This window comes from Girardinichthys multiradiatus, chromosome Y (genome assembly GCF_021462225.1).
Source record: "Girardinichthys multiradiatus isolate DD_20200921_A chromosome Y, DD_fGirMul_XY1, whole genome shotgun sequence".
Lineage (NCBI taxonomy): Eukaryota > Metazoa > Chordata > Actinopteri > Cyprinodontiformes > Goodeidae > Girardinichthys > Girardinichthys multiradiatus.
This window is the reverse complement of record NC_061818.1, coordinates 34,916,432-35,187,880: the sequence shown is the minus strand read 5'-3', so window position 1 is coordinate 35,187,880 and position 271,449 is coordinate 34,916,432. Positions and strand designations below refer to the sequence as shown.

The following is a 271,449-nucleotide window of genomic DNA, read 5'->3' as shown; positions in this document are numbered from 1 at the left end:
TGCTAAGGTGAACCTTTACTGTCTCTGATTTTTTCAGCCTCTGACTGGTTTTCCTGCAGGATTGAACCATATTTTTTATTTAGCTCCATTCATCTTCCCGTCTACTCTTACCAGCTTATTTTTCTGTGCTGAAGAAAAACATCCCCACAGCATGATGCTGCCACCACTATACTTTCATGGTGAGGACAGTGTGTTCAGGGTGATTAGCAGCGTTAGCTTTCTTTAACATGTTTTGCATGTAGTCCAAAAAGTTTGGTTTTGAGCTCATAACACCGGAGTACTTTCTTTCAAATGTTTCTGAGTAAATGCCTTATCTTACTTTTGGAAAACTGCAAACAATACATCTTATGGTTTTCTTCTTGTCAATCTTTTATAAAAGTTGTAAACCCCATAGCTAAAAGTTGTTGTGTCAACAGGTTCTACCACCTAAGCTGTGGATTAATTTGGCCTCTTGGCTGCCCTTCTGTTCAGTGGTAAAATGGACTGAACCTTTCCCGTAACACTGACCACTCAAAGCACTTTACATTAGAGCCACATTCACCCAGACACTCACTAACGCGCACACATTCATACCGATACCCAGATCGGTAGGCACTTTGAAATTATTTGAGATTCCACAGGGACAGAAGGAAGCTGGAATTGAACCCACAACCCTCAAATTGCAAAATGACCACCCTTCTCACTGAGCCACAGTCACCTCAATGCAGTCCTGGTCCAGGCTACCGTTTTAGGTGACAGTCCTCATGGCTGGTGTTCTGAAAGTTGTAGATGTTTTACTGCGTGGAAATACCTGATGCAGCTGATTTGACTTGAAAGAAAAAAACATCTCAAACAGCGGCTCAAGAGTGAAACTGAAGTAAGCCACCGCTGCTGCTGATTCTGCAATCTGTGCTTACAAAAAAGTAGGAAGGAAAAAGAACAAGGAAATCCAACAAAAACCTGACACAGGACCTGACAGAGAGGTCCTTTTTTCATTTGATATTTTACTGCATGCCAGGTTTTCAATTAATAGCTCTTTCAGATGTACTTTGTTGATGCTAAAATACAATCGTCTGTCTGTCTAACTGTGCAATCTGTGTTGTTATTTTTAAAATATATTTACAATTTTATTTTTGACTTTTTGGAAATTCTGAATTAAACTCTGTGTCCATGCATTAAAATGCTACATTAAATCTTTACATAAATATATTTGAACAGCCAAACAAACATCTATCTAACAGAGAAACTAAGAACTCCAGAGTTTATGGATGTTTGTGTTTTATTTAGGAAATCTTTGGAAGCTTAGATTTTCACAAATAAAGAACTTTATTTTGAAAGATCTCAGCCAGCAGTTTTATTAACCTGTATTGTGGTTAACTTTCCACTGGTCTGACACTGACAGAGTGCAGATCATGATTAGTCAACTCTCCTTCACTCCACATCACAATGGCTCAAAATAGAAACATCCTCTTTCTCAGTGGGTGCAATCACACCTCTGAAATTTTGTTCTGAGCCACAGTCATGTTAAGCCTATGGTTAAACGGTTGTGCCCAAAACTCATGCCTTTATTCTTTTTCTAATTTTTGAAGATCATCTTGAAGCACTGAAGAATTTTATTGTTGTTTGTTAAATTTAATTTTCATGAGAGATTGGTTGGAAATACAGGAATCACAGGGCAATCGGGAGCTGGATAAGGGCAACTAAAGCAGAAATCAATCGGTCAAAACAAACTAGAATCTGAAACAAAAACAAAGGGTGGTTGTAAAACGTTACGACCAGGCTGAAACTAAGAGAAACTATTTTTTTGCTCTATATACAGGTATATGAACAGCTCCAGATGCAAGTAATTTCACACAAACTGGGTTACACAGGTGTTTAATTCAGGCTTGTCTAGATAAAAAAGAATTGTGATCCAGCTTTGACATCAAGATTTTTAATCTAGAGCTCAGTCTTGTATATATACACCTCAATGCTCTGCCTTAGCTTAAACAGAAGACACATACCTGGCAACAGGAGAGAATTCAGAGACAAAACAGACATTTGGACTTAGCTAAAGGTTGACCAGGGAAGTGGCTTCTTGACAAATACTGTGTACATTATTAGATTTGTTTGGGAGAAGCTGCCTTGGAGGAGTTTCAATGATCAGCCAAACTGAATAATGTTCACAGCTGAGAGGTATTTTGTGGACAATCTTTCTAAATTGTCTTTGACTGAGAATAATGTTCTTCCTTTGAATGTGTAATCTTTCAATACAGTATATAGAAGTACAATCTGTATATAAGAATATCCTTATTACTGCAGTCTTTTCACTACGTTCCTGTCATGAAACAGTAATAAAAACCTGTGAAGAGGAACAGCCTCTTCCTCTTCCAGAATCAGAGATGCCACCAGAATCATCAGAGTTGGCAGATCTTTGAGCTGTTTATCTACAGTTTTGGTGAGATGTTTACATCCTCTCATTATTGGCTTGATATTAATTTTGGGGTCTTTAAAGATGAATTTGAATAACAATCTTTGTAGGGTTGAAAGACATACACATGTATTACCTACAGCTATAATTATTTTAAAAATTAAAAAAACTTGGGTTAAAGCGTTTTGACTGACCTTCCCAAATCCATCCATCCATTTTCTATATGTGCTTCTTCTGTGCAGGGTCATGGGGGAGCTGGTGCATATCTCCAGCAGGCTACAGGTGAGAGATGGGGCACATCCTGGACAGGTCACCAATCCATTGCAGGGCAACACAAAAGACAAACAACCGATGCACATAACCATTCATATCTAAGTGCAATTGAGAGAGACCAATTAACCCAACAGTTATGTTTTTGGACTGTGGGAGGAAGCCGGAGTCCCCAGAAAGAACCCACACATGCACGGGGAGAACATGCAAACTCCCTGCAGAAAGGCCCCAGGTCAGGAGTCAAACCCAGAGCCTTCTCACTGCAAGGCAACAGTGCTACAAACTGTGCCACCATGCAGCCAACCTACCAACTCCCTGACTTGATGATTTCAAGGAAATCTACCAATTCCAAAATGATGAGTGCTCAATTATCCAGCCAGAATTACAATAGGGGGTCGTTGATGACCACATCAACATGTTGATGTATGTTAATATTTGCATCTGTATTTATAATTTTGACCCTTTGTTAATTAGACAACATATGCTGTTGTATGTTGTATGTTATATTATTAATTGAACCTGCAAAAAAAAAAAAAAAAGCTTCAAATGCATCATTAAAGGTCTAAAATTCATTAAATTCAGCCCCATGATGAATGGATGTAAACTTTTCATCGCAAATGTAAAAAGCCATCTTTCCACTTTGTACAAAGTAAAACGCTGTTGCATGCTTGTGTTCAGTGACAGTGGATTTAGACCTGAATGGGCTGTTTGGAGATCAGAGGAAATTTGGCTTCACTGTCTGCTGGAGAGGTTTAAGACAGTTGATCTGTGTTTTGTCTCTCCAGCCCTGATGAGATGATGGTTAAAATTAGCCAGAGTGCACATGCCTTTCCATGAACCTTGGTGTGAGCGGTGAGTGACACAGGAACAAGGGCAACGAACACGACTGAAACACCATCTGACCTGAGTGCCGTAAGGCGGTACCTGTACCTCATCAGAAACAAAAAAATAAACCTTTTTATGTGCATTAAATAACTTATTATTTGTTTTTTGTGGGTTTATATGCCAAAAAGTCTTAAAAAAGTTGAGTTCATTTTCAACTGTTTCTGCATTTGGGCTCCAAAGTATCTGAAAAATTATACTTCCTAAATTAATTAGAATTTTCAATGAGATTATTACAGATCACCAAATATATATTGATCTGAAATAAAATAAAAAAATAAAAAACAACTCTGTGGAATTACGTAACGAGTGCAAGATTTATTAAGGTCTTATATCACATTCTTTGTAAGGATTAAAGGTGATTTACCTGCAGAAAAGTGATTATTGTTCTTTTGCTGAGACCAGAATTCTCTGGAGAAACACTGTTTTCTGAATATGAAGGAAACTAATACCGCGTCTGTATGTTAATGTTAGGTGATTTTCAACAAATGAAGTTGCCTGCTTAAACGCTGCACACATACATGACAGATGTGTCCACTTCACACCTGCTGCGGAGAGATAACAAGGACACAAAATATGCATCACATTACCCCTGACCCTTCCCGTTGTTGTGGTAGAGGACTGTTCGGGAAAGGGCCAGGCATCCAGGCTTGGGCTCTCGAAGCTTTATCTGCTTGGAATTCTTTTAGCTCAAGGTCGCCTTCAGCCCAGAGCTGAGAGCCCCTCCAGTTCCCCTGTACCCCTGATAAGAGCCGCGCTAAATAGAAACATGCTGTACTTTACATATACTCACAAGCTAGAAAGTCATACTTCAGTGCATACGTCATACTCATAAGAATAGTTAAAATAATTAAATAATTAAAACAAAGTCCTGTTGTTTGCTTAAAGATCACATTTTTAAAACTGTTATCAATTTGAGACGTAGTTTGGACCTAATGTTTAACAGAGGTAAAATTAGTTTGCTGGTAAGGAGTACTTATGCTTTAATGACAACAAACTAAGACAAAAAAACCAGAGCAATGCACATTTTAATTTCTCTTGCAGTCAAGGACATAGAATGTAACCTATTAGATATGGTTTATGTCTTGTTTTTGTCTTTGTTCATACGTTTTCCTTGTGATAACAATCTAAAACAAAAACCAAACACTCTAAACACAATTTAATATCACCATATAAGCCCTCACAGAAAAAACAGACACAATTCTGGTTCTTGAGAGAAACACTTGCCAATGAGTTGCGTCTGTCTGTCCAAGAACATTGTTAGAGACACTGAAACTACGACTAAAAGGTATTTCAATCCTGTAGAGACTCACAATAAGAAACACAAATGCGATTAGAGAAGTTACACGATGGATGTTTCTTTGTTTGGTGCTCAGACCCCAGAGGAAGACATGAATGCTGAGAATGCATGAACTTGATGAACGTCTTAGGATTAGAATTAGAATTGTCTTCCCCCGGATCTGGTACTGGTGATGGAGAGGAGGCCCGATGGTAATGGAACTGAGAATCCGATGGAGGCGATGGGGTGGAGGAGGGTCTAAGCTCGGCTGACAGCTGGGAGATCCATGAATGGGAGATTTTAAATGCGGAGCTTTGAAGGATCATTGGCCGAGGATTACTGCAGACTTGAAGCTGATTGGTTGGCAAGGAGACGCACGGAGAAGCCATTGGATGAAGCTGGAGGAGTGGGTGAGTCTCCCAGATTGAAATTGTATCATTACTCCATTTTAATCAATTTACAGCCACCAGCTTACATTAGTGATATGGTTTTCTGTCCAGGGGGGCATGTCCTCAGCGGGCGCTACTTGTTTCCAATAAGGTATATAATAATATGTATTTTTCAGAATAGTGTTCATCACAGGAGTGAGTGTGTGCTTGGTTATATTTAGGGACGGTAGAGTAGTAGGGACTCACCCATATCATCAAACATTGAAAATTTCCAACTGTCTACAGCTCTGCTCTTAAATTATTCCTCTTTTTTTGTGTTTAGCAATTTTGCTAAAAATGCAGAAGATTGCACATTTTGACAAACAATTATGTAGTAATAATTCCCAAAAAATAGAGAACCGTTCTAATAGATCTCTTTAGAGCAATTGCAAGAAAATCTGCAAGCTTCAAAGAAAAAGAAAAAAAAAACTAAGTGGGCAGTAAAGCTTTTATGTTGCACATCCCCTTTATGAATTTTGTTCTTGGTATTATTTGTCATCATATCTTTAAAGCTGATCTATAATGAGTTTTTTTTCTCCTGTAAAAGTTTAGATGAGATGAATACTGAAGATGAATAAACAATATTAGCCGTGGCTTAATTTCCCTTGACTCCAAAATGTCTTCAGCATTTTGCAGTGTTTTTTTTAAATTTACCACTAAATGACAACATTAACATTACCACCTGGGTCCACTTAAACAACCTACTTTACGGTAAAATTTCTAAGTGCTCGGTATATGGAAAAAGAAGGAATTCAGCTTGTAAAATCTTCTCTGCATTACAAATTTTTGCATACTTTTATGTCAAAAGTTCATTATTTTCAGTCCTTTTTAATCATTCTTTAAATTATAAGCAGAAAACCTCTTGGGTGTTTCTACAAGAGGCAGGATTTACATGGAAAAATGCAAACAGCACAGACTGTAAGGAGGAAGATAGACGGACGGATGGAAACAATTTTTAGACACCGGGTCAGGAAGTAAAATTACAATTGAAGGAATTACAAATATTTCTCCATAGTCTATTTGCTTTTTCCATAAATTTCCAGTCCTGAGTAGAAACTCCATACATTCACATTATTATCATACCTTTACCACCTAAACTAGCCAGAAAGATCTGTGAAAACAGGAAGTTAAATTTTTTTTGCCTATCAAATTAAGTCACTTCATTTCAGATGTTTGTGTTCATCTGCAAAAAGCTGCAGATGCACACAGGCGTCTGTTATAAGTAAACCCGTCTGCTCAGCACTGAAGCCTGAAGGGCAGATGCAATCAGTTTCAAGTGCCGTCTTTCCGCTGCTGTCTGCCGCCCCGATACGAAAAATCTAAAAACACAGAAGCTAGCTGTCAGAATAAATTATTTAAATACAAAAATAGGTGCAACATTTCAAGAAAAGAAAATCTTTTATTGTTAAAATTGGGCAGAACTAAATTTATTGTCACATCTGCAAACATATCCTAAAAAAATAATAGAAACAACAATTGAAAAACAAAACCAAGGACAGACAATTCATCAAAGTGTGTTAGAAAGAAAAGGCAACAATGCTGGAAGTTAGGGAGGCTACAAAGTTGGAGGCATGAATCAAAAGGTGTCCTTGGTGACAAGCATGGACAGACCTGGCTCTTCATTCTCGTTAGTGGCAGCGCCTGTCAGCATGTTTCAGTCAGAGTTTTCTAACAAAAACCAGGGACTGGATGACTGTTTGAGCTCTGATGTGCCTCTATCTTTCTAACTCCAACATCATCTCCTTCAAAACTAAAACTAAAAACAAATTAGAGCCAGAGCTCTGCTGCTCTGCTCTGGCTCTGCATCAGCAGCCACTATCTGGCTAACACTACAAAAACTGGCTATCGATTTGTGAGCAGAAACACCTGTATAGTCGCCCAAGGGCAAAGGTTGCATTAGCTTCCACACATTTTACTCCTGTCCGTCTTTATCTTGTCTGCAAAATGGGAGGCCTGTCCTGGCACTTTGGGGTGACAAAAATTGTAGTCTTTATCAGGAAGCATTCATGAATGCTTGATGCAGAGAAGAGGAGGTTTATTTTTAACTCCTCTGACTGATTAAAAGAGACTGTCCCTTTTGACTGGTGATATTTAGGATTATTCACACTGAAACACTGTTAGGAGTCACTCTGCTTCAGTGCCAAACAGCAGACAATGCAAACTGCTTAAGGAAAAAGTGCAGAAACTTCATTACCATTCCAGGATGCATAACTTTGCACAAATCTTTACAAAAAAAAAAAAAAGGAATTAATCTGCTCCTGTCTTATTTTGTTAGACGTTAAAAAAAAACACTGTTCAGATGAGCAGGACTTTAAGTAAGAGAAGTGGATGAAGTATCTGAAGGAAATAAAAAATAGCACCCGACAAACTGTAGAAGCAAACTTCTGGGATTCAGCTATAATTCTGTCAAAAGCTGCTATCTCCCATTCCTTACCTAAATCTAATTTCTGAGTTTACAAACCAATAATTCCCTCCTGCCCGCCACATTTCACATACACGTAACCACACGTCAGCCTCCACAATGCTACATATTACATGAACACAATCACTACATTTCAGGCCCTCTTCTATGATAGATAACTGGAATCAATGCAACAAATCTGGTCAGCTACAATAAACTTGTACAACTATTAGAATTAGTTACAGGTTGGGATGACTGCCTCAACCTTAAAATTGACATTTTAGTCTTAAAGTATATTATTTGGTAATGTGTTATGAGGCAGGTTAATTGATTAGAAAACAGTTCGTAATGGAAAGATGAGGGGGAAAGTCCGATAGGAATAGAGGCAGCTTTGAGGTTTGAAATGAAAATAAAGGAAAAATTCATTCAGAAGCCTCAGAACATGTTTGAGGACATAATGGGAAGACTGGACTTAATAATTCAGGGAAGGTCTTTGTGCTCAGTGGTTGATTCCTTAATGATCTGAAAAAAAAAAAAAAAACATGGTTAAAAACAGCAAAAAGTAGCACTTCTCTAACAAGATACATATGAATGGAAAACTGAAAAGGGGTCAACATTTCCACCCAGAGGAAAAACATGAGAAGTGCAATGTGTTCAAGCTCCTACCTCCCCATCTCTGGTCTCTACAGTTCGAACCAGGATGCTCCTCTTAACATGGGCCTCTGGGGTTTTAGTATCCAAATTAGTTTCTAACCAATAAACAGAAGTAAAAGGCCTTTAGCTCCACTGGAGGATGCAAGAAAATCTCTCTGTATTCTGGAAAAATATTGCCCTCCCTTTGTACTAAAGTACAACTTTACAATAAATACAGAATATTTACAATAATTAGATTTCACATCCTTAACTTGTTTTTTAAATAGAATATTGTCAAAATAAGGTGAGATCTTTCCATGTAATTAATGCAACATTCATTAACTGCTCACAGTTAAATCCATAAAAATTACAATAAATATCCTTTTGTGTAATCCATGCAATAATTATTAAAATACACAGTTGAAGCAGAAGAGGGTGAAACAAGCATATTCTCATATTCTAGAACTGAGAGACTGGAGAGGCCTGTGTGTCGTCACATATTAATTGCCTTGTCTTTTGCAGATGTATAACCAAGAAATGTAACCAAAGGAATAATGTATGGTGATTTTCCATTTTCCACAAGTATTAAATGAAACTAGTAATCTTTGATTATCAAGTTAAACAAGTATTAAATGAAACAAGTAATCTTTGATTTTCAAGTTAAAACATATGATTGAGAACTGATAATTATTAAGGTTTGAAAATTCTCAATCAGCAATATATGAAAGAGATAATGTTGTGTGGTGTATGCATAAAAAGGATGAAGTTTAAGTAATGGTTTTAAACTGTAAATGAAGTAAACGCTGTAACTAAAAGTTTGAGCAGCACCGATGTAAGAATTAAAGCCTCTGTTTAAGAGGAAGTGTAACGTTGAGTGAGACAGGAATAGAGCAGATGTTCAGGAATTGGGGAAGTGAGAGCTGCAGCTTACAGCACAAGGCTGATGACTGAGGCGGGGGCGCAGGTCAAGAAGAGGCCAGCAGACATCTCAAGACTGAGGTGATGATGGCATGTCTGATATGGACACGACTCGGGAAATTCCAGAAAATCACCTTATGTTATGGGTGACCAATGGGACATCCATGGCAACAACCACTGGCCAATGAGCACAAAGAGTTTGGTGGAAATGCTCTATAAAATGGGCAAGAATAGAGGAACTAGTTGGTTGTTACAGTAACACTCAGCTTGGACTCCTACTTTACTTGCACTGCCATACTTGCACAATGATCACCTGCACTGTTGTACCGCTCTGGCATCTTATACTGCTCTACATTTACTCTCACTCACTTAAAACTGTGCACATATATTTATATTATATTGTAGATATGTTTATACTGTTTAATTTGTATTGTATTGCACCGACTACGCCAAAACAAATTCCTTGTATGTCCAAAAACGTACTTGGCAATAAAGCTTTTCTGATTCTGATTCTGATTGTTTCCTCGCAGAAGACCAGCGAACAAGATCGGAGAGACGCTACAGATGAATCAGAGGACCAGAGACACAGCCCAGCTGATCGACTGCATTAAAAAGAGGATCAACCCATGTGTCCTGAAGGACTGTGCCTCAAAATTAAGAATCTGATTTCATCTAAAGCCTTTTTATCCAGACCACAGAAGTGAACTTGATCGGTGAACAGCTGATTGCTCTAAGTTTCAGGCTTCTGGAAGTCCTGAATCAACCTCATTTATGTCTCCGGGTTTCCTTCAACTCTTCAGCCTCTGGAAACTACTGTCTTCGGAGACATAACAACAAAGATCCTGTTTAACCATCAAAGCCTGGAGCATCAGTGCCTGCCACTTAAAGGAAGAAAACTGAAGATTAAGTCGTATTCCCTTCAAGAAACCACTCATTGATACCAGAAGACACATCTCCATCAGGTGCATGGATGAGCCTCCGTCTTCAAAGCCTCTCCAACCTCATTAGTTTCCGCATCAGGGAAAGACAGGTTGAATTGATTGATTTATTTCTATTATTGAAATTATTACATGTTGCCGAATTGAAGCTGTTACTGACCCCTGCATAAGCGTTGCTAATTAAAGAAAGCATATGAAAATTCTAGTTAAATCGTGGACATTCAATTAATTGAGTTACCTTATTTTTGGGTTTTCATTTGTGGTAAAAAAGTCTTGTTGCCTGGTTCTAAGATATTTTAGGAGGTTTTTATAGGATGCCTTAGCCAAGTTTGTTAAAACAGCGCCCTTGGGGCTCATGCTGAGCCACTAAAATTAACCTAGCCCATATACCAAGAGCCAGTTGTAAAATTAAGGAATGAGCAGCCGTGAACAAAAGTGACTGTTGAAAGTGTGGATGACTGCGAGAGGCTACTCAGTCGTCCAGACTTCCAGTTGAAGAAGGGCGAGACTTTTGTATGAAAGCTGTCAGAGGCTAGGCGAGTCAATTCCTGACACCAGCTTAAACAGAACTTTCAGTAAACCTGCTTAGTAAGACCTTTCAGGTTTAGGGAAGTCCGGACCCGTTGGATGGAGAGCTGATTGAGCAATCCCTTTAGACATAGGGAAGTAGGAGGGAGGGGTTAGCTCATCGGACAACGAAAATATATGTGAATATTAGATTATTTAATTAGAATATGAGAAATATAAACTGTCCATTTGTAAATACTATTGTTAAGTAATGATGTCTTTTCATGTTTTAATTAATATGCACACAGTTTATTATAGTAAAAAAGATGATCGATTTGCAAAAAAATTTAAAATAAACAAACCAGCCAACATTGACTTAATTTTATTTTATCTTATTTCATTATTTAAATTACCTGAAGTGGCAAGACAAACTATCCTAGGTAAGCTATTTAACTGGATGGCCTTTGACACAAAGTTTATGTGCCCAGGCAAACCCCTGCTTCAGAAATCCTTCGGAAATTAGATTACAAGAAACTCTGACTCATTAAAACATAAATAATGAGCGAGTTTCAATAAGAACAGCTGAACTTGTACTTTTTACTCTCGCAGTTTAAGAAAATTACACTCTCTCAGCAAACACACAAAGAACAAAAACATTTTATTATAAAAAAACATTATTGCTCTATTCTGACCTCTAAACTGCAGGTTGGCAAAGCTCTGAACTGGAATGGTGATCCTGATGGAAAAGAGAAAGAAAAAGGTAAATCTTTTGTTTCATACTGTATTTGTTGCTAAGGTCAAACAGAACCAGTTTGCAAAGTTCTAGCTCACCTGCTCTCCTCTCCCTCCAGCAGTTTCCTGTAGGTGGCTATCTCAATATCTAGAGCCAGTTTGACATTGAGAAGATCCTGGTACTCCTGCAGATGCCTAGCCATCTCTTCTTTCAAGGCCTGAATCTCCTCCTCCAGACGGCTCACCGTATCCTGGTACCCAGCGGTCTCCATGGCACAGCGGTCCTCCATTTCCCGAAACTGGCGTTCCAGAGACTCATTCTTAAGGAAGAGAAATATCAGGTTTCAGATTAAACAGATTCGAGAAACCTGGTGCTTGCATTTCAATCCAGTAAATGCATGACTTTTTGAGAACGCAAACAATTTATTTATGATAGTTTCTCCTTATTTAAACTCCCACATTTTAACAGATGAAGGAAGGACACAAAGGTCATTATTCTGTAAATTGAAATGAACATGATGGATACTTTTCATGCAGTTTTGTCTGAGGTCTGGAGGACTTACTGTGCCACGAAGAGCATCCAGGTCACAGGTCAAAGCTTGGACCTGACGGCGATATTCGTTGGCGTCTTGCTTGGCTTGGCGCAGTGCTTCTGCATTTCGATTGGCTGCATCTGTCAGGTCAGCAAACTAGAAAGAAAATCAAACAGTCCAATACTGCTGTATGTTTTCTGTAAATCTTCTGACATTACACAAATTTTTCCAATGAAGCATTCTGTATTTGCACAGAAAATATTTATTGAGAAACAGCAGGTACGTTTTCTAACCTTGGATCGGTACCACTCCTCTGTTTCATGCATGTTGGAAGTCGCCATATTCTCATACTGAACTCTGATGTCTCTCAGAGCAGCAGTTAAGTCTGGTTTAGACACATCCAGATCAACATGAACCTGCTGGGCCACAATCTGATCCTGTAACTCACGCAGCTCCTGAAAGAAAAAACGTTACAAATGTAAACCAAAACGAAAAAAACGAAACAGTTCTTATCTTTCATTTCATCTAGTTTTTAATGTTGATTCTCACCTCCTCATGAATTTTCCTCAGGAATTTGATCTCGTCCTGCAGGGCTTCAATCTTTCTCTCCAGCTGGACTCGATTGAGAGCTGCCTCATCCACATCCTTTGCAAAGATTGAGAAAGAAGGAGGGAAAAAGATTTGGCTGTCAAAAAATTTGAACAACCTAAAATTTGAGGCTAGTAATTTAAGCAAAACAAGTTTACCTGTCTGAATGTATTCAAACTGTTCTCTGCTTCCTGTCGTAGAGCCATCTCATCTTGCAGTCTGTTGAAAAAAGACAGAAACGCTTTCTGAAATTCATAACAGGGTTGTACAGACCAGAATAAAGAGGTGAATGCACCAACTGCATCTTAATTGAGACAATAAAGTACATTTTAAAAATGTGTATTTGAAATTTTCAATCTGACTGAGTTATGTTTCTTTTAATAAATTATTGTTTTATTAATATTTGACTATTTTGATTTGATTTTCCTATTCTGTTTTGCATGCACAACATTTCGATCAGCACCTTTTTTAATGCGGCTATGGTTAGGGTTTAAACAGATTTGCACATTTAATTTGTGACACAGCTACATAGAAGAAGGAAAAACAAATTCAAAGAAACACAACAGGCCTCCTGTTCACTGTTAAACTTAAATCTTTTTCATTTACTGTAACATTTTAAAAGAACATCAAAAATCCGTAACAAATTTTGAGTTAGGTTACTGGAAATTAAAGCAATTGCTATTTTTGTCGGGTCCTTTATGAAGTTGTTGCCCATCTTGCCATGTCTGCAGATGATTTAAAAAACACGTGTAACATGGGTCTAAATTTGAGGAAATTGAGATTTTTTTTAACCTGTACTTCAACCTGTACAGGTAAGCCCAACATTATTTATACCCCTGGCAAACTTAGGTTTAAAGCAATCTTTTAGTCTTACTAACATGTTTGTTCTGACTGGGAGTACTATTGTTGTTTTGGAATGACCCCAGCCAGAGTCCTGACTTGAAATTGATAAAGAATCTGTGGAGGGAGCCCTCCAGCCTCAAAGACTTGGAGCTCATTACCCAAGATCCATGATCAAAGTATCAATGGAAACATGGAAAAAGTTGGCCTGTAATTTAAAGAAGGGTTTTATTTCTGTAAGGCAAATCATTTTTTTAATTGAAAGTACATTGTGTGTCAGCCTCTGTAGGTCTTCTTCCTCTTCTGCCCCCCTAGTAGGTGCAGTTCCTTGAGGCTCTATTCTAGGACCCCTTTAATTTTCTCTCTACCCTCTTCCCCTCGGCTCTATTCTGAGAAAGCATAGTATACTTTTTCACTGTTATGCAGATGACACCAGGGGCATTTTAGGGCCTCAAAACATTGGGGGCTTTAACCCAAATCCAAAATATTTAGATTTAAATAAGACAATTTATAGGTAATTTAAAATTAAAATAATATAGGACATATTGTACCAGTACTCTGTCTCGGCTGGTTTTAGACTGAATGTAAATTATTGTGAATCAAACAAAAAAGGTTTGCAATAATTTCACTTTTAATTTTTGTTAGAAGCTGAATGAAGGACAAGGAGAAACAGAGTTTAGGCCTGATGAAAAACCATTTTGCTGAAGCAAATAATGACACATTTTGAGGTATTTAGAAAAGAACGTAATCTGAATTTTTGGTGACAAAAGTTTTTCTTAAACTCAGAGATGTTTACTGTGGGCCAGATAAATGTGCTTCTTTTGTCAACTACATAAATAACCTTTTTAAACGTTACATTCTCATCAAAGTGTTCCACTCCTCAGGCTCCATTGTCTTTATTCTTTTATTTCAAAAAAGGAGAGTGGAATAAGGTTGATTTTCCTAAATCTTAGTCAAATGGTAAAATCCTAAAACACATTTATTTTATTATGCCAAGAGCTTTCTAAACATTTTATTAAAATTGTTATTTTATGAACCTGTTCTCTTTTATCGCCATCTTTTCAGCCCTTCATTCCTCTTCTGAAAAAATGTGTCCTGCCAAAAATAAAAGAAACATTTTGAAACTGAATTGAATTGAATTTTTCAACACAGTCTTTTGTTCTGCACTGAACATGTGAGACATTAGTGCAGTTCTTACTATTAAACACTTCGAGAGGAAAAGGTGTTAAGTTGTGGTGTTTAAAATATAGCATAGAGCCTCATCCTGGACCTTATCAGTACTAATATTACAGTTATTAATAACTGTATACATATGGTATGTATGTCTCACCCTCAGTAAAACTGTATCCTTGGTTAATTTGTTTAGTTTATATAATATTACTGATTATTTGCTATGATGTATTTCTTAATTATCCTGCATCTTTAAAGCCAGAGCTGCATGTTTAGAATCAGCACAGAAGATATGAAAGAGAAGAGGGAGGCTTACTTTTGCTCTTTCTACGTCTTTCTGGAACCAGGAGATATTTTCCTGGTTTATTGAGCAACACCTGGTTCTGTCTACATGTAGAACTAGACTATCAGACCGGCTGCTGCAATGAGATCAATGTGTTGATCTGAAGGACCTTTTAATGTGTTCATCTACGTTAGAATTAAATGCTCTGAAGTAAAGGACCAGATATTTTCACATTATAATGCAAATCCGTCTAGAAGCTCACAGAGAAGGTTGCTACTGTTTTCTATCACAGACAGATCATTTAACTTCACCTGTAGCTCAGGTGAAAGTCCCTCATCATGACTCTGATGATGCTCATTAGCGTGAACCTCCACCTCATGTCTTGCTGGTTGAATCAGTGATTAGCTGTAACTTACAATCAGCCCATTCCGAGTCAGCATTCAGGTTTTACCGCTATCTTCGTCTGTTCCTGAACACACCTACCAGACTCCCTCTCTTTGGTTGGCTCCGCGGTTGCTCTGAAATGAGCCCAGTTTGAGCCGCTCAGTGTAACCTTTCAGGTAATGAAGGAGGTAGGTCGACCTGGAGTAAACGGCTGTTCTGGACTTCTCCAGAATGGAGTCCGTCTCTGGCTGTGCGCGTAGTTGCTCATTTTCGGTACGAGTGCGCAAATAAATATTTTATGTCTTCTCCTTTTAACTCATAATCTGATTGTTTTTAAATCAAAATGTGAAGTCCAATACCATTTTGTGGCTGCATCTTTTTAATACTTGTAAATTTCTTCTATCAAGAAGTCCAGGGCTATTCAGAAAACATCCGGGGCTCCAGGTCTAAGTACGCGCCTGGATGACATACAAATGTACAGGGGTTGGACAATGAAACTGAAACACCTGGTTTTATGGTAAATGGACTGAATTTATATAGCCCTTCCAGTCATACAGACCGCTCAAAGCGCTTTACACTAGAGCCACATTCACTCACACATTAATACACCGATACGCAGATCGGTAGGCAACTTGAGATTAAGTGCCTTGCCCAGGGGCACATTGACATACAGCAGGAGGAAGCTGGAATCAAACCCACAACCTTCCAATTGCAAGACGACTACTCTTCCTACTGAGCCACAGTCGCCACAGCCAATACAGCGTCAATTCGTCTTGGGAATGACATATACAAGTCCTGCACAGTGGTCAGAGGGATTTTAAGCCATTCTTCTTGCGGGATAGTGGCCAGGTCACTACGTGATACTGGTGGAGGAAAATGTTTCCTGACTCGCTCCTCCAAAACACCCAAAGTGGCTCAATAATATTTAGATCTGGTGACTGTGCAGGCCATGGGAGATGTTCAACTTCACTTTCATGTTCATCAAACCAATCTTTCACCAGTCTTGCTGTGTGTATTGGTGCATTGTCATCCTGATACACGGCACCACCTTCAGGATACAATGTTTGAACAGCAAAGGTGGACTCATCAGAGAACAATATATGTTTCACATTGTCCACAGCCCAAGATTTGTGCTCCTTGCACCATTGAAACCGACGTTTGGCATTGGCACGAGTGACCAAAGGTTTGGTTATAGCAGCCCAACCGTATATATTGACCCTGTGGAGCTCCCGACGGACAGTTCTGGTGGAAACAGGAGAGTTGAGGTGCACATTTAATTCTGCCGTGATTTGGGCAGCCGTGGTTTAATGTTTTTTGGATACAATCCGGGTTAGCACTCGAACATCCCTTTCAGACAGCTTCCTCTTGCGTCCACAGTTAATCCTGTTGGATGTGGTTCGTCCTTCTTGGTGGTATGCTGACATTACCCTGGATACCGTGGCTCTTGATACATCACAAAGACTTGCTGTCTTGGTCACAGATGCGCCAGCAAGATGTGCACCAACAATTTATCCTCATTTGAACTCTGGTATGTCACCCATAATGTTGTGTGTATTTCAATATTTTGAGCAAAACTGTGCTCTTACCCTGCTAATTGAACCTTCACACTCTGCTCTTACTGGTGCAATGTGCAATCAATGAAGACTGGCTACCAGGCTGGTCCAATTTAGCCATGAAACCTCCCACACTAAAATGACAGGTGTTTCAGTTTCATTGTCCAACCCCTGTGCCTGCCTCTCAGCAGAAAGGACACCCCATCAGTTCAACACTTACTTGACTACCTAGATGAAGTCTGGGCTTAGATGTCCTGAAACGTTTTAAGCTTTAATGAAAAGAAAACTGAGGTAATAGTTTTCGGTAACCCTCCCGCCTCTGCCTTTTAGACGTTGGCTCCCTTGCCCGCTTTGAACGGAAGTTTGAGCACATTACCTCTTTCTTAAAATCCTTGCACTAATTGCCAATCCATTTTAGAATTGGTTTTATTGTTTTAAAATCTTTAAATAGTTGTGCTCCTCCATACCTTTCTGAGCTGCTACACGCTTAGATACCTTCCTGTTCTTTCAGATCTGCTAATCAGCTGATTCTGAATGTACCCAAAACCAGGTTTAAGCTCAGAGGAAATACTTTCACTTAAAACTCATCTTTTTACTATGGCTTTCTCCATCTTTTAATTTGTTGATTTTATGTTTTTTTGCTTCTTTTTTATTGCTTGTCTTTATTTGTTGTTTTTATTCTTATATTTATGAGCGTAACTCCTACTTGTACTGTTCAGCACTTTGTTCCCTTTGAGGACTTTTTAAAGGGCTTTATACATAAAATTGGATTGCAACTGATTGGAACTGTTTACTGAAAATAGTGTAAATAATTCTAAACATACCAATTCTTTATAAAATGTACATAAAAACTGATTTTATTTACCAAAAATTGACATTTACATGTTTTTAAAAAGCATTTGCCAAATGCTTGTCTCACTTCCAATCGGAAAAAAACTTGTTGGTTGAGTGAAGAAAAATCTGTCTAAATCTGTCAAGGTAATGAATAATATTGGGCTTAAACATATCTGCATTGCTTTTGAATAATGCATGTGAATTAGGAACAATTGTGTGGAATTCACTGTGTTCTGCTGTGCTGTGACCAGGTCAGATACTTTCCATGACGTCTTAATGTCATTACATTTGGTTTTTCTCATATTAAAGGATCAGCTGACCCTATGGGTACATTTCATAACTCAAATAAATATTAAACACATTAATCAGAAAGTTAGTCAGGTGCCATCATTTCATAAATTCACCATGCTCAGGTCAGTAAAGCACTTATGGTGTGCTTCAATCTGTGGCAGCATGACTTAGCTGGTGATCAAGTTGTGAATGCTACAGTGTTAAATCTATAAGGTGAATAATGCATGTATTTCATCTGTCAGTGAAATTAGATTTTTCATGCCTGTGAATGAAGTATATTTGAAGCACTTTGATTAGACTTTCATCTTGCTCTTTTTCCTGCTACAGAGGAGCAACAGGTCTCAGCTAAATGGACAGCTTATGCATCATTGCACGTTTACTCTAATCTAACAGCCAAAAGCCTTTCCCACGGGGTGGACTACACACACACACACACACACACACACACACACACACACACACACACACACACACACACACACACAGAATGCATATTAAGATAGACCTGAACAGCGACAGACCACCCCACGATCCATCTGTCGCACACAGACATGGAACAAAATACACTGAGACTTTGCATCACATCTGTACAGCTTCATACGGTGTTGCACAAAAATCAGCGGGAACATGAAAAGAGACCTTTGACCCTGATCACTGATGACTTTGCAATCTTTCACAGGACGAGCAGCTGCACAGTCAGAGAGCAGGGAGAACTCTGAAGTGGACCGTCCTACCATCAGACTTTCAGTGCTTCTCGAGGCAAAATTAAATTGTTGATTCCAGCCACGCATGTTAGGAGAAATGAAATACGCCTGGCGAGGTGATGTTTCTGAATACATTACTGATAAAAAGAGAGGAGAAGAGAACAGCAGCCTGGCTGTTGGATCCCTTTGTGAGGAGCCACCATTGTGCAACCCCTCATTCCTCCACAGTCTCTCAAAAGCGGTGACGGGTTCAGTCAGGATCAAGTTTATATATAGGGAATAAAGCTCCAGCAGGCCATAGCAGTTTGCATTCCAACAAATTGCTAATAAAACCAATAAATACACATATGCGAAGAGTTAATCTTTATTTGTGCCGTAATTAATTAAAATTACCCTTTGTGATTTTATTTTCCAAAAGAAAACGCGATAAAATGTGTCAGGACCAGCCCAGAATGAACAAAATTAAGCAAAATTAATGAGACCACATCTATAAAATCCATTGTTTTTTTCCACTTGTAAATTTGTAAAAATTTGCAGTGCCTTTCAAAAGTATTAAATCTGTCACATTTTTGGAAGTTACAACCACAAACCTCATCGTATTTTACTGGGATTTTATGAGAAGGACCAGAATAAAATGAAAGCAAATGGAACATTTTACAAAAATGTTTTGAAAAATATGACAAGTATTTGTAATAAGCCCCTTTACATTCTTAGCTGAAATGAGTTCCAGTGCAAACAATGAGGATATGATTTTTTTGCAAGGCACTCTGTCTTTGTATAATCTGAACTTTGAAACTAACAATATTGGAAAACAATGTCAGTTCCTTTTTATTAATTGAAGATTTCCAGAAGTTTCAGCTATGTTACCATTTCTGTAACAGTATGTAAAACATTAAACTAAGTGACACAACCCAAAGGGTAGGCACAAAGTGTGACCACACACTGAAATGATCCTCCTCCCTCTGGAGTCCCACCCTCCCTTGTTTTACCTCTCCTTCAGTGTGGCCAGATCTGCAGTGAGGTTGTCCCTCTCGACCTCCAGCCGAGCCTTGCCATTGGTGAGGCCATCCACCTGTCTCCGAAGCTCCCTGAGCTCATCCTGGTAGATGTCTCCCAGTCTGCTGGGCTCCTTCACCTTGAGCTGGTTTAGCTCAACCACCAGCATCTTGTTCTGCTGCTCCAGCAAGCGCACCTTCTCTATGTAGCTGGCAAAGCGGTCGTTCAGGCCCATCATCTCCATCTTCTCATTTGTGCGCGTTTCTTTATAATGTGCCTTCATCAAGGAGTCGGCTGAGAAGTCCAACCGGTCCCCGGGACTTCCCAGCAGCAGGGCCGTGCTGGCAGAGCCCAGGGAGATCCTGGATATGGGGCTGGAGTGGGTGATGGTTCGGGGGGTGCCATGCCAGGAGAGGCGGTTGGAAGACAGGTTTCCAATTCTGGGGCCTGAGCTGCCCTGAGGCCCAAAACGTTTCCTGTACGAGGACTGGACTCTCTGGCTCTCCATGCTGGGGGAATAAGATCGCTCAGTGCACAAACAGGGGTTTTATAGAGGGAGCAACCCCCCACCCCCCAAGTCCAAAGCAGAGAGGCCACGGGGTGGGGCAGCAAGGAGGGAGGGTGGCAGGCATTGAATGGAACAAAAAGGGGATAGTGAGGGACTAGTCTACATGACACTCAAAAGGCTGTGGCCAGGGATTGTCCGTGCTCGTCCACTCAACTACAAATGTCTCCTGGATGCTTTTTTCTTCATCATCTCCCCCTTTTCCTCCCGCCTTCCAGTCTGCCTCTGACTCACTCTTTCACTCCTACGTTCACCCCCTTTTTGTCCTACTCTCTTTCTTTCTGCTCCAAGCGAATGAAAAGGAATTTGTGTGACAGGCTCTAGCCGCAAATCTAACCTGACCACACATGCACTCCTAAAAACATAGAGACAAAAAGGACTTTGATTAAAAATGGGGGATGTTGGAAAGATGTCATAACTATTGAAGCAGAAAACAAAAACATTGTTTTATAAGCAGGAGAAAGATAATAAATAAGGGGAAAGGTGTAGAATGCATTGTAAATCTAGAGGAAGACTATATAAACAGAAAATACAGTAGTTTTACTGTGAACACCATGAACTCCACAGTGACATACCATACTTTACTTCAACAGTAAAAAACTGTTGTTAATACAGTAATTTTGCTGTTAACACAAAAAAGAGCAAAATGTGTTCATAGTGTGCTTGGCAAGCTGGTTAGAGTTGATGGGACGACAGATGAAGTTACATACAGGTCAAGAAAGCCCTGTGGAGGTCACAAAGGACTTGAGATCCTAAAACATACAGTCAGAACTACAATCGAGTGGTTTTTATCAAAACTTATGAATGAGTTAGAATGGCCTAGTCCAAGTCAAGGCATAAATCCAAATTTAGAATCTGTTGCAAGACTTGAAAACTGGAGTTCACACGTCCTTTCCATTTAGCTTAAGCTGATTTACAAGGAACATTGCACAAAGCTGGTAGTGGAAAACCACAAAAAGACTTTCTGTAGTTGCATCGAAAGATTGTTCGCAAAGTTTTGACTAAAGGGGCATGAATGCAATCACTTTTCAGATTTTCTGTTGTAGAAAAGATTGAGTGAATCTATCACAAAAAATCCACATCAAATACATTGAAGTTTGAAGTTCAGAAGCATAAATATTTTATGTAAGGCACTGTAAGAATATCAATACTGGTCACTATCTATACATTTGCTTCAGACAGAGAAGGTAAGTAGCAGGTTTGAAAGTGTCTGGTCTTTGTGCGTTAAGTTCAGGTTATTAGAGATCCTGCTGGTTCCAGAGACTGATGCATGGTCGAGTACGAGGGGGAGCAGGGTAAGGAAGAAAGGTTCGAGGAGTGCAAACACAATCTGAACTTCAGATTGACTAACTGAGACTGCGTTACAAAACCCTTTTCACCCACTACCTTGACAACCACGAGGCTCAGCTCTTCTCCAAACCTTTTTTTCGGGCTTATTTTTACCAGAGCACATTTTAGAAATAAGATTGTGACCAAATGCCTTTTTTGCATGTCCCACAGTGCAAAAACAGAAGATTATAGGCCAACAAGAAAAATAAATATGTTGCTAAAAACACTAAGTACATTTAGTTATTGACTGGTTAAATTCAGGATAAACACACAGGGAAAAACACGTTTTATAATATTGGATTAATCTTTTCTCACTTTTCTCTCATTCCAATTAGTCATTCATTTCTATTTTTTTTTCTAAATAAATTCACCTAGTCAACCAGTAAAATTGGGTCTAAATATCAAAAATAAGTTTCCAAAGATTTAAGAGCAGAAATCAAACAGCTGACCAAACCAGCTGATCATCTAGATTATACTTAAATGACAGCTCAGCATGCATATGGGACATTCCCTGAAAAAATAATAATAAATCCTGCAGCATGCATGGTTATATTTGCTGGAACAGTAGCACAGATGACTGCTGTTTTGCTGCAAGCAGTAAAAACACAACATAAAGGATTTCTTTTGGTCATAAAGTCACTCCTATTGTTTCTGGGAGCCAGTGAATAAAGTCTCCTTTGATTTTATTATCTGGCTTAGAGTGTTGATGCTGTACAAGAAGAAAAACAACACAGTGTCTTGAATCCCAATTGGTTTCTGTTAATGGAGGTTAAACAAGATGGCACAGTAAGTCTGGCAGAGATTTGTTGACTTAAAAGGCTCCATCTTGAAGGATTAATAGCATGGTTGCATCATCACGCTGACACTAATTGTTTCGGCCCTGTGGATTTTTCTGACAATCACCGCTGTTGCCTTAGATCTGGTCACTGAGGTAATTTTTCCTGATTATTAAGCATCCAAATAGGGAGAGCTTGAATGTGCTCATACTGTCTGTTGCTTCTCCTGCCTCCCTGAAGATGGAGGGGCCAAGTCAAACTGCAGAGTGGTGTATTAGCTTTGGGGAGAATGTCTAATCTCCAGGACAAACTGCCAAAATGGAGGTACAAGGCAGAACATAATACTGATGGAGTAAAGCTAATCCCAGGCCTGGAAGACACTACAACCAATTAAGTTAGCATGTTCTGGCATTTTATGCCTTAAAAGAACCAATGTGACCCTCTGTGTCATTCTTCAACTTCAGGGTTGTCTGAATGTACATGACCACATACCAAACCGAATCCTTGCCAACAAGCTGTAAACAACCCTGGCTCAGCTCCACCCTCCTCAACATACCAAGGCCAGACATACACTACCAGTCAAAAGTTTTAAAAACACATTCTCACTTAATGGGTCTCTTTATTCTCACTACTACTTACATTGTAGATTCTCAAAAAGGCAACAAAGCTATGAATGAACACACATGGAGTTACAGGGGTTGGACAATGAAACTGAAACACCTGGTTTTAGACCACAATAATTTATTAGTATGGTGTAGGGCCTCCTTTTACGGCCAATACAGCGTCAATACGTCTTGGGAATGACATATACAAGTCCTGCACAGTGGTCAGAGGGATTTTAAGCCATTCTTCTTGCAGGATAGTGGTCAGGTCACTACGTGATACTGGTGGAGGAAAACGTTTCCTGACTCACTCCTCCAAAACACCCCAAAGTGGCTCAATAATATTTAGATCTGGTGACTGTGCAGGCCATGGGAGATGTTCAACTTCACTTTCATGTTCATCAAACCAATCTTTCACCAGTCTTGCTGTGTGTATTGGTGCATTGTCATCCTGATACACGGCACCGCCTTCAGGATACAATGTTTGAACCATTGGATACACATGGTCCTCAAGAATGGTTCTGTAGTCCTTGGCAGTGACGCGCCCGTCTAGCACAAGTATTGGGCCAAGGGAATACCATGATATGGCAGCCCAAACCATCACTGATCCACCCCCATGCTTCACTCTGGGCATGCAACAGTCTGGGTGATACGCTTCTTTGGGGCTTCTCCACACCGTAACTCTCCCGGATGTGAGGAAAACAGTAAAGGTGGACTCATCAGAGAACAATACATGTTTCACATTGTCCACAGACCAAGATTTGCGCTCCTTGCACCATTGAAACCGACGTTTGGCATTGGCATGAGCGACCAAAGGTTTGGCTATAGCAGTCCGGCCGTGTATATTGACCCTGTGGAGCTCCTGACGGACAGTTCTAGTAGAAACAGGAGAGTTGAGGTGCACATTTAATTCTGCCGTGATTTGGGCAGCCGTGGTTTTATGTTTTTTGGATACAATCTGGGTTAGCACCCGAACATCCCCTTCAGACAGCTTCCTCTTGCGTCCACAGTTAATCCTGTTGGATGTGGTTCGTCCTTCTTGGTGGTATGCTGACATTACCCTGGATACCGTGGCTCTTGATACATCACAAAGACTTGCTGTCTTGGTCACAGATGTGCCAGCAAGACGTGCACCAACAATTTATCCTCTTTTGAACTCTGGTATGTCACCCATAATGTTGTGTGCATTTCAATATTTTGAGCAAAACTGTGCTTTTACCCTGCTAATTGAACCTTCACACTCTGCTCTTACTGGTGCAATGTGCAATCAATGAAGACTGGCTACCAGGCTGGTCCAATTTAGCTATGAAACCTCCCACACTAAAATGACAGGTGTTTCAGTTTCATTGTCCAACCCCTGTATATAGTAGACAAAAAGTGCAAAATAACTCTAAACATTTTTATATTTTAGATTCTTCCAAATAGTCTCCCTTGCTCTGATTACTGCTTTGCTCTCTTGGCGTTCTTTCCCTGAGCTTCATGAGGTGGTAACTTGAAATGGTATTTCAAAGGGTCTTGAAAGAACTTCCCAGAGGTTCATTGAGAGAGAGTCAAAGGTTAATATTTCAGTCATCACAGCAAAGGGCGGCTACTTTAAGGAATATAAAAACAAAGTTATTTTACAATTTTACGTTTGCTACATTACTGCATATGTGTTCATTCACAGTTTGATTCCTTCAGGGGGAATCTACATACAATGTAAATAGTCATAAACATAAAGAAAACCTTTAAATGAGAAAGTGTGTCTAAATCTTTTGAATTAATGAATTAAATATAGATAAAACCTCTAAACAGGGTTCATTCCAATTAGTCCCCACTGCTTCGGCATAGTTCTGTAAAAACAGGATCACAAAACATCAACATTTAGTGGAAATGATCTCTTTTTTCGGACATATGCATAACAAGCTAAATCAATGTTATAATTGCATGAAAATAGTTCAATCAGACAAATGTTTAAATGTACTTCTTTATTGAAGTGAATAAATTTGGATTTGGCGTCTCGACCCCGACCTCATCACTCTAATCTCTGCTGCTCAAATGTCATGGAGTGATGAATGTCTCCGACCCCTGAACATATCTTTCAGCATAATCTTGAAGTGGATGCTGGGGTGGTGGAGGGGCTGAAAAGCAGCAAGCATGCTGCAGCAGCAGTGAAGCATCACATGCAGAATGATACAGGAAGCGCAAATCTCTCAATGCAATTGATAAAATTTTCTCGACGAGAAGACAGGGGTCGGGAGAACCCACTTGCCCAGATGGGACGTTTTTCTCTGGATACACGATGGACTCCTGGCAGAAGTGGAGGATTGTGTGTCTGTCGATAATGTCAGTCGAGGATGTGGAAGATGTGTATATAATTGGATGTTTGATATCAGGATTTCTGCTTTTTGGAGTCAGCGGTTACCTGGCATATCGAGAAATTCGGAGAATTATAAGCAGCTGTTCTGGCAATTGTGAAGCTGCCTGGCATGTATGATGGGATCCTCAGGGCGATCAACACTCAGACTGAGATGTTACGTGAGCTGAATCGCAGACTGGATGTGATCCTTACACAGGATCACAGGCAGGTTGTGGTTCCTGGACTCAGGGGGGAAATGGGATAAATCTTGGAGAAAGTTGTTCGCTCGGATCCGGCAGAAAGACCAGAAATTTGGCTGTTTGGATTCGTCTTTGAGAAGCACCAGCGAGACTCTCAAGGCTGATGGAAAATTAAGAGTCAGCCTAACCCAAATAATTATTGTTTTTCTGAATCTGGCTCCCCTGCACGGCCTTGATGGCTGGCTATCTTCAACTTCTCCTGGAAGTTATGTAAACATGACGCTCTGCTCCCTCTGCCCCCCTCCCTTCCCTGAGGACATCTGTGGACCTGCTCAGAACTTTGTGGCCGGTTGATGAATCTTCCATTGTACCATCAAGGACAATGGCCTCTGTGACAGTGCTTCATGGACTTACTTGCACACACTCACTTGCACACACACACACACATGCTCAAGATAAACATATGCACCCCTCACACCACCTTCACCGCTCCCGGCATGATGTTGTTTTGTCAACTTGTTGCTTCTTTTTGCTGAGGTTTTTTTTGCAATCTCAAACTGTGTCCTGCTAAGGTTAAAGTGTGAAAATATGATTTTTTTTCCCTCTACTTACCTAATGTGGCCTCTTTTCTCATCTAATAAGGGCAGCGCCTGTGAGTGGACAGCAAAGCCTCGGTGACCCGTCTCCCTTGTCTTGTGTCATGATGTATGTTTGGATGGGTTCTACTGGAATTCTAATTTCCCCTCGGGGATCAATAAAGTATCTTTGAATTGAATTGAATTGAAATAGATGGCCCAAATTGGTGAGGTTTGATATGTTCTGTGGGGAATATGTAGAAGCAGCAGCACAGATGGAGCTCACTGTCTGAACAAGCTTTCAGGAGTCTCCTCATTATTTATTTTTCATTTTTGTTGTCATTTTCTGTTTGGTTCTTTCCAGAATAATTAAAATATTAGTATTTTAGGGAATGATTTCAACGACAAACTGAAATCATTGGTTCAATAGTAAGCTGTAATTCTCAAATTTGTGTCAGAATCAGCATGTGTGGGTAAACAGGACAACTAGAGCGTTTAACGATTTGTGGATTTTTTAACCTCTTTTTCTAATATTGTAAATTGTTATATGTAAGTTTTTGTTATTAGCTTAGTCTTAATTTGGTGTCAATTGTTAGATATTTCTATTTTGTAAACCTCATCTGTTCTTTGCTAGCGCTGCCCTCCCATGCTTTCAGTGTTAATTTCTGTTCCAAACGTGAATTCATGCAGTCATCCACTCACTCACTATATCAAGTTCCCCATACAGAGCACTACGTATTGGACAATAGTGGATAAACATGTATTTTTGCAATTTAAACACTCAACAAAATTGATATTTCCTAAAAATGACTACTGGCACCTTACACCAGAATGCAGGCGTCTGAGGTGATGGGTAGCTTGATTTTGTTTCACTGTTTGATATTAAAAATAAAATCTTTCTTCAGAACACTGAAGCTTGAAGGGGTTACTTTCTCCATTGTACAATTTGGAAATCCTGACTATTTAAATGCTTTAACAAGTGTTAAATTGTAATCTAATAAAAGGCAAGTTAATTTGTCTTTAATGATTAATAAATAGACATAAACTAATAATGACATTATAGTAATGTGAAGCTCAGATTACTCATTCCCACATTCGTCCCTACAGTTTTGGTTTTAGATGTGTTCCTGCTTCAAAAGACCTAATATCAGTGGGTCAATACCTACTCAACAGCTACTATCCTGCAACTCTTAGATGCTTCCCTACACCAACACACTTGAATCAAATGAATGTCTCGTTACAAGGCCTCTGCAGAGCTGAATGTCGTGCTGAATCAGGTCGGTTGGAGAAGGGAAACATCTAAAGGATTGAACTTGGGGACCCCTGCTGTAGAGCATCATGGTTAACTCTAACCTGAATGCTTGAATCAGGTGTTTTGGAGCAGGGACACATTCCATGAAGGACAGTGTCCCGAGGACCAGGGTTGGGAAACATTATCTAATACTACAAATCTGTCTTTTAATTTTATTGGTCAACTTAAACTGTTTTTTTTCCTTATCCATCGGAAGCTTTGGATCTATACAAATCTGTAAATTTTGTTGTGTAAAAATTCTGTTGTCTGAAGTTTAGGGATCTGTTTTCCTGGACCGTTGTGAACATGAGCATGTATATATCAGGATATTTCATTCATCAGTGGTTCTGACTGTTCTGATGTTGGAGATGTGTTTCTACTGACTTCATAGTCTTCTATATTTCAGCCTGTTTATAAAGGTTGACATCTTCAGTCCTGCTGAAGCTAGAGGCGTGACATTGAGAGGCTGTGTGCTTAACTGGAACTAACGGGCCAGCTGTATGACTCAGCACCAGCGGGTCCAAACAGAGCACAGCCACAAAGAGGACTGTAGAGAGCCACTTTAGGCCTGAAGCTCCAGTCTGCCTGTCAGCAGGAATGCTGGAGGGGCCCAAATGTACTGCTCAGAAAGACCAGCACGCCAACATTACATTACGAGCACAGAATTCAGTCACTAACACAAGCTGGAAAGATGTTTTTCAAGTTATATACTGTTGGTTTTACATTTATTTTACATTTTAAAACCAAATGCCACAGAATATGACAAAAACCAAAAAGGCCAGTGATTTTATTGAGCCCACTTGTTTATTTTAGGGATGGTAATTAACCAAATGTTTGGGAGGTATTATCTTTTCTATATCACTTTAAAACAATGGTTGTCTTACAGGAAATATGAAGGATTCCCAAAGTTAGCACAGCTCAGATAAGAATACCCTGCTCACAAATCTCACTATTCAAATGTTAGGATTCATACACTGATCTAAAATATAAATGCACTTTTGTTGTTGGTTCCATTTTTCATGAGCTGAACGTTTTCTATGACTTGTACTTGACTGTACTCAAAAGGCCCATTTATTTCAAAGTTTGTTCACAATTCTGTCTAAATCTGTTAGTGAGCATTTGTTTAATCCATCTACCTCACCGGTGTGGCATGATTATTGCACAGGTGTGCCTTAGGCTGACCACTATAATAGGTCACTCTAAAATATGCGATTTTATCACCAGGTCAATGCCACAGACGTTGCAAGTTTTGAGGTGCATGCAATTGGCATACTGAAGGCAGGAATGTTCACCAGAGCTGTTGCCTGTGAATTAAATGTTAATTTCTCTACCATAAGCCATCTCCAAAGGTGTTTCAGGGAATTTGGTAGTACATCCAGCTAGCATCACATCCGCAGACCAAATGTAACCACATCAGCCAAGGACCTCCACATCCAGCATCTTCAAGATCCTCCAAGATCATCTGAGACCAGCCACCTGGGCAGCTGCTGCAACCATCAGATTACATAACCAAAGAATTCTGCACAAACTGTCAGAAACCGTCTCAGGGAAGCTCATTTGCATGCGAGTCGTCCTCATCGAGGTCAAGAACTGACAGCAGTTCATCACAATCAACTTGAGTGAACAGATGCTTACATTCCATGGCGTCTGACTCTTTGGAGAGGTGTTTTCCTTATGGATAAAACCTGGTTTTCACTGTACAGGGCGGATTGCGGACTGCATGTATGACGTGTGGGTGAATGGTTTGCCGATGTTATGGTATGGGAAGGTGTGTGTAATAGACAATGAACACAGGTACGTTTTATTCCATGGCAGTCTGAAAACATAAGAGATACCGTGATGAGATCTCGAGGGCCATTCGTTCACCCTCATCACCTCGTGCTGCAACATGATGATGCTGCAGCAGATGACATGTGTTGTGAATTGGCGCAATATAAATAAACTGAATTGAACTGAAAATTGAATTGAATTGCCCACATTGCCAGGATCTGTACACAATGCCCTGGAAGCTGAAAACATCCCAGTTGTGACTGTTATACTCCCCCAGACATGTCAACCTTTGGGAATGTGTGGGATGCTCTGGATCGCTGTATACAGCAGCATCTTCCAGTTTCTGCCAGTATCGCACAAGAAAGTTCGCCCTACCACTGAAGAAGAGTGACCAACATTCCACATTCAACAATGCACTTCATGAGGGAAATGGCGGTCACACCATAACTATTAAACAAGAATTATTCGGTATATGTTCACAACTTGTACTTTTTTATCTTCAATTTAGACTTAAAACCAATTAAAATCTTTTAATGTTGGTATCAAGAGCCCACCTTTCATTTCACTGGTGCAGTGAAATGAAAGGTGGGCTCTTGATACCACAGAAAGGCAAATATAAAGTTGATGTGTGAGAAGTAAGGCGACTATTTGGTCCTCCATGTTGATTTGGGTGCTCTGTGCAGGGGTAAAGCTTGTTCATTCCTTAGGTAATTACATCTCTAAAATGAACATTTATGTTTTAAATAAATGTTTGGCTTTTTCAGTTATTCTAATAATAATAGTTGGACTAACATGATTTCTTTTTAGGTACGAGAGAATCAAAATCCAACTGTACCCTCAATAGCTTTTTACCATACAAATTACCATTTAATTTATCGAATATGACTATTTACGACCCTTTTTGATAGCCACAGTAAAACAAAATCTGCATCATTTCCATAATTCATTTGCACTTCTTGCCAGTTTTATCTCATCTTTTCACACATGGTACAATGCTTCTGAAAATCAATGTGCTTGAACACATTTTCTTCTTCAGCTCCACAGTACAGTTAATTTGATCATATTTTGCACATAAACTGAAATACACTGAAGACAGCCCAGGTAGAACCAGTTACATCAGTTTTGTTTTACAGTGTTTTTGGCTATAATTGCAGTGGGTGCTGCAAAAGTTGCTAACATGTAGATAGTACTTTGCTCATTACCTCATCCGTTTTGGTCACTTTATTGATATTCAAGCCGACAACTTGTTCTCCAGACTTTCTGAAGGTCTTTTTCTTTGCACTGTAGCGTCTTCTCCCCTATTTCTAATCAATTTAGGCATAAAAGGATTCTAATCACAAGGGATAAACCAGTCTTGCATTCACAAAGGAGAACAACGTAGCACATGCAATGCACATTACACTGTAACACACAACGACATTCTGTACCAGAGCTGCATATGCCTTTGAGGTGATATGCATAAGTCAACTGACTGTGTTTATACTTTAAACATTTTTGGGGGTTTTAATGAACTGCTGTAATCTATTCCTAAGTATTGGTGACTTTTTATTGACAAATGTAATCAAATGAATGCTGACAAAGACCATCCCCCTTACACCAGTTAAGAGAAAGGGTCTCTTTGTTTTCTACACACACAGGCAGACACGGCCATAAAAATCTCTTCTTCCTGTGACTGCCTCCTGTTTTTTCTCATTTAAAGAGTGAAAGAATAAAAAGAGAGGAGAAGATTAAATGAGAGGAAGAAAAGACAGCTTCCCAGTGCCAACAGTGAGCTCAGTTCCTTGGTCTCCTGTTTACTTTCATTCAGCCTGGACAAGCAAATGCTGTCTAAATGTTGTCTATCATTTAAAAATACTAACAACAAAAAAAAACCAATACTTTTAAAATATATTTATTTTTGAGAAAAGTCATGACATACATTCAAAAAACAAAAGGTTTTCTAGCAGTAAATTGGCTTTGATACATTCGACTTTGCACCGCAAGTCTTGTCATGAAACATCACATACTCTACATTCGGATATGTATAAAGATTTCTAACAACTAGCTTGTATGCCTTTGCCTATCCCAGGGTTCCTTTACTTAAATAAAAGACTCATATTTAATATTATTTAGCAGCCTTTACGGTGAAGCAGCCCCATATTAAAAGCCCTTTGCCCAGAACATAATTTAATGCTGGATGTGTCGTCTGAACCCCGGGGAGAACAAAGTCGTCACGTGGGTTGGAGAGTGAAATCTGACATCCAGCGCCGGCTCTGCTCCAGCTTGTCTTTGGCTCACTCACACGCCTACAATTTTCATGTTTAAAAAACACTGAAAACCCACTTTTCAAATAAAGCCTGATAAGGTTTGATTTACATGTGATAAAGGAGTGGTAGAGATGCACTGAGAAATCTTTTGGAGACTGATCTGTGGATTTTGTGGTGACTCAGAAACTCAGAACGTAAATGCACCAAGTCAAGGTAACAACAACACATTTCCATGTGCAACTTGTAACTAAGGGAAGAATGTCAATGCTAGCAATTTTTAGCATCAGTGGAGTGTTTAACATGAAGTCAGAGGGAGAACAGAGATGCATAAAGTTCTGCAACATGTCGAGCAATGTCTGCAGTTACCAAGATAGCAAAACTCGAGGTGATAACAGGAAGGATGAACATAATTCAGCAACGTTTCTGTGATTTATCCTCTTTTTATCTTTTGAAAATCTTAAGAGTAAAAGGTAAGGCACTACATTCGCTAGTAAAAACACAAAGCGAGTTGGTTTATGGCATCGGTGCTAATCACTAACATGAGATGCTTAAAGCAGCTTAAAATGCAAACTTTGTAACCATAGTTTTATTTTAAAATGATTGTTTTCTAACACAGCATGCTGATGCCTGTTTCTAATATAAATAATATATGTCAATAATGTAATCTAATATGAATGATTAACCACTGCTTACAGCAAGAGAGCTAGAAAACCACCCTGAAAGCTATTCTTACACATTCCTAGAGTTCTTGTGAAAACAGAATCGGCAGGTCAAAGGTTTACAAAAGCCAAATCATCCTCACAGTTCTAATTGGAGCATCATTTATTACTAGCTTTAGTGTAAGGTTTCCATAAACTGCCACGCAATAATGTTCTTCTAATGAACAACGTAGGCTGCGTGTTTTATATTTTGCACTGGAGTAAGAGCCTGGCAGCCAGAGTTCACCCCCCACCCCACGTTTAAGTTGTAACATGAAATTCTGAAATGTCTGCAAAACCAGCTGCTTTCTATGATTTTAAAGGCATCAAATTATCAACAGATTTGATACAGTCAAAATATAAAAATAGATATGTGTATTTTCTTATAACATCAGACTTGGATGCCATGGGGCTATAAATAAAAGTAAAATAATTTTCACATTGAAAGTAAAAACAAAACAACAAAAAAACACTAATTTGAACAGAGCCCAACAAAATCCAGTTATTAAAAAAGTGCATCTGATTGAAAGTGATCTAAAGTAAGGATTATCAGTCGATGATGTTTGGGCCAGGCACACAATGAAGACAAAAACAAATAAAAATGTGTTTTTCCATTTAAGGCTTTTCAGTTTGTACAAAACTAGAAGTATCTTTTTTTTTTTTTTTTAAATCAAACATTTTTTTTACATGTCAACATTTTGGCACTTTGTCAGATGGTATAATGGAGAGCTAAGAGATGAAATTGGCTGTAGTGAAATGTGCTATAATTTAGACCTCCACAGAAATATTGGGACTGACATAACCTGAGGGCATTATGTTACTGTAAAACTAAAAATTATTTCATTTTAACCTACTTCTGAAATATTAAAGGTTTGATACAGTGATAATGTTCTAAAAAGTGCTGAAACAGTATTTTAACTGGGAGTTATTAATAATAATTATGTTACTACTTCCCTGTAACACCTATAAAACATTCAGTATTGACAATCAGGCCAACTCAAACAGTGGCTCTTAAAAGTGTAAACACTCATTAAAATGCCAGGTTTTTGTGATCTAAAATAATCAGACCGTGAAAACCCATTTCGCACCCATAATGTGACTTTTAGGATTCAACATTCATTTGGACTGTATACTGAAACTTAATCAGGAAGTGCTTCAGCAGGTAGGCCTTTAAGGGTGTGCACACTTGTGCAACCAGGTTATTATATCTTTTTAACCTTTCTAACACATTTTTATGTATGTTGGTTTTTTTTTTTTCACTTGAATTATACAAGTTATACATCACATTAAAGGTGGAAACAGCTACATTATAAAAACCTGTGTATTTTGCCATTGGTGCATTTCAAATTAAGTGCTTTTGTTAAGGTGATAAAAATTAAAAGTATTAATTTGATTCCGTCGTTTTCTAGAATTACTCTTAGGGCAAAAAGGAAAGAATACTATATAAATAAATACTTGATTGTTTTTAAAGACATTTATTTTATCCGAATACTTTAGCTCTGACGTTTCAGGAAAACAATTATGGTTTTGTTGCCACTATTAGAAAGATACAGCTGTGAGGAAAGGCACAGAGTCTTGATTATTTTAAGCGATGCTACCCACAGTTAGAAGGTTTAGGGGTTATGTCTGCAGAAACATAATAATTCATAGAATTAATTTCTGGTCCCACTAGCTTTGGTGCATTACACCTTATTCAGGACACTAACAAAGAAGAGCTTACTGGATTTAATACCTTAATATGTCTTGATCTGGAGAGGCTGACAACAAGAAAGGCTGAAGTAGCTTAAAGTATCATCTAAAGTTTGAGAGGTTTTTGGCAGAAAACCTCTTTGTCACACTTGATGTTTAAGCCTGCTGCAGAACAGTGCACAGCCTTCGGTTTGTATGTTGGACAATTTAAGGATTCCATGCATTTTTTTTTTTATAACTGCAACAAAATAAATGTAAACAAAAATGGTCAATACTGGTGCATGAACCGTGACTTGATAATGCTGAAGTGAGTTTTGTGTTAAGATAAGCAGCCTCAGAAGTAAATCTGTCTTTCCCCCTTGTGGAAACTATTAGAACAGCACACACTGAAAGGAAATAATTTCAGTTTTAAGCATTTCTGTGAGGGAAGACTGGGTCTCCTTTGAAGCATATAATGGTGAGTTTTAACTTTACACTGCTGTTACTCACAGGTCTATACTTTGTTCAGAGTGGCGCCAGTGCTACACTGCAGGGGCAGTTCAAGATCGGAGCACGTCTCAGCACTGTATTTGGGAGAAAGGATGCCTGAGCAGCTCCTCGGCACTTGGTCTGTGTTTGGCCTCCACAAAGATGCAGCGGATAAAGTCCCGAGCCTGGTCAGAGGCACGCGGGGGGAGCAGCGGATTTGTTGGTTGGGTGGCGATCTTAAATATCGCCGCCATGGCCTCAAATTCTGCCCACGGGGGCTTTTCTCTGAGCATCTCAACCACAGTACAACCAAGGCTCCTGAAAAAGACGTGCAAGATTGTTAATGCTGCAGTTTGACAAGCTGAAACAAAGATCACATATTTCATCTGAATACCACAATAGTTAATGGATCATGCAAAGTACCTCTTAACTGTTAGGAGAGAAAATCCCTCTGGGGAGCATAACTCTCCCTCCAGCAAAGGCTGAAAACAAGCTGAGCATATAACAGATCTGTAATGACCTGTTTGACTGGCAACAGCTAATCATATCATCAGACTGCATAATGGTAGACTATTTCTGTAAAAAGTTACTATTTCTAGGAACTTAAATGACAGAGATATATTCCATACAAGTTTCAACCTGCTTTTCCTCTGTTTTCTCAGCAGGTCAGGAGAAATTAGATCTGTCTTTTCACACTTTACCATTTTTACTGGAAGGAATCTAGACTGGAAGTTAATGTTTCAGTCAGTTTTTGTACTTCTACTGCAAAAACAAAGCTACAATCCATGTGTTTTTTTGCATGTGCATGTTCTCGCTGGGATCTTATATGACAGAACAAACCAAGAAGTACACAACTGAATGAAAAGGACATGATTTTCAAAAATATTTTTCAAATAAAGTTTTGAAAACTGTGAAACGCATTTGTGTTCAGTCGTGTTTACTATGATACCGCCCAGAAAAACAGCTCCCTTCAGAAGTCACCTAATTAGTGAATAGAGTAACCCTATGTGTGAAGGCATGAATGAACACACCATCATGAAAACCAAGGAAGACAACTAATAGGTCAGGAATATAGTGATGGAGAAGATTAAAGCAGATTTAAGTTATAAATCAATATCCTAACAACACACAGTTCAACCCATCAACCTTGCACTCTTTCAGTTTCTGCTCTACTGTTTCAGGTACTTTACTGGGTCTTGGTGCGGGATTTTACAACAGGATGAGATCACTCTGCAGCACTCGCTTTACCTGCCAGAGAGAAACTCACCAGACATCAGCCTTCCTGCCGTAGCCCTCTCCACTGATCACCTCTGGACTCATCCAGTAGGGGGTGCCGGTCACAGAGCGGATGCCGGTTCCAGACATGCAGATGGTTTGCAGCCTTTTACTGGCACCAAAATCTCCAAGCTTCACGTTTCCTGCTGAATCCCGCAAGATATTGGCACCTAAAAGCAACAGTTTTCAAAATTAGCTGCGCTCACAAACATCTAATTAACATCTGAATGATGTAATCTTCGGATCTCTGAATTTAAACACAACTACCTTTGATGTCTCTATGCACGATCATGTTACTGTGCAGATAGGACATTCCCTCCAGAATCTGTCTTGTATATTTCCGGGTAACATTTTCTGTCAGGGCCCCATAAGCTTTCAGCTGGTCTTTGACTGAACCCTAAGGAGAAGAAAGCATTGCTATGAAACAAAAAGTCAATTTATTAACTGAACTTGAACAAGCATGAGAGAGCATCATGATGGTCCACAAGAATAAACGTTAACTGTGGAGCAGACGAAAGGTATACAGTGCTTTGCAAACGTATCTATACTAATTCATTTTGCTTTTGTCATATTTTAGCCACATTTTTTGCATTTTAATGGGATAGTTTAGGAAAAACTGACGCAAAGCAGTAGATAACAGTGAAGCAAAGGGAAAAGTCTACATGGTTTTTAAAGCTTTTTGCAAAAACAAATGGAACGTGTTTAGCACTTTTGCATTTAGCCCCCCCCCCCTTTTATACTGAGGTTTAAACTGAGATAAGAGTTTCCCTGAAAACTTTCTTCAACCACTGCTACAACAGGTTTTGCCGACTGCTTTGCTATAATGTTACTTTAAGGAGTTAGATCAAGTGTGGGAGTAATTATGAGCAGTTAGCAACTGACAGCTGTCAGGGCAATCAAAGTTTGGAGAATCAAGAAATGTTTGCATGAAGGAGTCAAACAAACAGCCAGCTAAAATTAAGCTAAATGTGAGTAGTACTCTAAGCTAACAGCTACTTAGAGCCAAGTCAAATCAAGTTTGAATTTTTAAACTGAAATTTTCTCAGCAGTGTCAAACAGTACATTAAGAGCTGTTACTTCAGCCTTTTTGCATAAACTTTAACATACAAAAATGACGAGGTCAATAAAAGCTACTTATTTGCTCAACTTCTCTGCGTCGTTTTGAGTTATCTTCAGATGATGGTTATTACCCCTGAATGTCCAGCTCTAAGTTGCTATTTTCTTAACTTCTTCATGGGGTTCACCACCGACTCCCTAACTTAAAATTGTTTTGGCTGCTTGTAAAATTTGCTTGTACCGACTCCACAAAACCCCACTTAAAAACAACAGCAACAAGCCATTATAGAGCACAAAGTTTAAAAATATACAGGTCCTTCTCAAAAAATTAGCATATTGTGATAAAGTTCATTATTTTCTATAATGTCATGATGAAAATTTAACATTCATATATTTTAGATTCATTGCACACTAACTGAAATATTTCAGGTCTTTTATTGTATTAATACGGATGATTTTGGCATACAGCTCATGAAAACCCAAAATTCCTATCTCACAAAATTAGCATATCATTAAAAGGGTCTCTAAACGAGCTATGAACCTAATCATCTGAATCAACGAGTTAACTCTAAACACCTGCAAAAGATTCCTGAGGCCTTTAAAACTCCCAGCCTGGTTCATCACTCAAAACCCCAATCATGGGTAAGACTGCCGACCTGACTGCTGTCCAGAAGGCCACTATTGACACCCTCAAGCAAGAGGGTAAGACACAGAAAGACATTTCTGAACGAATAGGCTGTTCCCAGAGTGCTGTATCAAGGCACCTCAGTGGGAAGTCTGTGGGAAGGAAAAGTTGTGGCAGAAAACGCTGCACAACGAGAAGAGGTGACCAGGCCCTGAGGAAGATTGTGGAGAAGGGCCGATTCCAGACCTTGGGGGACCTGCGGAAGCAGTGGACTGAGTCTGGAGTAGAAACATCCAGAGCCACCGTGCACAGGCGTGTGCAGGAAATGGGCTACAGGTGCCGCATTCCCCAGACCTGGGCTACAGAGAAGCAGCACTGGACTGTTGCTCAGTGGTCCAAAGTACTTTTTTCGGATGAAAGCAAATTCTGCATGTCATTCGGAAATCAATGTGCCAGAGTCTGGAGGAAGACTGGGGAGAAGGAAATGCCAAAATGCCAGAAGTCCAGTGTCAAGTACCCACAGTCAGTGATGGTCTGGGGTGCCGTGTCAGCTGCTGGTGTTGGTCCACTGTGTTTTATCAAGGGCAGGGTCAATGCAGCTAGCTATCAGGAGATTTTGGAGCACTTCATGCTTCCATCAGCTGAAAAGCTTTATGGAGATGAAGATTTCATTTTTCAGCACGACCTGGCACCTGCTCACAGTGCCAAAACCACTGGTAAATGGTTTACTGACCATGGTATCACTGTGCTCAATTGGCCTGCCAACTCTCCTGACCTGAACCCCATAGAGAATCTGTGGGATATTGTGAAGAGAACGTTGAGAGACTCAAGACCCAACACTCTGGATGAGCTAAAGGCCGCTATCGAAGCATCCTGGGCCTCCATAAGACCTCAGCAGTGCCACAGGCTGATTGCCTCCATGCCACGCCGCATTGAAGCAGTCATTTCTGCCAAAGGATTCCCGACCAAGTATTGAATGCATAACTGTACATGATTATTTGAAGGTTGACGTTGTTTGTATTAAAAACACTTTTCTTTTATTGGTCGGATGAAATATGCTAATTTTGTGAGATAGGAATTTTGGGTTTTCATGAGCTGTATGCCACAATCATCCATATTAAGACAATAAAATACCTGAAATATTTCAGTTAGTGTGCAATGAATCTAAAATATATGAATGTTACATTTTCATCATGACATTATGGAAAATAATGAACTTTATCACAATATGCTAATTTTTTGAGAAGGACCTGTATCTGAGTGAAATCTAATTTTAAGCCGCAAAATGAATGATGCTTCATACCCAACTTAAACCTGTGATTGATTGGCCACCAAAACTCACCCCTGGCATGTACTCCATGAAGATGGTGAGAGTTTTCTCATTGTGGTCTCTCAAACAGCCGTAGTACTGGACGATGCGCTCGTGATGTAGATTTTTTAGAAGCTGGATTTCACACTCCAAAGCACTAACCTCCTGTAATAAAAACATATACGGAACAAGTACGGAAATTACACACTGTACATAAGAAAAATGCTTTGAAATTGAGAATAAAGCCAATTTTTGAATAGTAGTAATTAGCTGAAATGGTAGATGGAAACGAATGTAACCATAAACATTTGAATAGCAAAGTTATTTTTGATCACAACCAAAAACGACAGCAGAGAGTCCCTGAAGGTCGATAGAGTTTTCCTAAAGCAGTTCCTGTGTTTACGTCTGAAAATGAGGCCGCAGCAGAGACAGGACAGAAAGGGAAGTCAAAGAGACACAAAGTAATCCCCAACTCCCAACACAGAGGCCAGTTTGGAGTAGCAACTGATTTGGATCTGCAACAAGCCGGGGGGGTGGGAGTGGGGGTGTGAAAGGGGGACTGGAGGTCAAGGCAGTACTGACCCTGCAACCACCACTACAATACTCAGCACCTCGAGGATCCAGGAAGTGACAGTGCATGTTTTCTCTTTGGCAAACAGGAAAAGACATTAAAACAAGGAAGAGGGGGGTATGAGGGAGGAAAAGATAATCTCTACGATGCATTCCACTTATTCAGTTACAGCAGATCCATCTGGCGTACTGTTATGTTATTTTCATCAGCAGATAAAATAGCATTCCAGTGAAAGCAAACAAGAAAGCTTTCAGTGGAAGAATGCATATACTAAATTTAAAATTTCCATCCCAGGATGTCACGGTAGCAACCATTTCACCTTGCTGGTCTCAGGACTTCCAGGATCAAACCGGACTTGCTTGGCAGCCAGCTCTCTGCCCGTATCCACATCGTAACAGAGGTAAACCTGGCCAAACGCACCCTGGCCCAAAAGCTTCCCCCGACGCCACGTCACCGGGGCACTGGGTGCTGAGAGAAAATAAAAACATGTACAAATCAGATTTATCAACTTTTAAATCCAAGTTAGTAAACGATTTTCCTTTCAACATGTTGTGAACATATTTCCCTCTTTCCAATCCAGTTTTATTTATAAAACATATATTAAAAAAAAAAACAACGAAGTTAAAAATATTCTTCTTTTAAGCACAACCAAGTTAATTTGTGCAAAGAAACCCAAGAAATATTTAAAATCTCAACATTTTACAATTTTGTCTGCATGGACTAAATCTTACAGTGTAGAAACAATTAAGGCCGTCCAAAAAGATGGATGACAGGTTAATTGGTTTAGGGTCTTCTCTGCACGTTTTTCTGTCCTGCCATGGACTGGCATCTGAACCGGGGTGTACCCCACCTCTTGTAGAAAACTGACGGGTCAATCTAGTGCCCCCTGTCATGACACCAGACTCCTCCAAGGGGATTTGCTCACCACACTTTCAATGACTTTATGTTATCAAGATGTTATGCATTCCCACTCATTAACACAGGATTTAAAGCACAGTTCACTATTTTTTTTACCCACCTCATCTTCTGTAGCAGCAAAATATCTACAAACAGTTTGATTTATTTTAACCTTGGCAATAACGCCTGTCGTATCGTTAATCTGTCTCCATATTTACTGATATTCTTGGCTATAGAATTTGCTTCTCACTTGTAATGAACTAGTTGCACAATATGTGCATCTGAAAAATGATCCAAAGCAAACCAGCAAGTCCACCTCTGAATGGGTTAAAAAAACAAAACAAAAAACAACACAAACGTTCTGAAGTGATCTAGTCAAAGTCCAACATGACCTTAAACAGGCTGATCATGCTCGAAACCCTTTAATGTAGCTGAATTAAAACAATTCTTGCAAAAAAAAAAGAGCTAGTCAAAATTCGCCCACAGAGATTAGAAGACTTACTGCCAGTTATGAAAAACGCCTGATAGCAGTCTTTATGTTTATGTCACATACTATTAGTCTAGATGAAGATTAATTTTGGTGTAATCTGAAGTTTACATGACACGACTGTAATTTTGAAGAAACGTCTAGGGGATAGAATGAGAGAAGGTGACAGAATAGTAACTGCCAGTTAGGTCTAATTTGTGTGGCTTTGTCTCCACAGATATACGGCTTCCTTCCTTCTAGATCGTCTCTTTGGTTTGAAGGCAGATCCAGACTACGAGTTTCTTTAGCCTTTATAATAAAATCTAGTAGGCCATTTCAAATGAGCAGGATAGGATTACTGAGTGTCTTTGGAGACCAAAAGGTCAAAGGTTAAAGGTTGATTCAAGCTACAGACTATTGGTCTATGACTATCTCTTAACAAAGCCACAGTTCACACTTGCACTGCATTATACGACGAAAAAATTATAAGAAAGGTTTCAACAAAAAACAAAAGATTTCCTTAAAACCTTATTAAATTGGATTTATTGGATTTATTATATCAGCATCAAATCAGGGAATATTTTAAGAGCTCGGTCAGTACTCACACTTGTGGGCGACAGAACGATCATGTGGACGCAGCCTGCCTTGTGTGTCGACCTGCTGCCAGCTGCCTAGACTCTCCTCGCTGCCGTTGAGCGATCGTCTTGAGGGCACCAACGTAAACAGGTTTCCCTGGGGTCGCCGAATACGTGGAAAAGTTCGCCGACCTGGAGGATTCAGCAGAAAACAGTCGATAATATTACCATAACATGACAAAGGGAAAAAGAACAAAGAAACTTACTATACATAGTCGCTGATAAATGCATCAAAGACGTCTTACCTTCACTGTGGTCTTTGTAATGCAGGGAAACGTGATACCTGCGAGGATAGGTGCCTCCCTTCCCTGCTACCCTGTCATACACATGATTCTCTCGGTCTGAAAGCAGACAAACATTCACAGCTCAGCACATGTAAGGTGTAGGTAAACAGCTTGTAGATGCTGCACCGTGGTTGAAAAAGCCTCAGTGTGTTTCTTGTAATAAAAAAACTGATAATCAGGTAAAGTCAACAACATCTGGTGCTTTCAAAAATAAAATGGTGTCATCTGTGTCGAATTTAGCATTGGCCCTTGCTGTTGTAGCACGTCATTTTTACACGCTTAGAGTAAAATCTCCAGGTTCGGCTCTCACCTGAGAACTCTTGTCGATTATCTGGGTAACTTTTGGCTCTGTGCATGCGAGACTTCCTCACTGATGGGCTGCAGGAGATAACAGAAACATCATGAGAGTCCATGTAAAGTAAACCAGTAATTCTTTAGGCTATAACAATATTAATCAGCCAGTAATTATGGAATTTAACTAGAAAAAGGCATTGTTGTAAAGCTCTTTGAGTGCTCGGTATGATTGGAAAGGCACTGTACAAGTTGAGCCCATTTACCATTTAATAGAGTTTGCTCATTACCTTTCTGAGTTGCTGTCCAGAGACTGACAGCTTCCGGAAAGAGAATTTTCTGCGCTGCTCCAGGGATCCAGCACCTGTTCAGACCCGTATGGACAGATATGAACATTGATTTCTCACTTTAAGGTAGCTTTTAAAAAAAAAATCTACAATCAAAATCTAAAACATCTTACACGGAAGTGAGTTTTTACATTTCTACCAACCGTGTCTGGTGGTGTTTGACTTTGCAACTGTGCAAAACTGTTGAACTAAATTTGAAAGTATAAACAAATACAATTATGACTTTATTTCTACATTCTGAAAGTCAAGTCAAGTTTATTTATAAAGCGTTTTTCAGCAACAAGGCACTCAAGGCGCTGAAAGGAGGCGCTTTAAACTGCACACTGATATGCTGTAAGCAGTTGTATAAGTGACAGTAATGTGATTCAGAATTAACTTTATTTTTCTCAGATTGCCAAGTTGCTTTAATGAGAAAAACCATTTAAGTCTCTAAAGAGAAGATATAAATTTAGAGGAGACCGTGTGGATCCTGTCTTAGCGAGCATTTCTTTCGTTGACTCACACATTGATCACTGGTTTCTGGGATGAACTCCCCCTCACTGTTGATGCTGGTGTAAGAACCCTGCCGGGCAATCCTCTGCTGGCATTCAGGCACGTATCCAGGAGGCGGTGAACTTCGACCTGTGTTCTGAGAACCTTGGATAAGACGCGAAAATGAAAGAAAATGTAATATTTAGGAAAATATTAAACAAAGTAAAATTTTAAACAATGTCAGAAGTCGTCACAGAGCAGATTACTGGAAATGCAGTCCTTTTTCTGTTTGAATCCTATTGTGTACAAATCCTTTCCTTATACATTTATTACCACCCCTAAGCCTTAAAGTAAATACATCTTTTATTGAAAAGGTATCTCAAAATGAAAATTTAAGAGCATCTAACTCTTAATTTGAATGCATTTATTAAGTAAAAAAAAAAGATACATTTAACAAATCACTTTGTACAACCCCCTTTTTACAATAGGACAGTACCTAGTCTTTGTCTATGGTATTTTACAAGGTAGGAGCAAACAGAGAAAGGTATCTTTGACCATTCTTTTATGCTCAATTTTTCTGGATAATCTAGAATCCCGAGTCCTCTCCTATGCTCTCTTCAGTTTACCCCACAAGCTTTCTGTAATTTAGGCCTAGGGATTGAGATTGAGCAGTTATTTTTACTTCTGTTGAACTGTTTCTATGTTCGTTTAGCGATATATGTTCTGTATATCCAGTTGAAAAATTCAATGACAACCCATTTCAACACGGTTCCAGGGCTTCTGAAAGAAAAACAGGCCCACAGCATCATACATCCACCATACGTAATGGGATACATTTTCCCATACCGATTCTTTGTTTTATGCCAGCGACACCTGGCGGTATTTGTTGGTAAAAAGCTCAATCTTAGGCTACGTTCCAACTGCAGGTCTTGATGCTCAATTCCAATTATTTGCTTAAATTCAATATTTTTTTGTGTGTGGTTGTTCAAACTACTAATTAAATGCAACTGCCATCAGACTTCAGTCTGAGCGGTTCACAACCCCAAAATGTAACCTTAGACTCATATGACTGACGAACACGTTCCAGTTAGAGTAGCAGCATTGGCTGAAGATTCTGCATTAATTTGCATCACTGCTTACTCATTAGAAGTTCATGAAAACACTGATCAGGATAAATTAAAAAACGGTTTCAGCTCATGTATTTTAAAAGGGATTGCCCCCCAGCAATTTTGCTAAAAATAATCATGTTACCACTGAATCAATTTAAGTGTCCTATCAATAAATCATGCACATACTATATTTTGCATACAAGCAACCAGACCTTCTTTCAAGAGGTCTTGACCGGCACTTTTCCAGGCTTCATGAATGTCTTTCAAAGATAAGACAATATACAACAGCTCTCTGGTGATCAGAAGGTTTGTGAAAACGAGTGAAAAGGCAGCCGAAGTTCAAAGAATAACTTTTATTCAGCCTGGAGAACTTCTGATGAGTGATAATATAAAAGATTAGATTAGGTTAGAGGTTAGGTTAGGTTAGGTTAGAGGTAAGGTAAGGTAAGTTTATTTATATAGCGTTTTTCAGTAACAAGACACTCAAAGTGTCTCGTTACTCGTCTGGCTTCTTGGAGGAAAATTACAAACAAAAGTGGTTTAAAATGCTTGCATTGTAAGGTATCCATGCAAACAGGTGTTTTGTTTTACTTTAACACACTAAAACTTAAGCTCTCTCTTCTGAAGTTCAAAGCCCAAAAGCAAGCATGCCACAGATTAGCCTTTACACAGAAGACTTTAAACTTTCATAGCTTGCTGCTATAAAGTCAGGCTTTAAAGCCCGTCTGCGCCTCAGGATAAAAGAAACCACCAAAACTAGACCAGTTGCCAACACAGTAATAGCCTTCTGTAATCTTATTGGCTGCAATCCAGAGAGCAGCATCAAGTGATTGTGAAAAGGAAAGGGAAGTGGATGAAATGCAAGAAAGGAAAGCAGAAAAAAAAGTAGAAGTCAGTTTAGTATAAATAAAAGCAACCAGCTACCACATATATTTAGTTAGTTATTAGGTCCTCTGGGATGAATAATAAAACCTAATTTTATCTTTTGTAAAAGAGTGTGATCATATACCTGTCGATAGGTGGCGCCCTCTGGGTTCAGAGGATTGGTAAACCGTGCTAACGTCTCCAGTGGAGTGGGAGGCCTTGATCCTCACCTGCTTACATGGTACAGGATGAGAGTTGGAGGAGGCCTGCAGTTGTAAGGAGAGAATAAATGATTTCAGAATCAGAATCAGCTTTATCGCCAAGTTCGTACATACAACAAACAAGGAATTTGACTCCGGTAAACTTTGCTGTGTGGGTTTCTTTTTTGTTTTTTTGTGTTATAAGATATATTCTCCATATATCCTTATGTCCATAAATACATATATACAAAGGTGGAATTGCAACTTCAGTATGAGGTTGTTCTATACTCTATTAAATGTTCAACAGAGAAACATCATGGGGGAAGAAACTGTCTCTGTGGCGGCTGGTTTTAGTGAACAGTGCTCTGTAGCGCCACCTGAAGGTAAACCTCTAAACAGTTTATGTGCAGGGTGTGTGGGGTCTGCAGAGATTTTGGCAACTCTTTTCTTGACCCTAGACCTGTATAAGTCCTGGATGGAGGGAAGGTCAGCTCTGATTATTCTCTCTGCTGTCCTGATTATTCGTTGCAGTCTGGACCTGTCCTGTTTTGTGGATGAGCCAAACCACACTGAGATGGATGAAGACAAGACAGATTGAATGATGGCAGTGGAGAAGATGACCAGCAGCTCCTGTGGAAGGTTGAACTTCTTGAGTTGCCTCAGGAACTACAGTCTCTGCTGGGCCTTCTTTCGAACAGTGTCAATGTGTGAAGACCATCTCAGGTCCTCACACATAGGGGTGTTCAACATTTGAACACACCCTCGGGTGTGTTCAAATGTTGTTGGTCAAATGTCTTGACCATGTTCTGAAAACATGGTGGAACAACTGGTAAGGCTCATGTATTTTAAAAGCACATTGTTGTAACACGAAGAAATCAGGAACTTCTATTTTTTACAATATGTCATTTAGACATGGAAGTTGTGCAACTGCATGTTGTGTATTTATGTGCGTAGTTTGTGACCTCACATTGCTGTGCTCTGGAGAAAGAAGCATTATCCTGATGCTCTTCATGCAGGAGCTTCTGTCAAGCAGGTCTATTGCCTTGTCCAGGTCATCTTGGCCTCGTAGAGGAATGGACATCTGATTGGAAAGGAGCACAAACACATAAACCAAAGCTCATAAAACAGCGGGGCAGATTTTAAAATGTGTAATTAACTGAGCAGAAATAAAAATGAATGTATTCATGTTAAAATAGTCACAGCTGAGTATATCTGAGCTCATTTCAGACCACTGGAATCAACTCATAGTTCTTAAAATAAAAGAACCAGTTCAATTTTTAAATCCAACCACTAAATAAACCTAGATATGGCTCTTTTTGTTACCAAATACCAAAACGTTTGTGCTTTGAGGACGTTCATCTGTGGATGTACTATTTTTACCATTATTGTGCAAATGGAAATTGTCATATTGCCATTTAATCTAACATTGTCATTATTATCATGTTTCTTTTCAACCCCATCATTAATATGCCATTCATGTTCACGGTGACTGTACCTGTATGTAAACTTCTGACTGCAACAAGCACTAGAGTAGATGATGAAATAAGGTTATGATACTGAAATATGTGAACTAGCAGCTGATAGAATCTTAAAAAATTCAAAATTGGCCACTAAATTCCTGTTTTAAAAATCACCTAAACTGTATGTTGCACTATCAGTGCACCTTAAAAGAAAAGTCTCGTTAAAATAACTCAAAGCCCAAATGAATATGTTATTACTGCTTATGATGAGTGAGTGAGAAGCTCTACCTGGACCTGGAAATATTAAATGCAAGTTGCTTCATTTTTCTTTTCTTTGTGAAACTTAGATCAATTTCTCCAGCTTACGAAAAATCACTGACAGATACAGGACAACTGCAGAGAGATAATCATAGGTGGTGAGCAAAACACGTTCAAAGGTTTTACCTCGTTGTTCAAATAATGGAGCTCCAGCTGCTGGCCAAAGACACTCTTTACTTTTTCCTGAATTCCCTCAAACTGCACAGGCCTTCCAAACACCAAGATCCTGCACAGAAAAAGTAAGAAATCACACAGACAGAAGGATTTATACCAGCTGGTAGGGAAGCAGCGCCTGATTTACATCCACGTGTGCCAAGAAAATACACACAAGCTGCCGTTTTTTAGTGTGCGCAGATTCTTCTAAGTACACCTTGCATATTTGTGGCTTGAGCTGGCAGCCACATGCTAACCACAGTCCTTTCCCTTTCCACTCTCCAGCTCACATACCTTTCAGATTAAAGTGCTGGATTGCTCCTTCTCATCAACTGGAACATGTGACATGAACAGCGTGTCAGCGAGAATGTGTTTATGTGCAGCGTATGTTCATGACCCCCCCCCCCCCCCCCCCATGCTTCACTTATATATAGAGTCCTTACACAGAGTTACAAATAAGAAGCAAAGTAAACTTACCTCTTCTCTCCTGAGTACTCAAACTTTATCCTGACATCGTCCTAAAAGAAAAGAAAAGGAATAAAAAGGTCAAGGAGATATTTTCTTTCCTTCAGCCTTTACCGGAACTCATTCATTCCAATTACTAATGTTATTTGGATGACAGAGAGATTTATCTTTTTGTTCAAACCACAAATGTTGCCTTTACATTTTAGGGATACAATAATTAGCCTTTCTGAAGCAGGTTACATGAGGTTTTTGCTTAGTCTAAATAAAAAGCAAGAGCCAATATCCTTTTAGCCTAACTTAGACTGGAAGAAGAAGACAGATCTAAAGGAAGCAAACTACGCCTAAGAGCATTTACGAAGCTGAAACAGTACATTACTTCCAAATTATACAAAAAAATCCACAAAGAAGTGCATAGTTGCAGGTGTGGCGGTGGCGTAAAGCGCACGACCCATGTATGGAGGCTACAGACCTCGACGCAACCGTCATTGGTTCAAGTCCCAGCCCGTTGACCTTTGCTGTATGTCTTCCCTTATCTCTCCACCCGATTTCCTGTCGGTCAACTTACAAAATAGAGGCCACTATTGCCACAAAATTAAACTGTTAAATAAAAAATGCAAACTTGCACATAATTGTGAAAGTTATATGGAAGCATCAAAATTCCAGACATGGATATTTGTTTAGTGAGGACACTAAATGAGGCTTTAGAAACACATACTGTATTCAATCCAAACATACAGACTGTACTAGCTTTCAAATCTAACTTCAAACAGATTCTACTTTGGTTAAAAACTGTTTGAAAATAAATAAATAAGACTTAAATTTGACATTTTTCAGTTTTGGTAAAGGTGATTTAGCCATGTGTGACCTTTATTGGTCAGGCCACATACTTCTTCCAAAGGGTTTTAAGCTAGTTTCCCTCACATCTGTATAAATAAGTATGTATATTATATACTTATTAGTGTATTTAACTTTCCAGACTTATCATGAACAACACCAATGAAACAAACCATTCAACTTCTGCTCATATACAAGGACGTCACTTAGTAACAGTGTCAAGAAAGTTTTTGTCTGATTTCTTCTGCTTTCGCTTTTTTGGTAACTTAAATGTTCCATATTATCAAACTAATTTTACTATCAGACAAAGATAACCACAATAAATACAAACCTCAGTTTTTCAATTTCAAATTTCACATTCGTAGGTCCAATCTGGTCCTATGTGAAAAAGTAAACTGATATCTGGCTCTGCCACCCTTGAAGCAACAACCATTTGCAACAACTGAAGATGAATCTTTTCACTGTGGAGGAATTTTGTTTTTCAATAAAGCAGTATTAGAAGGTTTTAATGTAATAACGGCCTGTTTAAGGTAATGCCACAGCATCATTAACAAGCGAGACAAGTATTTTTTCACATAGGGATTGGTTGGATTGGGTTTCTTGTCCCTGAATAAATCAAATCATCATTTGATCATTTGTATTTACTTAAGTCATATTTGTCTGATATTACTTAGGTAAATTAGAGTTTTTGAATCCTAATCATCTCAATATCCTGAAAATGTTATTAATTATTATCTGAATGGAGACATACCTGTCTGTTTGCCTGTGCTGATGTCTTTGGTTTGTCGCTGTCGTGGGTAAACACTGGCTGCCGTCGTGTCATCTGGAGGGCAACCAGGTCCTTCATTATAGAGTGGAGAGCCTGCCTCTCATCTGGAGACAGCCCAGACAACACACAATTAGATATTAGAGCACATTAAAACATAGATTGTGTGCATGTATAATGCTAGTAAAGATAGATGTGCTTTAGCAATTTACTTAGCCTTAAAATGGGAAGGACAACTTGTCAGCTTCCTTTACCCATAATCCCATTTAAACTATCTTTGACAGGGTTTTAGAGACAAGGAAGAAGTGTGCTGTTTTTGATATTCATTTTCTCATGTTTGATCTCAGAGTAAGCCCTGCCTTGGCTGTGCTAACTCAAGAAAAGAAAATATTCCCCTTGTGTAGCTTGGATAGACATCATACAGCCTCAGGGCAGCTGAGGGAACCGGACCCAAAAACCAATCCTTCACCTGACAGTGTCTGGAGCTGCAGATTGCACAAGCTTCGACATGGGAGATACTTCTTGCTGCATCTGCGTGTCTGTTTTTATCTCAAGCTTCGCTAAAACTATGCACTAAACGTCTGTTTAACATCAGGATTTAGAAGACTCACTCATTGTGGCAGTGTTGTGCGTGCGTGGTCCGCAGACCAGCGTTCAGGCTGATGTCTCTGATGTGCCAGACCACCCACAGCCTGCAAAGTTAAATGTTGAAATTAGTTAGGTTAATATCTTCAGATGATGCAAAACGGATGTTGGTCATTGAGTCAGGCAGGATATAAAAACATGTAAAAGGTAATCAGCAAGTAATGCAGAAGTTAAAAGTGTGCAAATCCCTCACTTCTTAAACCATCACTGTAACTATGAAAATCAGAGGTATAAGGAGGCCGTTAGCATGACCCATAAAAGATTTACACCGACAAAAGGTGTTAGGATAATTGCTAAACACAGAAACAACTAAAAATGAATTCTGATGTGATTTCTTTCTGCTTGGAACACAAACGCCTTTCTGATCCTGCAGTCCCGTCAGCGGTGAAGCCTAAGACTGCAGAAACCCAATCAAAACATTTCAACTGAATGAAAGTTAGAGTGAATGAAAATGCGTCCAGTGCATGCTGGAATATGCCCATGAGAAAGAACGGCAATTGGAAACGGCTGACATTCAAGCTGCACTGGCAGCGAGCACTCTGGCTCTGCTCAGATGAGAAGAATCCCTTTATGAGCAGTTTTCTGCAATTTAAAAAAAAATCTAAACCAGGTTTAAGCAGCTCTGGTTGCACAAGCAGCACAACCTTCCCTAAGCCATGTCATAAATCTACTGTTGAAGTTAACCGGGCAATATAATCAGCCCTGTTGAAGGCATCAACAGCATCATATACTGAAGTGCTTCTTTTAGAGGAGGCTTGCTTAGAGAACCATCTGCAGTCCTTCACCCTCCTTAACTAGCAGGGTTTGACATAGTGATCTGGTGTATATTAGGTTTTAAAATGTCCGAAATCTAACCTAAACTATGCAAAAATAAACAGATTCAAAACTGTCAAAAACAACGATGAATGCAAAATGTATAAACCTAACGTACTCCCTTACTGCTTCTATAGGGTTTAATATTGAAAATAGCATTCAGGTGCATTTAGTAGACTGATCGTCAGCAGGTGTGATAAAACCAGAATGAATGCTCTGGAGCATACAGTTATATGCTTACATAACAGCAGAATGGAAAGACAAAAGCAGTAACCCTTGAAGAAGCAAATATTCCTCCCCTTTAATCTGGGAACAGTAAGAAGGCTATTTCTAAACAATCATAAGTCCATCATTCTACAAAGAGAAAGATTATTCCCCCAAGTGGAAAACATTCATGATAGCTGCAGATCTTTCAAGGAGGGTAAATCTCTGGAAATTCACCCCCAGGTCAGACGGTCCGAAGCTCAGAGAAACTCCAAAAACCCTGGTGCTCCGTCTCAGACAGTCCAGGCCTCAGTTATCATGCTAAATATTAAAGTTCATGACAGGACAGTTAGAAAAAAAATGAACAAGTACATGGCTTGTCTGGAATTGGTTGCCAGGAGAAAGCCTCTTCTCTCTAACAAAAAATGTGGCAACGCAACTTAGGCTTACAAAGTTGCATCTAAATGAGCCCAAATACTTTTGGAACAAGGTCCGTTGGATTCATCAGCCAAAAGTAGAGATGCTCGGCTGTACTTCGCTGTGTCATGTTTGGATAAAGGCAAACACAGCAAATCATCACAAACACCTTATACAAACTGTCAAGCACAGCCGTGGAGGGACGACTACTTGGGCTTCTTTTGCAGCTACTAGGTCTGGGCACCATGAAATCATTGAATGGATCATGAGCTCCTCCGTAAACCCATGCATTCTCAAGTCAAACGTGAGGCCATCTGTCCGCCAGCTGAAGCTTGGGTCATCCGAAAGAGTAACAGAGGTAGCCAACAAATAAAATGAAAATAACCTCTACCCACTTATTCCAAAAATGTATCCGAGACACAGATGCTATAACTTCTTTAGAGGTACAGTAAAATGCAGAAAAAAAGCTGAAAAAAAAAGTAGTTTAACCACTGTGAGCAAAAAATGGTGAAAACGCAACAAACTGTAGACAAAGTGAGCCGCCTTGGCACCTGAGGCACCTTACCGACTCTGTGGATTTCTGGGTAATAATCACCCACAGGAATGCCGGGCATGTCCGACTGCGGCTGGCAGAGCGCAACCGCGTTGCTTTAAAGTTTCCGCTGCTCTCATATTGCCCTGCTAAAGGAATGGCCGCCAAAAACTTTCAACTCGTCCAGCTTGGTATTTTATACACTATAAAAAACCATGAGCTTCATGAAGTGTGAGATTCTCACTGTTTAATCTCTGTCGAGTAACTTGAGGTAACATAGAGCCATTGTCTCTTTCTTGGCCACAAACATCAGTGAGAGTGCTTCATCTTTAAAGAAAACTCTTTTGTTTTAGTCAAACAAAGCCCATCCTCTTTGTCAAAAGCTACCCTCTTCTCACCCCAGTTTGAACCGATTTTAATTGCCCCCCTATATGGAATGCTGGGAATTCAATTGAGGACAAGCCTCCTTGAGTCAGCTGTGCCTACTTTATTTTCGTCGTATCCCATTTCCAGGACTAGGTGGATTTAGATGGATTTTCCTCTTCCCTCACTCCTCTGTCTGCCTTTCAGAGGTGTTTAGTCTGAACCTGTTTTTTTTCCCAGCCCCGGTTCCCCCTGTTTCGGGCCAGAGATCCATCTGGACTCATGGTTTCACAGCAAAAACCCCTGGCCCGAGGTTATCGTGTTTCAGGTGCACATGTGCTTTGGTTTAAAAGACAGAACACATTTAAATATTCCCAAGACAACCAAGACCTAGTGTTGGTTCTGGCAACATCAGGTTCTAAAGCTGGCTTCCATTGTTCAACGGCTAAATGAACATTAAAACAATGTTGATCTATCAGAGGTACAGTCAGTAACTATCATTAATTTTTAGCATGTTAACCTCTTTTGATCAAATTAACACGTCAAAAGTCCTTAGTCCATCATGTACTTTTGGAAGCTCCTTCCAATGATGATTTAGGGAGCAGAAAGTCCATTGTACGCTTGTCTGTGACAGTAAGTGAGCAAAACACATCAATCATCATTAATCATCAGTCATTTGTTGCCCTTGAAGCTGCTGTAAGCAAATAGTTTTTCTTTATGATTTTGTTCTTTGTGAATTATTTTAAACAGCACACCTGAAGAGGCTGTGATGCCTTCAAAGGGTAATTATTGTAATTCTGAGAGTGAACTTGAGGTGTATTTATGCAGTATAGTCATCAAATGAATTCATGTGGTATTTACAACCACTAATGTTGATGTATGTTATTTCAAATTAAAGTGCCAAATTAGTGCATAATTTTGTGGAGTAATGTTCAGCTCCTTTTTCTCTAAAATCCATAAATAAAATGCAATACAAACTTCAGATGTCATCTAATTAGTAAACAGAACTCAACTGTGTTTTTATTCTCACTATAAATAAAGCTGCTCTGCGAAGCTCTCACAGGTTTGTTCGAGAACATTAGTGAGCAAGCAGCCTCATGAAGTCCAAACAACACACCAGGCAAGTCAGGGATAAAGTTGTTGAGATATTTAATGCAGGGTTATGTCATAAAATAATATTAAAAGCTATGAATATCTCATGAGTCACTGTTCAATCCATTATTCTACAAAGACATAGGGATTATGTTAACAGGACAACTATTAATTATGGACTGCACAAATCCAGCCTTTATGGAAGAGTACCAAAGAGAAAGTCATTGTTGAAAGAAAACCAAAAGAAGCCCTGTTTGCATTTCGCCTCAAGCCATGTGCAACAGCAAATGCCAATGTGGTAGAAGATGCTTTGGTCAGATTAGCCAGAAATATTACTTCTTGGCCAATAAAATCGCTATATGTAGAAAAAAAGCTAACACTGCACATCACCCTGAACACACCATTCCCACTGTGGAACATGGTGGTGGCAGCCTTATGATGTAGGGGGTATTTCCTTCAGCGGCGACATTGAAGCTGGTCCTAGTTTAAGGGAAGATGCATGAAGCTAAATAAGGGGGGAGACTCCAGAAACTTTAGACTGGAGCAGAGGTTCCCCTTTCAGCAGATCCAATGATTTGGATTAGAGCATATTCATGTGTTAGAATGGCCCAGTCAAAATCTGGACTTAAATCCAGTCAACAGGTAATTGCATGGATTAGAAATTGTACACAGAAGCTATCCATTCGCTCAGATCAAGCCTGAGCTATTTTGCAAGGAAAAATGAGCAAAAATGTCCCTAAATGCACAAAGCTGGTACAGACATACCCCCAAAGGACTTGCATCTTTAATTGCAGCAAAATGTGGTTCTACGAGGCATTGATTCAGGGGGGCTGAATATAAATGCACACCCCATATTTCAGAGTTTTATTAGTAAATAAATATAGAAATGATTGATCAATTTGCTTGCACTTCATGAGATGTTTCCTGTTGGTCTGTTTGTGGCTGTAATGTGACAAAAGGTGAGGAGCTTCAAGGGGTATGACTGCTTTCATGAGGCACTATATTTTCCTATTCACGTGGTTAAGAATATGCAACTTTTAAGACTATTTCACTGTTTGGAATTAAAAATAAATAAAATTATTGCAAGATCACAAACGTAAATGTGCAAATATATGTTCCCACAGAACATGAACGCACCACAGTTTACATCTGTCAACTAGGTCACATGAACGCCTCACAACCCTCACCTGTCAGGTAAAACGAACCCCTCCCGCTTGGAGCTGACCCGGTCACCGGCGTTTCGGGGCGGTGGTGGAGTAATATTTCCTGGAGGTGTCGACGTCCATCGACGGCCTCGGTCAGACCAAAACACCCGGGAGAAGGTGCGAGAGTTAAGGCACCATGGAGGGGCTGGACGCCCCCCAAGTACAGGGTGGGGGGTATGTCTTCTTCCACGGAAGGTTAACAACACAAACACACTAACAGAGTCTTTCGAGGTACTTTTTAAAGGAACCTGGAACTCAACACACAAAATCTTTCTATATGGAAAACCCTACATCTAACTGCTCCAGCTGAGGCCGCTGCAGCCTCGGATCTTTGGAAAACTTAAATTTCCAAAACATGATCGGCGCAGTCACTGAATCCCTATTCTCCCAGGCTTTCCTGACAAAAGCTCAAGTCCCATAAACGTGTGGAAAAACTACCAGATGAAGTGTAACAGTTGACGTGTTGCCTTTATTAAATCCATTTGTGAGCTCTCCAAAAAAAAAAAAAAAAAAAGGGGGAGGAAAACCGTACAGTTTCCGTGATTATGATAGCCTGCCTTCCTGCGAAATCTGTAGATTTTCCTCGTCCTTGTTGCCAAGACTTGTTCAATATTTTTGAATTATTTCTCTGTCGAATCGCAACATAAATACTCCAGGGCCTATCTGACCTATAGGAAACGTAAAAGACGAATTAAATTCAGCATGCGACGTCATTGTAGTTTTCACTCAAACGAGACACTTTAAGAACAGTAGAAGTACCAACCGTTGATCCTTTAGTACTACGAGAGGTTCAGTGTCTGTAAGACGACCTAATGTATGTTAGCTGGATATAAACTTTCAAGTAGGAATGTTTAACGAGTCATACTTAAATCAGGAATATAATAATACAATTTTTCCTGGGTTTAGGGAGATAAAGAGTTAGCTTGCCCGCAGCTTTCCACATCAAAAAACAAACCGAGAAACGTTCTTCAACCGAATACGACAAACTTCCTGACAGCACAAAATATCTCCACCGGAACCAGCTCCTGCTCCTTCAACAAGTCACGAAACCCGTTTTGCCGAGGTGGTTTCCATTGCTAACCGAATGCTTGACAACCCCGTGCGTCCACACATGTAAAATAAACCGGAGTTATTCCCAGAGGAATTCCTGATTGACGAACTATCCAAATTAGCGCCGTCAAGATGCGGGGACGCGCTGTTACTCGGTAGATGGCTTTTCGCGGGAACGCGCATATTATTGGTGGGGTGGAGCAAAACTCTGTGATGCATTCAAAAGTCAGGGGAAAAGGAGACCCATTGAAAGTTTCTATTATTTTTTTATGTACTGTGTAAATGTGTGAACTTTTATACGATTTATAAATATTTCAGATAGTTATCTTTACCTATTTTATACCATTGCACAATCCAATAATATTTATTTTAATCATCAAAAAATCACAATAAGTGTTCCCATCAATAAATGAATCAACAATGAAATGCTCCTACAGAGGAAAGGTTAATTACAAGATTAAGACTTGGACATACAGAACTTAATTCTACATTGTTCAAGATAAAGAAACATAATACAGGAAAATGTGATCATTGTGGAGAGGAGGAAACAATAGAACATGTAATATTGAAAGTGTCAGAAATATGAACAAGAAAGAACAATTTTAAGGGGAGAATTTGTAGGTACAAAGAACATTTTATTTTGATAGATACTTTGCAAAGAAGTTTAGGTAGCAAACATATTCAAATTATAATTAGATTCGTCAAGAAAACTAAATTAATAAATAGAATTTGATTGTTGTAATAGTAAATAAGATTTAAAACCATGAAGAACCACACTCCATACCAGTCGGTGGCGGTAATGCACATCATAACGTTATTTGCCAACTGCCAAAAATAATACAAGAAGAAGAAGAATGTTCCTACTGGAGGCTGTGGAGTGTCCTGCACCTAGTCCAGATCTGCATCTCATAGTTAATCTATGGGATTAACTGGTTTGAGAGGGTCGTAACCCTGCAACCCCAGAACGTTGATGACCTGCAGGAAGCCCTTCAAGAAGACTGGAATGCCATGCTTTAGCAGACTCAACCTGTCAACTGCATGGGATGATGCTGTTGATGCTTGAGGCCACATGACAGGTTACTGAGACATTTATTCGTTGTCATATCCACAATTATTAACTTTTTTTTTTTTTTTTTGTTGGAGACCATTGTACATGTCTACTGAAATGCCCAACTTTAGCTATGTATTATCACTGTAGACTGAACTTTTTACATTTTCTATGGATTTCCCCCTCAATCGAATATTGTACAGACATACACTATATTGCCAGAAGTATTTGTCTACTTTTACATGTACATGAACTTTGATGACATCCTAGTCTTAATCTATAGGGTCCAATTTGTTGATGGACCAACCATTGCCAGCAACATCAACTTTAGCTATTGTGTAAACATCTTCCTCAAGGTTTAGGAGTATCTTTATAGTTAAATTTGAAAGAAAAAAAAAAACAGAATTGCAGCTTCTGCTCTAATTCATCCCAAATTTGTTGAAGAAGGTTGAGGTCAGGAGTCTGTGCAGGCCAGTCAAGTTTCTCCACAGCAAACTTTATACACCTGCAGCCATGGAAGTGACTGGAACACCGGGATTCATTTGTTTGATGGTGTGACCCAATACGTTTGGCAATATATTGTATGAAAACCACTGTCACCTATATCTTTAGTTAAATATAAGGAAAAGGGTGAAAAAATAGCAAAAGGTGATGATCAGCTGAAGAATGAGGAGGTCAAGTGTGCTTCACTTTTCCACTTTTCTATGTTTTTCAAGGATACTGAGAAATGTCATGTTTTTGGATAATAGGACTAGAGTGAGAACACACTTTGGAAAACATTCAGAAAAACTGGTAAAAGATTACACCAGACTGCCATCAATAAGTGAAACAAAGTTTGGTTGCATGTATTTAAAACATAAATAGGACTGTTTTAAGACTTTAGTTCACTATTAAATAGTTATTAAAATACGTCCTGCTACTCAGGCAGTAGTGGCTATTAAACATTTATTTTTAAAGGCTGCAAAGCTGTTTTCCTTTGGTCACCCTCTACTTTTGATAAACGTCTGGGACACCCTACTGTTTAGAAACATAGGGTTAAATCATAAGAGCGAGGGATAAAGTGGGAAAAAGTGTGATACCCAAAATAAATACTAATACTACAAGCAGTTCAGCCATATAAATATTTAGTTGTTTTTTTTACATCTTTCTAAGCACTAAAATACCAAATACGTTCAAGTGTAAAGATTTCCAAATAACACAAATTGATCTAAAGCCAATATGTATTAAATCAACACAAGCATTTTATTTTTTTTTTCCAAAGGCATGTAAAAAAAAAAAAAATAAAGATAATATGCACAAAACCGATTGTGTATAATGGTGGAGAAAAGAAGGGATGCTCTCATTTGAAAATTTTTCATAGCCCAAATAACCCATAGGTATTAAGGGAAAATAGGGGGAGACTAAACAGTCTAAGCATCTTCTTTGCTGCAAGGCCATCTCAACTCACAGGTCAAGTTTGGAAAACAGAATACACCTTCATGATGCATACATTTTTAACGTCTCGGTGACAACAGCAGTAGAAAATAGTCAACATTTATGTCCAGCACAAAAAGGAACAGACTCACAGATTTAACATTATAATGTCACACTGCAATCATTCCCCTGAGCCTCTTGGCACCAGTGTAAAGTGTACCTTTTCTGCTTTATTAAACTTAAAAGTACGCAGTTCACAGATTTTGCTGTTGTACCTTGGCAAACTGCAGAGAATGACAAAACCAGCATTTCTAAATACAAGTCACTTGATTTTAAAGCATTTGCTGTGAACAAGAAGACAATGTTAAAAACATCAGAGAAAACAAAAATGCTTTTACACATTTAATTATTGAATATGTGGACGTAAATGATGACGGGGAGGAAAATGGCTGCTGGTTGGGTGAACTGATCTTGTTACAGAGTGAGACTCTAAAGAGAAAAATAAAAAAGCATGAACCTCTTTTGGGGATTTTGTTAAAAACACAATAAGGGCAACTACGTATTGCAAAGGCTTATCTCTCTTTTTCTTAAAAAAGTATCTGGTTAGATTTAACTTTCTTTTCTGCACAGCATGCTCAGTTTCACAGTAAACTTTCATTCACAAAATGTACTTTGTGTCATTCAAGTGTCAGCAATATTCACACATTTTAGGAAATTAGATATTTAAGATGCTTTAGAACATGTTCAGTGGAATATAAACATGGAAAGCTTTATTAACTAGTTTCAATTAAACAGAATTGAAAAGCAGCTGGTGTGCAACCGCTGCACTGCAGACTCAGGCAACATATTCAAAAAGGCTATGTTAGGTTCATAGGCAAATTATTCTCAGGGATCTCTCTGTCAAGCTAGACGTCACTGACAAACTTTCCCCAGCAGAGGGAGCTCTGCAATGGGGAAATAACCAGGCCTACATCAAGAGAATCACAACCTCTCCATCCACAGGTTGTAAAACTAGCATTTTAAGAATAGGTCCACTTGCTAAACTGCTTGTTAATAATGAGACGGAAAATATTAAGAGAAAGGCAATAATAAAAAAAAGTGAATCTTGTCCACCTTTTTTGGATGGAAAGGAGGGATACGAAGTAGACAGTAATAAAACAGGATACCGCCATGTCTTTACAAACTACCTAGTCGTATGAATGCCACATAATCCTAAGTACTTGAATAAAAGATAACTGGACTTTTTCCCTTGCTTCTTGAAGATGCTTCATCTCTTACCCAAAAGGCTTCATCCACATCTTTATGAATCAAAACATTTAGTAGATTAATTCTTTAAGAATTTAGGATTAACAATCACAATCTTCACAAGACTATTAATGACTAACATGCCTCAAACAACAGAGGAGCAACATTTTCTTGTCTATTTTCATATATAACAGACAAGGCCTTGATTTCCTTGTGATCTTCAACATCATGTTGGGTAATCGTGTTTGCTTGTGCAAAGTGAGAGTACAGGAAGGTGGGGTACGGTCAACAATCACGAACCACGGCTCTATGTACAGATAACATACAAAACACAAGTTCAGAAATCGTTTAAAATTCCAACAATAAAAGCACAGAGGATCTCATATTTCCATCTTCAGGAACTGGGAACTATGCATTGATAATACAAAATCATTCACAACACAAGACATAATTACAGTCAAAAGGTAAGGCTATTAATACCCAGTCATACTAACATGCAAGGATAAGACTGAGAATGGTAATTTAAAAATAAAAAAGGGGGTGAATTGAAGTTTAATAAAAGTAACTACAGAAATTAAAACATGAGGTGAGCTGTTGCCACTGTGCATGATTATACAGTACTTTGTACCCTGTTTGTTCCTGAATACATGAAGCAGTAAAACCTGTCTAACAGCGTACCAATGTGAACGGCCAACATCTTGCTATAATGGGTGAAATCTACAGATTTCCTTAATCGTTGGGTAAAACTGACCTGAGTGCATGCTCTATTTAAAACAATGATGCTCTGAAAGTTTTCAGAAATGCCTGAGGATGTACCAAAATATTAGAAATGGTGCAAATGATTATTTTTATGAGAATAAAAAGAAAATCTTAAGTAAATTTTGATGTGCTCTCCGTATCAGGGAAAAAATTTGGTCACAATCAACTACCAATTCCAAAGAGGAAACAGGAAAATAAAGGTTATTGATAAAGCGTACTGTATCTCCAAACATGTTGATGCTATGTGTCATTTCTAAGCTGTTTGTGCACGAATCTGTTCAGATGGCATTTTAAAAAGCGTGTGAGCGCGTGGTCAAATTAACTGGACCCCAGCATATGAGGCATGTGTTCATTGCAACATGCTTGAGGTGTTCAAAAGGACAAAAAAGGCAGACATGATCATGGCGACTTTGTTATATTTTCTGACTCCTTGGAGGCCCAGAGCTCTTTGTGCTGCTTGCGTCCGAAACCCTCATCGTAGTTGCCTTTGCTTTTGAAAAGCTGCTGGAAGTGGGGCTTGCAGTAAAACTCACCTTGAAGAGCTGCAAAGGTGCCAAGGCTGTGGGGAAGGGAGGATTAAGTGTTACTTGCCGAGCAAAGAAGCCGAAGGAAGGAATCAAATAACCATGCAAAACAGAGAAACCCAATGCACGTGTATTCACCTTAGTTTGGCTTTGCAGTGCTTGCAGCAGAAGCATGCTGAATGAAAAACCAGGTTGTTGGCAACCAATCTTTCCATTGGGTAGACTGTCTTCTCACATGATGCACACACTTCCTTTTGGGTCTGAAAGCTGAAAGACTGAGCACATAAATAGATAATTTACTGGGAGACAGTTATTCTGCCAGAGACATACAGTACATTGAAAAAGTATGAATACTCCTTGAACTTTTCCACAAAAACTTTTAATGTTAATGAGATTTTGTGTAGTAGACCAACACAAAGTAGCACATTATTGTGAAGTGGAAAACATGACGCATGGTTTTCAAACTGTCTTTACAAGTAAAATGATGGGCATTTGTAATCAGCACCCCTGTTTCAATAAGTTGTGGGCCACCTTTTGTTGCAAATATAGCTGCAAACTTCTTATGTTTTCAAAAGATTTGCGTAACTAGAGACAAATATTTTTGGCCATTCTTCTTTGAAAAATAGCTTAAGCTCCGTCAGATCCAATAGAGAGTTTTTATGAACAGCTTCTAGTAGCATTCTAACATGTTTCACCATGGGCTGGTGTGCTCAGGGTGATATAATTTTCTCTCCAGCTCCTTCAGTTATCAGGTTCGTGGCAGATTTTCTGAGTTTGTCAGTTTTGCTGGACCAGCAGTTGTACTATATACCTTTCATTTTCAGATGTTGCATTGAACAGAGTTCTGTGAGACCTTGAAAGCTTGGCATATTGTTTTATAACCAAAACCCCCTTTCAACTTCTCCTCAACTTTTTTTCTGACCTGTCTGCCATGTCCTCCATGATGCTGTTTGTCACTAATGTTCTCTAACAAACCTCTGAGTCTGATTCGGATTATTATTTTATTTCTTATTTTATTTTACTTTTCCAAGTCACAATAACATGTTGTTTTGTGCTGGTCTACCATATATATTCTCAATAAAACACATGGATCATTTTTCAAAGTGCTTTAGCCCAGCAAGACAGAAGCTACTGCAAAACCAAAGGAGCAGAAACCAGTAAAGTACCACTGGCTCTCATGTGAGATTACCTTAGATCGCTGGACAGATTTTTCTTCATTGTTGGTTCTGGTGTCCTGAAAGAAAAAACCCAGGAGAAACATATTTGCCATTTGAGCTAGTATATTAAAACATGCCTGCCAAGGCTTAAACATTTCTGCCTAGTCAGAACCCCTTTGGAATAAATACTTTCGAGTCTGCCTGTTCTACCTTTACCAGTGTTTATATTATCAATCTGATCTCTTTCTCTCCCCCCAGTTTCCATTTGCTCCATCTGTTTCTTTGCACCCAGGGGAGAGGATCAGGTGCCTTCTGTTTGATCATCTGAGCTGAGCTGTGGCTCTGCATGGAGTTGCCCACAAGCACAGCAGAATCCCATAAAATCAGCTTTCTATAAATACAAACAAAGGGTAATACAGTGGAGCTTTTAAAACACAGGTTCTGCCAATTTGTATTTTAATGTTCTTAATTCAGCCCTAAGATCAAACACAAAATGCCATCGAACTGGTGAAATTTGAGCTTAACAGCAAATGCACTGGGAAGGTTGGCGAGCAACAAAAAACACTCTTAGAGGAAGTTAAACACCCGTCATAACGAAAACTGCATAAAGGGCTGTTGTGGCCGACCTCGTGCAGCAACGGTCACACAGAGAGTAAAAGCAGATAATAAACACAGATATGTTTTAAACAAATGCACAATGGGTGACACAGAAAAAAGCTCAGTATGAGGAAAAAGGGCAGCCGCTGTTGAGGAAAAGCTTTTCTAAAAGCTTCTCATGTAGGTTTGGCTGGAGCTGAAGGTGTGAAGTGGGGGTTTGGGGCTACTAACAGTTGCACATAGTCAAATCTGCAGCGTAACAAAGAATTAACAATTTCATTTTTCAGTGACAATCTAAAACAAAGAAAGCTGATGGAAAAAGGCAATATGCATTTTTATATTTACTATGCTGTGAAAAGTAGGTAGTAGACATTTTAGATTTCTTTTGCTTTTGCCCTCGCATGTTTCACGTCAGGGCTGCACGGTGGAGCAGGTGGCAGCACTGTTGCCGTGCAGCAAGAAGGTCTTGGGTTTTACTCCCGGTCTTTCTGCCAGGAATTTCCATGTTCTCCCAGTACATGTGTGGGTTCTCTCTGGGTACTCTGGCTTTTTCCCACAGTCCACAAACATGACTGCTACGATAATTGGTCTCTCTATTGCCCTTAGGTTGCATGAATGGGTTGCATGGTTGTTTGTCCTGTGTGTCTCTGGGTTGCCCTGCGATGGACTGGCAACCTGTCCAGGGTGTAACCTGTACCTGTATGTAAGAAGTGGGTATAGAAAATGGATGGATGTTCCGAGTGATTAAGAGAAAGTTAATATCAACGATAATCTGGGTAAATTAAAAAAGCAGTTTTCAAACATTGATTTTATTTATTAAAGGGTAAACTATCCAAATGAGCCTGCCCTTATGTGGAAACCTAATACCTCCTGCCACCCTTGCTTCAGATCACTATCTTACTGCATAACCTAAGTTTGCTTGAGTTTAAGATCACAAACTGATGGGCGGACATTCTCCTTCAGGATTTCTGAGCCACATTCATGGTTCTATCTATTACAGCAAGTTGTCAGGAGAGCAGCCCAAGACCATCACTCCACCACCACCACGTTTGGCTCTCAGTATGATGTTTTCTTCTGGTTTTATGCCAGAAGTGACAGGACACAAACACTTTCAGAGAAGTTCCAATTTTATCTCATCGGTTTACAGAATATTTTGCCAAACGTCATCAAGATCATCAATATTTCATATTGCTGTTAATAATCTTTCTAAACATTCAAATTATGGGCTTAAGTGGCTCAGTAAACATTGCTCTGAAAATGGTCAGATAGTAGACTGAAAGCAGCAGACGTCTAGTGAAAAAATATGAAAGACCTTCAGAAAACCACAGGGAACTATTGATCAAGACTACTTTAAAGATTACAAAAGTCTGTCTTGTTAGCTAAGCATAAAGACACATTATAACATGCAATAATGAGACAAAGCAATCGTGCTCACTAATATGCACCACTGATCCAAGCATAACTAACCAGAGATATCAGTCGTTTCTGTAAAAAAAAAAAAAACACAAACTGTGCTGAGGACATCTTGGATATTTAACATCATATTTATACACATTTCATTTGTGACTCTTTTTGATCTCGAAAAGCAAGACAGCTGCCAGCAATGTGCCTGTTATTTCAACCTATCTTTATCAATGCATCACTTTTCAAGTAGGCAGGAAAACAAAGGGTGTTGGCTCCACTTATGGCCCCCGGATGACATGTTTTTTCGCAACAATTATTTCATTAACAGTGAAGCCATGCATCTTCCTGTAGATGTAATCACATCCCAACAGTCAAGCATCTCCTGCTCTTGAGAGCAGTTATTATGTTGCTGCTAGAACATCAGACAGCTTTCTGGTTATCAAGCACACTGCATGCTACACCACTTCCTGTGGTTGTCGTACATCTACTGAACAAAAAAGATTTTGATCTTCTAAAGAAACCTTTTTAAAATGTTGAAAAATAGGGTTAAATGTTAAATTCTTACAGGGAATTTATAGCTACTTCACTGGAGGGCTGCAAGAGCAAGGATATTAGGTAAAACCGTGTTATTCTTGTAGCCAAAAAAGGAGAAATGGCCCTAAATTTCTAACATACATCTCACAAGTCCTTAGATTTGCATGTCCCATCTTGTCTTCCTTTGCCTTATATGTACATAAGTCTCCATTTCCTCAAAAAGCTTGAATGTGGCAGGAAGTTATGACACATCTGTTTCTCCTGTCTTGCAGAGAACCAAAAGATAGAAAAAGTAACTCAATTGCATTCTTATTCCTTTTTCAAATTTTCTGCTGACAAGTACTTACAGTTTAACAGCAAAAGGGTTAAAGAAAAATAATCATTTGCATGATAAAATCAATGTGACCTGGACCATAAGTTGAGGGCACATGAAAAAAAAAAAAACCTCTGTGAGCAAAGAACAATGTGTTTATATGGAGGTTTTATAGTGGAACTAATCCTCTAAGCCCAACAATGTTTTAGCTGTGGAGCAATCTGCAGCGTGTGAGAAACTGGAGCCAGCTGGAGTGTAGTTATCTTACCAAACAAAGAGCACTTTCAGCTAAGTGCTCAAATCTTCTTGCAAAAGGGCTTCAACTCTTAGCTCGCTGCATCGATTCCTCACCCTCCGATCCTTCACTTTGGTTTTAATCTCACCTGCACATGTCTGCCTGTGTGTGTTGATGTGAATGCTGTACAACACCCAGGAGCTTGGGGATTAATTACAACAGGTTTCTCTGTTCTCTTTAAAATATCTTCCGAATTACATGCAATTGCCTTGAGATTTATGTTCAACATTTAAGACGCTTCGGGCCATTAAATCTTACTCCTATGTATTAATTCCTTCTATGGATTAAACAAACAAACGTCAAATAAGCTTTAGAAGTGCTCACAGTTGACGTCTGTTTTAACAGGTATAAATCTTCTTATCCAAGCAACAGCTGCTCTAAATACTAGTCTCTGATGGATGACTGCAACTTCCAGCTCCCACTGAATGACATGTTCGGCTTTGAAAACTCATAAATCGTACAACTTTTTCCAGTGAAAGGATTTAAAAGCACAGTTACACTGCATATGTGACAGACTAAAACAGGCAGTATAGCAATGAAGCAAACCTCTCGAGTTTAAATACTTGTGTTAACAAGACCTTTTTCTGATGCAATCCTTTAAACCCGCTCAGAGAACTCAAACTAGTATTATAAAGATGAACTCAAAGTACTATCGTTACATTAAACTACCGACTGACAGGACAAACTCAAGACATTTCACATTAGATTATCTCTAAATGTGCAGCGTTGGATGACAAAAAATTTATTCTGTCAGTTATCCAAATAACACATTCCCTCTCCTGTTCCTTATTTTTAGAAACACAATCATTGTGTAATCATTGTGACAGCAACCTAAACACAAACAGCTCAATTTAATCTAATAGCCGTCCAGACGTTGGTCTTACAACTGAACCCAACAAAGAATATTTTCCTGTTTAGAACTAGTAACATAAGCCAAGAGTTATTACAGATGTCATCTAAGTGTGTTTGTTTTTGGATCTGGAGGTCATGGCATTCACCCAGGTCCTAAAACAGTTGCTGGAAAAGGAGAGAAATATCCCCCCTTTGACTGCAATCTCAGTCAAATCAGTTACTCTGAACATGCAAAGACAAAGACAAGATGCCTGGGAAAAGGGAAAACTCTCCAAACTGGTATGGGGTTTACGGACAAGATAAAAAATTTTAGATGACACCCAGCCGGCTGCCAAAACCGATTATAATTTGCATGAATTGGGCTCATTTATAGAGGTTTAGTTCAGGATTCAGCGCACCAGTCTGCAGAGTAATCACATCTAGTAACATGGTTAAATGTTTGCTCAGCCGCTATTTTACTTCCCCAGCTGAACTTCCTGCTGTACCAGGATAATGACTGGGCACTTTTCTGTCCTGGGTGGCACAGGGCATCCATTGCAATGTCTGCATGTCTCATTTTGTTAGCTGACATATCTTGTTTTCACTTCCTGTCTGACAAGGAAGCGCTTCAAAAGCATCTCTCATCATTATGAGATAACTATAGCTGCCAAATAACACCTCGTCATGCAAAGTGTAAAAGAAGCATTAATAAAGTTACAGCTGCTGGTAGGAGTGTGAGATATATGATATTAGACTGAGAGGAATTACTTATGGATTGTCTAATCAGATTGTAATTTTGTTTATCCGCATTCTCTTTCTGGTGCTGCTGGAGGATTGATTCTGTTAGCAACCTCTGGTGTGACAGTAGCAGCAGCAAAGCAGTTTGTGTTGGCATGCAGTAAGCTTTATTTTTCCAAGTAACTGATTTATAGTTCAGTTAATATGTTTTGTCTGTTAAGACAATCATATACCTACAAAAATGTCCTTTCAAAGCTAGGGAATTTCCTAACATGCCCACTTGTTGCCCTGTTCTCTGCTGCCCTTTTAAACAAAAGGAGCTTAACCTGTGGCTTCTGAAGAAGAATGTGGCTGAGGGATCTAAATTCAAAGTGACCACCAAAAGTCCTGCAGGTGTGTGTAAACTTGTGCTTTGGCTACAATCGACCAACAGAGAAATATCTGTTTGTTATCAATCAAAATTATTATTTGTCATCTATAGCAGTGGAGCAGATAAATATCCTGGTTTAGGTAATCAGAGGCTATTTCTTTGGGTCATCCCCCTGGTCCCTGAAAGATGAAGGTCCCGGTAAATTGTTTGTGTACATATTGCCAACATATCATGCAATGTATCAAGTAACTGAGAAATAACGTGGATGAAGCAGATGCAGCAGTTTTATCTTCCTCCTTTTTCTTTAGCTTCGTAAACTAGGCTTTACGTAGCAAGGGTAGATATTATCAGAGTGATCTTGTTGTTTATCGTGGGGTTTCGAGTAAGGCAAAATACTCTAAGACTGATTGGACTAAGTGTTACACTGTTCCTACACATTGTCCATGTCAAAATTTTATATTTTAAAGACACAAGTTTTCAGACGTCTCATCCCTTTTTTAACCATTTTTAAAGGTCATGGATGGATGGATGGATGGATGGATGGATGGATGGGGGAAGGGAAATAAAGTCTGGAAATAATATTTTTCCCTACTCCTGGGTGTAATTTTAGTTGAGATTTCTAAAATTGAGGAAAACTGAAAATGAAGCCAAGTTCTCATTTCAATACTATTTGCATGAAGCAGTTCTGAGAAATATTGTGCTCTCCAATAGAGAAAGTGACACTGGCTTTTCAGCAGAAATATTCGCCTTTGACCATTGAAACTTGACAATGCAGAAAGTTTAGTTCCTATTTTTTAAACAGCTTTGTAAAGTTCCTGTTAAAACCACTTAAGGTTCTCTAGTGAATAAATTTACTTTAACATCTGTTCTGACTGAAAATGCAAAATATGGCACTGAACCGGACAGCCCTTGAAGTAGAAAAAAACCATAAAAGTCAGAAGGGTGATGCTGGTATGCCGGGTCAGCCGTCTTTATTTTCTATTCATTATTTTAATAAAAATAACGAATGGCTGACTAGATGACTTACAGACATGCTGCCTTCTACCACCCTGTTTAAGGTGTTTTAGAAAAAGGCCACAAGAGCCTAACCTGATTAGATGTTATCGTGGAATGGAGAAGAGAAAATATTTCACAATCAAATTCTTCTCTCTGAGTGGAATTTAGCACAGCATGCCTCAGCCAGTCCTGGAAAAAACTAAAACACAACTAAGATGCAAATATCTGCTTTGTAATCGCAGCAAAAGACAACAGGAGCTAAGAAACAATCTTTCGTATTTACGTTACGCACGGATCATCTATGTTACTGTAAACCTTGAGCTTTTGAAGCTCTTCATGCTTAAAAAATGAAACACATTACACAGGCGCTGCTAGTTGATGATACCGTCATTCGTAAACAAGCTGCCCGAAGGTTTTAGTTGGCAGCACCGACAGCAACAGTGATGAAAAAGAAATGTGAGACACATGTCCGGTTCAGCCAACAACAAAATAACAACATGAAACACTGAATCGTGGCTTTTATTATCTTTTAGACTAGTTTTCTTTAACATTTATTTGCCATTTTAAAACGTAGGAATTATGACTGGGATTTTTTTTAAAATGAGAATCTTGCCAGGAAATGGAAACAAATGATATAAATCAAAGTGGAAGGAATGTGGTTATCTAATGTGTTGGGGTTGAATACTTTCATGCAGGTCTACAAAACCTATGACGGGAAATTTGTATTCTCTTGAGAAAAAGAAAGAAACCACCCATCTCCATTTAGAAAAGGATATTTGTTCTGTGCAGAAAGATTTGTGTCTCAGGACTGGAAACCTTCCTGTACACAGCTGAAATTCATTGAAGTATGTACGTTTTATTTTAAAGGAAATCATACTATCCAACATTTATGTTTTGAACTTCTACTTTTCACACAAAGCAACCCCCATCTTACCCCTTTTTAATCAGAAAGGCACTTCCAGCATGCACAACAAATCAAGTTTTAGTGCTGTTAATCGTTTAAAATAAGAGCATATGGTTCAATCAAACTACATTACTGCAGCTTTGTACAATATCATTTGTCAACACCCCCGTCTGTAATCTACTTTCTGGCTAAACAAATAAGACCGTGACATAGATTCCGATATTTAACAAAAACTAACAACTATGAGGCAGCAGTGTCACTTAGCTACCGTCTCTCTCAGCCAGACAGCCTGAGAACTGTGGCAGGAAATGAAAGCTACCATGTTCTTAGTCAAGGCTTGTAGCCATATGCTGGGAAAATAATTAACAACCGATCAGGCCCTAATGCCTTGGATGGATAAAAACGATAGTTTTAAGAGATCAGATAGCTGATGGAAACTGATTTCCAACACTAAGACAGGAAGTAAATCTGCTGTCCTCCATTGGGTTTTGAGCTTTAGTCTGAAGCAGAAAAACCAGTCATTCATCAAAGCAATAGAACACCTTATAGGGTTCACTAAACATTTAAAAGTTTGTTAGTTTCAAGTTCTACAATGCATGACAATGTACACTTTAATATATTGTGTTACAATTGTAGGTTATGGGATTATATTTGTAGGATACCTATATTATCTTGAGATAAAAACTGCATTAGTCATTTTACCAGCTTGGAGAAACCTTTGATTATATGGTTCTTATTGGGATGTTTCTTTCGTGTTTGTACAGAAATAAACTGGATTTTGCCAATCAAAAAGCCTGAATTAAAGTAGGGTCGTGTAATTGTCATGTAATCAGGGATATCAGGTTTCTAAAGTCAGTCAGTCAGTCATTTTCTACCGCTTATTCCATAGTGGGTCACGGGGAAGCTGGTTCTTATTTCCAGCAGTCTACGGGCGAGAGGCGGGGTACACCCTGGACAGGGGTATACCAAGGTTTAAAAAGATAAATTTAGAAACACAAAACATCACACTGTTTCTACGGTTTAAGTCATTTTAGTGAAATGTCAGAGAACGTGACTGTAGTTTTCTCCTGCTTTATGAAGCAGAGGCTAATACCCCTCGCCAACCTGTTGCTGTGCACTGCCAGTCAGCTGGCTGAAAGAAGCTACACTGTTTACATACTAACAAAAAAGATGGTTGTTTGGAAATATTTTTGGTTGCGACAAACATGGGCAGTCATGGTGTGCAAACTACAGAAGCTTTAAAGTATTAAGACAAAACTCCAGTTGGCAAATTGTTAGTCCCATGTCAGTTACAGTATAATATAATATAACCTATATTGATTTTATGCTATTTTTTCTTAAGTCTACTTATCACAATCGAAATATCAATAAATAAATATTGTAAATGATGTCATGTATGGAATAATTGTGTAATATTATGAAGCACCAGTATAATTGATTGACGCTTTCTGTTTAAAATAAAAACAATAAAATCACGTTATAAATTTTTGTTTTCATTGATTCATTTTTTTATAAGTTGAATTTTTACTCAAGGTTATGAAACCCTGACAATCTGAAACCGACAGAAACCCAGACGAAGTTAGGCTGATGTTGACAGGGACAACAGCTTTCAAAAGCCAAGAATGATTTCAAAATTAAAATATGCAAAATATAACCAAACAAACAATGGGCCTGCCATACTGTTCAACATCATATCTACTTATATGCCGAAGTATATATTATATGTCTATATTTCTTGGCTATATGAAGGAGATCCAGCTGCTAAGAGTGAATAAGTCAGTTATAACACCTCATGTGCAAGAAGGCTGTTACAATCCTCTGCTGTGGTTGTAAGAACAAAACAATAACATTAACACTCGGCACATTGTGTTCACCAACAAAGCAGTTTCCAAATCATGAAATAAAAACTAGGGGATTAGATTACATTTTTATCAGTTTAATTGCTACAGAAATAAGTGGTGCACAAGTTAAATTTAATAAAGTGTTTTTTTTATATATATATTTAAATTAGCCTTTAAGCTAGCTAAAGAGCAGACGTTCCAATTGGCGCACTGTTAGCATTTTAAAGCCCCCGGTGGGGGGTATTTAAATTCTTAACCAAACGACACTACACCTTTCTCTTAAATTACGACTAAATAATAAGAGATTTTAAGAAGAAGCAGGGTTCTGGATGGTTAATCATTTCAGAGTGGACGGGCATCATCACCTCATCTCAGTGAGAAAAAGAGGAGGCTGCAGACCCGGTGCAAACCAACGGGCAGAGAGGAAGAAAAAGCAGGACTCACCATCTGCGCTTCTTGTCTTGTACACCGGCTACGAGTAAAATCTGCTGGCTCAGTAGCTAGACTCTAAATGTTGGCTTTGTTTTCTTCTTTTTGCCTGAGAGGCTTTAAAATGGAAGCTCAGCCTGGTTGCCGGTGAGTTTCTACCCTCTGCCCCGCTCCTCGTCTCGGTTTTCAGTAAAACAGTTTTCTTCCTCGGCAGGATGTCGCACGCTATTGGCTCGCATCTGTCCCGGACGCATTCAGGTTATGTCGGACAAAATAAAACTGCGTTAGGAATACGATGCTGTGGCGATAAATACCAGTTTTTTGTTTTTTTAACAATATATCAGTTAACTTAAGAGGATAGATTCAAGAAGATTGCACATGTTGTGCACAAGGGGAAAACGTTTGTTTGAACTTTAAACGTGATTTTATGCGAGTCATCGTAAATGTACTTTTATTGATAGTTATACTATGGCCGACTATGTAAGATGCTTGTAAACATGTCATGAGTCATTTTGATATCTGTTACCTTAAATCAGACGTTTGTCCAAAAAGTGCAATTATTCTGTGCAAGGTGTGGTAGATCCTGGCTTCTATTGCTACTGTGCTGAAGGCCTGTTCTGATGCCATGATTAGGATATTCTAGCCCAGTCTAGCCATTGATAGGACTTCTCTGTATCAGCTACATCTTCAGTCTGATGGTTCATCCTGGTCCTTCTCATGCAAAGTGCAGGTCCTTCTCAAAATATTAGCATATTGTGATAAAGTTCATTATTTTCCATAATGTCATGATGAAAATTTAACGTTCATATATTTTAGATTCATTGCACACTAACTGAAATATTTCAGGTCTTTTATTGTCTTAATACGGATGATTTTGGCATACAGCTCATGAAAACCCAAAATTTCTATCTCACAAAATTAGCATATTTCATCCGACCAATAAAAGAAAAGTGTTTTTAATACAAAAAACGTCAACCTTCAAATAATCATGTACAGTTATGCACTCAATACTTGGTCGGGAATCCTTTTGCAGAAATGACTGCTTCAATGCGGCGTGGCATGGAGGCAATCAGCCTGTGGCACTGCTGAGGTCTTATGGAGGCCCAGGATGCTTCAATAGCGGCCTTTAGCTCATCCAGAGTGTTGGGTCTTGAGTCTCTCAACGTTCTCTTCACAATATCCCACAGATTCTCTATGGGGTTCAGGTCAGGAGAGTTGGCAGGCCAATTGAGCACAGTGATACCATGGTCAGTAAACCATTTACCAGTGGTTTTGGCACTGTGAGCAGGAGCCAGGTCGTGCTGAAAAATGAAATCTTCATCTCCATAAAGCTTTTCAGCAGATGGAAGCATGAAGTGCTCCAAAATCTCCTGATAGCTAGCTGCATTGACCCTGCCCTTGATAAAACACAGTGGACCAACACCAGCAGCTGACACGGCACCCCAGACCATCACTGACTGTGGGTACTTGACACTGGACTTCTGGCATTTTGGCATTTCCTTCTCTCCAGTCTTCCTCCAGACTCTGGCACCTTGATTTCCGAATGACATGCAGAATTTGCTTTCATCCGAAAAAAGTACTTTGGACCACTGAGCAACAGTCCAGTGCTGCTTCTCTGTAGCCCAGGTCTGGGGAATGCGGCACCTGTAGCCCATTTCCTGCACACGCCTGTGCACGGTGGCTCTGGATGTTTCTACTCCAGACTCAGTCCACTGCTTCCGCAGGTCCCCCAAGGTCTGGAATCGGCCCTTCTCCACAATCTTCCTCAGGGTCCGGTCACCTCTTCTCGTTGTGCAGCGTTTTCTGCCACACTTTTTCCTTCCCACAGACTTCCCACTGAGGTGCCTTGATACAGCACTCTGGGAACAGCCTATTCGTTCAGAAATTACTTTCTGTGTCTTACCCTCTTGCTTGAGGGTGTCAATAGTGGCCTTCTGGACAGCAGTCAGGTCGGCAGTCTTACCCATGATTGGGGTTTTGAGTGATGAACCAGGCTGGGAGTTTTAAAGGCCTCAGGAATCTTTTGCAGGTGTTTAGAGTTAACTCGTTGATTCAGATGATTAGGTTCATAGCTTGTTTAGAGACCCTTTTAATGATATGCTAATTTTGTGAGATAGGAATTTTGGGTTTTCATGAGCTGTATGCCAAAATCATCCGTATTAAGACAATAAAAGACCTGAAATATTTCAGTTAGTGTGCAATGAATCTAAAATATATGAATGTTAAATTTTCATCATGACATTATGGAAAATAATGAACTTTATCACAATATGCTAATATTTTGAGAAGGACCTGTAGATTCATGATGGTTAGGGCACTGTACTTTGGACCCAGAGGTCATAGGTTCAAACTCTGCTTAAAGCAACCTCCAGTGACCTCGGTGGTTACTGCAGTATATATACAGATATGTTTTTGTTTTTTGATTTAATTAATGAGAAGAAACTCTTATTTTTTGATGAGATTTCAATCTATTAATATACACACTATATAGCAGCAATCCACAAAAAAAAAAAAAACATCACCTCAAAGCAGTTGACAAGACAAACAAGTGCATTTTCTATGCAGAAATATATTATCAGGTGACACTAATACCATTCAATCATGTGAGGGATTGAAATTCAATTACATACATTCTAATTTGGTCCTGGCTCGTTATGATACATGGCAGGCTAACCAATTGTTTGTCATTGATTTTGCAGAAATCCCTTCCTGAGCAAGCATGTGGCAACAGTGGAAGGAAATGGCTCCCTTTAATACAGGAAAAAACTTTAAGCTGGACCCATCTTAAAATGAGCATCTATCTGGGGACTGAGACAGACACACTCAGAAAAAAATGTTACTCTGTTAATGACTTTGTCTAAGACAGCACAGGTAAACATTTCAATGAGTGTGTCTGACCACCGTATTATCATCCTCAAATGTAATGATCGGGTCATGCCTTGGAATGATCAGTAATATACCAGATTAAGAAAGAAGCTGCACAAAGCAACTGGAAGAGAAGATGCCAAAACTTTTAATCAAACATGTTTTTTTATTGTTTGTGATATACACCATGCCACGGAAAGGCACTCCACTAAAACATGAATACAATACACGAAAAGAGCCACACATGGCTGCTTTGACATGTTCATTTACCTGTGAACTATGACTTTAAAAATTAAATGTTTTGTAGTACACAAAATGAAAATATACAAAGCATGAGCTTTGCAAGCACAAAAGTGTGTGAGAACGCATCTTAAACTGCATTTATTTTTACTGACATAAGAATTCACAGCTCTTTAGCTCGACTTGACTAACAGTAACATCAGTTTGGATGGTATCTACAGTGTGTGTTTATGAATTCGCGGAGCTGAACAAATTCTGTTGAGTTCTAACCAACTTTTCTGACCATTTAAAACAAAACCCCTCCAACAAATCGCCTTGTGTCAGCCTCTGTTACACTCTGCTGCCAGCCTAAACACACCAACCCTTTGTGGAGCTGTTGGGTGCCTGAACATATGTGGCAGAGATGTGTTAACTCATTTCTCTTTAGTTGTCCCATCGGCTCTTTCTGCGTTTTGGTGGGTCAGGAACAGCGAAGCTGTCATCTCCTTTCTCCCTCCCCTCTCCACTTCCCTTGTCTCCCCCATCCCTATCACTCCTCCGGTCATCTCTGTCCCTCCTGCTTCCATCACCATTTCGGCTGTCACTGTGGCGACTGCTGTGGCGATCCCTGTCGCCATGGCGGTCACGATCTCTGTCTCCATGTCGATCTCGGTCTCCATAGCGATCCTCACCACTATGCCGATCACTCCTATCATTATAGCGTTGATGGCTGTCTCCAGGGCGTCCCTGGGACTCCCCATGTCGCGGGCTCTCTCTGTGTGTGGGAGGTGCAGGTGAAGGGTTACTGTATTGTGAACTGGTTTGAGTGGTGGGCACTGAGCTCAGGGAGCCAGCACTGGTGAAACCAGACATTGATAAAGCAGCAATGTTGGGTCGCTCAGAGCCATTGGCAGCCTCTGTTGGCACAGAGTTCAAGCTACCGGCACTCGTCCAGCCGGAGGAGCAGCTAGACTTGGTGCTGAGCTTGGGAGGGCCGCTGGTTGCAGCCACAAAGTGGCTCTTATACTGGGCCTAAAACAAAAGCAGACATCGAAATAAGTGACTCGCTGTGTGAAGTAGAATATGACACAAGAAAACTTTAGTAAAACCATTATCGCCTTAAAAAGATCAGACATCTGCAGAATAATGATAAGGCTGATCACTGATTATTTGTGTATTCTGTAAGACTCACCTTTTTTTGAGAAAATTAATCATGGTGCCAATATTTCAGAATTTCCAGAGTATAAAAAGCAATTGTTAAAAAAAAAAAAAAAATCATTGACAAGAGCCTTTATACAACTATCCATAAATTACTTTACAACAAAGCATTAAATTAATCCAAAAGTATACAATTCAAACAAGATGAAAAATAATCACACCTACAGTGTGTACACACTTACACCACACTTAACAGCACCTGTGGTGAAAATGTGTTAAGTAATCTTTTATTGGAAGGACAATCTCAAGCAGAAAACCTTGGAAAAATCTAAGTTTTGAGTACATGTATTGAGTGGGGGTACAAATTAAAAAGTTAAAAAGTTAGCACCACTGCTCTGAATACTTTTAAACCTTTTTCCCCGTAGGACTGTGCTTAGTCTTCTGCTATAAAATATCTCGACGTTTTCAATGGGACAGGACAGGCTTTTCCTTGGTGTGCTTCCCCCCAAAACAAACTTGAGATGTAGATATCTTAATTGTTATTATAGAAACTTGTTGGCCATCACAACAGTGTGGGTTGGGAATTTCTCGTTTACCTGTCTTACTTTCCTGCTCACTCTATGTGGTAGCTACATGAACCAGCATCCTAATCCAGTCTTGTTTGTCACAGTTAGTTTTAAACTTCCTAATTATGGCTCTGACTGTATATATAGGCAAGTTTAGGCAAGCAGATATTTTCTTGCAGACATTTTGCAAACTTATGAACCTCAACATGCATCTGCCTCAATATATTACATGTTATCTTGTCTTTCCCATTTTGAAGATTAGCTGAGAGAAACTGGCTTGTATCTCAAAATAAATATACTTCAGCGAAAGGGAAGCCAGGCTTAGTAATTAAAAGTTCCAAGGAAGTCTGCCAAATTAAATGAGTAGTAAATATGAGTACCACCAGCACCTGGAAGGCTTGTTTCAGTGCAGACATACGATCCCCCATTGCTCCAGTTGTTGGTTTGCTATACCCCTCAAAGCTGCTCGAGGAAGACAAGCTACTGCCACGTTCCTGCAAAAAAAAAAAAAAAAAAAAAAAAAGTTTTAAACAGTGAAACTAATTTCCTCATAACAGATTTCAAAGGCGTTGTCAAATATATGTGTGTTTGACATTTTTTAGCATTATTTTAAAGTCATGAAAAGCATATTCACTTTATGTTAATGAGTAACTTACAGAGCTGTCAGCCCCCAGGCCTGGTCTCTCTTTGTAACCAAGACCACCTCCACCAATGTTCAGCTTCTTTCCTCTGCCACCCTTAAATCGGGATTTCCTGAACCAGGGATTCTGGGGGACAAAAATTAAAGTACACAAATATTCCAAAATTGTCAAAATGATGAAAAATCCTATTCAGATTTAGCAAAATGTTTTACTGAATCTTTCTCATGTTTATCCCACCTGCATGGCTAAATCCATGAGCTCTTTAGGAACAGCCTGATTTGCTCCCTCCAGGTTCCGCACCAGGTCGCCAGCAAACGAGGTGTCTTTGCTGGTGAGGAGGGTGTAGGCCACACCTTTCTCCCCAGCGCGACCTGTTCGACCTATTCTGTGAGTGTGCGTGTCGATGTCGCGTGCCACATCATAGTTCACTACTGTGCGGATTGACGGGATGTCCAGACCGCGCGCTGTGAAGGGGAAGGTACGAGAGGTGGTAAACATTATTAATAGACACTAAATTGTTTTCCTCAGCCCACAATATTCAAATGACTAAACAGTTTATCAGAATGTTCAAAGGTGTCAAAGATGTAAAAGTAGTGGGGGTAAACACCAGCTACGTCAGTGGCAACCAGAACAGGCAAGTTCTTCTTCTTGAAGTCACTGATGACTTTGTTCCTCTCGCTCTGGTCCATATCGCCATGTAGGAGACCGAGGCTGTAGCCCTCTTGAGTTAGGTTGGTGGCCAGTTCCTCAGAGTTAGCCTTCTTGGTGACAAAAATGAGGACAGAACCGGTGGAGGTGAACTCGACCAGCCTTCGGGTCAGCCAGTTCCATTTATCTGATCCGCTGAGCAGCAGCTCCACCTCCTGAGTCACATCTTCATTGGCCTTTTAGGAGCAGACATTGACAATTAATAAAATCTGGAGCTGAATGCTCTGACAAGTAGCAATAGTTTTCCATTCCAAGTAGTGTAAAGTAAATAAGTTTCTTGTCTTGTTTATTAATACAACATTAAATGAGTACTAAAATGTCTTTTAAAGCCTATTTATAAACAAGAACCTTTCTAATTATTAAATTACCTCTCCGATGTCACCCTGCACAACCCGAATAGGATCAACCAAAATGTCCCTCGCCAACCTCTCGATCTTTTTACGAAAAGTAGCGCTGAAGAGAAGAGCTGCAAAGGAAATTGTATTAGGAGTTCAGAAAATGCTCTATTACAGATAAAAATCAGAATAATTAAAATACATACAAGAAAATGACTTACTCTGCCTGTCTGGGCGAACATGGCTTGCAATTGATCTCACTTGATATTCTAAAAATGGAGGAAAAATTATTTATTTACATCCTAAAAAAATGGAACAATATAAAAAGCTGTTCTAAGAACAGAAGTAAGAAGTAATAATGCCAGCTTACCAAAGCCCATATCAAACATGCGATCGGCCTCATCAAACACCAAGTATGTCACTCTCTGCAAGGATGTAGCCTTCTTTTTAACATGGTCAATCAGACGGCCCTGCATGAACACATTTAAATGGGTAAGGCTCTCATTTATGCATGTCAACATCAAGCACTTTGTTCACAGCCACAAGAAAACAGGTTAAGCTTCTTACTGGTGTGCACACTACAATCTCTGCTCCCTCCTGCAGAGCCTTGGCCTGCTCCCACATACTGCCTCCTCCGTAAACAGCCACAGAACGCAGCGAGTAGGCTTTCCCAAAGCGCTTACATTCTGCATGGATCTGCAGAATATAAATAACATTAACACACACACTTCAGAGAAGCAGAACTGTCAACAACTTATTTCTACTTGGGCAAAATACTATTCAGATACTATTCAGATCTCCAAATCTTTACCTGCTGGCAAAGCTCCCGAGTGGGACACACAATTATCGCAATAGGTCCCTCTCCAGGCTCCAGCTCCTTTTGGTCCATGATATGAACCAGAATCGGCCAGATAAAAGCTGCAGTCTTACCACTTCCGGTTTTTGCGATGCCAATCATGTCACGTCCAGAAAGAGCAATGGGGACACCCTATAATAAAGATCAGGACAAATAATACTCTTGTACCAATTTCTATTTTAAACTTTACAATTGGCAAATCTAGATGTTAATTTTCACTGTACCTGACATTGAATCGGTGTGGGCTGAGTGTACTCAGACTTTCGAATCTGGTGCATCAGCTGCTCATCGAAGCCAAAGTGGGCAAAGCTGGTGCAAGGTTTTGGAGGGGCAGCACCAGAAACCTGAGAATAGAAAAGGAGAAACAAAATTAAAACAACTCTATTTCCATGATGAAGACAAAATAGTTAAATTATAGCAATGAATTACATTTTTATTAAAGGTTTTTTATGAATGTGAATCAAAAGGATAACTGACTTACTCGCAAGTTCAGTTTCTGCCTTAACTCCAAGATCTGACTACCAGTGAGACTGCTTAGTTCTTCGTGTTCATTGTAAAAGTTTTTCTCAAAGGGTGGGTAGTCAATCTATGAGACAGAGTACAAAAAACGCTTCACAAATCACAAGAAAAATGGTTTATATTGCGAAGATTGCACAAACAGCAACACTCTTAAAGCTAGTCTTAATGAGAGCTGTCAACTGTACCTCTGAGTGATCAATAGGTGGCAGAGGCATGATTATTTTTTTGGTTGTAGAAGGAATTGGGTTTCCATCACTGTCATAATCAACGTTTTCCTCCTCTTCCTCTTGGGTTAGCCCGGCTGTAGGATTCTCTGCCATGTAGCGGAAATAGGCTTCCTGCAGAGAATACAGCATTTTATTGAAAGAACAAATATGGTTTAGTGCTTTTCGTGTCTCCAAAACCAGGCAACTAAAAAGACATACAAGAATTACATCACTTGCTAGATTTAAGAAAAAAAAACACAAAAAAAAAACATTATAAAATCAGGGCATAACAATGATCCTTATTGCAACCTGCAAAGTCAGAGATAGGCGACACGGGGAACTCTTAACAGATCAGAGACGGTACAGGAAGCATGTTTCTGATCTGTAGTGGATTTAAAAGCTTTGGAGAGCTCACTCACTTGCTCATCTTCTTCCTCGATGTCATCACGAATACCCCTGTAAAAAACAAGCGGAGAAAAAAAAAACTTCCCTGCAACTCGTTCATACACCAAATGCAGCCCACATCCCAAAATGACTCAGGGTCAGTCTGACTAGCTCATCTTATTTGTTTCATCAATTTTTGTGGCAGTTAGTACAACAACTTAAAGCCACAAAAATAACACCCAACTGGAGGCAAATGGGAAAGAAATAGACTCAAGCAGAAGCCTAACAGAATTAGTATAAAATGACAGGAATTTCTTCCTTTACAGCATGGTTTAAATGTAGAGTCTTACTTGGATGATTTTTTCTCCTTCTCCTTTTCTTCTAGTTTCCTCATGTCTTTAGCTGCTTGGTTCTAAAAAAAAAAAAGGAAACAAAATAATAAAACAGTACAATATTACCTGTCACTGTTTAAAGATGGCTTTAACTTCCTTGTTAGACATATTTAGAGACTATGTGAGGGAACATTGCATCCACAATTTCACCCTCCCAGCCTTTGTGAGCATTGAGAGTTTTATGCTTCAGGTTTAGACAATGATAATCTACTTAATGTAATTTTTCGAACCTCAACTTCTGCCATAAAAGCATCCAAAGGGTCATCTTCGCTATCTGAACCGCCACCGCCACCCGACTGCATCTGCTGCCGTGTTGGTGAGTTCTCAGCAGGAATGTAGGGCAGATCTGCATTGCTGCTGGACTCTTCTTCATCATCTTCAAAATACCTAAATAAATAAAAAACAACCATAGCATTTCAAACTTACACAATTTGTGTTTACATTTTATTCAAATATTAGCAGTTGACCTAATATTTTGTACACCTGTTCCTTCACTGAAGGTAGCTTTTACTTACGCATTTTCCTCATCAAAATTAGCTTTTTTGGACCCTATTTTATAGAAAGACGGAAGCTGTGGGCTTTTCCCATAACCACCACTTGATCCAGAAGCTCCAAATGATGTCTGAGATTTTGGGGGAACGTTAGAGTCCTCTTTCTTCCCCGCAAGTGAAAAACCCCCAAAGCCAAACCCACGCTTCACCCCTGGACCCCCTTTGTTCCAGTTCATGGCTGTGCTGCAAAAAACAAAGAAAGAAACCAAGTTTGAATTGCTTTAATTCCTCTGTTAGACACAGATTTGATCATCATGGCAGTCTGTGGCACAGGCCAAATATACAGTTGGCAGTCAGAGCGCGAATGCAGGGAACCTCAAGATTTTAGTCTCACCAAATATTACATTCCAGCAGTTCTCTGTGATTACATTGTTGTACATATTGACATAAGAATTACAACCGAAATGCGAGACATTATCTGGCTTTAATTTCAGAAAAAGAAAAGTTAACACAAATGTATTTTCATGGATCATCTATTCATACACAACGACACATTCAAACACACAATCAAGTTAGCTGGCAAGTAAGTATGGGCTATCACAATACTACTAATATATAAATATATATATATATATACACACAAATAAAACAAGTGATGTTTACACACCCCCAAAGGTAAGCTTTGACATTACAGCAGTATTTATTAAAGTGAAGCTCTGACTATAGGCGGTGATAAAGGCTGTGATGGCTTTTGAGATACTTTTTGACAGCGATTTTATCACCATCGTAATTAAAGAACATTTCGGCCAATTTATTTGACGGGTGTAAGAGCTAAAAAGGACCGAATGCATTTTTTTTGCGTTTTATCCAAATGTAGCTAACGTCACAATATGTATGTGACTTTGTTCGCATTAGATAGATAGATAGATAGATAGATAGATAGATAGATAGATAGATAGATAGATAGATAGATAGATAGATAGATAGATAGATAGATAGATAGATAGATATTCTCACTGACGAAGACTAATCCTATACCTAAAGGAACAACTGTATACTATAGAAAATGTATACCTAAAACGATTAACGTTTTGTAAAAGCGATTTGATTTTCATGTTAGCATTAGCTCAAGGCCGCATTACGGCCGAGGCTGATGTATGCGAAGAAAAGCTTTAGATTTTACTGAATTGTACTGCCTTCAAAAAAGTTCGATAGATAGGGGCAATATAAAAGCTAAATAACTAATAAAACTATTGTTTTAAGAACAGATTATTATGCGTTTGTTTACCTGTTTCTGAACGTAGTAAATGTTTCTTTTAGAACCCAGTGGGCGCCTGCGTCACTTACGTTGTACGTAATCGCGACGTTATGTCGTAGTTGGTGCGCAATGTCAACCAGAAGAATAGAGGGAGGCTGTAAGGTTGTTGTTTTAAATAAAGTTTAAAAACAAAAAAATAGAGGGAGGCTGCTGAAAACATTCTGCAGGAGCAGATGGACCGATAAATAAGGCCACTTAGAAACACTTTATTTCTACATATATACCGCGTTGTTCTTCACAAGACTTCGGTAGGTCTTTGTACAACAAATAATGCTGTTTATCTTAGTTGCAGTAAGTTAGGGCAGCTGGTTTTGCTAGATGTTGTTAGCTGATGCTAGCCCGCATTAGCAAAGCTGTTTTCTTAAGGAAAAGCTGCCTTTTCTTCATGAAGTGTGGCGATTGCACTTCGTTTGCTGTCACTTAACATGTATTTTTCCATATATTTTCAGGTTTGAAGTATTCTAATGCTTTAAAAGGTAATATTGCTAGTTCAATGTATTTTGCCACAAGGGTTTAAATAGAACAGACAGGACAAATTAAGTATGTGCATGCATGTGTGCCGTGCGAGAAAAATCATTTTGCTATCAGTGTGCATATTTTCCTTTAAAGTGGCTCTAATCAATACTTTAGGTTATTTTAATGACGTAGCACTCATTTTATCCCCATTCATTTTAATTTCGGTACCAGAACATTTTAAGAGGATGTTTTTTTATTTGATTTTTGTTATCACGATACTACAATTTCAAACTCTACACCGATCCTAAGAAAAATACTCGATACCATTTTTTGATACTGCGGCACAAATGTTTTGAACGCACAGGGATTTTTCTAGTTACTGTAAGATAATAAAATACTTAATATATGACAATATCTTAACTTCCTTTATGAGGGCAAACCCAATAAGTGTTGAACAATTTACCCCTTATTGAGAAATATGTGTAATTTAAGTGTCACTTACCTGTTTGGCAAAGCAAAAGATAATCAATTGTAAACACAGTACTTTGGATTCTGTCGTGCAGTTGTTTTATCTTTAGTGTTACTAGGACCTTCCCTTTGCCTGTCAATTTGCTGTTGATACAAATACATCTTCCTACCGAGGAGCAAATAGATAATCATGTACAGGATGATGATGTCAGGAGAGCAAACGCATTGCAAATGTCTCTAATTCTGGTAATTTTACATATTTTCTTTAGGGATCAACTACAGCAGCAGGGAAGGTGTCTACATATTCATACTTTTTCTGCTCTAATTGTGAGCTTCAGTCTGGCTCCACCATAACCTGTGTTATCATTAGGCATTAGGTGTCCAGGAGGCATCCTTACCAGATGCCTGAACCACCTCAACTGGCTCCTCTCGATGCGAAGGAGCAGCGGCTCTACTCTAATTCCTTCCCTGATAGCCAAACTTCTCATCCTATCTTTAAGGGAGAGCCCAGCTACCTTGAGGAGAAAATTTATTTCGACCACCTTTATCCGCAATCTCATTCTTTCGGTTACTTCTCACATTTAGTAACATATAGAAACATAAACCGACCGGTAAACAGAGAGCTTTGCCTTACAGCTCAGCTCCCTCTTCACCACAACGGACTGGTACAGAGTATGCAATACTGCGGAAGCCGCACCGATCCGTCTGTCATTCTCACGCTCCCTTCTACCATCACTTGTGAACAAGACCCCGAGATACTTACTCCTCCACTTGAGGCAGAACCACTTTACTTTTCCCTTGCTGAATACAATCTCAGTAAACTCAGAAACAATCAGCAAGCTGCCAAGCCACTACAGAAAAGGGAACTGCTATGTGGTGTAGCTAATGGGAAGATAGCAGCAATTACTTAAATTTTTCTCCAAAATATTAAGAATAAACAATTTTTCTCTAGAGAGGTAAAACTAAATATAACTTATTTATATATCAGCTTTCGGAGAAAGAACACAAAATATCTGTAGAGTATAAAATGTGATGTGCATTGCTAGTATGTTTTGAAACGTGAAACGCAATCTTTAAGTTAAACTTTAACTAATGTCACTGATTGTGGTAAGTTACAATCACTAGGGACTTTTTTGGCAGGATACTAAAGATTATATCCTTTTCATCACACTTCCTTTATTTTCACAGATTTTCACACAGGAAGTTTATTTCAGCATCCCAAGTAACAACAACCTCAAGAGGATCAATGTCTTTTCTTGTTAGTATTTGCCAAGTACTTCATTTTATTGAATTGTGACCTCAAGACTGCTTTCCATGGTTAAATCTAGCACTCATGTAGATGTTTTGAACAAAAGCAATTCATGTAAAAAATCTCTGTCCCTGCAGTTTATGCTTTTGCTATAAAATAGGGTTGGGCATCGAGTCTTGTGAATCGATTGCAACCCGGAACTAACATTCAGATTCTCCCGGAATCATTCAAAATGTTCAATTATTCAAGTTCGATTCTATACCCGGTCCGCGGACCAGAAGAAGAAGCCGCCGAACACCAACGAAGAAGAATCTGCAGGAAGTTTGTGCGCAACCATGGATGGTGTGTGGCAGCTACAGAATGTATGGCCTAACTTTAATAAAATAAATAACCCGTCGGGTGTGTGCAACACTTGCAAATAGATGATACAACGCAAATACCCAGCTAACGTTAGCCCATATGTTGTCTTTTTTTATAGACAAAAAACATGAAATCAGGTTATGTTATTCAGAAGGAACTCTGGTTAGCTTATTTGCGTACTTGGAAGATCACGGAAGTCCTCTAGTAGAGTTCCAGTTTCTTGCTGTTTTTTTGTTTGTTTTGTTTTTTATATTAGCAATTGTAACATTAGGCTTACAACAATAACAAGGACAATAAACACTGTTCTCCGCGGTATTTCATGCACACAAACACCGCTGAAATATCACGTCTGAGAAACACTAAAAAGTAGTATGGGTGACTACACGTTACATAAAAATACAAAACTGTCACAGTAGTTTTAAGTTTTACACTGTTTACAGCCATCTCGAATGCGGACGTCGTGTATGATCTTGTTGCTCTGACTTTCCGACCTTAGGCAGCATTCCAGTTGAAATGTCCTACTTTGAAGTCGGAATTTCTGACTCCCCAAGTACAAATGGAACGCACCATGAGTACGCATCAAAGCAATTACGCTCAAAGTGCCTGGATGTGTTCTTGCTCTGCCCCTTTTTGGCAAACTAATAATATATTTTATATTTTGGGACTTGCAGTTATCCGCCACATATATATCTGAGTTTCAGCTGCCACAAACAAATAACAGGTAGCAAAAAATGATGATTGGCCGAGGTCAGGCTGCGGTGAATGGGGAAAACCCATTCCAACCGCCTGCTGAGCCTGTAACCACCAATACTGGAGCAGATTTCAAACTATGCACATTCTTGATGAACTGACTGCATAGGTCTTCTTTCTCGCCTAAAACATTTGAATTTGTTACAAAAAGTAGTTTTAATAGTGGTATAAAAACAATAAACTTCCGCTGCTGGTGGGGCAATGCATTTTGGAAAACCTAGCTAACCCAAGTCCGCAGAAGGATGCATCCTTCGATAAAAATGGGCGGAGCAAGAGCACAACCGGGCACTTTGAGCGTACTTGCTTTGATGCAGTACTTGGGCCACCATTGATGACGTCAACACAAGTAAGCGAGTACTGAGTAGAAACACTGCGGCATATTGAGGAACGGCCCATGTAAACTTTTTTGACCCTTCCTCTTTAAAAGAATCGGAATCGAGAATCGCTAGGAACCGGATTCCAAATTAAGAATTGTAGTCGCAACTGGAATCATTCAGATTCAAACGATGCCCAACCCTACTACTAACCACTGCAGCCCACAGCCTTAAATGCTCTCTCTTTGTCATCCTGTAGAACCCTTTTCCTATTCTTGCTTTTATTTCACCTCTTTTTTTCATGCTTGAAATTAACCTTTTATATCTGTTAGCGCTGGGTAACTGAGAAACTGAGTGTGGAGAGCCTGCGGGATCTGGAGTTATTTGGAGGTGAGGTCCGAGTTAAATCATTTATTAAAAAGTCTTGTCGCTCTCTGTTTAAGCTGTTCCCGAGAATAAAATAAAAAAACTATTACATGTTTGTAAGCTTTCCTCTAAGTTCTTGCTTTGCTTTGCTTTTTAAATATAATTTAAATTTCCTATTCATTTATTTCTGTACTTTATTTCCTCTTTCTGTTTGTGTCAGTAGTTTATGGAAAGCTAATTCAAACAAAATTGCCCTCTAATTACATTCTGTGTGCCAAGGGCACTTTTATTTGCTTACTGGTATTAATAGTGTGTTGCTTTGAAAATCTAAATCATCATTTCCATTACAATAAGAAAAAGCTTCAAAATGAAGCACAAGTTTGTCATGAATGTTGGCAGTATTCATTTGTTTTGATGGCAGTGTTTCAGTAAACGTGTCATCATAGAAAATAAGAATATATTTTGTTGTTTTTATTATTGATGAGTTAAGATTTATATCCAACACATGTTTATTCTAGTCTATAATATAGAAACCAACAATTTTTAGAACAGTTTGAAAATTTTTTCAAAAAAACCGACTCAGGACAGGGAGACCATTTCAAAAGTTGAAAAAGGGACAATTTTATTCACTTTTCTTTCAAAATTGCCCAGTCAGAACAGTATGTCAGAACTCTGGCATGAATGAATATCTTTGCATTTGTAAAATGTAAAAATATTCTGAACAGTTCAATTATTTTTTACAAATTCCTTATTTATCTTAAAAAACGTATTAGCTCTGCCTGGCAACACTCAGTACTGGTTTATTGGAGAATGACTGCAAATCTATAAGTCTATAAATGGTGGAAAGAGGTCAAAATATGGACATTGTGATCTTTCTGTGCTTTACAATCCGTTATTTTTCTATTTTCTGAGCTATTTTTAAGTTATGTGAAATTGCTGGATTGGAGTTTGCTTTTATATTATTGCAACTTTGCCTCATTTTCATTTGGTTGCATCATCCGTTGTTTGTGCATGTTTCTACAAATTAGTAATTTATTTTGGCTGCCCACGATTCCCATTGCCTTACATGCAGGTCCAGTCAGAATATTAGATATACAGGTCCTTCTCAAAATATTAGCATATTGTGATAAAGTTAATTATTTTCTATAATGTCATGATGAAAATTTAACATTCATATATTTTAGATTCATTGCACACTAACTGAAATATTTCAGGTCTTTTATTGTCTTAATATGGATGATTTTGGCATACAGCTCATGAAAACCCAAAATTCCTATCTCACAAAATTAGCATATCATTAAAAGAGTCTCTAAACGAGCTATGAACCTAATCATCTGAATCAACGAGTTAACTCTAAACACCTGCAAAAGATTCCTGAGGCCTTTAAAACTCCCAGCCTGGTTCATCACTCAAAACCCCAATCATGGGTAAGACTGCCGACCTGACTGCTGTCCAGAAGGCCACTATTGACACCCTCAAGCAAGAGGGTAAGACACAGAAAGAAATTTCTGAACGAATAGGCTGTTCCCAGAGTGCTGTATCAAGGCACCTCAGTGGGAAGTCTGTGGGAAGGAAAAAGTGTGGCAGAAAACGCTGCATAACGAGAAGAGGTGACCGGACCCTGAGGAAGATTTTGGAGAAGGGCCGATTCCAGACCTTGGGGGACCTGAGGAAGCAGTGGACTGAGTCTGGAGTAGAAACATCCAGAGCCACCGTGCACAGGTGTGTGCAGGAAATGGGCTACAGGTGCCACATTCCCCAGGTCAAGCCACTTTTGAACCAGAAACAGCGGCAGAAGCGCCTGACCTGGGCTACAGAGAAGCAGCACTGGACTGTTGCTCAGTGGTCCAAAGTACTTTTTTCGGATGAAAGCAAATTCTGCATGTCATTCGGAAATCAAGGTGCCAGAGTCTGGAGGAAGACTGGGGAGAAGGAAATGCCAAAATGCCAGAAGTCCAGTGTCAAGTACCCACAGTCAGTGATGGTCTGGGGTGCCGTGTCAGCTGCTGGTGTTGGTCCACTGTGTTTTATCAAGGGCAGGGTCAATGCAGCTAGCTATCAGGAGATTTTGGAGCACTTCATGCTTCCATCTGCTGAAAAGCTTTATGGAGATGAAGATTTCATTTTTCAGCACGACCTGGCACCTGCTCACAGTGCCAAAACCACTGGTAAATGGTTTACTGACCATGGTATCACTGTGCTCAATTGGCCTGCCAACTCTCCTGACCTGAACCCCATAGAGAATCTGTGGGATATTGTGAAGAGAACGTTGAGAGACTCAAGACCCAACACTCTGGATGAGCTAAAGGCCGCTATCGAAGCATCCTGGGCCTCCATAAGACCTCAGCAGTGCAACAGGCTGATTGCCTCCATGCCATGCCGCATTGAAGCAGTCATTTCTGCAAAAGGATTCCCGACAAAGTATTGAGTGCATAACTGTACATGATTATTTGAAGGTTGACGTTTTTTGTATTAAAAACACTTTTCTTTTATTGGTCGGATGAAATATGCTAATTTTGTGAGATAGGAATTTTGGGTTTTCATGAGCTGTATGCTAAAATCATCCGTATTAAGACAATAAAAGACCTGAAATATTTCAGTTAGTGTGCAATGAATCTAAAATATATGAATGTTAAATTTTCATCATGACATTATGGAAAATAATGAACTTTATCAGAATATGCTAATATTTTGAGAAGGACCTTTAGTCATTATGAGCATGCATGTTATTAATGTTGTGCTTTTACTGTTACCAACATATAACAAATTAATCTGTATTGCTATACAATTGCATTCAGTGTGCATGTCAGGACGAACTGTTCGCACTGCAATAAATGCTAGCTAGTATTTGGTGACACTTGTTTTTAATGCATCTTAAAAGGTTATATAAGGTGAAGAGGTGGTTAGCTGGTCAAGTCATTAAGAAAAAGGCTAAAACAGCAGATGTAGGCCAGAAGCAACTTTTTAATAAAAAATCTCATTGTTGAAATTGAAATTTAGCATTTTATCTTCTTTCCAGTAGCTGGATAGCCTAATCATGATCTGGGGTTTGTGTTTGCTATGAACCCAAAAACAAAATCAATACTGTTTGCTTATTTAGGAAAAACCAATATTATCACGTTTTCCTTAATATCGTGCATCCCTGTTACTGATACATATGAACTGTTCTTTTTACAAGATGGTATAATTATACAAGGCAGAGAAGTGATTTTTAAAAAACACTTTTGAGACTATGGTTGGCTTCCTCCAATCCACGCGTTTTGGTTAAATGTGGTATATGGTCCTTCGAAAACTGCATATTATTCGCATGCATTGTGTATTCACCAACAAGCTTCTAGCATAGCTCTGGCTGAACAGTTGACCACTCTTTGTAGCACGTTAGACTTCATTTGAAGTAGTTTGTTTCCTGGTACAAATCCTACTTTTAAACTTAGTCCACGTTTTTTTAATAATGTTGGTATTGGGGAGGCTTAATGTCTGCCTTCCAAAACCAGTATTGTTCTGTGTCTGGAATGATGTCCAAGTTTCAACCATCTGACCCAAAGCCTCACCTTCAGATGAAAGAGTGAGAGCCAGAAACCATTAAGGCTCAAACATGTCATTAACTAGAAACTGTTTCTAACAGTTTCTAGTTAATGACACAGTCTAAAAATGGTGGTAACTAAGAAAGATGCACCTGCTTCGAGACTAGCTCGTTTTGTTTTCAAAAGATTTTTGTGGCACTAGTGGCTTTTATTTACAGACAGAAAAGGGGTTGGGAGAGAAGGATAAAAGGTATCCAGACATGCAGCTAAGGTCCTAAGATCAGGAGTTCATCCCCATGCGCCTGCCTTGAGATCCAAAAGCTTCTGTATATTGGACAACAGCCCTACAGCTAAGCCACGTTATGCCCCAAGGTCAGCAGCCTTAGAGGGCAAACGCTCTCTAAAGTTTTATGGCCAGACAAAAAGACAAAGTACAGGTCCTTCTCAAAATATTAGCATATTGTGATAAAGTTCATTATTTTCCATAATGTCATGATGAAAATTTAACATTCATATATTTTAGATTCATTGCACACTAACTGAAATATTTCAGGTCTTTTATTGTCTTAATACGGATGATTGTGGCATACAGCTCATGAAAACCCAAAATTCCTATCTCACAAAATTAGCATATTTAATCCGACCAATAAAAGAAAAGTGTTTTTAATACAAAAAACGTCAACCTTCAAATAATCATGTACAGTTATGCACTCAATACTTGGTCGGGAATCCTTTTGCAGAAATGACTGCTTCAATGCGGCGTGGCATGGAGGACAATCAGCCTGTGGCACTGCTGAGGTCTTATGGAGGCCCAGGATGCTTCGATAGCGGCCTTTAGCTCATCCAGAGTGTTGGGTCTTGAGTCTCTCAACGTTCTCTTCACAATATCCCACAGATTCTCTATGGGGTTCAGGTCAGGAGAGTTGGCAGGCCAATTGAGCACAGTGATACCATGGTCAGTAAACCATTTACCAGTGGTTTTGGCACTGTGAGCAGGTGCCAGGTCATGCTGAAAAATGAAATCTTCAACTCCATAAAGCTTTTCAGCAGATGGAAGCATGAAGTGCTCCAAAATCTCCTGATAGCTAGCTGCATTGACCCTGCCCTTGATAAAACACAGTGGACCAACACCAGCAGCTGACACGGCACCCCAGACCATCACTGACTGTGGGTACTTGACACTGGACTTCTGGCATTTTGGCATTTCCTTCTCCCCAGTCTTCCTCCAGACTCTGGCACCTTGATTTCCGAATGACATGCAAAATTTGCTTTCATCTGAAAAAAGTACTTTGGACCACTGAGCAACAGTCCAGTGCTGCTTCTCTGTAGCCCAGGTCAGGCGCTTCTGCCGCTGTTTCTGGTTCAAAAGTGGGTTGACATGGGGAATGCGGCACCTGTAGCCCATTTCCTGCAGAAATGGGCTACATCCAGAGCCTGTGCACGGTGGCTCTGGATGTTTCTACTCCAGACTCAGTCCACTGCTTCCGCGGGTCCCCCAAGGTCCGGAATCGGCCCTTCTCCACAATCTTCCTCAGGGTCCGGTCACCTCTTCTCGTTGTGCAGCGTTTTCTGTCACACTTTTTCCTTCCCACAGACTTCCCACTGAGGTGCCTTGATACAGCACTCTGGGAACAGCCTATTCGTTCAGAAATTTCTTTCTGTGTCTTACCCTCTTGCTTGAGGGTGTCAATAGTGGCCTTCTGGACAGCAGTCAGGTCGGCAGTCTTACCCATGATTGGGGTTTTGAGTGATGAACCAGGCTGGGAGTTTTAAAGGCCTCAGGAATCTTTTGCAGGTGTTTAGAGTTAACTCGTTGATTCAGATGATTAGGTTCATAGCTCGTTTAGAGACCCTTTTAATAATATGCTAATTTTGTGTGATAGGAATTTTGGGTTTTCATGAGCTGTATGCCAAAATCATCTGTATTAAGACAATAGAAGACCTGAAATATTTCAGTTAGTGTGCAATGAATCTAAAATATATGAATGTTAAATTTTCATCATGACATTATGGAAAATAATGAACTTTATCACAATATGCTAATATTTTGAGAAGGACCTGTATAAGCTGTGTGGGCACAATGGCAGGACATATGTTTGGATGAGTTAAAGTGAATCTCTCAAGCCTGAGAATGCTGGACCCACTGTTAAGCATTGTGGTGGTAGCATTATGTTGAGGGTTTATTTCACTGGCAGTTGACTTGGTTCATTGTGTAAAGTGTATTGAACCATGAAGATTGAGGACTACCTCTAGATTCTTTTAACTTCACCTCATATCAGTGGATAGCTGGTGTTCCAGCAGGACAATGATCCTGAAGCTACATCAAAACTGGTTTTATAGCAGATAAAGAAATCTAGCTGTAAGCTTTCAGAAGCGCCCAACGTTTTTATCAAGTTATGGACTTTGCTTAAAAGGCAGGGTTGTGCCAGGAAGCCAACCCTTTTAAACAAATTGGATCTGTTTTGCCAAAAAGAGTGATCAAATACTTTGCCTGAATTTCTCCAGGACCGTATTGATGGTCACAGAGTGTCCAACTTGTCTGCAGCTTGCTAAAGGACATTTGTCCCAATATTAATGGGGGTGTATGTATATGTATAATTTTGACTCTGTTGGGGTTGGAGAAAATCCACACTAAATTCAGACTTGTGCACCTAATTCTTGTCTTTGAAATTCATGTAAAATCATTCCACGCTGAAAAAAATAACAAGTTAAATACATCAATAAAAGGCCAAAATTAATATGGCATTTATGCTCATAAAGAGTGTATGTAAACGTCTGACTGGCACTGTAATATCTGTAAAGACGTTAAAGAGTAGCTTGTTAAACTGTGTTTGGCATTAATTGGGGTGGGTTTTTGGTGAAGCTCGTTAAACAGATTGATGTCTGGAAGTAGTTATTTCCTGAGGCAGAAAAGTCCTTGAATCGTTTCTCCATCATGCAGGGCACCCTCGGATGCAGCGGCTGTACTTAACCAGTAGAAAAAACTCCTCTGAACACAGATCCTTCTCTTGTTGTCTTTGTGTACACGTATTTATGTCATTGACATGGTTTTTCTACCCCAGAGCAAGCTCAGGGACTCTCACACAGGAAAGTAAGTGCGGTACTCCTGTCACTGCATCATCATCCTTCATGTGCCTTTTGTGTATGTGCGTGCATGCACTTATACAGTACGTGTGTGCGCACAAAGATTTGCATTTAGAGGGATACATAATCCCTCAAGGCTTTGGACCTGTTTGTATGCATGCGTGTCCAGTTCATGCTGCACATGCTTGTGTTATAAATGGTTTTTTCACCTCACAAACAAGTGCTTCTGTTACATAGTGTATTGATTTCCCCTCACAGAAGTAATACTTTTCTCATGAAGCCCACTAAATAACATCTGGTGTATTTTTGTAGCCTAAAAGTCTTAGCTTATTGTTTAAAGAAACTGTGTTGTGACATTTTCTTAAAGTTCTGATGGACTGTTGTGGGATTGACAGCGATCCAATATGCAGTTTGTGCGGTCTGCATATGTGTGAAGTTCATGGCGGTCCATTCTGGGTCTGATCTCTATGGAAGTTTTCTCCATGTGATCAGAAAACATTTCCAGACGTTTCTTTAAACTGTGGTGCCCAGAGCATGTTTGGCTTTCCTGCTGAGACAGTTTTTAATTTGTGCTTCCTGGTGCATAAAGATAATCATTTGACCTGCTTATAGAACAATCTCTTCTCTTTTTCTGTGAGGATATTTAAAGCGATAACCTGAAAGACGCGTGCCAATCAGAGGCTAAATGTTCATCTTTATTTTGACAATCATGCAATTAATTCAAAGAGTCATACATTTGCCTTCATCTGCATCACCAGCTTACTGCTGCAGTCGGTTCATTTCCATCATTTTGAAAGCAATAATTTGATGGAAATCAGGAGTCCTCACTGCCAAGAATGTTGGTTGTGACGCAGAAGTGTAAGAATAATTTAATAAACGAGAGCAACAGACATTCAAGAATCTTTTTTACACAACTGTTGGAGATTTGTTTTGTGAGAAGCGTTTCACAAATACCTTAGCTTACTGTGGCTACAGATCTTTAAGTTATACTATTATTATTATTTTTTTTATTATTATACCTTTTAAGTAATATTTGTACTCACTGGATATGAAAGTGGTTGTTCCTAATGTTGTAAATCCACTGATGTTGTCGGTCTGCCTAACACTTGTAGTATCGTAGATTGTTCTGCTCTTTCTTTTGTGATGGTTTAAGGGATATATCTGAGACAAATGAAGCTGAAATCAGAACTTTGTCTTGCTCTGTTTTCTCTGCTCCACCTCCAGGCCCATGAGGACAGTCAGGAGAGTCTGACCTCCCTGCCCTGTCGGGACACCATGGGCTTGTACCTCCCAGACAGCAGCTCATATGAGCTGCTCATTGTTCTTGGTAATTAAAAACACAGATGTGTGCACTTTTTTGTTTTAGCATGAAGCGTTTCAAAATATTTTTGGGGTGTTCCAAACATTAGAACTTTGTAGGCTGCAAGGCAGTTTGATTCTTTACAAAACAACCAAGTCACTGCAGTGAATGCATAAAATATTTATATATATATATATATATATATATATGCAATGCACATATTTGCCAACTGACAAAAAAAAAACAAAAAAACCCTCAAAGCACCAAGTGGGGAATTGAGGAGGAATTGTCTAATTTTTGACTCCTTTTTAAAACTTAAAGCTTGTAATGATGTATAATGCAAACTGAGGTATCCTGCGATCATTGATTTCACTCACTGATTGGTCCAGATTGGTCATCCAGTCTCATTTTCCAGTTGTTTTCAAGTTTCAGCTATTGCTCTGGTCGTATATATGGGCAAATTTAGGTTTGTAGCGATTTTCTTTCAGCTATTTTTTGATGGATGAAAAAATCTACCAAACTTTAATGGCATGTTCTGTTGTCTTTCGCATTTTGAAGAGTGGCTAAAACAATTAACTTCCTTGTACCTTTGCATTAATACCTAAGTGAAACAGGAAATCGTGATCACTAAATAAAAAGGTTCTATACAGTGAAAAAATAAAAAAAGTGAAGGATAAGGTAAACTAAAAAAGCTTTATTACATTTATTTTATAGGTATCGTTTAGTGCTGAAATTCTGAGTTACCAGTGATTTCTTTTTAAAGAAAATTATTGATGTTGGGTTATTTTCCCTGTAAATAAAAACATTTAAAATAAAGATTGTGTTATTCAAAAAAATTCACAGATTATGCTTTATGCCTCATAAAGGTGAATTGAAATTTTTTTGGCTTTTTGAACATTTTTACTGGGGTGCCAATAACTGTAAAGCTGTGGAGCTGCATATGTAAACATTGGACTCTTAAGATAATTTTGCAACCTTTTTTAAAGCTGAAGCACATGTCTTTGTTAGGTAAGGGCTTGGATGACCTGATGATTGTAAATCTGGCTCAATACAAACCCACTGGAGAGCACGTGGCCATCCGTCGAATCGACTTGGAGTCGTGCACAAATGAAATGGTTACCTATCTGCAGGTCTGCATTCTCGTCGCATTTCAGAATTATTTTTCTGTTGTTTCCTTCTCAGACCTTTTATTAGGAAAAACCTGTCTTGCCTACAGATTTCTTCAGATTTTGTCATGCTTTAATGTTTGAGATCATTAAACAAAATTTTATATCAGATAAATATAATCTGAGACAACCTAATGTAAAAGGTAGTTTTGGAATAATTTCATTAATTAAGACAAACAAGCTATTCGAACCAACCGGGTCTTGTGTGAAAATGTGTTTGCCCTCTCTTTAGATGTTCTGACCTGCTGGATTTATCATGTGCTATTTAGGTTTTTTTCTTAGACTGGCCACTCCTGGGAGGGTTCACCACTGCTTCATTTGTTTGTCATTACTAGATAATGGCTGTGGCTCATTTGGATCCTAAAGCCTTAGAAATGGCTTTGTAACCCTTTCCAGACTGATAGATGCGAGTTGCTTTGTTTCTCCTCTGTTGAATGTCTTTAGACAAGCCCTCTGTGGGTTGATCATTTTTATTTTGATCAAAACATGTCTCGTGCTTTTGTTCCTAACACATTACTCAGTATGGATCCATCAGTATGGATATCCAGCATAATTGTTTTCTGATCTGACATGTTTTGAAAGTGTTCCTTTATTTTTTTAGCCGTGTATTTTCACATAGGGCCATGCTGGCTTGGATAGCAAACAGCTTTTGTCATATACTCAGGTTACTTTAGTCTAAAGCTAACATTTGTTTGATGATTTAAAAACATTTAAGTGTGACAAAAACAGAATAAAATTGTAGGAGCCCTGTATATCCCTCTTCAATTTTGTCCACTCTTTTCTGCCTAATATAGTTGTCCCTGCTTCTCAAGTCATCAATTTTAAGATCTTTTCCCTCTTTAAATTAGGGTGAATTACATGTGTCAAAGTTGTTTCATCACCCCAGTATTCTACCATACAAGAGCGTCTTTATCGCAGAAAATGAGCTTTGGGTCATCACACCATTCATGGCTTATGGTACGAAAAGAAAAGCACCTGAAATCTCACCCCCCATTGAATCTAATGCAACCATTCTGTTGCTGTAATCCAGTCTGTGTTTGATCTCATATTCATTCTTATTTGATCTCGCAGGTTCAGCTAGAGATCTCATCTGCACACATTTTTCAGATGGTATGAGTGAACTGACCATTGCATACATTTTGCTAGGTATGCTTAAAGCACTTGAATACATCCATCACATGGGATATGTACACAGGTAAGATTAACTGCTGTATCAGAAAGATTCGTTTAGAGTGCTTACTGATGACAATATGTTTATTAATCAAACCGAAGTCTGTCAGTTTTTAATTGTATTTGATTCTCAATATTTGACCTTCATTGTGTGTTTTTAGACCTGTTTAGAGAAATTACTTCAGTGGAATGTTGTATTTCATGTCTGGCTATGTTATCAAGATAATCGTATTAGTAAAATATCGATTAAACCTCCCATTTGGATTTAAGTGGTAACATTCTTCACTGCTTTGCTGATGTAGGAGTGTGAAGGCCAGCCATGTCTTGATATCTGCAGATGGACAGGTCTGCATGTCTGGTCTACGGAGTATTTTCAGCCTCATTCGTAATGGCCAAAGGGCAAAAATGGTTCACGACTTCCCTCAGTACAGCGTGAAGGTGCTGCCATGGCTTAGCCCTGAAGTGCTACAGCAGGTATGTCCTCCTCGGAGCAGGAGACCACATTGTAAACCTATGTGCCTATCTAATTAGATGGTATTTTAACTTTTTTTTCACAGAATCTGCAGGGTTATGACTTTCGATCAGATATCTATAGCCTTGGCATCACGGCCTGTGAATTAGCCAATGGACATGTGCCCTTCAAAGACATGCCAGCTACACAGGTAAGCAGAAACTCAAAGCTATTTAAGCTGTTCTAACATGTCATGTTCTTATAAGTGCAGTAAATTCTAAGAAACATAAAAAATGTTTGAAATTAACTTCAGGGCAGAAAAGACTCCCACTTACCCTGTTGTAGTTCTGAATTTAGCTAATCATTATATGCATTTAAGGTGTTTATACACATTGGACCTTTTTGAATTTTGTCACATTAAAACCCCAAACTCATCTGCTACTTTTGGGTTGTTCTATAACATCAAATCCCATTAAAATGCAGTGAAGTCTGGGGTTGTAACGTGACGATTTGTGTAAAAGTTCAGAATACTTTTGCTTAACAAAAAAAACCAGATATTTATTATTTCCTGCAGATGCTCCTGGAGAAACTGAATGGAACAGTTCCCTGTTTGCTGGATACCACCACTATTCCCCCAGAGGAGCTGTCCCTCAAGCCATCCCGCTCTGCTTGCGATTCTGGCATCTGCGAGGGACCAAGAGCAGGAGGGCTCCGGCACTCAAACGGAGAACCTTCCTCATCATCAGGAGGACATCCATATAACAGAACATTTTCCCTGCAGTTTCACAACTTTGTTGAGCTGTGTCTACAGCGAGATCCAGAAAATAGGTTGGGGATCATTAAATATGAATGATTTAATATACAAAAATCATGAAAAGCTTTTGTCTACTTGTTTTTTTTTTTTTTGCAGACCATCTGCTACCACTCTGATTGGCCATCCTTTCTTCAAACAGGTGTGTGAACTTTTTTTTTTTTTACTTTTTAGTTCTTTGGCTTAAAAAAGTTATGTATTTCAGCAGATTTCTTTCAACTTTAAGTAAGTTTTCATACTGTGTACTTTTGTATTGGAAAGACATGTTTCTAGTTCATTTCTCTCTCATGCCAGACAATAAAACAGCTTCACCTTTCACCTGTATCTCACATTGTTGAACTTCTCAGATCAAACGTCGACCCTCAGAAGCGCTGCCTGAGCTGCTGCAGCCGGTGTCGCCCATCTCTTGCTTTGAGAGCTCCAGGCCACAGGACTCCGTTTCTGGACTGGCAAGTCTAGAGTCTGGTCTCGGCCATCTGGAAGTGGACGACTGGGACTTCTGACAGTAAAGGACTCCAAGCGGAACACGAGCAAAGGATTGTATTGAGAAACTCTCCACTGAGGATGGGATTTATTCTGTAATTAGCCCCTTTTTAAACGATTGACTTAATTTAAAAGACTTTGCTATTCACTGACAGAAAGTTAAAGCCAACGGTCATCTTGACTCTTTGACGTCTTGCCCATGCTTTCGTTTCTAGATATGCACAAACTGATGCATTGCACTGATGGCCTCTTGTAGACACAAACCTGTTGACGAACTGTACACTACAAGTATCCTCATGCTAAAAACACAATAGGGACATGTCCCTCATGTCATTTGTGAAGTTACCTTATGGATTTAGATGGCAGGACACGGATTGATCTGAAGATGCTAAAAATTTGAGGAACACTTCTTTTGCATTAATATGGTAACTTGATCTGTTCACAGATCCACCATAAGGCGGCACAGCAGTTTTTACAGATAACTGTTACCACTCTCTCAGCTGGAAGTGCTCTTGGTTAATCAACTGAACAAACAGAATGTAAAGATGTTCATTCACCTGCTTTATGTTCCAAACTTCTTATGCTTCAGGCTGGTCTTTTGTTGCACGTTTAAAACTTAGAACACATCCATGTATGAGTCATCTGGGTCTTACACATGTGAAAAGTGAATGTTTTGCTTGTGCTTGTTTTGTCTGCATGTAAATTTGAACGTAAGGAGAAAGCAACATGTTTCAAAAATAAAAAACCCAAACAACAAACTGGGTGCAGCTTCATGTTTTACCACATTCATTAAAAAACAAGCTGTAAAGCTTCAAAAAAATATTTATTGAAAACTTACATAGACAAACACAGAGCAAGGGTTTAAAGAGTTCATATGATGCTAATCTTCCTCATCTGATGGAGGCTGGTCTGTTGCAGCATTGTGCTTCTCCATCTTTGCAATCAGCTCTGGAATAAAGGAACAGAAAATCATGTCAGGCTGTATTTCAATACATTGATTTGTAACCTGCCTGTCTTACTTTCTGCAGAATTTGCCTACCTTTTGCAGGGTTAAAGACTCCGTTGGTTTGAGTGTTGCACACGTAGCACCGTTTCGACTTACGATAATGCTGAAGAGCACAGCTTTCACAGAAATAGTGCCTGCACCTGGAACACAGATAACTGGTTAGCACGCCCCAACAAAAACAGCATTACAGAGTGAAGGAAAAGCATGTTGGGGGGACTCACTTTGTGATGATGGGATTCTTAAAAGTATCCCGGCAGATGAAGCACTTAAAGGGCAAATCCTCATCATCACTGCTCACCTCATAATTCTCATCATCTTGATGAAAAAACAAGTTAAAAAATGCTGAAGTCTACAAATGATAGATTATGAAAAGACTTAATAAATTCACCATTTCCTCCATATCTGCCCTCTTCCAGTTCCCTCTCAATCTGCCAGCCATGTTTGTAGTCTGATCTGTCGTGAAGAAACTTGCAGCTGTCTTAAAAAAAACAATAGATGGGAACGTTAAACATGCAAGTGGATTATAAAGATATCATACTAAAGTTTTAGATAACTTAGAATTTTGAACAAACCTCCAAAACCACAGAAACCAGTCTCCTTGTAATCCTTGCAGATATCTGGCTGGTAGTCCCACCGGACTGTGGCTCTCAGGTGTTCAGGGGCTCTGATTGGCCCTTTTCTGTTGCAAAGATTATATTTAAGGATCACTACACAAAGAAAATATTTTTAAATCCTATTTATGATCTATTTAATTCCTTGTACCTTAAAAAGCAACATCACTGAAATAATTGCTTATAGGGGAGCTTTTAAGGTCTCCAGTTATTTAGGTCAGTTCTTGTGTCCTGTAGTCATTCTAGTAGATTTCTGGGTTGTGCAAATGTTTTTTAGTTTTATAACAAGCTTTAAAATATTTATGGCCTTACCTGACCATACCAGAAGAGGCATTGCCCATTGTGGTGTCTTTAGGCTTGATGAATTTCTGGTAGTTATTGATGCCACGGTATATTTTATCATCATCTTTACCTGTTAGCTCCTTTTAAAAGAGGGAAAAGGGAACATTTTTTAATATTCTATAACTCTTTAAACAACAAAAAAGTATAAACTTTGTTAAAGTAGTTATATATATAACATTAGCTTTCTACCTCTTGGATTTTCTGACTCCTCTCAAAAATCGCCTGGGCGTCCTTGTCTCTCTCTGTGTCCAGCTGATATGTAGCAGTTGCACCCATGTCCTCGGGTCCCTCTGGTTTCTTTGTTTTAACAAAATTATATAAAAAGGCAGAAAGAATTACATTTTACATCCTGATTAGCCCCTATAGGTCTGATGAGCATATTCACAACAGCACATCTGATACAATTTGGAAGCAGGAGAAAGAAATTAGGCATGGGCAGTTTATTGGTACCAAGGTTTACCGACTGTTTATATGGTTTCAAGTACTTTCAATGAGATTGTGATGCTCCCTCCACCAGTTGCTGTGCACTGCCAATCAGCTGGCAAAAGAAAGTTACAATTTCCCTTGCTAGCATGAAAAACAAATTTGGTTGTATGGACTTGAAAAATGGTGGTCTGTCCAAATAGGTGCAACATTAGGGCTTTACGACATTACGACAAATTGCAAAATGTGCAATAATGATGGTGTCATTTAACAGTGTTAATTACTTTCAGCTTTGAGTTCACTGCAATCATACACCCCAGATTGGGCTATTTGAAAAACATTATTCTGTTCATTTATTTTTTTCCAACCTAACGATATGCTTGAATTCAAAATGTTGCTTCAGCAGTGAAACAGCTGGGTTGCAGTTTCTAAATGACATATCTTAACCCTCTAAAACATTTTCTGTTGCATTAAAACAAGACTCCCCACAGGATGAATGTGTGGTGTGTGAATAATTATATAATAATATTTATTGCAATTCAAGTAGTTCTTTGCTATATTGATATTGCAAAAATAAAAAGGTGATGTATTGCGCAGCTCTACATGTTTACTATACGTGTGTGGAGAGATGGGGAAGACATGTAGCACAGGTCTTCGGGGTCCGGACTCGAACCCGGGACCAATTCGTTTTTTACTCCCAGGAAGGCCGCATAAAACGTGGTTTCAACTTACCGCCGATCGTGAAGACTTATAAGAAACTGTGATCTTGTCTTCCTTGCCATCTTCACTTTCACTGGAAGATACAGCATCTTTCTCCACTTTTTTCGTCTGGAAAAATAAAATAAAATCATGTTTGTGTCGATATTTAGTTAGACATTATCAGAAGATGCATTTATGTATTGTTATGTACCCTCTGAATCATGGGGTTGACCCGGGCATCTTTCTTTTCTCTCCTGACCACAGCGCTCTGGTCCTCGTCACTGTTACTGTCTAGGACAGAGAGGAGGGCGGATGAGTATAAAACATTTACTTAAAGCTAATAAAATACAATTGCGTTGGTCATAAAAAGTATCAACTAGCTAGTGAGCAGTAAAATGTGCCTAAATATGACCCAGAGGTCTAAATTACGTACAAACTTGAATGCAGCACAAACATCCTACATAATTTACCAAAAATATTTAAATGTAAAGATATAGAAAGGCTCACATCAAACATGGCAAGGACTGTTAAAACCAAATAGCAAACGAACACAACCACTGTCTATTTTGTTTAGAATTTGAAACTGACGTCAAAAGCTACAAAATACTCTGTATTCATTACTTAAAAACACGTTAAACGCTATAAAACGTAGAGATAATTACCTTTGTCACTGCCACTTGCTTTTCTTTTCCGTCCGGAGAATTTTTTGGTTGATTTTTTAAACAGAAACGTACAAGAAGGTGCTTTGGCCTCCTCTGATTCCGCCATCTTGCAAAGAGCTATGTTACTGTCCTCTGTGGTCACAGCGCCCTCTGCTGTTTTGGAGAACACATAATTTTTTCTCCCCCTCTGAATATTTTTTTGCTCCAATTTTGTTTTGCATTTCATACTACAACGCAGTTTGATGTTGTGATTTATCTTGTCTAAATATATACGTTAAATAGTTATACATTGTTATTATTAACTATTAAGCATAGTAATTGGAAACATTTTTGTTTATATTCCCCTTTCATAAAGAAGTCATTCTTTTTTTACTTATGTAATATAGATTATCTAACAGGAAATTACTGCTAAGATTATTACACCCGCTTTCTAACTTATCAGGATCCTCAAAGTGAGATGCTCAATAATTGAAAAAAAGTAATCAGGACCTGAAATACTATCTAGCGAGTGCTAAAGCCTCTGGACAACAGAATCACGTTGCAGTTCAGAGCTTGCATTGCATTGCCAGCAGGGGAATATTGCTTTTGCAATTACAGTGAGTCAAAGCTCCACCGGGGCGTAAAAAGGGCAGCAAAGAAAAAAACTATGTTCAAGAAAAACGTCACAGAACAAATCGAAATTCTGGAGAAAGTACAAGGATGGACAACAGAAGACTGGTGCAAGAACACGTCCAGGATTATAGTGTGATCAAAAAGTCCTCTTTGAACAATTGGGAGATTTTCGGAGTATTTTTCACCATGAAAGAGCACCAAGTCATGAGTTAACTTGAAGCCAAAGTGGTTATAAGATCAGACCACTGAAAGTTAGAACCCGTTGTTGAGAGACTATCCAGATCTTAACCCCACTGAGAATATGTTCAGTTCTCAAACAGCAGGTGGAGAAACAGGAGCCAGCACAGTAAGGTCCACTCCAAGCACCAATAAACGAATGCGTCACCATCAGGCATAAATTGGCCCTGAAATTGATGTACAGCACGACTAAGCAAATTGGTGAAGCCATGCAGAGACTGAAATACTCCTCTAAATTAGACCATGTATGCGCCTCAAACACTTACTGACCGACTTTTAAGGAGATGTATTTAAAGAGAATATGTAAAACCCTTACAAAATAAGTAAACGTTTGCAGTTTTATTTATTTTTTTATAAATACGAGTCTGACACAGCGTGCTTAATAGGGAAATGAACCGTTTTATTTTTACTGTAGAGTAAACTGTACATTTAGCTAATCAAAATACGTGCCGATGGTAATTGTTTAATATTTGTCATGCGCTTAATAAATCCGGAAAGAGTAAGTTATAAAAAGTCAGGTTCTTGCATATGGATTACAGTACTATAATTCGAAAATGTGTTTTACTGTGAAGGGATTGACCGGAACTCATATATGGCATCAATTCTAACTTTCCACTGGTACCTTCCGTCCACCCGTCTCCTCCGTAGATCCGCATCAGCAGCAGCATCATCATCCGCGGCTCCCCCCGCAGAGGACACCGGGTGCTGGAAGGACGCAGGCCCGGCGAAGGAAGAGGTCCCGGCCTGGGTGCGGATCCCGAAGAGGTCCCGGGTCGGGTCCCCCGCTGGATGGAGTCAGGCTGCGTTCAGACAGCAATGGCTATGGGTCTGACATCGAAGAAGGCGTCTGTTCGGAGTGTCGCGGTGGAGCGAAAGAACCTCATCACGGTCTGCAGGTATACATCACGACCTGATCGAGGCTCCTTGTTTATTTCTGAGCATCTCTTCTGCATGATGCCCACTCAATTATATTACACTGAGAGTGATTTTTAAACGTTGTTTGGAAAAAAAGATGAATAAATTATAACCTTCAGAATAATGGACTTATTTCAGTCTACAGAAAAGAAAAGATGAGGAGGAGGCAGGTGTGTTTTCACCTTTACAAATAACTGCCATTAAAAGGAGAATATAAAAATATTTTAAATTATATTATGTCAAAACTTCATTATTAATTCATATGCCTTTCTGTTTTTATATTTTATAATGTATTTAGTTGACATGGTTTCAAATGTCCGGTCACCTGTCAAAAGCCTTTCTAAAATGATGTCATTATAAGCCAGAAGGAAGAAATGCACCAGCCCGCCACTGACAGCTGAACAGGACAAGGGCATTGGGAGCTTTGCAAGGGCTCCTCCCCACATCAGAGGGCCTCCATCCTGTTTCATCCACCCCAGTGAGAGCAGGCATTGACTGAGAGGTGTGCAGTCTAGGAGTTAATGACCTCTACAGTGCTCAGAGAGGTTGGGACTGGAAATGTTTTAGTTAAGAGGACTTCTGTTGCACTACTTCTGCTATATGTTGAAAATGAAAAGCCATTTTTGGGCCAGTGTTCAAGTATTAATATGGATAAAGCTTTTTTAAAAGATATGTTTCAGTAAATCTAATACACTAAATGCCCAGCACAGTTATATTTGATTTTTAAAATTCTGATTGGACAAAACTAGGCCTCTAAGTGGTGAGTAAATGCCTCCAACAATCAGTAATTTTCCAATTGTCAATTCAATTCAATTCAGTTTATTTATATAGCGCCAATTCACAACACACGTCGTCTCAAGACACTTCACAAAGTCAGGTACATAGATTCCAATTAATCCTAACCATTGAACAGTGCAGTCAGATTCAGTTATTTATTCAAATTGGATAAAATGTTTTTCTGTCTAAGGAAACCCAGCAGATTACATCCAGTCAGTGACTTGTAGCATTCACTCCTCCTGGATGAGCATGTAGAGACAGTGGACAGTCACTGGCGTTGACTTTGCAGCAATCCCTCATACTGAGCATGCATGTAGCGACAGTGGAGAGGAAAAACTCCCTTTTAACAGGAAGAAACCTCCAGCAGAACCAGGCTCATTGTGAGCGGCCATCTGCCATGACAGACTGGGGGTTTGAGAGAACAGAGCAGAGACACAAAGAGAACAAAGAAGCACTGATCCAGGAGTACTTTCTATGGGAAGGAAAAGTAAATGTTAATGGATGTAGCTCCTTTAGTCGTTTCACCTAGAAAGAAAGAACAGATAAACTCTGAGCCAGTTTTCAAGGTTAGAGTCTGAAAGAGAGCACATAGAGTTAGTCACAGTAAAAGATCAGTCAATTTCCATGTCTAGGAGAGAGAAAGGGTTAAACGCTGAAAGACAGGGCCATGTGGATCATTGGTAGAGGGTGAGCATTAAGTTGTTTCCAGCAGAAGCTTGGACGATGCCCCTCTCCAGAAAGGTGTCACAGGTAGACACAGAGCCAGTCCAGGTGTAGCTTCTAGGAATGTAGCGAAGAGGGTGAAAGTGGTCATTATGTCCTCCAGCACCCTAAGCCTATAGCAGCATAACTACACAGATAGCTCAGGATAACCTAAGCCACTCTAACTATAAGCTTTATTAAAAAGGAATGTTTTAAGCCCAGCCTTAAAAGTAGACAGTTTGTCCATCTAGAGCCCACTGATGGTCATTGTTATACTAAAAACCACAACAATTGGGATACCTCTCTCTGTCAGATTAACCATAACCATTGGAAAAAAGAGGGGGTCATACAGGTAGCAGAAATGGAGGGTGTGTTTGCACCTCAACCATAACTGAGCCGGTTTAGGCTAAACCTGACTCCCCCTTACTCCATCCAACAGGGATGGAGGAAGATGGAGGTAAAAAGTAAGGAAGATAGCTCAGGATAACCTAAGCCACTCTAACTATAAGCTTTATCAAAAAGGTAAGTTTTAAGCCTAGCCTTAAAAGTAGACAGGGTGTCTGCCTCACTGACCAAAACTGGGAGCTGGTTCCACAGGAGAGGAGCCTGATAACTAAAGGATCTGCCTCCCATTCTACTTCTAGAGACTCTAGGAACCACCAGTAAACCTGCAGTCTGAGAACGAAGTGCTCTGTTAGGAACATATGGAACAATCAGATCTCTGATATATGATGGAGCTAAATCATTAAGGGCTTTATATGTGAGGAGGAGAATTTTAAAATCTATTCTGGATTTAACAGGGAGCCAATGAAGGGAAGCTAAAAAAAATGAGAAATATGATCTCTCAATGTAATGGACAGTGCAAAGGGACAGTGCAAAAGTATTCACATCTCTTGAACCTCTTGACATTTTATTACTTTAGACTTACAACCTTCAATGTATTTTATTGGGGATTTTATGTAACAGACCAACAGACAATAGCACATAACGTGTGTGCATTTATATTTATATTTTATATTTATATTTTATTTGTATTTAGCTTCACATCAACCATCTTCCCTGTCTCTCCTCAAGAAGGGTATCCCTGCAGCATTATGCTGCCATCACTCTGTTTCATGTTGGGTATTTTGTGTTCAGCCTTCTTCCAAAGGCTTGCGTTGTCCCCTTCATGTAACGTTTTTCTAGTTTTTTTTCACTTAAAGGGCATATTTATGGAGTACATGGCTCAACATTCTGTTGTTGACAGATCCCACATGAGCTCTGAATCTTAGCTCCTCCAGAGTTACCACAGTCTCTTGGCTGCTTTTCTGCTTAATGGTCTACAAAAGAAGACTTCACAGTTATGGTGGATTGCCATTTCCTGTTGGATTTGCAGTTGGTCCATCCTCTTTCCATGTTGAGATGATGGATTAAACAGAGCTCTGTGGGATGGTTTTGTTTTATAATCTTCTTTAAACAACTTACTTCCTGATATATCTGCCGTACTCTTTGGTCTTCATGATATTGTTTGTTCACTAATGTTCTCTAACAACAGCTGGGTTTATACTGAGATTGAAGTTCACACACTTTGACTCTATTTGTAAATTAGGGGAATTCTGAATGTAATTGTTTGCTCTGGATCTGATTTATTGTGTATTAGAAAAGGGGGCTGCATACCAAAGCGCACCACATCATTTGTGTTTTAATTTGTAAATAAATGTATTATCTGTTTTCCTCTTCAAAACTTTGCTCTATTTTGTGTTGACCTTTCACATGATGTCCTAATATTGAAGTTTGTGGTTGCAACTTGATAAAATGTACAAAAAAAAAAAAAAATCAAATCCAAAAAATACTTTATTACATCAATATAAAATATCTAAATAATTATTTTACTGATTTATCTATTTTTTTAGAAATATATATAAAATTTTTGTTGTATGCCTGTCATATCATTGGGAACATTTTTGGAAATTAGAATAGATGGGGATTTATTTACAAAGCGTATCATTCTGCAAAGCAAAGCACCATCATGCATATTCTTAACTCCCCCTTCTTTTTCTTTCATCACATCCAACTTTACCCAAAAAGAGAAGCTAAGAAAAAACATCCAGACTCTCAGGTAGACACACAGTCAAGCATTTTTATTTTTTTTTATGGTCCTTTTTGCATTAAAGTGAGATACACTGAGCCACAACACACAACACAAAGCAGAGCATGCCTGCAAAGAAAATAACAAAACAATCTCACACTGGACTTTCAACACAAAGATTACTGAGGAACCACAAACACAGATTCAGTTTGCCCTGACCATGCTAAGACACTTTTAATCATTGAAGCAGTTTAATCACACACAAGACGAGACAGAAATAATTCTCAAAATACTTTCTATCAGTAATGCTCACTCCAAATTCTTTATTTTCCTCATTTCTTTTAATGATTAAGTTCACTTTAAAGGAGATTTTCCTCCAGGTTGCTTCTCTGTTTCTGTCCGATCTTCTCTTCCATCACATTTCTGACCTTTCTAGCCCACTCTGAGTTGACATGAGTAGTCGTTACATGACCGTGTAGCCTTAATGGGGGTAGATGCTGAATGAGCAGCAGCCCCTTTGGCTGGTCATCACGGCAGCCTGGGCGTTCTTCTGATAAGTTATCCAGAATCCAGACACAGATACCTGGCTGACTACGTGAGCTAAATGATGTTAGTGCTTTTCATTAGTGCAGCATGCCAAGCCTTCCTTTTATCCTGATGTATGTGTGTATAATTGTAAAAAGTCTATTTTCTCAGTGGTAAAAGATTAACCCTTTCATTTCTTAATTTGTTGGGGAAAAAACACGGTTTCAGTTTCGCCTTAGGAGGAAAAAATTCTTGTTTTTCTTTTTAAAGTTTCTTGTCAGAGTCCTATATAACTGATCTCAGCTCAGTGTTTCAGCGAGCTGAGGCTGCTTTAATCAGAGATACATTTACAACAGAGGGCGCATGCGTATAGGGAAGGGAAACCTGGAAGCTTGAGCAAATATTTGCATCATTTCAGGGAACAGTTCTGCACCATTCATCGTGTAATAAACAAGATGAAAGCTATGAATGATGATGGGATTTTAAATAGGAGTGTTTCTTCCTGGCTTGAATCTGTGGTGGCAGTTTTGAAATTGGAGAAATAACATGGTGTAGCATGTCCAGTTGCCAGTAGCAACAGTTTTTTTTAAACTTTAACTCAGCTGAGGCTTCCCGGAGAGAGTGAAAATTTGACATGCAAGAATAAGCCAATCTGAGCCTAATTTGATCAAACGTTTTTCAATAAGCAATGATGATAGTGTACACATCCTGTACTGTTGGGTTTCAAATTGACTGATTTGTTGCTTTTAGCCTCTCCGTGGTGGTCGGTGACTGCAGGATGAGTGTTGCTGTGGACACTGAGAACCTGAGAAGGAATAAATACGATGAGTGAGAAAGGTGATGGGAAGAGTTACAAAAGGCTCAGGGAGGGAAAAGACATGACCTGCTCTTCTGAGGTGTGATTTTACAGAATATGATAAAAATCCGCTGTTGTAAACACAAAAATTCACGTTTATGCAGGTGGGACGTGCAGCTTTGCATCATTTTGTGCATTATTCCACCTTTCTCTGTCAAAATGCGTCAACAATTATTCAAATTTGCATGTGCTTGTTATAATGTGCAACTTTTCTTTAGCATGTTTCATGATTCCTTAATCATTCCTACTTCTATCAAGTATCTATAATTACAGCAGAGGTTTCAGTACATTTTGGGACAAATCATCAGCTGATCCACTTACTATGGAGCTACTCTCACACTTATATTCCTCTCCTGTAAACCGATCTGATTCACACACTTATTATCTCTTAATCAAACACCCTCACTGTCCATCTTACTCCCTGATCCGTCTGCACCTCCGCTGACCATGAAACACTTTGCTTTGACGCTTCTTTACAGAGGGGAATTGTGAAAAAGAGAACCTGCTTTGCTATTTGGATTTGACCCAAACTACGAGAGAGCAAATCTTGACTTTTTGTTCCAGTCCAGTGCCAGAAAGGGTGTTTCCTTTGGTGCAGCTGCTGCTAGCGTTGAGTTTGCCAGTGTCATCTGATCCTGCTGGTTAGGCCAGGACTGAAGGGAGAGAAAGAATACAAGAAGAGAGAGAAGGAGAAAGGAGTCAGGGAAGTATTTGTGGGAAGAAAAAGAAGTCAGCGTCGATGCAAAACTTTCTGTATTTGGGTTAGCTGTCACTGTTGATAAATGCAGTCTTGGTGTCTTTGTATGCTGTTGTGGCTCAAACTCGTTTCTGTAAGTACAGTGGATAGGTGAGAAAGAGAGAACAACAGGGCGTTTAGACAACGCTGAGTGGAGATTGGCAGAGATCCAGGGTAGAGCAAGAAGGGGGCACAAAAGAAGCTTGTCAGAAAGTTGTGCAGTTGTTTTTCAGTGTCAAATCGTACCAAGAGCATGTTGCTGCTCCACTCACACCCTTTGCATTTTTAAGGCTCCCTTTAGATCAAAGTGCATCAGTAAATTCCCATCTATCTGCTGAAATCTTGAGATAACAATTCCAATGACTATTCAGTTCAGGAAGAGCGTCTTTTAGAAGCTTACTTTGGGAATTTTAACCATTAATTGGTAGTGGCGTGTGAAACATGGAGGTTTCTGACTGATAAAGAACATGTACACAGAGAATATATGGAGCGTTTTGATGGTTATACATTTTAAAAAGATGGTTTATTTGTCTTTGGAAAATCCTGTGATCTAACTGAGGTTTTCTGCAGCCTGAAGATACATATTTTTAGAAGTGCAAATGTGATGACTGAACCCCTGCTGTAACATAGTGGTTGCTCTTACTCCCAGCTGGGATTATAACTCATTGCTTAATATGGATCACTTTTGCAGAAACACTATTGATCTCTAAAACTCATTTAAAAAGTAGAGTAGTCATCGTCCAACAGGATTTAAATGCTACTGACCTGTGTCCTTGATAACTCCGGCATGAGGGACCAAAGTCAAAACCCTAAAAGTAAATTTAATCCAGTTTTCGCCCTTGGTTGGAATAGACCCTGTGTAGACAGTGTTGTATCCAAATGTTCTCTTTCATGGTGCTGTTTTCTTGTGACTTCTTGTCCCCCCACCCCTGAATGTGGCTCTTTTTCATCTAGATCGTCTTTGTCTTGCGTTTTGGGAAGAGGGCTTTCCGAAAAGACGTGGTGGTGGTGCCCCTGCTGAAGGAGGCGCTGCCCATTGAGATCTTGGTCTTTCCACTGGTGATGGTGGAGGAGCCCAGAGATGTTGTGCTCCTGCCTCGGGTGATGGAGGAGTTCCCCATGGCCAGCTTGGTCTTTCCCCTCTTTATGGTGGTGTTGCCCACCGTTAAGGCTGTCTTCCCCTCTGTGAAACTGGTGTTGCCCATTGAGGTGAAGCTTGTGTTCCTGACCCAGATTCAACGGTGGGGTTCGGGACTCACTTGACTTCGAGCATCGCACACTCATGCAGCACACCCTGCTCCGTGAGCCCTCAGAGATAATAGTAACATCAGCTGTGATCGAGAGAAGACCAGAATGCTAAACATGGACTGTGCGACCCCCGTGTGGTATAATGCCTCCGTTGAGCTGCTCTACGTGGGCCTTGGAAGGCCACATACCACCCATGTGTCCAGTGAATGGACAGAGGCAGTCGTAGGTGGATGCAGCCTATCTGGGGGCACTCGGACAGTGGGGCGATTGTCACTTTGACACGACGACACCGGACGGTTGAAGGACACATTGTTGAAAACAGGACAGTCCGCGGTGACATCATTTTCTTCTGAGCCATTGTTCCCTACAGCCTCTGATTGTAAGACGTCCCCTGTGTGCACAGCTCTATGCACCATATGTAAAATCAGCTGCACTTTTTATAGAATGAAGACTGACTGTGTTGATGTTAACTGTGTTAACTGATCTGGATCTAAGGCTTCGATTGCATCTCTCTTGACATGGTGATTAACGTTCAACTTCCAACATCAAGCAACGCTTTATTTTCTTCTTTTTTAGGGACGTAGAAACTACACACGAAAAATCAGGAACAATCAGGCAAAGCACAGTTTAGAGGTATCTTTATATGCACTATCACATTAATACACTTTTACAGTTTTGCTGGGAATACAGTTTGCAGCCTAATCATGGGAATGCATGAAAGACTCCTTGGAATGCACAGAACTCCTACCGATCATGTGGACACATTGATGGCTGCACAGAACGGGAGAATTGTTCTCATGTCGCCACACATATCACATTACATCTGTTCACACTTCCCCTCCCTGCTGAGCTCAACACCATAAAGCCTCATTGCATCACTGTCACATTTGCATAATATCCTCTGTACGCTTCATAGGTCTCATTGGTCTCCTTTTTTACTTTTTTATAGAGAATTTCCCCTTTTTTATTATGCAGCAATGAAATTAAAATGAGTTAAAATTTATCCCAAACATAGCAGCTCATCGTGACTACTGACCTTCTAAAACTGACCACACAGACACATCCATGAGCTTTTATTTGTGTGCAGGATTCAAGTGTGAAAATTCCAGTAGATGTTGCTGTGCCTTTCTTTGCCCCTGATGAGGGTGGTCTTGACAACAGACACAGACTTGGTCCCATAGGTAAAGGTAATAGTCATGAAAGAGCTTGTGGTCTCCCCCCGTGTCACCGAAGTTTTAGCCACCGTTATGCTGTTGCTGCCTAAAGTTACAATGGTTTTGCTCCAGGAAAACGAGGATTTTCCCCAGGAGATGAACAAGTTTGTCCTCAGGAACGAAACCCTGCCTTTGGTGAAGGAGGTCTTGCTTGATGAGAATGTAGTTTTCCACTCATTGTTAGAGTCTTTTTTGGACTGCTTGGCTGCTTTGGGTGTCTTCGCCCTCGGGTCGGGTTCCCTCTCCATCTAGGTGTTCCTGCGCTTGGACGTCAGCGCTTTGCGGAAGGAGGTGGTGGTGGTTCCCCGGCTGAAGCTGGCCCGTCCCAGAGCCACAGTCGTCTTTTGCCTTTGGATGGTGGAATCTCCCATGGAGGTGGTGGTCACTCCCCTGAAGATGGAGGAGTTGCCTAAGGACACGGTAGTCTTTCCCCTGGCTATGGAGGTACTCCCCACTGCCAGGGCAGTCTTGCCCTCTGTGATGCTCGTGTTACCCATTGAAGCGGAGGCAGTCAGCCCTAGCCCGTGCCTGGGTGCCAGCTATCGTGCACGCTGCATAGCAGTCCTCCTGTGGTGCAGAAGGGCAAGCATGTGAGGTCAAAAAGCCAAACCAAAGCTGCTGCAGCTGCCCTATATAGATCACGCCACAATGTATAGATGAGGGGGAGGGAATTATTTGATCATGCTTTGATGCTGGCCGGTCCCTCAGAGAGACAAGACCCAAAAGGACCTGGAAGCGCAGCAAGATGGAACAGACAGGGGGTTAATTGTGTTGTTTTCATGATAACAAAGCCGAAGCATTGAAGGGGGTGCTTTGTGCAAGCACACAGGACAATTGGGGTGACCTCAGTATGATAAGATGGCTTGGTTCCCAAAAAAAAAGAAAGAAAAAGCCCTTCTGCCTGCCGTTGTTTAGATACAGTACTACATTTGTCTGCTTTAGTACAGTACAGCGCTCTGCTGCACGGACTTGATGTACAAAACCCTTAAAACCTAAATGTTTTCTCTTTAAGTTGCAGTTCACTTTTCTAACTCCTTTTTGTTTGTCTCCATGTTTTTCAGATTTTCTGTAAAGACTCTTCTAGAAAAGTACACAGCAGAGCCCATAGATGATTCATCAGAGGAGTTTATAAACTTTGCTGCCATTTTAGAGCACATCCTCAGCCACCGCTTCAAAGGTAACACTGCAGGTAACATATGAAGAAAAAACATATTCAGAGTCAAGCAGAGTCAATGTTGACATCCTGCTGATTTAGTGCGTTGTCTGAGCAGAAATGAGACCCTGCTGTGTTTCAATCTGTGAGCAGGTTCAGGGAGCTGGTTCAGCTCCGATGGACAGCGCAGTTTCTGGGAGTACATTCGGCTGGCATGCAGCAAGGTGCAGAACAACTGCATCGCCAGCATCGAAAACATCGAGAACATCAGCACATCCCGAGCTAAGGCGAGGACATTTATGTGCACAGCTCTGTGTGTTTGTTGGGGGGGAGGTTAGCTTCAGAGAGAGGGCCTTCTGTTCCCACTGACTTCTTCTGCTGTCCCACAGGGTCGAGCGTGGATTAGAGTGGCTCTGATGGAGAAGCGTCTGTCTGAATATGTTTCCACTGCTCTGAGGGACACCAGAACAACCAGGTCTGCAACGCTCTGCACCAAAGAAAAACAAACTTTTTTACTGAATTACCTTAAATGTTAAGAGTAAGATTGTATAGCAATAATGTATTGAGATAATAAATTTCCACACTGACATTTTATTTCTAAAAAAATCAGCAATAGTGTTGTTTTAAAATAACACAGGTTTTGTAAACTGATTTATTGCTGTTGGTTCTCATCTAACTATGCTGGTAACAATAATTTTAAAATAAATTAGTTTATTGTGGTATTGGTTCATATACATTTGCTCGAGTTAGATGTGTTGACCTAGCTCAGGTATATCCATCCAACCATCTGTCCGTCCGTCAGGCCGTCAGGTCATGGGGACAACAGGTCCAGGAGGGAACCCTTAGGCATCACCACTGCACGGGGAAATCCCCCAGCACTTTCCTGGTGATCCGAAGGTGTTCCCCGGTCAGACAGTATCTAAAGTCTCTCCAGCGAGTTCTGGTTCTTCCCCGGGGTCTCCTCCCAATGGGACGTGCCCATAGAAAAACATCCGAAGGGGGTTTTGAGGCTAAGTGGGGGTCCAATTCAAAAATTCTAGAAAAACATTTGGGAATGTGCTATGAGCATATAGGTTAGTAGAAAAAGAAACAGTCAGTACAATGCATTGAAGTGAACAATTCTTGATTCTTTGTCCAACAGGAGGTTCTATGATGATGGAGCCATTATGTTGAGGGAAGAAGCTACTGTGCTGACCGGCATGCTGATTGGACTGAGCGCCATTGACTTCAGGTGAAATTTCTGATGTATTTCAATAACTGCTCCTGATTTTTTTTTTTAAATCAACACATATTTTAATTGCCTGTTTGTAAGCTGTCTTTAGTAAGATGGTCTCTGATCATCTCTTGACTTGTTAATTATTTTAATATAATATATATGTTTTTCATATACTATTTAATAATATGTCGACTGAACTGTATTTGCCTATAACACTTTATAAATAGATAAATAATGTACACCCAAAGTGGGCTTCAGAGAGACAAATCTGGCAATAAAATAGCAACTTTTGTGCAGTTTTTGCTTGAAGGGAGAAGCTCTGGATGGGAAATCTCCAGTTGTGATTGACTACACGCCCTACCTGAAGTTCACTCAGAGGTGAGTTTCACCCAGCTGATCAATTCACTTAAAATAGGATGAGTTTTTAGTTTGGTGCTGCTTTTCTGCTGCCTAGCTATGACTACCTGAGTGATGAGGATGACCGCCGAAGCGTGGACAGCAGCAACAGCGAGGAGAGCGTCCCTGAGCATCCCTACATCCCTCTGGTGACTGACGAGGAGAGCTGGAGCAACAAGTGCCGCAAGATGGAGCAAAGGTTTAAGATCGTCTACGCCCAGAAGGTGACTCTCAGTGACCTCTAAGCTCAGCTTTCTTCTATCCAGTTTTTCCTCATCTAATTTCGGTTTATGTTGTGTAGGGGTATCTGGAGGAGCTGGTACGTCTGCGGGAGTCACAGCTGAAGAACATGGAGACGGAGAACAAGCGCCTCAGAGCCAAGGTGGAGGAGCTAACAATGCAGGGCCAGCAGGAGAAGAAGGAGCTGGAGGCCATCGTGCTGGAGCTGCAGGCACAACTGTGAGAAATCACATTTAAAGTTTACGATTCTTTCTCTAAGGAACATGGTAGGACAACAGAGTGTACGCTTTCAACTGCTGTTGACAAAAAAGGGTGATTTTTCCACTTTTTGTACCCATACATAGAATATTTAGCTCGTGTCTTATTCTGGTGTTAGTCTTCTCTTGTGTGTTGTCATCCATTTACTTCTTGTATTTCGTTTTTGCATCTGTTAGTATGTTTGTCACTTTTGGCATCATTGTGGTCTTTGGTCTCTCCAGCTGTCAGCTCTCTGCACAAATACAGCCTGTTTCAATTAGAGTCACCTGTTCTGGATTCAGTTTTCAACTCCCCAGTGTTTAGACAGTGGTTTATATGCCCTCTTTTTCAGGTTCCTTTGGTTGTGCCTCCAGCTTTGCTCCCTACTTATATTTATGGATTTTCTTCACAGCTCTCTCCCCTGAGTTCTGGTGTTTTGTTGAACTTATTGTGACTACTGGTGTAAGTTGTATAAATACACACAACCATGCCTCCTCTCTGCTTCCTGCACACACTTGGGTCCTCCTCAACCACAAACACTGACAGTTATGCTCTGAAACCGAATTAAAACACTTCCAAGTCTGTGGAAATGTGTAATACTCACAGACCAGTAATGATCAATGCCTATGTGGTGTGTCTAAAAGCAGACACACTGAACAGGTTGCTAGTCTATCTATCACAGGGCAACGTAGAAATAAAACCATGCACATAAACACACACTTATGCTTAAGGGCATTTTAGCGTAACCAATTTACCTAACTGTCATTTGTTTTTGACTGTGGGAGGAAGCCAGAGTGCCCAGAGAGAACCCATGCATGCACGGGGAGAACATGCAAACTCCATGCAGAAAGACAAGGCCGGGATTCAAGTGCAGAACTTTCATGCTGCAAGACCACAGTGCTACTAACTCTGCCACCGTGAAGCTCAACAGGGAACGAGATTATCTTAATTTGTATCTCAGAACATAAAGCTTGTTTGTTAAAATTTCTTCGAAAAATTGCCCTCTCTGCCTCAATGGACAGCTGAGAGTGAAAGTCCATGCTTAATTTATTAAGTTATTTATGAGTTTAGCTGAGTTCATTAGTATATTTGAAGGTACTTACTGTGAAATACTGTGATTTCTAAAATGAACGACTGGCCTAAAATGTTGTGTTTGCAAACAAAAATACTCTAAATAATTTTAAGTCAACAGAAAAAATAACTGAGTTTAACTGTGAAATGATGTAACATTCGAAATATTCAACCAGTAATATATATCTAACACTATCCCACTGCAAAAATCAATCTATAGTTCAAGGAGGATACCAAGACTCCCTAAGAGTGCTGTTTTCTGGGGTAAATTTCTACACTGTTATACTGATTTGCCCCTGGATCCCATAGTGGAAATGATGAGGGTTAAAGAATAGCCCCAGATAACTACCCTGATTCCAGGAAAAGGTTCCTGCAGTTCAAATGCTTAATAACAGCTAATTAACAGACGCTAACGAGTCATAATAGGACACATTAAAAACTGCCCTTGGGTTAGGGATGGAATGGTCATAAGATGCATCGTTCAGCACAGCGCATGTGTTAAAAAGTGTAATTAGGTCATATAAATAGTAAGGTTTGAGTTTATGCATGTTAGCTATTAGAGCCATTAGAACCATTTACTCTTCTTTTTCTCAGGCGATGTTTGTAAGAAATTGAACAGGTCCCAAAGACGTCATTGACACCGTAATTACAATCAAGAAACAGCAAATAAATGCTGCTATCTAAGTACGATAATTACAACTCATAAGTACTGTATATAACTTGGGTTAAATAAAACAGGTTCTGTAGTATAAAAATATTGTATTCTCATAGCAATACCTCTTTGTTCCTTCAGCTCTGCCCTCGTGCCTTGTGATTCCTCCCATTTGGCTAAAGATCTCTCCATCCCACTCGTCAACCAATGGTCCACCATCACAACCAACCAAGGCGATGTCAAGCTATTCCGCGGGTAATCTCCTCTGCACAGTAAAACACCCTGTTGCTGGATGAATTCATTGAAGTTATTTATTCCTCTGCTTTGCTATATTAAAATGCACAGCTGAGACTGTACAAGTAAATCTCCAGGTGCATTCTAGCGTATATGCCTTATGGTGATATCTTTTGCATCAAGGAGGAGTTTCGATAGTCTGGAGCAACTTTCTGCTGAAGTCAGTCTGAACTCTGACTCCCAGAAGACTGACGGGAGACAGAATGGAGATGCTGCCTGGCCCTCAGACGGTAAAACTGCTTTACACTTATACCAAATGTATGTCATGCATTATATGGTATTTAAATCTTCATTTGTGACACAGTGCCAAAGTTTTCAGTTAAATATTCTGAAACTTTTTCACATATCATAAATAATATTCATGTTCTGGAAAAAATACATATGAACGCCCTAGATCACTATATAAAAGCCTTGTAGTTGCAGCCACCCATGCACATGTGCATGCTTATATTTGCACAAAGGCAGGCTTGAGCCCACTGTATGTTGCTTTGTGGAGGCAGTTTAAACTATGCACGATTGTAACTTGGATTTTATAGTGCTTTTCTGTGTTTTCCCACTGCAGGAAAAGACAACACTCCCTCCATGCTGGGGCTGTGTGGCTCTCTGGCCTCCTTACCAAGCTCCAAGTCTCTGGCGAGCCTGAAGTCCAGCGAGTGTTTGGTTAACATCAGCACTGAACCCAGCCCTGCGCTCTCTCCCAGCTAGGAGCTCCAGAGCAGCAACTTAATCGCCTCCTCCAGCCTGTTTACCTGGTGATGCTGCGTTGACAAAACCCTGCTCCTGCCATATTCCCATCTTGAAAAGGAGCGTTATGACACCACATGTGGATTTTCATACATGAAGCAGAAAGAGTTTCCCTTCTTTATTTTCTGTTCTCTCAGATCAACACTTGGTACTTTCAATCAATCTATCCATCTAAAAACCATGCAAACCTTTTCCGAAGCATCCATCTACCTTTTTTCCCAATTCTTGCCCCGGCTTTGTCTGTGTTTGAATGCACATTTGTCCTGTTTTGTTGAATTTGTATGTCAAAAGCTTAACCAAAACAGCACAATGAGGTGCTTGGATGCAAACACAGAAGTGAGGGTCATTTTAATAGATGCAGATAACACAGTGAAAGGTTTTGACATCAGAATACATACAGAAGTGTCTTTGAACAGCATGACTGATTTAAACTGGGTTAAACTCCTCTGACAGTGCATATCATTCTGGCTTGAATTCTTTAGCACTACAAACTCCTCCAGTATGATTAAACCTGTGTTGCTCTTCATTTGTTTTGTACAGATGTAAGCTACTGCATATCCACGTGTTTTGACTCAGTACAGCAGTATTTTCTTCCCACTTGTCTACAGTTTCTGTTATTATGTTGCAATAAACTGCTTTTTTCCTTTATTTGTGTCTGACTAAACATCTTAATGCTCCTTCCTGACAAAAACAATACAAACATATTTATAAATGGCTGCTGAACAGGAGCGATTGTTGTTGTGCATTGAGCCTAAAATGCATTACTCTAGTTCCATCTAGTGGTGGACTTCTAAATTGTTTGGAAACCATTTCATTAGTCCAACTTAGAAACACAACTTAATACAGTTAACCACTCCAGGATGGGTCGTAAAGTTGTAAAGTCTCAACCTACAGGAATGCATTTGAAGGGTGAAAAATATGGAATTAGATTTTAGTATTTTCTCTGTTCTGGACAACGATAAAAAAAAGGAGTAATACAGAGACCTTGTCTTATTATTTTATAAAAGACAAAAGTCATACCGTTTGGATATACTGTAAAAAAAATTCTAAACCCACTTTTGCTTAAAATAAAGTCTTTATAAATGAGGCTCATTTACTATACATTGTATGTGCAGATTGCTTGACCCAGAAAGTCCCATACATAGATTTGTCTGCATCTGTCTTATACACACACAGCAAGTCCATTACATATACTAAGACATTACAAAGGTTCCAAACATTTGGTGAAAAATCTTGGAAAAACATCTAAAATGTTGAAATTTAAAAGTGCTGAGTTGCTGCCAGACATGAGCCAGTTACAAGTTATCCCAAGGTTTTAACCAGTCATAGTTTGACAGATGTGTCATATCATTTCTACAGTTTAAAATCCTCTTTATGAGATGCCCAAGAAAGTGCTGCAGTAGTAGCAGAAGTCTGGAGTAGTGTTGCCCTGTCCCTGCCCCACCTGTTGCTGATCACTGCTTGTCAGCTGGTTGAAACAATAAGGCTGCTACGTTTTTTTCCTGGCTTACAAGAAAGACAAATTCAACTGTTTGGAAATATTTTAGGTTACGGAAAACACAGAAAATCATGTTGTGAAATCTTTTTTTTTGCTTATTTTATGTTTTTGCTTACACCAATTTATCATTACTGAAAATGCATCAGTCATACTTTTCTTGGCCTATACCAATTTGCAGTTTTCTTTGTGGTCTCGCCTGCTGATTTTTTATTCTAAGGATTAAGACTATGACACATAAAAGAGAAAAAATGAAAATGTAAATATAGAGGTAGTAGTTTTAAATCCAACTACAAGATTATACCCATGTATGCATTAATAACATAAGTTAGTCTTTATCAGATTTTTATTAAACTTAAAAACTGGTGCATACAGATGATATTGTCCTGAAATAATGAAACTTTTAGTTTTGATGCATTTCATATAGAGGAAGAAAAATATATATATTTTTTCTGTATGTGACCTGCTGATCAACAATCAGAGCTGATTAATGCATAACTCGTCAATTCTGATCTCAGGCCAATCAATATCAAAATCAATTACAATAATCCAATAAACAATATATTATTTTAGTGGCAGCAGGAATGAAAATCGCTTTCTTGATTTAAATAAAAGCAACACGGTCATCTAATACAGTTTAGCTTTTTGTATGAAAACCACGATAACATGACAGTGGGATACTTCTTATCAAGGTTGACATCCTATGGAAATCTAATAGCACCTCACGCTACGCTGTTGACTTTTGTGTCGTTGACACAAGAAGCAGCTAACAAAGCTGCATCAGTACTTAAAGTCTCTTCTGTTACCTGTTGCTGCAGTTAGGAGAAAGAGATTGATATCTTCACATTGCAGAAAAAACTCTTCAAATTGCCCTTGCTTTACATAAGACATGTTGCTTGCTTTCTCAGCCACAGACTATTATTTTCTGGTTATACCAAAAAAAAAACAAAAAAACAAAAAAACAAGAGTTTCAGATTAGAAGCTACACCTAAATTAGTAATAACTCAAGCCATTTTGTGCACAAAGCATATAAGCATATAAGGAGCCCCTGAGGCCCTGAGCCATGCATTGGGAGAGCACACATACCCACTGTGAACGGATCTAAGGTCTGTGTTTAAATGGAGGAGGGGATGGATGGGCCATGCCCTGCAAAGCAGAACAAAAATCTTAACAAAGTGGGTGGGAATTTTTTGGAGGTGATGGGGGGTGGAGGGGCTAAACTCTCCTTTAAGAAGATAGATGGATGTGACGTCCAATAGGCGTTCAGTAATATTCTGCAGCGACCAACCAGATCAGCCTGTCTTACAAATAAAATGCCACACGAGTTTCTTACACAGGTTGAGCTGTTGTCATTCTGCCGAGACGGGAATCAAACTACCAAATGTAAGGCGATCGCATCACTTCTGATGTATTATACACGGATCTAGACTGTAGACTTCACTACGCTTGTCTTTCTGATTTTCTCCGCTTAGACGAAACAGCAAGGCGAGAAAAATGACTGTTACTATCACAAAAGAAAGCTTCTGCAGTTTATGCATTCAGCGTCTTGGAGGAACTGATTACAGTTAGAAAAAGAAGCAGCTGTGAACGACGGGGACACAACTTGACACAAGCTGAGTGTGTGTTTTCTTAAGCGCGGCTCGGTTGTGGGAGAGAAGTGTGTGAGTGCGTGGATGCGTGGGGGGGGGATGACGGGCAGGAGTGGAGGAGCGCCCCGGGGATGCAGCAACCCCAGCCTGCAGCCCCTCCGAGCCACCGTCCCGTTCCAGCTCCAGAGAGGCTCCGTTCTCCTCTGCAGGGAGCACAAAGCGGGTAAATGCACAAGCAACAGTAGGGGATCACCCCTATGCACTGCAGAGACACCAAAGTTTGTTTTCACTCACCTTATAAGTGTTATTTTGCTTAGAAAATGCAGGACAAAGCTTTACTTTTTTGGTAATAAGGAAATATTTCCACTCTTTATGAAACAACGTGCTGTCAAGTTAAACAGCAATGACTGACAATTGGTAACATTATTAAATCTAGATAAAAGGGTACTTTCTAAATCTAATAGGCCTTTATGATCAATATCTTTTTTATATATATGTAACAGGGTTGTTGTAAAACTGATAAATGCAGGAAAACTGCAGTTTATTTGAACACCAGGTATTAAAGGCTCTATCCAGCAGTGCATGTTTTTCATCTGACAAGAAAAACACACCTTAAACTATGAAACTTGGGGCTACATGGTGGTGCAGTTGGTAGCACTGTTGCCTTATAGCAAGAAGGTCTTGGGTTCGATTCCTGGCCGGGGGTCTTTCTGCATGGAGTTTGCATGTTCTCACTGTGCATGCGTGGGTTCTCATCAGGTACTCTGGCTTCCAAAGACATGCCTGTTAGGTTAATTGGTCTCTGTAAATTGCCCTTAGGCGTGTGAATGAGTGTGTCTGCATGGTTTTGTTCCCCTGCAATGGACTGGCAACCCATCCAGGGTGTACCCCTTCTCCTGCCCATACACTGCTGGAGAAGCACCAGCTTTCCACGCAAGCCACTATGGACGGAGCGGTATAGAAAACGACTGACTACGAAACGTTTTAAAAAGCACATTAGAAATTTGAAAACATTTATTCTGCCTTTTACGTATTTGGTTGATGACATCAGAAGCAGAATAATTGAGCAGATCAGCTGGCATTAGTAACCATTATGTCAGACAAGTGCGTTTTGAGAGCTTTCAGTGTGGATTTGGAAACATTTGAGTTGCAAGGGGTTGAACCGTGTGAGACTCCAATGATGGATGCTACTGTGAAGGGCCGCAGCTAACCATGACTATGACAGTGATTGTTTTCAGACATATGGTCATGCTGTGTGAACTACTGCTTTAGCTTTATCAACTTCTTTCCTTCTGGTGCTGACTGGAATGATGGCGAAGGGTTAGGTACTGTAGGTGCATTAATATTGGGCCTAACTGATAGGAGTTGTGCCCTGCTGTCCAGGGTGGACCCCGCCTCTCGCCCATAGACTGCTGGAGATAGGCACCAGCTCCCCTGCGACCCACTATGGAATAAGCGGTAGAAACTGACTGACTGACTGAAAGGAGTTGGCCAATTTAAAATCTCTCCTATTTTCAATGAAAGAAGCAGGTGATGCTGCAGTTCTGTATGAAACTTTGTTGGGACTTGAAGGTCATCTTAATGGAACAATTCCACCAGCTCATATGATGTTTAAAACAACTTGGTTGATTATTGAAGATTTTTGCTAATGAAATCCGACCAATCCAGTCTGTCCTGGTCATCTTCACATCCCGTGCTCATGATTGCCAAATTTAATTGAAATCCGTGCTGTGTCTTCATGTTCCATTCAAGCATTTTGCTGCCACCACACAGTAAACACCTTTAAAAGGGGAAATAGAATAAAAACATACAAATAAACACAGAAGAAATTCAACAAGAAAAACTGCAAATGGACATGTTTAAAAGGGCGCTGATCGTTTGTCTTATGCCCTATGTGATGTCATCAGCGACACGTACATTTAGAAGCTTTTTTTGGGAAGGCAGATTTTATATTCTTTTTAATAACAATTTCCACAAACTATTAAAACAAATCAAAAAGCTGACTATGACATGTTCTATGAGTGACAAGAGGTATCTAAACTGAGTTTGGAAAAGTCTGGCTAACAGTGTTGAAGGAAAAGCAAGAAGGTAGATCTTTGTCATGATCTTAACAGGAGAAGTTCAGTTTGACTAACTCCAGCCCTGTGGTCTTAAAACAAAAAATGCAACACGTTCTGAGAAAGCTATGTCAACAAAAGGAGGTTGCTAACCCTGAAACATAACTTTCCACTCATAATATTATTTTGACACTCCGCTTTCCCCTTCGCACTATGACCTGCTGGATTTCTGTAGAGTTTATGCATGACGCTAACACAGCAGCAGGACTTTTTAAGGCCTCTTTGTTTCTCTCAGAGTGCTTGTTATGTTAACTAGGTCCATGAAAGTCACATCTGCATGTTATTTATACTTTCTGTCTGCCCTGCGACCCCGGCCAAAGACAGCGTACTGTGGATGTGCTTACAGGTCGGTGATAAATAAACTAGCATCTTGTGGTGAGAATTCCTGGCCTTATGTAGCTTTGCTCCAGGTCATAGGCATGATCCACACCTGCCAGGGGGCACAAAAAGCTGCCAACATGCACATGCTCGCACAGTATTGCACCAGTGCAAGTCTTAAAGGGGACATAGCATGCTTTTATTTAGTTTTTTAAAGATGTTTTTTTGGCACTAGACACCTTTATTTTAAATTTTTTGACAGTAGGCAAACAGGAAAGAAGGGCCGAGTCATTTGGCAAAGGTTGCCAGGTCCAGGACTTGAACCTGGGATGGCCACATCGAGGACTGTAGCTCCTATATGTGGTTGCGTGCTTAAACCCTACGCCACCAGCGCAGTGCCCCATATAATGCTTTTAAATCCTTCCTTTTCACACTTAAATCATTTAGCTGTGGTCTATATAAAGTGGAACTGCAATGCTTTGGTCTGAACTCCTTGTTCTTGTAGCTCCACAGGCTCCTCTTTTACCTGTTCTGAGGTGCGTCTGAGAGCAACTTGTTTTGGTGCGGTCTCTTTAAATGCTATTGAGGCACTTTACATCCCACACTTCTCTAGGTCAAAGAGCGTACCAGTCCAACCCTTTCGGCCATTTTTGTAGTTTGATACCAGCGACACAATTATCTAGAACAGCAGAAACTGAGAAAAGGGGCAAAAACAATGCTAAACTGTTTATGTAATAACATTCAAAACTGTACAGTTATGTCCTCAAGGAGCTAAAAGCAGCACACAGTGCTAACATAAGCAGAAGGCATGATGCTACTGCTATCAAAACAATGGCCAAGACGGCACATCAAAACACAATAAATTCATGTCTAAAATAAAGTTTGTTGTCATTTTAGCTTTATTTTCAGCTTATCACTTTGATGTGTCCATCGTTTCCATAGACAGAAAGAACTGACCCCTTAATCAGGTGAAGTCTTTCAGTAAATACTTTTTGAGGTTGCTGAAGCCACTGGTCCTTGAATGTGGGTACATTTCCATGAAAAATAAAATTTAACCAGGCACTTCGAAGTGGTTCTGATGTTGGGGGACGATGTGGGTTAATACACCCAACAACCGAACATTTAGACTTACCCACTTGAAGCTTCGGCATACTTGAGCTTGGGATACAAAATCGCAGCGGGAAATAAAAATGGCGGATACACTGAATTGGGACCCGGAAGTCCATGACCTTGTTTAGCTGTTCTGCAGCAAATACTGTGACGTAACAGTTCAAAAAAACACAGTAGAGAATAGAGAAAAGTGAAAATTATGACCCAAACACAGTATAAAGATATCTACGCAGCACCTGGAGACTAAATTCAACTTTTCTGCACTCCTACAGACTCCAAGTACACAACAAAATGTATTTAAGTGCTAAAAAAGTAAATTTTGCATGATATGCCCCCTTTCAAGCACTGACACTGATCAGTTCCTCTAAGATGTTAGTTGCATTAGTTCTTTATCTTCTACCTCCAGGAATTAAGACGTTTTGCTTAACTTATAATGTGATCTTTAACAATAGGATTTCTGAATGAATTTCAATAGTTTTCCTTGAACCTTCATTGCTTTTTAAAATTTCTGTGCAGAAATCTGCCTAAAAATGATTAAAGTTGACATTCAAATAGGCAGACACGTCTTTAGTACAGATAGTATCTGGAAATCATTTGTAAGAACTATAAATAAAATTGCAGTAAACATTTTACTGCACTTTTGTTGTTTGTTTTCCCCTGAAGGTCAGAATAGGGGACTTACAAATTCACCCAGAGTTCAAAGACCTTATGAAAGCCTTATAAACTTTTGAACAAAAAACAGTATGGCTGCTAAAAGTAAAAGTAAAATGCAATGAGGTATGACTCTGCACGTCTGCACAGCACTGTGTTTGTTACATGCAGGGTTACCACAAGCCAAATGTGGTCAAACAGTCAGGAGGTCACTGCTGTCCTTTAAAGGGAGTTATTTAAATATAAGGACCCTTGCAAAATGATTGTCATCTTTTCAAATGTTTAACATTTAGTTGTGTTACAATCACAAACTAAGATAAAGACAGGGTTTTCAGTCTGTTTTTTTCTAGAACCACCTTTTCTTCAATCACAACTCTATCTCCACTAACGTTCTAGAAACTATATGTTTTTCCATTCTTTATAAAATAGCTTAAGCTCAGTAAATTGGATGGAGAGCATCTTTAAACAACAATTTTCAGGTCTTGCCTCATATTCTAAATTGAAATTAGGTCTGGACTTTGATTGGGCCATTCCAACAAACGGATAAACTAAACCTTTCCATCATTCCTCTGCCTGTATGTTTTGGGCTGTTGTCTTGCTGGAACATCCACCCCAGTCTCAAGCCTGTTGCAGCCTCTAACTGTTTTTTTTTCCAGAATTACCCTGCTTTTAGCTCCATTTTTCTTTCCATCAACTCTGAGGAGTTTTCCTGTACCTGTTGGAGTAAAGCATCCCCTCAGCTTGGTGCTGCCACCACCATGTTTCATAGTGTGGGTGTAGGTGTTTCTGACCGACAGCAGCAGGTGTGACTGGGGAGCATCTTCTCCTGAACCAGATCAATAAGTACTGGTGCCCCCCAGGGGTGTGTTCTATCCCCACTCCTCTTCTCCCTGTACACAAATGACTGCACCTCACCGGACTCGTCCGTGAAACTCCTGAAGTTTGCAGACGACACCATTGTCATTGGTCTGATCCAGGACGGTGATGAGTCTGCATACAGACAGGAGGTGGATCGACTGATACACTGGTGTAGTCAGAACTATCCGGGAACTCAATCCACTCAAGACTGTAGAAATGGTATGGAACTTTTGGAGAACACCACCCATATACACCCCCTCACCATCCTCAACAACACTGTATCGGCTGTGGACCACTTCAGGTTCTTAGGAACCACCATCTCTGAGGACCTGAGATGGTCTTCACACATAGACACTGTTCGAAAGAAGGCCCAGCAGAGACTGTACTTCCTGAGGCAACTCAAGAAGTTCAACCTTCCACAGGAGCTGTTGGTCATCTTCTACACTGCCATCATTCAGTCTGTCCTGTCTTCATCCATCTCAGTGTGGTTTGGCTCATCCACCAAACAGGACAGGTCCAGACTGCAACGAATAATCAGGAATGCAGAGAGAATAATCAGAGCTGACCTTCCCTCCATCCAGGACTTATACAGGTCTAGGGTCAAGAAAAGAGCTGCTAACATCTCTGCAGACCCCACACACCCTGCACATAAACTGTTCAGAGTTTCAGGTCGCCGCTACAGAGCACTGTTCACTAAAACCAGCCGCCACAGAGACAGTTTCTTCCCCCAGGCTGTTTCTCTGATGAACATTTAATAGAGTACCAAACAACAGCATACAGATGTTGCAAATGCAGCTTTTTATTTATATAAAGTACAGACCAAAAGTTTGGACACACCTTCTCATTCAAAGAGTTGTCTTTATTTTCATGACTATGAATATTGTAGCTTCACACTGAAGGCATCAAAACTATGAATTAACACATGTGGAATTATATACTGAACAAAAAAGTGTGAAACAACTGAAAATATGTCTTATATTCTAGGTTCTTCAAAGTATCCACCTTTTGCTTTGATTACTGCTCCGCACACTCTTGGCATTCTGTCGATGAGCTTCAAGAGGTAGTCACCTGAAATGGTTTTCCAACAGTCTTGAAGGAGTTCCCAGAGTTGCTTAGCGCTTGTTGGCCCTTTTGCCTTCACTCTGCGGTCCAGCTCACCCCAAACCATCTCAATTGGGTTCAGGTCCGGTGACTGTGGAGGCCAGGTCATCTGGCGCAGCATCCCATCACTCTCCTTCTTGGTCAAATAGCCCTTACACAGCCTGGAGGTGTGTTTGGGGTCATTGTCCTGTTGAAAAATAAATGATGGTCCAACTAAACACAAACCGGATGGAATAGCATGCCGCTGCAAGATGCTGTGGTAGCCATGCTGGTTCAGTATGCCTTCAATTTTGAATAAATCCCCAACAGTGTCACCAGCAAAGCACCCCCACACCATCACACCTTCTCCTCCATGTTTCACGGTGAGAACCAGGCATGTGGAGTCCATCCGTTCACCTCTTCTGTGCCGCAAAAAGACACGGTGGTCGGAACCAAAGATCTCAAACTTGGACTCATCAGACCAAAGCACAGATTTCCACTTGTCTAATGTCCATTCCTTGTGTTCTTTAGCCCAAACAAGTCTCTTCTGCTTGTTGCCTGTCCTCAGCAGTGGTTTCCTAGCAGCTATTTTACCATGAAGGCCTGATTCACACAGTCTCCTCTTAACAGTTGTTCTAGAGATGTGTCTGCTGCTAGAACTCTGTGGCATTGACCTGTTCTCTAATCTGAGCTGCTGTTAACCTGCGATTTCTGAGGCTGGTGACTTGGATGAACTTATCGTCCGCAGCAGAGGTGACTCTTGGTCTTCCTTTCCTGGGGCGGTCCTCATGTGAGCCAGTTTCTTTGTAGCATTTGATGGTTTTTGCGACTGCACTTGGGGACACTTTCAAAGTTTTCCCAATTGTTCGGACTGAGTGACCTTCATTTCTTAAAGTAATGATGGCCACTCGTTTTTCTTTACATAGCTGCTTTTTTCTTGCCATAATACAAATTCTAACAGTCTATTCAGTAGGACTATCAGCTGTGTACTGTATCCACCTCCTGCACAACACAACTGATGGTCCCAACCCCATTTATAAGGCTTGAAATCTCACTTATTAAACCTGACAGGGCACACCTGTGAAGTGAAAACCATTTCAGGTGACTACCTCTTGAAGCTCATCAACAGAATGCCAAGAGTGTTTGTAGCAGTAATCAAAGCAAAAGGTGGCTACTTTGAAGAACCTAGAATATAAGACATATTTTCAGTTGCTTCACACTTTTTTGTTCAGTATATAATTCCACATGTGTTAATTCATAGTTTTGATGCCTTCAGTGTGAAGCTACAATATTCATAGTCATGAAAATAAAGAAGACACACCTTCTCTTATGAATGAGAAGGTGTGTCCAAACTTTTGGTCTGTACTGTATGTGTATATTTGTATATTGTATATATGTATACTCATTAATGCAAAAAACAAAACCCAGAGAGCAAAGTGTACCGGAGTCAAATTCCTTGTTTGTATTTACGAACTTGGCAATAAAGCTGATTCTGATTCTGATTCTAAGCTGCTTCTCTCATTATTACTCTGCTTTTTCAATCTGTCAGTTTAGGTGGACCCAAGTCTTGGTAGGTTTGCAGTTGAACAACAGAAACATTTAATTATACCGCTTCATGCATAGTGGATCGCGGGGAGCTGGTGCCTATCTCCAGCAGTCTATGGGCGGGAGGCGGGGTACACCCTGGGCAGGTTGCCAGTCCATTGCAGGGCAACACACAAACAACCAAGCACACACTCAGTCACACACCTAAGAGCAATTTAGAGAGACCAATTAACCTAACAGGCATGTCTTTGGACTGTGGGAGGAAGCCGGAGTACCCGTTGAGAACCCACTCTGTGATATGTTCAAAGCTTCTTGGGATTTTGTTTTATAACCTAACCTTGCTTAACACTTCTCCACAACTCTCTCCCAGACCTGTCTGCTGTGTTCCTTGAACTTCATGATGCTCTTTGTTTACTAATGCTCTCCAACAAGCTGATGAGGCTTTCACAGAACACCTGAATTTATACTAAAATTCATTCATATGGACTCTACTTACAAATAAGTGGACATCTGATGAAGATCGTTGTGCCCATTTTTATTTTTTGGTATCAAAGTAAAAAAGACTGAATACAAGCTGTATCTTTGAGAACTTTATTCGTAAAACATTTTGAAACTAAAGCGGCCATTTTCTTTCCACTTTAAATTCATGCACTACTTTATGTTTGTCTGTCACATAAAACTCCAATGAAATATATGACGCTCAACACCAAGCTAAAACATACACTTGTCACTTATTGGATGTATATTTTTTCTGTTTTCAAAAGTTGACAGAAACGCTGCCCGCCCACCAAGACCCACAATTCGTCGAACTCTTTCTTTGGATACAATCGTTGGACCGTATCTGCAGGGGCACTGGCCCAAAGAGGCAGAGGGCACACCGGTTGCCTGTGTCAATGACAAAGCCACTCAGGTAAATGCCAGTATATTTTACAACCTTCCAATTAGTAATTATGCTTCAATAGAAGTTACAGTAATTAAAGGAAAACTGGACAAGATGAATGTCAGCTTGGGTTGCACCAGAGTTAGCTGGTCCAGGAACGTATTTCCCATAAAACCTGTGTGTTGCAGAGGAGAAAGCAGACAGGTTTAACTCCAGGTGCTCGTCAGCTCTCCGTCTTGTGTATGTAAAGACAAGATATCTGATGTAGGCTCTGCAGGTGTCTGGGGGGTGTGTGTTCCAGTTTGATACAGCGGGTGGAAAGCAGCCAACTGGAAATAGTTGTTTTGTTCTTCTTCAAACTGCTGTTTCTCCCTTGCTTTCCCTCCACCACCCCTCGACTGTATTTGTCCCAAACTAGTTCATAAAGCCCAGACTTCACATTGCAGAGTTTCACACATGTTCATCTTTGCTCATGACACAGTTTAAAGCTTGCATGAACCCCCTTTGCCTCCATTGTGAGAAAAAGACCCCTCCTGACCTCATTATACAGACACCCCATCCCCCCAGTGCTCCCCTGAAGCCCACTACCGACCCACCTCCGCTCGCCAAACTTCCTTTGCATTATGTCAGATGGTATTACAGCCCCCCCGCATGCAATTTAATCCTTTTTCATGCACTAAGCAGAAATATCACTGAGCTTGACTTGTTTTCGTTTAAAAATCAGAAAAAAGTCAGAATTTTACACTTTAATTGCTGATTCAATTCTGTATCAGATAACCACATCATTATTGAAAGTATCTGAGGTCACTTCAGTCAGCAAGAGATAGCACATCTTTAAGCTCATCTCTGACTCAGGAGTTTGAGCTCAGTTCTAATGCTAGCAGGCTGATATTTATGGTGCATGGTGCAGCTGGTAGAAATCTCATTACTTCCGCAATTACTTGGCTAATTATTCTTATTAATGAAATCTGTGTAGCAGTTCTAAATAAAACACAGTTTTGATTATTTAGAGATGCTTTGTTATGAATGATACATGTTCTGCACTCAGCTTAGATCATCGTAACCTTAGATGGATTCTGCAAAACTCTACATGTGGTTCCCATTCATTCACACACACACACACACACACACACACACACACACACACACACACACACACACACACACACACACACACATACACACACACACACAGATGCTAAAGGCCCCGTAAATGCTGTGTAAGGGGCTTCGCCTGCCGTTTGGAGCAACTAGGAGTTCAGTGAAAGGAAAACCTGAAAAAAATCACTAATGCTTACTGGATTCTGCATCTAGGCACTTTGATTTTATAAAGTTTTATATAATCCATTAAAAGGTTGTTCATATTTCAGCCTATATATAAGTGGATCAACTGACCCACTGGTCATTGCAATTCCTTGGCCCATACTTCTATGGTGGCTTCTTGGCTTAATGTCCTTCTGATTCCTTTTTGACTTCTTACATAATTTCTAAACCAAAATAAGCATTAACTATTGCTGAAAACGATTAAATCTATAAGTAACTATGTCTGACATTTTTATAGATTTACATTGGTTCGTTGGAAAAAGAAAGACAAGCAGGGCAAGTTTATTTGTTTAGTAACATTCATACAAATGGCAATCCAAGTGCTAAATAAGACCGGAACTAGTTTAGTATAGCACCAGACAATCCCACCCATTTCCCCAGTCCATTAATTATTGTGTTATAATTAAACTCAGTCCTCAGATATAGTTATTACATGACAGAAGCTCTAGATGCATCACTGTTAAGATGTATCATGATTATGATCATTCAAAACATTTACCAGCGAAGAATCAGTACATTGTAAAACAATACACCATCTTTTACTATATAGACTCACATAAGCTCTAAAAATTTTAATGCTATTGTTAAGCATACAAAAACACAGCTGATTCCATTCAGTCATTGTCTGGTAAATAAAATGAAACCTAGATGGAGATTATGTCTGTGAATATTAAGTACCCCTTGTTGGTACCTCAGGATTTTGAAGTTAAATCAACACTCTGCTCTATAAAAAGAGACATATTGCCAGTTTGCTTGTGTGGAGTGTATTAACACAATGCCAAGGAAGAAAGAAACAACTAATGACTTTGAGAAGTAATTCTTGCTGTCCATTCAATTGTGAAGAGTTAAAAGAGTTCAAATCAATCATTCACCATTGAAAAAGATTTTTCTTAAGTGGAAAACATGTAAGACCAAGCTTTCCATGGTTGGACGTCTCAACAAATTCACAACAAAGAGAGACTCCATCTGAGTGTCTACAGGCCTCAGGTAGCAGTTTAATGGTTTATGTTCTTAGGCAGGATAATAAGGAAAAGCACTGAACTAGTATGGATTGTTTTGAAAGGATGCTAGAAGAGAGCCTCTTCTCTTATAAACAAGATGGTATATTTGAATGTATTTGAATGGATCAGGAGGCATCTGAAACACCATTAAGACAGATCAGACAAAAGTAGAGATGTTTGGTGAAAACTAAGCACAAAATAGTACCGAGTGAGGTTAAAGGAACTAAACACCTTGTAGTCATTGTGTCAGGCAGTAAAGAACCATTTTGCGTACCAAAGTACTCCAGAGTTTAAGAGAGGTAATTTTCCTGACAGATGAAGCTTGGTCCAACCTGTGTCATCACCAAGACAATGATCCCACAAACAGCAGCGAATCTATAACAGAATGGCTAAAAAAGAAAAGATTAAAAGTGTTTCTACAGCACAAAGTCCGAGGCCTTAAGAGAGCCGTGCAGAAACAAATGTCTGCAAACCTCAATGAAGTGAAACAAGGTTGGAGAAAAGAACAGGACAATTTTTCCACAAGAGTGTGAGAGACTGATTAAAGGTAGATGTGATTCTATGAGCTATTGGACCATGGTGTGTACTTTATTTACTTGCAGCTTTTAGATTTTCTCTTTATCTTTGCTTAATAACTAATGAAAGTGTGGAATCTGTTGTGTGTTTTTGATCTCTGGGGGATAGATTTAAACAAATTGAGAACCTAATTAAAACCAGACAATTTTTATCATGATCATTTTGCCATAACTATAGATATAAGTTGTTGCTATGTTCCTTTTAGATAGAAACATTAGCCACGAAGGCCAAATTCTCAAATACATTTTAGGTCTTTTTATAGGACGGTGTCCCATGATGCTTGGCTCATGTTATGGGAAGGGTGGGATGTTAGAGTTGGATGATTGCATGGGGGAGGGGGTTTTAGTAGATGTAACTTTATGCCAATGTCACTGGATGACTCACTCATGCTGTATTCTGACCTATTTAACCTTCTGGACATTCAAATAGACTGAAGGGGACATTATATCTGTTTTTTTTTCCTGCAGGCAGATATGGAAGTAATGGAAGTAACTTTTCTGTGGAGTTGTGAGGCTGATAGCTAGATATGAGGTTTTATTTATTGTGCTGCTGGGATCGAAAGCTGTGTGACCTCATTTCTAGCTGACTGAGGCCAGCTAATGAGTAGAATGGAGCTTTCAGAGTGGGTCAAGTTGTGTGGGAAGCTGTGCAAATGGATCGATGAGATACCAAAACTTTAGGTACTCGATCCTGTTGAATAGTCCAACCTGGAACTCAACTGATGAGGATGAATGTCCAGTCGTCTGCTCATAACCAGCAGTTTGGGGTGATCCACCAGGATCCAGCTGGCAGAAGATCAAGAGTGAATGTGAAGAACTCGGTATGGATATATTAGAGCAGGGTCTATGGTGGCTGAAAAAGAAGAAGTGCACCAAAGTGTTTGCTTGTTTTTGTTTTTGCCCCTCTCTATGTTAAAAATAGGGTTAGTATATGTGTCTAAGTGCAGTGAGGTGTTGAATTTGTATTTGTTTATGTGGTTTGGATGGTTTTTTTTTAGTGTGTGTGTGTGTGTGTGTGTGTGTTTGTGGAAGTGGGGCTGTTTTTGCAGCTCACAGTGGTTTCTTGTCATCTTCCTTTGTACAGCTGTTGTGAGACAGGTGTGTGAGACAGCTGTGGGCCTCAGCTTCTGTGTCGTTCTCTCAAGAGGTAGAGCTGATGGTCGTTTGCTGGCTCAGCAATGTAGAGTTCTGCCAAAAGGTCAAAACTGCTGACCACTGGAACCTTACCTAAATAGGCTCCTTTGATCTGCATATCCCCAAACAGCAGTGTGAGAGCCAACACTGGTATCCTTGTTCATCTTACTGTGTGTGTTTTTAAAGACTCCATGTTCCTGGACAGAGGAGACCCGAGGAAGGAGAACTGTGGGTGGGCACAAGCGCTCAGCATCTTGGGGCAGTGCAGAGCACTTGAAGGAGGCAAGTACTGAACTAATAAAGTTTTAAAAAATGCCTTTTCCCTCATTATCTTGAAATATTAACAGCACCCTAGGGCAACGTTTGTAACCTTTCGCTTTCAGAGCAAGTCAGACTGGCTCCTAAATCATTTTTATATCCCTTCTGCCCTCAGGTGGCCAAACTGAGGCACCACCTGCAAAAACGCTCCAGGAATGCAGGATATGATCTCCCCCACATCACATTGCCGGCAGGACAGGCAGCAGGCATGACTCAGGTAGCCTTCTGCTAAATGTATTTAGGTATATTTAAGACCAAAATATTCACACCCCTTGCGGATTTAGGCTTAAAGTACATTTTTGATTTTTACTGACATGTTACTTTTGACTAGAATTGATATTAACGTTTTGAAGTGGCCCAGCCAACATCCAAATCTATGGAGGGAGATAAAGATTAGGGTGATGGCAAGGAGGCACAAGTTCACAAGCGAAAATAAATTGTCAACCAGTGGAAACATGGAAAAAGCTGGTCAGCAATTATAAAAGATTGTTTGATTGCTGCAATACCCATAATGATTTCTCCATAAAATGTTTGAAAACTTTTTTTAAAAATAATTCAACATTGTTTTATTGCGTTCAGCAAGTTTCCTGTCTCATTTTATATCACAAACTAACTTCTCGACTGAATGAAAATTGTTTTAGATTTAACCAACCATGGTATGAATCATTTTGGGCTTAACACTATAAATACAGTCTGGGTTAGAGGGTTATAGTCAGTTAGCATGGGTATAAATGTCAGTTTTGGACTTTAGATACAGCATTTTTATGACTAATGTTCTAGGTGGAAAGATTAAACAGCATACAACTTCAATGATTTTCAAAACAAGAATTAGGGGGACAACTCTGAGAGTTTTGTGCATTTTTTAAAAACTCAGAATGTAAAAATTATACAGTAAAACGTTTTATTCACCCATCCAGACCACTGAATTCAGTATTCCCAATCACTTTCATGACCGCAGCTGTATAAAATCCAGGTCCTAGCCATGCATACTGCTTCTACAAACATTTGTGAAACAATGGGTCACCCTCAGGAACTCAGTAAATCCCAGTATTGTATCGTGATAGGATGCCACCTGTGCAATAGGTTCAATCGTGAAATGTCTTTGCTGCATAATATTCCACTATTACTGGTATTATAAAATTATAGCAAATGGAAACATGGGTAACTTAGCCATAAAGTTGTAGGACTCATAAAATCACAGAGCAGGGTCAGTGGATGCCGACGAGCATAGCTTGCGTTGATCTGCAATTTTCCGCACTCAATAGCTAAAAGACCTCCAAACATCATGTGGGGCTTCAGAATCTCTCAATAACTTTGCAAAGAGAAAATAGAATGGGTTTCCGTACTGGAGCAGCTGCAGCAGCTGCAGCATAGCTGTACAGTCAGATCCGGTGGCAGAAAGCTGGACTCTAGAGCAGAGGAGACATGTTTCCTCGAGTGACAGATTGTGCCCCTTTGTTTGGCAACCCAATGGATGAGTCTGGGTTGGGTAGTTGCCAGGATATTGGCTCCTGCCCGACTGCGTTGTTTCAGAGGATATTCTGGTGTTTGGCTGTTTATCAGGAGTTGGACCCGACCCCTTCGTACAAGCATAAAGAAAAACACTTAATACTTCGATATACCAAGACATGTTGAGCAATTCCATGCCCTTACATTTATTTGATGTAACAAATAATTCAGATAACCCAAAATTTCAGCTGGACACAATAGGCAAGATTGAAAAGATTTATTGAAAGCTCTGGAAGATGATGGCAGGAAACCACCAGCGGCAGGCTCAGAAGCCTAGTTTAGTAGCTGTGCAGAGTACTGAGAATAATGAAGAACTCAGAATAAAAGCCGCTAACCTTTTCAGAATCAGTTGAGAGATAAGGAGACTGAAATTCAGCTCCTCAGTGTGATGATCCAGTGACAGTATGTGGTTTATTTGCAACTTGTGACATTTATCCAAATATAACTGGGGAGATGGAAGAGTAGTGCAACTGGAAAGTTACTCCAGTGTTGCCTTGGATTATTAGTTCACTCATAAAAACAAAAGCTAAAGTAAATGATTAAAAGCCCAAAATCCCCATGATGAGTAAATGTAAACTTCTGCCAGGCACTGTAAATAAATAAATGTTCCTAAACTCAAGAGATCAACCTGTTCTTCATCCACAAACTTAGCAAAGAAAATTTGTTTTGGTTTAATGCAGTTTGTTGCACCTTGAAAAATACACAGTTTAGTTTTAGCTGTCTTAAAGGCTCCTGTGTTGACTAAATCCTCTGACAGTGGTTGTAATTTATCTGTTTTTCTGTAGACAGTGCCCATGATGTCTCTGAACAGACTTGCACCGCGGCTGAGGCGGAGCGTTGAGGGTCTCAGCTTGGAGCTGGAGGAAGTGTTTGTGTCTGAGAAACCAGATGATCAGCATGAGGTTAGGCCACTAAGTTACAAGAGGGACTGTATAATTCCTAAATCAAGATCAGTGAGGAAAAACAAAGCAAACAAGACTTTTTTCCTGTTTCCATATACAGTGGACCTCAAAAGTGTACACATCCCAGCCAGGTGTTTATGATGTAAAAAACGAGACCAAGACAAATATAACAAAGCTTTATCCACCTTTAAAGTGATATGTACCTTGCACAATTCAACTGAAAATGCATGTAATACAAAAACCTGCAAAAGCCTGGTTGCATAACTGTGCACAACCTTGAACTTATAATTTGTTCAAGCGTCTTTTGGTCCAGTTTAAGCATTCAGTTTTGTTTGATACATACCTACCATCAATGATATTAAAAATGAATAGCTTTACATAAAGGTTACTTAGCCTAGTTGGATTTACCAGACATTTGCTCATTTGCATCCTTCAGCTGAAGATATAGTCATCAATAATTGGACTAATTATAAGACAACAACGACACTACAAATACTTGACATTTCACCACAACGGTTGAAAAGATGAGAAGACAAAACTGGTCACTTAAGGTGCTGCAGGAACAGGAAAACATGGAGGTGGCAGCATCATGATCTGGGATCACTTTTCTTCAGATGAAACTTGGGTTTTTGTCAAGGCCAAGACCAAGTCCAATTATAAAATACAAGTTTAACCAAAGCAGTGTACAATAATATCTATATAAAACCTAGACATAAAACAGATAATAGAAAGAAACAATGCCTTTCAGGTTTGACCTAAAACTTTGGGGTGTCTACAAGAAAGCTGAAGATGAAGAGATTTCTGACTTCATCAGAAGTTCAGAACTAAATCGGACTAAAAGTCTATGGTGTCATCTGAAGAAGGCCATGGACAAGAGATATCCTCCCAATCTGAGAGAGTTGAAGAATTTTTACAAGGCAGTGTGGGCAAGTATTTCCAAGTCGAGATCTGTGATGCTGATAGACTCTGACCAAAGAAGTCTGAATGCTGACATTTATTAAAAATGTGCTTCAACAAAATATTAATTTAAGGTACCCAGTTTATTGCACCTTTATCTTTATTTTTTACCCCAAAAAATATGTTTTTACTATTTCTGTTGTACGCAGTGTGTTAGATTAAAAGGGGATACAGTTACATCACAAAAGCCTAACATTTTAATAAGGGTATGGACACTTTTGAGAATCACTGGAAATTCAGTTTATTCAAAGCTCTGATTGAGTTCGTTTGCATTATCTCATGCACAGTCCGTTTTAGTTAATTAATGCCTTACAGATGTGTCATATTTCTCATTCAATATAAGCATAGAAATATTTGTATAATGACCCGTTTGTCTTGAAACTGGTTTATATTATTCATAATAATGTGAAACCGTTAAAATCATTTAGCTTTTCGTTGCCTTAAATTACGTCTTGAATATTTCAGATTTTGGATATCCCAGATGGCCACAGGGCTCCCGTCCCCGCTCAGAGATGCAGCAGCGGCTCCCAGAGTGAACCCTCTCCAGGACCCCTGGATCCTTCTCTTCTGTCACCTTCCCAGTCTCCATGTCCTCTTGATTTTTCACTCCTGTCTGCTTCTAGTTCTCCATACCACCTGAATGCATCACTTTCGTGCCTTTCCCCGCCACTGTGTCCCATGTTGGAGCCAGGTTGGACTCTGGACTTTGTCAAAGCATGACATTGAAATATCAGTTATTAGTTCCTGTGTTGATACAGTGATAATGTACGTTCCTGTGCAGAGCCTGCAGAGTGTGGGGGCTTGCGTCCTTCTCCATCAACATCGCTTCCTTCATTTGCACTGGAACCTCCTCTGCAGCAGCCGTGCTCCTCTTCCCCTCGTCCCAACAAAACGTACTCCTTCCAGCGCGAGCCACCAGAAGGCTGCGAGCGAGTTCGAGTATGTGGGGAAGCAATGTAAGGTGTTTTTTTTCGTTCGTTCGTCGTCTTCCGCTTATCCAGGACCGGGTCGCGGGGGCAGCAGACTCAGCAGAGACGCCCAGACGTCCCTCTCTCCAGACACCTCCTCCAGCTCCTCCAGGGGGAGCCCAAGGCGTTCCCAGGCCAGCCGAGAGACATAGTCCCTCCAGCGTGTCCTAGGCCGTCCCCTGGGCCTCCTCCCGGTGGGACGTGCCTGGAACACCTCCCGAGGAAGGCGTCCAGGAGGCATCCGGTATAGATGCCTGAGCCACCTCAACTGGCTCCTCTCAATGTGGAGGAGCAGCGGCTCTACTCCGAGCTCCTCCCGGATGGCCGAGCTCCTCACCCTATCTCTAAGGGAGTGCCCGGCCACCCTACGGAGGAAGCTCATTTCAGCCGCTTGTATCCGTGATCTCGTTCTTTCGGTCATGACCCAAAGTTCATGGCCATAGGTGAGGGTAGGAACGTAGACCGACCAGTAAATTGAGAGCTTTGCTTTTCGGCTCAGCTCTCTCTTCACCACAATGGACCGGCACAGCGCCCCCATTACTGTGGCAGCTGCACCGATCCGTCTGTCGATCTCCCGCTCCATTCTTCCCTCACTCGTGAACAAAACCCCGAGATACTTAAACTCCTCCACTTGAGGCAGGAACTCCCCTCCAACCTGAAGAGGACAAGCCACCCTTTTCCGGTCGAGTACCATGGCCTCGGACTTGGAGGAGCTGATCCTCATCCCAGCCGCTTCACACTCTGCTGCGAACCGCCACAGCGCATGCTGTAGGTCTTGGCTAGAGGGGGCCAGCAGGACCACGTCATCCGCAAAAAGAAGAGACGAAATCCACTGGTCCCCAAACCAGACCCCCTCCGGCCCTTGGCTGCGTCTAGAAATCCTGTCCATAAAAGTTATGAACAGGACCGGCGACAAAGGGCAGCCCTGCCAGAGTCCAACATGCACTGGGAACAGGTCCGACTTAGTGCCGGCAATGCGGACCAAACTCCTGCTCCGCTCGTACAGGGACCGGATGGCCCCTAATAAAGGGCCCCCGATTCCATACTCCTGGAGCACCCCCCACAGGGCATCACGAGGAACACAGTCGAATGCCTTCTCCAGGTCCACAAAACACATGTGAACCGGTTGGGCAAACTCCCATGAACCCTCGAGCAGCCTGTAGAGGGTATAGAGCTGGTCCAGTGTTCCACGGCTGGGACGAAAACCACACTGTTCCTCCTGAAGCCGAGGTTTGACTATCGGTCGGACTCTCCTCTCCAATACCCTGGCATAGGCCTTACCAGGGAGGCTGAGGAGTATGATCCCCCTGTAGTTGGAACACACCCTCCGGTCCCCCTTCTTATAAAGGGGGACCACCACCCCAGTCTGCCAGTCCAGAGGCACTGTCCTCGACCGCCACGCAATGTTGAAGAGGCGTGTCAACCATGACAGCCCTACAACATCCAGACACTTGAGGTACTCAGGGCGGATCTCATCCACCCCCGAAGCCTTGCCACCGCGGAGCTTTTTAACCACCTCGGTGACTTCAGCCTGGGTGATGAAAGAGTCCAACCCCGAGTCCCCAGCCTCTGTTTCCACCACGGAATGCGTGATGGCAGGATTGAGGAGATCCTCGAAGTACTCCTTCCACCGCCCGATAATGTCCTCAGTCGAGGTCAGCAGTCTCCCGCCCCCACTATAAACAGTGTTGGCAAAGCGCTGCTTCCCCCTCCTGAGGCGCCGGACGGTTTGCCAGAATCGCTTCGAGGCCAACCGGTAGTCCTTCTCCATGGCCTCACCGAACTCTTCCCAGGCCCGAGTTTTTGCCTCTGCCACAGCCCGGGCCGCAGCACGCTTGGCCTCACGGTACCCGTCAGCCGCCTCAGGAGTCCCACAAGCCAACCACAGCCGATAGGACTCCTTCTTCAGCTTAACAGCATCCCTTACTGCCGGTGTCCACCACCGGGTTCTGGGATTGCCGCCACGACAGGCACCGCAGACCTTACGGCCGCAGCTATGGGCAGCAGCATCGACAATAGATGCAGAGAACATGGTCCACTCGGACTCTATGTCTCCAACATCCCCCGGGATCTGGTCGAAGCTCTCCCGGAGGTGGGAGTTGAATACATCCCTGGCCGAGGGCTCCGCCAGGCGTTCCCAGCAGACCCTCACTGTGCGCTTGGGCCTGCCGAGTCTGTCCGGCTTTCTCCTCCTCCAGCGGATCCAACTCACCACCAGGTGATGATCAGTGGACAGCTCAGCCCCTCTCTTCACCCGAGTGTCCAAAACATGCGGCCGAAGGTCTGATGATACGACAACAAAGTCGATCATCGACCTCCTGCCTAGGGTGTCCTGGTGCCAAGTGCACTGATGGACACCCTTATGTTTGAACATGGTGTTCGTTATGGACAATCCGTGACTAGCACAGAAGTCCAATAACAAAACACCACTCGGATTCAGATCGGGGAGGCCATTCCTCCCGATCACGCCTCTCCAGGTGTCACTGTCGTTCCCCACGTGGGCGTTGAAGTCCCCAGCAGAATAATGGAGTCCCCGGGAGGGGCGCTATCCAGCACCCCCGACAGGGACGCCAAGAAGGCAGGGTACTCTGCACTACCACTCGGCCCGTAAGCTGAAATGATAGTCAGAGACCTCTCCCCAACCCGAAGGCGCAGGGATACAACCCTCTCATCCACTGGGGTAAACCCCAACACGAGACGGCTGAGCTGGGGGGCAACAAGCAAACCCACACCAGCCCGCCGCCTCTCCCCGTGGGCCACTCCAGAGTAGAAGAGAGTCCAACCCCTCTCAAGGAGATGGGTTCCAGAGCCCACGCTGTGCGTGGAGGCGAGCCCGACTATTTCTAGTCGATATCTCTCGACCTCCCGCACAAGCTCAGGCTCCTTCCCCCCCAGCGAGGTGACATTCCACGTCCCTAGAGCCAGCCTAAGCATCCGGGGATCGGGCCGTTGAGGTCTCCACCTTCGTCCGCCACCCAATCCTCTTTGCACCGGTTCCAAAGACATGCCTGTTAGGTTAATTGGTCACTATAAATTGCCCTTAGGTGTATGAATGAGTGTGTGCATGGTTGTTTGTGTGTTGCCCTGCGATGGACTGGCGACCTGTTCAGGGTGTACCCTGCCTCTCGCCCATAGACTGCTGGAGATAGGCACCAGCTCCCCCGCGACCCACTATGGAATAAGCGGTAGAAAATGACTGACTGACTGTGTTTTTTTTTTCCTAAATAATTTTAGTTCAGCTGTTTGTGTAAAATAATGATTCATGTTGTTGCAGAATGGTGAAAGTATAAGTATTTTAGCAACCTTGACTTTATTCTATGTTCTCCTTGTATCTCTTCACCTCCAGGTCTGCCTATCAAGATGAGCATCCCCTCCAGCCATCCTGTCCGGACCCTAACAAAGTCAACTTTACCCCCCACGGAGGCTCTGCTTTCTGCCCAGTCAGCCTTCTGAAACCCCTGCTGCCCTCCATGGACCTCCTTTTTAGCGGCCTGTCCGTGTCTCCTGTCACTGGCTGCTCGGGTCAGACGTCTCCTACCAGGAATCTGGGCATGCAGTAGTTGGAAATCTGAACAGTGTCTCTCAGGACTACACAACAATGCACTGCTGGAACACTTAATAATGTTTTTATGCAGACTGACAATTAAGTATCTCATTGCTGTGGGTCTGTTGACCATTACACTCTGTGTGACTGTAAGCATCGTTTCTGCCATGCTTTAGGATAATGTGGCCTAAAGTTCAGTTGGTTGATTGATTATTTCTACCTAAAGGATATTTTTTCTGTTATTTTTTAAATCTCACTGATACTACTTTTATTCTGGGATTCCACCGTAAGAGACAAAGATTAGACTTCAGGATTTAATTTGATCATGTGTTAGAAATCCATGTTTAGAAGTACATTGCCCTTTTCCAGAAAACAAAAAAGGGATTTAATTTGATATGTCTGCAATCTCCCAGGTTTTTGTTTTTTATTATTCATATCAAAGTGAATTTAGTTTCAGCAAGCCAAGCACTCACAACGTATGTAAATTGCTTTTACAGTCTATCCATAACATGTGAACATATTCGTGGTAGATTTCCATGCTAAATGTGTTGATTAAAAATTAATATTTTAACACTTATCCCCTACTTTTCTACAGATGTTAGGATAGACAATATTTATTTTCTTATTTTTCTAAGGGTTTACAGTTATGTATTTGACAAAGAAATGTTGTTTGTTATGTTTGAAATGCATATTACAGGTAGGATTTGATGTTTTTATAGATTTACTTGCCTAAAATTGACATAATTACATCTGCAATGTTATGTCTGTCCTTCTAGGATTTTCCTCAAGTGTTGCTGTCTGGAAATTTTGGAAAATAAGGGAATATGATTTAGCTATTTTCCAGCTCTACATTTTAAGGTTTAGCATTTCTTATTTCTATAATTTCTCAGATTCACATGTTCTGACAATATTTTATGTATTTCAGCAAATCACTTTTTAAATTTACCCTAGATGGACAATAGGGAACAACGGTTTTTCTAAATATCTCCTGAATTTAAGGCTTCAAACTATATCCCCATGTTAAAGATATGTGAGTATAATTGTTGAATATCAAGAGAAAATGTTATCACCTGAGACCCTATTACTAACTTGTAAAGCTGATTATTAGTGACTATGTGTTCTCACATACTCAAAAACGAAGGCTTTGATGGCTGGAGCCTGAGTAACAAAAAGGCTTGATGTGGTAGATGACCCAAAAATAGAAATCATCACAGCTGTTTCCATCTTTTAGTTGACAGTCAGTGTTGCTTGTTTATTTTATTTTATTTTTTCTTAATAGATGTGCCTCTGTTACAAAGTCCAGTAGGAAATAGATTGGAAACACTGAGATTTTTGTTTTATTTTTATCCATATTTATTAAGACTTAAACCAAATTTTAATTTTCATACTTTCCTGGACTGTGTAAGTTGGTTTGAATCGTTCCACGCAGTGTTAAATAAAGAGATAACATACATCAAAATACGGAGCTGGTGGTATTATTAATTGTTTTAGAATAAGAGAAAAATTAAGGGTAAATATCCTGTTGTACAATATTTGTGGAATTACAGGCAACTTATTGATATCAAAGCCTTATTTTCAAGGAACATATTGTCAGCACATGTCTGTTTTCAAAGAATATTATATTAACCACTGCGATAACTTTTATTAATATTATTTCACTTTTATTAATATTATTGTGCCACTTTGTTCGACACGTGGATTTGCGGTTTGTGTTATGATTGGCTCATAGTGAACCTTTAATACTTACATGGACCAATCAAATCAATCCACATCCCGACACTACTAATTCAAGAATGACCACCTATTTAATTTTAGCTGTCCTTACGTTTTGCCGGTATACAAAACATACCCAATTAAATACTGTTATCATTAGTAATATTGCAGGTTTTTTCACGATAAAGTAATCAGTTTGGCCAAACGTAAATAAACCCCACAAGCACTCACTGATAATTAATATTTATTTTATGAAGCTATAAGCACTCAGGCTAACATGATGACACTCTGGGGTCCTTGATTTTTTTCCCCCAGCTGGATTTGTTTTACATCTAAATATAAATTATTACTCGATGAAAATACGAATTGCTACTGCATTGATGGTTTGCGTATTCTGTCTTTTTCTGTTGCACATTATTTAATTTCATAAACTGAATATTACTAAGATTAATCAAGGTATAAACAACAAAAATGTCGTGATAGTTAGCCGCTGACAGTCTGATTATAAAAACTGACTGTTAAAGCTTTGGTAACTAACAGCCACGGTGCGGTTGCAGAAATACCAGTAAAACTTTTATCCGCGGGATTAAATAGAAATCTAACAGCAGCATTTCCGGGTCTTCCCAGCGGTTATAGTGGAGCGGGACGCCGGTATAAGGGGAGTTGAGAGTGGAGCGGTGTCGGTGAACCTGCCCGGGCTAGTGGAGAGCAGCATGGCTGCGGGAAAGGGAGCGGGGAAGCCGGTCTCGTTGTGGGACAATATGCGGATACGCTTCATCGTTTGCTTTCTTGGAGTCTTCGTGTGTTATTTTTATTACGGAATACTGCAGGAAACAATGTAAGTAGCTAACAGTTAGCTGTCTGTTTGGTGAACTAACACTGTTGTTTTGTCTTGTACAGAGTGTATTTCGATGACTCATTTGTACCTGGTGTATTACATTTTGCTAATGATTGAAACTGTTATTAATTAGCCTTCTGGGGTTTAAGCCTTGGACTTTAAAAAGGTTCAAATCTCGGAAAACCCCTATCCTCTTGAAATGTTTCTAACGTTTAATACTCGATACATTAGACAAAAAAAAAAAAAAGCTCTCTCTTCTATGGACCCAATAACTATTCCTTGGGGTCATTTTTAATTTTATTTTTGGATAACTTTTACTGCCTTGATTCAAATAGCATAAAATGTGGTCAGGTTGTGTAATTAATGTGTCTCTTAAAGTTTCTTACATGTTATTTAAACTGAATCCAGAAATCTGTCATTTCATCATTTTTTGTGGTATTGGTCACCTTTGAAAATTAGTCTTTATTTTTATTTATTCCCTGGTTTCTGTCCCAGGGAATGACATACTTTCATGGGATGGTTAATTCAAACTTATGAAAACATTTCTTAGGTATGAATACTTTTGCATTGAATGTCTTTTTGTGCCTGTAACTGGTCGTGTGTATTGTCCAAAGTGTTAGCATATTTTCATTTAGACACCAGTAGTTGTCTTTGTGTGGAAATGAATCCACCACATTTTACATGAGCATAATCACCTTTTCTGTCTTTTCAACAAATCTTTGTTCAGGTGGAATTAATTGCTTATTAAATTAAAATTGACCCAATCAAACCACTTTACAGGCAGAAATTATTGCTAATCCATCCAGATTTTATACCACAGATTGCTTGTTGGCAGCGTATTTCTGTAGTTAAACAGATTTGGAGGGAAAACTTTTCAATATTTTTCTTACAGTTAATTAAAGCATCAAGTTGTAAAATCTTGGAGTAGTTTTCTAGGGAGAATATGGAAAACAGTAGGACCTCAGGTTCTATACACAGCAAGGCCTTTCACAGGTGGCATGCTACCCATGAAAGGACTGCAGATCATACCTGGTTTCAGATAATTACCAGTGTTTGTAGTCAATGTTTTTAGACACTGCTAACATCACTATTTCCTAACAATGTCATTCTTTGCCATGATTACAATCTAAAACCTGCCTGATGGCTGGTAAAATGTATTTTTAATGAAAAATGGCTTCATAATGAAAATACTCCCTTAGCTCATGCTCGTGCATGTCAACGACTGCAGTTGCAGTTTTCTAATTGTTATTTGGCAGTCTGTTCTTCAGTCCTGTTTGTCTGACTCTTGCAGCACCCGAGGTAACTACAGTGGGGAGAAGTTTACTTTTGCACAGACTTTGGTCTTTATCCAGTGCATCATCAATGGTATTTTTGCAAAGCTGTGTAAGTATTCTGTCAAGTTGCAGATTTTACGCCAAAAACATTTCAGTGAAAAACAAAAGTCAATAATTTAATCTTAAAAGTTTGATCACAAGCCTATTTTTTTTTCAGTTTTTGTACAATGTAAATAAGTTTGTTTCTAAAATGTTTTGTATCTGTTTTTAAACAGTGATCCAGTGTTTTGAAAGCTCCAAAGTGGATCACACCAAGAGCTGGCTCTATGGCCTGTGTTCCCTCTCCTATCTTGGAGCAATGGTTTCCAGTAACTCTGCCCTTCAGTATGTCAACTACCCCACACAGGTGAGTTTTCTCCATTAAAATGTACTTGAGTTAGGAACTTACTTTAACTGGTCTGGATTTGTATATTAGCTGTGTTCTCAGATATCCTAAAGCAGTTTTTTTGTTGTTATAGGTGTTGGGGAAATCCTGCAAGCCCATCCCAGGTATTTTGGAATTTGTTACATATAAAATGCATAACAGACAAGGTGTGCTGTGCAACTTAAAGCTTGAAGATTAGTATGCAGTTGCATGTATGTTTTATTAAAGTAAGTGATTTCTGTATGCAGTAACGGATGCTTGAATATGTGTGGTTATATCGTAGATGGTACCATATATATGCAGGAAAAAACTGGTTGCAAAACACGTAGGTGTTCTGCAGAGTAGGTGTATCAGCAGCTAATTAGTGGTTCTGTAAAACTCAAGTTTTAAGATACTTTGGGATGGTTTTTCAGTATTACCTAGGGTGTAAACCTCTAAATGTAATAATATGGTGTTTTAAAAACTTAAAGGAACATAATCATCATCAAAGTAGAAGGATTTACATCTTTTTAAGTTTAAATTCTCAATCAATACATTTTTGATGGACTCTATAGTGCTACGTACAGTTGCAATCAGAAGCTTACTCCTGCAGTATTCTTTGTGTTTGAGCTTCAAAATTTGTAGGTTTTAAAGATGTATTTGTTCTGTTCTTTTTCCAGAGACTAATTGTCTAACATACAGCTGTATTGATTTAGTTTATTGTGTCTTTTCTAATCCAACACAGGGTCAAATATGTTGATACATTTAACCAAGATTCTAATAATTGGCAATGAATGTTCCTAAATGACTTTAAGCTTGACAAAGCTGAGGACAATTATCTTCTGCTTTGTGATCATAATTGCCACTAGTAGTTTGTCTTTGTAAGCATAAAAAAGATTTGTTTACTAGGACTTATTGGATTGACCAAAACTCTAGAATAATGTGGGAATCCAAACAGCACAGTGAAGATCTGAGAAGGAGACTTTTAGTTTTACACAGGTTGAGACAATCTTTTTTTAGGAATTCCCAGGCACCTGCAGATGAACTGTCCTAGTCGGGACCCAGGAAATTAGTATGTCCAGACTTAACCCCATATTCAACCCCTAGGGAAAATTTGACTATGGCTAAAAGCCCGGTCTGTGCCAAGAAACTAACCAATTTAAATGAGCCCTACCAGTTCCAAAGAAGATGGGTGAAAGTCGGCCAGGAGTTGCTAAAGAGCATTTAACCAGATATTTATGGAGCTTAACACAATTATGTGATTATGTAGAGTTTTGAATCAGTGCGGATCAGTGAAAACCAACAATAAATTAAAACGTTTTGTTTTTAAACACCATTTCAGTCCAACGTTGTATATTTATTACACCCTGGAGAAAGATCGGTTGAAATTAATCAAGACTGAAATTTCTGGGATTCATGGAGTTAGGAGCATTTGTAAACCTTTGCTTAAAAACAATATACTGCACAATGCAACATACAGTTTTATTTAAACACACTTCACACTGGGCCAAATGTTTTACTGTCAGGGTCCAAGGCCGAGGGTTGTGTCTAGGGTCAAAGTGACAATCTTTCTTGTGTCTTCTTTTTTTTTTGAAGTGATGATCCTCGGTGTAACAATACTAAGGAAGAGATATTCACTGGCGAAGTACCTTTGTGTGCTGCTGATTGTTGGTGGTGTAGCTTTGTTTCTCTACAAACCCAACAAGGCCTCTGCTGTTGCAGATGACCACATTTTTGGCTTCGGAGAGATTCTTCTTGTGAGTAAACATACTGATTGCAACGTCTATCTGAGTCTGTGGTTGTCACTCATTTACATGTTACTCATCATGCTTGTCTTGCACGGTCATAGTTGGTGTCTTTGACATTGGATGGACTCACAGGTGTTGCCCAGGACCACATGAGGGGGCGCTTCCAGGCTAGTGCCAACCACATGATGCTGAACATCAACATGTGGTCCACCCTGATACTGGGACTGGGTGAGTAAGTGGCGCTGTCTGCCAAACGCACATGAAGTTGAATATTCGCCACTGAGTGCCAGGAGCATTTTCACAGATTTTTATTATCCTTCCTGCTGTCAGGGAGCAGACATTAATGAGCAGAATCACCTTGTTGTTGTTCAGCACTGCCAACATACTGCAGACAAAACGCTGACACTGGTTCATTTAATGTGTGTGTATATATAGAAAGTTTGATTCTAAAAGCTTCAAGTTATTAACACTTTTTAATGAGCCTATTTATAAGTTCTTGCCACTGATAAAAGTTTAAGGATCCAAATAAAGTCAACCTTTATTTTTTTATTAACATTCTGGGTTTCATACCATCGGACTCTGTCTATCACTTTATAACATTTTGCTGTGAACAGCTAATCTTTGCAATTAATTTTTCTATCGTGCTGTTTTCTTGATAGATATCAATATGTATTCCTGCATAAACTACTCAATGAGCTTCTGCTTTGATGCTGCAGAAAATGGCAATTTATATAAACAAAAACCGAACCCAAACTAGCTTCATTTACAGCATAAAATGTGAACTGAATTTTCTCAGGAGCCAGAACTAATTAACTCAGTCCAGTCATAGGGTCGAGTGTTATCTTTACAGATAAGAAATCCTGAACATCAAAGCCCTCGGTTCTGTAGGGAAATTACTGTAATATATTTTCCGAGAGAAGACTCATAAAACAAACTTTAAGTAATGATGGGCTTTTTTAGGTCTGGCACTAACGAGCTGGAAGATAAGAATCAAAAGGTCAAAGCCAATTTGAGAAATGTATGTCTCGGTTAAACCGTCGCATGGCAGATGTCTCGAGAATGTTCCTTTAATGTTAAAACCTTTGCTAAAAATGCACGACTCTCACTGTCAATTAAAGCAGTAGATATTGCTGCTGATGAAATCTGCCTGCATTCAAGCTGTTAGCAGAATAATCAATAGAGGAAGTTCATCCCTGCGTTTATCCTGCTGCACTTTCTGTTTGGTGAGCGCTACTTGCACTACGCTCAGACAGTTACAGGACCGGCTTAAACGTCACCAGAACAAAAGTTGCGGAAACACGTGCTGTTAGAACAGAACAGTCAGCTTTTTCTTTTAGGAGAATAAATGAGTAAAAAGTATCTAAACAGCAGTGATTATAAGAGTGACTTGGATTCTGTAAATGTTAAACTTTTTACCTCAGTAATCACCCCCTTATAGCATGCAGACATTCTTCATGAAAGGGTTAAAACGGTGACATTCTTTTAAATCCTTGCAGCTGCAATTTATAAAGTGATACATATTCCTAATTTAAAAAAAAAAGCATTTGCTTTTAAAGGAGACGTTCTTTCTTGCAAATCAGATCGTCTAAAGCAATGTTTCTCCAAATGTTTTAGGTTTTCCTTTGACGTTTGGCTTCTCTTTCATTTATTTTAGACCAGTACTGGATCGTTTTCAGAGGAGTATGTTTGTTAAGACTCTTAATGATTGACTATTTGAGGCATGAAAAACTGAAGGAATAAACTAGTGTTGTTTTCACATGTAACTAACTAAGGATTAAATAGGGAATGAATAAAAATAGATTTTTTCCAGACTTTAATTTCTATCCAACCGTGTCCGTCCGTCCAGTTTCCGCAGATTCCAGGTCTGAAGCTTGACAACTGTGGAAATATTCACATTACATTCCTATTGAACTTTTGTATTTATACTTTAAGCATTGGGTTAAAATCGACTGAGAAGTCTGGAAGTTTAGTGCAACTTTGCTTATTAGCAGCCTGTCCCAAAGACATTTATTGAGTCCATTTCTGGCTCAGGTTTTCAAAAATCCTGAAGATGAATCAGTTTAACTGAGAAATTACTTTTAAACAGTAAGAAGCTGTTTCCCAAAGAGCTGTTAGCTTGGCTTACTAGATATGATTAACTGAAGGATCTCTCTCATATATAAAAACAAAGGCACAAAATGAGTGTGATGCACTCTTTTATTATAAAATATGCTTTGTCAATGCTGGTTAGTGTGCAATAAATAATTATACAGCCCCCAAAATGCACAGACTCATCACACCCGCTCACAAGCACGCATCTCCCCGTCTTTATGGTATCAAGCCACTTGGGGGTGCTGTTACCTTAGGGCAGCCAGAATGATTTTCCTGAGAATATTTTTAGATGAAACTGTGACCATGTATTCAATGACAATTGGTTCTTAAATGGCATTGATGTCGTGTTCGCCTCTACCCTCAGTCGTCTTGTGGACAGGAGAAGTGTGGAGTTTCCTGAGTTTTGCAGAACGTCACCCCAGCATATTCTACAATATTCTTCTGTTTGGACTGACGAGTGCTTTAGGCCAGGTGGGTTGACTGTGGGGAGGGAGGACTGCTGGGAATATTTTATTCAAGATGTTTTAAAGAATAAAACAGTCTAATGCTTAAAAATATCCCTCCATGTCGCTTGCTGCAGACTTTTATCTTCATGACTGTGGTGTACTTTGGGCCTCTGACCTGCTCCATCGTCACCACCACAAGGAAGTTCTTCACCATCCTTGGTTCCGTTATTTTATTTGGAAACGTCATGACTTATATGCAGTGGAGTGGCACCATCCTAGTGTTCCTCGGTAAGAGTCAATTGCTTTAGTTATTTCATTTGATCCATTGTAGGAAGACTTGTCACATACACTAAAAGTACATTTTAGTTTTAATCAAGTGCTTAAGTACTGTGTTGTCTTTGCTCATCAGTACAATCTTTGCCTGTCTTGCTTTTAGGTCTTGGATTGGATGCTAAATTTGGCAAATCTCCCAAGAAGCACTAAAGTACCTGAAGCATAAAAGAGCAGCAAGGAAAGCATAAAAGGAAATGAAAACGGACTGTAACCAGTGTAATATTTTCAGATATCTTATACAGAAGTAACTGTATGTGCTGTTTTAAATATGGTCGGATATTTAAATGAGTCGTCATAGTTTGCAGCTCTTCATAAATTCAAGAGACATGTCCTGTGATGGATGCAGCCCAGAATCAATTATGATAAGCTGCAACGTCTAAAAAATATGTGCTCAGATGGACAAAGAAAATGAAACCAGCTAACTCTTGTTAAATACATGCTGAACTCAATTAGGCCTCAGAAATACATTTCCAGCATTGAACCATACATTGGCAACATTTTGCTTTACAGATTAAGGCTTGAATATGTGTATATATCAAAAGAAGTTTACTTCTTGGAAAACATCCAAATATTCAAAAAAAAAAAAACCTCGTATGTAGCTTGATGTTGTGTAAAATATAACTGTTAAAGTTTTTGTTTTATACAAGATGAAAATAACTCACCATAAAAGGGAAATTGTTTTAATGAACTGTGTTTTTCTTTCTCTATCGAGAGAATCTTAGTGTGACATAAACCTTAACATTGAGATCCCAGTTGTTTGTTGGTCATGTCAGGACATTGATCTAAAAAGTTTTAACATTACGCAATTGAAAGATGCATTATCAGTGTGAAAAAGGACTTCATCATATCACTATATATACCTCATACCCACAGTCAACCACGGTCAGTACTTTCTGGAATCATGTCCTTTGGACCAATGAGATATGTAAATGTAATGCAGAAAACCAAACATTTCAATCCTGTAAGACTCACAAAGGGAAAACACAAAGAAAGGCTATTAGGAGTTTATTTTTATATATATTTATTTGGCGCTCAGACCCCGGGGGAAGACCTGAACGCTGCGAATGATGAGGGCTTATATTAGAATTTTTAGGATTAAATTAGAGATTTCTTCCCCCCGGGATTCGACTGGTGGTGGAGGCCTGAAGGATCGGGTTGTGAGTCCAGAAGAAGGAGATGGGGGGGGGAGGTGGGTCAAAGCTCAGCGGAAGAGCGAGAGAATCTTGCCGATGAGGATCTTTAAAGCGAAGCCTTGGAGATGATTGGCTGAAGAGAAGGTGTGGACTTGATGCTGATTAGATGGGTGGAGACGCATGGAGGAGCCATTGGACCGGCTGAGGTAGGAAGGAGTCTTACGGATTGAATTTTTGTCAAAACTTCATATTAGCACAAATGACTTATGCCAACTTAAAAAATGATAGTAGAGGGCAGATGATTTGGACTAGTTTTTCAGCCTCAAGAACTGCACCTATTTGTCATTGGGTTAATCATTAATCTTCTCAAAACCAATGTATTAATTTCCCTGACGGGTGGGGCTGAAGAGAGGAATACAGAACTAAATGAACTGAAGCCATATTGGAAAGAAGGGTGGGCCAAAGTTTCTTTGGAAGAAGTACTGAACGAAATGACAGCATTGTGAAGATGTCAGCTGTGTGAATTTACTGTAGTCTCAAGCATTCGCCAGGCCTTGTTTTATGCTCAACTTGTCCATTACAAGCCATGCTTTACAGCAGATGTTCTCAAACATTTTATAACAGGTATCACAATAAATGGCGATTTTGTCCTAGTATGACATCACCTACTGACATTTTAAAACTAATGCAACAAGATTTAAATTGTTCTGTTATGGCATTAACAAAAACAAAAGAAACCATTCTTATCCATTGGCATTGCCTGATTCATGGATGCAGTTTGAGTTTGTATTAACTTTCTGCTCAAAAATGGAGTTTCAATCTTGAACTATTAAATGGATCCTTTTAACTCAGATTTCCAAGAAAATGTTGGAGGTTTTTATTTTTTCTTTATACCCATTCCAAACTTCAGTGGCGTGCACAGACATTTTGGGGGGCAGGTGCTCAAGTGGAAAAAAAGGGCACCTTGTGCGGCACATGGAGCTGTCAGCTGCCCTTATAGTGTGAGATTTATTACAGGCACCGCATGAACATAATTTATATGTATTACTAAGCAGCCACAAAACAAGCTGTCCTGTGGGATCTAGGGAAATGACCACCCAGGGAAAAAAAAAAACAAACTCAGAACAAGAATGCATTTTACAAATTTCTTAAGATTTAATAAGGCAACAAAATGATCATAGACTGATTTAAAGTTAGATTACTGATTCACAACCTGAACTTCCTGAGTCAAATTTGAAACTTATGTTATCCTTCATTTTTTTTTCTTTTTACACACTGAGCACAACGTGTTTGTCTTGACTATATCATTCTGTACTTTTATCACAAAATGTCTTCTGCACCAAATAACCTTATGTTGTAGCAAAGCAGGTTACACTGCCAAATTTACCAGGTAGGTCACACTAAATGAGTTATCTTCAGAAATGTGAGTAACCAGTGACCATTCTACAGTGTAAATCAGTTGTAAAATCTTTATAGTCAAAATGAAACCAACATCAGAGAATATGATCATAAGAATAATCAACTATACTTTTGCATGTAGCCACTGTGATATGACAGAAATGATTCCTAGAGAATAAAAATTAATGAGATTACAAGTCCTGAGAACTGATAAGATGTCTGCTATTTAGAAATTAAAATACTCTGATCACATCATCATTCTTACACACACAGAAGTAGAAAATATAACAGCCTACATGCCCCACATTTACTGAACTTTATTAAAGGTATTTTTAGTAGTGTATGAATTGTAATGTTAACCAGCTCATTTGGCCGTATTTGCAATAAAAAAAAAACATGAGTAAAACAGAAGTCATCAGGGACCATTATTGCAAATGCAATACCTACATCTATATAGATTTGAATTTATTTATTTCTTCTAATTTAATCTAAGAGTGCGTGTCCACCTGTCTGCTACCGTCCCCGTTGAGAGACACACGAGGTGGGACACGTATGTGTGTTGGTGAGGGGGGGGGGGGGTAGTTGTTGCTCAAAATTTCAAAAACGTGGGACACTGGTATAGGCCTTTAAATTCAGAAATTTTACCTTGGGCTCCACACTATACACTATATATATATAAAAAAAAAGATTTCATGAGGGCACTTTTTTGTCCATAGGATAGAAGGGCAGGTGCTCTAGCACCACCTCGCGTCTATCTGTGCACGTCCCTGCCCAACTTTATATGCCAAGATGGCTGCTTTGTATACAGTCCAGAACTTCAAGGCGGCTGCAGTCTAACTAGCTATCTTTGCAGGTTTAGCCTATTCATTCTTTCACATAATACTATACAGCCTTTTAATTTTTAATGAAGTTCAACATGCAGAGAAACATGAAGAATATGCATTGCATTATTGCTAAAGTAGTTGGGCACTAAGTGCATCAATTAGCAATTCTGAGATCCAACTTCCCAGATAAACACAACATAAGTAGAAAGCAACAGATATTCCTGGTTCAGTTTGTAGAAGGAGTAAAACTCATCATTTAGCCTTAAATTACAGGTAATTTGTTTACCTGTGGTTTCATTATGTTTGGAGTATACAGAAGATGATGCAAAATCAATATACAAACATTTATTGTACATTTAAATGTTTTATTTTGAGATGGAAAATGTATGGCTTTTTTTTTTTTTATCCAAAATGGATAAAAGTGGCTCTCAAAAGTCTGTACATCTCTCTTAAAATGACAGGTTATTGTGACATAAAAAATTAGACAATAATAAATCCTTTCAAAACCTTATTTCCACATTTAATGCAACATATATCCTGCACAATCCAACTTACTAAAAACCAAATAAACTAAGGAGCGATAGTCTGATTAGGTAAATGTGCAGACCTTAAACTAAAACTTTGGTAAAGCAACTGTTCATTTAATTTAAGCAATAACTCTGTCAGGATCTCACATTATGACTTGGTAATATTTGGCAACTCTACTTTGCAAAAATACTCCAACTCTATCAGATGTGAGGATATTTGTTGTTCACAACCCTCTTTAGATGAGCTCTCAGATTCTCTGTTGAATTTAGTTTTTTAATTGCAACCACCCTCATAAAACCTCAGTTCCATCTGAAGAAAAAGAGCTAACTCTTGAATATAGCACTGCCACCACGTTTCACTCTGGGAATGGTTATTTTTTGTTGATGCTCAGTGTTGCTTTTGTACCTTTTTGTAATTGTGGCCTAAAACCTACCCATAACACATTCTCCTACAGCGTTTTGGGAGACCTGGCCCAGAAGTTTTCTTAGGAAGAAAATGCTTCTGCTTCACAACCTTATTCCTTAGCCTAGACATATGTAGAAAACATGATTTTTTTTAAATCTCATGTAGAACACAATTTACTCACTCCTGGCCTTTAAGCAGCCTCCATAACCAGTTTGTGTATTTTAAATGATTTTCCAGAAACATACAGTTTAAATATTGTCACTATTGGCCCACATTTACTTCAATAATTGATGACTGTCTACATTGTGCCATGGTATATAAATATAGTTGTGGAACTTTTTGTACTCTTCTCCAGACTGATACTTTATAAAACAAGACTCCTGTGATCCTTTGTAACCCACTACTTCTACTACTACTTTATTTATAACGCACTTTAAAACAACCAATGCTACAACAAAGTGCCTCACTCAACCCAAACGATGGAAAGGTGAAAAAAAGGTTGAAAAACGACAGTTGAGCTTTATTTCAGGTTAATCAAATTCATTATAAATAGTGGCAGTGGTATAGAATTGTCAACATTCTTATGTTGAGAAGAAATTATGAATAAGACTTATTTAAAGTCTAAATTTGATTGAACCTGCTAAATTATGTGGGTTTTTAATCAGTTATGATCTTTCTTCTGAATTACAGCTGCACCTTGATTTAGTAATAAAACACAGAAAGTGGACTAAATTAACCAAAACTATGTGTTTTATTTAAACTAGCTGTTTCATAATAAATAATTCGTTTATAGTTATGTATGTACATAATGTTATAATATTATGTACAGTCATATTCAATAAATTGGAATATGTGTTCTGATGAAGTTCCTTTTAAAAATAACTTTTAGGCAGATTTTAAACATACTTTTCATTAAGCCCACATTCTGTATTAACAATGTTTTCATACGTCTGATGTAATGTTCTAATCTTAAATGTAGTGTTTTTATTCGGTGTAAGCCGAAAAGCATCATCAATAAAGGGTGTCTTCGTTTTGGGTTGAAAACAGGCGGTTGGCCACAATTTTGCCTGTATAAAAATCCGCTTCAACAAAAGCTCTGAATCGTGTTAATAAAATAATGTGAACTTATTTGGAATTTATTCTATAAAGTTAGATAAACACTGAAGGCAATATACATAAAATATATTGTTATTTTTAAGGTTAGGATTTGTCAGGAAATATTCAAAGCATCCTTCTGATGTCTCATTGCCCTTCTTCCGCCCTGACGAACGATTAAAGCAAGGACAGTTTTAGCATTTCTTCACATAAGCCGTTGCTTTTCCGAGATAAAGCGGACTTTTCAGACGTCAAGATGCTTCTCACAATTCGCAAGCAACTCAGAAGCCATCCTGCTGTACGTACTGAAATCTTATCGATACTATTGGATTGTTTTGGGGATTTGTAATAAAACGGGATGTTTTTTTGAATTTTTGTGGCCAACTTAGCTTAGCGTGCTTGATGACGGGTAAAAGCTTGTTTTGTGACTCCAAAACCATGTAGTTCGAAATTCTTAAAGTTGCTCATGTAAATGTTAAGAAAACATTAATATCAAGAATTTCAGTTTTTGATCTTTAAGAGACGAGACGACACCATGTTAAAGAGTAGTTAATGGTTAGCCAAAATGAAAACTGCAACAATGTACTGAAACAGTCGCTCCTTCCTGACAGCTACCTAGTTAGCTTGAGCCCTTCCTAGTTAGTCATCCTTTTTGTCCAAGAGGCCATGCTGTATTGTGTTTTTAATGTCGAACAAAATTACTGAAGGCTGTCTGAAAACATCCCAGTTGGTGTGGTTGCTTTATTTTTTTTATTTCATTGTGTATTCTTTTTAAGTCCACTATCAGTACATTTCCAGAGGAAGATTTTTGATTTGTTATATTTAGGCCACTCAGTTCTGAACTATGAATCAAACTAAGTCTTTAGGTACACTTTATAGTGTCTTTAGAATAATTTATAGTAATTACCAAAATAACAGTTCGACAGAGATAAATAGTAGCTTATATCTTTAGGTGATTCTTGAAGAGCCATTGGTTGAAAATTTGAAAATGTTGTAAATTAGTCGTTCCCAATTCCACTCCTGTAACGTCTAATATGTTCTTGCGCTTGCACGCTAGAAATAATTTACCTACCTCAATTTGTCAAGTTCTGCTGAGGCCTGTTCATCACCTATTATTTAATGTGGGTCCTGTTTTATGTTTGTTTTATAGTTGTTTAACCCTCTTAAACTAAGTGCTGTTGTTTATGGGGAACTGTAATTTAGTACATTTTTTGGCTTATGGAAAGCAGCCTTAACAAAAGACATTATAATACATTCTAAGAGTAATCAGGCCAAACAAGTTTGATTCCAGAGGTTCCGGCCTGTGTTGTCAAAGCAGTGATGGCCTTCCTGTTTGTGTAGGTTACTGTTGTGGTATCACATGGTGTCACTGGAATTAGAGATATGGTTTCTGTTCTTTCATATTTAATCTTTTCAGCCGGCTAAGATTTCTGTTTCTCTAACAGCTGATCCCCCTTTTCTTCTTCATTGGTGGAGGGGCAACCATGTCCCTGCTGTACCTGGCCCGTCTGGGTCTGAGAAACCCTGATGTTTCGTAAGCACTGTTGATGTGACACAGTAAAAAAAAAAAAAAAAAAAAAATGCATGTCTGTGACCTACTGTAGCCTTCTCTGTAAACTAATTCCTGTTGTGTTCCTCAGTTGGGATCGCAAGAACAACCCAGAGCCTTGGAACAAACTGAGTCCAAACTACCAGTACAAGGTCTGTGTCTGTCATGTAAATAAAAGCACACTAAATATAAGGGTTTTCCACAACATAACACTGCTGACACTTTACATTAACAGCGTGTCAATGGTTTTATTCAAGGTTTAGACAATGGATATGTGCCAGAGGTGCTGCAAATCTAAGGATAACTCTTTCAGCAGGATTAATTAAAGTACATAATCTAGTTAATGCTGACCAAATCCTATAAACTTAAACTAAAGCCTGATCAAAAATAGTATTTCTCTAAAACTAGAAGTTGTATTTAAACTAAGCATAAACAAGTACTGCGTGATTGCTTTTTTGTGAAAAAGGTGATTGAGCTAAAATTAGTGTTTGTTCTCAGTTCTTTGCAGTAAACACGGATTACAGCAAACTGAAGAAGGATCGTCCAGACTTCTAAAGTTCACATCTGTTTGAATAAAAGCACAACCATCAGCGAAGCCGCACAGTTGGTCTTTTCTTGAATTTCCTGCATCCAGGGATCTGCAAAATGCAGAAGCCTTATCCGCACAACTCATGTTTCAGTTCATTGCATCCCTGGCTTCTTCAAACTGATTTCTCTTTTTCAATAAAGTAAAGGAGTATTTTCTCCTTCATACAGAGCATTTCATCTGGTTTTTGTTTTTTATTTTTTGTGCACATTGTTTAACTATTTCATATATGCATTTGCATTGCTATATCACCTTTCCACCACCCTACGTTTTGTTTACATTTGCTTTATTCATTTTGCTTCACCGAAGCTCACCTTTGCCTTGACCCAACCCAGTTACTGTTCTACTAAATGTCGTAGCATTTCTGGCTGCTTTCCAGGACCCCTGGGTATGTCTAACCTTGTTTAAACAGATGGCTCCCTCTGGTGGCAGCTATTGCTCTACATACTGATTTTAAAACAATAAAAAGCTGTTCAATGTAGGACTTGTTCTGCTCCCTCCCCTGCTGTTAAGTGTTCAGAAAAATTCAGCTAATATGCATTTTAAGGTAAAAACTTGACGGTTCTACCTGCAAATCTGCGTGTGTACACGATGCCCGCTGCCAGAGACCTCCGACTTTTTGGTGGGACTTTCGGAGGTGTTTTGATTATAGAACATTCTCGCCTTGAGGCAGATAAGTTTGTAAATGTCACTGGGTCGTGCATTTCCAGTTACTGCTTAGAGAGATGCGACAAGGATGAGCAGCCAGTGCTGTGCAGAAAATGTCAAGGAGAACTTCATATTTGAATAGAGGCCCACGTCTGAATCTTAACTGCCCTCTCACTACCTGGAGCGTTACACACACCTGATATTTTAGTATTCTTTTTTTATTTTATTTTGTGAGATGAAATTCTGACACAGAATATTTTAATTTAATTTTGAAACATTTTTGACTGAGAATTCACTGCCTGCATGCCAGGTATTACAATAAGCTCAGTTTGGTGAGCAGGGAAGAAAGTTGCCATTGTTGTACTGGTTAAAACATCTTGATTTATCTCATAAGGCAACACAATGAAGAAAAACTCCATGTTCTGTGGACTGTAAATGCAAGTAACCTAAAATTGAGACGAGTTTTAAGTACGAATAGAAATAACTGTCCACCGACAGAAAAGTAATTAGCAGTTTAAATGTTTACACATTTTTGCACCAATTTTGTAAATGCATTTCTTTTTAATAATGAATAAATCCATAACACTGAAGGTTTCTGATCATGCTTTTAACAGTGCTTGCTTGTGTACATATGTAGCATATTTTAATTTCCTACCTTTCATTCATCAATGTGTTGACTTTTATTTTTAGCCCTGAAACCAGGTAACTGTTTAGATGACTGGAATATTTATGAAACTATTTACAGTTCACTTGTGCTAAGTGTTTTTTTTACAAACAAATAGACAAATACATATTAAAGCACGGGTTTTGCAAGTACAGTTCCCTCTACACTTAAATGCATGTTTTGTGTAGATAAATTACATTTTTCATTAAAGCAGCATGTTCTCATGTTGAGAAAACCTTCACTGTACCTAACAGTAGGTATTACGTGCTTTTTCACTCAGTCATCTTTTTAAACTTTGCTTCTGCAAACCTACTTGTAAAGTGTTTCTTGCCAAGAAGCTCAACCCTATTTCATCAGACTAAGCACGCTTCCCGTTAATTTTACAGTAATGTTTAGCCAACTCCACATGCTAATGTTTGTGATGGTGGAACAGAGAAGAATTTCCCCTCGCACCACTCCCAAAACATCATGGCATGTAGATAAATAGTTTTTTATGAAGACTGTAACTCCAAGATGTCTTTGTTTTTTTGCAGTTTCCTGACAGTGAGCTTTGGTGATTACAATGCTGCTCCCTGTGTGGTATGAAATTTAAACTTGGGTCCTTGTCAAGCCTAGTGGTCAGTGGTTACAGAAAGGTGCCTATGTGTTATGTTGTATTTATACCCTAAGGAAACAAGAAGACATCGATTAGTAATAATAAAGTTCCCAGACACAGTAGAATAAAACATGCTTTGGTACATTTATTTTATTGGAATTGTTAGGGATGATGATAAACTTGGAACTGGTGATTTAGTTAAAAGTAATTATTTCTTAACTTTTCATATTCCACCCACAAAATTAATTACCTCAAATTATAGCTTGGATTTTTTAAAATGATCTTTGTGAGATCAAGTTACTGTCTTCTAGTTGGCTTGCGTAGATGTTTTTTCTTTCCACAGAAGTAATAATTGCTTTATTAGCTCCACAGCCATGTACTCAGACCAATCATTACTGTCAGAGGAGTTTTCCAAATCATCAATTTTTGACCGGCAGCTGAGGGGTTAAGAGTTCAAAAAGCTTCATTGCAGTGAAATCTCCGAGGGATCTATCTGGTTGCAACTGTGGAGTCAAATCAGCTTGCATCTCTAACCTGCTCCCGCAGACCCCTGACCCAAATGTTGAATCAAGCTCTTTGGTACCCCTCTGTAAAATAAGAACTGAAAATAAAGTGAAGTGTGCCAGATGGTGATAATTGGTGGATAGAGACAACAAAAAAAACACAAAGTGTTGAGATTCTGGACTTTCATCCAATACTTGATCTGGAATCCTTTCAGAAATTATTAAATAACACTAAGTATTATGATTTTGTAACATTAACACATAAAATGTATGACAGTGAGTAAATTGCTTGGCCAGATATTCTCTTCATGCAGTCTGGCACACATAAGGAAGTACTTTGAGGCTTTTTAGTCGCAAAGTTACACGTGTTTAAATCATTTGCCAAATGTCACAAGAAAAAAACAACTTTTTTGTCTGATTTTGCAGCTCTGCCCACTTTCCTCACTAAATTCTGACAGACCTTTAAGAATTTCGTCACGTATTTGGGGCGGCTGTGGCTCAGGTGGTAGGAGTTTGTCCTGTAACCGGTGGGTTGCCAGTTTAACCCCACTCTGTCTGTCTCAGTCGTTGTATCCTTGACCAAGACATTTCACCCAAGTCACAATGAAGATGGTGCTCAGAGGGTCTGGTTACGTCTGTGTATGGCAGCCTCACTTCTGTCTACCCAGGGTACAATGTAGCTTACCACTGTGTGTGTGTATGGGTGAATGACTGATTTTAGTGTAAACCTCTTTGAGGTCTCTGGGGACTTGCTCAAGTGCTATACAAGTTCAGGCCACTTGCCATTTTACCATTTATTTGTAGCATTTTACTTATAGACCCTGGTTTGGAACTCCACCGTGCATCAGTGGCTCTCTCCAGCTCCATCGGCTTACAGTCTGCAGGCTCCAGACGTGAAGTTAAGGAGCTAACGCACAGTTTCAAAAAAGGTGACATAAAAAGGCTGCTCAAGTGTTTATCCGACACTTGAGCAGCAGTTCACAAAATCAGGTTCAGCCTATAAGCATTACAGTGCATTATAACAGCTAGTAGGAATGAAGCTTGTAGTTTGCTTCAGAGGTTCATGCATGCTACACCTGTTTCCTGACGTTACAGAGGCGGTATTGAAACTAGCCCTTACGCAAACGGATGGATTTAAGCTCTTGTGGCTCCAAGACTTCCAAGACATCTTCCTTGAAATTTCTTCAGTAGACATCTCTGTCACTTATCAGCCCACCATGAATGACACTGAGACATACAGCTTTAGTCTCAGCTTTGGATTGGCTTTTGTACTCATCTGCTACAATAAAATGTTGTAATTCCTTCTTGATTTCCCAGTAATAATGATGCACATGTCATCAGTTCACTGAATGTTGGAGCTCATCAGTGTGACATCAAGAGGAAGCTAGTAGCGCCTGCTTTTAATATCGGAATCTTATTGGAGACCAGTTTTAATATTTTAAAAAGTTTCCTTGGTTTAGAACTTCTTCTGCTTCTCTGTGCCCTCTAGGAAAAAGGTCCTGCATTGCACCAGTCATGACAACATCTAATAACACCTTCAAATCTCTGTCAAGAAATGTGATGTTTTCAGAATCTCTGTGCATTTGGTTTAATACAGTCCCATGGCTGTTAGTTGCACACTTTTCTTTGTATGCAGTTAGTTTGTTGAGAGCAAGAATATGAGAATGCTGTTTTTATGTTTGAAGTTGGCCATCAATTGCTAACGAATAAATATTCCACACAAAGCGCGGGAAAATAAATTGCAAATAATAACAGATTGCTGCACTGTACTCAACCTAGTTAAAGTCGTTATACAAACTTAAAGAAAAACAGAGTAATTTTTCTTGATGTGACAGTTTCAGGAAAGCTTGTCATTCTCAGTTTAGTGTCTGGTTCATCAATACTAGACAACATCTGGTGGAGGCGTTCTTGAGATTTGCAAATGGTATCACACAGGTGCTGGGCAGGACCTGTTGTAAATACAGGAGGTGCTACAGCTGTTGTTCCAGTCTAAAAAAAAACACACCCATACAGTTAGTTTTAGCTTGTCTGCAGACCTCAGACAATAAATTAGCCAATAAAAGTCTTACAACAGATGGATATGTTGCCTCCAATCATAACAACACATATACCCTTTTGATTTGATTTAATTCACTTTATTTTTGTGGTTGATTTAAGTGACATCCCTCAAAAAACATTTTTAATAAAAAATATAAAATTAAGCAATTTGATGAAATGGGCCCTGTTACAAAGTGGAAGGAAAATAAACTCTAGCTTTGGCTTCTTCCTATTTTTTTTCTCCTGAATCAAGAGTTTTCCAAGCCCACCTTCATGCACAGACAATGAATAAGGAGTTTGATGTAGAAGTTTTGTACCAACCGGATCTTATTGATCCTCGAGCCTGCTTGCAGAGGATGACAAAGTGGATCGGCAACAGATGCACAAAAAGGTCAGGGTTGTCGATGTATTTTTGCATGAGGGATTGAGCATGGATGCTGCAATTTAAGAGCCATTTCAGCAGGAATACCACAGGAATTAATCATCTCTGATGTCTCAGGGACGGAGAGGCGGCGTGAACGTGGTTTATATGGCTTTCCAGAGCATGCATCATTCACTTTGGGGCCAATTCGGCACTGGACTGGCTGGATGGTTGGAGACTCATTGTCTCATAAATACAAGGATTTTAGGTTTGATCCCTGAAACAGACAATGCGGCTCGCCCTTGAATAAGATAGAGAACCCCAGAGGACAGACTGTCAGCAAATGTCTGTAGAAAGTAAAGACGTGCAAGTTAAAGTGTGATTAATGTGACTGTTCTACCAGCGTTTTTCAAAGAGACAGAAAAAATAGCAGACACATCACATCAACTTCCCATCATCCCTGGCATCTTGATGAAAACTGCTGTTTTTTCTTTCTGCATCCATGGTAGGAAAGCAGGTCAAAATTTAAATAGCTGAAAATAGAACATCTGGCAAGGCCTTGTCAGTCAGCAGTGTGTAATGAAATATGGAAATTGGGGCGCTCTTCAAAGAGATGCGGGCCTCTCAGTGCCGTCCTGGGTCTCCGGCAGGCCCCTCAACATCCCCGGCGGAGCCCCGCCCTTCTGAAACGTGTGCTACATTTCCAGGTGCTGCCGCCGTGGCCCCCGTCCACCGCTAGTGCCAGCTCATTAGCGCTCAAAGCCTGGTGGAGCTGGCAGCTGGCATCATTAAACTTCAAACCGGCTTTCGACCCAGGGTGCCTCCACGGGGGGAGACCGCCGGCGCATTCATCTGCCAACAGCTGATTACAGCCACGCTGACACCAGAAACCACATTCTAATAGCATTTACACACCACCAACTAAACCCATCCAGCAGCTTCTGCAGAGATACACCACCCAAACTGCCCAAACAGCCACAGAAGGCTGAAAATCATAGAAACATGTCTGGTGACTGAGCAGGGAGGCTGATCAGGACCAAAACCATAACCATTTACTTTTTAGGTTCATACTGAGCAACTGTAGAGAGAAATTACAAGAAGTAGTTTGGGTTTCTCGAAGTGGGGCTCTGTGGAGTTGTTACCAGTAGTAAGTGTCCTACCTACAGCAGACAGCACTTATAACTATAACTATACTTGGAAGCCTATTGATAAAAAGAAAAGTATTATCAGGTTTTATGACATAATTATAAGATTTAAAGTCATACCCATGTGTGGTTTAGTCTGTTTCTGTAGTGTTTTTCTTGTGTTTAGTTGTAGTTCCTGTTTTATTTTTATAATATTTATTCTTCTGCAGTGTTTACCTGGTCCGCTTTAACACCAGCTTAGCTTGTGAGTTACTTTTTTAGTTTGATCTTGTATTTATCGTCACTCTTTTGTTTGGTCATGCTCTATTTATTATTTGTTTCCGTTTTACTCCAATCTTTGTCTGTATCGGCCTGTGTTTAGTAATTTTCCTACATTTTCCTAAGTTGACCTTATATTTGTGTTCCTCAACAGCTTTGGGGCATCAGGTAATCAGCTTCTCCTGCTCCTAATTTCAGTATTCCTCCAACACATACACCTTTTGGTGTCCTCAGGTCTTTGTCAGATTCTCCTGGAATGCTTCTGGATTCCTCACCTGGGCTTTTACCTGTTGCCAGGTCTGTTTATTTCTGGGCCTATACTCTTTATGTGCCTCACCTATGTTTTTTTTCCCTGGTGGTTTTTGGTTTCTTTCTGTGCTATTCTCAGTTTTAGCTCTTATATTCATCGTTTTATTTTTATTAAGTCAATCTCTCAATGATTCTGCCTGCTTTTGGGTCCGACACCCACTGAAGAAGAAAAAAACAAAGTTAACCACAATCTATACTGATAAGGAATGGGGAATGTGTTGGGAACAAAAGGATGCCTCATCATTTGATGAAAATGAAAATTACCAGCCCACAGAGGGCTAAACGTGAAGTCACCGAGAAATTTAAACTGAAAAACTGATGCAGCAGGCTGGTCCTATTGGCTGAAATGTCATTGCAGCAAATCAAAATGCTATACAGTAGTTTGTTTGGCCCCCACGTGCTTATATGCATGCCTGACAATGTTGGGGCATTATGAGATGACAGATGTTGTCTTGTGGTATCTCCTCCCAGATCCTGACCAGGGCATCACTGAACTCCTGGACAATGTGAGCTGTAACCTGGTGGAGTTGGATGGACCTAAGCATGAGGTCCCAGAGATGTTTAATTGGATTCAGGTCAGGGGAGCATGGAGGACAGTCTCAACTCCTTCATCCTTCAGGAACTGACTGCATACACTTGCCACAAGAGGCCGGGCATTATCATGCACCAGGAGCAACCCAGGACTGCACCAGTGAAGGATCTAAAAATGGGTCTAAGCATGTCATTCCGATATCTAATGGCTGTCAGGGTGCAGTTGTTTATCCTGTACAGGTCTGTTCATCCCTCCATGGATAAGCCTCCCAGACCAACACTGACCCACCACCAAACCAATCATACTGTACAGCATAACAGAAGCTTCTTCAGACCTTTTCACGTATGTCACATGTGCTCACAGTGAACATGGTCTCATTTGTAAGAAAAACAGGCCGTCGGTGTTGAACCCGCTAATTCTGGTGTTCTCCGTCAAATGTCAGCCGAACTACACGGTGCCGGGCAGTAAGCACAGGGCCTACTAGAGGATGTTGGGCCCTCAGGGCGACACTCATGAAGTTGGTTTCTAATGGTTTGGTCAGAGACATTCAGGTCAGTGGCCAGCTAGAGGTCACTTTGTAGGGCTCTAGCAGTACTCATCCTGTTCCTCCTTGCACAAATGAGCAGATACTGGTCCTGCTGATGGGGTGAGGACCTCTGGTAGCCCTCTCCAGCTCTTCTAGAGTACCTGCCTGTCTCCTGGAACATCCTCCACGCTCTTGAGACTATGCTGGGAGAGACAACAAACATTCGGGCAATGGCACGTGTTGATGAGCCATCCTGGTGGAGTTGGACTGCCTGTGCAACCTTTTGTAGGGTCCAGGAATTGCCTTATGCTGCCAGTAGTGAAACCGACTCTGGTCTATTGCCAAATCACTGAAAAACAGCCAAGAAAATGAGGAGGGAAAAGATGTCTGTTTCTGTATATTTTCTTTATAGTTTCCTGGCATATCAAATCTAAATGGATTTTGGATAAAGCCCTGGACTTGAAAGATAGAAAAGACTCTACAATTTAATCAATACATCTCATAAGCCTTTCAGAAAGAAATTGAAAAATATAGTTTACAAAATGGGATATTGATATTTTGGGAAACAGTCTGATATAAATTTGAATGAAGTATCTTTGGACTGTACTTTACCACCTCTTTATGTTTTCTTCTCTTCTTTTTCTTCAAAAACATTGGCTTTTAAATAAAATCGGTTTGGTCCACAAATTTTCTACAGTATGATATTAGGCTGCTTCATCCATTACTAAACCAATCGCAATGTGTGCTTGAAAATATTTTCATGTTTGAACACCCAGTCATGTTTCAACAGTCTAGTTGTTCATTTGAGGTGAAACTAATTTGGAGGTTATTCTTTTTCTGAATTATTCCACCCACTTTGTGCATTACTACCATTGGCAGAGAAACAGACCCTTAGAGTGATTCTGCCACCACCTTGCTTTACAGTTGGTACAGTTTTCTTATGTATGAAAGACTCACCTTGACTCTCTCAAACTCTTTGCCATTGTGAGCAAGCAGCTGAATCTTTGTCCCGTCGAGCCAGAATATTGCCAGAAGCTTGTTGTTGGCAACAAAAAGCACATAGCTTCTTTTTAACTTGCTACGTTGCTAAATATAGCCAAATATCAGTGGGTGCATGTACAGTATATATTTGAGCTTATATATATAATTTTGACTATGTGTGGATTATGCACAATCATTTCTTGTGGATCCAATTCTTCTTCTTTGTTTACTGTATGATCATGTCACCCTATCTGGATCTGGATCAAGTTTTATTTACACATACTGTCGGAAAAGGCTGTTGGCAACAGTTTGCTTTTTGTTTTCCTTTGAATATAATGATGAAATGAGATTTAATTTGCATTAGTTTCCACTCAGGTTTGTGGCAGAGAGTCTTTATCTTGGCAGACTTTACTGATGCACTGGAACGATAATCCCAACAGGGAAACATTCCGGTTTGAGCTTGGCTGTTATCCGTTTGTATCCCTACGTGCCTGTCCCTTTTTTCCCCTTCAAGTAGAGATCTGGTGATTCCCACAGCGCTTGAGTCATGAATGATAATGGCTCACATATTTGGCAAAAAATTGGTCTCTTTGGATTCATTTCATATTCTGCAATAATTGAGAAGCTTCTTTTGTTGCTATTACCAAACCTTTTATCTGACAGTTTTAACACATCCTACAGCCATGACATTTTCACTGTGGGCCAGTAAAAAAACTAATTTCACTTTCCACTTGGTGGAAAAATCTCCTGATATTAACAATTAAATCAAAGTATTGGCATAATACAAGACTTAACAGAAACCTGAAAGCCAGTGGAGGACATGCCTGAGTCTTTAACTTCCTGTAACCCTTATTCACCTCTCTTCTGATGTTTATTCATTTTTGATCATCTGTAACTGTTTTAGATTTGCAGATGACATAAAGCTGAGTTAAAATCTCAAATTCTGTAATTTAGAGCAGAAAGGAATCAATTTCCATCACCTTAACAGTAGATAAACTATAGATGTGGTCCAACTGTTTAGTTGGGACTAAAAGAAACTCAGAAGCTCAGAGGAAAAAAGTCTCAGTTATGCAGATTTTGAAGCAAGGGCATTAGTTATAAGTTTGCTCTGATGTTAACATCCCCCCGAAAATATCAACGCTGGTTTTCTTTAAAGTCAAGGGAGAGAAGAATTTATTAAAGTGAAGAAAAATACCATACGGGTTGAATTTTCTTATTCCATCTGGACGACTTCCTCTGAACTCAAACTGTGTGTATGTGTGTGTCTAACAATCAAACATGCAGGAGGTTAATGAGAAGTCCAAAGTGGAACAAGTCGTTTGGATGCTTGCTCCTTCAAAGAATCCCTAATGAGCTCTCCATGTGCGTTCTTTTTGAACTTCACGCACTGATTTATTACTAAACTAGTGACATAAAAGGTCACTAGTTGACTACATGATGGAGTTTGGCACTCTGTTGTTTTGACATGACCTTTTGACCCGTGCACCTTCAATTACGATCCTCTCCTGCTCATTCTGTCACGCGAGCATCAGCTAAAGCACTCCTTGGAGAACACGCAGCATTGTGTGAGTGTGTACAACATATATTTGGCAGTGCTCCCTCAGCCTCCTCCTGTAAGTCTCTGTGAAAAATTAGTTGCTTACATGAAGCCTGCCGTCTTGATCATTTCAAAGCTGGTAACCTTGAGAAGTTTCCGTTTGAGGACAGAAACGCCTTCAGATGCAAAGCAAGCATGTAGTTGCGGTTTTGATCCACATGGAGGCAGCAGTGTTAGTGGGATGGTGAGACAGCAAGGCGACCCCCTGTCTGTAAGCAGTTGACCCCAACAGTGATAACAGGGCTGGGGCCAGGCCTGGTCTATATGCTCCCCTGGCATGGTGCCTTCAGACCGCGGTGGGAGAGAGACGGGCATCCTGAAGAAGAAACCTGGAGTAACCAGAGCCAAGCCTTTGGACTCCATCTGTCGCTTTCACCGCAGCAGAGGCGAGGGAGACGGGTGGGGGTGGGGGTGGCCGTGGGGAGAGTCTGAGACAGGTGGGCCCAACCCCCACCAGCTGGTGCTGCAATCAGCATCTGTCGGCAGCCGAGGCAACTTCCCTGTCTCCTCATCATCCTGGTGGGCTCGGCCAACTCAAAGCTTCCCATTTCTCTCCTCAAAGTCCTTCCGTCAGCCGCTTCTCAACTTTATGATCTAATGGAGCAGTTCAATAGAAAAAAGTTTTTAAACGTTTCTGCACTTTAGCACTGATGAAAGATTTTACACTGAGATCTGCTCTGCTCCTATACAGCTGCACAGATCAATACCAAATCAATAACAGCATTAACAAAGCAGGTGGTTATAAAAGAAAAGTGTATGGTTTGAAAATAGAAGGAGAAGACTGTTTTTTTCTCATTAATGTAAAACCTCAAAAATACATTATTTTATAATTTTTTTAAATGCTTTTGGGGTTGATTTCATCTGCATTTTATTTAATCATGTGTAAAGTCCTTATTTAAAAAATATATAATTGTAGTTTTTTGAAACTTGTGTGGGGATTACTTTAATTATTGCATGCAAATATTCTATATCTTTCTAGCTCTAAGGACAAAGTCTGCGTTTTGTGTCATTTACATCTCTAGAACTTTTTCGCATTACTTCCACAACCTTTTTTAATGGGTTTTTATGTAATAGAACAACATAAAGTGGTGCAAGTGGTACTTATCCAGTGGAAGGAAAATTATATGTATTATTGCACACTGTAATTACAAGCCACAAGTTGTTTTGGACACATTTAGAGATTAAAATCTTTGTCCTTCTGACCAGTTTCCCCTTTACCTCCTGAAAAAACGTGTACCCACAGCACAATACTATATACAGGATATGTTTCAGGATGACTGCAGTATGTTTCTGCCAAATGTAAGTTTGTTGCATAAAAAAGTTCAAATAATTTAATTTTAGTCTCACCTCCATGTTGGCTGGTCTATCTCATAAAATCCCAATAAAATTCTGTACTGTGGAGTTTGTGGTTGTAACGTGAAAAAATATGAAAAGGTTCAAGGGAGATGAATCTGCATCCATTTGTGTCCTAAATTTCACAATGATCATTGTAAAAATGACCGTCCTGATTTTCCCACTGATGTCTAACCTTAAATCAGAATCAGAATCAGAAAAGCTTTATTGCCAAGTACGTTTTTGGACATACAAGGAATTTGTTTTGGCGTAGTCAGTGCAATACAATACAAATTAAACAGTATAAACATATCTACAATATAATATAAATGTTCAAACCACACTGTTTTTTATTCTTTATGCCTCTAAAAGAAACGAGACCCAATCTTGTGAACTCTACAATGGTGAAATAAAGCGGCACAATGGTAAAGCTGACTCCCTAATTATTCAGCATTTCTGATGAACCAGGCAATTTAGTTGAAAACTGATACAACATCGGGGATAAAATGTTGAACAAGAGAATCCAACAAGTCTGATTAGGCACTGTGCAGCCAATTAGGCCTACTGGCTCCCAGCTGAAGTCTAGTGAACAGCAATGACAAGCACATTAGCCTACTGAGGAGCTTTTTTGTGCATCCCATAACATGATTATGCCCCTGCTGTTCCATTTAATCTGATTTGTGGGAGATTCAACTTTCTTTTAAAGTGCAGACATGCAATAAAGGCATCCTGCAGCATATGGATCTACAGTTCAGTCACAGTCATAACAACTGGCCGGGCTTTATGCCTCACAATAGATATAAACCATTTACTTGCAGATAGATTGGCACAAATAAACTGCCAGTAAGGATCTATGTGCAGAAGAGCAACTATGCTTAATGCTTTTGTAACACAGCAGCAACAGTTATCAGTGCAATTAACCTAATCGATATGCAACAAGTTTTTATTCGTTTATAAAGCAAAATATCTTCTACCTTGCAATATGGTTTATCCCGAGTCTGAGTTTAACATGCTTGTCTATAAAGGACAGAATTCATTATTCAAAAACCCCACTGCCCACACAGTAATGATATTCCCTATGATTTGTTTGTGCCTTGATATTAGCTCCATTGCTGCAAATTGTTTGTGTCTGCTTCCTGCTGGGGTTAATCTCAACTCTTTGGGGACTCTGGTGTCCATCTATTCAGAATGATTAGCCTTAATAGATGTGCAGTTGGATCCTGCTTGAAGACCTCAATTGTTTTTGACAAAGCCTTAATGTCTTTTTTTTATGAAACACATTTGTCTGGATTAATGTTTTCTTTTCTTACCTGATGACTGCAAGCCCACTCACAAAGACCAGAAAGTCCATATCAATATTCGGTCCTCAGAGATAGAGTCTACGTTTGGCTTCTCATTGCAGGTTAGAGTGCATATATTTGATGTAAATTTATATTTTTCAGAAACAGCGAAAGGACAATTGGGTGTGTGTTATGAGCAAAACTATGCAACAAATAGGATATGTACCGCCTCCAATACATCTCATTCCATGTTTTAAAAAATATCTTGGATAATGATCCCCACAGCAATAAATAACAGTGACTGGCTTCAACATTCTGAAGTCTGAGGAAGTTAAATGAGGTGGAAATATGTATTTCAAGGTGTGAAAACACACATCTGTGAGCACATTTTTCCATCACAGATGTTCTAGAGCATTGGATTTCTCCATACAAGGAGAACAAATTGCATTAGGTGAAAATGGTCTGAGTATTAGAGACGAAAGCTTCAAAACCCAAGAGTATTTCAGAAATAACACTCATGGAGTAGGATCTTCTGGAGACATATTCTGATGTTTCAGCATGTTCTAAATATGCAAATCTCTGAAACCCATATCAACTTGCCATTGACTTTGGTTTAAATCTTAAAAAACATGGAAAGTCAAATTATGCAAGTCACAAATATAAACAGACATTGGGAAAATAAATTGTTTTTTTTATTTTAGGATCTTATCTTTTATGGTACCGTAAACATGATCTGGTCTTTACCAGGTTCTAAAATGATTTAATTCTACCCTTAAGTGCAAAAAACACCATGCAACATATTGTAATAAGTTGTTTTTAGTAAACAAAGTTAAAACCATGGCGCAGTTGTGTTTGCAAAAACTAAGTACACCCCAGGATTGAACAGCTCAAACTACCACCTGCAGTAACTCTCAGTAGTAGTTTTATCAGTCATTGTAAAGAAAGTTCTCTTAAGCTAGCTATATTCAGATTGCACTTCTTTATTTCAAACAGGTTGAGGTCTGGACTTTGACTAGGCCATTTCAGTACCTTGATTCTTTTCTTTTTCAGCCTTTTTGTTGTAGATCTGCAGCTGTGGTAAGAATCACTGGGGACACACTGCCATCAATTTTGACTTTAGAATACTTTGGTATACAGAGGAGTTCATAGTCAACCCAAGCCCTGAAACAAGCCCAAATCATCACGCCTCCACCACCATGCTTGACAGTTTGACAGGCTTGGTTGATATGCTATTTAGTTTTCTTCAAACATTTCCCTGCATATTTTGGCTAAACATCTCTACTTGCAACTTTGCTAAGTAGTAGCTAAGTAGTCGAGGCTGAGATGCAGCTCTCAGGTTTTTTGCAATTGTTTTTGTCTCACTTCAGGGTGAATTAGGACAACCACAGCCTGGAAGTTTTGCATAAGGCTTATATTTTTTCCACATATAAATTAATATTCTGTCTGTAGAATAATGGATCTCAAATTGTTTGGAAAAGACCATGTAAGCTCTACCAGTTTGAGCAGCAAACTGGTAGCAACAATTGTGTCTCTAAGGGTATTGCTGATGTCGTTCCGTTTTGGCATTGTGTTAACATTGACTCGTGCATCCATTTTGTATACCTACTTCTTCCATACAGGGTCACGGGGGACTGGTGCCTATCTCCAGCGGTCTGGGGCAAGAGTTGGGGTACACCCTGGACAGGTCACCAGTCCATCACAGGTCCACACAGAGACATACAACCATGCGCATACCCATTCACACCTAAGGCTAATTTAGAGACACCAACTAACCTAGCAGTCATGTTTTTGGAGTGTTGGAGGAAGCCGCAGTACCCAGATAGAACCAACACATGCCCAGGGAGAATTTGCAAACTACATGCAGAAAGACCCCCAGCCGAGAGGCAAACCCAGGACCTTCTTGCTGCAAGGCAACAGTGCTACCAACAGTGCCACCGTGCAGCCCTTTGAACATTGAAATGCTTTCAATTAAAATAAAAAATGTAATAAAAATTACCTAAATCTCTGGCTACAAATAAAAAAAATTCAGGCTCCTACTTTTTAGACTTTCTTAATACACATTTAACAAAACTATATGCTAAAACTTAAATAAAACGGGAAAGAATTTGAGCTATAAAAATTAGTCTCCCATGTGCTGTCAGTGCAGTTCTCTGCTCTGCTCTGCCTCATTTTCACCGTAGTAGAGGAGACAGATGTCCCGATTCTCCCCCCTTTCACATTTTTATAAGAGATCTAATCCCATTGCTAGTTATTGCCTTCATTTGTCTCCTGTATTACCATTACTGGAGGAGATTGGCAGTCCCTGGAGAAAACCTTTTTTTTTTGTTTTTGGCGCACCCTCTCCTTTTGCTTGAAATGTGTGAGCCAGGCGTGATGGAGACGCCTCCTGGCACTGTGTGGTAGCTATCTTCTGATCATCTGTTATCTCTGACTGAACATATTGGATTATTGATTCAGAGAGGGAATGTGTTTTTGTGGCCTATCAAGGTTTCCACACTTGTCTATATGGGCTGAACATGTACGCTGAAGCCCTAACTTTGAGCTTAAAAGTGGGAAAACTGAAACTGGTTGCGCTTCTATTCAAATGCTTCAGTGGTATGTTACAAATTGGTGCTGTCTGTGGTGCTGAATTAGATCTATTTTACAATTTTCTCACTGCAGCAACAAAGTGGAAATGCACTTTATTTTAACACATGAAAGACTAAAGTACTGATTTACCAACTGAAATGTTTAGAATGATGCTGTTTTATTGTCTGTTTTATTCCTGACAAAAAGTTTTTGTTTTTTTTTAGCTGCATTTTCACAGATCTGTGTATATAAACAGAAGCTGAATAACTGCTTCCTAAATGATTTGGGGAAAACATTGGTTCTTTAATTTTTGCATTTGGTCTGACTTCAAGACAAGAGGTCAAAATCTCAGTAGTTGCAGATCTGCTGAATATTAAAAATGTGGAAATGTTTGAAATTACTCCCAATTTATACTTTTATTTCAAAGAGCCAAACTTTCATGTTACCTTTTAAATTTGCCTCGGTTAAACGTTCTCCATGCTTTTGGAGGGATTTTCAAAGATTGTTTTTGGCTGATTGTTTAATGAATTTAACCTACAGGCCTCACACCTCACCAAAGACTGCATACTTGACTGCAGTTTGGGTTTAGAAAATGTGTTAACTGGACAAGTAGGGGACAAAAGTTAAAAAGCCATGGTGAAAAAAAACTACAGTTCTATTAAAACGTATTCACCCCCTCATACGTTTTTGCTTTTTGCCACACTTAAATGTTACAAATCATCAGGCAAAGATAACCTGGGTAAATATGTCCTGTTTAAGCTTATACCTCTGCAGCTCAATTGGATTTAGATGAGACTCTGAAGGTCTCAAACAGATGGTCGGAGATTCTCGTTCAGGATTTTCTGCTAGAGAGCCTGGTTCTATTATGCTTGGCAAGTACTGAAGCACCAAAACAGCCCTATAGCATCACAGTATCGCCACCGTGTTTGACTGTTCTTATGATTCATATAGATGTAACAGTCCACAGAACATCTTTTTCCCAAAGCCTTTATAATCTGGATGTGTTTTGGATGTTGTGATATGGGCCATTGTGTTCTTTTTGGTCAGCAGTGCCCCTGGATGACATTCAGGGAGGACACGGTCTCTTTCTTATTGTTGAACAATAAACACAATGACCTTAATTGAGGCAAGTGAAGCCTTCACCCGCCTAGATTTTTTTCAGTTATTTTGTGACCACTTGGACGAGTAATTTCGGCAGATCAGCCACTCTTGGGAAGGTTCACAAGTGTTGCGTGTTTTCTCCATTTGAGTTTAATGATTCATTGGGCTTCTAAAGCCTTACAAATGGCCTTTTAACCCCTTTCAGACTGATAGATATCAAGTTTGTTTCTCTTTTGTTTTAGAAGATCGAGTTATGATTTGTTGCCTTTTTTGAATCCTTAAGTCTACTTCATGAGGTCAGACAGTTTCTATTTAAGGTATTTCTTGAATTTAACGGTCAGACAACAATCAGCCCTGGGGTGGCTAGCAAAACCAAACGCAGCATTCCACAAAATTAGATTAGGCACACTTAACTTTGCCTAATGACTTAACATTGTGGGGGTGTGGGCCGAATTGATCTGGACACCTTTCTTTCCTTAAAAAATGAAATCATTGTTTAAAAACTAGATCTTTATATCTGCCGTGTTAATCTTTGTCCGATATAAAAATTTGTTTGAGAGCGGAAATCACATTTTTCACAGGACTGTATCTACAGCAGATTAACAGTATCTAAGACTCACGTCTCTCTGAGGACCTCAGAGATGCATCATCCTTTAGGTGATTGTGTACCATGTTCTTTTCTTTAGCTAATGGCTAGAATCCCCCTCGTTGGTGCTGTACAGAATAGAAACAAATTGTTTCTATTCTTTGTGACAGGCTGCTGGTAACAAAGTAACTAAAGATCCAATTTAGAAATGGCATGCTCAGTTTTCTGTTGTGACTCTGGCTCATCCTTTGAGTTTAGGAGTCTATTTGTGCCTGAATGATTCACAGGTCAGGGTTAGATGGCTTGACAAACATAATACAACAGAACATGAGAAAAAAGCTACATAAGCTTAAAGAAATGTTGATCAAAACAGCTTTAAAAGTGTAGGCAAAACAAACATGAACTCTGAGCCTTTTTTGGGGGATATTTCTGGAAAATAACTTAAACAACACTCTCCTCTAAAATAAAACCTCCTCACACCGAAATTTAATCAGTGTGGGTGATACAATGAACAGGTAAAGCTGCAAAAAGATGTATGATATTAAAGGTAGCACTTTGATGGTTTCTTAGGAGGATCTATGAATTAGGACAGCCTGAAGATCAGCAGGAGAAGAGAGAAGGAATCTGTCAACAGAAGGAGAGCAGAAGGGAATAAGTGGCAACAAGGCAATGCATTTTATTGATATTTCTCCTGCCTTTTGTGTGTGTCTGTGTGGCTGCACATAAGTGTGTGTTTATGCTGGTAAAAGAGGCAAAGAGTGAGAATTGGAGAGATTGACCAGAGACACCAGCCTCCTTTGCTGCCAAGTCACATTAATTGTGTATCAGTAACTGCCTTTCATTCCTCCAGTCTGAGACTTCAAGTGATGTTTATTTCACAGACCACAAAGAGGAAGGCACTCAGTGGTGTCAGTGTTTGGTCTAAATATGGGTTCAGACCAACATGTTTACCAGCTCTAACTGGGTTTATTTAAACGCACGTAACTGCAATTAAAATATAAACATACAAGAACATGTTATGCTGCCCACCTTCGTGAACTATCTTTAAGCTCGCTCATTAGTCAGATGCTGTGGGCACAATAGAAGATCATCTTTAATTATATTTCAGTCAGTCTGTACAGTAGATTTCAAATAATTCCTGTACGCAAATGTTTTTTCCCTAAGCAGACTCTCGATGATTGCAAGTGTTAATGTATATTCATGAACTGGGAATTGGTTGAATCGCCCTTATGTGATATCATTTCTGTCGCTGATTGATTTAATCAGGCAGAAATTGCTATTCATAACCGGTGATGGAGACTAGAAATATGAGGCTTTATTTCTGTCACAAAGTCGTGCCAAATTTTTTATTTAAGCACAGCTTTTATAAATCTGTCAAATGGGCGAGTTTGAACGTTGATTGTTCTTTTTTCTGGATGTTTCAGTGTTGGTCTGCTCCCACTGTTTGAAAAGTCTGTCTATAGTACTTTTCAAAAGTACACTGCTCAAAAAATAAAGGGAACACTTAAACAACACAATATAACTCCCAGTAAATCAAACGTCTGTGAAATCAAACTGTCCACTTAAGAAGCAACGCTGATTGACAATCAATTTCACATGTTGTTGTTCAAATAGAATAGACAACAGCGGGAAATCTTTGGTGATTAGCAAGACTCACTCAATAAAGGAGTGGTTCTGCAGATGGGGACCACAGACCACTTCTCAGTACCTCTGCTTTCTGGATGATGCTTTGGTCACTTTTGAATGTTGGTGGTGCTTTCACACTCGTGGTAGCATGAGACGGACTCTACAACCCACACAAGTGGCTCAGGTAGTGCAGCTCATCTAAGATGGCACATCAATGCAAGCTGTGGCAAGAAGGTTTGCTGTGTCTGTCAGCGTAGTGTCCAGAGCCTGGAGGCGCTACCAGGAGACAGGCCAGTACACCAGGAGACGTGGAGGAGACACCGTGGAGAGCGATCTACTGCCTGCAACATCCTTCAGCATGACTGGTTTGGCAGTGGGTCAGTAATGGAGTGGCGGGCATTTCTTCTGAGGGCCGCATGGCCCTCCATGTGCTCGCCAGAGGTAGGCTGACTGCCATTAGGTACCGAGATGAGATCCTCAGACCCCTTATGAGACCATATGCTGGTGCGGTTGACCCTGGGTTCCTCCTAATGCAGGACAATGCTAGACCTCATGTGGCTGCAGTGTGTCAGCAGTTCCTGCAAGATGAAGACATTGAAGCTATGGACTGGCCCGCCGGTTCCCCAGACCTGAATCTGATTGAGCACATCTGGGACATCATGTCTCGCTCCATCCACCAACGTCACATTGCACCATAGACTGTCCAGGAGTTGGTGGATGCTTTAGTCCAGGTCTGGGAGGAGATCCCTCAGGAGACCATCCTCCATCTCATCAGGAGCATGTCCAGGCGTTGTAGGGAGGTCATACAGGCACATGGAGGCCACACACAATACTGAGCCTCATTTTGACTTGTTTTAAGGACATTACATCAAAGTTGGATCAGCTTGTAGTGTGTTTTTCCACTTTAATTTTGTGTGTGACTCCAAATCCAGGCCTCCATTGGTTAATACATTTAATTTCCATTGATGATTTTTGTGTTTTAGTTGTCAGCACATTCAACTTTGTACAGAACAAAATATTCAATGAGAATATTTCATTCATTCAGATCTAGGATGTGTTATTTGAGTGTTCCCTTTATTTTTTTGAGCAGTGTATATATAACACCTTTCATTGCAATTAGCTTTGCTCAAATAGAGGGCAAAATGTTTTACCCATTTTTCTTTGCTAAATAGCTTAAGCTCAGAGAAAATGGATGGGAAGCACCTTTAAACATGAATTTTTAAGTCCTGCACGAATTCCTGATTAAAGTCTGGACTTTGACTAGGCCATTCTAACAAGTGAATATGCTTCAACGTGAAACATTTTATCATACCTCTGTCTGTAGCTTTAAGGTTGTCATGCTGAAAGGTTCAACACAGTGGTCTCCAACAACCAGTTCACTGTAGTTGCTCCATAGTCTTTCCAATTTTAGATGATGGATTAAACAGAGCCCTGTGAGATGTTCAAGGCTTGGCATATTGTTTTATAACGTAACCCAGCTTTAAACCAATCACTGTTTCATTCCTGTCTGCTGTGTTTCGTGGTCTTCATGATGCTTTTGGTTCACTAATGCTCTCTCTTTATGGAGTTGAAGGACGAAAGCGGCAACAGGACATCGGCACACGCATGGTAGATGGGTATATTTTAATGAAAGGAATGCTGAACTTACAGACACGAAGGAAATGCAGGAAACAGGGAGACAGCAACAGATAATGAAGGGACAGAAAACATGAACTGAAATACAACTGAGGGGAAAAGAACCACATGGAAAACAGGTGGGTGAAATTAACAAAACACAAACGGGTGCTGATTATGACACTTCTATGTGATGGTCTGGCACATAAAACCAAATAAAATACATTGAAGCTTGCAGTTGTGACATAAAATGAAAAAGTTGACAGTATGAATGAATTTCCTCATCTTTCATTTACAGACAGGGACAAGCACTTTCTTCTTCTCCTGATTTATTGCCTGGCCCTGTGTTCTTTTTCATCCACACACTGTCTTTCCTGTGTTACATGAGCTGGTGGCATGTTGTCTGGAAGCTGTTAAAGCACTGTGGACCTGCTCCGACTGTCCCCAGCTGTCTATATGAATTAGTAACACAGAGTAGCAGTAATGCTCGTAGATCACAATCTCAGGCACCGTAGCATCTGTGCACATCTGAGCACATCAGCATGAGTCTGAGAGTCCTTGAACTTAGCAGGGAAGTTGCCCTGAGGACACTTGCAACTGTCAGACAATCTGTCGGAGCGCTCAGAGGTTTAACCTACAGGAGAGAGCAACATGTTCTTATATTTACCTGCCTGCCATGCTAGTTATTTAAGTCAGGCTTTTGACAATCTTTTGAAATGATCCTTGCCATTTTTTTCCAGCATCAGTGTACATGTGTTTGTTTATTTCACATTTCTCCCCACCCCACAGCCTCTTTTTCGCCTGCAGTCAAACGGAAGCATTGCCAAGAAGAGCTTTGTTGGCCTGTTCCGGATTTACATATGTAAATGAGAGCCCATGTTGCCCGTAGATCTGCAATTAGGCAAACAGCTGAAGCTTGCAATTAATGTCGATCTTTATTACTTTACCAATAATTGAGTTTCTGGAGCTCTGATTTATGTTTCTAACCCCATTACCTCGTTTTTCCTGCCTTTTGCCAACTAGTTGAAGATAAAATTCAAAGATTCAGTTTTCAGCAAAATGTTTTCAGGATGAGAAGGGGCTTCTCATTCTTCTATGGAGGCGAAACTGAAGAACTGTTTAAGATTGCAGGAGCTTATCAGCTTCTGCACATGAAATGCATTTACATTCTGAATTCTGAAAGGAAAACAGGAATGTTAAAAACTGGTCAAAAGTAAATTATTTTACAAATTAAATCTACTTAAATATGCACCTGATGAAGTAAAAGTTCAGACAGAAGTTTCCTAAACTTGAGTCACGGGGGGTGGAGCGACTTTTTAACAAGCAGAAACCCTCAGAGGACGAAAAATGTAGCAAGCTTTTTATGCATTTATTCAATATCACTGATATCAGCTGTCATTTCTTCATTTTATGCTCACAGTAGCAAAACACTGATTGTTAACCCTTTTTTTCTGGCTAGTAAAAGTTGATTGTCTACTTGTGAGCCAAACTGCCACACTTGTACCCAGGGGTGAAAGTAATTTCAAATTCTTGCCGGTACATCCAGCTTAAGTTCTCGACCGGATCAGAACAATGGATCTGGGCCGGTGTCTTTTAGCACAACGGGCCAATACCGGTACGGTTGTACAGGTCCTTCTCAAAATATTAGCATATTGTGATAAAGTTCATTATTTTCCATAATGTCATGATGAAAATTTAACATTCATATATTTTAGATTCATTGCACACTAACTGAAATATTTCAGGTCTTTTATTGTCTTAATACGGATGATTGTGGCATACAGCTCATGAAAACCCAAAATTCCTATCTCACAAAATTAGCATATCATTAAAAGGGTCTCTAAACGAGCTATGAACCTAATCATCTGAATCAACGAGTTAACTCTAAACACCTGCAAAAGATTCCTGAGGCCTTTAAAACTCCCAGCCTGGTTCATCACTCAAAACCCCAATCATGGGTAAGACTGCCAACCTGACTGCTGTCCAGAAGGCCACTATTGACACCCTCAAGCAAGAGGATAAGACACAGAAAGAAATGTCTGAACGAATAGGCTGTTCCCAGAGTGCTGTATCAAGGCACCTCAGTGGGAAGTCTGTGGGAAGGAAAAAGTGTGGCAGAAAACGCTGCACAACGAGAAGAGGTGACCGGACCCTGAGGAAGATTGTGGAGAAGGGCCGATTCCAGACCTTGGGGGACCTGCAGAAGCAGTGGACTGAGTCTGGAGTAGAAACATCCAGAGCCACCGTGCACAGGCGTGTGCAGGAAATGGGCTACAGGTGCCGCATTCCCCAGACCTGGGCTACAGAGAAGCAGCACTGGACTGTTGCTCAGTGGTCCAAAGTACTTTTTTCGGATGAAAGCAAATTCTGCATGTCATTCGGAAATCAAGGTGCCAGAGTCTGGAGGAAGACTGGGGAGAAGGAAATGCCAAAATGCCTGAAGTCCAGTGTCAAGTACCCACAGTCAGTGATGGTCTGGGGTGCCGTGTCAGCTGCTGGTGTTGGTCCACTGTGTTTTATCAAGGGCAGGGTCAATGCAGCTAGCTATCAGGAGATTTTGGAGCACTTCATGCTTCCATCTGCTGAAAAGCTTTATGGAGATGAAGATTTCATTTTTCAGCACGACCTGGCACCTGCTCACAGTGCCAAAACCACTGGTAAATGGTTTACTGACCATGGTATCACTGTGCTCAATTGGCCTGCCAACTCTCCTGACCTGAACCCCATAGAGAATCTGTGGGATATTGTGAAGAGAACGTTGAGAGACTCAAGACCCAACACTCTGGATGAGCTAAAGGCCGCTATCGAAGCATCCTGGGCCTCCATAAGACCTCAGCAGTGCCACAGGCTGATTGCCTCCATGCCACGCCGCATTGAAGCAGTCATTTCTGCAAAAGGATTCCCGACCAAGTATTGAGTGCATAACTGTACATGATTATTTGAAGGTTGACGTTTTTTGTATTAAAAACACTTTTCTTTTATTGGTCGGATGAAATATGCTAATTTTGTGAGATAGGAATTTTGGGTTTTCATGAGCTGTATGCCAAAATCATCCGTATTAAGACAATAAAAGACCTGAAATATTTCAGTTAGTGTGCAATGAATCTAAAATATATTAATATTAAATTTTCATCATTACATTATGGAAAATAATGAACTTTATCACAATATGCTAATTTTTTGAGAAGGACCTGTATTTTACTGATGTGGGCCAGCTACGGGCCAGATCCATATCATATGTGGAGTCTGTATTTCCTTATCTGGCCCAAATTTAGGCCAGATGTGCACCCCATCTTCTTATTCTGCTCCAGAGGCTATTCATAGTACCTGATCCGGCCCCAATTTGGGCCAAATGTACACCTTAGCTACTGATTCTGCCCCAGATCCATACAATATATGGAGTCTGTAGTTGGGCCAAATGTACACCTCGTCTTTCTAATAGTGCCAGATACGTACTTTACACATTTTATTAGCGTCCCCTAAACCTTCAATATAAATAAAAAAACAGGAGTTGCATATTAACTGTCAAAAATGTTTAATGTTCTTTAGATCATATTCTTTTTAGAAACTATTGATGAATAAAACAGTGAAATGGGGGACAGCAGTGAAAAAACTTTGCCATTTTCAATCTATTTTAAAAGTAATGTTTAACAATATTTATTTTGATAACTTTGCATGTAACAAAAACTAACAGTTTTTTTATTATGACAGACATGTCAAAATTGGAAACAGTGTCACAGCAACTTTACGTCTATGCTTCTTTGGCTCTTCGGCGTTCTTTGCGACCACCTCCACGGTCAGACGCGAGGCTAAACCAGTGGAAAAGAATCGACTTCAGTATCTGCTGCACTTGCACAGAATGTTCCATCCATAGATTATAAGGGGTTCTTAACGTTGCAATGAATCACATTAAATATTAGCCTCTTATTATCTCCTTTTCTTATTTCGCTTTAAGATTGCAAATACAGATTCAATCCAATACCATGTTTTGCTTTGCACGGGAGTTAGTCTGGTCTTGCTGTCATTCCTCAAACTCCTCAACTTCAGAAAGTGTGTCCAATGGGAGGTTGATGTCGGGCATTTCAGCCACTGGCATCTCTGCCCCTATTCGAGCAGCAAGGTTGTTTACAGCAACAGCAAGCTGCATTTGCTGTTTATGTGCTCCAATAAGGTCAGGAAGTGCAGCTCAACAGCTATGATTTGAAAAATCATTCAATTAAAAGTGTTACCAAAACCATAGCTACTTTTCCAGACTCAAATCAGCCGAATAGTTAGTCTGAAGTATAAGTACTAAAATAATCATGAATTTATGTGAATATTAGTTTGGGGGTCAGGCATCAAATTAAATAAATACAGTTATGGAAAAATTTTTTAGACCATCCTCGTTTTCTTGAATTTCTTGTTCTAAAAGTATATTAGCTGAAGAAGACAATGAACAAAAAAACAAAAAGACAACAGGAGAGGTCTATTTTTTTTCCCATGACTGTTTACATGTATGCACAGACAGATAGGTGGATGGGTATATGGACAAACGCATAAATCAATGGATGAATGTAACATTTAGACAATACCACAAGGAATAAAGTCTGGATATACAAATATGTTAACATTGTCATACTATATTGTCTCTCTCCATATTTACTATGACCAGGAAAATACCAGAAACAAATGACAGAATTTTCAAAATAGAGCAGAAACCATTCAATTCAATTCAGTTTATTTATATAGCGCCAATTCACAACACATGTTGTCTCAAGGCACTTCACAAAGTCAGGTACATACATTCCAATTAACCCTAATCATTGAACAGTGCAGTCAGATTCAGTTATTTATTCAAATTGGATAAAAAGTTTTTTCTGTCTAAGGAAACCCAGCAAATTGCATCCAGTCAGTGACTTGCAGCATTCACTCCTCCTGGATGAGCATGTAGAGACAGTGGACAGTCATTGACGTTGACTTTGCAGCAATCCCTCATACTGAGCATGCATGTAGCGACAGTGGAGAGGAAAAACTCCCTTTTAACAGGAGGAAATCTCCAGCAGAACCAGAACCAGGCTCAGTGTGAGCGGCCATCTGCCACGACCGACTGGGGGTTTGAGAGAACCATGAAACATTCAAGGACACCAACCAGAGCAAGGTATAGATCCACTGCCTGTCTTCCCTAGGGACACGGTCCTGGAGGGGGGCATCGGCTGGGCTGCTGCTGCAAACAACTGTTTTCCTTCTACAGATGATCTACAGGGGTGGGACAATGAAACTGAAACACCTGGTTTTAGACTACAATAATTTATTAGTATGGTGTAGGGCCTCCTTTTGCGGCCAATACAGCGTCAATTCATCTTGGGAATGATATATACAAGTCCTGCACAGTGGTCAGAGGGATTTTAAGCCATTCTTCTTGCAGGATAGTGGCCAGGTCACTACGTGATACTGGTGGAGGAAAACGTTTCCTGACTCGCTCCTCCAAAACACCCAAAGTGGCTCAATAATATTTAGATCTGGTGACTGTGCAGGCCATGGGAGATGTTCAACTTCACTTTCATGTTCATCAAACCAATCTTTCACCAGTCTTGCTGTGTGTATTGGTGCATTGTCATCCTGATACACGGCACTGCCTTCAGGATACAATGTTTGAACCATTGGATGCACATGGTCCTCAAGAATGGTTCGGTAGTCCTTGGCAGTGACGCGCCCATCTAGCACAAGTATTGGGCCAAGGGAATGCCATGATATGGCAGCCCAAACCATCACTGATCGACCCCCATGCTTCACTCTGGGCATGCAACAGTCTGGGTTGTACGCTTCTTTGGGGCTTCTCCACACCGTAACTCTCTTGGATGTGGGGAAAACAGTAAAGGTGGACTCATCAGAGAACAATACATGTTTCACATTGTCCACAGCCCAAGATTTGCGCTCCTTGCACCATTGAAACCGACGTTTGGCATTGGTGACCAAAGGTTTGGCTATAGCAGCCCAACCGTGTATATTGACCCTGTGGAGCTCCTGACGGACAGTTCTGGTGGAAACAGGAGAGTTGAGGTGCACATTTAATTCTGCTGTGATTTGGGCAGCCGTGGTTTTATGTGTTTTGGATACAATCTGGGTTAGCACCCGAACATCCCCTTCAGACAGCTTCCTCTTGCGTCCACAGTTAATCCTGTTGGATGTGGTTCGTCCTTCTTGGTGGTATGCTGACATTACCTTGGATACCGTGGCTCTTGATACATCACTAAGACTTGCTGTCTTGGTTACAGATGCGCCAGCAAGACGTGCACCAACAATTTGTCCTCTTTTGAACTCTGGTATGTCACCCATAATGTTGTGTGCATTTCAATATTTTGAGCAAAACTGTGCTCTTACCCTGCTAATTGAACCTTCACACTCTGCTCTTACTGGTGCAATGTGCAATCAATGAAGACTGGCTACCAGGCTGGTCCAATTTAGCCATGAAACCTCCCACACTAAAATGACAGGTGTTTCAGTTTCATTGTCCAACCCCTGTACTTGGTCATGTCTTTCAGTGTTAGACACAGTCATTTGCTGAGCTTTTACTGTGTCTAAGTGTATATGCTCTCTTTCATCCTATAGACTTGAAAACTGGCTGAGATCTGTTTAGCTGTGTTTCTCTTATAGATGACGCCATTAAAGGAGCTACTACAGCCATAAACTTTTAACTTTTCTTTACACAGAAAGTACTCCTAGATCAGTGCTTTTGTGTTTTTTTTGTGTTCCGTCTATGCTCTGTCTTCTCAAACCCCCTAATCGGTCTTGGCAGATCACAATTATTAATTATTATGAATTAAGTTACCTTTTTAGACAGCATCATTTCATAACTTACAAGCATTTTGAAAAGCATAACTTAATTTTGATGCTATTTACTGTAGATGCGACTATATAATTGAAAGATATAGCCACATTTTCTTTCAAATTAACACAATAATGTGTGGATTTAGTTTCGGTAGAAAGCACCTCAGGCAAATGTATTTGGCAGGTTGTGACATACACTCTTAGAAGTGGCCTTTAGCATTTAGGTGAACAGCATACTTTTTTAAACTGTTTTAAACAAATCCAGCTCCATTCAGCCTGTGTGACTTCTCACACAGTGGGTTTGCAGCCTTTCACAAACAGCACTAAAAAATAAATCACAACAAATCACAAGTGTCATTGCTCTTGTGCATGAATAACTGAAATGTTGCTTCATTTATGACAACTGATCGATCTGTGTTAGAACTGCAATAAAAAGGTATAGCTATTAAAAATAGTTGATCATTCAAATACTCATCTGTCTAATCTAAAAGGCCCTGGGTCATTTGGCCTCACAACCATGGCAGGACAAATTAAGCATAACAAAAACAGTCCTGTACCTAACCCTATGATAACAAACAAAAGTAAATAATGGTTAAGGTACTCTTAATATATAAACCTTTTTCTTTTCCTATGTTTGATACTTGTAACAAATCTCTAAAAATCAAGCCCTGATTTTTCTCTTCCTAACCACCTCTTCTGTGTGTAGCTCTGACGTATTACAGGTCAGTGATGCCTTCAGTTTCTGTCTTGCCTTTAGGTAATCATCTAATCAGAATTCAAAAAAGATTAACAATTACTCCATTGATGCAAAGTCATATTAATGTTCAGGTGCAGAGTTCTCCAGCAGTTTCCTTCAAGAGTGTGACAAAAGTGAAGCTTTGCAGAAAAAGTAAGAGATAGGAACAAATTTCCTCTTTAAATGGATATTTACCTGTCCTCGAGAGGACCCGAACATCATAGAGTTTCCAGTCTTCTCCTGGCTCTTCATTTTGTTCGAACCTTTGAGTTCCCTTGAGCCTGGTCTAATAATAGGCTTTGTCAGTTTTGTTTGTTTTAAAACAGATTTGTCCAAAATTTGTATAAATCTCATTAATCTGTCGATTCCTACATATGCAAGTGAGCCATGTCATTTGTACTGATAGGCTCAAGCTCATTGGTTTCTTCCCAAGCTCCTCAGTCTTTTAAACAAAACACTGGCCCTTCAGAGGGAAGTGCTGCGTGAGTACAAATAATTAACAAAGAGGGTTCTCTGAATGATGTGATAAATGATATAGAACAGTGTTCCACATTTAACATCTTGTTTTTTTTTCTATTATTGTCCTATTTGCAGCCAACAGATTAAAATTTAAATATAAATTTAAATATAAAAACAATATTTGCAATATTTTAGTCCAAAAATGATTTTAGTTGTTTTGGAGTTTAATGGAAAATGAAATCAAGTTTGGGCTTCAGAAATATTTAATTCTTTTTTAAAGAGAAGTTAGGTTCCTTTCTACTAATAAAACAAGGTCATAAAAGTTGACTTCATTTCACTTTCTAACATTTTCTGGAAGCTGTAACATCCTCACCAACTGGAGATAAAGAGGTTAGGTCCAGTCAGTGCTGTTCGGGTCTCAATGTGTGGAGATTTGAGGTCACTGCGACCTGCCCCATGTGTAGGGCGAGTAAACGTTCTCCAGCTCCACTTCCCCTCTGGATGATTCCTTTAAACAGAGAATCAAAGGTTGGGCTCAAAGTCTCGTTGCTTACCAAAAAGTCTGAAACCTAAGCAAATCCAGGGCAGCTGCTTGGTTTTAAACTCATTTTAGTTTCTGTCTCCAATATCACACGAACAAACACAAATGTTGTCCAGCTGTTTGATAAAACAGCAATAACCAGAATTATACTCATGGATAATCTGTTGAATATTTGCACATATAATAAATGTTGGAAAAGATTATGGCGCTGCTCTGAAGTTTGCTGCCTACAAACCCACATCTGGGCTTACATCTGATGCTAAACCCCATCTGGAGTCAATTTTCATGCAAATCCTTCACTAACATTTTAGTAAACACATTTTTATAAAATAATTTAGCAGATAGTATTCGCAGGTCACTGTGCTGCACATCAATTAAATGATTTTAAATACTTGCTCAAAAAGAAATGGCCAACTCATCTCATCTGCATGTACAAAAACAGAATGCTGAATCTCCACAGACAGGATTCTCCATGTTTTGTTGCCGATAGACACAGAAGTAAATATATAGAGCAGTGATTCTCAAAGTTTTATACCAAGTTGCACTTTTAGAAATATTATTCTACCAAAGGATCACAAGCTCATCTGCCATGAACTGGTCAGACCTGTTACATTAGCTGTCTTGTTTGGCATTTTAGGTAGCTTTTCCCCACTTAATAAATAAAATCTTAATTTGAAAACAGATTTTTGTATTTACTTTTTGTCTGATATGTTCTTTGTATCTCTGTATAAGCTTGTGTTTAATGATCTGAGACATTTCAGTGTGGCAAAAAAGCAAAAACAGAAGAAATCTGTAAGGGGGCAGATACTTTTTTCCAGCACTGTGTACAAAAGAGTATCAAATAGAAAATAGAAATGCTGTATTGTGTTTTAAACAATGTTTCCTTAAGCTTTATGTTACTTTTGAATGCAATGCAATGAAAAATAATGAACACAGGGATTTATGATGGGAGTCCCAACTCCTTGGCCAAGCACACATACTCCTGAAAAACAACACACTGAGTGACAGGTTAGAGAACCTGACACATGTGAAATAAGAAGTTCCTTGTTTTATGGACATTTAATCCCTTCTGAGATTGTTTTAGGATTCAGTGTAAAGTCTTGTTGCTCTTGCTTTTAATGTTTTGTTTAAAAATTTTACTGTAGATCCTGAAAAAACAGATTTCTCTGATTGACATATTAGAAAAACCAAATAAATCAGATGTTCTTATACGAGAAATAAAGTCAGTCAGTACGTGTTTTCACTCTCATTTGCAGTAGTTTTTTTCCATTCATTGACACCGAGCAAATTTTCTTTTTTTTAGTATCTGCAGGTTTCTCACTTTTTTCCATTAGGGACATTTTATTGATAAATAAGCCTTCTGTGCCAAAAACAAAGAAACCACAAAGGTAATTACGGAAAAATTATAGGAAAAACATCCTGTAACTGTGATGGAACAGCACATGTTACAATTCTTCATAGCTGCACAAATGTTTTTCAAACTTTTGTTAAATTCATTTCAAACATACAGGTGCAAACTATTTTTATATGCATAAGTCTTAATGTTGTGTAAAGATAAAACAGACGATGCAAGAGTTGAATTATGACACATGATATGGAGGTAGATGAGTTTCGGCAGAGATCTTTACTGTTCCAGCCTCAGATTTTCTCTAACATCACAAAATGAAAATAGATCTGTTGAAGCCTCAAAGAACACAGAAATGGAATGGGATTGGCTTTATGCCTTCGTTCATTACTGTCCTCTCATTGATAGGCCCTCTATGAGACTTAATTAAAAAGTCGATGGTAACTTTAATGGCCACCTCGCAGACTGTTTTTCTCTGTTTTTAAAACGCTGCTCCTCTAATGACCAGAGGCAGCCTCATTTAGAGAATGGAGGAACAGAGAAATGCTTTGACCTCTGGTTTGAGGTCATTATGCCCCAGCTATATCAAGAGAACCAATAAACCTGTTTTGTACATTTCCACTTAACTTTAGCTGTAGGCCAGAATGCAGAAAATGATTTGACGTCTTTTCCCAGAAACTCCACCAAGATGGGGAGGAAATGGTTAAATGAGATGATAAATGAAGTTTCTGCTGATGGATTTCTGTTAGTTTGTTCTTCATGCTGGAAGTTTTGGTATTTTGTTTTTCATGCCCTTGTTTATTCTCTGAATTAGAAACAGAGTAATGACGCCGCATGTCTGAGAGGAAGCCAAGTGTATCAAAGCTTTGAAAGACAGCCTGCGTCCTTTTCTGTCTCAGAAATGACTTCAGTTGAAGTGAATCGCTGCAGACTGAAAGATACAAGAAGTACCTTATTGCAGAAATCTTATCATATTTTTCTGCTGGTCACAATTGTATCTATTTGTGTGAAGAAACCAACATTTTAAAGGCTTTGTTTCCCTATTTGTTCAAAAAATTGTTGCATCTCTTTTTTAAGGCAAGTTAAACTGGTATCACCTACAGTACAGACCAAAGGTTTGGACACACCTTCTCATTCAAAGAGTATTCTTTATATTTATGACTATGAATATTGTAGCTTCACACTGAAGGCATTAAAACTATGAATTAACACATGTGGAATTATATATATTATATCTCCTCCTTGAACTGCCACCTTAACGTGGTGGAGGGGTTTGAGTGCTCAAATGATCCTAGAGGCTATGTTGTCTGGGGCCTAAATGCCCCTGGTAGGGTCTCCCATGGCAAACAGGCTCTAGGTGATGGGTCAGACAAAGAGCCGTTCAAGAATCCCTCATGAGGACGAAAATATCGAGGCACGGGATGTCGCCCGGTACGGCGGAGCCGGGGTCCTACCCTGGAGCCAGGCCTGGGGTCGGGTCTCGCCGGAGAGCACCTGGTGGCCGGGTTGCTCCTCGCGGGACCCGGCCGGGCCAAGCCCGAACGAGAGATGCGAGGCCATCCCCCAGTGGGCCCACCACCTGCAGGGGGAACCGTGAGGGACCGGTGCAAAGAGGATTGGGTGGTGGACGAAGGTGGAGACCTCAGCGGCCCAATCTCCGGATGCTTAGGCTGGCTCTAGGGACGTGGAATGTCACCTCGCTGGGGTGGAAGGAGCCTGAGCTTGTGCGGGAGGTTGAGAGATATCAACTAGAAATAGTTGGGCTTGCCTCCACGCACAGCGTGGGCTCTGGAACCCATCTCCTTGAGAGGGGTTGGACTCTCTTCTACTCTGGAGTGGCCCATGGGGAGAGGCGGCGGGCTGGGGTGGGTTTGCTTGTTGCCCCCCAGCTCAGCCGTCTCGTGTTGGGGTTTACCCCAGTGGATGAGAGGGTCGTATCCCTGCGCCTTTGGGTTGGGGATAGGTCAGACTGTCGTCTCGGCCTATGGGCCGAGCGGTAGTGCGGAGTACCCGGCCCATTTGGTGTCCCTGTCGGGGGTGCTGGATAGTGCCCCTCCTGGGGACTCCATTATTCTGCTGGGGGACTTCAACGCCCACGTGGGAAATGACAGTGACACCTGGAGAGGAGTGATCGGGAGGAATGGCCTGGATGTTGTTGGGCTGTCATGGTTGACACGCCTCTTCAACATTGCGTGGCGGTCGGGAGGGTGTGTTTCAACTACAGGGGGATCACACTCCTCAGCCTCCCTGGTAAGGCCTATGCCAGGGTATTGGAGAGGAGAGTCCGGCCGATAGTCGAACCTCGGCTTCAGGAGGAGCAGTGTGGTTTTTGTCCCGGCCGTGGAACACTGGACCAGCTCTATACCCTCTACAGGGTACTTGAGGGTTCATGGGAGTTTGCCCAAATGGTACACATGTGTTTTGTGGACCTGGAGAAGGCATTTGACTGTATAACTCGTGATGCCCTGTGGGGGGTGCTCCAGGAGTATGGAATCGGGGGCACTTTATTAGGGGCCATCCTGTCCCTGTACGAGCGGAGCAGGAGTTTGGTCCGCATTGCCGGCACTAAGTCGGACCTGTTCCCAATGCATGTTGGACTTCGGCAGGGCTGCCCTTTGTCTGCGGTCCTGTTCATAACTTTTATGGACAGGATTTGTAGACGCAGCTAAGGGCCGGAGGGGGTCTGGTTTGGGGACCAGTGGATTTCGTTTCTTCTTTTTGCAGATGACGTGGTCCTACTGGCCCCCTCTAGCCAAGACCTACAGCATGCGCTGTGGCGGTTTACAGCCGAGTGTGAAGCAGCTGGGATGAAGATCAGCTCCTCCAAGTCCGAGGCCATGGTACTCGACCGGAAAAGGGTGGCTTGTCCTCTTCAGGTTGGAGGGGAGTTCCTGCCTCAAGTGGACGCCTTGGGCTCCACCCGGAGGAGCTGGAGGAGGTGTCTGGGGAGAGGGACGTCTGGGTGTCTCTGCTGAGTCTGCTGCCCCCACAACCCCGTCCCGAATAAGCGGAAGACGACGAGTACAAGTACGAGGAATTATATACTGAACAAAAAAGTGTGAAACAATTGAAAATATGTCTTATATTCTGAGTTCTTCAAAGTAGCCACCTTTTGCTTTGATTACTGCTCCGCACACTCTTGGCATTCTGTTGATGAGCTTCAAGAGGTAGTCACCTGAAATGGTTTTCCAACAGTCTTGAAGGAGTTCCCAGAGATGCTTAGCACTTGTTGGCCCTTTTGCCTTCACTCTGCGGTCCAGCTCACCCCAAACTATCTCGATTGGGTTCAGGTCCGGTGACTGTGGAGGCCAGGTCATCTGGCGCAGCACCCCATCACTCTCCTTCTTGGTCAAATAGCCCTTACACAGCCTGGAGGTGTGTTTGGGGTCATTGACCTGTTGAAAAATAAATGACGGTCCAACTAAACACAAACCGGATGGAATCGCATGCTGCTGCAAGATGCTGTGGTAGCCATGCTGGTCCAGTATGTCTTCAATTTTGAATAAATCCCCAACAGTGTCACCAGCAAAGCACCCCCACACCATCACACCTCCTCCATGCTTCACGGTGGGAACCAGGTAGAGTCCATCCATTCACCTCTTCTGCGCCGCAAAAAGACACCGTGGTTGGAACCAAAGATCTCAAACTTGGACTCATCAGACCAAAGCACAGATTTCCATTGGTCTAATGTCCATTCCTTGTGTTCTTTAGCCCAAACAAGTCTCTTCTGCTTGTTGCCTGTCCTCAGCAGTGGTTTCCTAGCAGCTATTTTACCTTGAAGGCCTGATTCACACAGTCTCCTCTTAACAGTTGTTCTAGAGATGTGTCTGCTGCTAGAACTCTGTGGCATTGACCTGTTCTCTAATCTGAGCTGCTGTTAACCTGCGATTTCTGAGGCTGGTGACTTGGATGAACTTATCGTCCGCAGCAGAGGTGACTCTTGGTCTTCCTTTCCTGGGGCGGTCCTCATGTGAGCCAGTTTCTTTGTAGCGCTTGATTGTTTTTGCGACTTTGGGACACTTTCAAAGTTTTCCCAATTGACCTTAATTTCTTAAAGTAATGATGGCCACTCGTTTTTCTTTACTTAGCTGCTTTTTTCTTGCCATAATACAAATTCTAACAGTCTATTCAGTAGGACTATCAGCTGTGTAGTGTATCCACCTCCTGCACAACACAACTGATGGTCCTCATCCCATTTATAAGGCTTGAAATCTCACTTATTAAACCTGACAGGGCACACCTGTGAAGTGAAAACCATTTCAGGTGACTACCTCTTGAAGCTCATCAACAGAATGCCAAGAGTGTGCAGAACAGTAATCAAAGCAAAAGGTGGCTACTTTGAAGAACCTAGAATATAAGACATATTTTCAGTTGTTTCACACTTTTTTGTTCAGTATATAATTCCACATGTGTTAATTCATAGTTTTGATTCCTTCAATGTGTAGCTACAATATTCATAGTCATGAAAATAAAGAAAACTCTTTGAATGAGAAGGTGTGTCCAAACTTTTGGTCTGTACTATAGATGATTATTTTGAGTTTCATACATAAATGTTAGCTTAGAAGACAGATTGTTGGCAGTTGTCTAATATATCATATATATTCTAGGCATCTGAAGATTCTTCTAAATGTAAAAAGAGTAATAAACCTTTCTGCCTTATTTAGGTACCCACCATTTAATAGAGTTGTTCAGTTCAGGAACAATAACCCCTGTCAATCAGTTTCTGCAATATTTCTGTCTGACCTTCAATGTTGTTTTTATTTATCATGTTCTGTTTTCTGTTCTTTCACCCTTTTAAAAGGTATCATGAAGCTTCAGCAGCAAATAGACTCCAAGAAACTATATTTATTTTCTTATTCATTAACATCCTGCATATTGGACTAAATATTTGTGTGCATGTCAATGATGATTTAATCTTTACACGTAAAGTATTAGTTTGGCTTTGTGGAGCTTCAAACTTCACAGCTAGATGAAAGTTACTAGTAAACACACTGAAGTCAATTATGGGATATTCTGGAAAAAAGGATAGGAGACTCATTCTAGGAATGGTGGAGCCGTTTAAAGGAAGAGACTCAGAGTAATCAATACTTCTTGTCAATATCTGTGCATCCTTTTCAATTCCAGATCCCAATACGATGTTCGCTTTGCACTGGTTAACTGTCTCAGCTTTTAATAGCTCTAAGACAAAATAAATATCAGCATCAGGCCCAGGCTGACACCTTGCTGCCCCTAAATGTAACATTGATTTTTGAAATATTTAATTGTTAGATTCATTCTAAAAAATGTACAGTTTCATGTTAAAACATTATATATTTATTCCACTAAATACTTTATTTTTATTGTTCTTGTGCTGCAGTGCACCATGAAATAATTTCAATGGTTACCAGAGCTCATTAAATAGACCCAAACAACCGCACAGTGAATCATCTTCAGACCACCTGTATGGACAGGAGTAGTGCTGGCCCTGCCCCCTGACTTTGATGGGTATGACTGAATTATTAAAATTATTAAGAAATAGTCAAATGATTACATGCCTTTTGTAAATAAAATAAACATTTTTATATTTGGCAACATATTTATTATATTGTATAATTTGTTTGAGTATTTGTTTAATATTTTCACTAATCTAGAGCACTACTAACTAAAAGGTCTGTGGTTTATTTGCTTTTAACTCTATTGTTTATTGAGGTCCCACTGAATTGAGTGCAGCCTACTTTTATCACACATCACACACACTTCTCAGTCCTGTTCTTAGCATAAAATTTTATTAGGGTGCAGAGCCCAACCTTACTTCTTCCCTTTTTCCTGCAAGTCATGATTCTTTTAAAATAGGTGACATGGCTTTACACTATCATGCAAAAATCAGATTTTGGATACAACTTATACTCAGTACCCCTGAAAGGGTTATCAAAGCCAACCTGACCTGTAACTCAGGTTATCTTTGTCTAATACTAAAATTAGTTTGATGGTCTAAAACCTTCAAGTGTGACAAAAAAAAAAGCAAAAATAGAAGAAATCCGCAAGGGGGCAAATGCTTTTTTTTCACAGCACTAAAATATGGGTAATGTGAAAATATATGTATGCAGCAGCTTATCCATCCATCCATCCATCCATCCATAAGTGTACAGAGAGTACAGTAGAGTATAGCGTGAGTACAGAACTCACTTCACTTGGTAAACAATGATTATAGATGCTTCAAGAATGACATACAGACAGATGATGGTTGGAAAAAACCGTGAAAGCTGTGACATAAATCATGATAGTTTGGATAAGGCTAACTAAAACCAAAACAGGAACAGTTTATTCCTCTGTTTAATGTTTTGTTTTTTGTAATAGGTTTTTTGCAAGTTTCACTGCTTTAAAAAAATGATTGTCAATGCACCTTTTGGTAACAGATGGGATATCAGATTTCCTTGTTCAATAGCCATAATTTCCGACAAATTAAATTAATATGTGAACATAGGTTCAGAAACAGGGCCATGCCTCAACTACACCTCTAATTACCCAGCAGTCTACTTATACCCAGTTCCCTTATTCTTTACAGTGTAAGGATTCTGATTATTAACTAATATTTATCAAGAATTATAATTAAAATCATAATTCAGAAATAAAATGTTCTCAACCAAAAATCATTGCTTACAAATAGAAGTCAGAGATGTCCTCTGGTGTTGTGATTCTGGGCTCAAAGCACTTAATAATTACAATTAGTTAATTATCATGAATAATTGATAATTATTAATCAAACAACGCTGCATCTCACGGTTTCATCAGCTGCTTTACCAATCGGTGGGGGAACTTTGACCTTATTTTGACAGATAAATCACAAATGCTTCTCTTATTTATATGTGAAAAATTATTGAAACCATATAGCCCTGATATAATTACTATTCTGGTCCAAAAACCTTCACCTAACTAACAAGCTCTATTCTACACAAAGGGGATGAAAATGACTACCTAACAATAATAATAAAATAAAATATATGCACGTTGAGTGTCTATGAAGATCAAACCAGCAGTTTTATGGATAAAATGTGCAATTTGGGTTAACTTGGAAAGAGAAGCTCAGTCAGTCTATCCAACCAAAATGGATGACCCCAATGTTCTTTCAACCGTACCCTCCCTTTCCCTTCACCTCATCTCACCTCTTCCCTCTTCCTCCCCTTCATCCCTATCATCCACTTCCCTACTTCCTCATTTTTTATCCCCTCCTCTTCGTTGCAAGTTCCATCTGGGTAGTCCTAAGTGGACTTGGGAAACAGCCATTTCTTGAAGACTGCACCCCCACACTGAGTCTCCTCTTCCCAAGCCTTCAAGCAAATCTCCTCAGATGACCCTTCCTGACTCCCTATTCATCCCCTCAACCCCCTCCTTCAATAGACCTTTAATCTTATACCTTTGTGGCGTGGTTCTTGCTATTGAAGTCACTCCCACATGCTTATAATGTTGCTTACCAGGTAATATTAACTTAGTATGTTGTTTAAACAGTTGTAAAATGGGAATATTTGTACTCTGAGCCTTTGACCTATCTGGACCATGCAAATCCATAGGTCATTAAACAACATATTTTCTGACCTAGAACCACACCAATGTGTCATTTAGATAACAAAATACATTCTCTCCAACAGAGGGAAGTGTTTCATTTTCCTTTTAAAATCCAATTGAATTACAGATCATAAAAAGCTCTTTGCTTCCATAATTTTAAATTAAAATTAGATACCCTAAAATACTTGCATCCTTATTTGCACTTTTTTCACATGTAGTGTTTTACACATTTTTACCCTGAAAGCCCCTCAGCTTCTATAAGACACTTTACTATGCAAATATTCCCATGCAAGTCAACACTGGAGGGGAAATTAACTTTCCGAGTCTGTCAAATTGGGCTGCATAACTTAGCCTCTGAAGGAACGAGAAAAACAAGCATATTTCATTCTGCAAAGTGTATCAAACATTTGATATTAAACTGCTTAATTAAGATCTCAAAAATGGGGTTAATATAAGCAATCTATTCAACCAGACAGGATACAGGTAACTTTAATAATGAATAACTCAAGTTGTATTTAAACATTTTTTGGTGTGACATTTCAAAACAGACTGAAGCCACTAAAATCCTAAACAATGCCAAGGTACCATCAGTTAAGTTAAGTTCAACCAATGAATTCAACTCTTGATTCTAGAAGCTGTAAGCTCCTATAAGCAGCTTCCTTCCCATTGTAGGACCCACCTTGATGTTTAATTTAATTCCAGTCTGGCTGACTCTGTTACTAGCCAGCAATTCAAGTGTCAGCAGCTCCTTTTTATTCGCCTTCTTTGGATAAGAAAAACCTTGTTTGGAGATCTTTAGAGATTCTGTCTTCGAAAGGATGCCTCTGATTGGATGAGAAAAGGCTTCTTTCTAATGGCTCTGGAGGTTATGCATGCAGCCCAAATGCCTGTGTAAGAAGTCATTAAACATGTCATTAAATCCAGCTTCTTTGATATAACTGGATAAAGGTCTAGATCCCATTTGGTCTTTAAATCTTATAGTGAAATTTTAATCTAGAAATGTGGCAATTTGAATATCATCCTAACCCGGTGAGGACAAACGTACAGTTCAGGTTTGAGGTTTACGTAAACTCTTACGTAAACTCAGCATGGAAATCAAAATAATATCAATTCTGGGCCTTTAATGATTTATTTTTAGCAGCTTTATCAAGTGTGGAATGACTTCACGACATTGATTACTTAAGAAAAGACTGGGGTACACAAGTATGGTTTTTTTGTGAATTTTCACTAATCTGCACAGGAGTAAATATATATCTCTAACACATAGCTCTAATATGTACATACATCCCCACTAATGTTCGGTTAAAATCCCCTTACCGATTCCCTTATTTCACCTTAATCACACACATTGTGTTGTCACTGACAAGATTTTTGCATGATTCTCACTGAATGTGTTACCACATTTCTGAAACAAATTGGTGGAATTAATTTATTATAGGCTGCATGCATAACATTTATCTTGTTTGGATTTGTGACAACCCATGAGGAGTGAATCTAAACTTCTCACCAAAACTGAAGCCTTAGTGGTTTGGTTCTTAAAAGCCTAATCTTCATTGTCTCATAACTGAGGAGGAGAGTGGCATTCAGCCACCAAAAGGCCAGGCTGGGAATGTTCTTCTCTTGATTTGCTCATCTTTGTCTCTGTTGTCCCTCTTTCTTTTTACCTTTTCTTCTCTCTACTCCAAGGTCTGATTTGGCTTGCGGCTGGTGAGTCCCAGTGGAGATGTCGGCCTAAACAGCTGGGTCTGAAGTGATTATGTGAGTGCAGTGTGAGAGATTCCTTTAGGGCCTGTGGGAAGGCTGCGCAGTCTTTGTTGACAGTAAAAATGAGAGTTAGCGTAAGGGAGGGAAAGGTAGAAGGGAGGGATATGATCTAAGTAGACAGAAAAAGGGATAGAGTCATAGAGATTAAAAGCATGTGGAGATATAAAATCCCTTTTCTGCAGCGAGAAATTAGGTTTCCTTTTTTGCTTTTATGGCTCATCCACAAATCCAATTAGCAAAAACTTAGTGGTCGTGTAAACACAAGAATGTCAAATTAAATTCAGGCATCCTTATTTTATAAAGGTGCCATGATGTGTTTGCACAGCGTCCTTGTGTTGCTCATTTCACAGTGAAACAGATTTCAGAGTGTGGGGAAAGATGATAAAACTCTTTGTGTCTGCTGCACATTTTTGCTTTGAAATTTGAAACCAATTAAGCTGCAACAGCTTTTCTTTAGCACCTTACAATTAATCATTCACTTTGTACATCTCCTCATATTGTCTTCATAAATGAATTAACTGAACAGGAACCTTTCCCTTCCCTTCTTTACCATTGGCCCTGTTCACTTTAAAAGTATGTCCTTCAAGCATCTTCTTCTAAGAAGCGAGATGCTAAGCCATAAAAGAAGCGAGCTGTCGTTTATCACTGCCTTGCAGACAAATCCACTCTATGTGGCCGGTGATTTTCACTCATTGGCTCAATAATCCATTTGTGAATTTTCTCATGGATTAAAACATGTTGTCATATTCTTTTTCTTGTCTTTTGAACAAATACCTCTGTTTACCTCCTTCAACTTGAAGGAGACTACTTTAGACAATAGAGGAAATGTAAATTGATGCAATTGGAACACTCTGAAGTATTGAAAGGTGTAATAACTGAAATGTCTCCATGCCTTTAGCTGTAAATTGTTAAATGGAAAACACATTTTTAAACACATTTTTAAAATGCATTAAATTTTTTTTATCAGTTGTTTAATTAATTTCCTAATTACCGGTCTTCATAAAATGTAGGCTCTGGTAATATTAGCCAATATCTCCGATGTTTTCCTTTGCCGCCTTGCTCCTTTACCTTAACCTCCTCCCTTCCCTGTTGTCCCTCCTCTCAGTTTGCACTGTGGTAACTGAGTGAGAGCTCTGGCCCCAGAGTCCTTGTGTAATCCACACTTTATAAGCACTCTAATTGAAGTGCAAATTCAATACTCCCTCATCAGCCTTTTTACTGGCTGTGCCATTGCCTGCACCCCTCAGGTAATTACAAAAAGACTGGCAGTACAGTCATTTTAGCTGAAAATAATGTAACAACAAACTTAGCAGAGTACACTAAGTAATTTTACAGTGCCTGCATGGAGTGTGATAGCTGGTTTATTGGAGGAAAAGCACTCAAAAAACAAAACAGCTCCGTTCCTGTTGTCAGCAAGGTTACACACCTGTGTGATAAAGGAATTTAGGCGCTCTTATCTGAATACCACAGGGGATTATTCTAAGCTTGCATTTTTCTACCTGTGTACTGCAGACACTTCCAAACACATCAGTAACGTGGTGCATGTAGATGCCTATGTATAGCTAACACTGACACACTCATGCATGCAAAAATCCATAATGGCGGGCGAAGTGTGCAGACAACATAAAAGTGTGCAGATTTTGTACAGCATGTCACGTCTGTGTGAAGGAATGTACTTTGCAGCTTTAATTAAACCTCCTATTTTTTTTTGGTTTGTCCGCGTCTTCCTTCTGGCCACATGCTTGTTTATTTATTGTTGCATTAAAGTCCACAGCTGAGCCATGGCCAAACACAGTGCCAGACCTGTGGAGTGAGCAGGCATAATGCAATTTTCTGGACCGAAACATCCCACCGGCTACAAGAATTATGAATCATGTTAGGACGTACAAAAACAAGCTGGAAATAAAGCTGGCATTTTACCCTCAATGTACCAATAAAGGATGTCAACACAAATGTATATAATTTAAAGTGTGGAAACACATGGCTGCTCCTCTCAAACGAAAAGCAAATTCCATTTGTAAGAAGATCTTTGAACAATCATCCCTACAGCATTGTGTTCCTCCAGTGAACAAACATTCCTGAGAAGAAAACAATCAAGGTGTCAGAAAAACATTCTCCCTCTCTTCTTTATTCAACTGCCAGATTATTCTTCCTCCATCTTTTTTTGTCTGTATTTCTGATTTGCTCTGCCTTGAACTAAATATCCCAACCAAACAACCTTCTTGGATGAGCTTCACAGCACATTCCAAACACATCCCGAGTGCTTTTGTTGAAGTTTAATTAGTATGATTTAAATCTTTAAAAGAGAAAATCATATTAGGAATATTTCTATAAAACATGGCAAAACTGCCAGGATGCTCTACACAGACAACTACCCACGAATGGAAGCTTAATTTCTGTGGCACAGCCTCCTCATGTTTGCAACACAAACATCTCTGCCTGCCACTCTTTTTATAGTCTGCTTAAATTCTGGCATCACATTTTATAATCAAGTTAAAGTACCTTTTCACAAAGACACAGTTGTGCTCTACATTGTTCTCTGCACAATATCTTTTGAATTTTGACTTGTAGTATAGACCCACATTTCTAGAATATATCTAAGATGTACACAAATATTTCATTTTGAAGTTGCTTGCCCTAAATCCCTCTGATCAAACTGGTCACTATTTGGCAGAATACAAAAACATTCTGGGGACAAAAGTGTAAAAAGAGACACAGAAGTCACAGCAAAGCACTAGGAGCATAGCAACTGAGAGAGATGGACCACCACAACCAAGTTGGACAATCTGGCACACATGAGGAGTCCTGCTGGTCCTTTTAAGTTGTGACTTGATGGCGAGTTTGGAAACCAGGTGGGAGCAACACCTCATTTGGGGAGAAGACAACCCAGTAAAAAAACAACCACCCCAGGATGATGACATAAGATAACTTGCCTGATAGATCTTTGTTAAGTTGTGGTCGCCCTTAATACTTTTTTAATCAATCTGAATTGATTAAAACCTAAAATCCTTTTACCAGATCAGCCAGACATTTTGTATTCAAAAACTCCCTTTCAGTATTTTGCATATCAGATTTACAGTTTCCACCCTCACTGTGGTGATGAATAAGCCATTGAAGTATAAAGCACTGCTTCAGTTCAACACAATGTGGGGCTGTGAAAATTGGCTCTACCTCCAACAGCTACAGTTCAATGTTTCTCAGCCTTTAATGCAGAATTAATGTAACAGTCATGGACAGAAGTGAAATGTAATGAAACATTGACAGACGACATTCTGTATAAAAAGTTACTTCTGTGTTTTTTGCTTGAAATGATATATTTGCATGTAGTCTTATACATGTCAGCTTATACTTTGCTCAAAAAGCTTTGACAGCAGGTATTTATTGGACAGTTCAGGAACTCTGAACATAGCATGATTTGTTCCCAAACTACAGATAAAAGCTCACTTTGCATTTCTCAGTTACATTCCAATTTATTTTATAGTTAACCTCAGTGATATTATTTTTATTAAGAATACCTAATAGAACAAAGATTTCACAAACTGTCTAACGTTTTAAAAATCAGCAATACAACAAATAATAGTAGATCTGTTTTAAAGAAGTTACTGTAAACATGCATGGATATCTTTTCATGCTCATTCAGCAAATACATACAAGGTTGATAATCACTTTACTTATGAGAAATATAGCACTGTCATTTTCAGTATAGATTTGACCCACATACAGAAAACACTCAGAAGGAAAAGTTCTACGTTTTTTTTTGTCAATAAAGTAGTCTTAGACTGAAACCGTGAACACCAACTGTAAGGGAAGGAAGCAGAATGGATTGGTGAACAAACGAATGATATGAAGCAACTGATTACTTAGATCTGAGAAATGGCTTACTAAATTGTTGGAGCAAGAACCGCCAGGGGTAGAGAGATTCAGAGTCTTAACTTGCGAAGGAGGATTGTCCAGTTGTCTTCTCTGTTGTGAGCTTGGTGCCAACAAAAAGGAGCTCAGGTGCCGATGTTCAAGAAGGAGGAAGAAGCAGGGTGTCCTTTGACTCCTAGGTCCTGGAGTCAAAGGAAACGGGGAGCCGCCAGCTTGTTCCGTGTCCGAAATGTTCAGACGGAAGTGAGAGAAATCCAAAAGAAGGTAGTTCCTTAATTCAGTAGTTAATAATCCAGATGCTCAGAGATACTCTGGAACGGAGTCGAAACTCAGCAAGGTAAACAAAGCCTCAGGTAGAAACCTGCGTGGGAACAAAATGCAAGATTACTTGAGTTCAAAAAACGAAGCACAAAATTAGTGGTGGCTGAGCTTGTTACCACTAAGGCAAACACTCTGGCATCGAAGTGCTGGCGGCGTCCCACTTAAGTACTCCAAGCAATCAGCAGATGGAAAACACCTGTCATCCAGCGCACCTGAGAACTCCGGCACCAACTGGAACACTGAATGGTTAGATAAACAAGTACACAACACACACACAACACACACACACACAGACTCAGACTCTGACAAGCACAGGTATTGGAACTGTCTCCAAATTTGTAAAATGGATCATGAAGGGATATTTTCTGGCCTTTTCTCATTAAATAGTAGATTTAAGAAGTTAACAAGCCTACAAGGTTTATGTTAATGTTTGCATTTACTGCATTCACACAAATATGACAGAGCATTCAGCTGAGAACACACAGCTACGCCGATGACACAGAGCTCTATATTATTGTTTATTCTGTTTACTTGACACCAGTTTCTTTTTTCATTAGCTTTTGTAGATATGAAGTTATGAAGGGCAAAGAATTTTCTCACCCAGGGCTAAGCTGAAGTTATCAGCACGGACCCTTAGAGACAAACTCACAGCACAACTTTGAACACTGGCAAATGGACCCGTCAGCTCAAGTCAAAAACCCAGGCATCGTATTAGATTAAAATTTCACACAATGTTACAAAGACTGTATTTTATCATCAGAAGAACATCACCACAGTTCATCTCTTTCTCTCTCAGCCCAATAAACACACTATAATATATACGCTTTTGTAACTTGAAGAAATTATTTTTGTTTTGCACTACTTTCTAATCATTACAAAAACCAGAGCTCCACCACAGTTATTTCAAAATTCAGCTGCAGCAATCCTGACAAGGACCAGAGCTCACACAACACCTTCATTTTAAAGCCTTTGCATTGGGTACCTGTGAATTTTATTATGGACTTTAAGGTGATTTTATGTTTTTGCTTAAATGAATGCCACTAATCAGGCTCTTAGAAAATGAACTACAATTCATTGGAGGCTTTTTTGTTTCTTTTTACACTGTAGGTAGATAGGACTAATGATGTTTCTAAAACCAATCTTAAAACTTATGCATTTAGTTTAGTTTAATATGAAACTAGGATTATTGTTTAGTTTTTGAATTCCGATTTCTATATTGACATTTTTCCTCCATTTTTCAATAATGAGAATTTCAGGATATTTCAAAAGGAAGAAACAGAACACAAACAGTGAAAGTTATTTGAATAAAAATCAGAATTACAGGATCAGAAATATCTAACAGTAGGAATTATAATTATCAAAACGTATGTTCATTTTTGTATTATGAACACCAATTCTTAGCAATGGCAAGGTGAGCAATATGTTTTTTTTCAGCAGTAGGGGGATGATACTAAGATCCTGCAGCATGCAAGTTCAAAATAAGACAGCTGCAACTTATTAAAAGCTGATTTATGTCCCTTAATTTACATTGAAATCCATAAAAGTTTATGACTCCGAATTACAAAAAAGTTACTCAATTTAAAAAACATTTTTAGACATAACATTCAACAAGTGCTCTTTGAAAAATCTTTCTTTTTCACTGGTTAGAAGAAATGCCAGATTATTGACACTGTAGTGCAATTCTGAAACTAAGACAAAAAGTATTTAGGATTTTTGATGGAATCCGGCACTTTCTCGGGCTAAAAAGCATGTGTTCTCATTTAGAAAGAGTTAATTCTTGCTTTAATATACTATGTACTTACAACATTATTAACTGCCATTTGGTAGATTTTTTTAAACTTTTCATCTACAGGTGAAATGATCAGCAACACAGAAATTAAACTGGGCTGTTGCTAAATACATTTGCATTTATCCAATCTTTTTTTGTTAACAGTTTTTCCTAATGCTTGTTCTATTGAATCCAAGATACATACTTCCATCAGGCATTTTAACACATTTAACAGTTGTTCATCTACTGGTTTGCTGCACAGGATTGCAATACTTTTCTTATTGTTCCTATTATCTGTATTGAATTTAGAAATGTCACTATTGTAAAAGCCCTATTTGTTACAAAGACAAAAATGACCTCTTTGCAGCAGGAATGCCAATAAAGGCTTTCATCTTCATACTAAAAATGTCAAAAGTTTCATATTTTCTGCACTGCTTTTAATCAAATGCATATATAAACCAACCAGTAAAGACTTAGAAACTGTTGTATCCAGATTTTATCTCAAAATGGTTGCATTACCAGCACTCTAGAGTTGACACCAATGGATTAATACTCACATCATTAGAAAATACTATTACATGGCTTGAATCATTCATTGTGGATGTTAAGACAACAAAAGCACTTTATCTGGATTTTTCTCACCAGTCTGTTTGATAATGGATACACTTGAACACATTTGATCATATTTTAAGTTTAACAAAGGATTTAGTTTAGTTTTTTATTTATTTATAATTTGCTGATTGTATTGTGTTAATCACAGGGCCTTGCCTGTTCATTCAAAATTCTTCTGTATATTGACATCCCTATTTGTAAGGTTCATTGTCCAATGAGCCTTTTTTCAAAGATGGATCCTAATTTGGATTGAAAAATATGTTTTATGAAGTTGTTTTATGAGTTTTTTAGCAAATGTGAAGTAATAATTTTTATTTCGTTCTACAGAGGCATGTGATTTATTTTTAAATTAGGGCTGTATAATTTCAGATAAACATTTATGTGAAATACTACATAATGTCCCCACCACTATCCAAGGGTTTTAGCATCATAGACACTTAAGAAATACATCTGGTGTAGGCATTAAGAAAAGTTAGAGTCCGTTCTGATGGTCGAAAATATTTTATGTAGTCAGAGCGAGAATACACGACACCTAAACTATCATATCCTATTAAATATCCACACAGCTCCTTTGTGATTGCAATATTGCACACACTGAGACTGTGATGGCGATTATTATACAATATATTGTGCAGCTCTACTAAAAAGGATTAATTACTATAATTTTGCTGCAGACCCTCAAATATCTACTGTTACAGCATGAAGTTATCTGTAAATGTTTACTAATTTAGTATAAACTGAGGTTCAGACCTTACATGTTGCACTTAGGAGCATGTGAGGGATTTTGTTGGATTTACTTTCCACATTGACTGTTGTTGACCAACAGCTGAAACTAAACAAACAAAAAGCCAAAGCAGACATTTTAATCTCTCAAAAGCAGAAAAACTGCACCGATAATGAATAACCATGTTCTAAGTGCGACCGCAGACCATTGTGCAGAGCAAACTTCAGTGCACTCTTCGATTTTGTGAAATGCATGAAGTTGTTAAATGTGTGTAAATTATACAGAAGAACCATGCTTGCATATAAACAGCTATCAGGATTGTTTCAGTGTTAAAAATTAGATTTATTCTTTACTTTTGTATTTTTTGAGTTTGTTAAAATACAAATCAAACCAACAGATAGCAAAACGTTTTTGCATAAATCTTTCTGAGTAATTTTTGTATCTGCATAAGAAAATGTATTAATTTTAAAAGTGCTTCAGTGGACAACTTGAGGCTATAAAAAACTAATTTAGCTACAGCAGGCCATGCATTTTAATAACTTAATAATAATTTATTATTCCAAGTTTTCTTTTTTATGGTTAATTCTTTCAAAGAATTACAGTCATTTAACGCTTTTATATTAACAGCCTATAACTTGTCATACTGATTAAGACTTGCTGCAATAATAAGCCCTGATCTAGTGGGTTTCTGATTTTGGCAGGGGGGGTAAAAATGAATGAGGCTTAAACCATGAAAATAAATTGTGATTTAACAAGATGATTATGGAGGGGACAGACCAGATTCTCTTTTTTTTCTGAGCTGTATACATCCAAAGCAGTTATTAGGCAGGTGGCCTTTGCGTATTCTTCCACCTGGCAGCTGGCAGACACACTGTTTCTGTGTTTACTGAGGTGTGTGTGTGTGTGTGTGTGTGTGGAGTGGAAGCAGAGACCACTTGTCTTGATTTAAAAATGCTCTCTTCGCCTGGCTGCTTCAACTTTCTTAAACACTACTCAAGTTTAAACTCTAACAACGTGTGTCAATATCTCCCTCTAGTCGACAGTGTCTCTGCAGCTGGATGCTGAATATTGAACTACTCAACCATTATGTTAGGTGTTCTTTACACAGAAGCACAAAACTGCCCAGAGGCCCCTGCTTCATAAAGTGAAAAAATGCAGCCATTTGTTTTATTTACGGAAGGCGCTTTTTTAAATGCTGGGAATAGGCAGAGAGCGAATTTAAACACATGGTGGAGGCCAAACTAATAGAATGTGAAAGGAATGGAGACATGGGGGCCACTCAGGCATCGTAAAGCTGTCGTCATTTAAGCCTCAGAAATTTGTCGTTATTACCTGCTTGCTTCTGCGTTTGCCAGTCTAGAAAGAGTAAAGCCTGAAACAAGAAGTTGGCACACACTCTCAATCATTCTTGCTCCAGCAGCAAATGAGGATTGGAAAACTAGTGCGTGGACACATGACGGCTCAAACATTATCTACTTTATAAAAATAAGGTCTGGTACTATTAAACATGCAGAAAAACATTTTTGGTTTCGTTCCAGTGTAGCACTTGGGGCAGAAAAACTGACTTGTGCAACAAACCTTGCAAACTGGAAGAGTACAGCAGCCAAGTATGCTGCAGGGTCTGCAGGCGGCAAAAATAAGGAGGGCCCAGAGTTATGCTTTGTGGGACAACTTGAATTGCCCTACAAATGCTGATACAAGTTTTGAAACCGTAGGAAAAAATGCAACCGTGTGAAGGGACTATGTGAGGCATGGAGCTCATACTAGCATCAGTTGTTTGGTTATCTACAGCCACCTTTGGACCTTTCTTCACTTCTGTTCTTCAGAACGGTTCATGTATGAGGTGGTGTTTGGGCCGAGAAAATTTGTTTAGGCTGAAACAACCTAAAATATTGTTCATGTTTTTCCTTTGAGTGTGGTTCTAATGGTTGATCTACAGTACTTGCGTGCTAGCTGGCTATCTGCTCAGCTAATGTGAACAGACATTTAAGCTCTGAGGCTAGGTATTTGTTCTAATTTGTGTTTTTTTTAAAGTTACAACAAACTTTTCTTATGGGTGGTTTTAAACAAAGATTGGCCATAACGTGTCTCCAGCTCTCATCCTTAAATTAATATGTATATTAATGGTAGTTAAATGAACATGTTTGACTTTAAAGAAGTGGTGAACAAGCTATGAGCTTTCCTGTTAGCTAAAACCGCTAATGGCTAATCCTAGGCAGGTCATACATCCAACCCGTCGCTATCTTATGACAGTTCATAGACGGCCCTCTCCACCATTTTAGTAGTCCATTACTCCATGTTAATTAAACGTTAAGATCAATTGTCCAAAAGATGATCAATTTCTGATCCAGCAAATAATATTTCCCTAAATATCATTTACTAAAATAATTGTGTCAAATGAAACAACATTAAAAATCAATGATCGAAAAAGGCTGATTTCTAATTCAGCAAATCATTCTTTAAAATCTTATTTTATTAAAATGATGTTTTATCTACTCTTCTTGTTCTGCATTGTTACTTGTTTAAAGACATACGAATTATTATTCTTAATTAGCTTTAAACCTAATTTGACTTTATTTCCCAATTCCTAAAGATAAACCTTGGCTCTTAAACATAAGAATCCACATTGAACTGTCATATCATTGCATCATTTTTATTGGTTCCCTTGTTTCTTCATTTGTATACAGTTAATTTGTTTTCTTTATTCCTTCATTTTGCTTGGTAGTTTTAGTTGAATTGTTCTAGCCTAGTAAAGAGTTTGTTAACTAAAATATTGTAACTTGGATTTGAATTGTTTTGTTAATAAATTATTTCATTTTGGAGAGAATTTGTTGTGAATTTATTCCATATATGTGCAGACTTTGCTGTTCAATAAAGCCACTGCTGGGATTACTCTTTCATCTATTGTCCCAATGCAACACTTTATCGGGCTGGTATTCCCAGGACAATACTTGACAGGCCGACTGGTTGTTTATTTAAATAATAAATAACATAACCATCCTGATTGCACAACATAAGTAAGCTGTATTTGCAGCAAAATGTGGTTGTACCAAGTAATAACTCAGGAAGACTGAATACAAATGCATACACCAGAATTTACAGATTTCTTATTTATACTTTACAGTTTTATCGTACTTTGTGATGCCTATCATATAAAGTTAAATTAAAGAACCCTAATTTTTGTGTTTGTACTGTGAGAAAATGTGGAAACAATCTAGGGGCAATTAAGACTTTACATGGACTGTGTTATCTAGCATAATTATTGAAAGACATTGCATTTCTTTTATCATGACCTTTCACTTTGTAGTTTTAATTCTAAATGACCATGTGGTTCAGCTTTTATTTACAGAACTGAAAATACATTACATACTTTCCACCACAATCAAAACAAGTAAACATAAAGATTTCCATCAACAGGTAAATTTTAATAATTTTTCAACCCAACATAATTTCTTTGTCTCTTACTTAAATTGAGTTGTCTTCCAGCTAATGGGCTTGATTAAAGACTAAAAACTGTTCATACAATACATGTGTGGCCATTTGTGCTCTTAACCATACTGCTAGATTAGGACCAAATGTGTTTGCAAATAGCCTTGGTGCTTCTGTTTCTGGCTTTGTTAGTGACTCTCATCTAAACTAATTAATGTTATACAAAAACATAAAAGCTACTCACTCTAGTGACTCAATCAGTCAGTCATTTTCTATCGCTTATTTCTTAGTGGGTCACGGGGGAGCTGGTGCATATCTCCAGCAGTCTATGGGCGAAAGGCAGGGTACACCCTGGACAGGTCGCCAGTCCATCGCAGGGCGTGACTCAATCAGTTATTGTTTATTGAGATGGAAAGGATAAAAGGTTAGTGGTTCAAAGAAGGACAAATAGCTTTGTAAAGTACATGTCCATTGTAAATCCTCATCATTTGTATTCCAACAAATTAAATGTAAAGAAAAAAATCTTCTCCAATAATCTACCTGTGTAGAGGCCAGCTTAGATATATTTGATATAGACAGAGGCACTGCTCAAAATATCTATCCTTTTATTGATGCAACATCAGAAAAGGCTCATTTCTTGCATTGCTCATCACTTGATAGAAAAGGCAACAAGTACTGAATTAGTTTGCATGAGAGGAGAGAAATTGAAATATGGATTGGGGTCACAAATGCCTGCTTGTGCCATTGGCTGTTTTTGGATATTGAGGATGAAATGTATTTTCTGTGTGCGTGTGTCGGTGTGTGACTGATGCAGACTGAGCCGGCATCGAATGGTTTTCCACTGCTCTTGTGCAGAGGTTTTTTCCAATAACAAGTAGGGAGCAGGATAGAAGCAGATCAAGTGAATGTTTTAAGAGGAAAAGTAATTTTAAAGACAAGCCAAACCATTCTTCACTTAAATATGCATTCTCCTCTGCCGCTCTTCCTGCTTTACTGCTTCAGTCTCCTGTGATTTGCCATTTAGATATGTTTAAATCATGCATGCTGACTTTGGACCTTTGATTTGAACTGGGCAAGTCCCCAGTGTGTGTAAGGCTGCTTGATAAAACTTATGACCTCAGAAAGCCATTAGAATCTTAATTAATGATAGCACAGCTTTTCAAAGTGTCACTACCCTCAAGTCAGATATAAAATGTGCTGATATTACTTCATATTTAAAAAAAAAGAAGAAAATGCTGAGCAATGCTAAAATAGTTTGGCTACCAAAAACAAATTTTCATGTCTATAATAGCATTTAGTGTGTTTTCTTAGTGGAAGATTAGTTTTAAATGAATAGAAAGTGCAGAAAACAGTGATGCATTAGGGATGTAATGGTACAGTGTTTCCATGCTGGCACAGTATAGATGTCACTGAATCAGATCCTCGGTCTCAGTCAGAGGAGGACATGTACATGTGTTATTGTTGCTTTTTATGTGCCTTGACGGAAAATGAGTGGATCAATTTACCAACTAAAGCAGTCCACACCAAACTATTGCACGAAAGACTGGTAATATTAAAACACAGGATGCTAAGGACGCACTTGCTTGTTTCAATCAGCAGTGTGCTGAGATGTTTTGGGTCTTTGAAGCATAAAGCAGATGAGATCCTTCATTATTGGATGCTTAATGGTAATGTAGCACAGTCATTTCTGTGTTTAGTCTAGGTCCTTGACAATGGGTATAATTTTTGATGAGTAGTTCACCACTTGCAGTTTTACAGCTTTATATATGCCGCAAAGTTGTTAACAAGCACCAGGTTAAACAGGTCTCAACAAGCAAATATGAGTGTTTAACATTTTGTGGCCTTTTAATTTGTGGTAAGTTAGGGCCAAATTTGAATACCTTTAAATTTAATTGAAACTCTTTTCACAGCTTGTGATGTTTTCATAAACGTTTTGTTTGGTCTGTTGGACACTGCTGGATGGATTTCTATGAAATGCTTTGAACCCTGAAATGGATTCACCAGTGCACACAAGTAGTGAAAAGAGACCTTGCATTTGTTGATTGCATTTCTTTCTTTTTGAAAATTGTTTTAAGTAAAGAAGTTGTGAAAAAAAAACAACTTTGAATCATCCTTTGGCTCATTCATGCTAAAAAACATTTTAACTTTGGATCTTTGAATCGGGGTTTGGACCTAATACTGTTTCTAGAAAAAACAATATACTGAGCTGTTTTTATATAAATATGAACATATTACATCCAGCAAACAATAACAAATGAATCTCAAAGCAATGCTGAAAAGATCTTTGGTATTCACTTTGTGCAAAGCAAAAAAAGCTAGCTATTAATAACAAATCTGCAGCCTTTTACAAAAGACTAATGGGGTATTTAAATTGTATACATTTATGAGAATCACATAAAAGCCTTTTCCCATTCACATCTTCAACAAAAAAAAAATCTTTTTTTTAAACAGAAGCAAAGCAGAAATGGAGATAAATGTAAAGGGTTGGGATTGTAAAAAATAAAGAAGAGGATGGGCGGGGGGAGAGAAGGAAGTAAGAGTACTGGCTGCAAAATCGATAGCTCATACTGTTCTGGAATTGAGGGGTTTTGTTTTTTTCCCCGCAGAAATTGTGTATAGCAGGTAAGAATATGAAATGGCTTTGGTAGAGCACCCTCATGTAAGCAGCAATATTGATTTCCAGAGACTTGGTCCAATTATGGTACCACAGATTTTGTTGGTGCCCTTTAAAAGGACCGGTTTGACTCTGGTGGGGACAGAACTGTGGGCCATACCCAACTTTACCTCGGTGTTTCTTCAAAAAGATAAAAAAAAAGTTTTGTAGTTTCCCAGATTCTTTCTAACAGTCCTGCTACAGGATGGAAGATTTCCCCTGTTGCTAGTTCGTATCAAGAGATTCAAAAGCATTCTAACATAAAGAGAAAATAATCCCCTGTCTTTGTGTGTTTGTTTGTGTGAGTGGCTCAGAGTTACTGAGTATGAATGAGAAAACCAGGCTTTGTCAGTCTGCAAAGGTGTGTTTTGTTACTGAACAGAGGATAGTTTTTTTTCTATATTAATGCATGACTGCAGCTTGTGTTGCGGTGTAGTCACACATATCCCCAACAGTTTAGCAGTTACTGTGAGCAGCCAGACATTAGTGGAGAAATTGCCGCTGTTTTAAAGCTTTTCTTCCTGAAGGATTTGTGGGGAAAATGGTCTGTAATTCCCAGCTTGTGCTCCCACTGTGCCATCCCTGCTGCTGACGCTGCTTTCATACTGCCATGTCTTGCTTTATAAATAAAGGCAATAAATGGGTATCAAACCCCAGAGAAACAAGGACATTTTCTTTCTCTCTCCTAGGAATCAAAAATCTTTGCTGGCAATAAAAAAGAAAACTTTGTCTCCTAATGTGGCTGTTGCTACATGTCCTCTTTCCCCTCTCCCCTTTTAGCTCTCATTCTCTCTCTAAGTAATGGGAGTCTCATGCAATATGTTTTCTTTCCCCACTTGAGTGTTAATGAGGCAGATGAATATTCATGAAAACGAGGCTGACATTGCTCTGTGGTGATTGTGTAGAAGATGATTGTGTGCAGAGGGACTGTGATGGCCACCGTTCTGAGAGATCTGTGGAGCAGTGTGCCCACATCAGGACATTCTGTGCTTCTCTGCTAATGATGCAGATGTGCTTCCCTGAGTTTTTTTCCTTTTTTTTTTTTGGTTTTGGTCGATGACTGTGGATGACCCTATCTCCATCACTGGTGGCTGCTGCTGGAGCTTATGCTTTGCCTTCATCTGCCAGTATAGAACAGACACACCAGAGTTGGAAGAACAGCTGCTAGGCTGCCTGCTCTCCCCCTTCCTCCTCCTCTCTGTGGTTTGGTTTGTGACAGATGCCACAGGTCTCTTCCCTGGGAGTCATGTGTGTCATTTTTTGCCTTACCTCTGCATTTTTGTCTCTTCTTCTCTTTTCATTTTCTGTGGCACATCCATTTTCTTTACAGGAACATGTGCACTGTGATGTCTAGAACTGTCAGCACTCCTTCTTTAAAGACATTTACTGAAAAACCATGGAGTCCATTTAAAAACACTGCATGATGCATGCTCATCAGGTCTCCTCCATTTCTGTTTCCTTTTGGGCTTGTACCCTTCTTCCCAAACCCCTAGCCACATGTTTTTCATTGTCAGCTTTGTTTTGCTCATCAGCTTCCTTTTTTATCAGCTCTTAAATTAATCTGTCACATTCTCTCTCGTCTGATCACGTTTTTTTGTTCAGCAGCTTTTCATTTACATTTGCTCATCAACCAAGTCTTTTTTTTCTCCTGCTTCTGCAAGCCTGCAGCTCTTTCTTTTCTCCTCACCATCTTGCATTTACCATTCTACTCTTCTACTCTTTCATTCTGCTCTTACCTCTCTGGAAACCATCTAACCCATATTGTCTACTTCTGACAGAAGGCCTTTGGTTTTGTTAAGTGTCTGTAAAATCTTTAATCTCTCACCAGCCATTCGCACTGTAATGTATTTATGTCCCCAACCTTAGCTTGATATTTGTTTTTTTCTGTGTCTTTCGAGCATTTTTGTTAACCTCATCAGCCATCAGACCAGAGAGGTGAATATAGATATTAGAACATACATTGTTTCATAGCGCTTGAACCTTTGTTTTTCACATTATAACCATAAACCTCTTTGTTTTTTTGTGATTTTATGTGATAGAATAAAAATACCTACAGCATAATTGTGAAGTGGAAGCTAAAAGTTAGTTTGTATTTGTATTTAACCTTCATTCCTTTTATAGAACCACCTTTTAGTGCAATTACAGCTACTAGTCTTTGAGGTATGTCTCTACCAGCTCTGCACAATTAGAGACTGAAACGTCTTCCTGTTCTTTACAAAAGAGCTCAAGCTCAGTCAGATGGGGTGGAGCTCATCTGTGACCCAATGTTTTCAAGTCTGGCCACTGATCTTCAATTTTATTTAGGCCTGGAATTTGGGCCATTCCCACACACAAATATGTTTTGATCTAAACCAAACGTATCCAGTACAAGACCCTAAAGTTTTAGTCTTAGGTTACCAGTCACACTACGCATTCCATAATGTATTGCTACAACTAGCTGCGGCTAAAGGCCTGGTAGCCAAAGCAGGACTTGGGAGAGTAGGATGCAACAAGAAGTCTTATGGTACTTTCTGCGTTGCTAAGTAAAGAAAAACTAAGTCAGCCCAGCTAGGGTCTTATGTGTGCAGTTTGCTGATATACTGAGCACACCGTGCCTTGAGTTCTATGGCTCTTCACTGACTTCGAAACACAATAAATAATTCTTGAAGTCTTTTACAATCTATTTGCTTTTAGCATGGATACTGCACACCTCCAGAATGCAATGTAATAGCACACTCATTGCAAAGCACAATTCTCTTGGTCCTCCACGTCCTTCCTTCATCTATGTAACAATGCCCAAAGGCTGCCTCCAAGCTGCTTGAAATATTTGCAGTTTTGGGAAATGCATACTTGCGTGACTGTACTTTGTGACAAATATGGCACACATGAGCTGTCTTACTGATGGACACTTCCAAAAATGAGTTTCCACTGTTTGGAGCTTATCACCAAACACCGATTAAGTTTTTGCTAAAGACCAACACCTAGCATCATCCCCAAACAAAAACGCATAAAGAGTGGCGACTGCGGCTCAGTAGGAAGAGTAGTCGTCTTGCAATCAGAAGGTTGTGGATTCGATTCCAGCTTCCTCCTGCCATAGGTCAATGTGCCCCTGGGCAAGGCACTTAACCTCAAGTTGCCTACGTATCGGTGTATGAATGTGTTAGTGAGTGCAATTGGGTAAATGTGGCTCTAGTGTAAAGCGCTTTGAGAGGTCTGTATGACTGGAAAAGCGCTATATAAGTTCAGTCCATTTACCATTTACAAAGTATGTTCATGAAAACGTTCACACTACTGCTTACTGTTCCAGTCTAGCAGGCATCCATATTGATCCTCATGCACACATCCTTCCTGCAATCAGGGAAAAAGGTGGAAGTTGGCCAATCCTTCAGAGCTGTGACTGTAAGACTACAGGGAACCCTCTGTCTTCATCAGTTCACTCAGCAAATAGGCACACCCCAGTCACTGCTACAAGACTTACCTCATGTGTCTCCATTATATGTTAATGACAGCGCTTTGAGGGGTGGCTTGCTGCAGGAAAGCTCAGTGTTTGCCCATGTGGAGAAGCGGAGGTCCACACAGATCATAGATAAAACTGTTTAAAATGTGTTTATTAGATTGGAAATATGAGAATATCCTCAAATAGTAATTTTAACATCCAATATTGACCTATTGTTGTTTTGTATTGATCTGTTCACGCATTACGCAAATAGGCAGAAAACTAGATTACTTCTGCCAAGGAGACCTCTATTTAGTTTGAAACAAATATGCTCTTTCAGTCTTGCTTTGTGATATTACAGGGTTGTTATCCTGTTATAGCAAAGTCCATCTGCCTTTTTTTGTTCATTTTCCTGTCCTGCTCCATCCTTTCCCACCGCCCTTGACTTCAGTGATCCCTCATTTTCTTCGTCCCACTGCTGATCAAAGCCCCGCTCTGAGGTTGCTGAGCGGTTCTAGGCTGAATGGGGAATTGACAATATGTGTATGCCTTCAGAATCCTGTGTTCTTGTGTGATTAGATGATGTATAACAGGTGGCGTCAGCCCCATCAGTTCACATTAAGCCCCAGCGCTTTGCTGCCACTGCTGCCGTTTTTATCCTTTAATGTTAAACCTTTCTCACCAGTCGAATCAATTATCAGTGATTATGTTAGTGTCAAAGTCTTTAGCGCATGGCTGAGCCCCCAGGGCTGCCTCCTCCTGCTGGTTGCTCTGTGGCCCAGAGGCTCAACAGAAACCACACCATGCTGATCCCATATCAAAGCACTGCTACTGCAGAGGGACAGCTTTGCAGACAGCTCTAAGTTTAACCTTCCTACTCAACAGTGCTGTGACAAGGCAAGGAGAGTTTATTATGCCTCACAAAACTCCCCCATGCAGGACATTCTCACTCTGAAAGTAGCATAGAAGTTAACCCTTTCATCCTTAATTGTGGATCTCGCTGTCAGAGCTGACATGGTGGGCTTGTGTCCTTGGATTGGAAATTGTTGCCTGGAAAGTCCATGTTTTAGAAGCAGGGAGAGATCATGGGGCTTTTTTTTGCAACATAATTATTAAACATGCATTTTATAATCAGAATCCCTTCTTTCATGTTGCTTTGCAGATACATTTGAGTCTTGTCTTTCCTCAGAGTTACACGCTCAGCCTTGGATGCACAGAGTAGGTATGGATTGCTGCCACTGCACGGCAGGAAATGAGGCGGCTCATTAAAAACCACTCTTGGCTGCAAGGTCACGGTGCTGAGGGCTTTTCACATTTGTGTATGTCACTGTTTTGTATCAAAACACCTCTAAATACAAAATCAGAATGTTCTGGTGAGCAGCTAATATATGAAAATTAGAATATGTAGACCAGTCCCCTTATGCCTGGGTAGATTTTCCTTCACATATCATCTTAGGACAATACAGAAATTAGCTTACAGAATTCTCTTCATTAACCTCGAACCAATTGGCCTATTTGTAGTTGTAATTATTTTTACATAAGCTATACATCAAATATATTTATTGCAGAGTTGATGTTATCCTAACAGGGACACTTATCACTGCTGTTCAGCAAAGACCATTGGGACAAACGAAGCTTGCACTAAAAGTCAGAACTGAAGATTTAACTGAAGACAGGAGCACCACAGGGGACTGTACTCTCACCATTCCTTTTCACTCTGTACACCTCCGACATCCAGTACAAGACAGACTCCTGTCATCTGCAGAAATACTCGGATGATTCTGCAGTCATGGGGTGGATCAGAGATGGACAAGAAGCTGAGTACAGGAAGGTGGTGGACCGCTCTGTGGCATGGTGTGGAAACAATCATCTCATTTTGAACGTGACTAAAACAAAGGAGATGATTGTAGATTTTAAGAGAAACAGGAATAAGTCAAAAACTATTTCTATCATGGGAGAAGAGGTGGTGGAGGAGTATAAATACCTCGGTGTTCACCTGGACAACAGACTAGAGTGGAGATGCAACTGTGAAGCCATCTACAAGAAGGGACAGAGCAGACTGTACTTCTTGAGGAAGCTTAGGTCCTTTGGTGTTTGCAGCAAGATGCTGCATATCTTCTATAAGTCTGTTGTGGAGAGTGTGATCTCTTCTGCCATCATTTGCTGGGGAAGCAGCATCAGAGCCAGGGACTTAATAAAGCTCAACGAGCTGATAAAAAGGCTGGCTCTGTTCTGGGGACTCCTCTGGAACCTCTGGAGATCATTGTGGAAAGACGGATTCTTCATAAAATGAAGAACATTATGGAGAACCCTGAGCATCCTCTTCATGAGACTGTCCTACAACAACAGAGTGTCTTCAGTCAGAGGCTTCTTCAGATCTGCTGTAAGACGGAGCGCTACAGGAGATCCTTCCTGCCCACAGCCATCAGCATCTACAACGGCTCTTTGAGGAAACCTGCATAATATGAGCTATAACAACATTTAATTTCCCTTTGGGATTAATAAAGTATTTTTGAATTGAATTTGAATTGAATTTCCAGTCAGAATGAAAACCAGAGAGAAACTAAGGTTATTGTTGCAATCAATATTTTTTTTAATATGTTTGATAAAAAAGAAATGTTGTTTAAGTCATTTGGGCCATGTAAACAATATACAGAAAATATGCGGTGAGTAACATCAAAAGGGAAATTATAATTTTTTCTGTTAAAAATGCTAAGTAATTTTGGCTGGGATTAAATTATTTACATATACTGTATGTGAAATGGATGTGTACACTGTGAAACTGCTCTGGTTTTTACATCTAAGGACAGGGGTGGGTGATTAATTTTCCAAAACGATTACATTTGTAACTATGATAGTTGTTGAGGGCCGGATCTATTGCTTATCCCAGTTATTCCAAAAATATATTTGATAATAAAGAAGCCATGTAATTTGGCTTTTTTTCAATTGAAACTTTATATATCATGATCCACAAGTGGTTGGGTTTCAGTTTTATTTTGTGATTTCATTGTTTTTCCTGTTTTTTATTATGTTCTTGTGGTTTTGCTATATTAGTTTAGTCATTTGTGTTTAGTTTCTTAGTTTACATGTGTGCTCTGTTCTTCGTACATTTGGATTTTTTTCTCTTAGATCTCTGTTAGTCTTTTCCCCTTGGTTAAGAAGTTTTTCCCTTGTCTTAGTTCAGCCCCATTCGTAGTAATTAATCTTCCTGCCTCAGTCTGCCTCAGCTGCTCCACATAATACCCTGATTAACTCACCTGGATTCAATGTCATTCTCAATTCTGCCCTCAGTATATAAGCTTACTGATTGTCATTTTTCTTTACTGGATCCTCCCATTACATTGTCAGATTCTCTAATTATCTCTTATTATTAAAATGAAGCCCCTGCTTCAAGCCCTGTTGTCCTTGTGCTACTAGCCCTGTGAGTTTTCTATTTTAAAATCTTCACCATGCCCATCCCCAGTTCCTGTCTGCGTTTTCCTCCAGCTCCAAACCCACAAAAGTTTATAACTTTTTATAATTTTAACTTTATAAAAACAATAGTTAAAAAATGCTAATTCTTGCATTTCACTCTATTAGTCTGATAATGTTATATCAATAACTGAGAATAGCAGTCTGCCAGGGATCTATACAAACAGAGCCTCTGACTTCAATAAAAATAAAGAAAAGAAAAACTATTTCTTCCCACCCTTTCTGCGATGTGTAGCATATTGGACACTATTATGAGTGTCAGGTATGAACATCTGTTGCAGTGATGCTTCATCCAACAGGCTGAAAAACTGATCGGCATGCTAACTGTATATTCATACCAATAGGAAATACATTTTTGTTATTTGTGGGTGATTTGTACATCACGTTACAGCGTGAAAAAGCTACCCACACAGAGATTCGATAGCAGCTGTCTTCAAAATAAAAGGTGTTTTGAAATAAAAACTAAGTTAATTAGAATGCTTAAAAAAAAGCTTTAGTCATTTTTATTTTGAATTTTATATTTACCTCTTCTGGTCAGTCCAGTACATCTGAAGGGTCGGATGTGGTTCAGAGCCATAAAATACAAAGGTCTATCTTTGTTTGTAAAGAGAGTTTGTAACTGTAAACTGATAACGCTACTGTAGTTATGCCCAAGAGAAGACATCTTTGTCATAGTAGTGTGATGGGCCGGAGCTGCTTTGCTGCTTCGGGACAAAGGCAACTTTTTGTATTTGATAGAAACATACTCGTACTCGTCGTCTTCCGCTTATCCGGGACCTGGGTTGCGGGGGCAGCAGACTCAGCAGAGACGCCCAGACGTCCCTCTCTCCAGACACCCCCCCCCCCAGCTCCTCCAGGGGGAACCCAAGGCATTCCCAGGCCAGCCGAGAGACATAGTCCCTCCAGCGTGTCCTGGGCCGTCCCCTGGGCCTCCTCCCGGTGGGACGTGCCTGGAACACCTCCCGAGGAAGGCGTCCAGGAGGCATCCGGTATAGATGCCCGAGCCACCTCAACTGGCTCCTCTCGATGTGGAGGAGCAGCGGCTCTACTATGAGCCCCTCCCGGATGGCCGAGCTCCTCACCCTATCTCTAAGGGAGTGCCCGGCCACCCCACGGAGGAAGCTCATTTCAGCCGCTTGTATCCGGGATCTCGTTCTTTCGGTCATGACCCAAAGTTCATGGACATAGGTGAGGGTAGGAACGTAGACCGACCGATAAATTGAGAGCTTTGCTTTTCGGCTCAGCTCTCTCTTCACCACAACGGACCGGCGTAGTGCCCCCATTACTGTGGCAGCTGCAGTAATAGAGGATAGAAACATGAACATGAATATCCAGCCATCAGTTTGTGACCTTAAGCCAAGCACACTTGTGTTGTGCAGCAGTACAATGATCATAGCAATCCAGCAAATTCAACTCTGTTTTATTGCCAGTTACTACAAACACTTGATGGCTGTTGTTGCCTCCAAGGGTCCCAGTGTATCACATTTTGCAAATGAGAAAAAGACAAAATCTTATAAAAAACCTGAAAGAAATTGCTGATTTGGAGAAAATTATTGATTCAGAAACCACATTAGTCACTGCAGCTTCATGTCAGTTGTGTGACCTGATCACCAATGTCTAAGGTATCTCACCAGAGGGCACAGCTAAAACATGTCCAGGATAAATGAAAACATTCAAACCAAAGTGTTATGTGTGTGAAGTGGGAAAACACCTTCCTATTGTTGCAGTGTCATTGCCTCCCAGTCATTGATCCTCATCTTTGAGAGGATAAACCATCGGATTGGACTAATTGGTAAGCATCTAGTGTAGTCTTTGTGGCAGGTCATAAGACTGTGAGTACCTCATATTTGATGTAAATTTACCTGGGAAATAATCAACAATGCTAACTTAGTTGTTTTTCACATGGTGATTCATGTGGTGGTTTTTGATTTGTGTTTGACTAGCCTGTGACTGGGTTGGTGGGGAAAACCAGACGAGGATTAAATACTTTGATTAATTTAAAAAACACTATATTTTAAGTTTCATGCAATTGCCTTTTTCACATCAATACTATATTTAATCAGGTGGATGGACTCTGTCTTCATTGTCCACACCTGAGATATATATATATATATATATATATATAGGCTGTGAAGGCGTGGTAAGGTGTATTCGTCACTTCCTGTGTTCGCTGTTGCACTCAGTGGATTGTTTGGTGTGTGAAGCTCTCTCGTTCGATCTGATTTCTCTCTAGTGTGATACCTCTTACTTGTTCTAATACACAAGCACGTTAAAACACATACTTTCTGTTGCTGCTTTTAACGTTTGGGGACTCCCCGTGTCTTGCACGGTTTTTCTAGTAGTGGTAAGGGGTCGCTAGCTTAGCGTTTGCTTTAGCTCCACCATGGCTATCCGTTTTGCTGTTTCTCTCTCTGAGTCTCCTCCTCTCTCCTGCTCTCTCTGTCAGATGTTCAGTTACTTCTCTGCCTTCTTTAGTGATAATGGTACATGTAATAAATGTAGCATTTTTGTGGCTTTAGAGACAAGGGTGTCGGAATTGGAAGCCCGGCTCCGCGCTGTTGAAAAACCAGAAGATAGCCGAGGCCCCTTAGCCAACGCGGAGCCACCGAGGGTAGCTCCCCGTAGCAGTCCTTCAGCGGAGCCCGCGCAGCCGGGGCCTCAGGCCGGCTGGGTGTCTGCCAGGAGCCAGAACGGGCGATATCAAATCATACCTGAAACTGCTGGCTAAGGATAAGCGTAAATACAGTAAGATTGTTATTCACGCTGGCGGTAATGACACCCGGTTACGTCAATCGGAGATCACCAAAGTTAGTGTTGCTTCGGTGTGTAAGTTTACCAAAACAATGTCGGACTCCGTAATTTTCTTTGGTCCCCTGCCCGATCTGACCAGTGTTTAGCCGCATGCTGTCATTCAACCGCAGGCTGTCTAGGTGGTGTCCAGAAAATGACGTGGGCTACATTGATAATTGGCGAACATTTTGGGGAAAACCTGGTCTGATCCTGAGAGACGGCATCCATCCCACTTTGGATGGAGCAGCTCTTCTTTCTAGGAATCTGGCTGAATTTATTAGTTCTCCAAAACTCTGACAACCCAGGGTTCAGACCTGGAAGCAGGGTCGTAGTTTAACACTCCTCTCTGCAGCTTCTGTACTGCTACCCACCCATTACCCTATTAAGACTGTGTCTCGCCCACGGCCAAAAATGAATAGATTAAAAAATAATGTAAAAGGAGGAAATCATGAAAAAATCTCATAAAAATAAACACAACTCAGACTGAAAAGAAAAATAAAACAATTAAATCTGGCTTACTGAACATAAGATTTCTCTCTTCAAAGACTTTGCTAGTTAGTGACCTGATTTGTAACAATCAGATTGATTTATTTTGCTGCAGCAAGAGGATTATGTTACTATGAATGAGTCAACTCCTACTAATTATATTATATATCATAACCACAATTTTAGGCAATTGCACTTTATTTATTTATTTATAACTGTATCGCAATTGTATCACAATTATATATTTTCCTGGCATTGTGCAGTCCTAATTCTGGGTGGTTTAAAGGCACTCTAATACAAAAACTGTCGTATGAATTGTCAGACCGGACTGTGACTGGCAACCTAATTAAAATGTCTGAACAGCTACACTGTAAGTACTGTCAGATTCTGCTTCTTTATCAAACTCCACATGCAAAAATCCTCAGTAGTAAGACCTGAGTTTAGTGGAGACTTTAAAACCTCATGTGCCTGGTCAGATAGTCCCTGGAAAATACATTATTAGGCTACATGCGGTTTTAAAATCTTAATGTATTATATTGCTAAGATTTTTTTGTGTTACCCTCCCTTCCATCTGCCTGTCCTTTCTGTTATAAAGTGTTGAGTGGAGGCAGAACAGAGAGTAATCTGCTGTAGCCTTGGCACTCATGCACTCAGGTCTCATTGAAGGAGATTGATGGCTCTTTTCTGGAATGACTGTTGCTTTGAATGAAGAGAGAAAGAGATGGTGGCACAGGAGCGGATTTAGAATGAAAAACTGCAAGGGGGAAGCGTTGGAGGGCAGGCAGTAGAGTTGAGTTGAGTGATAGCTGTAAAAGGTAGAGGAAATGTCACCGTGGAGAAGTTTGAGAGATCATTAAGTTTGGTTTGTGTTTTATTGACTGAGAGAAGGCATTGCCTTGTGATTGGTCTAAGATCTGCATAATTTTTTCTATCCTAATGCACATGCAGGTTATGAAATTGGCTGTACTAAGTTTGCATGTTAGCAAGGTTATGTCTAAATGTCAGATTTTCACTCAACATGCAAATGAGACAGGAGCAAGTTGTGATGGTGGGTATACGTGTCTCCAGGTTAGATTGCTGTGCACTTTATAGCATATTGTTCAGTGTTGCATCACAAGTAAGTTAGGAGCTCTTCATCTCTCTTTATGATTGCTTATTGCCCATGTGTGGGTGGTACAATGTTGAGTGGCTGTGATGACGGTTATGTTTATAAGTTTTTCAGTTATTTTCCCTTAGTGACCATTTTTTGAATTTACCCAATTGCTTGATGCATCCCACTGGCGTCCATTAGGGTCTAATGAGTGTTAATACAGACAGGAACAAACAGGTTATCAGCTTACATTCTTCCCTTTGATGAGACACAAATTGAATCTTTCATCATCTGTTTTGTGTTATTGTCATATACCTTGAATATACACTGCTCAAAAAAATAAAACAACACAATATAACTCCAAGTAAATCAAACTTCTGTAAAATCAAACTGTCCACTTAGGAAGCAACACTGATTAACAATCAGTTTCACAGCTGTTGTGCAAATGTAATAGACAACAGGGGGAAATCTTTGGCGATTAGCAAGACACACTCAATAAAGGAGTGGTTCTGCAGGTGGGGACCACAGACCACTTCTCAGTACCTATGCTTTCTGGCTGATGTTTTGGTCACTTTTGAATGTTGGTGGTGCTTTCACACTTGAGACATGAGACGGACTCTACAACCCACACAAGTGGCTCAGGTAGTGCAGCTCATCCAGGATGGCACATCAATGCGAGCTGTGGCAAGAAGGTTTGATGTGTCTGTCAGCGTAGTGTCCAGAGCCTGAGGCGCTACCAGGAGACAGGCCAGTACACCAGGAGATGTGGAGGAGGCCGTAGGAGGGCAACAACCCAGCAGCAGGACCGCTACCTCCGCCTTTGTGCAAGGAGGAACAGGAGGAGCACTGCCAGAGCCCTGTAAAATGACCTCCAGCAGGCCACAAATGTGCATGTGTCTGCACAAACGGTTAGAAACCGTTAGAAACAGAGGCGAATGTGGCTCTAGTGTAAAGCACTTTGAGTGGTCTGTATGACTGGAAAAGCGCTATATAAGTCCATTTACCATTTAGAAACCAACTCCATGAGGATGGTATGAGGGCCTGACGTCCACTAATGGGAGTTGTGCTCACAGTCCAAAACCGTGCAGGACGCTTGGCATTTGCCAGAGAACACCAGGATTGTCAAATTCGCCACTGGCGCCCTGTGCTCTCCACAGATGAAAGCAGGTTCACACTGAGCACATGACAGACGTGACAGTCTGGAGACACCGTGGAGAGCCTGCAACATCCTTCAGCAAGACCGGTTTGGCAGTGGGTCAGGATCTCATGTGGCTGGAGTGTGTCAGCAGTTCCTACAAGATTGAAGCTATGAACTGGCCCGCCGGTTCCCCAGACTTGAATCCGATTGAGCACATCTGGGACATCATGTCTTGCTCCATCCACCAATGTCACGTTGCACCACAGACTGTCCAGGAGTTGGCGGATGCTTTAGTCCAGGTCTGGGAAGAGATCCCTCAGGAGACCATCCACTGTCTCATCAGGAGCATGTCCAGGCGTTGTAGGGAGGTCATACAGGCACGTGGAGGCCACACACAATACTGAGCCTCATTTTGACTTGTTTTAAGAACATTACATTAAAGTTGGATCAGCCTGTAGTATGTTTTTCCACTTTAATTTTGTGTAATGGTGCATTCACACCGAATGCGGATTCTGAGAATATTTCGCCTCATTTGTGTGCTTTTGCCCGCTTGACACTCCGCGTTGCCATTTGGCAACAAGCAGCAACGCTTCGCCGCGTCATCAAATAGGATGATCTTCCATCTGCTGCTTGCTGGTTTCAACTGAACATGGCGGACATGGATTTCACGGATAATTTTGGTGTTTTACCTGTGGAGAGCCAAAAAACGTTGCCGACGTCGACGTCCCGGGGTTCACCAGATTCTTCAGGGACAGGAACAGTTCGGAGAGTACCACCACCTACTCCAGGAGCTGCGTCTGGATGACGGTCGATTTCAGCGGTACTTCCGTCTATCCAGGACCCAGTTCGAAGATCTGCTGTCCCATGTTGGGAGACAAATAGGCGTCCGGGACACCAACTACCCACACTGTATCCCCGCTGCTGAACGCCTGTCCACCTGTCTTCGGTGAGTAAATAAATCTCAGCTCAGTAAAAAAAACCTGCTGATTTTTAATGTCCACATCTCCTAAATATAAGATATTTGTGCCTAAACGTAACCAGGCCAGGTCCTTTCTGTACTTGTCTCGGTAAAAGTAATTAGTTGAGTCATACAACTCTGGCTTGCTGCACACCGCCACTATGATCTGGTCCTCCATCTTCACTGACAACCGCTTCTTCTCCGCTGCGGTCTTTCACTCTACGTCACATCCACATCCAGTCCCTGATCGGTTGACGCGACGCGAATTTAGGAAAAAATTCAGATTTTTCAACTCGTCCATCGCTCCCGCTTCGCTCGGCGCGCCTTCCGCGCCGCGTCCTTCATCACCTTTGCACCATGCTGCTCCGCTCCTCAACGCGCCTCTACATACGGATAACATGTAAATTGGCCGCTCCTATCGCAGAATCCGTGTTTTGTGTGAACACACCATAAGACTCCAAATCCAGGCCTCCATTGGTTAATAAATTGTATTTCCATTGATGATTTTTGTGTGATTTTGTGTCAGCACATTCAACTTTGTACAGAACAAAGTATTCAATGAGAATGTTTCATTCATTCAGATCTAGGATGTGTTATTTGAGTGTTCCCTTTATTTTTTTGAGCTGTATACTTTAGTTCCTCTGATTGTTTGAGCCCCTGTTTCACTCCTGTATTTCTTTGTCTCAGATGCTTGGTTACATCAGACGTTTTAGGACAGACCTAGCCAGAGGTTTATTTTTTAAAATGGTAATGATTAAACATTCATTAGCCTTCATTTTCATTCATTTTAATTAATAATCAGTCCGAACAAGCTGGATCCACATCAACCAGATGAATACTTTTTCTCTGACTGTGGTCCCAGTAACTACATATAAGCAATTAAATTAAACCACTGCACTTAAAATATGAACAGATCATTGTTGTGGCCTGACCGCACAGTCTCTCAACTTACTTCCTGGTTCTCATTGAACCCACCCTTGTTTTTTCTTCAGCTTCCACTTAAAAAAAAAAGGATCAAAATGGAAGATATTCGGTTAACGTGACCTCTGGACTTAGCTCTCCTCCTATCTCCTTCTGGCCCTTGTCCACTGTCTTGTCTGCTCTAGATCTTTCTCTGTTTTGCACTTTTGTTTCCACACCTCCCTTTCCAGCAGTGACGTCTCCCCTTTTTATTTTTGAAAGTGCTGCATGTTGTATCATGCCCTGACATTGATAATTCAATTCAAATTCAATTCGAACATACTTTATTAATCCCAAAGGCAAATTAAATGTTGTTGTAGCTCATTATGAGGGTTTCTTCAAAGAGCCGTTGTAGATGCTGATGGCTGTGGGCAGGAAGGATCTCCTGTAGCGGTCCGTCTTACAGCAGATCTGAAGAAGCCTCTGACTGAAGACACTCTGTTGTTGTAGGACAGTCTCATGAAGACAATGCTCAGGGTTCTCCATAATGTTCTTCATTTTATGAAGAATCCGTCTTTCCACAATGATCTCCACAGGTTCCAGAGAAGTCCCCAGAGCCAGCCTTCTTTATCAGCTTGTTGAGCTTTTTTAAGTCCCTGGTTCTGATGCTGCTTCCCCAGCAGATGATGGCAGAAGAGATCACACTCTCCACAACAGACCTATAGAAGATATGCAGCATCTTGCTGCAAACACCAAATGACCTAAGCTTCCTCAAGAAGTACAGTCTGCTCTGTTCCTTCTTGTAGACGGCTTCACAGTTGCATCTCCACTCTAGTCTGTTGTCCAGGTGAACACCGAGGTATTTATACTCCTCCACCACCTCCACCTCTTCTCCCATGATAGAAATAGTTTTTGACTTATTCCTGTTTCTCTTAAAATCTACAATCATCTCCTTTGTTTTAGTCACGTTCAAAATGAGATGATTGTTTCCACACCATGCCACAAAGCGGTCCACCACCTTCCTGTACTCAGCTTCTTGTCCATCTCTGATCCACCCCACAACTGCAGAATCATCCGAGTATTTCTGCAGATGACAGGAGTCTGTCTTGTACTGGAAGTCTGAGGTGTACAGAGTGAAAAGGAATGGTGAGAGTACAGCCCCCTGTGGTGCTCCTGTGCTGCTGACTACCTGGTTAGACTCATAACCCTTCAGTCTCACAAACTGTGGTCTGTTTGTCAGGTAGTCTTTGATCCAGGAGATTCTCGTATGGTTAAAAAGCCCGGCAGAGAGACGCTGGAGTCGGGGATATGATCCTGCAGCCATGTCTCAGTAAAACACATAATACTGCATGCCCGGTACTCTGGCTGGGTCCTTTGTAGGGCTTGGAGTTCATCCAACTTGTTTCCCAACGATCTCACATTGCCCATCATAATCGACTGAAGAGATGGTTTGAACTTCCTCCTTCTCTCTCTTCTCTTCTCTGCATCCACGGCGTCTCCTTTTCAACTCAGCAGGGATTTGGGGTTGTAGTTAAAGTACCATTTGAGCTTTTGAGATATTAATCAGCTGCTCCCGGTTGTAAGAAACAACCCCGTTGCCATGGCAATGCATCATAACAAATGTCCAAAAATAGAAAGTATTAGGAAAAATCCTCCAACCTGCACAGCATCTGACACCGGAGAGGACAGTTTTCCAAAAAAAAAAAAAAATCAACTGTATCCACCACAAGAGGAATAGTTCCCAAAAAAGAATAAGTCAGAATCAAAATTAAAAGAGCTATATGGTCCACTATATAGCTTTTTTGGTGGCATCATAGCAAAAACGACCATTTTAGATTGCTAGAGTCACAAAGGGACAAATCAGTGGATTTTGGAATGTTGTGAGGAAATTTAATATCTGAATTTATTGCACAGGTGAGAGTGTTTCACAGTAAAACGCTGGAATTTACTAAGCTCCTGAGAGCGACACATTCTTTCACAAATATTTGCAGAAGCAGTCTGGATTTATACACCTGTGACAATGGGAGTGACTGGAACACTTTAATTATATGGATGGCTTAGGCGATAAGGGATTAAAGCACGAGAATAATGATTAATTTGTATTTTAGCATTTGTTTATTTCTTGCAATGCTTTTCAAAGATTTAAAGTTATTCAATGTTTTTCCTATGAATTTGTGTAAAGCAATTTGGATTGCCGTGTGTGTGAATGATGCTAAATTGGTAAACGTGCCTTGCCTTGTGCAAGTATCAGTGCTTTGTGAAAATTAATCAGGCATTGGGGAACTAGCTAGTAATGGTGACAGTGGTTTATAATACAGTACTACGATCGCCAGTCTCCACTTCACACCCACTCACCAACTCAAATCTGTGACCACCTTTGTTGTCAGCTCAGAGGATTAACAGCAGCAACTAAATTTTAACTTATTACACTGCTTCGATCTTGCATAATTTAAACCATGATCATTACCTATTACTCTTTTGTACTTTGTGTACTTGTTTTGTACTTTCTACCTTGTAATGGTGTGGCCAGATCTTCCTCAAAAAAGAGATGTAAATCTGAAGATACTCCCTGGTTAAATAGTGGTTGAATAAAATAGAATAAAGAGAAATACAAGAGAAATTCCTATGTTTTAGGAGGTTTTCCGTCCATTTGCCACTGTACACAACTGACTGACCACAGACAGGCTACATATGACTACAGAAAATCCTGCAGTATTTCTGGCTTGTCATTTAAAACGTGTTTATACCATAGGACTGCTGTGACTAAAATTTTAAGGAATTTAATATCATCAACTTTTAAAACTGTATCATAGTTTAAAACCGAACAAGGATTCCCATGTTTGCTTAAGAAGAGTTGCTTTTCTGTTTTTTAGAATTTGTGATTTTTTTTGTTCTAACTTGTCTGCACAATGTGATTTGGCTTGGTGTTAGAAGCTTTTAACTTTTACTATCAAATTACCATATTGTTGCTGTCTGAAAAAATCTCGTCTCTCTGAAATGTTATGTGCTGTTTTTGACACTTTTCAACTTATACTTTTTAATCAACCCACAGACAGATGTGACGGGTGATCAATAGAGATGATTTTCACAAAAATAATAATAATAATAATAAAAACTGACATGCACATTTTTCTCCCTAAAGCAATAATATGCAGAAAGAGTCTCAGATATGGTAAAATATCTCAAATGAAAAGCAACAAAATGTCATACAGACAAGTTGTTCAGGGGGCTGCTTTGTAATCACTTCAGATTGTATAAGAGGTACACTACTGTTAAGTAGATGAGTGAGGGGGCCTATTGATCCAGGTGCAATGAATTTTGCTGTCATGTTTGAAGTACTTGTCGGCTTTTGAGACAGAGAGAACCGTCACATATTCAGGTGAGCTATTGATCAAATGCTGCTGGTCCTATATACACATCAAATAGTTGGTGTATCTTTTTGACATTTCTTTCACGGCTCAGCCTTTGTATTTTGCATCTGATTGACATTTCCTTTGTATATTTGTGTAAACATACCGATCTTAAGATTTTCCATTCATTCATGCAGATCATCTTTCTTCTCTCAGGAGTAAAAAGCTGCCAGATAATTTGGATTCCGGTCATGAATACAATGAGGCCGTAAAAAGTAGGCTATTATCCGTGCTGTATTTCTAATCTGAATATAAGTCTGTCTTTAGGATTTTAGTGATTTGCAATTTATTTTACTTCGGAGGCAACTTGTGACTTGATTCAAGTCATCTATGGCTGTTTCAGAATTCAGCTTTGTACTTAATGATCTGAGTGTGGAAAATAAATATGTATTTATAATTTTATTTCCCACTGTAAAGGCCAGACATCTTTATGGGTTGAATGCATTATGAGCCCAAATAGGATCACTGTGGCGGTTTTCTTTAAGACATTTTGTTACAGCTCACACAGACCTTTCAGCAATATTTTTTTTTCTGCCAAATGCATCCAGCCTGCTCTTTGAAATTCTGTGTGCCTTTGGTTGACAGGCATGTGAAGTATGAGAAAGAGGCCTTGGTCATGTTTATTTTGGTAGGAGTGGTATTTGAAATAAAATTAGACTTGGAGGATTTTAATGAGACTGCCAGAACGTGTGTCCACATTGGAGCTGTGTACCACTGGGTCTGTTCTGTCAGATATCTGTTCAGTTATTAAGGTCTCTTTGGGCCATTTTATACATCCCATTAAGATACAAGTATCTAGATTACATTCTCAGAGGTTTTTTCATCAGCATTTACTGGTCCGTATTAATATACTGCAAGACGTATTACAGATTGTGCTTTGAATGTACTCATAAACGTTGCTTATGGGTCTTTTTATACATCAGGCTTTTGGGTTTGCTGTTTTATGTATAGTGTTTGGATTTGGCTGTATGCAGTTTGTCTTCTGATCAGTGTTTCTAAGCTTAATTTAATTACACCATAAGAGCCCTTGTCCCACTTGGTTTTGAAAACCTCTTCGCAGTCTTTGTAGAACATGTGTCTTTTCAAAATTCTGCCACCCAGACTCAGTATTTTTCCAAAGTCATTCTGCATTCAAGTCTTCTAAATAACACGCACAAGCAGTCAACATGACAAGGAGTCTCTTGCAAGAATTTGATAAGGCAAGAGCTCACACCTACGCTCCCTCTCACAACTACAGTCATGTTTGTTCTTTTTTCTCTCTGTTTAAGGCAGCCAAAAAACTCTGGCTTTGGACAGACACACATGACAGACACACCTGAAGACAGAAAACTGACAGGCAGAGTCCAGCTGGCCGGCATGGCAGCAGGAAATGGAGCAGATGTGCAAGGTGCTTTGATGTAGGTGAGTTCCAAATGAGGTGGAGATCTGGAGGAGGTATGAAGGGGATGCACTCGTCTGTGCCAGGTTTGGGAAATCCAAAAATATTGTTGCAGACTGTTTCAGTCTGTGGTGCATTAACCCCATTTGATTTAGGTTGTCAAAGCAATATATGCAGGCACACTGGATGTTTGCATGATGAGATACTCGTTCTGGACAATATTGATTCAACTTTACTGTTTTCACTTCCTCTGTTTAACACAAGGAATCTCTCAGATTTTTGCTCAACACCATTAATTAAAAATGACTTATAAAAAGTTCATTATTACATGCAGCTTATTATAAGCAATTACAGGTCAACTGGTATGGGTTTTTCTATTGCTGATACCGATATTTAAAACTCAAGGCAGCTGATTGTCTATATTTCTTGCCTCAAACCTCAAGAACTGAACGTATAGTTGGGATTGATGCTCCTGCTGTTCAAACAATTGTTCCACTCCTACTTACTGTAATTGGTGTTGAGAAGTAGCTTATTTAACGGTAGAGGCGTTTTATCCTTAAAGCAATATTTGTGTTTGTGAAGCCATGGACTATGGAGTGACAAACTGCACCAAAGTTTGTGCATGACAATTAGGACACCATGCACTAACCACCTTCCTCTCCTCAGACCCCTACCTGTACTTGAGATCTCTGAGAAAGATGTGAATAGGCTCTTTCAGCATCAGAAGACCAGCATCAGAAGCTCCACCATCATCCTGGTTCCCAAGAACTACACCAATACTGGATTTGAGTTTCTGAAACTCCTGAAGTTCGTAGATAACACCCCTGTTATTGGTCTGGTCCAGGACAATGACAAGTTTGCATACAGACAAGAGGTGGATCGGTTGGTCCACTGGTGCGGTCAGACCCAACTGGGACTGACCGCACCTGCTCAAGACAGTGGAGATGATGGTGGGCTTCCGGAGAACAATCCCACACTGCCTCACCTCACCATCCTTACAAACACTATTGTGGATTAATTCCGGTTCTTAGGAACCACCCTTTCTTTGGGTCCGAGCCGGTCGTCGCACATAGACACTGTTCAGAAAAAGGCCCAGCAGAGGCAATAATTCCTGCAGCAACTCAAAAAGTACAACCTTCCCCAAGAACTGCTGATCATTTTCTACACTGCCATTATTCAGTCTATCCTGTCTTCATCTATCACTGTGTGGTTTGGCTCATCCACAAAACAGGCCAGGTCCAAACAAAGAATTAGGTCTGCAGAGAGGATCATCAGGGCTGACCTTCCCTTCATCTACGACTTGTACAGCTGTAGGGTCAGGGAAAGGACAGCTAACATCTCTGCAGACCCACACATCCTGGACACAAATTGTTTAGACTTTTAACTTCAGTTCGAGGCCACAGAGCGCTTTTTTTTAAAAACCAGGTGCCACAGAGACAGTGTCTTTCCCCAGACTGTCTCTCTGATGAAAACGTAACAGTCAGCGTGCCCAGATGTTTAAAATGTGTTCATTGAGAGCAAAGTGGAAATGAAGTCAAAATCCTTGTTCACCACAAACTTAGTCAATGAAGCTGATTCTAATTCAATCAGCAATACACCCATTTTAACGTCAGTGATGTCACAGTATTGTAATATGTTAATTTGGTTTTACTGTAGCATAGATTTGATACTTTGATTTATATTTTTTATCTTTTTATTTCTTATTTTCTCCTTGCAAATATTTTAAGTGAAAGCATGTTGCGCAATAGGAATGAATGCCCTGGAGAGACATGTTAGGCCACTGAATCAGGTGGAGTTAACAAAGCACAGATCACAGATTTTGCCTTGACTTGAGTTTTTTTTATAGTTATTCAACTTGGTTTATGACTCCTTTCATTCCAGGTAAGACTGTAATAAATATATATATATATATATATATATATATGTGCTCATTATTCAGTATTTTCATCTGTCTTGATAGCAAAGTTTTGTTGTTAGCCCTACCCTAGGGTGTGGTGGACTCAAAGGGGTTTAAACTACTGATAACAGTTGAAACCTTATGAAAGCTTCTGTAACTACTTTCCTTCTTTACGGGTCACACGTGAAGGCAGCTCTCACGTGCAATGAGTGTTTTTTGTTTCTTCCAGGAATTTAATTTCATTGTTTTTGGAATGTCCTAGCTCACCTTTTAACCAGTTAGCATCTGGCTGTACTGTCGTCTCCAAAGCTTTCATGTTAGCTTCTCAGAAGAATGCCTATAGGTAAGTCTGTCATGGTAAAATACCTACAATCCTTTCTAAAATGATTAAAGTTGTACATTATTCAATTGTTAATTGCAAAGTAAACAGGTTTCTGTTAGTAAACTCAAAGTGTAAAAATACTAATGTATTCATGATTATATGTATGTTTTGTTTTCATGTAGGAGCATGAAAACAAAACATATATTCGCTATCCAGCAAAAGAAAAGCGAAGCACCCAGGGAGTATTACCGGCGCTTGAGAGCCGCAGGTCCAGCAGACGCCCTGACCATCAAACAAGGCCTAAAGGTAAGACTGACGGAAAAGGGTGGAACCAACACGCAGAAGGGATTATGGGGAAAGAGATGGAGAAGGTCTTACGCAAGATGGTAACAAAAGCGGTGCGTCAGGCCACCAAACCACCACAACTTTCGAAACAGGAAACCGACCATCCAGGTAAACCAGATCCGAAATCCCCGTCAGCATGACTAGGCATGGATTCCGTCTCCATGGCAACCAGAGTATATCTGGTCGGGTGGGGAGACAAACCTGAGAAACCTCAAGAACCCCTTGGGACCTCGTCAGGAGAAACACCCCGGACTCCCTTCCTAAAATTCTTGGGTGAACTAACCCACAACACACATGCCGGTCGCCTATACTGTCCGACCATTATAGGGGGGTGCGTCAAGGCGAACGCACTCCTGGATACAGGATCAGAAATTAGCCTGATGTGCTCAACCCTGTTTAAGGAGGTGAGTAGAGCCAAGCTCGCTCTTGGTAAACCATTTCAAGTTGAGGGTTGTGATGTAAGCATCACCAGGTACACCCAAGACCGCTCATATATAACCAGTCGGGTGTGGTTGGATGTTTCATTCCAAGACATGACTTTGGTCCACCCCATTTACATTTGTACATTGGTCACAGAGCCTCTCCTTGTCGGCCAGGACCTGCTGGACAGGCTGGCCCCACTCATTGACTGCCACCAGGGCCAACTTTGGGCCCAGGTGGAGGTGTCAAAACCCCTGGGTGAAAGCAGTAAACCACCGTTTGCTATCAACCAAGTTTCCAGCTTGGAGGGGCCCAAAGAACCTCTAGCAAAGCTCATGCCTTCGACAGAGCCAGTCTCGGGCACCCGTGGTGCACAAATGCACCCCATCACCCAGGGAACTGCCCTCCACAGTCATGACTCATTTCTTTGCTCTCTGAAAAGTGCAGGGGTGAAACTTTACAACCCCAAAATAGTGGAAAGTGTGCAACTGGAAAACACCTTCGCACCTGAAGTGATCTTAGTACTTTGGTTGGAGAAGTCTGCAATCAGCAGGGAGCTAAATGGCCGTTTGTCCCGGGAAAACCCACGTCTAATTGAGGCACGACGCAGCCACAGTCTACTTTCAGCACACTGGCCACGCCGCCTTCTGAAGGCAACCAGAGTCTGCAACCTCCATGTGCAGGTTGGCAAGAGACAGCTCTCCCATACGTTTAGTATTGCTCAGCAACTGCACCCTCCGGTTTTCATCGGGGCAGACCTGCTGGTTCGGCTGGGCGCCCAGTTAGACACCTTCAACCAGGTTGTTTGGGCCCGAGCCAACGCACCCGCAAGTCCCTTCTTGGGAACCCCTGAGGTCATGCTGTCAGGAGCAACCATTCCACAGGCCTGCCAGGTCATTAGTGAGACCGATTCACTAATACCGCAGCGGAAAGCAGGGGTACCGATCCGCCTGATAGTCAAAAAGGGACAGACGTTTCAGAGCATCCGCGTTTTCTTTCAACCCCTTCCCTACTTCCGGGAACTGAACCTGGTATTCTGTGGCACGCCAATGCTTGAGCTGAGCAACCGCTCAACTTATTTTTTGGTGGAGAATCCAACCCACGTGCCTATCCGGGTAACCACAAGAAAACCCCTGGGGATGCTCATAGATAGCTCCTTTAATGACTTCGAGCTAACCATCCCCGTCATTGGAGACATGCCCTTATTTGTGTCCGGTAGACAGGATTCTCCAGACATTTTGTCCACGTTTCCGTCGGACATGATCACAATTGAGAGACATGAGGTTTTAACAACCAAATCCACCTGTGGTGCTACCCTGGGGGCTGAAGGCAACCTGGTGGTGTACGCACTGGCAACACACCCAGGGCAACCAGCTCAAGAAGAGCCGGAGACCCGGGACTCATCCAGCGAGCCCTACCTTGGTTTTGAGACCGAGGTCAGCGAGCAGTTGGAGAAAGCCAATGCGTTTACGAATATCAAGCAGTCCTTGCGAAGGACTCCCATGAGTGTCGGGTCACCGACCTCCACACGGTTTGTATTCCGACAAACCCAAATGCACCCCCTATGTTTGTGCGCCAATATAAGATCCCTCTGGCTGCTAAGAGTCGATCCAGGAGATCCTCGACAAGCTGTTGGAGAAACAGATAATTTGTGAATGCAACTCTACGTACAACTCTCCGATTTGGCCGGAGTTAAAACCGACCGGGAAATGGTGCCTGACAATCGACTACTGTTCACTGAACAAGCAGGTACCCCTGTCACGCTGGCCCATGATTCACCTGGACCAGGAGCTGGCTAAGGTGAGAGATGCTCGCTTTTTCTCCACAGTGGACATGGCGAATAGCTTCTGGACAATGAAGGTAGACCTGGCCGACCGGTACAAATTGGCGTTTTCCTTCGGGAACCGCCAATATACCTGGAACAGGTGCCCCTTTGGGTACTCAAACTCTCCGGCCGAATTTAACATTTTCCTTCACAAGGCCATGTCTGACGCAACAATCCGGGGAAACCTCATTTATGTCGATGACATCCTTATGAGGAGCAGGACGTTTGAGGAACATCTAGCCGAACTTTGGCACGTCCTGGACCAGCTTGGCGCAGCGGGGGCTAAGCTAGCACTCACCAAAGGCCAATAGTGCCAGACAAAAGTGGAGTACGTTGGCTTAATCGTGGGCCCAAACGGCATCGACCCCCAAGCCAGGAGGATCCGGGCCATCCAAGACATAAAGGCTCCAATGAATGTGTCTGAACTTCGAAGTTTCTTAGGGGTCTGTAACTACTCCTGCCAGTTTATTGAAGCGGAGATGGCCAGGTCCCTCACAGAACTCCTGCACAAAGACACGCCTTTCACATGGGGAGAACCCCAAGAGCATGCTTTCCAGCTCTTGAAGCAGAAACTTGGTTCTGCCCCTTGCCTGGCCTACCCAGATAAAGACAAGGAGTTCTACCTGGAAGCGAGTTTCTCTTCCAAGTGTCTAAGTGCTGCGTTAAAGCAGAAATATGACCAAGACATGCGAGTTGTTGCATACGCAAGCCGACCTTTGAGTGACATGGAGATTAGGTTCTCAGACTGTGAAAGGGCTCTGCTTTCTACAGTCTGGGCAGTTGAACATTTCCGCAGTTACATTGGGGGGCAGAAAGTGATTATTGAAACATGCCATCAACCAGTCACCTTCCTGAACAGTGAACGGTTGAGTGAAGGAAGAGTGTCCAACAGTTGCATCGCAACATGGATGATGGCACTTCGAGGTTATAACATTGAGGTGAGGTACGGTCAGAATAATAAAATGGTGTTGGGGCAGGGGTTAGCAGAATGCCAGCACTGTGAATGCGACACCGTAGCGACCAGCATTGACACACCTGCCACCTCCCAGTTTTCTTCGAGTCACCGTTACTTCGATGAAAACGTGTGCAAAGGGCTCCCAAGAGCCTACATTGACAGGTGTGCCTTCCTTCATGAAGGTCGACCACAAGCTGGTGTAGGCATCATCTGGGTTGGACACTACACCACCGAACAAAACCACTACCACCTGGGCCGAAAACAAGTCAGTACGCAGAGATCGCAGCAGTACTCATCACCCTCCAGCAGGCTACAGCCCTGGACATTAAACAACTGTTGATCTGCTCTGACTCCAACTATGCTCGCACAGTTTCATCTCCCACCTCCTGGTGTGGAAAGAGAATGGAATGAAGAATGCCAGGAATAAAGAGGTAAAACATTCAGAACTCTTCCTGGCATGTGACCATCCCACCACAGAACAGGGTATGGTAGTGTACGAGAAAAAGGTGAAGGGTCATTCCCGGACTTTGGGCCCAGACAAGGACAGAAATGATGAAGCAGACCGTCTACCCCGATTGGGAGCTGAAAATGGAACCCCGTGGGGTTTCCAAAAAGAATGGCTTCCTCCCTCTCAGACCCATGCCGCCTGTGCCATCACTCAGCGACAGACGAGAGAGAGGTATGAAGACCCCCAAAGCACTGGGGAGACTCTCCACCTTGGACGTAAACCCAATGATGCTGACTTGGCAACCATGCAGGACCAAGACCCTGACCTCCACACCATCAGAGAGCTAGTGGCTAGTGGTCTGTCAGCTGAAACGTCGCCATTGGCGACGGGTGAGACCAAAGAACTGCGGACCCTCCTACGTAACCAGTCCCACCTGAAGTTGATGAAAGGTTTGTTAGTCTACCTCCACAATGGGCGCGAGACGCCCCGATGGATGGTACCAACTGACCATAGGGGGGTCATGTTAGCCTACGCTCATGACTCTCCTGTAGGGGGTCGCAGGGGTTTTAAAGCCACACTCCATGCCCTTCAACAGGTGGCATACTGGCCTTCGATGGCTCACGACACCCAAATCTACATCCAAGGATGTTTGACCTGCAGTCAGTTCCAACTATCCCAGCCGCTCGGTCGGGCTCCACTTCAGTGAAGGGGGGTTACATTCTTGTGGTCCCACCTGGAAATCGACTGGGTTGGACCAGTCCCCAAATCGACCAGAGGTAATAAATACCTCCTAACAGTGACGTGCAGTTTCACTAAATGGGTTGAATGCTTACCTACACCCAACGATACAGCTGTAACCACGGCTGTTCTTTTGCTGAAACATGTTTTCAGCCGGTGGGGTCTTCCCCTGTCCATTAAGTCAGACAGAGGAACCTATTTTACCTCAAGTGTCATGACATTGCTTTTTGACATTCTGGGAGTGGAAGTAAAATTTCACATTCCCTACCACCCACAGTGGTCGGGTCAGGTGGAGCGGATGAACCATACCATAGTGGCCATGCTGAAGAAGTATGTTGGCAGCAATGGACAGGACTAGGACATCAAACTCCCATTGGTCCTGATGATGGCTGAAGGAAGACCGCAGGGGACTCAAACCCAAGACACCATAGACCATGCCAAACAAACTACAATCTACATCCTCAAACAACTGCAGAAATTCGTGGTCACCGAACAGGATCTCATTGGCAGTAAACGCCCAAAGAGATTCCTAGGTGAATTGATAGCCTCAGCAGCGGCGCTGGGATCTTTGTTTTCCATTGGCCTTTCAGCAGCAAATTCAGTTAGCCTGAAAACTATTCAGAGGCATGTACAAGAATTAGATGAAGAAATGCTGGAAATCCAACAGAGACTCCTCCTCCAACAGAGACTATTGGAAGTACAAACTAAGACCCTCCAGGACACAGTTGTCACTGTAAATTTACACTCCACTCTTATTAACAATACCCTGCATGCGCTGCAAACTCTCACAGAAGTGGTCAAGAATGATTTAATGTACACACAGGTTGTAAGAGACTTGATGCAAGACCTGATTAGAGAGGTTGGTTCATCGGTAGACAGCCTAACCGAAGGACAGATACCTACTTATCTAGTTCCATAGAATTTAGTAGAGAAAATCCTAAAGTCCACCACAACAGACACCTTGCAACCTCCACAAACACACCTGGCTTATAGCTTAGGCAGCGCAATTCCCATTTTCGTCAATCCAGATAATTCAGAGATAGGATTTATGCTCAATCTCCCAATCATTGAAAGGACAAATGTATACAGGCTTAAAACAGTGTTAAATGTCAGGTTTTGGAAGGAGAATACACACGTACACCTGAAAACCCCATCACTCTTAGCTTACCACGATGCCGACCCAAAAGTTGATCTAATTCCCAATTTAGACACGTGCACCAAAACCAAGGACCTTCATTGGGTGTGCCCAAGTAATACTTTTATTAGAGATGTCACAGATTACATGTGTGGCTTAAGGGAGGGATCTCCTGAACAAAATGGTCAGGCTAAAGTGACTCTAAAGGACGTAGGAATAGAAACCAAGGTCGAGCGTGCGGGTAATCGATGGCTTGTAAGCACACCAGTGATAGAAGCCTTGCTATCTTACGATGAGCACGACACAGTTACCCGAATAAAATTACCCAACCAAACGATGTTCGTCTCTGTACCCCAGGGTGCACTCCTCCACCTTGGAGACATAGTCCTTCATCACCTTAATCTCGATCGATATGATACAGAAATTGAAATTATGGATGCCTTCAAAGGATATAATTTCAGCATTGATGCCAGTTTTGAAGAACAACTTGTAATGGAAGGGACCAAACTAATTACCCCTGCAGAGTTAAGCTTCACACCTCTCCCTCAATTCCCCAGGCGAACAGAATGGACAGAAACCCATACTATGACCGTCACTATAGTTCTCCTTGTAATCGGGTGGGTTGTGACGGCAGTGATGGCACACACCGCATACAGGCAGGTTAAGCGTTTACAAGTCAGGATTGATTCCCTCACATTTATTTCCCCATGGTTCATAGCCTCACCTTTGCCAATGACACAGGCAGGTTCCAGTGCCTAATGGAAGTTGGACGAATAAGCTATGAACCATGATTTTGTTTTTTTAAAATATATATATATTTATATATACATATATACATATATATGCACTGCATCTTTTTATTTGTTGTTTCACTTTGTTGTTTTATTTTGTTTAGTTACATATTTTACCCTTTTGTGTAGAACTTTGCATGTTTGAATAGGTGAAGATTATTGAATCGGAAAAGCGAGTTGTATCAAGGCTGTTGATTTAATAAATATTCAGGTAGATAAAGAGAAGGCGTTTGTGTTTATTTTGTGCGAGAGTGATCTGTCAGTCAAAATAAGGTTAAAGTTCCCCACGTTTCGGCAGAAACGGTTGATTAAACACTGACATCTAGTAATAGTTATCAACTATTACTGAGAATTTAATAATTGTAATTATCAAGGGCTTTGAGCCACAATTACAACACCAGAGGACATCTCTGATTTCGATTCATAAATAAGGATTTTTGGTTATGAAATTAATTGTCTCAAATTATGATTTTCAATTCTAATTATTGACAAATATTAATTTATCAATAATCATAATCCCAGCATGTGTAAACCTGAATGCATAAGCGAAAGACAGTCTATGCTGATCTTGCACTTACAGCCAATTTGCTGTGATCACAATGACAAGCGTTTCAATGTGGATACTTAGTAATTAGCTAAGATAAAATAAAGAAAAAAGTTGAAACCGTTGAAGCATGTCAGAAGGTCCCACTCATGCTATCCTCCAAAATCTGTCAAGAAGCTTCTCTGAGGCCTTTGCTGCTGAGTCCCCTACCTCACACTTGGCTGCTTCACTTAATTAAAGCCACTTCAGATCAGTCAAAAGATCTGGATATGCATGCCTGAGCGGACCACCGGGCTCACCTAATCTGCCAGTCATGACCACCCATACCTGTTTGCCATCGCACCATCACAAGACAAAGCCAGCATCCCAGATACACATTTATTTGTACACTAATCAAATGTCAGTCATCCACCAGTAGGGTTTGCACAATAGCTTGAAGATGAGTATTATAATTTAAATTTTCTTTCTTTTAAAAATGTTCCTTTAAACATACCCACATCTTTTTAGTGACATTAAAGTACATGGTTACAGCTTTAAGGAGAAAAATATTCTGATAAATAATACTTATTTAGACAAGCTCATTAAAATTAAATAATCTGCAATCTATCGTTCAAGAGGCAGTAAAATTCCTTTGTAAAGACATGCATTGCCCTGAACAGAAACATTTACAATAAGCCAGGGATCTGTAGCCAAATTACACATTTAATTTTTAGATAAACAATGACGAAATTAATATTGTGTTATGTTTTCATTAGGAAACAGAAAAAAAGAAGCAACTTTTTTCATCCTTGAATAAACACGTCATGGCATCCTGCATCCTGAGTAAAATACACAAGTCTGCAACTCTGTGCATCCCTGATTCTTTTGCAGTGCTGCTTTCCATAACATTGACCACTGGGGATGTCTGAGGGACAATCATTGAGTGCAGTGTAGATCTTTCGAAACAGCCCACTTGGGAGTGTACGTCTACAGCATGAAATAGAGCTTGTGTATTGTTTTAAATGCCAGGCTTGTTCTCAGTCACTGAGCTTTATTGTGGTAGCCTTTAGTTATACTATAGCTCAGTCAGCTGACATTTAATGCTCAGCCATTACTCTGCAGCTGCTTTAGTCCAGGCATCCTTGTAACCAGTCCAAATATGAACAGACAGATGTGACAACTGGCTAACAATATGTGACAAGCTTTTAAGATCTTAATGGTTTAAATATTCTTTCTCTTGAGATCTGTATTGACATTTAAGGTCTTAACACTGAGATGCAATAAACTGCCAGGCAACACTTGGAGTTATCTGTGTCAAGCAGTTGGAAAAGGTGCTTAATACCTGTTCATTGTTTATCATCATTTAACAGTGTTGTAAAATTAACTGGCTGTAAATCAGTTGTTTACTGATACAATGTTTTGCCAAAGATTTCATTATTTGTTTTCTTAATGTTTTTGTAGTATGCTTTCTTTGCTTTCAGTTATTTCTGAGGTTGGAAAGTATGATTTTCTTTTGTTTATGGTGGTGATGCTAATAATAGTGTGTGTATCAAAAGAGTGACTTAATTAATAACTTGAAGTAGAAGTTCTGTTACTGTGAAACTTATAAATACCTTCAGTTTCCTTTGAATCTTTTTTGCCTTCCTCCGTCTCTCATGCGTCTTTATTCACCTCTCAATCTGTTTCGCCTGGTTTGATCTCACACATTCTCATTTCTCTTGTTGTCCCTGGCTATAATTTGAGTTGCTGCAGCAACCCTGTGGCGCCCACCACTTATGCCTCCTCTCTCGTCTTCCTCAGACCTTTGTTAAGTTTACTTGCGCTGGTTAATGATTGCTTTTATTTATGTCTTTGTAGAATCCCTTTTCAAATTGTCCTTTTGTTGTGTGGAGTTTTCTGTCTGTTCTGTAACATGTTTCTGTCTCAGTTGCTTCTTGCTTGTATGTGTGCTATCAGGCGGATTTCAGTCTTCGCTTTTTAATTTCCTTCCTTTTGGTATGGAGCAGTATAGTTTTTTTTTTTTCACTTTTATTTCTCAGCAGACTTGGTTTCTAAAAATTTTTTTTTAATAACGTATAGAAGTCAAGCCAAATTTATATTTTTGCTCCTGAGTCTCTGAAATGCCTACATAAAAAATCCTGAAGAAATAAAAAAAAAATGCTAGAGTGCAGGAACAATGTCTGTGAAAAGCCCATTTCACCCAGTAGTCAATAACTTGTAGCAGCTACGGTAAGCATGTGCCTGTCATTAAAGAATAATTTTGGTTGAATATTCTTTACAGCATTAATTTAGTTGAACAAAGGTTTATGATGCTTCTTTTCATAGTAAACTTTAACTGCACTACTACCACTGCTTGATTCTTTTTAGCCATCCTGTGCAGATGTTGTAGGTTTGCTGCTGTGTTTAAGATCATTGTCATGCTATATGAAACAATTTAGACCAAACCTCTGGTGTTAAAATTTTTTTTTCTTCAAGCAAGTCCTTCAAACAAACTGTACCTTGCACCAACAAACAGGCATTATGTTTTTGCAATTTCTTTGAGCACTGCAAATTTTGAATTTTGCATGAACTTGGCCAAGTCTCTATTAGGAAGTCATTTCTAATAGAGATTATGGGTGATGTCTTTCTGCCTTTGCATGGTGTCTACGCCCATGAATGCTGTAAAGCAGCAGTCCTTCTAAACTTCTATTCAGCACCTTTGATTAGAAGCAAGTGGCTGCTCTGTTCCTCTCAATTTATATGGAAGCAGTAGGTGTTTATTTAGTTGTCAAACATTGCTTATAAATGTATGATTAGTATTTGTTAAATACATGTGTTGTCTTCTGCTGAGGATGTTTTTACATTTGAGACAGTTCAAGAGCAGATATGAATTTATTTCTGTGATGTTCTAGTATGTAAAAATGACCTTATTCAATTCTAAAGCCCCTGTGAGACTCATTGCTATTTTGTCATGTATGCTGGCAAATTGGAAATGTATTACTCAGGTCTAAGTGTGAAAAGGTGAAGGTGATTTTGTGGAACATCACGTCCTTTCATGCTTTTTAAGTATGTATCTCTGCTGATGTGCTCCCGTTATGAATAGTGCATAGTGGGATGAAGGGTGTGGAAATTCACTTTGTTTTATTGTGCCTTCGGTGCCTTGTTTTACTTCTTTATTAATTATATTTATAGACCAACTGAACATCTGAGAATTAAATTTTAATACTGTGAGTGCAGAATTGCAAAAATTAAGTCAAGCTTTCCGTTTCTCTCTGTAGCAGTCTGACCCACCTAAAAATCTGACTTTTTGCACACGTGTACACATTTCACTACTCTGAACAAGACTCTTGCAGAGGGTCTTTATCATGACGTTGAGTTTAAATAATCTGTTATCCAGATGGAAAGGAGTGTTTATCACCTTGAAGATGTCATGAAAAATGCATGTCAATACAGGTAAAATACTTCTCTTTAAAGTGAAAGATCGTATTATCTAGTTTAGAACTCAGAACCTTTGTAAAAAATGTATTTGTTTTTTTCTGCTTAGAAAGGCCTGACGTTGGCAGCGGTAGTAGGGGTTCATCCTGTAACCGGTAGATTGCCGGTTGAAACCCCTGCTCCATCTGTCTCAGTCGTGTCCTTGGGCAAGACACTTCACCCGCCTTGCCTGCTGATGGTGGTCAGAGGGCTCGGTGGTGCTGATTGTATGGCAGCCCCACTTCTGTCAGTCTGCCCCAGGGCAGCTGTGGCTACAGTCTAGCTCATCACTTTCAGTGCCTGCATGAATGGGTGGATGACTGATTGTAGTGTAAAGCGTTTTGGGATCCTCAGACTTGATTAAGCACTATACAAGTGCAGGCCATTTTTTTTTGTGAATATTATACTAGATGTCTTGACCTCTGCTTTTAGCCAAAAAGATTTTGATATCTACTGTTTAGAACTGTATCTTTCTCAATACTTAAACAGTAGAGTTTGAGAATAACTAATGTATGCTATATGGGCCTTGATTCTTGTGGAGCATCCTGTGAGGTGTCTTGTGCTGACTCACAGGAGCGTCTAGCATGGACTACTTTCGATTCTGTTCTGAATCCAGAGAGAGGAACCACCAAGACATCCAGATACTGTCCCAGAGTCAAATAGATGCCTGTTTGGAGTGACATTATTGTGTGTTTAAGGTTGAAGTACAAGGTCATTAAGGTATGTCACATCCATATATACTCTGTTAAAACTTTGAATACTATTATAAAAAAAATAATCTTCCACAGATTATTAACTTATCCAAGAATGAAATCTGATAATAGGTTGATGTATTGTTGAAATTACCAGGATTCCACATGCTAATGGTTATTCTGTCTAATCAAAGCCTGTGAAAATGTTATATCCAGCCAGTGTCTGATTTTTGAGTTTGTGTTTTTGTTTATTTCTCCTGGTCTGGTCCTTAGTTTACCCTTAGTTTTGTGTTTTTAATTTGTTAATTGATTTCACTTCTTCTGTTTACCACAGCCTAGCTCACACCTGTTTCTTGTTTCTCCTAATTACCTGGTCTTGTTTTTCATTGATTCTCCCGGGATTTCCTGTTTGTATATATATTCCTTAGTTGCCTTTGTTCCTCGCTGTGTCCTGGGGTCATGCTTATCTCTGTGTCCTGGTCGTACTTATCTCTGTGTCCTGGTTGTACCTGGTCATGTATCATATGTCCTGGCCTGGTTCTGGTTTCTCTGCCTGGTCCGTGAGTGAGAACAATACATCTTGGACTTACCATCTTTCATCTGACTCCTGGCGTCTCCTTCTCTGCACTTTGGTCCTACCCACAACTGCACAGCATGACCGAAAATACCTTAGATTTGTTAGAGACGACACGTGACTACTGTAGGATGTGAAGAATAACTACAGGTTGTTATTCAAAAATAGAATTTTTTTGGCTTCTGGTGTTCTACTAAGGAAAGTTACACAGAAAATTAGAGAACAATTACGCTGTGAATTTAAAGGAAAGCTGAATTTGGACAAGTGTATGATGTTTACTAAAAATTATACCAATTAAAATCCAAATTTTCTTGCTTCAATATCCTGTAATATTAAGTTGTTTATAATTTGTTTAAACTTATGTTGTTGGACTTGTTTCTTTCTTGTTTTATCTGCCTCCATTCATCAGTCTGTTACTGTCTGCTGTTGCCACCATCTTGGTATCTGCCAGAGCAGTTTCTCCGGTGCTTCGGATTCGTTCTTCAGAGATTGAAATGTGCGCGCCTGCCTCAAATTACTTCATTAAAGAGAGCAGTAATCTCAGAGGGGGGCTGCACCAAATGCATCCTTCATTAAAAGCGATTTAGACAAAAGACAAAACATTCAGAATAGTTAACTTAAATAATTTTAAATGGCCGAAAAGGCACAGAAAATTTGGTTTTGGGGTGAAAGTTTGACAATGGTGGGAGTTCTCCCTGGAAGGAACAGAAATAGATAAATCACGAAGGCGTGCATTTGGAGTATAGCTGTTTTGTTACGGTCCAAGATTCACTGCGAAGACCTGAAATGTCACTGTGGGAATGTGTGAGTGTGTGCATGAGTGTGTGGTGGTCTAGCAGCTTTATCTGTCTGGCATTTTTCTCTTTCAGAGCTGACTGTAGTACCAAGCACCATCTGATAACCCTTGAAAAAGGCTCAGCGCTGTGAAGAGTATTGAGGGGAACACATGTAACCTTAACAAGAATTAGGAGGGTGGGGACTGGAAAGGTGACATACAGGGTTCTGCTACCTTTACTACCATCTGCAGTTATTTTGTTGGTGTTATCTTAATAGTGCTAGGGGAGCGCATTTAATTCTTCTGCTGCTGAATTTCTCTGTTCCCATGTGTGCAAGTAATAAACGGATCTCAAATTCAACTGGTGGAGGATGATTACTACATATGATATCGTAACATCCCACTTATTTGGTATTTACTTGGGGCTGTAACTTTCCAGTTTTTTTATTTGTTTAACTTTAGCGCAGGAATAGCCGTTGGCATTTAGGTGTCAAACAGAATGTTTAGTCTTTAGTCTACAATTATCTCACCTCTGGGGTTCTGTTAAGAAAAAAAAAAAAGATTACCTGTTGTAGCTGTATAATATCACAACATATTTTCTCATAAAGCATTGAGCCAAAATAATGATTTTATGATAAGCATTAAAACAAAGGGATGATTTAACACTGATCAAATTGCTTATTTAAATAAACGAACCACAGACATTTAAACTAGTTATCTCTTAAAAACTTATTTCACGTAGGTATAATATATTGGTTATTAAAGCTTCATTTACATTATTTATGATATTAAAATGTGTTTTGTTTGTTTTGTGTTTTGCTTTTTATTTGTCGTCGTCGTCTTCCTCTTATCCGGAACCAGGTCATGGAGGCAGCAGTCCCAGCAGAGACCCCCAGACTTCTCTCTCCCCATCCACTACCTCCAGCTCGAGGTGTTCTCAGCTGAAAGGCAGCCTCTCCAGTGTGTCCTGAGGCATCCTCTGGGCCTCCTCCTGTTGGGAAATGTCTGGAACACCTCACGAGGGAGGTGTCCAAGGGGAATCCGGAACAGGTGCCAGAGCCACCTCAGCTGACTCCTCCCTGCCTCTGCCACCCTGCAGAGGAAGAAAATTTCAGCCCCTTGTATCCAGGATCTCGTTCTTTCATTCATGACCCAAAGTTCATACCCATAGGTGAGGGTAGGAACGCAGAGCTCTCTTCACCACAATTTACCAGTGCAATTTACCAGTGCAGCGTCTGCATTACTGCGGCAGCCGTATCTATCTGGTCAAATCACCACGCCATTGTCATCTCCAGCAAGCAGATAAATCCAGTGCTTTTTTATTTTTATTGGTTAATTTTTTTTATCAAGGCAGTGATTTGACCCTTCTTCCAAAGAGGTGAAACATTTTCAACCTTCAGTGTATAACTACGTGGTTATTTAATGTCTAGATAAGTGTTTAAAAGGTGACACGATCCGTCTTTTATTTAATTATTTCCCCTGAATACACATAAACGTGTGTGTATGTGTGTATCAGTTTGATAATTGGGAAGCGGAGAGATACTGGGGCACACAAAGAAGTGACCCAAGCCGTTCCAAGTGCTGCCAAAGAATAGTACTGAACTTATTAGTCTAGCTACCTTTCCTCTTTCTTTTAAAGAGCAACAGCAAAGCAATAAGACAAAGAGCCAAGTGTGCACCTGTCTTTGGATGCCCTCAGTGGTCTGCAAGGCTCTGGCTCCGTTCCTCTGCAGTATGAGTTCATTTCTCTGACCTAATATATTTAAAAAAAATTGTATCTATGTTAACATTTTGATGAATAATGTAAAAATGTTCTTGTTCAATTAAATAAAAAGAAATGCTTGTCCTAGAGTATAAATGCATTTATGCATCTCTTGACACTGTGAAATATTAATATTTACAAAATGTTATCAAATTGTCATAAAACATGTGAAGAGATGCAACATCAATATGGGAAATAGAAATAACTGAGTTTCTTGTGTTTTATTATACAGCATGCTTATTTCTAGATAACATACACAGTTAAAAACAGATATTTACATAAAAACAGATATTTACATAAAAACAGACATTACCCTATTTCTCACTGTCTGGCTTTAAATCAGAATTTAAACGTTTCCTGTTTTGAATCAGTTAGGACTACCAAAATCATTACTGCTTGCTCAGTCTCAGAGATTGAAAACATTTTTTTTTAAAGTTTTTAATTCAAAGGTTTACATACATTTCTTTAGAGTTTTTCCCCTGTCTGAACAGATTTGTTGGCTGCCTTGCTTGTACACACATTTTTAGCTAAGATCAGCTGGGACTAAGATCAGGGTTTTGTGATGTCTACTCTGAAACACTGGCTCCTAATTTGCATAAAGACATTGTAATCTTACTGTACGTAAACGTCCGACTTTAAAGGAAGTAATAAAAAAAACATTAAAAAAAAGAATTGTTCCTCAATATTCTAGCAGTTATCAAATAAAGACAAATGTGGTAGTCCTAACTGACCTAAAACAGGAAACGATTAGTCTGATTTAATGTCAGACAGTGAAAACATTTTTATGACTTTGCTACTGGCATAAATGAGCTTTCCAAAAGAGCTAAAATACTGCTACTGTAAAAGAAAACACAATATCATTAATAGACTGGAGGTGTCAGATGAAGGCAATAATACTAATTGCTTTCTGAAAAGATGATTTAATTAAACATAAACCTGGACTGTTGCCTATTAGTGACCTTGTCTTGTAATTTTTTTGCCTCAGCGGGTCTGCAAAATTGTCTTAATTTAGGCTTCTTTACGGAAAGGGAAGTTAGATGTGACAACTGTTAAAAACAATGAATATTGTTCCCTGAGGTAAAGATGAGCCACTGTGAGGAATGCCAGTTTTGACCCTCTACGGCATTATGTTGCCCTTGATCCCCTTATTGCAGCAGAATATGACAGTATGACACGTTAAGTGAACAGTCGATCTTAATTGGCTCATCTTCTGTCCTGTGAAGATGTGTGTGTTCGTGTGTGTGTGTGTCTGTGGCTTCTGTTGGAATTTAATCAGCTTATGCCAATGGAAAGGCTGATTGTTCAGTAGCACTTCTTTTCAACAACAAAATTATGTGAATATATATATATATATATATATATATATATATATATATATATATATATAATAAATATGTATGTGTGTGTTTGTATATGTAAAGTTAAGTAGCAATCATTCCAATCATTATTCTCTAATATACTGCAATATTTAGCAATGTTAATTCAACATAACCATTTTTATTGTTTTTTCTCATGTGTGTCTCTACAGCACAGTTTCTTTATTTCTGTGAATAAATGCTGACATTAACAAAGCCATTATGATGTGATGGTCCAAACTGTATATTTGCAGTAAATTCACACTATATTTGCCTGAGAGCCTGCTCTGACCACTGGCCCCCATCTTCACTCATATCTTCAACAGGTTTCAGGAGCTGTGTGAGGTTCCAAATGCTTCAAACGCTCCACCATCATCCTGGTCCCCAATAAATGCGCCACCATTGGGCTAAATCAATACAGACCTGTCGCCCTGATGTCTGGGGTCATGAAATCCTTTGATCACCTGGTGTTGAAGCATCTGAAGGACATCAACACCTTGCAGTCTCCTTACTGGGTAGGTCACCAGATGAGGCAGTCAATCTGGGACTACACTTCATCCGGCACGGCCTTGACCACCCAGGACATATGCCAGGATCCTGTTTGTGGACTTCGGCTTGCCATTCAACACCATCAACCCAGACATCTTCCACCAGAAGCTCACCCAGCTCAAAGTGACGTCTTGCACCTGTCAGTGGATCACCAGCGTCCCGGCTGAGCGGCAGCAGCAGGTTAGAATGGGGAGCATTTTGACTTGCAAAAGAACCATCAACACCGGCACCCCGCAGAGATGTGTTCTCTCCCCACTCCTCTTCTCCCTATGCACAAATGATTGCACCTTAGTGGATCAGTCTGGGAAACTCCTGAAGTTCGCAGATAACACCACTATTATCTGTCTGATCCAAGACAATGATGTGTCAGTCCAAGTCCACAGGTGAGGTCAGAACCACTTGGAGCTTAACCCGCTCAAGACGGTGGAGATGATGCTGGGCTTCCAGAGAAAACCCCCCACACTGCCTTCCCTCACCTTCTCAACAACACTGTGTCTACTGTGGCTTACTTAGACTTTTACATACAGGGCAGAGCTACAGAGCACCTTTTGCAAAAACCAGCTGCCACAGGGACAGTTTCTTCCCCCAGACTGTCTCTCTGATGAACACTTACCAGTCAGAGTACCTAGACCAATACCATGCATATTTACTCTAATTCAACCATCTCTTTCTTTTTTGTAAAAACACTGTATATACAGATATTTTCAAAAATATTTGTATTTCCCTTTGATATTTCTGAAAACAAATGTGAACTGAAGCCAAATTCCTTGTTTGTGTGCACAAACTTGGGACATAAAGTTGATTCTGATATTGCCAAAAGTATTAGGCCAAGCCTCCAAATGATTGGATTCGGGTGTTTCAATCACCTCCATGGTTACAGGTGTATGAAACCCAGCATCTATGCAAGCACAACATTTGTGAAAGAATGAGTTGCTCTCAGGACCTCAGTAAATGGCAGTATGGTATCATTATAGGATTCCACATGTACAAAATGTGCAGTAGTGAAATTTCCTCATGACTATTAATATTCCACAATAAGCTATTAGTGGTGTAAGTGAAAGCAATGGCGAATTGTCATATTATGTGGCAACTCAGTAATATGAAATGAGGGGCATGGAGCACAGAGTCAGTAGTTACAGACCTCCAGACCTTATGTGGCCTTCAATGTAGCTCAAGAACATTGTGTGGAAATCTTCACGGTATGGGTTTACATGATGGAGGGACAAAGCTCTGGACTGGGAAATTTTGGATGAAGCTTCAGGTGAATGCTCCTCTTGCACATGATAATTCATTGCCAAGATAGACTGAAAGTAACTATATTTCACATTGTCAGTTTTGCTCATCCTTTTTCCAGTTGTCGTTTGCTTTGCATGCTCGTATTTTTGACAAACCATTGGCATATGCGTTCTAAGCTGATTTTAGAAGAGCCCAATAGTGTAACCTTTTTTTGTCATTGCTGCTTTTGTAAGCAACTTGGTGCATTAGCTACATCTTGATCATTTAGTAAAAAATAAATGATTAAAGTAAAATGGTAGCAGTCCTCCCTGGTGGGAGGATCTGAAAGAGGAAGGAGCAAAAATAAACTCAATGGTCAGTGTTTAGAAAAGCATGAGCAGTTTTATAGATTATTACTGAAATTTTTTGTTTTCTCTGCTGTTTAGAGACATTCTTCTTTTGTGCCAACATTACCGTATTAAGCGCATGACTGAGTCATTCTTCATTGTTGTACTGTAAAATGTATTAATAAAAGCCCAATTTGTCAAAGATGTATGACATTCATTTCATTGCAGAACCTCAGGTAAAATAGCTAAATTTAAGCTTCCAGCAAGCAGCCAGTGTTGAAAAAATGCCATCCAGCAGTAAGGAGCAGGTTGTGGAAAGCTGATGAGATTGTCCTTTGCTGAAATGAGGCATTGATGGTATCTGGTGAGGTGTATAAAACATTGCTACCCAAGGCTACGTTTTCTGTGACAATGAAAATTGACATGATTCCTAGCTATAATTTAGATTTAAAGAAAAACAAACAAGGCTGATATGGAAGATCAATGTTTTGGAACATTTTCAGTTTTGTTTCAGCTGTATTTCACTGCATTAATGTTAAACCAAAGCTTTTGTAACATTAGTTCAGTTCAATAATTCAAAGGACTCTTTGTGTTGTAGGCAATGATCTCTGAGTATAAATACAAAATGTCTCCACTAGTTCATTTTTCACATAAATATTTTACATAATAATTGAATCTGTTTCATTGGGTTCAGAAGTACACTGGTATTTTTAAACACTGTTTACTTTTTTTCTCATTCAGTTTGTGCAGATCAGACATCTCATTTAGTTTTTTTTTTTTTGCTTTGGTCCATAAAGGCGTGAACCTGTTGGCTTATGAAGCTACCAATAGAGTGCATACATGATGTCCAACACCCTCAGTGAAAAGAGAACAATCAGAAGAGATTAGACAAGTTGAACAGAATGAAGACAGAGTTAAAGAGAGGCTTTGTTTTTGGTCCCATTATAAGCCACAGCTCCTGCTAATTAGCAACCTCTCTGGTCCTTGCTAAATCTGTTTGAAATCCACTGGATGCAGATAATTGAGCTGGAAATGTGTTACATGACAATGTCATGCTGAAGGGCAACTAAAGCAGAACTCCTCTATTCTCAATGCACTGTCTTTGTCAGACTACTTTAAAATGGCACTTCTTCCAAAGGACTAATTCTACCACGTTTATCGCTTTTTTCAGTTAAAGATTCAAGCTTTTAACACAAATATTCTGAAGATAAATATATCAGAGAAGAGAGTTTTTTTTGTTGTTGCTGAATAATTGTTGTTTGTTGAAGGAGGCACACTTTTAAGAATCCCTGCATCATCACAGCAAAGTAAAAGTATTTTTCATCGCCACAGGCTGGATGAGTCTGTCCATGCATCTTACGTTTTCTATTAGTCAAGCAATGGCTTGAACGTACGTTTCTGTGTAGCCCGAGTCTCAAAATTGATTTTAGTGGTTTATATAAAAATTGATTTACTGACTTGGGTACATAGATCCAAGGCATGGATGTGCTCCCCAGAGAATGTTGGAGCAGAGAGAAAACAAGGTGAAAAGAGACTCCCTGTTGCTGTATTTGTATTTGCATTTTAATTATAAATTGAATCATTGCACCGGATCTGGACACAAAACAGCTCCCCCGTTCCCTCTCCTTTCAGTCCTTCCTTTCTGGTCCCAGATCATCTCACTTTGTGAGAAAAAAAAACTTGATCCAGCGTAAAAAAATAAATGGAAAAGATAAAAGGTGAGAGAACATTTAGAACAGTGATGTAAAAAAAGTGACAAAAGTGATAAGTGGATGAACGCATGCTGAACTACAAGGGAGAACGGGAGGTTCTGACACCCCCAAACCACCAAATAAAGCTTTCACAACCTAATTAAAATCAGTTTGGAAGAATCAGCATATGCTCGTAATACTTGATCAGGGCTCCTTTTGCATAATCACTGTGTTGTGGTATGAAGGCAGTCAGACTGTGGCTCTGCTGTGGTGTTAAAGGAAGCCCAGGTTGGTTAAATGCAGCCTTCAGCTCCTCTGCATCAATGATTCTGGTGTCTCTTATTTCCCTCTTGAGAGTACTGCACAGATTCTCACTGGAGCTTAGGTCAACAGAGTTCATTGACAAATCTACCGTAGTAATACTATGGCCATTAAATACATATTTGTACTTTTGGCAGAGTGGGCCGGTGTTAAGTTGTGTTGGAAAATAAAATCAGCATCTCCATAAAGCTCGTCTGAGAGGAAAGCAGAAAGTATTCAAAAATCTCCTGGTAGACGGCTGTGCAAACTTTGAACTTAACACAGTGGACCAACACCAGGAGATTATATGGCTTCCCAAATCATCACCGAATGTGGAAACTTTACACTGGACCAAGTTGCTTAGATTCTTTGCCTCTCCACTCTTCCTCCAGACTCTGGGACCTTGATTTCCAAAATGTACTTTCATCTGAAAAAAGCACTGTGGACAACAGGCTTTGTTTCACAATGCTCTCAAGGCTGCAGTTATTTCTGTTGCTTGTGCTCCTTTTTCTACCACAGAGATAAATCAGTGGAAAGTGTTGCACAGCGTGCTTATTGTCAAGATATTCAGTGATGCCACTTATTACTTTTAAGGCACATGATGTGATGTGATCACATTTGATGATGGCAATCTACTCACATGGTTTCAGTTTCAAGGTTTGTTTTTCAAAATAACTTGTGGACCTCATTCCTCCTCCATTGTTAATGCTCCATTCATCCAAGGAGTACTTTAACTAATTTAACAATAGAAAGGGTGTTTGTATCTGACTTTTTAAAGTACTGTTTGTAAATGGATTGATTTCCACAGCTGGAAGTCACTGAGTGTGAGACACTATTTGTTCAAACAACAAAAGAGGATGCAAACGTGGAGAGATAAAGACTTAAACCACCTTTTATCTTCTTATTTATATTTGATACTTTTCACACTAATTCCGACATCAGCTTATTCAGTCTTCAATGAAGCAGCCAGGGCCGGTTCTTGGCATAGGCCTCATAGGCCGTTGTCTAGGGCGGCAGCTGCTGAAGAGGCCCCTGTTGTGACAACTGAATGAATGAATAAATGAATGAATGAATGAATGGGTCTATCGCTTCCTTGCACAACAAAATAATGTACAACTATTTACACATTAGATAATAAAATAAAGACAACACACCTGGCTATTCAACACCATTTCAGTTTGCCAACAGTGCTACTCACAAAACCAGAAAGCATAACTTCACTTCTAATGAAGTTATGCTTTCTTGTTTATAAACTAGAAAAAAATAAACAACAGAGAACAAAACAAATAATAGCAATAATAGCTAGTAGCTTCTGACAGATCAGTTTTATTGTGTTTTCCACCTGAAACAGCCGTGAACGGATGTTAGAGGAGCCGTTTATGATCTTACCTGCTGTTGCACTGTATTTTCTCTGTGAACATGCCAAGGAGAGGCTGTATCAGGTCTAAAAAAATTAATAATTGTTATTTTGAATGTGTCCTGTTGTGGCATTTAAGGCATACCATATGGAGCAGATGGTTGCCTACATGTGCCAGGGCAGTTTTTCTCTACAAAGAGGATATCTCAAGCCAGTATCCTAATTTCGTGAATACATTTATTAATTCTGGATTCAACCCAGCCTCATAGTAGGCAGGCCACACTGATGTCATGTCATGAGTTTTTTCTCAGGTAATATACTTTATTTGCTTCTTTTCATAGAAGTAAGTGCGAACAGAAAAACTGGAAAACTTGTATCCCTGTTTTAAAGGGTTGGAAAAAACACTTAAGATTAAGCTTTTCATTTTTTTCTTATCTGTTATCTTAAATACATTTAACAAAGTAATCTGACTTTTAATTTGTCATATTCTCATTTAAATATTCCTGTTCCTCAGGAAAATAGTTGGCAGATTAAATTATTGGACCATATCTTTATTGCTAGTGAGCATCAGAGCTGATCTAAACGTTGTTTAGTGAGAATATTTTGCTCTTTCTCAGGATATTTGTGCTTTTTGAATGTAGTAGAATAGAATAGAAATAACCTTTATTGATTCAGGTGCATCAGCAGGAAAGTGACACACAAGTCGAACCATGTAGTTTCACAAAAAATTTAAAAGCAGAAAATAAGAATAAGAGACTGTACAGTAAAGGAAAAATATTGTGCAGTTGTTCAAAATAGCATACTCAGATTCAAAGAAATGTCCAATTGAGTAGGATAATTACAAAAATGTACATGTGTAGCTCTGCCTTTTTTTATGTTGAGGGCGCGAGGTCTTGCCAAATAATGCTGAAGAAGATGCTCTAGTTGCTGTTTAACTCTATAACTGCATTGCAACCAGTGCTGCATGTTTTGCTTGTAATGTTCAGCAACAAATAAATCTAATCTTCACGTGTTCTGGACAGATGCACTGAGGAAATGTTTGTCACTTTTTACTGAGCCAATGAAATGACAAAACTTTAACGTTTTCTAAACCTCCGTAGAGACAGAAAACAATGTGAACTGTAGCTTTCAAATGGATTCTAATTTTCTTTTTAGTACAGTTTTGCCACATATTTGACCTTATGTAAAGGACTCCATTTCAGAAAACCATAATGCACATTCTCGCCTAGGGCACCAAAATGAATAGAACTGGCTCTGGCTGCAGCAATGCAGGGCTCTGGAAAGAATCATGAATGCATCAAGAGATGAAAATTAACAAAGGTTTCAGATGTATCCTGCTTTTTTTTGCAAGCAACCAACATCACACAAGAGAAGATTAAAATTAGATTTCCTGTTCCAAACATTTCTCCTTTGAAAATCATTGACTTGCCACACTGAGCTGCAAACCTCTTTACAGCCATGAGATTGCTGTTGTGAGATTTATGTTACTCTCTAATAAGCTTTGGTTCCTATTATTAGAAGGTGTTAAAGGGTCATGCTGAAGAGAAAAGACTGGAATTACATAGTTGTCCACTCTGGATGCCACAACACGTTTTTGATCATACAAAACTTATTTCAGACTCCTAAAATGCTTCTGTGTAACATCAAATTAACTTAGAGTTTGTTGAAGTCAACTTTACAAACCTTAAAATATATGCAAGTTAAGAGCCTCCAATGCAAAGCAGGGGTAGGTAGGATATAAAACATTAATCTAAGCTTTAAACATCCATCAGAGAAGTGTTCAAGCCATAGTCCTAAAATCTAAAAAGAGTATGCTGCAAACTAGAGTTGCATAATATATATTGAAGAGCAATTGTCATTGCAACATAAGCATGGGCAATATCCCAATCCCAAAAGACTACTTGCATGCAATATTTTGTAGGCTAGTATATTTCAAGTATTAGGCGTATATTATTAAAATATTTGGCCATTTGGCCAAATATTTGGTTTTAAGAGAAAAAGCTGTCAGAGAGTGGATAAGATACACTTTCTAACTTAATGGGTTTCTTTATTTTCATTACTATTTAATTTGTAGACTCACACAAAAGGCAACAAAACTATGAATAAACACAAATGGAACTATATAGTAAACAAAAAGTGTGAAATAACTCTTCTTTTTTAATTCTTTAACCGTGTCCTGTCCGGCAGAGTAGCGCTCAGAGTTGTTGTCTGAGTGTCAAGAAAAAGCCCAACAGATTTACTTTCACAAGTGGAACATTACAGCTAGCGTTTTAAAGCTCTGCTTGATATTTATAAAAATAAACTTTATTAGAAAGTGCTCTGGGATTATTTCAATGGTTACGAACACGGAAACAGAAATGAAAAGGAAAAAAATAAGAAGCGCGAAAGAGATGAAGGTGGGGCAAAAAGGAAAAGGGGAGAGAAGGAGAAAAGAATGGAGGAAAGAAAGTTCCAGGGGAGCCACCCAGCAGCCACAGTGCAGAAGCCCCAGGGAGCTGCAGCGACGAGCCCACAGGCGCCGCCAGCAGCTGTCTACGCCCAAGCAGATCCAGCCATGGACCCAGAGACCCGAGACCCTGGGACATATCACTCCCCAAAGCAGAGGCCCGACAGAGCCCAGGGGTCCAGGCCCTGGCAAGCAGCCACTGGGAGTGAGCCAGCACTCACCAAAGCACCCAGCCCCAGACACCGAGAACCCCAAGTACACCAGCGGGCAGAGAGACTGACCAGCGGCAGATAGTGTGGCGGGGAGGAAATAGGCCCCACATTTGATGGAAGGCCTAAACTGATCCAGGAGAGGGAGCAGTCCAAGACCCAACCTGACACCAAAAACAGGCACACACAGTCACAATCACACATTCCCAGCCTCATGCATACACATAAAAACACTCACACCACCCTTTGCTCTGATGACTGCTTTGCTCTCTTGACGTTCTCTTCATGAGCTTCATGAGGTGGTCGCCTGAAATGGTTTTCCAAAGAATCTTGAAGGAACTTCCTAGAGGTTCAGTGAGAAACGGCCGAAGGTTAATATTTCAGTCATCACAGCAATGGGCGACTGCTTTAAGTAATCTAAAATCTAAAATATATTTAATATTCTTTTGATATTTTTGGTTTGCTACATAATTCCATGTGTTCATTCACAGTTTTGATGCCTTCACTGAGAATCTACGTACAATGTAAATAGTTATAAACATAAAGAAAACCGTTAAATGAGAAAGTGTGTTTACAACTTTTGACTGGCAGGGTATATATTGATATGTATATATCTATATATATTGGCAAATAAAAAAAAGTGCCAGGAAAAGGATTATTCATAATCAATACGGTTTTTGCAATTTTCAGCAGTAGTACTGATACCATGTGTTATCCTGCTGCATTATCGAAAACCCACTGAGACATGGCTGTCCACCTAAACTGACACACTGAGCAAGTGGAGCTTAAATCAATAAAGTAACTGAGAGGTCCATAGTAACTCTGGAGGAACTGCAGAGATCCACTGTTCAGAGGAGACCAAATTAAACTTTTTGGGCCAACATGCAAAACAATAGTGACTGTCACCCTAAACACACCATCACCTCTGTGAAACCTAGCATCTTGCTGTGGGAATGCCATTTTTTAACAGGGACTCAGAAGCTGCTCAGAGTTGGTGGCAAAATGGATAGAGCGAAATACTGGGCAGTCCTTGAAGATAACCTGTTAGATGCTGCAGACTGGGGCAGAGATTTACCTTCAAGCAGGACAGTGACACTAAACATACAGCCACATTTACAATGAAATGGTATAGGTGAAAACATTTGTATGCGTTACAGTGGCCCAGTCATTAGCTGTTCACAGGTGCTCTGCATCCAGTCTGGCAGAAACTGGGTGATTTTGACTTGAATAGGTAAAACATTTAAATCTCTGGATGTGCAAGCCTTTAGAGAGAAACCCCAAAAGATTTGCAGCTACAAAGTATTAACTCAAAGTTAGTCTTGGAACTAACTTAGGCAATAATTGGCATACCATTAGACAACCATTCACAATGCAATATCAGATAAAATATTATTTTAATAAAATCATATTTTAAGAATGATTTGCTGAATAAAACCAACCTTCTGGATGACTAATTCTCAACAGTGTTTAAATAGCTGCCTTTATTTAGTAAAATAATGTTTAAAGAAATATCATTTTGAATAAGAACCAAATCTTTCTGGAGAAATGGGCTTAATGTTGTTTACTTAGTTTTCAAGTTTGGTAAAATAATATTTTGGGAAATATTATTTTACTGGATTGAAAACTAACAACCTTTTTGGGTAAATGATCTTTAGCAGGCAAGCACATGTTATTAGCTGTTAGCAGTTAAAGCTAACAAAAGAAGTGTATAGCTTATCAGAATACCACATATACCTTTAAAATACCATTAATAAAAGGGTTAAAATGCATAAACATGGACGGCATGTTATGGCCGATCTTCTGTGTTTAAAATCACCCTCTAAATAAAGTTTTTCTTAACTTTAAAACAAACAAACCCAGAACACACAAACTGAGCACGTGTGCAAACCTAAACTCTCAGGTGAACCGTACTGAGGAAAAGTTGTCCAGGCGACGAAGTTTGAAGAAAGCATCCACAGTGAACAAAAGGGTTAGCTTCCAGCTAACCTCCGTAGCTGTGGGCACGGTGTAGCGGTCCTGTTGTCCTTCCTTCAGACCGGGAAAACTGCTTCACTCTGTGTCGTAGAGACAGGGTCTCTGCTGGGAACTCTCTAGAACACAGTTTGATTCTGTAGACCTCAGAGAGAAAAGTCAAGCCATGCTTGTACCTTAATTACCCCGTTCATGAATGAATACCGGATACACAAACAGCAATTAATTCGTACTTAACTTAGTGCATATGATCACGTGATCGTATGACACTCTTGGATCCAGTTTGAAGAGTTATGTCTGTTTGCCAGCAAAGAGACATTAGCACGCTGTGTCTCCCTGTCCGGATCCCCTGGGGAACTCGTGTAGAAAAGACAGGATGTAGCAAGAGTGGTGCTTTTATTTGGACAGTGATGTCGCTGTTACCCCTTGTCCTGGCTGTCCTGGAAGTAGGTTAATGGGGGTTATTTTGAAAGTTCCAGAAAAGTTCGTACCGGACTTTCTTGTTGTAACCATGGCTGTGGTCCCAACAGTGACAAAATGTAAAAAGCTTCCAGGGATATGGATACCTTTGGAAAACACTGTAAGTATGCTGATTTTGATGTAAATGTAACGCAAAACACCAGTGCAGTTACTCCTTATCCTTAAAAATGGATCCTAAATGATCACTATAAGAACTACAAAATACTTAAAGCTTTAAAATGCACCTTGGATATTAACATCATTGAGATGGTCTCAGCAGTCTATGTTAATATGATGTGTAAAGGTACTTGCTCCTATGAATACTTCTTCCATTTTTAAATCTTCTAAAGTAGGAAACGGGATCAGAATGAGACACTAAAGCATTAAAGGTGTGGCTTCGGCATGGTTGCCTGGTTTTATAGCTATCTTGAGTGGGTATTAGAGGAGAGAAAATGGGGAGTTTAGAAGATGTTTTAAAAAGGCAAGAGAAGCCATCAGTGATATGGTGAGTGATGGTGATGTTGTTTCACTGGGGTTAGCTCCACGGTTCACAGAGGGCCTCTGTCTCTGCCGGTGCCTCTTAATCCATCACACCTTCTGCGGCCCTGGATCCGACACACTCCAGCGTCCTCCGACCCGCTTCTGAATTCGCGCTCAGCTCCGTCATGCATGTTTGCTCGCTGTTTCTGGCCTTTTTCTTATCCTGGCTTTCTCTCGTCTTTTGTCTCTCCGAGTGTCAGAGGTGTCTGCTGTGCCTTGGGCAAAATGGGCAGACATGATTTTGTACATGCTCCACATCTGGTACTTTTAACTGTCTTTTATGCTTGAGAGACAGTTATTTGCCTCATCTGGCCTGCTGCCAGTCACTCCTGCAGTAACTTGTATAGTTTTAGTGTTCATGTCATTGATTTCAGAGACATGTCCATGCTAATTCTCTTGTCAGAAAAAAGTATATTTCTCATAATAAAGGGTTGTCATTTCTTCTCTTGTATGATCCATGTTCTGTTGCTTAACTTGACAAGATATGTGCCTCCGGCCAGCTCTGTAGGTTTTTAGAAATGGGGTTCTGCTACTTCACATGATTGGTCTTTGTGATCCCCTCAAGATGTATTTGCACATGCTTGCTGCAAGCCTTTAATGAAATCTCACCTTATAATAACAAGCTTCATTAACCTTCTGTCAGATTTCTCACCAGAGGGAGGAGGTTTGTTGTGGTGGTGGGGCTGTTGTAAGAGGAGCTAACATCCAGGCATTTGATTCATGTTCAGAAATGTGTCAAGCATAAATTGAAACTCTGTACCGCTCTGCCGTCTAACCTCAGTTTTCTGGCTTATTTTCAGTGTTTGTAGTCTGTTCCTCTAAACTCTGCAGTCTGTCTCTGTACCTAGCTGTTTTATTCACTGCCTGTTTTTGCACAAGGTGACCCTCTAAACACTCCAGGGTCCCTGCTCTGATCGGAGCTTTTTTATTCCTACTGCAGCCAAATCACGCAGCTCCACCCCCTATCCATCTGGTGGCGCTGTCTTAGCACTGTGGCACCTGTTTTTCCTCCTCCAAGCTGTAACCAGTGCCCTGAGGTGAAACAGTCAGTGTCTCAGTGAATCAGATGTTTCTCTGTCATTTTTGCAAGTAAAGTTTGGAATTGGCTAAATGTTTGAATGTAGACATTTTATTTTATGATAAATTTTATATTCTGGTTCTCAGATGCTAAGTTATCTTCAGTGAATTCCAAGGTTTCTGTTTCTATTCTGTCACTCCTTACCTTTGATTTTTCAACAAGCTGGTGGTTTAAACAGCTCCAGCCATGTGGCCCTATTTCAGTATTAGATGATAAACTCAACATTTTCTCAAAAAAGAATACATTGATTTGGGTGTATGAGAGTCTTTGCAGCTTTGATGTGTATTTTTTTATTCATGCATCGTGTTTAATTTATGCTCAACTGTTTAGAAAATGAGGAATGTCTCTTCTTCAGCTGAAGTTAAACACTTCTTCATATACCATGATCTGGATTATTATATGCACACAAGTTATAATTATATTTCTCTAGAACTGTTTATGACTTTAGGGTGGTTTTGTGCATTAATATGTTAAATATATCACGTTCATGGAGGAGGATCATGTTTCTTTTGACTTTTTACTAAACACTACTAAACAGAGGAGCTTGAATTGGGGCGTGGCAGATTTTGGTCATAAAAACGGTGTTCTTTCTGATAGTGATGGATTGGCTTAAACTGAGACTTTCAATCATAAATCCTCACTAATTCATCCACAATATTGTCTCCACTAATTCTCCCATAGTCATTACATTTTTGTGTATTCCTAATTCAAGGGGACCCTTTGATGATAAATGCATGCTTCCCAGTTTTCTATGAAAACTAAATACTCATTTCTTGGCCATAACAAATTGCCTTAAGTTGTGGCTTCACACCAGGTTCTGAATGCATGCAGGAACATGCTCCAACTACAGAATGGATCCTGATTCTGGCTCGCAGGTATGAAGAAAACATTGGGTATATAAAATAAGCCAAAATCATGGCACAGACATTGAATTTCACGTAAGTGTAAGTTTTGTGAAATAATGCTGTGCTTTAAAAAAAAGGATTCTATTAGAGCTGCATGGTGGGGCAGTTACTGGTTACTGGGGTAGTTGGTAGTCCTGTTTTCTCGCAGCAAGAAGGTAAATGGGTCAAATCCCAGCCAAAGGGCCTTTCTGCAAGGAGTTTGCATGTTCTCTGCCTCCATGCAGAGTTCTCTCCAGGTAGTCCAACTTGCTCCCACAGTCCACAAGCATTCTTGTTAGGTTAATAGGTGTTCCTGAATTGTTCTTAACCCTTTTTTTAAGGCAGTTGCTATTTCATGAACAATTGATAACTTGACTTAAACTATTTTGGCGTCTAGTGCAGGATGTTTAAATGGTGAAAATGAGCATGAATGAATTTAACTTTAGTCTGTATGAACTGCATTTCCTGTTAGGTCTGTCAAAAATAAAATTGCAAAACACATTATGGCACTTTGGCTAATCAACTAACTTTTATGAAATGAAGCAGTTATTTTATTTGCTTTGACACTTGATTTTTTATATTTTGCTGTGTAGTGAGATTAACAAGCTCATAAACATAAGATTAAGACTAAAATGTTTATAAGCAAGCAACCTTTTTATGCATCCTAGAAGCATGAAAAATAACAGACTGAAAGCAACATTGTGAAATAGGTATTTTAACTACTTGCAGATTTTCTGTTGAGAATGGTCTAAAAGCAACCTGTGCATAATCAGACCAGGTGTAGATGAAGAAATCTCTACGTTCGAATGTACGAATACTCTACGTTCTTCTCATGATCAGATTTGCACAAACAAACATTTACCCTGAAGTATTTATCTCCATGTAAACATCACCACTCCTTCAGCGGGATGTGAAGGGTTTGCTTGGTGTGTGTTTGTGATGTGTCTGCATTCACACCGATTGTAACAACCTGTCCAGCTGGCCGCCTCCAGCTCTCATCCTAATGGCTGAAGCAGCTGCAGCATCACCTCACTTAGCTCTTGTTTATGCAGAAGAAGTTGAATCTGTCTTTTGGTTTGTCAGACTCACTGGAGAGTTGAGGTGTATGTGACAGAAAGATGGAGAGAGACGGTGGCTGGACTGGCAGAGTGAGAGCAGACAGTCTCTCTGTAATGAATATAAATGGGCTCCTGGTCTCACTCTCCTCATCTGGCTTACCTTTTTGAAAGCAGCCATGGAACAGTGATGTGGAATAGAGTTGGCCCAGCCCCCTCCGCTCTCCTTTTCTTGCACTGGCTGCATTGAACAGAACAACATAAAATGTATTCGTTCTGTTCTTTAGCTTCTTCGTTAACTATACTGTGGTCCCTTTTCACACAAAACAGCTGGAGGAGGGACTCTTGGAATGATTAATCTTCATCATAGGGCTGTCAAAGTAAATGTGGTTTATGTTTTCATGGAGGAGAATGTATTTCGAAAGAACTTTTTGATACTAAGAGCTTCGTTATCTTCACCAAGAAGGTTATATGGTTAGTACAATTTGGTTGTTTTGGCCACAACACTTGAATGGTAACTAATGAATTTGCATGAATTTTGTATGAGAGCAAACAAAAGGCTAAACTAAGAAGCTGTTTGTCTTTAGATGTCAATCTAAAACTGAATTTAAATACAGGATTTTTTAAATTCAGTCCTTATGCTGGGGGATACGTCTTTTATTATTTCATCATGTTACATGACAGGTGTTCCTTATTAATGAGTTTTATGAGATGTTGCTGATGTACTGATGTGAGAGAATCTTTTAATAATGCTAGATAGACTTTAAGTATAATTGTCAAATGGAAGGATGTATTTTTGTCAGTTTTGAAATTTTGATGAATGTTGCAATGAAAATCCCTCACATAAATTCTGAATAGTTGCACTGAGGGCACGGTAGACTTGTAATAAGCACTTTTATTCACAGACTATAATCAAATTAGGTTGCTGTCAAAAAAGCACAGCTGTGAAAATAAACAAACAAACAAGCAGTCAGTGTATTTCAACTTCCTTCCCTGATCTGTTTTCTGTCTCTCCAGTGGCATTCTTGGAATGTGTTCTGATGATCCAGATTTATTTCCTTAAGGTGTTCATCAGATTTTCGCTCCTATCGGCATGCTTCCTTGGTGTATTGGTGCTCTTTCCTTTTTCTCTGCTTCATTCAATTGCCACATTGTAGGTAATTACTGTCAATAGTTAGGTTTTTTCCTCCTCTGCAAACCCTATTATTGTGACTTCTAAATCCTCCCGGTCTTCATGTTGACACTTCTTGTTTTAGTTTATTCTGGCCACTCCTGTCCTGGTTCAAAAAGCTGCCAGATGAGATCACAGTAGTCTGTTACGTAGTTTCTGTGGAAATGCCTTTATTGACGTATTTTTATTACTTTTGTAGGGGCTCCCTGAATAAGGTGGTCTTTCTACTCACATGGTGGTTGCACCCTAGGTTATTATGCACCAAGGTTGCCTCTTAATCACACTCGGCCTTTGCCTCATTCACCTTATTTTAGAAAATTAACCAACAAGAGATTTATGGACGTTTTTTGATCTTTTTTTAAGCTGTTTTAGCTCTTTAAGCACTATAATTAAAAACCTTCCAAAAAAACTTTTTCCAACTTTCCTGTTTTAAGCCGATATTAGTTATTTAGATTAGAAGTAGGGGAGACGTCACACTGTGTGAGTTAGAAAACATTTGCTGTAAATCAATTTTTATTTATTATTTCAAAACAAAGGCAAAATGATTTGAACCTGACATTTTAAACTATCTTTAACATTTTGTATGAGTGATTTATCTAATTATTTTGGTTTGCATTAGTAATAAATAGTCTCTGTTTACATTTCCTAAAGAAAGAAACGTCTTAAATTGAGATAGAGATTCCCATTTTTCTTAATCCAACATGTTCCATAACAGAGCAACATTTCTGTAATCCATTCAGGCTTTTTTAATCTGCTGAAGTTAACTACGGGTCAGTTAGCTTCACCAGCTCAACAAAAGGCTCTCAACACAGGTACAAATTGACGTTGTGTGGCAGAAATATATTTTTTTACACCAAAACCTCAGGGTAGAAAAGAATCACAACTGCCAAAGGTACAGAATGAGCAAAATGACCAGTCCCTTTAAGGTGCAGTTCTCTGTTGTTGCATCTTCAACGAACAGGTAATATCCGTACAAAATATGGTTCCCTTTCTAGAAGCTTTTTTGGAACCTCTTCTAATTGAGTTTTCACATACAAATAAACATAATTGCCTGAAAATTCTGAAATAATTAAATCTAGAAACAGAAACACAATTCAAAAAATTATAAATTAAAAGAAAAATAATAATAAAATAATACATTTTAATCCTAAAATTGATTTTTAAACACCTTACAGCCACTGACACTGGCTATCTTTGACTCTTCTTCCTATAGTAACAACTTCAACACTGAAGAGATTTGTTGACGAATGATGCATCCACAAAAAAATAAAATAATTTCTTTCAATTTGCCAGCTAAAAATTTATTTTAGCTGGAAAAGACACATTTTAGATACTTTTGCCACTTAATGCTCTTACATGGTTTGCTATGTGGCATTTAATTTGTGGTTTTATATGTACACCAAAAGTAACTCAGTTGTTATGATGACTTAGAAAAGCAGAACTTCATGAAATGCATTACTGAGTGCCAGTTTTGACACAACAGTTTTATGGATCGCACACGCAGTGCGATTTCAAAAACTGTAAGAAACTTACGTCAGCGAGCTGGATGATATAAAAATTTTATAGTAGTTCAGATTATTTTGTAAAATTTAAGATTTAATATGTGTAAGTCTGTCCAACTTTGTGTAGCTTCATAAGGGCATTATCAGTCACACAATGAATTAAAAGCAGGCATTTGTTATTAACACTTTTATTATTAGATTATGTCTCTAAAAATAGGGGGAAGAGAATAAGGCACTAGGTCTTAGCTCATAAAATAGAGGCCAGCAAGAATTAGGTTGCAGCAGGTGTATAGTTAACCCTAAAAGTATTCATTCCCCTGGCAGATTTATGTTCAAAGCTATTTCCATACAATGAATAAGTTTGTTTCTGACAGGAAATGATGCTGGAATATCTCAAAAATATTTAAATATAAATGAGTATTAATTATAGAGAAAATATTTTTTTTATTTACATTTTAAAAAGCATGTTTAAATTATTTATAGACTTCTCAATAATTAGTGAAAGAAATTGCAGACCAGCTTCTTTGCATGTTTCTGTTGGTATTTCGACAATTTATCTTTGTGGTGGGACACTCCAAGTATTTCAGGTTGGAAGGCCTTCTTGCCATTACCCTCATCTTTAGCTGCCTCTACAGATTCTGAATCAGATTAAAGTTGGGACTCTGCCTGGGCTACTCCAAAACATTAATATTACTTCAAGTCTGAAGAAACATGTTGGTGAAGTTTACCTTAAACCTAAATCTGGGTATGAATGGTGCTAACCAAATAAACTGTCTTTGAAGAAATGTTTTTTGATGGTACGTTCCAAACTGAGAAAAATCTCAACAGGACAGACTTGTGTTTTTGCCAGTTCCTTGTTCTTTGTTGTTGATGTATTTTCATGGCAGCATTGCAGTGGCCAAGTAGACTTAAAAAACTATATATATAATTTATGTAGACAAAGTAGTGTCCTAGGATCTGCAGACGGCAGTGGCCTGTCAGTCAGTAAGCTATCTCATCCTCATCCTGATTTCCACATCTTTTTGTTGAAATTATGAGGTGCTAATTGAGCCCAAGTAGGAACTGAAAAGACCTCATCCCTCATCTGAAGCACAACACCTCAATTAACTTCTTACTTTGTCCTTAAATTGTCTTTGGACAAGTTGCAAACTGTTGCAAAACGCAATTGTAATAGGATACTGTTTATTTTTGCTACATAATGTGAATCATCACCTTTTATTCTTTCCTCCCATTTGCACTTACTGAATTCCCATGACAACTGAACTGTTTGAAGACAGTTCTTCAGAGGGAGTGATATGATTATCACACATCTTCTCCATGTCGCAGAGTTGTTATGTCTGCTTTCCTGCTGCCGCTTTTGCTCTTGATGTCTGTCATGAAAGGGTTAGGAAAAAACAGACTCTTAGCTTTATTCTGGTTAAGTGTCATCTGGGTCTACTTAGAAAGCTGTGAGGCTGTTAGCACTGCTGACAGTGTTGTCGTGTTTTCTTAAATTGATTCACTGTGTGATTACTCGACATTCATTGTTGAGACAAGATGCAAAAAAAAAAAAACAAAACAAACAAAAAAAAACATTAATTTTATATATGTTGTCTGTTAATAGCTCACACAAGTGAAAACACATGGTGAGAAAATTCTTGTTTATGCCCCTACTTACTCTTATAGACTTTAATTAATTGCCAGGAAGTGTTAAGTAATTTAAATTGCAAATCAGCCTTTTTCCCCACTTTTGTGATTAATTTTTCATTGTTCCACAGAGGGAAAAAGCCAGCAGTGTATTTTATCTGATACAAATCGTACTGAAGAAGAACATTTGTGCACTGAATTTCAGAGGCTCAGATGCGGTCATTATCTCATAACGTTAATTAAGATGTCTCTTGGTTTGGAGTCATTGATGCCTTGGCATCACCTTTTCTGTCCACGATCCATCCACTGTGACAAAGGTCTGTCCCACTTTCTGCCTCTTCTTTCATTTGTGACTCCGCCTCTCCGAGCTCTGGATTTGGTACCCAGTTTCTGCCAATTTCTTTCCAGGTCCCGAACTTCTGTTTCAATCACAGACTAATTAAGCCCGAGGATGAAAGGTTTTTTTTTCAGCAGGATATAAAAGGGATGTGCAGGTTGAGTAAGAAAAGCTAAACCTGAAACCTTGTGATGACTTAGCATGAAGTTTGTAGAGAGAAAACTAAAATAATTCATTTATTCAGCAAAGAAATTAAACTTTGAAATTAAACCGACAGTTGTTCTCAGTTTAATTGTAATTTACTTGTCGTGTGGAAGACTTTTAATCCCATGAGATTGGGGGAAAATGAACAAAAGTAGACTGAAACAATGAGCTGGTTTCTCTTTTTCCAATAAAAAAGTAAGATTTGATGTGATCAGTAAATAATGGTTATTCGGTAACATAAAATTTTAGAAGTAAAAGATCACGAGTCCAAGTGTTTATTAAATAAATTAAAATGACCTTTCTTCGTCAGCACTGCTGTGTAAAAGAAGCGAGTGACCTTCAGTGCAGACTTCCAGCTTGAGATGAAAGTCTTAAGTCTTGTATGAATTCAGCCAGGCTGGAATCAGACGGCTGGCACAGCGCTCTGCTTCACTCAAATGAAAACAAAGAAGAAACCACGCACAGATAAAGGAAGGCCTTACTCGTGGAAGCAGTGCACATGCTTCTGCTGCTGTGCCAAAATCTCTTTTAAAACAAGTGAAGTCTGAGTCCTCATGTCCTCCTACTGGAAAATACCAGCCAGTTAGACTAAATGTTCAATTTGGGATCGACACAAAAATCACACACAAGGTCACAGATTGTGTTTTTCTTATTTTAAGTACTGCTTTTTTAAATGAATATTTTCCTGTGTTCCTGCAAGAGTCTTGTTACTATTTTGGAGTCTGGATGTTCTCTTGAACTACAGCCTTTGAAACGTCATTTGTAACCACTCACTCCATCTTTCTTTGTTCAGCTGCTGTCCCTGTTCGGTTCAGATTGTCACTGAAGCATCTGCTGCCATGTGACCACGTCCAGAGACCCAAGCCCTACATTATAACAACAAACTTCAGTGTTTTTTATAATTTCATGTAATGAAACAAGTTAGACATAAATGGTGAAGGGAAAATAAATGATTTAATTTTTTTACACCTTTTTGCTGCAAAGGTTTTAAAGTATGTCTCTATCAGCTTTGTGCATCTAGAGTTGGGCTGCACAATATCCAGAAAACAAGTGGTATGCAATCATGTTGGTGAATGTTGTAATGAAAAAATCAGTAATTATAAACAAATAACTATAAAGTGTTAATATCATTTTGCTCTGGGTTCATTGCAAACATAGAACACAGATTATGAGTTAATTATTTCCATCTTAGTAACATGTTTCTTTCTCTGAGAAAGTTGCATTTGGCTACATTTGCTGTTTTACCAATGGAAGGTCATGGTCGTAGTTTATTAATGACTTTAACAGAAAATTGTAATGCCCTCCTAAAACATTTCCAAGGAGTATCCTCCCTCTCACCCAATGACCTCTGGAGAGAGCACCCCGCCTCTGTGTGAGTATATAAAGTGAATGGATCAATTTCTTTTCATTTAATTTTCGTTGTCCGATGAGCTAACCCCTCCCTCCTACTTCCCTATGTCTAAGGGGATTGCTCAAACCAGCTCTCCATCCAACGGGTCTGGACTTCCCCAAACCTGAAAGGTCTTACTAAGCAGGTTTACTGAAAGTTCTGTTTAAGCTGGTGTCGGGAATGACACGCCTAGCCTCTGACAGCCTTCATCCAGAAGTCTTGTCCTTCTTCAACTGGAGGTCTGAACGACTGAGTAACCCACAGCAGTCATTCACACTTTCAACAGTCATTTCTGTTAACAGCTGCTCATTCCCTAATATTACAACTGGCTCTTGGTATACAGGCTAGGTTAATTTTAGTGGCTCAGCATGAGCCCCAAGGGCGCTGTTTTAACAAACTTGGCTAAGGCATCCTATAAAAACCTCCTAAAATCTCATAGAACCAGGCAACAAGACTTTTTACCACAAATGAAAAAATAACAATAAGATGACTCAAATAATTGGATGTCCACGATTTAACTAGAATTTTATTTCCTTTCTTTAATTAGTAACGCTTTTGCGGGGGTCAGTAACAGGTTAAATTTGGCAACAGATAATAATTTCAATTATAGAAATGAATCAATCAACTCAACCTGTCTTTCCCTGATGCTGAAACTAGTGGGTTTGAGGAGGCTTTGAAGATGGAGGCGCATCCATGCACCTGATGGAGAAGATTCTTCTGGTAACGAGTGATTTCTTGAAGGAAAGACGGCTTAATCTTCAGTTTTCTTCCTCTAAGTGGACAGGCACTGATGCTCCAGGTGTCGTTGGTCAAACAGGAGCTTTGTTGTCATATGTCTTAGAAGACAGTAGCTTCCAGAGGCTGAAGAGTTGAAGGAAACAACGGAGGTATAAAAGAGGTTGGTTCAGGACTTCCAGAAACCTGAAACTTAGAACAATCAGTTGTTCACCAATCAAGTTCACTTCTGTTGTCTGGATAAAAAGGCTGTAGATTAAATCAGATTCTTAATTTCGAGGCACAGTCCTTCCAGGGCACACGAGTTGATCCTCTTTTTAATGCAGTCAATCAGCTGGGCTGTGTCTCTGGTCCTTTGCTTCATCTTCATCCGATCTTGTTCGCTGGTCTTCTGCGAGGAAACAACCGCAGTTCCCTTTTTTGGCATTGCTTTTATAGTGCAGATGCTCTTACTGGTCAGCCCTTTGTTATGCTTCTCCGTTATTGCGCAACATGCTATTGCCCAAACCGTTATTGCTCAATACTTAGTCATGGTCATCGTGACTTACTGGTGCTGTTTTTCGGCCTTGAAGATACCAGTAGTCTTGACCTCCCTTCCTTGCGTTGCTTTTTGGTCTTTAAAAGATTTGCAGTCAGCATGCAGCTGGCTCTTGTCAGTCCTAGTCATCCTTCAGGTCTCTCCCTAATCTGCTCAGTTTTAAACTTTACACAGTATTACACATTCCATCCTCAGCTTTCTGCATTTACTTTAAAACACAGTTATAAAACCATCACTTCATTCTTTTTTATTCATGCATCACAACTGATCAACATTATATCTCTTTCATATATAGCTAATTTAGAATTTTAAACCTTAATGTTAATTAATTTTAATTATCAGTTCTCAATCATATTTCAATCATACGTCTTTTAACTTGATAATCAAATATTACTCATTTCATTTTATACTTGTAGAAAATAAAAAATCATCATACATCATTTCCTTGGTTACACTTGTAGTTTATACTTCTGCAAAAGATAAGACAGTTAATATGTGACTCCATACAGGCCACTCCAGTCTCTCTGTCCCAGAATGTGAGAATATGCTTGTTTCCCTCTTTATTGCTTCAGCTATGTATTTAATTATGGTTGCATGGATTACACAAAAAGATACCTATTGTTACTTTTTATTGATTTAACTGTGAGCAGTTAATAAATGTTGCATGAATTACATGGAAAGATCTCACCTCATTTTGACATAATATACAATTGTGTTGATCTATCTAATAGAACCCCCCTTCCCAAAAAAAAAACAAAACGTTTTTGATTTTAAGATAAAAAGGGGAAAAGGTTTAAGAGGTATGAATATTTTTGAGAGGCAGTCTAGGCTAAGGACAGCAATTTGTGAAATGACATAAAAAGGGAAATCTGTTTGAGAATTAGAAAAAAACATGAGCTCTTCAGACCACCACGCTTGTTTCCAGGTTCTGAAGGAAACAATTGCAGTTGCTCACAAAGCACAGCCAAGAGTCCAGATGAACTGTCAGCTGTTGAAATGGATTGCGAGTAAAATAGCTTCAGTATTTGTCAAGGAGAAAATGTAGGAATATAAAGAAAATCTTTCTATTTGAGTTGCATAAATTTTGAATTAAAGAAAAAAGTGCAACAATTTCTTGGAGGAAAATGTAGATATGGTACTTTGTGCTGTAATGTAGCTGAACGCTTTTATTTGTTTTCCTGAGTATGAAACAGCTTTTACTAATCGGAAACCATGAAATAAATGCAAACATTATCTTCAGCGTGACAGCTGTTTTTCTTATGAATTCAAGCTGACTGTCAGCAGGAAATAGCTTGAATGTCAGGAAAAAAATGTTTAAAGTTATCCTATTAATTGCAAAAGCTTTCTATTTATTTTGGCTTTTTTTGTCTTATTGAATATATAGTTTAGTCACTGTTTTCCTAACTGCTTCTGCATTGAAGATCTAACCTTTCACTAAAATTAGTTTGTGATTTCTTTGTTTAAAGGTTATTTGTGCTGTGCAACTGTATTTATTTTTTATTCATTTCACTACTTGCTCAGGCATCAGTTTCCTCTGTTGAGCCAAGGCAGATAAAGTATGTCAATGATGATGGGTTTTCATCTCTGCCATGTCCTTGTAAAGTTGTTTTTGCTGTTATCACTTCTACAATATGCTTTCTTCTTTCCTGTCGTTTGTTGTCAGTGTTTATTGAGATGAAAGGCAGTTTTGATGTGCGATTTTGAAGTCCAAGCTGACCAATGTTACTTACCTGTATAGAATATTTAAGTAAAAAGATCTGGTTTCAGCACCTCCTGCATTTTTTTGTCTTGTTTGTCCAGATCAAAGTGTTGAAGTTTCCTATGTTTGGACTATCAACAACTTCAGTGTCTGTCATGAGAAAATGAGCGAGGCCCTCTGAAGTTGCAATTGTAGCTCAAGAGCAAATTACAAACTCAAATAGTTAGTGATATCTTCTTGTTCTACAAAATTTTTTTTAATCTAAATACTTCATATTAGCAAACTTTGCAGTGGTTGTTGTAAAACCTGACAACAGTGAATGGAAGCAGCTGAAAGCGTCAGTTTTTACAAAAAAAACCAGTCCGTACTTTACTAGTGAGGGTTTAACTGCTCTATGGTGATGCTGCTTTCGAAGCATCATTGCAAACTCTGTGTACAGTTAATTTTTGCACGTGGTTTGGACCAAAGAGGAACCTCAATCCAGTGTTGCACACAATCAAACTGCAGCTTTAGTCAAACATCCATAAATATCATAGTTTTTGAACTGAAGCTTGATGTAGAAAAAGTAAAAATCATGGTAAAAAAAATGATATTCTAGCCAAAAAAAACGTCATGCTTTCATACAGCTGTCAAACGTACTCATCTTGAAGGTCGGGCCTCCAAGTTATCTGTTAACACCATAACATGAACTATTGTGATCTTGTCCCTCAGTCCTGTGTTGTCCATTCTCCTCTTGCACAAAACTCCTTATCAAAACTAATTCATAATCTTTTGGCAAACAGTGTTTTCAATCTGAGATAGTTCTTGGAGGGTAGGAAAAATATCACTTTCTCAAGTTTCTTTTACAAATCTCAATCACTCCATCTAGTTTGTAATCCATCTTTTGTGGCTGCAGTTCCATTTGACAATTTCTCGTTAAAAAAGTGTTTACAGTCAACAAAACTGCGATGTTTACTTCGATGGTCATTAGTCTTTCTGATTCCACACGAGCCATCGTTCCTCCATATATACAGTGCCTTGAACTTTTCAACCTCTTGCCAAATTTCAGGCTTCAAACATAAAGATATAAAATTGTAATTGTTTGTGAAGAATCAACAACAAGTGGGACACAATCGTGAAGTGGAATGAAATTTATTGGATGTGTCAAACTTTTTTAACAAATAAAAAACTGAAAAGTGGGGCGTGCAATATTATTCGGCCCCCTTGCGTTAATACTTTGTAGCGCCACCCTTTGCTGCAATTACAGCTGCAAGTCGCTTGGGGTTTGTCTCTATCAGTTTTGCACATCGAGAGACTGAAATTCTTGCCCATTCTTCCTTGCAAAACAGCTGGAGCTCAGTGAGGTTGGATGGAGAGCGTTCGTGAACAGCAGTCTTCAGCTCTTACCACAGATTCTCAATTGGATTCAGGTCTGGAATTTGACTTGGCCATTCCAACACCTGGATACGTTTATTTGTGAACCATTCCATTGTAGGTTTGGCTTTATGTTTTGGATCATTGTCTTGTTGGAAGATAAATCTCCGTCCCAGTCTCAGGTCTCTTGCAGACTCCAACAGGTTTTCTTCCA

The 271,449-nt window shown here is 39.7% G+C and overlaps 10 protein-coding genes and 2 long non-coding RNA genes across 23 annotated transcripts; 5 read left to right on the top strand and 7 right to left on the bottom strand.

The window, feature by feature from the left end:
* Positions 1-6,627: 6,627 nt before the first annotated feature.
* On the bottom strand, positions 6,628-20,272 carry LOC124865046 (glial fibrillary acidic protein). The gene is made up of 9 exons (XM_047360049.1): positions 19,547-20,272; positions 12,657-12,717; positions 12,460-12,555; positions 12,204-12,365; positions 11,941-12,066; positions 11,477-11,697; positions 11,338-11,381; positions 8,316-8,398; positions 6,628-8,171 (listed from the first exon to the last, which is right to left on the bottom strand). The coding sequence occupies exons 1-9, from the start codon at positions 20,059-20,061 to the stop codon at positions 8,130-8,132; spliced, it is 1,350 nt and encodes a 449-aa protein (XP_047216005.1). The 5' UTR covers positions 20,062-20,272; the 3' UTR covers positions 6,628-8,129.
* A 10,602-nt stretch (positions 20,273-30,874) lies between these two features.
* Positions 30,875-54,966, bottom strand: LOC124864760 (mitogen-activated protein kinase kinase kinase 3-like). The gene is made up of 18 exons (XM_047359665.1): positions 54,531-54,966; positions 53,750-54,435; positions 49,108-49,188; positions 48,482-48,603; positions 46,909-46,949; positions 46,405-46,504; positions 45,468-45,581; positions 44,446-44,566; positions 42,359-42,492; positions 41,800-41,873; positions 41,529-41,596; positions 41,180-41,275; positions 40,905-41,066; positions 39,256-39,404; positions 38,399-38,530; positions 35,643-35,772; positions 35,368-35,545; positions 30,875-34,418 (listed from the first exon to the last, which is right to left on the bottom strand). Exons 3-18 carry the CDS (start codon positions 49,109-49,111, stop codon positions 34,190-34,192), a joined length of 1,854 nt encoding a protein of 617 aa, XP_047215621.1. The 5' UTR covers positions 49,112-49,188; positions 53,750-54,435; positions 54,531-54,966; the 3' UTR covers positions 30,875-34,189.
* Positions 54,967-57,084: 2,118 nt separating this feature from the next.
* Positions 57,085-70,429, bottom strand: LOC124864827 (LIM domain-containing protein 2-like). The gene is made up of 4 exons (XM_047359763.1): positions 70,231-70,429; positions 60,996-61,040; positions 59,945-60,081; positions 57,085-59,841 (listed from the first exon to the last, which is right to left on the bottom strand). Exons 1-4 carry the CDS (start codon positions 70,231-70,233, stop codon positions 59,682-59,684), a joined length of 345 nt encoding a protein of 114 aa, XP_047215719.1. The 5' UTR covers positions 70,234-70,429; the 3' UTR covers positions 57,085-59,681.
* A 2,797-nt stretch (positions 70,430-73,226) lies between these two features.
* On the bottom strand, positions 73,227-80,944 carry LOC124864289 (ATP-dependent RNA helicase DDX42-like). Its single transcript, XM_047359013.1, has 18 exons — positions 80,844-80,944; positions 79,580-79,798; positions 79,295-79,451; positions 79,023-79,084; positions 78,708-78,744; positions 78,268-78,420; positions 78,045-78,149; positions 77,788-77,907; positions 77,519-77,695; positions 77,275-77,403; positions 77,078-77,177; positions 76,929-76,976; positions 76,741-76,838; positions 76,272-76,548; positions 75,902-76,128; positions 75,680-75,790; positions 75,413-75,517; positions 73,227-74,331 (listed from the first exon to the last, which is right to left on the bottom strand). Exons 2-18 carry the CDS (start codon positions 79,789-79,791, stop codon positions 73,744-73,746), a joined length of 2,706 nt encoding a protein of 901 aa, XP_047214969.1. The 5' UTR covers positions 79,792-79,798; positions 80,844-80,944; the 3' UTR covers positions 73,227-73,743.
* Positions 80,945-80,967: 23 nt separating this feature from the next.
* Positions 80,968-97,583, top strand: LOC124864291 (STE20-related kinase adapter protein alpha-like). 7 transcript variants are annotated; one of them, XM_047359017.1, is made up of 14 exons: positions 80,982-81,121; positions 81,323-81,349; positions 82,986-83,055; positions 84,803-84,860; positions 91,423-91,451; positions 92,669-92,771; positions 93,753-93,874; positions 94,759-94,867; positions 94,982-95,105; positions 95,383-95,554; positions 95,638-95,742; positions 96,106-96,359; positions 96,442-96,484; positions 96,690-97,583. In XM_047359017.1, exons 3-14 carry the CDS (start codon positions 83,044-83,046, stop codon positions 96,843-96,845), a joined length of 1,287 nt encoding a protein of 428 aa, XP_047214973.1. In that variant the 5' UTR covers positions 80,982-81,121; positions 81,323-81,349; positions 82,986-83,043; the 3' UTR covers positions 96,846-97,583. The 7 variants fall into 7 exon arrangements, with proteins under 7 accessions (XP_047214979.1, XP_047214973.1, XP_047214975.1 ...); XM_047359018.1 differs by lacking the exon at positions 81,323-81,349 and having other exon boundaries at positions 80,983-81,121; XM_047359019.1 differs by lacking the exons at positions 84,803-84,860; positions 91,423-91,451.
* A 46-nt stretch (positions 97,584-97,629) lies between these two features.
* On the bottom strand, positions 97,630-100,729 carry LOC124864292 (E3 ubiquitin-protein ligase RNF113A-like). Its single transcript, XM_047359024.1, has 10 exons — positions 100,569-100,729; positions 100,118-100,197; positions 99,940-100,035; positions 98,974-99,081; positions 98,755-98,864; positions 98,404-98,510; positions 98,220-98,309; positions 98,053-98,146; positions 97,865-97,971; positions 97,630-97,773 (listed from the first exon to the last, which is right to left on the bottom strand). The coding sequence occupies exons 1-10, from the start codon at positions 100,672-100,674 to the stop codon at positions 97,706-97,708; spliced, it is 966 nt and encodes a 321-aa protein (XP_047214980.1). The 5' UTR covers positions 100,675-100,729; the 3' UTR covers positions 97,630-97,705.
* Positions 100,730-102,065: 1,336 nt separating this feature from the next.
* On the top strand, positions 102,066-117,109 carry LOC124864290 (RUN domain-containing protein 3A-like). 2 transcript variants are annotated; one of them, XM_047359016.1, is made up of 11 exons: positions 102,066-102,313; positions 111,520-111,635; positions 111,765-111,898; positions 112,001-112,086; positions 112,753-112,842; positions 113,125-113,205; positions 113,282-113,447; positions 113,525-113,682; positions 115,565-115,678; positions 115,841-115,947; positions 116,280-117,109. In XM_047359016.1, the coding sequence occupies exons 1-11, from the start codon at positions 102,207-102,209 to the stop codon at positions 116,420-116,422; spliced, it is 1,302 nt and encodes a 433-aa protein (XP_047214972.1). In that variant the 5' UTR covers positions 102,066-102,206; the 3' UTR covers positions 116,423-117,109. The 2 variants fall into 2 exon arrangements, with proteins under 2 accessions (XP_047214972.1, XP_047214970.1); XM_047359014.1 differs by having other exon boundaries at positions 111,520-111,647.
* LOC124864294 lies at positions 105,911-110,693 on the bottom strand. 2 transcript variants are annotated; one of them, XR_007037284.1, is made up of 2 exons: positions 110,281-110,693; positions 105,911-107,913 (listed from the first exon to the last, which is right to left on the bottom strand). It is a non-coding gene; the product is annotated as an uncharacterized LOC124864294 (long non-coding RNA). The 2 variants fall into 2 exon arrangements; XR_007037283.1 differs by lacking the exon at positions 110,281-110,693 and adding an exon at positions 108,762-108,938.
* A 2,166-nt stretch (positions 117,110-119,275) lies between the features above and the next one.
* On the top strand, positions 119,276-141,794 carry LOC124863978 (protein FAM117A-like). Of its 4 annotated transcripts, XM_047358572.1 has the most exons (9): positions 119,276-119,339; positions 119,429-119,768; positions 127,989-128,134; positions 132,324-132,419; positions 132,571-132,672; positions 134,750-134,866; positions 136,289-136,514; positions 136,605-136,779; positions 140,138-141,794. In XM_047358572.1, the coding sequence occupies exons 2-9, from the start codon at positions 119,630-119,632 to the stop codon at positions 140,349-140,351; spliced, it is 1,215 nt and encodes a 404-aa protein (XP_047214528.1). In that variant the 5' UTR covers positions 119,276-119,339; positions 119,429-119,629; the 3' UTR covers positions 140,352-141,794. The 4 variants fall into 4 exon arrangements, with proteins under 4 accessions (XP_047214528.1, XP_047214527.1, XP_047214530.1 ...); XM_047358571.1 differs by having other exon boundaries at positions 119,284-119,768; XM_047358574.1 differs by having other exon boundaries at positions 119,284-119,768; positions 136,605-136,784; positions 140,138-140,272.
* Positions 141,795-142,369: 575 nt separating this feature from the next.
* Positions 142,370-149,865, top strand: LOC124863956 (solute carrier family 35 member B1-like). The gene is made up of 9 exons (XM_047358536.1): positions 142,370-142,886; positions 144,178-144,269; positions 144,436-144,566; positions 144,679-144,709; positions 146,160-146,320; positions 146,413-146,539; positions 148,767-148,873; positions 148,983-149,136; positions 149,285-149,865. The coding sequence occupies exons 1-9, from the start codon at positions 142,762-142,764 to the stop codon at positions 149,329-149,331; spliced, it is 975 nt and encodes a 324-aa protein (XP_047214492.1). The 5' UTR covers positions 142,370-142,761; the 3' UTR covers positions 149,332-149,865.
* Positions 149,866-154,704: 4,839 nt separating this feature from the next.
* On the top strand, positions 154,705-156,873 carry LOC124864802 (cytochrome c oxidase subunit NDUFA4-like). Its single transcript, XM_047359714.1, has 4 exons — positions 154,705-154,862; positions 156,010-156,098; positions 156,205-156,265; positions 156,612-156,873. Exons 1-4 carry the CDS (start codon positions 154,821-154,823, stop codon positions 156,666-156,668), a joined length of 249 nt encoding a protein of 82 aa, XP_047215670.1. The 5' UTR covers positions 154,705-154,820; the 3' UTR covers positions 156,669-156,873.
* Positions 156,874-244,029: 87,156 nt separating this feature from the next.
* Positions 244,030-264,828, bottom strand: LOC124864903. The gene is made up of 4 exons (XR_007037379.1): positions 264,596-264,828; positions 260,844-260,921; positions 245,142-245,215; positions 244,030-244,555 (listed from the first exon to the last, which is right to left on the bottom strand). It is a non-coding gene; the product is annotated as an uncharacterized LOC124864903 (long non-coding RNA).
* Between the last annotated feature and the right edge of the window lie 6,621 nt (positions 264,829-271,449).

Bases quoted from the DNA above. Each gene is read 5' to 3' on its own strand.
- LOC124865046 (XM_047360049.1), bottom strand. From the start codon at position 20,061: ATGGAGAGCCAGAGAGTCCAGTCCTCGTACAGGAAACGTTTTGGGCCT. The intron at 12,067-12,203 runs GTTAGAAAACGT...TTTTCTTTCTAG, and splicing joins AGGAGTGGTACCGATCCAAG to TTTGCTGACCTGACAGATGC. The intron at 11,698-11,940 runs GTAAGTCCTCCA...CTCTTCCTTAAG, and splicing joins TGGATGCTCTTCGTGGCACA to AATGAGTCTCTGGAACGCCA.
- LOC124864760 (XM_047359665.1), bottom strand. The intron at 45,582-46,404 runs GTAAAACCTTTG...CTTTCCAATCAG, and splicing joins TCCATTATTTGAACAACGAG to ATGTCCATTCCTCTACGAGG. The intron at 39,405-40,904 runs GTGAGTACTGAC...ATTTTCTCTCAG, and splicing joins TCGTTCTGTCGCCCACAAGT to CACCCAGTGCCCCGGTGACG.
- LOC124864827 (XM_047359763.1), bottom strand. The intron at 60,082-60,995 runs GTAATCTCACAT...TTATGTGCTCAG, and splicing joins AATCTGTCCAGCGATCTAAG to TCTTTCAGCTTTCAGACCCA. The intron at 59,842-59,944 runs GTGAATACACGT...CCTTCCCCACAG, and splicing joins CACTGCAAAGCCAAACTAAG to CCTTGGCACCTTTGCAGCTC.
- LOC124864289 (XM_047359013.1), bottom strand. From the start codon at position 79,791: ATGAACTGGAACAAAGGGGGTCCAGGGGTGAAGCGTGGGTTTGGCTTT. The intron at 77,908-78,044 runs GTAAGTCAGTTA...TTCTATTCTCAG, and splicing joins GGCAGAAACTGAACTTGCGA to GTTTCTGGTGCTGCCCCTCC. The intron at 75,791-75,901 runs GTGGGATAAACA...TTTGTCCCCCAG, and splicing joins TCATGGATTTAGCCATGCAG to AATCCCTGGTTCAGGAAATC.
- LOC124864291 (XM_047359017.1), top strand. The intron at 91,452-92,668 runs GTAAGTGCGGTA...CTCCACCTCCAG, and splicing joins AGGGACTCTCACACAGGAAA to GCCCATGAGGACAGTCAGGA. The intron at 95,106-95,382 runs GTAAGATTAACT...TTGCTGATGTAG, and splicing joins CACATGGGATATGTACACAG to GAGTGTGAAGGCCAGCCATG.
- LOC124864292 (XM_047359024.1), bottom strand. From the start codon at position 100,674: ATGGCGGAATCAGAGGAGGCCAAAGCACCTTCTTGTACGTTTCTGTTT. The intron at 99,082-99,939 runs GTAAGTTGAAAC...GTTAAAACAAAG, and splicing joins ATAAGTCTTCACGATCGGCG to AAACCAGAGGGACCCGAGGA. The intron at 98,865-98,973 runs GTAGAAAGCTAA...CTCTTTTAAAAG, and splicing joins GGAGTCAGAAAATCCAAGAG to GAGCTAACAGGTAAAGATGA.
- LOC124864290 (XM_047359014.1), top strand. From the start codon at position 102,207: ATGGAGTCAGGCTGCGTTCAGACAGCAATGGCTATGGGTCTGACATCG. The intron at 112,087-112,752 runs GTCTGCAACGCT...TTTGTCCAACAG, and splicing joins AGGGACACCAGAACAACCAG to GAGGTTCTATGATGATGGAG. The intron at 115,679-115,840 runs GTAATCTCCTCT...TTTTGCATCAAG, and splicing joins GATGTCAAGCTATTCCGCGG to GAGGAGTTTCGATAGTCTGG.
- LOC124863978 (XM_047358572.1), top strand. From the start codon at position 119,630: ATGCGTGGGGGGGGGATGACGGGCAGGAGTGGAGGAGCGCCCCGGGGA. The intron at 134,867-136,288 runs GTTAGGCCACTA...TGAATATTTCAG, and splicing joins AACCAGATGATCAGCATGAG to ATTTTGGATATCCCAGATGG. The intron at 136,515-136,604 runs GTTGGACTCTGG...GTTCCTGTGCAG, and splicing joins GTGTCCCATGTTGGAGCCAG to AGCCTGCAGAGTGTGGGGGC.
- LOC124863956 (XM_047358536.1), top strand. From the start codon at position 142,762: ATGGCTGCGGGAAAGGGAGCGGGGAAGCCGGTCTCGTTGTGGGACAAT. The intron at 146,321-146,412 runs GTGAGTAAACAT...GCACGGTCATAG, and splicing joins GCTTCGGAGAGATTCTTCTT to TTGGTGTCTTTGACATTGGA. The intron at 146,540-148,766 runs GTGAGTAAGTGG...CTCTACCCTCAG, and splicing joins CACCCTGATACTGGGACTGG to TCGTCTTGTGGACAGGAGAA.
- LOC124864802 (XM_047359714.1), top strand. From the start codon at position 154,821: ATGCTTCTCACAATTCGCAAGCAACTCAGAAGCCATCCTGCT. The intron at 154,863-156,009 runs GTACGTACTGAA...TTTCTCTAACAG, and splicing joins AACTCAGAAGCCATCCTGCT to CTGATCCCCCTTTTCTTCTT. The intron at 156,099-156,204 runs GTAAGCACTGTT...TGTGTTCCTCAG, and splicing joins CTGAGAAACCCTGATGTTTC to TTGGGATCGCAAGAACAACC.